This window comes from Lepus europaeus, chromosome 9 (genome assembly GCF_033115175.1).
Source record: "Lepus europaeus isolate LE1 chromosome 9, mLepTim1.pri, whole genome shotgun sequence".
Lineage (NCBI taxonomy): Eukaryota > Metazoa > Chordata > Mammalia > Lagomorpha > Leporidae > Lepus > Lepus europaeus.
The window spans coordinates 20,363,345-20,609,503 of NC_084835.1; the positions used below are offsets into that span (position 1 = coordinate 20,363,345).

At 51.0% G+C, this 246,159-nt stretch overlaps 2 protein-coding genes across 8 annotated transcripts; both read right to left on the bottom strand.

Annotated features, from left to right (window-relative positions):
* Positions 1-11,333: 11,333 nt before the first annotated feature.
* Positions 11,334-57,547, bottom strand: LOC133766874 (kinesin-like protein KIF9). 5 transcript variants are annotated; one of them, XM_062200683.1, is made up of 23 exons: positions 57,177-57,259; positions 56,793-56,964; positions 56,192-56,339; positions 54,508-54,605; positions 52,693-52,858; positions 48,494-48,600; positions 46,829-47,053; positions 33,071-33,154; positions 32,594-32,686; positions 31,797-31,944; positions 30,915-30,979; positions 29,335-29,412; positions 25,864-25,932; positions 25,315-25,419; positions 22,710-22,765; positions 21,996-22,086; positions 21,064-21,197; positions 19,749-19,928; positions 17,749-17,963; positions 14,107-14,289; positions 13,793-13,908; positions 13,482-13,532; positions 11,334-11,456 (listed from the first exon to the last, which is right to left on the bottom strand). In XM_062200683.1, exons 3-23 carry the CDS (start codon positions 56,262-56,264, stop codon positions 11,439-11,441), a joined length of 2,355 nt encoding a protein of 784 aa, XP_062056667.1. In that variant the 5' UTR covers positions 56,265-56,339; positions 56,793-56,964; positions 57,177-57,259; the 3' UTR covers positions 11,334-11,438. The 5 variants fall into 5 exon arrangements, with proteins under 5 accessions (XP_062056667.1, XP_062056666.1, XP_062056668.1 ...); XM_062200682.1 differs by having other exon boundaries at positions 56,727-56,964; XM_062200684.1 differs by lacking the exon at positions 56,192-56,339 and having other exon boundaries at positions 56,727-56,964.
* Positions 57,548-60,868: 3,321 nt separating this feature from the next.
* On the bottom strand, positions 60,869-236,330 carry LARS2 (leucyl-tRNA synthetase 2, mitochondrial). 3 transcript variants are annotated; one of them, XM_062200678.1, is made up of 21 exons: positions 236,160-236,330; positions 229,475-229,729; positions 217,997-218,125; positions 200,067-200,158; positions 193,311-193,371; positions 156,073-156,162; positions 144,228-144,371; positions 130,087-130,194; positions 127,609-127,768; positions 115,451-115,555; positions 112,834-112,949; positions 109,467-109,750; positions 104,846-104,944; positions 101,721-101,858; positions 87,891-87,991; positions 85,130-85,312; positions 83,323-83,492; positions 81,080-81,157; positions 80,373-80,484; positions 67,962-68,089; positions 60,870-63,510 (listed from the first exon to the last, which is right to left on the bottom strand). In XM_062200678.1, the coding sequence occupies exons 2-21, from the start codon at positions 229,706-229,708 to the stop codon at positions 63,331-63,333; spliced, it is 2,712 nt and encodes a 903-aa protein (XP_062056662.1). In that variant the 5' UTR covers positions 229,709-229,729; positions 236,160-236,330; the 3' UTR covers positions 60,870-63,330. The 3 variants fall into 3 exon arrangements, with proteins under 3 accessions (XP_062056664.1, XP_062056662.1, XP_062056663.1); XM_062200679.1 differs by having other exon boundaries at positions 236,019-236,330; XM_062200680.1 differs by lacking the exon at positions 101,721-101,858 and having other exon boundaries at positions 60,869-63,510.
* Between the last annotated feature and the right edge of the window lie 9,829 nt (positions 236,331-246,159).

The window sequence follows — 246,159 nt, forward strand, 5'->3', positions numbered from 1 at the left end:
GCACCACCGACCAACCAGGGACCTGGACCTGAGCCAATCACACACCTCTCAGCCTCAATGTCAACCTTGAAGAACCTTCACCCGTGACTCCTTGGGGAGCCCTGGAATTGAGCCATGGCTGCCCAGTTCCTTTCTCCACGCTTCTCAATAAACACCTATGGTCTCCCACTAGTCCGATGTCAATGATGCGCGTTGGGCAAGCAGACCCAGCATGGGGGTTCTACAGCAACACCTCCCACTACTTTGAGGGGATTGTTGGGCAACAAAACCACTCCCAAAATGCACCTGATGCCATGATACTTTTGAGGCTTCCAAACAAAGGGCATGGAAATGGGTGGTACTCAACTCTTGTCTCAAATCCCACCTCCTTTGAGTATTCAATCAAGCCATACCCCAGACACCACCTCCAGATCATGCAAACTACACTAGAAAAGAACACCCCCAAACCTTGTTAACTGTAGCTCGCTCGCTCGCTCTCTCAGCTGCCCACTCGTATTCCTTGAGTCTGTACTTTTGCTCTAAACAAATCTTACGTTCCTGCTCACCTTTCCTTGAATTCTTTCTTGAGTGGAGACAAGAACTGGGATGAAGTTAGCCAGGGGCTGCCTTCAAAACAGCCGAGAAGTCAGCGGAGCGGTCGCAGGCAAGATCTGGCCAAACGTGAAATTTGGAGCCTTGGGCCCGAGTGAGTTTGCCTGCACAGAGGTTGAATCAGAGAAGGACCCAAGGCCTTGGACCCAGTCCTGGAGTTCAGAGAGAAAACGAAGTTCAAGCCCAGCAGCCAAAGGTGGGAGAAGGGGACAGGATAGACTCAGTGGAGTGCAGAGGAGAACTGGAAGGCACCCGCTGGCTTTGCGACAGGAGGGTCCCTGGTGACCTTGAAAGACCCGAGGTCAGTGAGGAGGGGACATAAGCTCCCCAGTGTCATGGGAGTAGTGACTGGGTTGGTTCTGTTTGGGAAGTAAACACACGAGGGACTCTAGAAAGCTGGAAGACTTGGGGACGTTTGGGCTACATTAAACAACATCAAACAGGAAAATGTCCCTGTGACGACGTTTCTCTTAACCCACATGGCTACGGCGGGAGCTACAAAAGAGGCTCCTCGCAGCTTGAGGGCAGCCTTAGGAAAACCTGGAAGATGCTAGAAAATGAACTGATTACCCACCCAAAATGGCAGGCCTCCTTCCTGGCGAGTGCCGAGAAATGTATCAGGAGCAGTTTCCCACAAGGGATGTATGTGCAGCAAATAAGGAGGTCACGGAACTAACGCCAGAGCAGTTCTAAGAGTCTCTTATTTTAGGGGAGGGGACGTTCTTGTCTTTGCATGTAGGATGGGTCCAAGTCAGAAACATGCGCAGGGGCCGGCGCCGTGGCTCACTAGGTTAATCCTCCACCTGCGGTGCCAGCATCCCATATGGGCGCCAGGTTCTAGTCTTGGTTGCTCTTCTTCCAGGCCAGCTCTCTGCTGTGGCCCGAGAAGGCAGTGGAGGATGGCCCAAGTGCTTGGGCCCTGCACCCGCATGGGAGACCAGGAGAAGCACCTGGCTCCTGGCTTTGGATCGGTGCAGCGCTGGCCATAGAAGCTTCTTCTGGGTCTCCCACGAGAGTGCAGGGGCTCAAGGACGTGGCCATCTTCCCCTGCTTTCCTAGGCCATGAGCAGGGAGCTGGATCGGAAGTGGGGCAGCCGTGACTCAAACTGGTGCCCATATGGAATGCTGGTATCAGCAGTGGCGGTTTAACTACAATCATAGCTCCAAATACAGGACTTTAAAAACTTGTCCTGCTGCCTCGGGCACACCTCTGGGCAGGAGGCTGGGACACTGTATCCCAAAGTGTTGCGAGCCTGGCAGTTGTTCGGGTGTTTTATCCTTTTTCAAAATACTCACCATCCTCTAAACCCATGACAAAAGCACAGACGTGGCAAGACTTCTTGCTTTGCAAGAGCTTTGGATGGACCGCAAGACACAGCCGACACCCACAGCGCACCCACCACATCCGAGGGCTGGCTGCAGCCCCGTTTTTTTTCCTTGTCAAAATAAATGGGCCTTTTGTGTTAAAAATGATTTCATGGTTTGGTTTCCTGTGAGGTCGTGCAGCCTCCACTGAGGTTAAGCTGCCCGCTCCTCCGGCCCTCTCTCGGCTCGGGGGCTGGCTGTCCTGGGTGACCCTCTCTCCATGGCAGGAATGGCCTTTTGGGAACGGAGCTGGCTGGCACTGTAGAGGGCCCAGGCGGACTGCCAGCAGGGCAGGGGGGCCAGTGGGCCCTCTGGGGGGGTGCCCCAGCCTCCCACTGCGGGGAGTGTGATTGCACAGCCCCGGAGGCTGCGCTCTGGTTCCACCACCGTGTTGATGCTGCAGGCAGACCTCCCCCGGTGTGCGCAGCCCATGGCTGAGCAGCTGGGAGTGCTAGCAGCAGTCCATTGCTGAGTGCTGGGGGCTCCACCGACAGGCGGCTTTGATCCGGGCATTTTCTTACCATCAGCCTAAGACCTTCCTTCTTCCCTTCTCTCCTTTGCAAGGGTCTGACCCCCCAACAGTCTGAAGGTTCTCTAGCCTCCTCCTTCTCCAACATATGTCTTGTGTATCTAATCCCATATTGGTATCTGCTTCTCAGGGGACCTAAAGAGACACACCTGGAGCGTCCAGAAATGCCTCAGAGAGCAGCAAACAACCTGTGCCTGCTTCCTGGAGGCAAGCTTGCCTCACGCACCGTCTTACGCCGATGCTTGCCTGCGGCTGGGGTCATCACCGTGCCCCTCCTGAAGACACACAGATTCCTCCCTTAGATGTGCACCTTGCGCCAACGGCCACTGCCCAGAGGGCTGAACGCTCACTCTCAGCCTCCCCGCCCGTCTTCAGGAATCCTGCAACCCTCCCTCAAGCTTCTCTGTGCTGTCTTTGCTATGATGAAAGTCTTTTCTATGATCAAAGTCTTTTTCTGCTTTTAACTGGCCAGCTCCTCGCCTCCTTAGAACTCCGAAAAAAAATCTCAAACCTAACAACCTGCGTTTAAAGTATTTCTGATAAAAATGGGAACTCAGCCAAACTAGGAAAGTCTAGTGTGCAGCCACATGGGCCGAGAGCCCAGAGGTATGCAACTCCTAGATGTCAATCACAAATGCCCATCGCAGGCATCAGGACTGTGCTAACAGAAAATGCTCCCCACCCCGGACTTCAGGGGTAAAAGCCCCAAGCCAGGAAGAAAGGGTGTCATGCGCTCTCTCAACAGGCTCGCGTTAGGTTTAGGATGTTTTAGGGTTCACAGAAGGCGAGGAGGTGGTCAGTTAATGGGATGAAATGAAAGCCAGCCCATTATCTGATTGAATGCAGGCAGGGAGGCCGAATTGGGGGGGGGGGGGGATGATTTCTGTTACAAGAAAGGTTGTCATGGTATCTGCTCTCTCTGATGAGCAAGGGTAAGCCTCCACCCACCCGGAGAAACACACATTTGATCTTTGTGACCGGAGGCGTAGGGGTGAAGTGTTTTCCAGTCCTGTCCGGGAATCTGCCCTCTGGTCTGGTGGGGTGGGAAGGACCGGGGTCTGAGGTGGTTGTGGGGAGAAGCCTTCTGGCAAACGGGACAGTGAAGAGAGAGCAGAGAGGCCAGGGGAGAGAGGAGAGTGATCGGTGAGAAAGTAGGAGAGTAAGGAGTCCGTGTCGTAAACAGGATTGGTTTTGCAGGGAGGTGAGAAGGCGTTAAGAGCCCCTGGATCGGAAGTATTACCTTGCCATTTTTAAGAAACCAGCCATTCTCTGTACTTCCTCCCTGTAAGGGCAAATCAGTATTTTCTTCCGGTGAGTACCAGGCAGGCTCAAGGGGGAGGGCTGAGAGCAGGGAGGTTGCTGGAAAGTGGGTCTGGACGGCCTGGTTAGTTCCCTGTTGTTTCCCACGGCAACGAAAGAGGTTTTTCTATTTTATTTTTTTCCTCTGATGTGCTCTGCAGTGGAGCATGGCTGCCTGTTGTGGGAGTGTTGCAGCCTGGAGTGGCTTCAGAAGGAGGGCGCCATGGATGCTGGGGGGAGCCCCAAGTTGAAATACATCCTTTTCCTTGCCAAATGGAGGCATGGGCAGGTGTGACCTGACAGATGTATTTGGAGTCTGCGTATGTGTTTACTTGTAGGCCTTCGGCCAGCATGGGGGCTCCAGTAAGAGTAATAAGCTCTGCCTGTTGTGAGGTTGTGCCTGGAGCTGAAAGGAGCCGACTCTGCCAACGGCACAGCCTGCCACTGAGGAACCTCTCATTTTAGTCAAGCTCCCATATATAAACCGGCAAAGGGGTTTAGGCAAAGGGGACTGGACATGTTGGGAAAGGGGCTTACATCACAGTCATGTTGGAGGTCCTTAGGGCCAGGGAGGGCAGGAGCCAGGGGCACAGTGGCTGGACTGACCGAGCAGCACCTGCGGAGAGGGGTGCTGGAGTTTTGTAGAAGGGTGGCAGCGAGGGTCTGTGACCAGGAATCCAGAATCATAGCATTTGATGGGACAGAAGGGTCTGGATAGAATGTGAGGTGTGTAGATTGACATTTTGAGGAAGAACTAATTTTGAGTTGTGAAGCTGCAGCAGCAGCGTGGAGACAGGCTGGTCAGCCCAGCACTGTTTCATGCAGCTGCTTAGAGGAGTACGTGACTGGTTGCAGGTCAGGGCCAGAAAACTTGGTGAGGAGGCCAAGTGCGATGCCCCCTTTGTGTCTACACATACATGGAAGGGTCTAGAGGACCGGAGAGCAAGGGCTGGGGCTGGGATGAGGGCCCTTTTTGGTTGATGGAAGGCTGTCCTGACAGAGGCTAGGGGCTCAAGGGGCTCCCCCCAAAAGCTGCACAATATACGGGTTGAGTAATAAGGCCAAAACTTGGTATTCACATGCAGAAGAAATTGCCAACCCTAAGAAAGACAGTAGGTCTGATTTTGATCGGGAGACAGGGACCTGGACAATTAAAGACATACAATCCTGCCGGTATTATGGCAGAGTGGGTTAAAGACACACACTCTTGTGTAGGCCCCCTTGTGTGTAACCTTAAGTTACCTCGGCTCAACAAACTGACACATTCTGGGGGAGACTCCGTAGTCCCAGCGAGCTAGGAAGTGGAGAAGCTGGACCACCTGGTTAAGGAAGGGCCACACGGAAGGAGATTGTCTACATCCTGGAGACAAGTGCTGGGTTGTAAGGACAAAGGATGGAGGTCCTTTGAAAAGACCCTTCCAGAGATGGGGGGCTGCCCCTGAACCCCTGGGGGAGGACTGTCTGGGTTAGCTGTTGAGAAATCTCAGTAGAGGGATCCGCTCAAGTAAATGCAAAAAGATCTTGGGCGGCAGAGTCAAGAGGAACAGTACAGAAAGTGTCTTTGAGATCTTTGATGGTGAAGTGAGCGGGTAGGGGGGGAGAAGGCAGGGTGTACGGGTCAGGGACAGCCAGGACTAGGAGGAGTGAAACTTCATTTATGATATGCAAAACCTGCACCTGGTTGTCTATTCCATCAGGTTTTTTTTGACAGGAACAACGGAAGACCTCTAAGGGGAATTAGCTGGCCTGAGTTGCCCAGCTGATAGCAGGCCACTGATTACAGGCTGAGGCCATTGCAAGCTGGTGGAACGAGGGGCTATTGAGGGTTCTGGTTTTTTTTAGGGAATGAGGATTTTTAAGGGGGAATGGTGGAGGGCAACCAAGGGGTGTTGAGTGCCCCAGATGAGGGGTTCCACTGGCTGGGAAAGGATATTTGGAACTTGTGAAAGATTAGTGGTTTCAGGGGAGGGGGAAGCAATGGGAGAGGAGGCAGGTGAGGGTTGGAAAGCTGTTAAGGTATTGATGGAGAGAAGCTTAGTCGACACGTGCTGAACCAGACAGGCAGGTGGGATAAGGAAGCTGTGAGTAAAGATGGGAGATCCGGCTGAGCAGATGAGAGGCTAACCCTGAGCGGCTGTGAAGTTTGACCTCTGACCCCCATAACAGAGAGCGAGATCAAGGAACTCAAGTTTTCGCATGTCCTCATAAAACCAAACATATTGCTCCTAAGACAGAGGCCATCAGCTTACCTGCTACCTTGAGCCAAACCTTGGGGTCCTCACTGGTGATGGCGATGATGATGGTGATGGTGGGGGCCCTTGACCCTGGGCCTAGCCAGTCCTCACAGGTCAGAAGAGACAATCCCGGCTCAGGTCTGAGAATGGAAGGAGTGACACAGCTTCCAGGGAGGTGGGGTCACTTAGTCTTCCACAGTCTTCTTATCTTACATGCCGGGAATGGCCCCAGGGCAGCCCAGGGACTGGGGCAGGCTCTTGCCCAGGGTCCGGCGCTGTTGCACTTGACACAAGACCCAGGAGGTTCTGAAGGGCATTGGCCTCCTTGAAGTGCAGAAGCATGTAGCTAGTATTCATCCTGATCTCTTTTAAGAGAGTTTTAAATCCCTTCTCCCTCCCACTAAAGACCTTGAAGATGGCTTTTATGAGGTTCATTGGAGAGGCCTGGAGCTTCCTGGGAAATAGAGTGTGAAGAGGAATTCTCCCCGCCTCCGACGCCAGCTCCAAGTTGGTGTACATGAGGAGGGCCTCCAGGAGTTGGCTCATAAAAGCTGTGGGGTTTTCTTCAGGTTTCTGGGTGATCTCTTGAATTTTATCATAATTAACAGCCTTAAGGACCGCCTTTTTCCTTCCCTGTAAACTACAGGTTAGAAAATGGGCCCAGGCCGGCGCCGTGGCTTAACAGGCTAATCCTCCGCCTTGCGGCACCGGCACACCAGATTCTAGTCCCGGTTGGAGCGCCAGATTCTATCCCGGTTGCCCCTCTTCCAGGCCAGCTCTCTGCTGTGGCCCGGGAAGGCAGTGGAGGATGGCCCAAGTCCTTGGGCCCTGCCCCCGCATGGGAGACCAGGAGAAGCACCTGGCTCCTGGCTTCGGATCAGCGCGATGCGCCGGCCGCAGCGGCCATTGGAGGGTGAACCAACGGCAAAAAGGAAGACCTTTCTCTCTGTCTCTCTCTCTCTCACTATCCACTCTGCCTGTCAAAAAAAAAAAAAAATGGGCCCAAAAACCAGACTGGCAATTCCATTTGGGATAACTAGGAGGAACTGCACCTGCTATAGCGCGGTATCTCTGTGGGTCCCATGTGTAAGGAACCAGCAAGGGCCATGGCGGCAGCCCACAGAGGCCTTCTCTTCAGGTGTAGCTAATGAGGAGATAATAACAAACACCTTGGTAAGTCAGGTTATACAGTAAGGTAGAGGAACCCTCTGGCAGACTGGGCAGTAGTGTAGGAGCCAAGATGCTTTTCGATTTGAGCCAGATCAGAGGGACAAGTGGACATCAGTGACAGCATTCGCACCAACCACCCCCACGGAGGGGCAAGATAGGGGTGGGCAGCAGGAGCCAGCTGCAGCCATAGTGAGCGTGATAGGTAGAAGGAAGGGGAACAGGTGGGAGGAGGGGACATCTCCTCTGAGAGTGGTGCTCCAATGTGCATGGGTACAGGGGGAGAAAGGTGGGGAGCTGGGAGGAGGAGGAGGAGACCAGGATGAGGGTTCAGGAAGTGAGGGAATTCCACAGGGGGAGCCAAAGCCACACAAGAAGGGAGAGGGGACCCGGCGGACGGCCGTGGTCTGCGTCTGCCAGGCTGACTCTGGAGGTGTTCGGATGACGGGTTTGCCGTCCCCTCTAAGAGGCTCAGGGGTTAAAGGCTTCATCTTTTCCCCGAGGACGATCTGGTACATAATGCAGGACTAACGGAGCGAGGGACGGTCATGGAGGCAGAAAAATGCCCACAGAGAGCTTCAGGTCATTTTCCATGGTGATCTATGAAGTTCTCTAAGTCTCTAGAGGATGTGGGAGTTACAGTTCCCATTTTCAGGCCATTGACTATTATTATCTAGTTTATACTGTGGCCAAACAATTACAGAAAAAGATGAGTTTCTCTGTCTTGATTTCTTTCCCTGGGTATAGGGTCTGAAGAATATGGAGGAGACATCCCACGGGTGGATCCCTAGGTGGTCATGAGTGTGAGTTTCCCTTGAGATAAGGGAGTGGGGGTGAGTCCTAGAGAGCTAGGGAAGGAGGAGGGAGCGAGATGAGCTTCCTCGCATCTCCTTCTCCACCTGAAGCTGGTGAGGCCGTCTCTTATCTGCAGGTGTCTTGGAGGTTAGAGAAGCCCAGGCCACAGGGGCCAGAGGAGGCACCTGGACCCAGGTGAAGTGTGATAACCAAGACTAAGGCTCTGGTGCCTGCATTCTGTAACTCAAGACCAGGCTCTTCTTCCCCGTGCAGAGCAGGGAGGTGATCCTTCAAGTGGGAATTCCCTTTATGGATGTAAATTCCTTTCCAAAAGGGAAACTTTGGCTCTGGTGAGCTTCTCCTGGGTCTGCTGTTTGTCAAAATGAAAGGCTCAAAATAGTCCTTCCACTGCAGAGGCATAAGAGGGGACTTAGAAAAATTTATGCAAAAATAGGGAATTTTAAAGATGCATACAGGGGCTGGCACTGTGGTGTAGTGAGTAAAGCCACCACCTGCAGTGCTGGCATCCCATATGGGCTCTGGTTCAAATCCTGGATGCTCCACTTCTGATCCAGCTCTCTACGATGGCCTGGGATAGCAGTAGAGGATCGCCCAAATCCTTAGGCTCCTGCACCCATGTGGGAGACCTGAAGAAGCTCCTGGCTCCTGGCTTTGGACCAGCTCAGCTCTGGCCATTGCAGCCATTTGGGGAGTGAACCAGTGGATGGAAGACATCTCTCTCTCTCTCTCTCGGCTCTACATCTCTCTGTAACTCTTTCAAATAAAGTAAATCTTTTTTTTTTTAATTTTTTGACAGGCAGAGTGGATAGTGAGAGAGAGACAGAGAGAAAGGTCTTCCTTTTTGCCGCTGGTTCACCCTCCAATGGCCGCTGCGGCCGGCGCATCGTGCTGATCCAAAGCCAGGAGCCAGGTGCTTCTCCTGGTCTCCCATGTGGGTGCAGGGCCCAAGGACCTGGGCCATCCTCCACTGCCTTCCCGGGCCATAGCAGAGAGCTGGCCTGGAAGAGGGGCAACAGGGATAGAATCCGGCGCTCCAACCGGGACTAGAACCCGGTGTGCCGGCGCCACAAGGCGGAGGATTAGCCTGTTAAGCCACAGCGCCGGCCATCAAATAAAGTAAATCTTAAAAAAAAAAAAAAAAGAAAAGAAAAAAGAAAAAAGATGATGTGGGGCTGGCGCTGTGGCATAGCAGGTAAAGTCACTGCCTGAAGCACCAGCATCCCATATGGGCACCTGTTCGAGTCCCGGCTGCTCCACTTCTGATCCAGCTCTCTGCTATGGCCTGGAAAAGCAGTAGAAGATGGCCTAAGTCCTTGGGCACCTGCACACACTTGAGAGACCTGAAAGAACCTCCTGGCTCCTGGCTTTGGATCAGCTCAGCTCTGGCCATTGCAGCCATTTGGGGAGTGAACCAGTGGATGGAAGACCTCTCTCTCTCTCTCTGGCTCTACATCTCTCTGCAACTTTGTCTTTCAAATAAATATTTTTTTTTAAAAAAAGATGCATACAAACCTTGATGTCCACACACAAGGGATCTTCAAAAAGTTGCTGAAAGTGTGCATTATGAAGAAACTGCATGGATTTCAAACTAACATCACCCCAGATACTAATCACGGTGGCCAAGGATTACAGTTTTGAAATATCCCACGTGAGCCTCCCCAGCTTTGCCGTTAAAAACTCTCCCTTGCCTCCAACCTGCTTGAACGGGCCGCCTGTCCCCTTGCAGTGCTCTGCTACTGCCAGGTAAGGCTCGTTCTTGTTGGGGGGGGTGCCCGCTGTTTGATTGCTTTGTTATTCAGTCTGTGAGAGGGCGATGCTGGAGAAACTTACAGCAACACTGCAATCACTCATTCCCTGAGCAATGTTCAGTGCCTACCGGGCCCTCTGCCGGATGCTGAGTGGACCACAGTGGTAGGCAGGCAGCAGATGCCCCCCGCACAGCCACGCCAGTGCAAGGAGCACTACATCCTGTAAAAAGTGCAGCAAAGAACAAGTTCCTGTGAGGGAAAGAGGGCAGGGCAGGGGGCTGACGCTGTGGCACGGTGGGTTAAAGCCCCGGCCTGCAGTGCCAGCATCCCATAGGGGCAGTGGTTCGAGTCCCAGCTGCTCCACTTCCCATCCAGCTCTCTGCTATGGCCTGGGAAAGCAGCCAAGGTTGGCCCTAGTCCCTTGGCCCCTGCACCCATGTATGAGACCCTGGCTCCTGGCTCCTGATCAGCTCAGCTCGGGCCGCTGCAGCCATTTGGGGAGCGAACAAACAGATGGAAGACCTCTCTGTCTTTCCTCTCTCTGTAACTCTTTCAAACAAATAAATCTTAAAAAAAAAAAAAAAAAGAGGAACAGGGGAACCCTGAGAGGAGGTGACATTTTTGGGAAGAACCAGAGGCAGAAGCCAGGGAGGAGTCACCTGCCCAGAACTTATTAGCTCCATCTAGATATGCCTAAAATGCAGGGGAGGGGAGGGGAGGGGAGGGGAGGGGAAAAAGAGAAGAGCTTTCATTCACATGTTCACTCCCTAAATGACTGTAACAGCTGGGTCTGGGCCAGGTTGAAGCTAGGAGTCAGAAACTCCCTCTGGGCCTCCTGCATGGGTGACAGGGGGCCAGGCACTTGGGCCATTTTCCGTTGCTTTCCTAGGCACATTAGCAGGGAGTTGGATTAGAAGTGGCGCAGCCAGGACTCAAACTGGCCCTCTCGTATGGTTTGTCAGTGTTGCAAGTAGCAGCTTCACCCTGTTGTGCCACAACTCTCAATCCTCGCTGGAATTCTAGAAGGGAGTTAAAGAGTCCTGGGTTAGCAGTGCTCCATGGTTAATGCAAAAAGCAAGTCAAAGTCTTTCAGGAAGGAAGGAATTGCAACTTATGTGCTCACAGCTCCTAGAGCTGAGGTTCAATCAAATATGCACTCATGAAGAAAATATAAGGGCTGGTTCTGTGGCGTAGCAGGTAAAGCTGCTGCCTGCAGTGCTGGCATCCCATATGGGCACCTGTTCGAGTCCTGGCTGCTCCACTTCCAATCCGGCTCTCTGACGTGGCAGAGGATGGCCCAAGACCTTGGGCCCCTGCACTTGTGTGGGAGACTCGGAAGCAGCTTCTGACTCCTGGTTTTGGACCAGCACAGCTCTGGCCATTGTGGCCAGTTGGGGAGTGAACCAGCGGATGGAAGACCTCTCTCTCTGCCTCTCCTCCTCTCTCTGTGTAACTCTTAAATAAATAAATAAATCTTAAAAAAAATACACACACACACATCCACATGCACACACAGATGCACAAAGGTAAAAGCTACCATGAGAGACTCAGAAAAATAGGAAGATTTTTTTTTTTTGCCTTGAAACTTTATTTATAATGAGAGCCTTTTGTGTTTCTAAACGCTATCGGCGTGTTTTCCTTTTTATGTTTGCTGGATTCTTCTGCAGGGTCCTCTTGTCACACAGGTCCCTAGGGCTTAACTGGCTTCTGGAGATAAGGGGAAGTTTTGTCAACATGACGAAGCTGGGACCAGCACTGTGGGGTACAGGGTTGAACTGCTGCCCGCAACACCGGCATCCCAAATGGAGGCCGGTTCAAGTCCCAGCTGCTTCACTTCAGATCCAGCTCCCTGCTAATGTGCCTGGGAAGGCAGTGGAGGATGACCCAAGTGCTTGGGCCCTGCACCCACGTGGGAGACCCAGATGAAGCTCCTCCCTTCTGGCTTCCTCCTGGCCCAGCCCTGGTTGTTGCGACCATTTGGGGGGAGTGAATCAGTAGATAGAAGACCTCTGTTTCTCCCTCTAATTATGCCTTTCAAATAAATAAATCTTAAAAAGGAAGGAGGGAGGGAGGGAGGGAAGAAAGAAGTGCAGACTCGAGCTCCACCCCAGACCTGCTGCGCGTGAACCTGCATCCTACCAAGATGCCGGGGACGGCATGCACAGCACAGACTGAGGGGTGCTGCTCTGTGGGACCTTCAGAACCTGCGCACCGGCCCCGGCCCGCGAGCCTCTAACAGGCTTCAGCACCTCACAGAAGGGAGATTCACACGTGTGTAAGGGGAACTATCCCCGCTGCGTTTGCATTAATAGAGAAATGAACCTCTGTCCAGGACTCTGCGACGGCCCAGTCAGATCTGATGCACCTCGCCAGGGAGCACTGTAAGAAAGGCCAAAGACGCACCTCCGGGCTGGCACGCGACGTCTCCAGGACGCACTGCCAAGTGGACGAATCAGGGTGCAGAGCAATGTCGGGGAGGGGGACACAGGGTCCATGTCGACGGGGACAGGGTGCTTGTGCTGTTTTTTTTTTTTTTTTAACTGATTTGCAACCCAGGCAGAACAACAGAGAAGGAGAGAGCGAGTGAGCACGAGGGAGCCCGTCTGCTGATTTACTCCCCAGGTAGCCAGGACTGGCCCAGACCTCAGCCCAGAGCCAGGGACCCAATACCAGTTTCCCACAGGAGTGGCGGGCACCCAGTCACCTGAGCCATGACTGCTGCATTGATAGGAAGACCCTACAGTCAGCGGCTGGAGCTGAGCACCGAACCCTGTGCTTTTCCTATGTTGCAAACACCCGAGTGTGTGGGAGCAAAAATGTAAAGAAAGAAATGCCTGGGTGTGCAGGTCTGGCTGCAGATGCAGTGTTTGTCAACCTTTGTTTTCAATCTTTACCAGATTGCTGAGAATTACGTACCACTATAGTTTCCATGACCTGTGCCTATTTTAAAATTTACTGTTTAAGACTGAAGCTGAACATTTTTACATTTGATTGTTTATAGCCCTTGTCTATATTCCTGCTGAACTATGCTCTTCTTTTTATTTGTTGAAATCTTTATGGAGCATTAAACCTTTGACTATAATGTAAGTTAAAAATGTTATCTCAAAAATAATAAAGAAAACATTATATTAAAAAATCCCCAGTGTGTTGTTGCCTATTAAAAATGTACGCAAATAATTATAAAAATGCCTTTAAACGAGCTCCCTGGGAAGTTACCCCGTGGGCGTTCACCACCTGCAGCCTGAGAATGACCTCTGGGCCCGGGGGTCGCGCAGCACACAGGACCTCTGCGATCTGGCCCCAGGCTGGGTCTTGGCCGAGTGCAGAGCCTCTGCCCTCAGCCAGCCTGCTCAGGAAGGGGAGTCCCAGGCCAATCTGTGGCTCAGAATGGCCAGCTCTTCCTTGCTGCATGCGATCCTCTGTCCCCTAGCACCTGTGCAGGGCAGTCCCTGTTGGCAAGGCCCTGCTCGACCAGGCAGTGGCCTCCAGGACGCCCTGAGCCTCATCTGGGGCTGTGATCCACACACAGGCTGGCTTGGCACTGATCAGCCATGTCTAAGCCTGGCCGTGGTCTGTGGGGCCCCTCTGGGTCCAGCCCTGTCCCCGTCTGACTGTGGGTGACTCTGCACCTGCCTAGGCTGGCCCCATCCCTCCCTCGCCTCTCTGAAGCAGGAAGCAGGCGTGATGCTGACGTCCCGAGATCCCACCCGGCTGGAGAATCCTGCGAGTTACCTTCTGCTCTGTCTGCTGCACCTGCGCGAACTTTTCCTGTTCATCTTCTTCCTGGGAGAGGATCCACCCAACACAGGGTCAGGAGCCACCCTGGCAGCGCCCCAGAGTGGCTCTCAGGGCGGCCCCCACAGGGACATTTCACGACCAACAGAACCTCACTGTCGGCATCCTTGGGAGACCCCGGAGATGCCAGGGTGTTGACTGCGTCCCCCTCCCCGGACAACCGGGGAGACACCTGTACCTTCCTGGGCAGCCGTGACAGAGGCTGGGAGGGCTCCCCCCACAGCCCCGCTGCTGCCCATGCTGCTCACCAGAGACGCGATCCTGCTGGAGGGTGCCATGCCCTGCCGGATGCTGCTGCCCGGCTTCAGCGCCATCATCACGTCCTCGGGGATGACAAAGGACTCGTTGTACCAGATGTCAAATTCTGCAGGGAGGTAGGGAGACAGCACTGTGAGCCGTGAGGGGGCCCTGAGATGCAGGTGAAGGCAGTGTACACCGGTCTGGGACCCCTGTCTGCTTCCCGCTCCAAGGTCTCACCTGGCCCTGGCCTTGGCCATTCTACAAACCACACACCTGGAGCCCTTGCCCAGCCCCTGCCTCTGCCAAAGAGAAGCGGACGCACCCGTGAGCAGGCGGTGGCGACACTGGTCCACCAGGCGCTGGCAGTACTGGATCTCAGCCCGCAGGTCGAGCAGGTCCTTGTACTCGCCGCGGTACTGCTTCTTGAGGTCTTTGAGCCTCAGGATCAGCTGGAACTCCTCCTCGTCCACCACCACAAAGCCTTTGGCTTCGAACTCGAACTCGCCTGCAGTGGGGTGAGACCGGAGGAGGTGGGGGAGGAGGGGTGGCCAGCAGGGGTGCGGGAGGGAAGGCCTTCCAGAAGGAGGCCCAGTGCTGGCCAATCAGGAGGACAGAAGGCTGGTGGCAGGCTGGGGTGTGGTAGGGAAGTAGGTGTGGCACAGGCCAGCCAGGCTGCCTCGCCTGGAGCAGCAGCTCATTGCGGCGGGACCACGCTGGCACTTTGGGGCAAACAGAAATGTTGGGCATAAGCAAGTGTAGAAACAGCCCAGGTGCCATGCTTATTCTGAACCTGAATCCCATCGGCCAAAGATACTCAGCAAACACCTGTGGTTTTTTTTTGTCAGCTACCCACACGAGCTGCCATCCCTGGCTGGCACCACGAGGCCCTTGGGTGAGGTTCCTTCGTAATAACCAAGGATGTAAATCCACCTTCCATGTGGTCTCTGCTGACTTCAGTGTCCCCCAGCCCCCTTCCTGCTAGAGAGGAGATGTCTGCATCAGGTCAGGCTATGGCTGAGCTGTGTGTGGGCCCCTCAGAGTCTGCCAGCGTGAATACAGTTTGCATAGCCACTCCCTGGTCTCCACCCGCTACCCTGGGCTGGGGCAAGCGCGTTCTGCCTGTGACCTGGGGCCCACTGCAGGAAAGCACTGGTGCTCCCACGGATGTTTCCTGGGAAGACATAGGGCTGGCTCCAGCATCAACTGCAGCTCTGGGATCTGGCATCTGAGCAGGGTGGGTGGGGGATTCAGGGCCCGCCCTCCACCTCGGTTTCAACGTGGAGTGAGCTTCTGCAGCCTGCGTGCTGTGGGGCGTCGCTGAGCTGCCTGCTGTTTTTACAGATTTATATGCCTATTTATTTGAAAGGCAGAGTGAGTGAGTGAGTGAGTGAATGAGAGAGAGAGAATGACAATCTTTCATCTGCTGTATCATTCCCCAGATGGCCACAACAGCAGCGTCTGGGCCAGGCTGAAGCCAGGAGACAGGAGCTATCCGGGTCTCCCATGTGGGTGCAGGGCCCCAAGGACTTGGGCCTTTGTCCGCCGCCTTCCCAGGCGCATTAGCAGGGAGCTGGGTGGGAAGCAGGCAGCTAGCCCAGCGCTGTCGTATGGGATGCCGGGATGCCAGCTTCCCCGGCAGCGGCTGGAGCCGCTGCGCTGAAGAGCCAGCCCCTGAGCAAGGCCCCTCACAGACGTCTCTGTAGCGCTCTGTGGAGGGGGGCGTGGCTGTGGCCCCTTTGTGCTGCCCAGGGCCTCACGGATGATCTGCAAAGGAAAAGCTTGAAAGAACTAAACCCAGAGAGGCTTCTGCATTTTTCTTCACAGGCGATGAATACTGCCAAATGCTGATCTTGCATGGCTGACATGTGCTGTCAATCATAAGGTGTCCTGCAGGTACCTGACCTATGTCCTCAACAGAAAGGTGCTTAATTTGGCATTTTAATAACCAGTAGGATGGGGCCGGCGCTGTGGCGTAGCAGGTAAAGCCGCTGCCTGCAGTGCCAGCATCCCATATGGGCGCCAGTTCGAGTCCCGGCTGCTCCACTTCCTATCCAGCTCTCAGCTATGGCCTGGGAAAGCAGTAGAAGATGGGCCAAGTGCTTGGGCCCCTGTACCCATATGGGAAGACCTGGAAGAAGCTCCTGGCTCCTGGTTTCAGATCGGCACAGCTCCGGCCACTGCGGCCATCATGGGAGTGAACCAGTGAATGGAAGACCTCTCTCTCTTCTTTTTCTCCCTCCCTCTCTCTCTCTCTCTCTCTCTCTGCCTCTGCTTCTCTGTAACTCTTTCAAGTAAACAAATGAAATCTTAAAAAAATAAAATAAATAACGAGAGGGAAAACAACTGTTTTGAGGGAGAAAGAGCAAAACTGTGTTCTTTGGACACAGACAAAATTTAAATGTTTAAAAAAAGGTATTTCTTCTTCATCTCATCCGCTGAAAATGTTTTAGAAGCACATGATCCGGCCGGCGCTGTGGCTCAACAGGCTAATCCTCTGCCTGCGGCGCTGGCACACCGGGTTCTAGTCCCGGTCGGGGCACCGGATTCTATCCCGGTTGCCCCTCTTCCAGGCCAGCTCTCTGCTGTGGCCCAGGAAGATAGTGGAGGATGGATCAGGTCCTTGGGCCCTGCACCCGCATGGGAGACCAGGAGAAGCACCTGGCTCCTGGCTTTGGATCAGCGCGGTGCGCCGGCCGCAGTGGCCATTGGAGGATGAACCAACAGCAAAAAGGAAGACCTTTCTCTCTGTCTCTCTCACTATCCACTCTGCCTGTCAAAAAAATAAATAAATAAAAAAGAAGTACATGATCCGCCAGAATCCCACGAGTATATAAATATGTAATCATATGTAATCATATGTCATATGTACGTGTTCAAGGAAGTGTGGGCAGGAGGACCAAGACGTGCTCGTTGCTGCGGTGAGACCGTCACCGTGTCCCCTCTCTGCAGGCTCTGGGTGAGGGCGGTGGTGCCTGCAGCCCCCGTTACTGCCTCCTCTGCTTTCCCTGAAGAACATGTCACAGTCGCATACAGGCAGGATGGTCCCAGGAATCTGGATAAAGCTGCCCTCTGAGAACTAAGTGAGGAAAACACTCCAGGAGGGACAGGAGCCAGCCCACCTGCAGGAACAGACCAAGGGACTCCCCCACCACTCACGAGCGACAGGGACAGGAGTCCGCGAGGGCAGCCTAGCAGTCTCCAGGGGCCCCGTCTGGGACAGTGAGACCGAGCCAGGGACAGAAGTAGCAGCGTGGCCTCATCCTGCCTCAGGATTGGTATGGCCGCTGGGCCCGGGGCCTATCTCCTTCGGGTTTGGCATCTGGCCCTGACCGGCTCTCGCAGGTGAACCCTCTGCACACAGGTCTGAGTAACCAGGTGAGCATCCTCTCCACACAGGCGCCCCAGCTCTATAAGTCTGGGGCCCCTCCATCCATCTGACATGGGAGACGAGACCACCAAGGCTGCGCAGGTGTCAGGGCGTTAGCATGGGGCCTGGCCTGACCAAGAGTGAGCCCCTGGGCCTCCTGGTATACACATTCTCATTTCCCGCCTTGATTTCCCATGGTCCCTCCTAGCACCCCCATCCCAACCTGACCACCCTGGGCAGTGAGGAGACCACAGCAGGACCCAGGGACCTCATACGGGTCACCAGCTTCCCTTCTCCTGGGGACGCCTCTGCAGGACCAAGGCCCTGGTTCTGCATGGACAGCAGCACATGTTGGGTGGGAGGCTTAGCACCCAGGTCAGAGAATAGGCTGTCACAGGGACCCAGGTAGAGGCTGGCTGAAAGGAGGGGACACTGAGGCCCCCAGGGGGCTGACTGGAGCTGAGTGACAGAACCCTGGGAAGAAGGCTGCACACCTGCTGACCCCTGCCATCTCGGTCCTCTAGGATCCAGGGCTGCCCACTTGGAGCAGGAGGACCCGAGACCCACAGCTCCCGGCCGCCTACCCACCCCATATACCTTGCTTCTCCCCTAGCGACTTCTGGAAATCGAGGGCCTCCTTGGTCTCGTCCATCTCCCGCTTGATGGCGTTGATGCGCTGTGTGAGCTCGCTGGCTCTCCTGCTCCGCTCGTTCAGGATCGATTTGTTCTCCTTGAAGATGCGGTTGATCACACTCCCTCGCTCTTTCTTAAACTCCTCAAAGGCCACGGCCTTGGAAGGCGGGGTGCTGGGTCTGGAGACACAGAGGGAAGCCAAGGGGGAGAGAACTGGAGCCGCCAGGCCCTCGATCTTTCTGTGGGCAGGAGCTGAGCTGTGCAGGGCGCATTCCTTCATGACTGTGTTACTGGGCACCCAAGGGCCTGTGTCCAGGGCAGGAAATGATGGAAGTAGGGCATGAGAAACAGGAAGCAAGGCAAAAGCCGCTCGCTCCCTCCTGGCAACACCACTTCGGTGAATTTATTTGATGCATTTTCCAACGCCCGACGCATGCAGCACACATGGTTTTATGTCTGCACCCCTGCTCCTGTTGCTGAGGACGCCAGCTACTGAGCCATAGGTGACATGCTGGGGAAGTGGAGTGATGATACAACTCGCTCTGAAACGCAGCAAAACAAGAAGATGCCGGGACAGACACAGGATGTGGCAGGGAAAGTTAACGGAGGAGCTGCGGAATGGAGAAGATGTTCAGCGCAGGAGTGTTTACTCTGCGAACTTCACTTTATCCTCATGTTTGGGAATATCCGAGGGCTGGGGAAGAAACTCTGCACGGGACCTGGTACCCCTGAGTGAGTCAAGGCCAGAGAAGTAACTGATGGAGCACAGGGGCCGGCACTGTGGCACAGCAGGTAAAGCCGCCACCTGCAGTGCTGGCATCCCACATGGGTGCCGGTTCGGGTACCGGCTGCTCCATTTCCAATCCAGCTCTCTGCTATGGCCTGGGAAAGCAGGGGAAGATGGCCCAAGTGCTTGGGCTCCTGCACCCACATGGGAGACCCGGAAGAAGTTCCTGGCTCCTGGCTTCGGATCAGCCCAGCTCCGGTCATTGCGGCCAACTGGGGAGTGAACCACAGATGTAAGACTTCTCTCTCTCTCTCTCTGCCTCTCCTTCTCTCTCTCTCTGTAACTCTGCCTTTCAAATAAATAAATAAATCTTTAAAAAAAGAAGAAGAAGTGGAGCAAAGTCTCAGCACCAGCGCTGTGTTGCAGCAGGTAAAGCCACCGCCTGCAGTGCAGGCATCCCATATGGGCATTGGTTCAAGTCCTGGCTGCTCCACTTCCCATCCAGCTCTCTGCTATGGCCTGGGGAAGCAGTAGAAGATGGCCCAAGTCTTTGGGCCCCTGCATCTGTGTGGGAGACCCTGAGGAAGCTACTGGCTCCTGCTTCAGACTGGCGCAGCCCCAGGTGTTTCGCCCAATTGAGGAGTGAACAAGTGCAGGGAAGACCTCTCTCTTTGCCTCTCCTTCTCTCTCTGTGTAACTCTGACTTTCAAATAAGTAAATAAATCTTTGAAAAAAAAAAGTGGAGTAGCTGGGACATGAACCACTGGTGCCAGAGACGGAGCCGCAACCTACTATGCCACAACACCAGCCCCTGAATTAATGACGTGATGCACATCTTTAGCGTAAGTCTTGTCCACCCTTCTGTTTCCTAAGATTTCCCGTTCTCACTGCTCACGGAGGGGACTGAGCAGTGGGAGGAGAGGGAAGGAGCCACACTCTTCCAGGCCTTGAGGGCTCTCATGCCTTTGGGAATGCGTTACTTTGGCCAAAGACTCCCACTTTAATTATTTCAGTAACTGCCGTTGGAGGTTCTGAGATGCTCCCGTGTCTGATGGTGAGCCTGGATGGCTGCTGCGGCGGGGTCACAGGCGTGCACACCGGTCCTCCTGCTTCTTCCTTTAGAACTGCCCATCCCCCTCTGCTGCACTTGGCTTCTGTCCACAGCCACTCTTCACATACAGAGGGCCGCACTCTGCTCTGGGCTGATCCGGCGTAGGAGCTCACGTCAGGCGGTTACCTGAGGGGGCGTGACTCCTCCTTTGGGGAGTCGGAGGGAAGCTGCTCCATGCTGGGGGTTTCCTGGTCCCGCAGAAGCATGTCTTTGCCATCGCCTGGGACCAGCTGGGTCTTGGAGGTGGAAATATCCAGGTCCCTGCCACTCACGGAGTTGCTGGCACCTTTCTTTCTTGCTGAGGTCCTGGGAGGAGGGAAGAAAGGCCCAGGGCTCAGGGATGGGCAGCGAGGGGTCCCAGACACTGCAGGGTGAGCCGCCTCTCTCAGCCCTCACTACACGGGTGCCCATCCCCCTCAGCTACTCTATCTTGATCGTAGATCTGGGTCAGGGGGCTGTGCAGGCTGGAGGAGAGCTTTTCCCTCCATCTCATCACAACAAGGAGGCCTCAGCAGTCACAACAGCAGTCACCTGCTAAGAACAGGTACGGTCCCCATGGCTTAAAGGCACAAGGACCTGAGGGCGAGCCCAGGCTCTCCAGAGGGTTAGGCACACAGGCATCCCCGGAAGCCCTATCCGGGGTGGCACCTGTGTGCTGCCCCACGCCCTGTGCCCCCTCCCAGCTCCCAGGACAGCAGCTGTCCTCCCTCCCCGAGTGAGGGTGCTCAGTGTGTCTTCCCTGAGCAGGACTGAACAGGCAGCAGGACGCCCCTGCCTCTGCCCTCTGCTTCACCTTTCTCCAACTTGCAACAGGTATGGCTCGGGGCACCAGGCCTCAGCCTCTCTGTCACTGCACTGATCGCCCAGTGGCCTGGAGGACAGGGCTGGGAGGTGACTGAGGCTGGAGGCAGCCAGGGTCAGCCGCGTGCCCTGACTCCTGCCCTGTGTAAGAGTTTTCTACACTCAGCTGTGGCCACGGGCGGGGGCTGCCTTCACTCACTTGTTCTCCTCATATGCTCCCTGTGGCAATGGAAGCACAGAGGCTCCTGTGCCCGTGCAAGGCAAACCCTTGGAGGCAAGAAGCGCAGAGCAGGGAGGTGAGTGTGGACGTCACCTGTGCTCTGTCTCCTGCTCACAGCAGCTCCCAGGGAGGGTGGGCTCAGAGAGCGGGCCACCTTGCACAAACAAGTCCTGCCTGAAAGTGAGCTGGGGTGCTGACCCGACAGTCAGCACAGGACCGTGGTGAAGCGAGCAGACCACATGGTTCCAAACTAGCCCCGGCCTGGGCTCTGCAGAGCTGGCCCTATTGGCAACAGTGACATCCACTGTGACCACTCAGAGGCTGGGACACTGGCGGGGTGGGGTAGGGGATGGCCATGACCTCCCTCTCATGCACAAAGGAGAGCCAGGTGCTGAGCAGGACAGCAGTGAGCTCACTCACTTGGGCTGGGCTTTTAACATCTTCTTGTACTTGGATCTCTTTCCGGGTTTGGCAGAGAGAGGCGCGATCCCAAGTCCGAAGCCTTCTCCATCGAGCTCGCCTACCAGGTGGCCGTCAGCATCGCCGGGCCCTGGCTGGATAGAGGGACCAGCTGGAGGGACATGGGTTAGATGAAGGGTTTGGAGGAGCCAGGTGTGAATGGCCCATGGCTCAGGGTGGGCACGGCTACCCCACACACCAAGATTTGGCTGCAGCAACGCAGCTTCAGGATGTCCCCAGCAGAGCTGTCTCAGATCAACCCCCTCACAGCTCTGGTGCCTCCTTCCACACTGAGGATCTTTTTTTTTTTTTTTTTTTTTTAAAGATTTATTTATTTATTTGAAAGGCAGAGTTACAGAGAGGCAGAGAGAGAGAGACAGAGACAGAGACAGAGACAGAGAGAGAGGTCTTCCATCTGCTGGTTCATTCCCCAGATGGCCACAACAGCTGGAGCTAGACTGATCTAAAGCCAGGAGTTGGGAGCTTCTTCCAGGTCTCCCATGTGGGTGAAGGGGCCCAAGGACTTGGGCCATCTTCCCCTGCTTTCCCAGGCCATAGCAGAGAGCTGGATCAGAATTGGAGCAGCCGGGACTTGAACCAGCGCTCATATGGGATGCCGGCACTACAGGCAGTGGCTTTACCCTCTATGCCACAGCGCCAGCCCCAGACACTGAAGATGTTAAAGCTTGGTGCCAATCGAGCTCCAGGAGCTGGTCTGCACTTTATGAAAATCTTTTTCAATTCAAAAGAAGCTTACTCTTGCACAGTGACCCACGCTCAACCTGCTGTTACCTTTCTCTGCACAATCCTTGCTCTGGTTAATGTACGGTGCGGCTGCCTTGGCAGAGGCCTGGGGATGCACACTCTGAGGGGCAGAGGGCAACTGTGCTCACCTTCTGGTTGGTGGAGATGCTCGTAATGTCGCTCTTATCGGTCAGGGTGAACTTTCTGCGCAGAGCAGACTCTACCTCCTGCTCCTGTTGGCTGGGGAGACAGTGAGAGAACACCTTGTTCTGGGGGCCGTGCAGAACCCGCTGGGGCAGGAACCATGTCCTGGCGTTAGGAGTCGTTCAGGCGAGGCTGCTTGTGATGGAGCCACACCCTCATCATGAACCAGACCAACGAGAACCAACGAGAGGGCTCTCACCCACCCCAACCCACACACCCACTGCCCGGCCCTGTACACATCAGCTGCACCTGCTCCAAGATGACATGTGACAAGGGCTATAAGCCTGACTTGGGACCACGTGCCCTGGCCATGGTTCCATCTCTAACAGGCCCCCGGCAACCACATGACCCCCTCTGTGACTCTCCTTGCTCCCCTTCCACACCCCAGCCTATGCTCTCAGGTTGTGAGTGTGTCTATGCCTAAATAAGTCCCCAGTGCCCCCTGAGGCCAAGGGCACACGCAGGGCTGGTGCTCCACGAACACCTCCTGTCCAATCAACAAACTCAGGAAACCTCCACCAGGGCCCCCGCCCCCACCCGGCCCCAGGACTCTGCTCTTACTCTAGCGAGAAGGGGAGCTCTCGGAGCTAAGAACCCAGACCACGGGCAAAGAGAAGGGCAGCGTGGCATGGGGTGGGGGGGAGTGCAGGGACCCTCACCTCAGGACCACCCGGAACTGGTTGAAGACCTCCTGGATCTGTCTGAGGTTGATGATCTGGGGAGGGAGCGGGGCGGCCGTCAGACCCTGGGCGCCGGGGACAGGCTGCGTCTGTGTCAGCAGAGACAGCAGGCCCCTGACCCCATGCCAGAGAGCCTGGGTGCCAGTCCTGACTCCAGCTTCCTGCTACCACACACCCTGAGAGGCAGTGGGCCGCAGGCCAAGTGCTTGGGTCCCTGCCAGTGCAGAAGACCTGAATCGAGGTCTGAATTGAGTTCCGAGTTTCTGGCTCCGGCCCAGCCCAGCCCTGGCTATTGTGGGTATTTGGGGAATGAACCAGTAGATGGAAGAGCTCCGTCTGCTGCTTTTCAAATAAAATGAAATAAATTTTTAAAAAATTCATTGAAAATGAAAAAACGGCATGAATTTAAATTGTGCCAAAATAAACTTTTAATTTTAATGTTCCATGAACTTTAAAAATATTTCTAAGATAGGCAGAGACAGACAGAATGAGCTCCCATCTGTTTGCTCACTGCCCAAATGACTGCAACAAATCAAGGCTGGGCCAGGGAGCCAAGGACAGGAGCTGGGAACTCAGCCCCCGTTTCCCACGTGGGTGGGAAGAACCCAGTGGCTTGCACCAACACTGCTGTGTTAGCAGAAAGCTGAAATTAGCAGGAGTTGGGCATCAAACCCAGGCATTCTAACGTGGGCCGTGGGTGTCTTAACTGCTAGGCTAAATATCTTCTCCACAAACTTTTTGAAGTCTTAAGTTTCAAATATTTGAGAGGCAGAGAGGCGGGGAAGGGGAGAGGGGAGAGGGGAGAGGGGAGAGGGGAGAGGGGAGAGGGGAGAGGGGAGAGGGGAGAGGGGAGAGGGGAGAGGGGAGAGGGGAGAGGGGAGAGATTGATTGATTGATTCCATCAGCGCATTCCCTTCTCAAATGCCTGCAAAGGCCAGGGCTGGATCAGGACTGAAGCCCGCAGTCAGGAACTCCATCCAGGTCTTCCATGTGGGTGGCTGGGACCCAATCACTTCAGCCATCACTGCTGCCTCCCAGAATCCACATTAGCAGAGAGCTACAGTGAGGAGCTGGAGCCGGAAACTGAACCCCGCCATGTTGACATGGGATGCGGGTAGGATTAGCACCGGGACCAGAACCTGGGGTGCTGGCGCCGCAGGCGGAGGATTAGCCTAATGAGTCGCAGCGCCGGCCCCAATACTATTCTTTTTAAAAAATACACACTTGTGGGGCTGGCGCTGTGCCTCACTTGGTTAATCCTCTGCCTGCGGTGCTGGCATCCCATATGGCACTGGGTTCTAGTCCTGGTTGCTCCTCTTCCAGTCCAGCTCTCTGCTGTGGCCCGGGAAGGCAGTGGAGGATGGCCCAAGTGCTTGGGCGCCTGCACCCGCATGGGAGACCAGGAGGAAGCACCTGGCTCCTGGCTTTGGATCAGTGCAACGTCGGCTGTAGTGGTCATTTGGGGAGTGAACCAAAGGAAGGAAGACCTTTCTCTCTCTCTCTCACTGCCTAACTCTATCTGTCAAATAAATGAAAAAAGAAAATACATACTTGTTTATTCTTTGAAAGGCAGAGGGACAGTGAAAAAGAGAGACCGAGTCAGAGAGAGATCTTCCATCTGTTGGTTCACTCCCCAAATGCCCACACCAGCTGTGGCTGTACCAAACTAAAGCCAGGAGCCCAGAACTCAATCTGGGTCTCCCACATGGGTGGAAGGGACTAGAGTACTCAAGCGCTGAGCCATCGCCCGCTGCCTCCCAGGAAGCTGGAACCCAGGCGCTCTGAGATGGGATGCAGGCATTCCAAGCAGCATCTTCACCACTGCACCAAATGCCTCCTCTGTCCCCATCCTTTCTGAGAAAAAGGTTTCAGACAAAATCCATCTCCTGCTTCCCCTTCAGCCCGCCATCTTCACACGGAGCTCATTTCTGTGTGGACATGGACCCGCACACAACTGTGAATGGAGCAAGGCCATCAGCCTCCCTCTTGGCCCTACCCCCATCCCGCCGGCCAGGCCAGAAGAGCCCACCCCCAGGGGTCCCAGGCCCGCCTCGTGCAGCTGCCCACAGTGGCAGCCCACGTGGCCTGCGCTGCAAAATCAGGATGCTCTTTCCCGGAGCGTCCTTCCTCCTCCTCGGCCCTCCCCAGCACGGGCCCGTAGACAGCCAGGGCTGCCGCCACCCTTCCGCAGCTCCGGGCTGCCAGGCACAGCAGCCCAGGAACCCCTGCTCGCTGTCACTCCCCATGCATGGCTGAGTCTGCTGCGGGGCACGAGGTGGGCGCCTTGCTTGCTCAGTGAGGAGTTGAGGTGGGAGTGACTCTGGGTAGCCTGGCTCCAGGGCCCATGCTTGAGCCCCGGACACTGACCACCTCCTGTGCCGCCTGTGTTCAACGCTGCTGGTCTCTCTGTCCAGCCCCACCGCCTTGTAACCCCTACCATGGAAGAGAGGCTGTGGTAGGCTGAGGGCCCTGTCCCCAGGGGTCCGGCATTGCCCTCCACCCTCTGTGTACACACGGGAAGAGTGCCCAGGACAGGGGGGCCCAGGCCGGCTGAGTGTGGTGGTCCCACAGAGGGGCTCCTTACATCGATCTCATCCAGTGTCCCCTCCAGGTACCTCCGCACCTGGGTGTTGATCTCAGCGATCTGGAGTTCATTCATGGGGTCGTAGGTCACGAGGGTGCGGTTGGCCTTGAACCAGGATGAAGAACAAGTCGATAAGCAACAAGGACCTGAGCCCAGGCAGGAGCGACAGGAGCCTGAGGGCTGCAGTGGGGAGGTTGGGCATGGCCTAAGCTGGCCCAGTTCCTTCTCCATCCACACCATCCAGTCCTGGTGGAGAGGGCCTGACCCCAGGCCAGAGCCTGGGTCACAGAAGTCACAGAAGACAACCAGCAAAGCAAGGAAGCCACTGGACATGAGACCTTCTGCTCCTTCGGCCCTGTCTCGGCAGACTCTGCAGGGTGAGGCGGGGCATGTGGTGGGGGGCAGTCTGCCTCTGGCTTGAGGCCCCTCTGGACAGTGGACATCAGCCCAGGCAGGCCACCACCAGCCCACCCTGTCCTCATGGCTCCCTGCTGTGCCACCGCCTGGACCTCACGCTATCATACAGTCCCCCTGCCCTGGGCATCTCACCAGGCTGTCGTGGATGGCCAGCTCTTGCTTCAGCAGTTCTACCTCCTTCTCCAGGTTCTTGACCATTCGCTGTCGGCAAACGGGGGGAAGGGGCAGGGGATAAAGGGAAGGGTCGTCAGAGAGGCCACCTGCCTCTTGCACATCAAGTGCCCCGACATTGCTGGTGTCTCACTGGCTGTGCCCTCGGCTCCTGGGCCATTCCTTCCCCAGCTGGAGTGGGTGCAGGGTCCGAGAGGGCCTCAGCAGCCCCTAGGCCTTGACCTCTTCCAGCAGGGAGACTGAGAACACGAGAAACATTCGCCCCCGGGCTACCCTGAACCCTGACTCCCAGGACTCCAGACTCTGCCCAGTCTGCCAGGACAGTGGCTCCTTCCGGACAGCCTGTGGACTCCAGGAGGCTGCCTGTGCACACTGACAGTGTAGACAGCTCACCGTTCCCAGAACCACCCCGGCTGTCCCCTCTGACGTTTACGGCTGCCCACAGTGCAGCACGCACGGCTCTGCACTCAGACCTTGGCGTCCCCATAGGCATCTGCAGGAGGCCTCCATGGGTTCTGCCTCCTCCACCTCTTTTCTACTGCTCTCCCCAGCTCACCCCTCTCCCACCGGCCTGGGGCATCCCCCATCTTGCCCACCCTGGTTCCCTGTGCCACAGGCACTCCCATGGCTCACACCCAAACCTCCTAAAATGTTTGTTCAAAAGCTCCTAAGTTAGGTGTAACTCCCTCCTTCCCACTCAGCACCTTTTTTAAAAATCTTGCTCTCATCTTTTTCTTAGCAAGTATCACCTTCTTTTAAAAAAAAATTATTTATTGGAAAGGCAGAGTTACAGAGAGGCAGAGGCAGAGGCAGAGAGAGAAGTCTTCCATTTGCTGGTTCACTCCCCAAATGGCTGCAGGAACCAAGAGTTTCATCCACATCTCCCATGTGAGTGCAGGGGTCCAAGCACTTGGGCCATCTTCCACTGCTTTCCCAGGCGCATTAGCAGGGAGCTGGATTGGAAGCAGAGGAGCCGGGACTTGAACTGGTGCCCATATGAGATGCTGGTGCCACAGGTGGCAGCTTAACCCCACTGTGCCACAGTGCCAGCCACAGTGTGTATCACCTTCTAATGCCCTCCAGCACGGTGCTGTCTTCTAGAACTTTCTGCACTGATGGAAGTGTTCCAGTGATGCAAGTGTGTGCTGTCCAACATGCAGCCATAAGCCACATGCTGTCATCCCTCAGTCCACAGAGGATCGGCTCCTCCAGGACCCCTGCAGATACCAAAATCCACGGATGCCCAAGTCTCTTATGTAAAACGGTGCAGTGTTTGCATGGCACCTACACAACCCTCCTGGGCACTTTAGGTCACCTCTAGGTTACCTGTAATACCCAATACAAGGGATTACAATCATTCTCATAATACCTAAGGCAAGATGCTCTGTCAATACTTGGAATACCATGTTATCTTTAATTTGAATGTGGGGAAGGGGGCAGCCGGCTGGGTAACTGTTGAGCCTTGCAACCTGCCTAGTGTGACTGAGGGAGAGAACTCTAAGCCTGATGGACTGAAGCAGCTGCATGGGAGGAGTGATCGCTGAACTGGGCAGTGGCGCTCCAGAACTTGCCTGGTTACTGTGTTTGTTGTTTTCTATCTGCCCTGCCTGAGGAGGCTGGAAGCCCAACACGTGCCCCAGGTGTGGTGAGCACGCCCTGGAGCTGACATCGGGAGGCGAGCGACACAGTTTAGGAAGCAGAACCACTAAGCTGCTTTGCACTTGATGGAAACCCAGCTTCTCCCATGAAAGAGGACACGGGGCTCCAGGCTGAGCGCCCTCACTGGACAGCAGGGCTGCCCCTGACACCTGCATCCCGGTCTAGTGAGCAAGGCTGTGATCACCGCCCCACCCTGCTCCTGCCAGGTCATCTGGGCACAGAGGCCCATCTGCCACCACGGGGCCTCTTGTACAAGGGTGACAGATCCCTGGCATCCTAGTGGTTCTGTAAATCCCGGCACACATCCTGGGACCCCAGGCACCTGACTAGGGTCCAAATCCTGGCTCTACTCCTCTGGAGAGCCCCCAAGAAAATCTCCTTTATGTGTGGGTCAAGGGGAGGGGCCTGGTGGCAGGCCCCACCCATCCCAATCCCCTCCTTCTCCCATCTCTAGAAGATTCTGTGTCCCTGGCTGAGCTATGGGGGCCCCAGGTGGGTGGCTGTGCCCAGTGGAGCACAGGTGAGCCGGACTTAGACGGCTGGGCCAGTCAGAAAGCAACAGGGGGAAAGGACCACCAGCCTCCCAGTCCTGCCCTGAGAGTGTGGGAGCCACTTCTTCCCAATGCCTGGCACATGTAATGGCCTCTACCTGCCGTCTTCTCCCGGCTGCACAGTGGCTGCCTGGAAGCACGGGGCTGGAGCTGCAGAGCCCACGGAGCAGGCCGGCAGCCCCTCCTGGCTGGAGACGGCTTTATGAAACCAGGAGCGCTCTGGGGATGGGAAAACCCCTTGGAAACAGCCCCGACTCACTGGAGCTCCCTGCTGGGCAGGTGTTTTCGTCATAGATGTACTGAGGACAAGGCAAAGAGACTTTCCTGCAACTGTGTTTTCTCAAGACACAGTGGGTCCCACCACGCCCACTTCACAGACTGAGGGGAGGGTCCAGAGGAAGACCCCCAGGCCCAGACTCTGAGCAGCTTCACCACCGACAGCTGGTGGCAGAGGCAGGTTGGAGGAACCGTCTCCTACGAGCTGCCAGCCCCACCCACCAGGAAAAATCTGCAGAAGCGATCTAGCCCCTTGAGAATAGGCGTCCACCTTAAAGGTGGCGTGGAAATGACCTGGGAATACCGGCGGCAGTCTAGCAAAGCACTCCTCAGCTCCCTTGAGAACTCATGGTTATAGGGGCCGATGTAGCCAGTAAAGCTTCCACCTGCATCCCATATGGGTACTGATCTAGCTCTCTGCTAGTGGCCCGGGAAAAGCAGCAGAAGATGGTGCAAGTGCTTGGGCCCCTGCCACTCACTAGGGAGACCCAGATAAAACTCCTGGCTTCAGCCTGACCCAGCCCTGGCCATTGAGGCTGTATGGGGAATACACAAGAGGATGGAAGATCGCCCCTCCCTCCCTCCTTCTCTATCTCTCCACCTTTCTCTGTAACTCTTTCAAATAAATAAATAAATCTTAAAAAAAAAAAAAAAAACCCTCCTGGTTGTAAGCCAGGGTGCTGATGGGAAAGATCATGAACACATTTCACCTTGAGCAGAGATGTGGCTGTCTGGGGTCAGCCAAGGCAGCAAAGACCTTGGTTGCAGACCCAACGTCCGCACAGGCAGGGACTTGCCCTGAGCTCAGGGAGGACACATCACACAGGGTACGGAGAGCTTGGAGACCACAGAACCCGGGACTGCCGGAGCACGCGCCGTGCCGGCCTCAGGTGTGCCTTCTGTACAAGGACAGGGACGTTCCAGAGGACCGGGCAGCCCCGCCTACCTCAGCGTCGTACTTCTCGTTGATGGCGGGCTCCGTGGTGACCAGCTTCATCCTGCTGGCAAAGCGCAGCGAGGACAGCTGAAAAGGAGCAGGCGGCGTCACGCGGCACCCGCTTCAGGGAGACCCCGCGGACACCTCCTTGGGCTCCCTACCCGCTCGCTCCAGGTTCTTCATGCCTTTAGGGTCCACGTCCCCGCAGGGTCGGGAGGGCTCATGGCAGTGCTGCCGCCCGGGGAGCAGAGCAGGGTGTTGACAAGGACACACAATGTCTGGTTCTTCATGCCAGTCTGACCACTACCCACGTCTGGGCCTTGGCTCCAGAGCTCCCCTGCCCAGCTGCCCTTTCCTCTCCCCGCCCCTCGTCTGCCTTTCCACGTTCCACGCGCTCTCCCAGGCCCAGCTGAAAACCATCCAAGGAATGGAGACACATGGAGGTTGAGGGCAGGCGTCTTCCTAAACAAGGCAGCCCAGAGGCTCACGTGTCTCACAGCTCCTGCTGTGCTGTGATCCAAGACCAGGAGGCTCCCTAAGCGTCAGCTGGCACACACCGCCCTTCCTCCCCCGCCTCCTGAGTCCCAGGGCCCTGGAGGCTGGCACGGTCCTTGGGCACAGAGCCGGGAGGCCCTGCAGGCCCTGGGAAGGACACAGATCCCCGAAGGGCACTCTGGAGACGGCCGAGCCTCCAGCCAGCACACGTGGGAAGCAGACGGTGTCAGGACCGCCCTCCTCGCCTGTCTCTGCAGGACAAGGCACTTCCGAGGCAGGGGGAGCCCCGGCCTGAGCTGCCCTCCCCAGGCCGCTGTGTCCTGCCTGCCTCTGGCCACAGTTCTGCCCTCCTCAGACCCTGCGATGGCTCCGGCCACCCGGCCCATCCAGCCCCTGTGTTTCCTTCCTTCCTTTCCTTCCCCAGCCCCTCCCTGGGACGGCCAGCTGTTCTGGCAGGGTCACACCTTCAGTCCCTTGTTAACACCTCTGCTCACCCCACCACCAGTCCTCTCGCCCCTTCCTCACCCACCTTCAGGACGCCCTCCCCAGCCCCTGCCCAGCCTCCTCTGAAGGTCATTTCCATCTGGCCCTCTCTCTTCTCCTGGGCTGGGGACTCTGGGACCCGAGACCATGTGCTACTCAAGTCTCCTGAGCTGCCCCCACAGTACCACCTTGTACGTGGCAGGTGCTCTACAGCTGTCTCCTGGTATGGGCCATGACCGTGCCTTGGACATCTGGTGTCCTCCAGGTGTCAGGAAGAATGAGTAGCCAGTCATCCTCTCCATCCCGGGTCACGGGGGCAACCTCCCCAGGGGGAGGGGGTACATGATCCCTGCCTACCTCCCACCTCCTACACAGCCCCTTGCTCCAAGCCTGCCTCCTGCCTCCTGCCTCCTGCCTGGCTCACTGACCCCGCACAGCCTGGGCTCGGGCTCCTCACCCTGGCCCTGGGCCCCCTCCATGACTCTGCCTCCGACTCATTTCCTGGATCCCTCCAACTCTGACAGTGCCTGTGGCTGGTGTGCCTCCCAGCCAGCCCGCGTAGGCCAGCCCCAGCCCCCGGAGGGATCCCGGCACAGCTGCTGTGACCTCACCGTTTCTTCCAAGTGGGCGGCTTCTCCGTGGATGTTCGTCACCAGGACCATGTTACAGTTTCCGCCTGCAGGGAGCGGGACACGGAGGGCCGTGAGCCACACAGCTTTTCTGCCAGGCTCTCGTGGGCTAGTGGGGTCAGTTATGGTCTGAATGTCCCCACAAAATCCACACATTGAGGCCCCACTCCCCGGGGAGATGGTATTGGGGGTGGGGGCTTTGGGAACTAAGGGGGTGTAGATGGGGTCACAAGGGCGGGCCCCAGTGATAGGGTCCGTGTTCTTACAGGGAGAGAGAGACCAGAGCCTCTCTCTGCCCACACGAGGCTACAGTGAGAAGGCAGCCACCTGCCAGCCAGGAGTAGGACCTGCACCAGGAACGGGACCTGTAGGCCCCCAACTTACACTTCCCAGCCTCTAGAACTAGGAGACACCTGCTGTTTAAGCCCCATGTTGGCGGTATTTTGTGATGGGTCGGTAAGAACACAGCCAACTGTGGAAATCTGGGAGGACAGGGGGATGGGGGCAGGGCCACCAGACGGCCCTAAAAGAGAAAGAAGAGTCAGGAGTGGACACTCTGTCAACAGTCAGACCCCAGTGGCCGTGTGGTTGGGACACAGGGATGACAAGACGCAGAGGGTGGGCAGCATGGGAGAAGCCCTCCTGCTGGGCCTTCAAGGCTGTGCGGGATTCTGCCCGCTGTTTCGGGATGAGGGAAAGCAACCAGCACTGCGCAACCCGGGTGTGAGAAGAGGGCCCTGGGCTGGCTTCTGCCTCTCCGGGAGTGGCTGCAGGTGAGTCTGCAGCACTGGGAGGGGGTGGTCCTGTGGACCCCAGGGGAGATGTGCCGGGCCTGCCCCTCCCCGGCCCCAGCCACACCCTCACCTAGCGAGTCCTTCAGGGCGTGGGTGAGCTTGCACTGCCGGAAGGGGATGTGGTCTCGCCTCTGGTTGCCCAGGGCGATGATGGCCTGCTCCAGGAAGGACAGGGACTTGTTGATGTAGGTGGCTTCCTTCAGAACGCGGCCATCCGACTGGAAACCAAAGGCCGGCTCCGCTCACTCCAAACCGCTCTCCTGCTCGGACCGACGCAGCAGGGCTGGGGGCAGCCCCGGCCTCCCTCCCAGACCCAGGGTCTGCCCTGTGCATCAGGGGGACTGCATGCCGAGGCGTGCAAACACGGGCTTGCTAACACTCGGAGGAAAGCTCGGGGAGCCATAGCCCCGGCAGGCTGCGGCAGGTACTTGATTGATCATCCTGCGAACACCCAGGCTGACACTTTGGTATGGACGGGCACACCAGGGCCCACCTGAGCACTCCTGAGGCTTCGCGTGTGAGTACAGGAATCTGAAATGTAGCGCTCACAAGACTTGAAGAAGGAGACACACTCACGAGGACGGAGCACCCACTGGGCACTCACTGAGTGCTCGCTGAGAATTTAGGCGGCGGCATCTCACTTAAACATCGGCAAAAATCCAGTGAGGTGGGCCCTGCCGCTGTGTGGCAGCCGCTGCGCCCTTGCAGATTCTGTTCCTCCAGCAAGCCCACGTGCTCCACGCAGCCTCGCTCAGGACTGTGCTAACACCCAAGGAGGGGCAGCCCGCGTGTGCAGGCACTACGGGCACTAGGCGGGAAACAGTCCCAGGGCTCGCTGGGAAGGAACCCTCGGCTCCCCTCACTTACCCCAGACTTGCCCAGCCTCTCGGAGCCTGCCAGATCCACCAGGTTAATTTTGGAAGTGATATACTTTTCATCGGATAAAGTCCAAGAGCGAGCCTACAGCACATGCAAAGAAAAGTTAGACGGTCAGGGCAAGTGGCTGGCAGTTACGATGTAATTTGCGAGGTCCACACCCCGTGGTGCAGGGCCTGGGTTCGAGTTCTGGCTGCACTCCTGATCCCAGCCTCCTGCCAGTGCCCACCCTGGGAGGCTCAGCTACGTGCATACCTGCCCACCCTGTGGGAGACCCGGATGGAGCTCTGGGCTCCTGGCTGTGTGGGTATTTGGAGAATGACCCAGTGGATAGAAGACTTGGTTTATCTGTCTTTCTGCCTTTCAAATAAATAAAATAAATAAGCACAGAAAAGGAGAAGCTGCTGATGCGCAGTTCCCTGGGGAATCAGCTACATCTGCCAGTCTGGTCAAAGAGCTCACGCCTACCTCCACGTAGATGGTGAAGATGCAGTGCGACCTGGACGAGTTTTTGTTCATCGTGTGTGAGGCTATCATCCTGTTGGTCTCTCCCTGCAGAGGAAGGGAAATGTGGGTAACAGTTTGAAAAGTCAAACGACAAGGCGTGTGGGGCATTTTTCAAAGATATTCATAGCTACACCAGGGATCTCATATCCCTGCCAGCAGCGGGGCTTCTGTTACAAAATGACGAGGAAGGCTTGCCTTTCAAGTAAATGAAAACAAACAGTTTGAAAACAGAGAGGGGGACTGGCATTGTGGTGAGTGGGTTAAGCCACCCCCTGCGACTCCAGCATCCCAAGTGGGTGCAGGTTCAAGTCCCACCAACTGTTGAGGCCACCTGGGGAGTGAACCAGAGGATGGAAGATCTCCGTCTCTCCCTCTTTGTAACTCTACCTTTCAAATAAATAAATACATCTTTAAAAAAAATAGAGAGGTCCTGGATGCGTAACATCCTCTAGGCTCCTGACAGACAAGCAAGTCCTATTGAAAGCACTACATTCTCAGCACAGGCCTCAAAGTATCCCTACTGATAAAGCCTGAAGGAAGTACAGCACGTAATTCAGCCAGTAAACTCCTGGAAACAAGGCACCCTCAGCAAGAAAAGAATGCCTGAGAACGGGCCCTCAAAATGGTAAGAAAGTGGAATCATTAGAGAAAGATTATGAGTATGTTTAATATGTTTAAAGTAAGAATGATGGGGCTGGTGTTGTGGCACAGCAGGTAAAAGCCACTGCCTGTGAGACCAGCATCCCTCGGGGGTACTAGTTTGAGTCCTGGCTATTCCACTTCCAATCCAGCTCCCTGCTATTGCACCCAGGAGGAAGCAGCAAAAGATGGCCCAAGTCTTTGGGCTCTTGTACTCATGTGGAGACCCAGAATAAGCTCCTGGCTCCTGGCTTCCGTCTGGCCCAGCCCTGGCTGTTGAGGCCATTTGGGGAGTGAACCAGTGGACAAAAGACCTCTCTTTCTGTCTTTCCTTCTCTCTCTATCTAACTCTATCTTTTAAATAAATAAAAATGAATCTTAAAAAAAAAAGAAACAAAATCAAAACATGAGAAATGAGTAAAATTCTAGCAAACGATTATTAAACACAAAATAGGACTTCTGAAAAAATAGACTTGCATCTAAAGAGATTAGAGACTGTTCTGCTGAACAGAGAAATGGGAAACTGGGAAGTCAATCTGAAAGAAGGGTTAAGACATGGAGAACAGAGGGAGAAGACAGAAGTACGTGTAATCGGAATTCCAGGAGAGGGACCAGCGTTGCGGCACAGGGTGTCTGTGCCACTGCCTGCAATGCTGGCATCCCATATGGGTGCTGGGGCTTGAACCCCGGTGGCTCCACTTCCAATCTAGCCTCCTGCTATTGTACCCAGGAGGCAGTGAGCAATGGTTCAAGTGCTTGGGTCCCTGCCACCCATGTGGGAAACCCAGTCAGACTTCCTGCCTCCTTGTTTGAGCCTGGCCTAGTCTTGGCTCTTGTGGGCATCTGGGGCATGAACCAACAGAGGGAAACTTGCTTTCTTTCTCTCCCCCTGTTGCTCTAGCTTTCAAATAAATAAAAATGAATAAATAACATTTAACAAAAGATCTAAATGTGTCCAGAGAGAAAAGAGCAATCACTCACAGAGAACTGGCTTCTCAAAAAAACAATGGAAGTGGAAGACAGAGAAATGACACCTGCTAAGTGATGAGAACAAGCAACTCCTCTATGCTCAGAAACACTTTCTTCCTTTAAAAGATTTATTTATTTGAGTTACAGAGAGAGAAAGAGGGAGAGACAGAGAGAATTTTCCATCTGTTGCTTCACTCCCCAGCTGGTAGCAACGGCCAGGCAGGCCCAGACTGAAGCCAGGAGCCAGGAGCTTCTTCTATGTCTCCCATGTGGGTGAAGGGGACCAAGCATTTGGGGCATCTTCTGCTGCTTTCCCAGGCACATAGCAGGAAGCTGGATTAGAAGTGGAGAGGCTGGTGCTGTGGCGTAGTGGGTAAGGCTGCTGCCTGCAGTGCTGGCATCCCATATGGGTGACGGTTCTAGTCCCAGCTGCTCCACTTCCAATCCAGCTCTCTGCTTGGCCTGGGAAAGCAGTGGAAGATGGCCCATGCCCTTGGGCCCCTGCACCCGCATGGGAGACCCAGAAGAAGCTCCTGGCTTTGGATTGGCATAGCTCCAGCTGTTGCAACCAATTAGGAAGTGAACCAGTGGATGGAAGACCTCGCTGTCTCTCTCTGCCTCATCTTCTCTCTCTGTGTAACTCTGACTTTCAAATAAAATAAATAAATCTTTAAAAAAAGAAGTGGAGCAGCCAGAACTAGAATCAGTGCCCATATGGGATGCCAGCATTAGAGGCGGTGGCTTAGCCTCTGCACCACAGCACTGATCCCAAAACACAAGCTTTCAAATGAAAATATGTTCTGTCTCCTGTAATGGGCTACATTACGTGACAAGCCCTCTTGTTCAAATAAATAAATTGCTCGATAAGATATTCTTAAAATCACCTTAAAATGCTGAGGAGCTGACAAGCTAGCAGAAAGCTGCCAGGCTCAATGCTGGGAGGATCCTGAACCCACACAAGTAAAAACAGACCCAGGGCACCAAGCCTGGGCTTTCATGTCAGCGTCACTGGCTGAGGGAAGGAACAGTCAAAGCCCAGGGCTAGCCCAAGGTGAGCAATCACACAGGAGACTCCCCCTCACCCACACACCCCCCCACACCCACCCCCCCACACCCCCCCACACCCCCACACCCACACCCACACACACACACCCACACCCACCCACACCCACACCCCCCCACACACACCCACCCACACACACCCACCCACCCACACACACACACACACATCCGCCCACACCCACACCCACACACACCCGCCCACACCCACCCACACCCCCACACACACACCCACACACACCCACACCCACCCACAGCCACACCCACCCACACACCCACACCCCCCCACACACCCACCCACACCCCCCACACCCACACCCCACACCCACCCACACACACCCACACACACCCACACACACCCACACACACCCACACCCACACCCACACACACACCCACACCCACACACACACCACACACACACACACCCACACACCCACACACACACACCCCCACACACCACACACACACACCACACACACACACCCACACACACATACACCCACACACCCACACCCACACCCACACACACACACACACACACACCCCACACACACACACCCACACACACACACACCCCCACACCCACACACACACACACACCAAGCTGCCACCCGGATTCCACGGAACCAAACCTACCCCAAACATCAGAGAAGGCTGCTTCAGCACTGCACAGGGTAGAAACAGCAAAGTGAAGCAAAACAAAGGAAGACCATGCCCCGGGTGGGCCAGAGAACCTAAAGCTGTATTCTTGGTGGTCCCTGACTGATGTGGTCCCCACACGCTCTGGTAGGAGTAAATGCAAAACCTCTCTGGGGAAAAGCGCACTCTTCATAGGCCTCCAGGAAGTCCCTCAGAGTTTTTGGATAGCGATGACCAGCACGCAGTCACATACAAATAGGCACAAAAGGAGGCAGGAATTTGAAAAGAAAATTAGCAGGAACTTCTAGACAATTCAGTCTCTGGAACATCAAAGACAATGTAACTATACTTACCATGTTTAACAACAAATAACGGGGTTGAAATTAGCTTTATGTAAAACTATAAAATGGGGGCCAGCACTGTGGCACAGCGGGTAAAGCAGCAGAAGATGGCCCAAGTGCTTGGGCCCCTGCACCCACATGGGAGGCCAGGAAGAAGCTCCTGGCTCCTGGCTTCGGATCGGGCCAGCTCTGACCATTGTGGCCATTTGGGGAGTGAACCAGCAGACAGAAGATTTCTCTCTCTGTCTCGCTTGCTCTCTGTAACTCTGCTTTTCAAATCAATAAATCTTTTTTTAAGAAATCTATAAAATGTAGCACTTTTGAAAAAGAACTAAAATAAACAAAACCAATAACCGTAATTATAAAAAAAAACTGTAAAAAGACAATAACCACAAGTATAAAGTCAATGGAGGCAACAAAAAAAGCATCATAGACAAAATAGAAAGGGGGGGGGGGATGGTGCGGTGGTGAAGGTTAATCCTCCGCCTGCGGCACTGGCATCCCAAATGGGCGCCGGGTTCTAGTCCCGGTTGCTCCTCTTCCAGTCCAGCTCTCCGCTGTGGCCCAGGAGTGCAGTGGAGGATGGCCCAAGTGCTTGGGCCCTGCACCCGCACGGGAGACCAGGAGGAAGCACCTGACTCCTGGCTTTGGATTGGCGCAGCTCCAGGTTTAGAAGGAGATGAATAAGGGAATGAGAGAAGAAAATATTGGAGAATGGTCAATGTTTTCTCCACATTGTGAAGAATAATAACTGTCAGGCTCAAGCAGCCCTCAAATCCCCAACGTGAAATTTAAAAAACAAAACTGAACTCTGCACAAATACATCTCATTCATAGCAAGCCTGCGGAAAACACACACGGGGATAAACTTTATAATGCAGCCACACGCACAATTTCTTCTCGTGGTGATGATAAGGATGCACCTCCCGGCTCTTCTTCCCCAGGGAGCAGCGGCGACTGCGGCATCACTGCTGTGCTCTGCCATCCATCGCCACATCCGCACGGAAGCCAAGGACCCGTGCTTTCACGGGACCACCTCGTCTCGACGGCGGTCAAGGCGTGCAGCTTGCTTCTAAACAACAGAGCCCTGCAGATGCGGGGAACGCACTGCACCCACCCACTGATGTGAAGTTAATGACAAGATCATCATGGGCAGGCCTGACCTAATGAGGCAAGCCCTGATTCAAAGATTCTAGTATTGAAGCAGTGTGTTGCTGTGTAGTGAGAGGACCTCTGAGACTGACCGTGAGCTGATTCTCAGAGCTGGGAGCAGCCCCAGCTGAGGGCCAGCAAGCAAATGCGACCTCAGTCCTAGAACTGCCAGGAACTGGATTCTGCCCACAACCAAATGTGGAGGAGGACCCCAAGCTACAGAAGACAACACAGCCAATTGGCACCTTGCCTGCAGCCTTACGAGACCCTGAGCAGAGGACCTGCCGAGCGCTGCTTGGACTCCTGACCCACAGGGCTGTGAGACAGTACATGTGTGTTGTTTTAAGTCACTTAGTTTGTGATAATTTGTTTTGCAGCAACAGGAAACTAAAACACTGTGCCTCCAGGGATGGCTCCGGCAACAACTTGAGTACAGCAGAGATACAAGTGCAGGTCTAGTACTCTGTTTGGCTTCTTGGTGGAACCCAACTAACAAACTTTTAAAGGAGTGATGAGCAGAGCGTCAGCCAACCTCCTGCCGGTAGCAATGGAAGCCAGAACTTTGTAATGATAGCCTTCACAGGTACAAGAAAACAAGTTCCAGGGGATTAGTGGTGTGGCCTAGCGGGTAAAGTTGCTGCCTATGATGCCAGCAACTCGTACGGATGCCGGTTCATGTCCCAGCTGGTCCACTTCCAGTCCAGCTTCCTGTTAATGGCCTGGGAAAAGCAGTGGAAGATGGTCCAAGTGTCTGGGCCCCTGCCACCCACGTGGGAGACCTGGAAGAAGCTCTCAGCTCTGACCTGGCCCACCCCTGGCCATTGGGGCCATCTCGAGAGTGAACCAGTGGATGGAAGAGCTCACTTGCTTTCTCTCTTTCTCTGTAACTCTGATTTTCAAATAAATATTTAAAAAAAAGAAAGAAAATAAGTGCTAGGATATAATTTTTTGCCCAGAAAAAATATCTTTTACCATTTAGGGTAAAATAAGAAAATTTAAAAAATTTTTACCACCTGCATGTTCATATTCACAGTCACAAAAAAGGAAATAAATCAGAAAGAATGAAAGATGGCTAAGGAGAAAAGAAAATAATAAATATGAGGATACATATAAAAGAATACTGGCTATATAAAGCAGTAATAATAATGCCTCATGGAGTTAAAAAACAAAAACATAAAAGACATGGTAGCAATCTCGAGGCTCTTAAAGAATCCAGGAGGAAGGAATACAGTTGGGTTAAATTTAGATTTTTTTAAAGTTTTTTTTTTTTTTATTTTAAAGTTTATCTTGGAAAAATCATAGATGCGTAGGCAGTTGCAAAAACATATATAGGAGGTCCCGTGAAGCCGTTCATCCGGGCTCCCACGATGATACCATCCTGTGCAACGGCAGCACAACATCAAATGCGGGAGGCGGATGTTGGTGTGATCACAGACCTGTAGACTTCAGCAGCTGTGTCAGCACCGCTGTGGCTGCATAGACATTAACAAAGTATGCAGGCTGCTACCTCCAGGGTAAATTGGGAGGCAGAGAATATAAAAATGAAGGAACAGATAAATTCCAAACTAGTTAAAGAGAAAACAAGCAAAATTGAAAATTCGTTAAAAAGAAGACCAAACAGGTAAGAAAAGTGCATGTAGAACACAGACAAGAAAGAACACGATATGACACATCTAAACCAAGATACACCAGTAATTACATTTAAGTTAAAAGTTAAAAGCCAGGGGCCAGCACTGTGGTGTAGCGGGTAAAGCTGCTGCCACCACTGCTAGCATCCCATATGGCGCTGGTTGGAGTCCTGGCTGCTCCACTTCCCATCCAGCTCTCTGCTATGGCCCGGGAAAGCAGTAGAAGATGGCCCGAGTCCTTGGGCCTCTGCATCTATGTGGGAGACCCAGAAGAAGCTCCTGGCTCCTGGCTCCTGGCTTAGGATTGGCACAGCTCCAGCCACTACAGCCAACTGAGAAGTGAACCAGCAGATGGAAGACCTCTCTGTCTCTGCCTCTCCTCTCTCTGTGTGACTCTGACTTTCAAATAAATAAATAAATCTTTAAAAAAAAAGAAAAGTTAAAAGCTAACAGCTGTCAGGAGCTTATTTTTAAGAATCCTCCTATGTGTTCCTCACCAAAAGCCAAAACAAAAAATTCTTAGACTTTTTTTTTTTTTTTTGACAGGCAGAGTGGACAGTGAGAGAGAGAGAGACAGAGAGAAAGGTCTTCCTTTGCAGTTGGTTCACCCTCCAATGGCCGCTGCAGCCGACGCATCGTGCTGATCTGATGGCAGGAGCCAGGTGCTTCTCCTGGTGTCCCATGGGGTGCAGGGCCCAAGCACTTGGGCCATCCTCCACTGCACTCCCGAGCCACAGCAGAGAGCTGGCCTGGAAGAGGGGCAACCGGGACAGAATCCGGCGCCCTGACTGGGACTAGAACCTGGTGTGCCGGTGCCACAAGGCGGAGGATTAGCCTATTGAGCCGCTGCGCCGGCCTTAGACATTTGATTAGCCTAAAATTAAGAATTTTTCTTCATTAAATGACATGTGAAAAGGAAAAGACAAAACAAGCCACAGAAAACAGAAGATATTCGCAATACTTTCAATGGAAAAAGAGCCAAGTTTTCAATATTGTAAAGAACTCACAGACATAAGTAAGATGAACAAATAAAGAGATCTGTAAAGAAAATAAACAAAAGGCAAGAACAGGGAAATCCAAAAGGCCAATAAACATGAAAAGTATCTTGATGTCACTGATAATCAGGGGAATACAAATCAAGACCACAGAGGGAGACACTAGGCACCAACCAGATTGGCCAAAAATGGAAAATGAGGGTAATGGGAAATCTGATAACTTGCTATGGGGGTGAATTGTCATGGAAGATGGCTTGCATCCTCTGAGACAGCTTAAGACATACAGTCCAGGGGCCAGCCCTGTGGTGCAGCAGGTTAAAGCCCCTGTCTGCAGCACTGGCATCCCATATGGGCACCAGTTTGAGTCCTGGCTGCTCCACTTCCAATCTCTGCTATGGCCTGGGAAAGCAGTCGAGGGTGGCCCAAGTTCTTGGGCCCCTGCACCTGCATGGGAGACCCAGAAGAGGCTCCTGGATCCTGGTTTCAGCTCAGCATAGCTCTGGCCATTGTAGCCATCTGGGGAGTGAACCAATGGATGGAAGACCTCTCTTCTTTCTCTCTCTCTGCCTTTGCCTCTGCCTCTCTGTAGCTCTGCCTTTCAAATAAATAAATAAATCTCTCTCTCTCTTTTTTTTTTTTTTGGACAGGCAGAGTGGATAATGAGAGAGAGAGAGAGAGAGACACAGAGAAAGGTCTTCTATTTCCTTTGGTTCACCCCTCAATGGCCGCTGAGGCCAGCGCGCTGCGGCTGGTGCACTGCAGCTGGTCCACCGCGCCGATCCGAAGCCAGGAACCAGGTGCTTCTCCTGGTCTCCCATGCAGGTGCAGGGCCCAAGGACTTGGGCCATCCTCCACTGCACTCTTGGGCCACAGCAGAGAGCTGGACTGGAAGAGGGGCAACTGGGATGGAATCCAGCTCCCCAACCGGGACTAGAACCTGGGGTGCCGGCGCCGCAGGCGGAGGATTAGCCTATTGAGCCATGGCGCCGGCCAAATAAATAAATCTTAAAAAGAAAAAAAAAAAAAAGACATGGGGCTGGCACTGTGTTGTAGCGGGTAAAGCCACTGCCTGCAGTGCTGGCATCCCATATGGGCGCCGGTTTGAGTCCCGGCTGCTCCACTCTGATCTACCTCTCTTCTATGGCCTGGGAAAGCAGTGGAAGAAGTCTTTGAGCCCCTGCACCCATGTGGGAGACCCGGAATAGGCTCCTGGCTCCTGGCTTCAGATGGGTGCAGCTCTAGCTGTTGCAGCCATCTGGGGAGTGAATCAGCGGATGGAAGACCTCTCTGTCTCTGCCTCTCCTTCTCTCTCTGTGTAACTCTGACTTTCAAGTAAATGAATAAATCTTTAAAAACAAAAAAAGACATACAGTCTATGACCCAGCAATTGCAGCCCTGGGCTTCATCCAGATAGACTGACACCCACATGCATACAACAAAGTCCCTGGTTGGCCTTAGCTGCAATATCCCCGAACTAGGACAGCCCAAATGCTGTCAGACAGAGAGTGGCTAACTAAACTGTAGCACGTTCTCACAAGGCCAAAACGGATGAAAATGGAGAAAATACAGCACGAACATGGCTGAATTTCACATACAAAGTTAGTAAAAGAAATAAGACGTAACAGAATCCACTCTGCATGTTTCCTTTTGTATAAAGCTAAAAGAAAGTTAAACCACGCATGTTCTGAAAAGCACACATGGTAAAGCAATTGAGAACAAGGAACTGATCACCACACAAGGCAGGGGGATGGCTACTTCTAAAGGGCACAACAAAAATACTTATTCACCATAGACAAAAACAACTCTTCACAAACTGGAGCTTTCTTGAACTTTCCTTAAGCCACAGGAAATCTACAGCACACATGACTTCACGAGAGCTGCCGGGGGCAACAAGACCGCCCCATTGCTTTCGCCAAGGAGGCTCTTACATCCCTGTTAGACACTAGGATTAGGCATGGATTACCCTTGGCACCTATATGATTTTTAAAAATAGTTTTATTGATGTATAATTCAAACACCATAAAATTCACTGTTTTAAGTATATACAATTCAATTATTTTTAAAAAAATATCTTTTTTTTTTTTGAGAGGCAGAGTGACTTAGAAAGAGAGAGACAGAGAAAGCCAACTCCCATCTGCTGATTCACTCCCCAAATGGCCCCAGGAGCCAGGTCTTGGCCATGATGAAGCCGGGAGGCAGATGCTGCCTCTGGGAATCCCACATGGGTGGCAGGGGCCCAAGTCCTTGGGCCACCATGTGCTGCTTTCCTAGGCACATTAGTAGGAAGGTGGATCGGAGGTGGGGTAGCCAGGAATCAAAATGGCACTCCGACATGGGATGCTGGCACTGCAAGCAGTGGCGTAACCTGCTGTACCACCATGCCACCCCCATCAGCTGTCATCACCAAAAGTACCCTTGGGCCCATCTGAAGCCACTTCCAGCTCCCTCCCAGGCAGCTGCTGCTCTGCTCCCGTCTCTGTGTAGTGGCTGCTCTGCACCTTCTGTATGACGGAATCACGTAACAGGCGGCCTCCTGTGGCCAGTTCACCAGCATGTTTTTGAGGTTTATCCATACTGCAGCACGCGCCAGTACCCAGCTCCCTTTTGATCACTACGTATTCTTCCGTGGTATGGATGTACCGCGCTTGGTGTCTCTGCTCATTGGTTGACAGGTACTCTGGGTATTCCCAGAATATGGCTATGAAGAATAATGCTATGAAAACTTGCACACAAGTCTTTGGGTACACATATGCCTTAATTTCTCTCGGGTAGACACTTACGAGTAGAATCGCTAGGTCCTAGGATGAGATTTGTTTAACTTTCTAGGAAACTGCCAAAGTGGCTATACAATTATACATTCCCACCTGCAATGTCTCAATACAAGCTCTTGATTAATGTGCAAGAACTTTTATGTACTAAGGATGCTGTGTAAGTATCAGCTTTTCATTAATACAACAAAATACAAAGACTACTAACTTTATAAGGAAAATGGAGTTATTTAGCTCATCATTTTTAAGATTCAAAGCCAAGATTGGGTAGCCCCATTGGCTTGGCATCTGGTAAGGGCCACAGATGGAAGTGTGGAGTGCGTGTGGAGGGAGGACCACATGGTGACCCAAGAAGCAGAGAGAGTTGGATCCAAATTCAACCTTCTTGTGAGAACTACGTTCTGAGGACATGCCCCCAACGACCTAAGGACTTACCACTGTGTGAGCCCCATCTCCTAAACTTTCCACTACTTCCCAATCACACCACTGTGGTGGTGACCAAGCCTTTAACAGGGGCCTTTGGGGGTACATTCACCTTCCGAACTACCACCCAAATCATTTTGCCCCTGACTCCCAAAGGTTCATGTCTGTGTCACAATACAAAACGCATTCATATCATTCCCAAGAGGCCTCAGTCTTAATATTCTAGCACTGCTCAAAAGTCCACGTTCAAAGTTTCATTTGAGACTCAATGCAAACCCTTTCCACTGTGATATCCTATTAAATACAAAACAAGTTACAAGGGTAGGTGTTTGGTGTAGGATTTCAGACGCCACTTGGGACACTCACATCTCATATAGGAGTGCCTGGACTTGAGTCCTGACTGTTTCCAATTTTGGCTTCCTATTAATACACACCCTGAGAGAAGCAGATGATGGATTAAGAAGCTGAGTCTCTGTCACCCATATGGGAGACCTGGATTGAGTGCTGGGCTGCTGGCTCTATGCTGGCCCAGCCCTGGCTGTTGTAGGCATTTAGAGAGTGAATCAATAGACAGAAGATCTTTCTCTGTATGCCTCTGTGTCTATGCCTTTCAAATGAAAGTGAAAATAAATAGATAAAAATTAAAAAACCTAGGTTGCATCTTAATTGTTACAGTGATCATATTAAGTGTTAAAGTGAACATATAGATAGGATTCAGTGTTAAAGAGACCAAATAAATATCATCAAGTGCCTGGTAATAATAATAGAATTAAAAAGGAGGGTATGTCCAACATGGGAAGTAGCCCATATAGCAGACTCACAGAATGACGATCACTTTAAGTAACACTCTGACCTGAGAGTCAGCCCTTAAGGCATTCAGATGTGGCTGAAAAGCCCATGAGAGCAATTCAGGCATGGAAAGCCAAGACACTATGGCAAAAAATATCCTACATGAAGGATATCTGTGAGAGAAACCCCAGTGGAAAGAAGAGGCCATCAAAGAAGGATGTACTTTTTTCTGAAGGGAGGAGAGAACTTCCACTTTGCTTATGGCCTTGTCTAAATACTGACGGAGTTTTTGGTCACAAAAGGTTTCCATAGCCTTGGTAGTTCATGGCAAGAGTCTCGGGAGATCACTGATGTCATAAATAAGAGTGTTAATTGCTAAATTAACAACAGAAGTCACTGTGCACTTATTCCCCATGTAGGACCTCTGTCCTTAATGAGTTCTACTATGAGAATTAACTGTAAAACTTGTTTTCAAACAGTTCTTTTTATGTTGTGTGTGTGTGAGTGTGTGCAAACTGTTGAAATCTTTACTTAGTATAGAGTTAGTCTTCTGTATATAAAGTTAATTAAAAATGAATCTTAATGAAGAATAGGATGGAGAGGGAGTAGGTGGTGGGACAGGAGTGTGGGTGGGAGGGTGGGTATGGGGGGAAAAACCACTATATTCCTAAAGTTGTACCTATAAAAACTGTATTCACTAAATACAAACTATAAAATAAAAAAAAACCCTAGGTTACATACTTTCAAGACACAACTGTGGCACTGGCACAGGATGGTCATTTCCATCCCAAAAGAAGGAAACAGGAGTAATTACTCCAAGGCTAGACCCACACCCAGTAGGGCAAACATTCAACGCTAAAGCTCTCATCCAGCACCAAGGGCTTGGGCATCTCTGCCCCTATGGCTTTGCTGGTTTTAGCCCACATGGCTATAGTCCAAGTTTCCAGGGCTGATGTGTTACACTGCTGATCACTCTGCCTCCCTGGGGTCTCCTTTGCAGTTCTACTCTCACACCCTAATAGGCTTTGTTTCATTAAGGGCTCCTGTAGGGGCCAACACTTTGGTACAGCAGGATAAGCGGCTGCCTGTGAAACTGGCATCCCATATAGGAGGGCCAGTTTGAGTCCCGGATAGTCTGCTTCCAACCTGGCTTCCTGCTAATGTGCCTGGGAAGGCAGTGGAAGATGGCCTTGCTTGGGTCCCTGTCATCCACATAAGAGACCAGGATAGAGATCCCGGCTCCTGACTTCAGCCTGGCCCAGATCTTGCTATTGCAGTCATTTGGGGAATAAACCAGCAGCTAAAATATCTCTCTCTGTCTTTTCCTCTGTCACTCTGCTAAACCAGTGAACAAATAAATACTTAAAGAGAAATAAGGAATCCGTGCTGGGACTCCCATCCTACAGTGCACTGTTTGCCCATCAAGGCTTCCCTCTAAATTCTCAGTGGAAGCTGTCACCACTCCCTAACTCTGGCATTCTTCATGGCAGCAGACCCAGCATCCTGTGGTTGATGCCAAGGTCTGCCACCAGCATGGACAGCACCCAGGCCTGACTTCACCGTGGCTGCAGCTTCTGTAAACCAATTCCAACACCTTCAGGTACAGCTACAGTAATAACCCCACTCCTGGAACCAATTTTCTGCGATCAGTTTTTGTTAACTCTAATGAAATGCCAGAGGCAGCCTTACTTATAAAAGGAAGAAGTTTATTTTGGTTAATAGTTCTGGAGTCCCCAGTCCAAGATGGGCCTCTGCTTTTGGTGCTCTTTCTGGCAAGAAAAAGGGAGCATACATGTCAGTCTGTCTGTCTCTGTAAAGTCATCAGGTTTCCATGACAAGTGATTCACCAGAATGACCTAACCCAACTTAATTACTCCATAAAGGTCGTACCTCCCATCATCATAACTGGACTAAGCTTTCACTAACGTAATACCATTAACATAAGACTTTAAGAGCGAAACGTCATGCATCTGAGTTCAAATCATAGTAATTTTAATCCTTATTTTTTCCATACAAAAAGTGCTCATGACTTAATGTTAACTAAAGAAAGGAGACATAAGAATAATCTCTGTATGTTAACAAATAACTATGCATTAAAAAAAAGACTGGACGGAAATAAGCTAAAAATACACATTATTGTTGTCTTGTGCAAAGAAGAAATTGCCAGAGAATTCCTTTTTTGATACCGTTTATTTTTACCATCTGAACTTGCTAAATAGGCATATACAGTTTTTATCCTGCTTATCAAAGTGCATAAAATTAAGGAGAGAAGAAGAGGAGGGGAGGAGAGGCTCCCTTAGAGAACTGATCATCTCACCTCAAAAAGGAAGCTGAGTGCCTCCTCCTCCTGACTGGTGAGGTGGACCGACAAGCCCTTAACGAAGACTCCTTGCGGCTTTTCCACGATGGTCATTGGTGTGACTGAGTGTTCCGCATAGGGCAGAGTGCACAGGAGGTCAAACAGGCTCTCGTTATAGATTTCCAAGTAGGAGACACTCACCGTGATGGCGTGTGTGGGGCGTTCTTTGATCATTCTGAAAACCTGGATGAAAGATTGGACAGCAGTCACTACAAGCCAGCACGCTGGGGAACCCCTTACCTTAGGAGGGAATATAAAAAAGAATGAGATAATTCTTGTCCAAAATGCATTTGTATATTGTCTAGTTGGTGCGATGATCAGCAGCAACAATTATTCTTACTAGCCCAGCAGGTGAGGTTTGTCATCAGCTTATGGTTTTTTTCAGGCTTGATTTAGGTTGGTCTTTTTTTTTTTTTTTTTTTTGACAGATAGAGTTAGTGATAAAGAGAGACAAAGGTCTTCCTTCCGTTGGTTCACCCCCCAAATGGCCGCTACGGCTGGCGTGCTGCGCCGATCCGAAGCCAGGAGTTCAGGTGCTTCCTCCTGGTCTCCAAGGCGGGTGCAGGCACCCAAGCACTTGGGCCATCCTCCACTGCACTCCCTGGCTACAGCAGAGAGCTGGACTGGAAGAGGAGCAACCAAGACAGAATCCAGAGCCCCAACCAGGACTAGAACCCGGGGTACTGGCGCCGCAGGCAGAGGATTAGCCAAGTGAGCCATGGCGCCGGCCCCTAGATTGGTCTTAGGATGTACAGACAGGAAAGCATCTTAATAGCTTTTACATAGATTCCATGTGGAAATGACATGCCAATTTTGGGTCTGTTGACTTAAACTGTTAAGATCAATTTCCAAAAAAAAAAAAAAAGATCAATTTCCCCTATTTATTTTTTTAAAAATATATCCTGTGTACATGTGTTACATTATATTTCTACTGAGTGGCAGTGGGTGAGACGACTCCAGTCCAAGATGCTGAGATACTGAACCTTTGGTATATAGAGGATGTCGCTCCTAACACCACAGCATGGCTGCTTTATATACTAAGGGGATGCCTACACTTCTTATAGGACAGAGCCATAAAACTGAAGATACTCATGGAGAGAGGCTTTTGCCTTCCACCTCCAAACAGAGGATCCTACAGAACCCAAGCTAGCCCTGTCTTCAGCTGCATCTCCAGAACCCCTGGGCTGACAGTTCTGACAGCTGAGGTCATGCTCTGCTTCTTGCCTTGGTTCAGGGCTGTGGTAGTGGAAGAAGCCACAGCAGCCTGGTAAGGAAGCTCTGCAAGGCTCTTATTCTCATGAAAACCAGGAAGGAACGTGATTAGGACCTCCAAGTCCTTAATGACAGGATCACAGACTATGGAGCAGCACGAGGCCAATTAGCATGTCAGCTCTTTCACAAATGAGGAAGCAGGCTCGGTGTAGGTCAGAATCTGAAACTCAATTTCCCGAGGCCCCTGATTCCCCACCACCTAGCCATGTGTATCCCGACTCTGGTACCAGCACCAGCTGCAACTCCTTCGAGGGCTGGACCCCACTTCTCTGGCAGCTGGCCTGGGGTGGGCAGCATCTGTGGCAGAGAGAAGGGACTTGTGTGGCATCCCTCCGTGAGCCCATTCTCTACCTGCTGCAGGGCACGAGGGAGGATCCCCCGGTGCTTGTAATTCTTAGCTGCCCCCGTCATGGTGTATGTCTTGCCAGCTCCTGTCTGCCCGTAACACATGATGGTGCCTGCAAACATTTCAAAACATCTTAGTGACACCCAGGAAAACAGCTCCAAGGACAGTCTTCCCATCCCCCAGCATGTCTGGGACCAACTGGGACCCATGGTGTGAAGAGGGCCAGTGTGAGCAGCCAAGCACTCTGGGAATTCCACCATGGCAGAGGGTAGGTGGATGAGGAACAGGCGTAACTGGTTAAAACAGACACCTGCCCAGACTCTCTGGTCTACACAATGCTCCACTGTCCCCATCACCAAGAGATGTTCTGTCCTAGGACTTCTCTTCCTTTTTTTTTTTTTTTTTTTTTAAGATTTATTTGAAAGGCAGAGTGAGAGTGAGAGTGAGAGAGAAAGTTAGTTTTCCATCCACCAGTTCATTCCCCAAATGGCCACAATGGCCAGGGCTGCACCAAGCCGAAGCCAAGAGCCAGGAGCTTCATCCAGATCTCCCATATGGGTGGTAGGAGCTCAAGCACTTGAGCCATCATCTGCTACGTTCCCAAGCAGGGAGCTGGATGGGAAGCACAGCACCAGTACTTGAACCAGTGCTCACTTGAGATACCCGTATCACAGGCGGTGGCTTAACCTGCTGCACCACAGTGCTGGCCCCTGGCCCTAGAACATGGAGTCTCAGGGAACAGAGGAACTGGAACTTTTCCTAAAAAGATGAGGTGGGAGAGGCAAGCATTAGCCCTTCTTTATCAAGACCATGGGCTGGCAAGAGGCACTGAAGCAAGAAGGGCTTTCCTGCCTCCAGCAAGAGCCAGTGGTGAGAACTCTCTTTAGACTCAAGTTCTCACAGGACCAAGTCGGGCTCCTGGGCCAGAAATGGACCGCCACGACCAGGTCATGATCTGCTCCCACTGCACACCCTGTGCAGGCTTCCATTTGCACCTGTCACACCTTTAGGTGCACCACCCCCACTGGGCTCTGGAACCACGCAGTCACCCATGGGGCCCACCTGCTCTTCCTTCTGGCTTGGGCAGCCTGAGCCAGACCCATCCCATCTCTGGGCGTTGACCCAGCAGACCTGCTGGGGCAACAATGGGTGTGGAAGTCACATTTGCCTTTGTCACACACATGCTCCAGTGCCTGGGATTGGTGGCAGGTTTGACAGGATCATTGGTGGAGACAGAAACAGTTTCTAATAGGGTCCCATGCTCCCCTGGCTCCTGGGTGTCTCTATCTTTCTCATGATTGGGAAAGTTTTCAGCTACTATTTCATTAAATGAATTTTCCATGGCTTTCCATTCCTCTTCATCTCCTTTGTTTGATGGTGTGCCAAAATCTGGGAGGCCGTCTTCATTCCTTTTTCTGTCTTTCGGGCCTGACAGGTATTTCAGAAGATCTGCCTTCAACTCCAGATAGTCCTTCTTCTGCCTGATGAGTTTGTTGTTGAAGCCTCTGTATTTTTTGTTTAACTTATTGAGTTCTTCATTTCCAAAATTTGTTTGGATCTTTTTTAAAGATCTCTCTGCTGAACTTCTCATTATTTTCCTAATTTCGTAAAACTGTGTTTTCTTGTATCTGAGTTTTTAAAATAATCCTTCTTTTGTATTCTTTACCTGGCATTTTGTCAATCTCCTTTTCTTTGGAGTCCGTTGCTGGAGAGTTACTGAGTTCCTTTGGAGGCAACACATACCTTGTTTTTTTTTTTTTTTTTTATACTTTTTATGTCCCTAAGTTGAGATTTGTACATTTGGTGAATCAGTTGTCTTTTAAAAACATTTAATTAATTTTGTTAATTTGAAAGCCAGAAAGGGAGAGAAGGGGGAGATTGCAACACAGAGACAGCCTCCACCTCTTTTATATGCTGGCTTTCACAGTAAATGTCTTTCTCCTGAGGGTAATGTCTCAGGGTGTCACTTTGGTAGGCTACGCTGGCTTTGGGTGTCTTAGTGTAGTCTCCCTACAACATCTTGAGCTTTAGTCAATGGTGTTGGTTGCAATGTGTGTGCAGCCACACTGGGGAGCAGGGTGTGCTCTCGTGGCCCAGCTGGAGTGGTTCTCACAGCATTGGTAGTATTGCACCCACTGTGTCCTCTGCAGCAGCAGGAGCAGTGGTGCTAGAAATGCAAGGTGGATTCTTCCTTAGCAACGATGGTAGCAGGTTAGGTGCAAGAGGGCTCTAGCATGAACTGTGGATGGGCTGGCATTGGTGGTGGTGAGGGCATGTAACAGAGACACTAGGGCTGACTCTGGGCTAGTATAGCTGAGAGGGTGCAGCGTGGAATGCATGCCTTCAGGCCCAGACGTGGCTCAGCTACACTTGTAGCCTGGAATGCAGGCCCTAGGGTAGTGGTGGCCATAGCGAGGGGCATATTTAGCATAGAACACGTCCCTCCTGGCCTAGCAGCATCCCGGAGAAGGATTGTGAGGAGACACAAGAACCTTCTTTGAAGCAAAGATGTGGTGCAGACTCCAGGTGGCTCCCCGAACTTGGGCTCCAAGCCTGCTGACATCCGTGGGAGTCTCTAGTCACTAGGGGTGCTGGCGTCTGCAGCATGGGCTCCACTGGGACCTCCTGTTTAGTCTTTCCTCTATAATCAGGAGTTGCCAGCTGGGGAGCCAGGGCTGCTGCGGTCCACTGTACTTCTGCTCTCCCAGGCGTCCCGAGTTCCCCACTCTCCCTTACCCCTGCTAGGTTCCGGTGTCATTCATCCCTTGTTGTCCTCACTCTTCTTTGCGGAGGGGGTGGCTGGTGCTAAGAGCTCTATTTGGCCATCTTGCCAGTCGTCTAGCAGTGCCTGTTCGCCCAACACAGAGGAGCACGAAGGAGCAGCTTCAGCTGAGGCTCAGCCTGTTTGTGGCTCTGGAGCTGCCAGTGCCAAGACTCTCACCCTTCCTGGGCCTGGCCTCCTGTCTCCACCTCCTCAGGGCTACGACACCTCAGAATACCAACAAAACCAGTGAGAATATCCTTGGGTCGGTGGGGACCACCCCTATGTGCATAGGAAAGATAAGTTATAATGCTGGACATCCACACGCAGTGGATTTTGGTACAAAATCTAAAACCTGCCAGGTGAGGGGAACATTCCAGCGAGCAGCCACCACATGGCAAGGTCTACAATCTGTGACATATTCTTTTTAAGGACTTCTAACATTTTCAAGATTTTAAAATAATTTAAAGACTAACAAGTTTGTATTACTTTCTCAATAAAGCAATTTTAAAAATTCTTTCAAATTTCACTTAAAAAGCGGAGAGACAGAGAGAGAGAGAGAGAGAGAGAGAGAGTCAGTCAGAGAGACCGAACTTCCATCCAATGGTTCACACTTCCCAAAAGCCTGGGAGCATGGAATTCAATCCAGGTCTCCCACATGGGTGGCAGGAACCCAAATACTTGAGCCAGGGTACAGTTTGGCAGGAAGCTGGAATTGGGAGTAGAGCTGGGAGCTGAACCCAGGCACTCGGATATAGGACCTGGGAGAGCCAAGTAGTGGCTTAACCGCTGTGCCAGAAGCCTGTTCTTGTTATTTGTTAGGAAAATCAAATGTTAAGTTTTTGACAGTAATGTGAATAATCGTAAGCCAGAATGTGAACAGTACCTTGGTTGTGCTGGTAGAATGAACAGAAAGAGCTCCTAGTAGGTATCTGAGAAAAAAATGTTTGGGCTCCAACAAACTCATCACGAAGACTTACCTTCAAAACCAGTACTTACAAGACCTGAAACAGGAAAATAGTCAATCCCCTGTGACCTATAAGCAGCCAGGGTTTTTTTTTGTTTGTTTGTTTGTTTTTTTGACAGAGTGGACAAGTGAGAGAGAGAGAGAGAGAAAGGTCTTCCTTTTCCATTGGTTCACCCTCCAAGTGGCCGTATGGCTGGTGCGTCAATTGGCACTGCGCCAATCCGAAGCCAGGAGCCAGGTGAGAAGCCAGGGTCTTTTAACCCTCCTAAGAAGGCAAGACTTCAGCATATTGGATCAAGCCATGCCCTAATGTGACCAAGAAACACTTGTTTTCTATCACAACAACATAGAGACAGAAAAATAAGCATACAAATGTTAGGAAGTAAGTGAGGCTATATTTTATTTTATTCACCATAAAATCCTGGCACCTCTTCCTCAGGCCCTTAGGTACGATGCCAGTTAACTGACTAAATTACCATTGTAGCCGTCGAGGGCCTGAGATATGACATCCTGTGCCACAGTCTCGTACACTAAGTCCTGGGAGGCGTCGTGGAGAACTCCGTCCAGCTTGAACAACCAGTCTGTATGCTGGTGATTGACAACTTCTCTCTTCGTGTCTTTTTTAAAGTGAATACAAATGGTCTAGGGAGAGAGGGAGGGGGGTAGGAGGGGAAAGAGAGAGAGAGAGAGAGAGAGAGAGAGAGAGAGAGATGGATTTGTTAGGAAATTGGGGCAACAAATAAAAATCACAGAGCTGGAGGAAACAGAGCAAGTCAACTGCAGGGTGGACAGGGACTCTCGTGTGGGCGGATGCTCTGGGCGAGCTCTCGGGATGGGAGGGGGAGCTCCTGCAGGAAGGCCGCACGGCCTGACGGTGGGACGATCAGGAGCCTGGAGCACCCGCCCTCGTTCACAGGATGCTATCTGTCTCGATCCCCCCACCTATGACACGGGCCAAGCAAAGCCATCACATTCCTATTAAATACGAGTCTGATGTATTCTCTGAGGACAGGAGGTGACAGTGAGTGGGAACAAGAATGGGCACAGGCCTCACCTCTCTGGCTAGCAGCATGCGGCCTCCCTGAGCTCTGAGTGTGGCGAGCATCTACTTCCACACACACACGAGGGCCCAGCGAGGGAGAGCAACGTGGGAACAGCAGCTGCAGAAAAGGCTCTGGTCCTTCCGGACGCGCGTACTCACTGGTGTTAAACCTGCTTGTGACCAGCGGACACTCAGATGCACGCTCCCTGATGGCCACGGTGTCCGGGGAAGCTCAGTTCCCGGAATATTGCAAGGTTCTGACATAGAGACTCTTGCTGAAATCTTACACTGGCTGCTGTAACCCAGGAGCCCTGGCCACACAGAGCAACACGATGACCAGGAAAGGCAGGTGTGAGAAGTGTGCCCTTAAATTCTGCCTTTAAACGATGACTCAATGCTGGCCATGGCTGGCCCCTCAGTGTTGGCTGCATGCAAGCATCTAACACTCATGGTGTCCAAGGGTGCTCAGGACAGCGGGGGAGGGTACAGGGCTGGACAAGTCTTCCCAGTTCTCATGACAAGAGTTTCCACCTCTGCTTTGGTAAGCTGCACAGTAGCCAACTTCAGACATCCTTATATACCCCCAGGGAGATTATATAATGATGGGTCTGATCACCAGAAAGTTTTATGAGCATGAAAAATGTCAGTTTTCCTGTGTCAGATACAAGTATGAAGGCAAATTCATTAACTCATTAAAAGACAATGAAGGCCGGCACCGCGGCTCACTAGGCTAATCCTCTGCTTGCAGCACCGACACTCCAGGTTCTAGTCCTGGTTGGGGAACCGGATTCTGTCCCGGTTACTCCTCTTCCAGGCCAGCTCTCTGCTGTGGCCCGGGAGTGCAGTGGAGGATGGCCCAAGTCCTTGGGCCCTGCACCTGCATGGGAGACCAGGAGAAGCACCTGGCTCCTGGCTTTGGATCAGCATGGTATGATGGCAGCAGCACGCCAGCCATGGCGGCCATTGGGGGGTGAACCAATGGAAAAAGAAGACCTTTCTCTCTGCCTCTCTCTCTGTCTACTCTGTCATAAAAAAAAAAAAAAAAAAAGACAATGAAAGATGGGGCCTTATGAATTTCCTCAGTAACAGCATCGTGAGGGAGTGGTTTGGACCGGATGGACTCTGGGGTCCATCTGAACTTTTCACCAATTCTGTCTCGGTCCTTAGCGACTATTTGGAAACAAGGTCCCACTGTGGAGGCGGGACGGGGAGAGGCCCAGGCAGGTGGAGGCAAATACACGGCACTCACCTTGCCATCGTCTCCAAAGGTGATCATTTCGTGAGCAAATTCATCAGTGGGTTTGACACGGACGTACGCATGAACTTTTTTCTTGGTATCCATAATAGCTAGAAAGAACAATGAAATGGTGACATTTTCAGTGGTCACCATGAAAACACCCTGAAGATCAGAAAGGGCGCCGTACAGGTACTTGTACTTCCGACATTCCAGGCTGCCTTACCTTTTGTTACCGGTAACCTCAGGAGACCAAAGTAACAAAACAAAAGGAACTTTCCTTAGTGGCTTAACCTTAGAAGTTGTTTCTAGAACAGGCCTCTTAATGGACTGCCTCTTAGTCCATTAATGCTTCACCTCACTGTAATTTCTCTTAAAATTCTATCACATCACATCCGTGGAACTAAGTTTCTTTTCTTCTTTAACATAGTTCACTTCCGATGCAGAATCACCTCTCCTACCTGCGCTAGACTGGATCAGGAATCGAAGCCTTCAAAGTATTTTCAACCTAGTCCATAACTGAACACGCTCTCGTCTCACTCCAGTGACAGAAAAATACAGCCCACACGTCTAACCCTTTACCATGGCTGCGTCATTTCCTTCGTTAGCCACAAATGCATCTGTCTTTCCCAGTTACATACCACTAATAACTACCTTGTGCACAAGTGAAATAACATGCTAAAATCAACATCTGATGTGGCTTCATGGGACAGAATGACAGCTTATAAAAATAAATGATGGGCAGGTAAATTTACAGAAGTAAATTTTCAAGAAAGATTTACTCTTATTTATTTGAAAGGCAGAGTGACTGAATGAGGGAGGAAGAGGTAGAGAAAGAGAGAGCTCTTCCATCCACTGGTTCACCCCCTAAATGGTCCAAACAGTTAGGCAGGGCCAGGCAAAAGCCTGGAACCTGAAACTCCATCCAAGTTTCCTACGTGGGTGGCAGGGGCCCATGCCCTTGGGCCATCATCTGTTGCTTTCCTAGGCTCACCAACAGGAAGCTGGATTGGAAGTGGGGCAGCCAGGAATCAAACCATCGCTCCGATGTGGGATGCTGGCAGTGGCTTAACCTGCTATGCTATGACGTTGGCCCTTGGGTAAACGACTTTTCTACTTCCTAGAGATGTCCCATGATGCAAAAGCCCATCTCAAGGTTAACAATCAGGCAGAGTCAAGCAGGGATGCTACAAAAGGGGTTGCTGGGATAGGCAGCTGGTACAGTGGTTAAGCTGCTGTATGGGAAGCCCACAACCCATACTGGAGCTGCCCCTCCTCCTGGCTGATGGGCACCCCGGGACAGCTGTGATGGCTCAGGCGTCAGTCTCTCCCATCCACTTGGGAGACCTGGACTGTATCCTGAGCTCCTGGTTTGGGTTTGGCCAGGCATCTGGTGAGTGAACCAGTGGATGAAGATCTTTGTCTCTGTCTCTCTGCCTCTCAAGGTGCCATGAGAAAGGGACCATGAAGCAGTGTAGTTTGGGGAGTCGGAGCTCAGTCCTCTTTCCCTGAAGCCCTCACCACCAGCAGCACAAAGGTGGCACAGGTGAGCTCCTGGCATCGCCCTCCCCTCAGTACCTGGTTCTTCTCTTCCTGCAACTTTCTAACATGCACCTGCACATGCAGTCACCCTCTGGGCTCCCCAAGGCCCTCCTCATGCTCACGCCAGAGCTCCAAGCCGGCCAGGGGCCACACCCACCTGCAACAAGCCTGCCCGATGAGCCGTGCCCTCCTGTGAGGCTGCCACACAGACACTGGGAAGCCCGGGCCATCCTGCACTCAGCGCTGCCGGCCAGCTCATCCTTGGCTTCCTCTGGTGAGTTTCAGCTCCCAAATTAAATTACAACCTGCATGGGGACTAGAACTGTGCCCTTCCTCTCCAGAACAATGCCCAGCGCGGAGCAGGTGCTCAAGAAATGCTGGGCAAATGTCCATAGGTGGGTCCATCTTTGGCCACTACTGACGGTCCCAAGGGGGCATGTAACCTCACTCCCTTCCACACCACCTCTGGTGGACACCGGTTTTCCAGGTACAGGAAGCCTGCCCTGCCCCTTCTTTCTCCCTCGGAGCTGTGGGAACGCCCCTTTTTTCTGGGCACCGACCTCGGACATTTCTGGCGTAACAAAGGGAGTCCGCGCGGCCATCAGGAAACCTGGGTTTGAGAGGCTCGCGGCCTCCTCACTGCACCAAGCACCCCTGCCTGGAGGGCCGGGAGGCACAGGGAGGGTCCCCACCTGCCATCGTCCTGCTCATACCAGGGGCCCTCCTGGGAACCCTCACGACGACGACAGCAACAGCACCTGAAGCCAGCACACAGGGTCCCGCGGCACCCGGCCTTGGGCTGAACGCGGAACCGGGGCCGCGGCACAACCGCCTTTCCCCTTCTTCCCACCCGACGTGCCGGGCCCTGTGCAGCCCGGGCGGCGGGGCCTTGGGCCCGTTCCCGCTCCTCTGCGCGGCGGCTCCTCACACCTGCAAGGGCGCAGGACTCGGACTGTGGTCCCGAGCCTCTCCCACCGCGCCCGAAAACCCGAGACCAGACGGCCTGACTCGGGCGCGACCGCGGTGAGCCGGGAGCTCCCGGAGAGCCGTGTGCGCAGCTCAGCGGCGGCCGCCGCCCGGGCCACAGCCCTCGGCCGTCTCCCTCTGTCCACCCTCACCGCCCAGGCGCGGCCCCTGCTCACAGCCTGCGGGGTCGCCGCGCTCCAGCACTGTAAATTCTGCAAACGCAGAGACCAAAGCCCCGCGCCAGACCGGAACGCCCCGGGCGCAGCCGCCCGGCTGTACGCGGTCGCCATGGCAACGGGGCGCTTCCGGGGACTCCGGAAGTACGGGTGGTGGCGGAAAGGAAGTCCGCGGGCCTCCGTCGAGGATTCGGGTGAGGGTAGGCGTGTATCGGGGAGACGGGAGATGAGGCCAGTTAACCTCGAAAGACTGCGGCAGCTGCATGAGCGAAGCCAAGGTCGATGTAGTCGGGGAACGACGGCCGTGGATGAACCAGGAAGCGGGACGGCGGGGCTTCCGGCGGAGAGGAGTTGCGACTACGGCGGCCGCGCAGGCCCCTCCGGTTCGAGCTCCGCGCTCCCGGCTGCCGCCGGCGTGCACCCTCGCCCCGCCCTGGTGGGAGTGGGGCTGGCCGGCGAGGCCTGCGCAGTTGCGGCGGCGGGGGAAGATGGTGGAGGACGGCGCGGAGGAGCTGGAGGACCTGGTGCACTTCTCGGTGTCCGAGTTGCCCAGCCGCGGCTACGGCGTCATGGAGGAAATCCGGCGGCAGGGCAAGCTGTGCGACGTGACGCTCAAGGTACCGCGGCCCGGGCGCTGAGGGGAACGGGGCCGAGCGGGGCGCCCAGGGCGGGGGGCCGGCGGGGAGCGAGCATTGGGCGGAAAGGGCCCCGGCGGGACGGGGGCTCGGGGCCGAGCGGGCGGCGAAGAGGCGCGGTCTGGGAGCCCTCGGACGGAAGGGCTGAGGGGGCGCCTGGGAGGCCTGGGAGTGGGCGACGTTGGGTGCCCGCCTCCCTCGCCTGTCACCCCTGCGGAGGAGGGGCTGGGCAGCCTCCGCATGCTGGCGGGCGCCGCTGCTACCCGCTCTGGTCACTGCCTGCCCTTGATCGCCAGGTCGCGGTCTCGCCTCTCAAGAGCTACGGGCGGACCTGGAGGTCTTTGGAAGGGGACCCCTCCCGCCAGGCCGCCGAGGTGCGGGCCCGGGCCGGGCTGCGGGGAGAGGCGGCCTCCCTGGGTGGGGCCGGGGAGGGGCCACCTTCTCCTGACGCACCTGGTGGTATCCGCGTGCTGTTAGCGGGAGGGGTGATCTGGGAAGGCCCTGGCTGGGGCGCCCTGCGGCCCCGGAGCGCTCACCGCGCCAGCAGTCTGCCCGCCTCCCAACCTGCACGCGCTTAGCTGGCAGTATGTCGAGCCGACTTCTTGCCGGCTCCGTGCCAGGTTCAGAGCGCCCAGCCCTGGCCCCTGTGCATTGGGTGGCCTGTGCCCACCAGTTGTGCATGTGCGGTGACAAGTGTGGTCTTGAGGACAGCAGGAGGGAAGCCGGAAACCAGGACAGCCCTGGGACGCCCAGGAGGCCCGAGGGCTGCTCTGCGGGGAAGGTCTCCCGGGCGGTGCCGTCAGACTGCGCCGTCCTCCCCTGTGTGGTCGTGGGCAGGGCCCTGTATGTGCTAGGGCACTCCGACCAGGCGCTGGCACAGTCATTCCTCCGGTGAGGGACGTCACTCCACAGTGTCCGGCTCCGACATGCGCTTCCAGGGGCCGCACAACCACTGGAATTCAAGTGCAGGGCTCCAGGCACAGGAAGATGAGACGGCCAGTGCCGGGTCCCAGCAGGCCTGGCCACCACCTGCCCTCCCCCCTCCCGTGGGCACCTAGGGATGGAGGCCCTGAGTGAGGGCAGCGCTTCGGGAGGCCAACTGGCCACGCCCTTGCATCTGAGGCCTCTGCCCGCTGGACTGCCCTCTCCCCAGCTGCCCCGCCAGACCACCCACTCACCAGCCCCGAGGGGATTCCGCTGGCTCACGGTTGGTCACCCCGGATTCCATTCTGCAAACTCAGCTTGGATGAGAGCCTTTAGCTGCCCACCCTGGGAGTCAGGCAGGGCCCCAGCCCACAAAACAGCCGTTTCCCACTTGCTTTTCACACAGGAAGCAAGGGAAGACCAAGCTCTCTCTTTGTTACCTCTGCCTGTTCATGACTGTAGGGTATGGTGGGGCCCACCTGTTAAAATTTACCTCCTGAGCTGAATTTTGCCTGGGGGTGGGGGACATGCTGTCAGTGGGGTGAGCCCAGATTGGGGGTCACTTACTGCCTGGTCGCCAGCAGCCACAGTGACTGTGTCTTCCTGCTCTGTCCACCACCTTGCATCTAGCGTCGGTGAGCAGCAGAGTTGCACGATGGGAATGTTGCCTTCTGTTCTGTCTTCAGGGCTACAAGACGCAGAGGCCACGAGAAGAGGAGCAGCTTCCTGCAGCCCGGACCGAGCAGCCGTGCAGAGCTGAACTTCATGGGCCTGCTGTGTTGTCTTTGGATTCCACTTCACGCAGGACGTGCGTATGTTTGCTTAACTGGGGCCCGCTGTAGGCAGCTGGATCCCCCAGCAGGGAGAAGAAAGAAAAACCAGGAACAGGTTCTTAGTGCCTGGGGGTCTTCACAAAACTGGTGTTTTCCCTATTATTAAAGTACAAGTCCCGGCTGCTCCACTTCCGAGCCAGCTCTCTGCTATGGCCCGGGAAAGCAGTAGAAGATGGCCCAAGTCCTTTGGCCCCCGCACTAGCATGGGAGACCTGGAAGAAGCTCCTGGCTCCTGGCTTAGGATTGGCACAACTCCAGCCATTGTAGCCATCTGGGGAGTGAACCAGTGGATGGAAGACCTCTCTGTCATTCTGCTTTTCAAATAAATAAATACATCTCTTAAAAAAATGAATTATGGCTAGGATTATATTATATGTATATCTTACTGTATTTGTCAGAAAATTTCCAAGTTAACATTTTTTAAAAACTTTCATTATAAAAATTTTTTAGAAGATTTATTTATTTGAAAGGCAGAGTGACAGAGATCTTCTACCTGCTGGTTCACTCCCCAAATAGCACAATGGCCAGGACTGTGCCAGGCTCGTGCCAGCAGCATGGAACTTCTCTAGGTCTCCCGTGTGGGTGCAGGGGCCCAGGTAGTCGGGCCATCCTCTGCTGCTTTCCCAGGTGCATTAGCAGGGAGCTGGGTCAGGAGCAGAGCAGCCAGGACATGCACTGGCATCCACATGGGATGCTGGCTCCAAAGGCAGTGACCTAACCCGATGTGCCGCAGTGCTGTCCCCTACAGACTCTCTTGCTGGCTACCTCTCCTTCCGTTGATGGATGCACCCTATTTTCCTTAACCAGTTCCTTGAAGGTAATTAGGTGGGGATGAAGGGTGCCTGTGTTTTACAGCCAGCGGACAATTTCATTTTGTCAGACAGCTGGCTACTTCTGAGGTAGCATTTGCTGTGGGGCAACACTTCACTTGTGCACAAACTTTCTTCTCTTGTTTCCTCGATAGACAGAAGCCAGACAGCTGCCCTCCAGGCTGGGTCTTCCACTGGATGGGCCGCAGGTGTCACCCAGCCCTACAGAACCAGGCTCTCTTGGCCTCACTTCATCTCCCGCCCCTGGAGGGTGGGCACCGCTGCTGGGATTTCCCACATGCAGGGTGCAGACTCCCAGGAGGGGACCCAGCCAGAGTGAGTGCTGCCGACCAGGCAGGGAGCGCACGCGGAGGCTATGTGAATGTGCATCCCAGCTCTTCCGCCCATGAGCTGTGAGCACATTACCGAACCTCAGAGTGGGAGCTTTTTTCTATTTTTTAAGATTTATATATTTATTTGAAAGGCAGAGTGATAGGGAGAGAGAGATCTTTGATCTGCTGGGCCACTCCCCAAATGTCTGCAACTGCTGGGGCTGCGCCAGGTTGAAGCCAGGAGCCCAGAGTTCCCTGTGGGTCCAAGCACTTGGCCCATCAGCGGCTGCTTTCCCAGGTGCATTAGCAGGGAGCTGGATCGAAATTGGAGCAGCCGTGACTGGGCCAGGCGCTCTGATAGGAGATGCCGGCATTGCAAGCGACAGCTCAGCTGTGTGCAACAGCGGCCCCAGAGCTCAGGTTTCTTCACATTCGTGAGAGAGTAATTTGTACCCTCTGGAGTTTCATGGACATTATAATGAGATAAACAGGTGAACCCGCTGAGCCCAGTTTGATGGGCTTAGTCAAAGCAGCCACAGAGACTGTTCTCCACCCCAAAGGAATGATCAGTTTTCTCTCCAACTGCTCTATTAGTTTTATCCTCTTGGCAAAAACACTCTTCCAAGTCATACTGGGATCGGCCAGCTGGTCAGTCCAGCAGCCCTGAGGCTTTACTGGCCCACTGCTCTGGGCCCCCCTGTCCTCTTGTTCAAGACCTCTCAGCTTCCCCTAGGACAAAGCAAGACAACCATGCAGAAACGGTCCTCCCTCCTTGTACCACGTGCCCTCATGTTCGTTTATTGCATCCACATCTGCTACTCCATGCGCTGGGGTGGTGCTCATTAAAGACTGAAGCAGCCGCTCTGGAATTCTGGCCTCTGCCTTCCCCTTTGTCATAAGTTGGTCCTGGACAAAACTTAATCCACTTGTGAAGATTACAGAGAAAGGACTAGACAGGAATCATAGAAATAGTCACACATCAGTTAACCCAGTGGCTCTCAGATGTCACTGACCCTAGAATTACCTGTGGGGATTTTTTTTTCTTAAAAGATTTGTTTCTTTATTTGAAAGAGTGATAGAGAATGAGGAAGAGATTTTCCATCTGCTGGTTTACCCCTAAATGGCCACAACGGCCAGGTCTGGGCTAGGCTGGAGCCAGGATTCAGTAATTGCACCCGAGCCTCGGCTGTGGGTAGCAGGGACCCAAGCCTCTGGGCCACCCTCGCTGCCCTCCCAGCGCGTCAGCAGGGAGCTACAGCTGGGCTTTGAAGTGGCCTCTGATGTGGGATGCCAGTGTCCCGAGTGGCAGCTTAACCCACTGCGCCACAACACTGGCCCCTCCTGTGGAGTTCCCAAGATTCCCTGATGCCCAAGCCACATGCCAGACCAATTACATTCGAATTTCTGGGCGTGGGGACCACACACAGAACGTTTGAGCCAAGTCTGGGAACCACTGAGCTCATCGCTGGTACGGCTCAACCACTGCCAGCTAGCATGGAGGAAGCTCCGGAGCGAGGGCCATGTGCGCCACAGGGAGCCTGGCACCCGGCCAGCGCTGTCTGCGATGATGGACTACCTCAGGCTGCTCCTGATGAACGCCTTTATCCCAGATCACACACGGGGCCCGGCGTCACAGGTGATAAACACTGACTGCTCTCCAGCCATCCGTTAAGTGCTGGGCCGCGGGGACCCATCTGAGGCTGCTGCAGGAACAAAGGTTTTCAGCATCACAGAGTGGCTGGCTTCTCCCTCCCCTCCCCTGTCAGCTACTCATCAGTGGCTTGGGCCAGTTCTGGGGAGAGCAGCCACTGCTGACTTCACAGAAGCCCAGGACCAGCCCGGACACGGCTGATGTGGGTCCGCTCCGGGCCGTGTCCGCCGTAACCACACCACAGCGGCTGGGACGCAGGAGGCACTGTCTGGGTGGCATCCGCGCCGCTCTGGTAAACTGCGCTTTCTTCACGACTGTCTCTGGGAGCCGCGCCCATGATGGCGTCACTGCCGTCTGGGGCCCACATGGGCCGTCTGGGCTCGCCTCCGTGTGGGGCTGTGCTGGGGACCGGCAGCCTGCCGCCTGGTTCCATTTCACTGCAGCACGTGTCACAGCCAGGAGGCGGTTACGACGCTGCTCCTTCCCGTTCTGAAGTAGTGCTCCACGCTCCTCTGTCGGCATCGCGTCAGGCCTGGCAGCCACATCCCACCGGGAACGGTGCCAGGAGCCCACGTGGGGACACACGCAGAGGGAGCGGCTCCTCTGGCTTGTGGGTTCTGAGCAGCTTCTGAAGATCCAGTGTCCGGTCCCACACGTGGACGGTGAACACGTGCCCACTGGCTCTCTCGTCCAGCCTGAAGGCCAGGAGCCCCTCCCGCTGCACCCGAGGCTTGGTGACTGGTGCACCGCACCTGAGCCTGCCTCGTGCCTCAGCGTAGCCTCACGCTCCCAAGCGGGGCTGGAGGGGCACTGTGCTTCCTGTTTGCTTCTCTTCTCTCCTTCCTGCCCCTGCCCAGCTGTCTTGAAGATACTGTGGTCTCTTCCCTCCCCTAGGCCAGCAGAATCCTTCCCCACTCCCAGGCTGGGAAGGCGGCTGCTAAAGCCCCTGTGGTAGCTGCAGCCCCCGCCGTCACTCTTGCACCAGGAAGCTGATGAGAGCAGTCCTGGGGGAGAGGAAGGCCTTCTTGATGCTTCGCCCCTGCAGGAGCCTGGCACCCAGCTCACTTTGGAGAACAAGTTCACGGACTTTGTCCTGGTCCTGGGCCACTTGTTGGGGCACAGGGACTTTGCCGCAGGCTTTGTTGTTGATCTGAGAGGGAGAGAAGGCAACACAGTGAGTTACTCTTCCGAGTGGCCGGCAGCCCACCACCACCACCACCAGTACCCACTGCTGCCAAGGGAACCGCTGCATTTGGGGAAGGCACTAGGGAGAGGCAGGAGGAAGTCTGCACCCTGCTTCCCAGGAGTGGGTAATGAAACTAGACAGACAGGAGCAGTGCCTGAAGCCTGGAGACACACACACACACAGCGCACCGAGTGTCCACTCCTGGAGTGAGCAGCGGTGCCTGAAACTCGGACACACACACACACACACACACAGTACACCGAGTGTCCACTCCTGGAGTGAGGAGCGGTGCCTGAAACTCGGACACACACACACACACAGTGCACCGAGTGTCCACTCCTGGAGTGAGCAGCGGTGCCTGAAACTCAGACACACACACACACACACAGTACACCGAGTGTCCACTCCTGGAGTGAGCAGCGGTGCCTGAAACTTGGACACACACATACACACAGTACACCGAGTGTCCACTCCTGGAGTGAGCAGCGGTGCCTGAAACTTGGACACACACACACACACACACAGTACACTGAGTGTCCACTCCTGGAGTGAGCAGCGGTGCCTGAAACTCGGACACACACACACACAGCGCACCGAGTGTCCACTCCTGGAGTGAGCAGCGGTGCCTGAAACCTGGACACACACACACACACACACACACAGTACACCGAGTGTCCACTCCTGGAGTGAGCAGCGGTGCCTGAAACCTGGACACACACACACACACAGCGCACCGAGTGTCCACTCCTGGAGTGAGCAGCGGTGCCTGAAACTTGGACACACACACACACACACAGCGCACCGAGTGTCCACTCCTGGAGTGAGCAGTGGTGCCTGAAACCTGGACACACACACACACACACAGTACACCGAGTGTCCACTCCTGGAGTGAGGAGCAGTGCCTGAAACTTGGACACACACACACACACACACACAGCGCACCGAGTGTCCACTCCTGGAGTGAGCAGCGGTGCCTGAAACTTGGACACACACACACACACACACACAGCGCACCGAGTGTCCACTCCTGGAGTGAGCAGCGGTGCCTGAAACCTGGACACACACACACACACACAGTACACCGAGTGTCCACTCCTGGAGTGAGGAGCAGTGCCTGAAGCCTGGACACACACACACACACAGTACACCGAGTGTCCACTCCTGGAGTAAGGAGCAGTGCCTGAAACCTAAACACACACACTCACACAGAGTACACATGAGTGTCCACTCCTGGAGTGAGGAGCAGTGCCTTCCTGGAGTGAGTACTACCCTGTGATTCCTGAACACCACTCTCAAACAGCTGTTGAGGAAATTACGACAGATGTCCTCACCATGAGGTGGCCTGGGCCATCTCCAGGGGGAGACAGATGTGGTGGAATAAGAAGGCCATGCCAAGATAGCCGCTGGCAAGCTAGCATCAGTTACTCAGGAATGGCTTCGAAACACACCAGGCAATGGAGCCTTTCTGGCAACAGGCTGTGATTGGTCAGGGCATAAACCACCCCTTGACTAGATTGGCCGCCTCGGCTATATAAGCTGCTGTACCAACTGAAATAAATGAGTCTGCAGGCTGCTCACCTCTGGCCTGCTTTCACCCGACTCCTGGGGTCTGTGTTCTGACTCCGCGCCTCTTGCCCCCACTGTGCTCCTCCTCTCAGAACGAATCCACAGCAACAGACGGGTAACTATCACTGGGGATCGAGTCTAAGTTTGGGCAGTGCCCTCAGAGTTTACCTCTGAACTGGGTCAACTTCTGGGGAATGCAGTTTGCCTGCCTGCTGAATGGCCCAGAACGGGGCACTCAAGGGTGACACTTTAGAAACTGACCCAGATGTTGTCACATTATCAACTCTTCTGCTGAAGATGGGTCACTAAGCTTTAGACATCTGTGGGTATTCACTGAATACCAGTTTGGTGAGGACAAACATTGAATGTCAGCTTCCCTCTTATAAGGGAAAATGACCACGTGGCTCATGGAACTTCTGAACGACCCTGCTTGCAAATCCTTGGTCTCATGGCTCCAAGTCTGTGCACAGTTTCACTCATGCTCCGGTTTTTCACTTGGGAAACAGAGTCACTGTATTATGTAGTTACTAGGAATAGCAACCAAGGGCAGCATCAAATGTCCCCTACTCACCTGCATCACTTTCTCAGATTTTTGTAGAGCTTAGTGGGATTTAAAAAAAATTCATTTTTTTTTTTTTTAATTTGGAAGGCACAGCAACAGAAATCTTCCATCTGCTGGTTTCTCCCCAAATGGCTGCAACTGCTAGATCTGAACCAGGCTGAAGCCAGGAACCAGGAACTCCATCCTGGTCTCCACATGGGTGCAGGGCCCCAACAACTTGGGCCATCTGCTGCTGCCTTCTCAGGTGCATTAACAAGGAGCTGGATCAGAAGCAGAGCAGCAGAGACTCAAACTGGCATCTCTGATTAGGGACGCTGCCATTGGCAAGTGGTGGCTTACCCCAGTATGCCAGCACACTGGCATTTTTCATGTTTTTCCATTAGCCCAGAGCACCAGGCGGGAGATGAATAGAAAGCTGTGTCCTGAAACTTGTATTTACAGCGTCTGAAGCTGCGAAGCTAGGCCGCGCTGTGTGCAGAACCAGCCCACTGGCCTCTGCTTTTCTGAGCCGCTGGAAGCTCCTATCTGCACAGGAGGATGCTGCAAGTGCTTGGGCCCCTGCCACCCCCATGTGGGAGGCCTGGCCACTGTGGCCATTTGGGGAATGAACCAGGGGGTGGAAGATAGCCCTCTCCCTCTCTCTGCCTTTCAAATAAGTACATAAACAAGTAAGAAGCAAATGTTAACCAAACTGCTTTCTTTTAAGGCCACACGCTTGGTGTGACTGAGACCTTGGAGGAGACCTCACACCCATCACATAAAACCCACACCCCTTGCAATGTGGAGGTCTCGGCTTCACCTGTCAGGCGTCACCAGCAGCCCTCGTGCCCCGGCTCCTTGCTGTTCCTAGAAGAGCAGCCCAGGGTGAAGCCTCTTCTGGGCTTCACCTACAATGGGGGTGCCGGGGTCAAGCAAGCACCTGCTCTGCTGGGGGCGGGCTCAGGTCTGACTCAGGGTGAACAACGCCCTGAGCCTTACTCCCCCTGCAGGAGTCCTGGCCAGGATGCAGCCAGCTGTGGAGCGTCCTCGCCAATGCATGGCCCAGGCACCACACTGACCCCTGCTTCTACATCCAGGGAGCGCCTGTGCTGCCCTTGAGCCTGGCCAGCTGGGGCTCTGGGAGCAGGCACGGGGCCTCTGGCTGCGGCTTCCCACTTCCAGTTCTCTCATCAAATAGATAAGGCAGGCTCTGTGTTTGTCTCCAGCTTGAAGGAACCTGGGCTTCGACAGTCCAATGTTTCGTAAAAGCAGACTCAGATCCAGGATGTCCGATGGCCAAGCTCTCAAACCGGAACTTTCAGGCCACAGAAACTCTGCATGTTTGTGACAACACTGGGCTGTCCAGACCTTCGGCCCCCAGAAGATAAGGCTTTGTCTCTGGACTCCTGAGTGTGGCAGTGCCATGTCATGGGCACTGAGAACGTGGGCTACACCGAGCCACTCCAAGCTGTGTTTGCAGCCTTGATTTCTGCCAAGACACCGAGTAACGGACCCAGGGGGCGAGAGCATGGTGCCCTGACCCAGGGCTGTTGAGGGGTACACCTGCAAGGAGCCCCCCGACATTTTTATCTGGGGGTTGCATATTAAAGGTTACCTACAATTCTTGTGTCGATTAGTTACGCCCAGCTGTGTGGCAGGTTAAATAGAAACAATGACCACGTTCACAGACAGAAACGTCTGCATCCAGCTGGCGTTCTCAGCTGTATGGAGGGCAGGACTTCAAGGATACTGAGATGTTTACTTCTCATCAACGCTGCTCAGGGCAAAGCAGCGTCCTCGTGTCACACCAAGTGTATAAAGATTACAGCCGGTGAACTAGAGGGGAGCCAGCTGTCCTGTTAAAGGTTTGTACAAACTATTCTTACGTATTTAAAATGATCCAGTTTACCAAAAACAAAAAGTTTATGTAGCATTTCTGAAACATGAATTATAGTGACGTGTTCCTGTATTGTGAACTATACGTTATCACCCGGCAGCCCCCAAGCCAACCCCGCACCCCCACCCTGCAAGGGTGGCTGGAGGGTCCTCAGGTGGGAGGGGAGGCAGCTGCGCCCTGCCGGGCAGGGTGGGTTTAGTTTGCCCCCTTGCCCGGCCCTGCGAGGCCCACAGGGGTGTTTTGATCACACACTATGGGGTGTAGTGATGTGCAAAGCTGACAGCACGGGCCAGGAAGGCCAGGTTTCAGGCCTCCCTCGGTGCTGGAAGGTCTGGCTGAAGGCCAGGCGCGGGGGCCACAGGCAGGACAGGGGCCGGCCACCCCGCACTGGGGCCGAGGGCAGACACTCACCAGGACCGCCATCTGCACGACGTCAGGCTGCTGCAGGAACTGCAGGTCCACGGTTGGCCAGGCCTGAAGCAGCACGTCCGTGTCCCAGGCATAGTGGGCACAGAGCTTCGTCGGCACCAGCGCCAGGCCTGCAACACCAAGGCGCAGAAGGGTCGGGTCACTGAGCACAGAAGGGTGGGCGTGGGGCGTGGGCTTGTTAGAGTAGGACGGGAAGCTCTCGGCCCGAGGCAGCCTGGCTCGGAGCTGGCTGAGGCAGCTTTGGGGAGTCACTGTGGCTCTGCAGTCTGCCAGGTGCACCCACTTATCTTGGCCTCCTTAGAACTTCTGCCCACACCCTTGTTTGCAGTTGGCACCCAGAACCATAAGGCTGCCTGGGACGATGCTCTGCTGTATGTGCTGGGACAAACAGTGGCTGCTGCGGGGGTGATTTTTTTTAGATTTATTTATTTACATAGAGGCTGAGGCAGAGAGAGAGAGAGAGAGAGAGAGTCTTCCATCTGCTGGTTCACTCCCCTAATGGCCGCAATGGGCAGAGCTAGGCCAATCTGAACCAAGGAGCCAGGAGCCTCTTCCAGGTCTCCCACTTGAGTGCAGGGTCCCCAGGACTTTGGCCATCTTCTACTGCTTTCTCAGGCCATAGCAGAGAGCTGGATCAGAAGTGGAGCTACCAGGACTCAAACCACTGCCCATATGGGATGCTGGCACTGCAGGTGGTGGCTTTACCCGCTCTGCCACAGCACCAGCCCGATATGGGTGACTTTTTTAAAAAAATGTTTTCTAGATTTTGTACAAGGAGCACTTATTACTTGGGTAATTTGAAAAGATAGCTGTAAACAAAGTTTTTCTGTAGTTTGAGATCAGTTCAAGATTGTCTTATGGTTTCATTTTAAGGTTTCATTTATTTCCCCATTTGACTTTTGAATCTATCAGTAATGCATTTTGTATAAGTTCTGAGAAAAAATTACTTAAAAAACTATAGGTTGGGGGCTGCGTTGTGACACAGTGGCTTAAGCCACCACCTTCAATGCCCAGCATCCCATATTGGAGTGTGGGTTTGAGTCCTGGCTACTGGGCTTCTGATCCAGCTCCTTGCTAATGCACCTGGGAAGGCAGTGGAGGATGGCCCAAGTGCTTGGGCCCCTCACCCCCGTGGGAGACCTGGATGGAGGTCCAGGCTCCTGGCTTTGCCTTCATCCAGACTTCGCTCTTGTGGTCATTTGGGGAGGAACCAGATTGATTTCTCTCTCTAATGCTTTGCCTTTCAAATCAATCAATCAACCAACCAACCAATCAATCTTTAACAAACAAACAAAAAAACTACTATAGGTTAACTTTCCAAACCCAATTTATTGACTAAACCTTCCCTTCCCTATTGGTTTGTGGCTTTTCCTCCAAAATACAGGCAACCAGGGACTATTTCGGGACCGTGCTGTTCAGAGCGATGCAAAGCTGTCTGCAATGAGGTCGAGAGCTCGGGAGCTCCCTCCTTCCTTCCAAGAGAAGGTCTCAAAGGAGAAAGGAGAATGTCCCCTACAACTGCAGGCCTCGCGACACAGTGCAGGCGCGTCCTAGCCCTGTTCCTTATCTTGTGGACTGGAACTCAGAGTTCCCGGGCCACAGCCCACTCTGGGTAGCCCTGCTCCACACTGTTGATCTCTGCCTTGATTCTTAGCCACTGCCACGGATTTATTTGCTGTAGTTTGCAGGTCTCCCATCTGGCACCCCTAACGTATTCCTGGATGCCAGTCTGAGAAGTGAAGGCTGCCTGGGCCTGAGGATGAAGGGTGTCAGAGGTCTGTGTGCCCGCGGCTCCGTGGGCTGGGCGCCTGCGCTTATTCGGGCACCTTGAATGCAACGCCCAGCAGCTGTGTCTTCTGGCAGAAATGGAAAGATTCCTGCTTGGTCCTCGGAAGGGATCCTGTTCAAATTCCTATGGAAATACGAGCGCGCGGTCACAGAGGGGGATGACCCTGTCTGTGTTTTAGAGACGGGCCCAGCACGGCTTGTCCCGTGACCCCGCTGCCATGGGAAGACTTCCAGAACCTCCAGATGGCACGTGTCCCGGATGCCTGGGAGATGAAAGGACCCCGGACGCCGATGCTCCGGGCAGAGGCTGTCACAGATTCTGCTGGAAGAGAATGAGCAAGCCCAGCCTTCCTGGCGCAATCAGGAGGCTTATTTATAGCGGCTGGGCCCCGCCAGCGTGTCCATACAGATGGGAGTGGGGCCGTCCTGGGCCGAGGTGAGGAACAGAAACAGGACCCTGGCCGTGCGCGGTGTTTTTGCCTCCGTGCACTTTTTAGAGAAGTGAAACTATGGCAGATGCAATCGTTTGGGCCTCTGGGAAACACAGAGAGAAGGTCTGAACACAGGCCGGGAAGTAGCAAGGCCCCGGCACGGGAGGCCACTATGGCCCTCCCGTGGGACCATTGCCACCCTTCCAGAGGAACCACCCAGTGAGCTTCCCAGCCCCCGAGTGAGTGCCGGGGTGGCCGTGGCTCTGGTACGTGGCAGTCCTCTCCTGGGCCGGCTTCGGGTCTGCCTCCACCTCCTGCCTCCTCCACACACTACAGGGAGGACTTCCCACCGTGCACTGGGCAAACGGGGCCGTGAGGCCGCCTCACCTGCGCCTTTACCCAGAGAAACCCGTTTCAGTGATGCCAAACTCACCACATCCAGACAGCACACGTGTTCCTGTAGAAAACACCACAGAGCAGCAACACGTGTGTTCCCGCGTGACAACCACCCATCCATATACACTCGCTTCTACATAATTCGTATAATTTTGTTGAAATCAATGAATACAGCTTACACACATGCAGCAAAACACTATGGCTATACAATTTCATAGCCATTTTCTATAATTTAGCTCTAAACAAAGTAATTCCCAATTATTATGAAGCAAAACAGGGAGATGGATCCTTCTAGGTGGAGAGTTATTTCAGAAGGCTCAGTGCTCGCCGGGCTGTGGCTCTCCACATGGAAACGCTGATGGAAGACTTACAGATCACATGCATCAGCCAAGAAGCTAAAGTCCCCACAGAGCCCTGAGCACGGGGTCGGTGTTGTGGCCCAGTGGGTTAAGCCTTCCCTTTGGGTGCCTGCATCTCATACCAGAGCACTGGTTTGAGTCCTGGCTGCTCCATTTCCGATCCAGCTCCCTGCTGAAGCAGCGGAAGATGGCCCAAATGCTTGGGCCCCTGCCACTCACGTGAGGGACCTGGATGGAGTGCCTGGCTCCTAGAACCAGTCTGGCTCAGCCTTGGCTGTTGCAGCCATTTGGGGGGTGAACCAGTAGATGGAAGACCTTCTTTTCTTTCTCTCTCTGCCTTTATAAACTTTGCCTTTCAAAATGAGTAAATCTTTAAAAACAAACACACAAACACACCCAACCCTGCAAAACACCGAACTCTAAGAATGGCCAGAGAAACAGGAATGGATACTTGATATTAAAATGGATACTTGATATTTAAAATACTCCGAACACTAGTGGGATGAATCAGTGCCTCTAGTCAGCCCTGTGTACGTATGTGCGTGCAGGTGTGCGCCAGTGTCTATTAAAACCCTTCCTCAACTAGAGAGGAAGCGCTGGGCAGCCATCTGGTGCAGCAGGTGAGACAGCGCCTATCAGAGTGCCTGGGTCTGGTTCCTGACGCCACCTCGGATTCCAGCTGCAGGTGATGGGTGGCTCAAGGACTTGGGTCCCTGCCACCCATATGGGAGAGCCAGGTTGAGTTCCTGGCTCCTGGCCCAGGTCTGGCCCAGGTCTGGCTGCTGCAGGCATTTGGGGAGTGAACCAGTGGATGCAAGATCTCTGTCAGTCTCTTTGCCTTTTAAATAAATGGTAAATGCAGTCATGAAGTCCTTCCTCTCTCATGGTCCGTGATCCTGAACTAGGGGCTCAACGCTCAGGACTGGTGAGTTTAGAAAGGCAATTCAACAAATCAACTTTACTGTGAAATAATTATAGACTTACAGGAAGCTGCAAAGAAATAGCCGAGAGGTCCCGTGTACCTTTCACCCTGCCTCCCCTAATGAGAGAATCTGGCACAATGATAGCAGTTTCAAAACCAGGAAACGGACTGGTACAACGTACAGAGCTGACCTGGATTTCAGCCGCATCTTAAGCACGAGTCTGTGTGTGTGCACGTGGCTCTCCGTGGCCACCCCCGCCCCGACTCCCGTGGGCCACCTTTCCCAGCCACCACCCCCTCCCCCCATCCCTAAACCCTGCGGACCACGAATGTGTTTTCCATCCCTGGAATTTTTTGGTTCAAGAACGGGCTATAAACGGAATCACAGAGTGATTTTCAGATGGTTTTCCCCTCAGTGTACAAGATTCTCCCCCGAGACGCTGCCTGCTAGGACACCCATTTTTGGCAATCTTCAGCCAGAGTGTCCCCAAGGACCTCCCTGGTCAGTGACTGCCAGCAACCCCACCTCCCGCGCAGCGCCCTCAGCAGGCAGCCGGCGCCCCCACCTGGACAGGACAGCACCCAGCTACAGCACACAGTCGCCGGCTGTGTGAATTCAGATCCGGGATCGTCGGCTTCTTAGCACCGAAGCTTCAGGAAGGAAGAGGAGATTTCCGCATCCGGTGCAAGTTCGCAACCCGCCAGGCCGCTGGTTTGCTCCTCACCGTAGGGAAGCTCTCTGTCAGCGCCCTAGGCCACTGAGGGGCACCACTGGGCTCCGAGCACGGCGGCTCCTCTGAATCAGTGTCCCCTTGCTCTCCAGGGCGATAATGGCCATGGTGCCAGGAGGACTTCAGATCTGTCCTGGAAGGCAGCTCTGCACCCTGCGGCTCTGGGGAGTCCTGGGAACGGTCATTTCTGAACGTTCTCGTTATAATCGCCGTGATGGCATCGAGCTAAGGTGCACGGATGAAGGCAGAAGCGACATGGAAACCAAGTGTTCTAGAACATACCAAACCTGTGTCAAACCTGTCCCAGAGCCGTGGCCCGAGAGTGAGGGACGGCGTGGGGTGGCAGTGAAGACGCCCCTCACAACAGACTGCTGCTTGCAGCTGAGGACTCTGGACATGGTGTCACATCAGCCCTTGTCACCTGCTGGGAGAGGCACGAAGGACTCTGTCCCCAGCCTCTCCCCGGGAGACACCAGGAGCCAGTGGCCAGGGTCACCTTCCCATAGCACAGGATTCCTCACTTGACCTGGCTCTGCTCCCTGCTGCACAGGCAGAAAAGGCGAGACAAACACACAGGGAGAGCAGGAGACAGCACAGTGCTGTTTTGAATTAAAAACTGAAATGGGCTGGTACTTGGCGTAGCATACAGAGACCCTGCCTGCAACACTGGCACCCCAGATGGGTACCAGTTCCAGTCCCAGCTGATCCACTTCTGATCCAGATCCCTGCTAATGGCCTGGGAAAGCTGTGGAAGATGACCCAAGTGCTTGGGCCCCTGTACCCACTTGGGAGACCCAGAAGAAGCTCCTGGCTTGGGTCCTGCCCAGCCTGATTGTTAAGGCCATCTGGGGAGTGAACCAGTAGATAGAAGATCTCCTCTCTCTGGCTTTCAAATAAATAAATCCTTAAAAAAATGAAACAGTTGCTATGGATTTGTAACACTTCAGGGAGGGCCTCAAATGAAGACCTCCACATAGACTACAACCTTCTCTGCCCACGCGCCCTTCCCAGCTTTCTTTCTTTTTAAAAAAGATTTATTTATTTATTTGAAAGGCAGAGAGAGGTCTTCCATCCTCTGATTTGCTCCCCAGACGGTTGCAATGACCAGAGCTGCACCGACCCAAAGCCAGGAACCAGGAGCTTCTTCCAGGTCTCCCATGCAGGTGCAGGGGCCCAAGGACTTGGGCCATCTTCTACTGCTTTCCCAGGCCTAGGCAGAGAGCTGGATCAGAAGTGAAGCAGCCGGGACTCGAACTGGCACCCATATGGGATGCCAGCACTGCAGGCCATGGCTTTATCTGCTACACCAGGGTACAGGTCCCTCCCCAGCTTTCTAACAAACGCCTGGAGCAGGGCCTGACACAGCACCTGCTTACGGCATGTTCACTGAGGCACTGAACGAAACAAAAATGTGGCAAAACTATGATTCACTCCAGATCCAGATCCTCCCTTTATTATAAATCAGCTCACAAGTCCCAAGAGTGTCACATATAGGAAAAAAAATCACAGGGTATACTTTGAATTGGGATAGTTTTTGTCCCATTGCTTTAAAGTAAGAGGACTTAAAAATGTTCATGGAAAAATGGAATGCAGAGCTGAGTTCATTTTGGTGCAAAAAATGTTAAAATGCACGCATAGTTGCTTTTAATTTTTCATTAACTTTTTGAAGGGTCCTAATATACATGGATTTCAACATTTTTTTTTGACACCAAAATAAACTGATTTTTTAAATTCCATTTTCCATGAACTTCTCGAAGTGCCTCGTGCATGTCTCGCTGAGATCTTGTCACAGAAGTGAAGGAGAGACTCGCAGGGGCAGCACCACAGGGCCACCTGTAGCACAGACCTGTGGGGCAGGGCCCTGCGGAGGGTGGACCCTCTGCCCCCGCGTTCCAGAAGCAAAGGCTTGGGAGACATAAGATGGAGTTTCTGAAAACCTGACCCCAGTGGTCCTTCCTGTGAGAAATGGAGGACCCAGAGGTGGACACGGGGCACCGGTGAGGACTCAGGGAGGGGCGAGAGTCAGGAAATCATTGCAAACTGGAGGCGAGTGTTTCACAGCAAACGAAGACCAGGAAGGAACTGCTGGTGCCATCTAAGAGACTGAATGTGATCCCCAGTGCTACATCAAAGCGCCAGGCTCCCTGTTTAATGAGATAATAAAAGGCTATAAAATGTTATGTAATTCGGCTGCAGCCTGGCAGAGCCCAACACCACCATCCCCCTTAAAAGGGTGTTTTGTCCACGTAGTGAGGAACGGGCCTGTTTGAAAGCACTGTTAAAGAGACAGGCAACTAATTCACGTTGTGAGGGCAGCAAAACCCTCATTCCCCACCTGACAAAGCATGCCGAGTCTCAGAACAACTGCAAAGTTCTAAATAAAACACCAGCAAGTATAATTTTTTTCTGAACCTAATAGTGTGTTAAAAGTGGACCATGCCATCGTCTACTTGAATTTAACACAGAATATCTTAATGTCAGGCAATCAGTTATTGGGCATAACTTATACCTAAAGGGCAAAGGAGAGAAGAATGGGCATTAAGGCACACACAGCTCCTTTCCTGGTGGGAGTTCTGGCCGCCGAGAAGAGACGGCTGCTTCTCTACCATGTTAGACAGGCGACAGCCACCCCAGCCCCACAGCCAGCATCAAACAGGCAAGCGCTGGTCCCAGTTAGACCTGGGGATGAGACAGTGCAGCCAGCACGCTGTCACAGTGCATGGGGTTCTCCCAAGAAAAGAAGCAGGCTGTAACTGTCAGCAAGAAAGAGAGGCCATCTCCCTCTCCGCTGATCACAGAGTCCTAGGAAAAAACCCAGGAGGATTTCACCCATTAGACAAAGGAAGAGAAATCCGTAGGGAATCTAGGGTAGCACAGTCTGCCGCTGGCTAAGTGCAAGGGAGCATCTTGTAGCTTGAAAGTTGCTGAGCGTAGATTTTCAACATTCTCATCACAACAAGGAAGCAAGTGAGGGGACGGGTGTGTTAGTTTCATTCAGTCACTCCACCATGTATGCATATATTAAAACATCACATGATGCACCATAAATTTATACAGCTTTTTCATGTTATACCTTTAAAAAGATATAAATGTAATTATAGTAAGGACACCTTGAGCTATTCCCTTCACAAATGCCCAGAGACCCGAGCTACTTGGAGTGATCTGCTGGACTAATAGGTTGCCGAGGTCTTGTCACAGAAATAGCTGACTATTTCTTCTTGTTTAAAGTTTTTGCATGTTTATTTATTATTTTCATCTACTTGAAAGGCAGAGGAACAGAGAGAGCGAGAGGCTGATCTGTGTCACTCGCAGATGCCCGCCACAGCCATGGCTGGGCCAGGCCGAGTCCGGGGGCACAGCACTCCGTTGGGGCCCTGGATGTGGGGGGGCCCGGGCCCTTCGCTCACCATCTGCTCCCTGCCAGGTGCAGCAGAACGCTGGACTGGACGCGGAGCAGCTGGGGCTCGGCCGCTCTTCTGACATGGGATGGGGCTGTCCCAAGCCGAGGCGTAGCCCACTGTGCCACAGTGCCCACCGCCTTACACAGCCACCCAGGCTTTCCTAACCCATCACACGGCCATGGAATTCACCTTGACTTCATCTTCAGGAAGGACACTGCGATACCAACTCACAAGGATCTTAACTGAAATTCTTAAAAAAAGGTGATGGCAATATCATTTTACAGCAAAATCAATAAATAAAATCTAATAATAAAAATGACGTGCCAGTTATTACCAGGCAGAAACTATCACAGAAAAGGATTCTAGGGGCCAGCGCTGTGGCGAAGCAGGCTAAGCCTCTGCCTGTGATGCTGGATCCCTCATGGGCACCGGTTCAAGTCCTGGCTGCTCCACTTCTGATCCAGATCCCTGCTAACAGCCTGGGAAAGCAACGGAAGATGGCCCAAGTGCTTGGGTCCCTGCACCCGTGTGGGAGACCTGGAAGAAGCTCCTGGCTCCTGGCTTTGGATCAGCCCATCTGTGGCTGTTGCGGCTATTTGGGGAGTGGACCAGCTCTCTCTCTAATTCTTTAAAAAAAAAAAAAAAAAGGTCATCAATACAAAGAAACAAACTACTGTACAGAGAACACCATGGCTGAATCCCAAAGCATGAGGCTAAATGAAAGAGGCCACACAGAAAGGCCCCCCCAATCTAGGCTTTCGTGTGTGGAGCACTTCTGGAAAACGCAAAGCACAAAGGAAGCAGACTGGACGCGCTGCGGCCTGGGAGAGGGTGTGGGACTGACCGGCAGTGTGGGGACGCTTTTGGAAATAATCTGAAACAGGAATATGGGGAAGGTGCCACAAGAACATAAACTCACTTAAATCACTCAATGTCTATTTAAAATGGGCGAATATTACAGTCTGTGAATTTTATAACAAGACTTGACAAAACAAAAATCTACTAGCTAGACAGGTGGCTCTAACTACTGATCCGCTCTAAGATGTTGCCAGTGGCTGTTTGCTTCTAGGGGATAAGGGCAAGGGGGATTTTAGTGTTCTGTCCTTGACGTCTGACACAGGCTCAGTGTCGCTAGAAACCTGCCCGGCACTTGCAGGGGGGCCACGCTCTCCTGTTAGACACAGACGATCCCACAGGACACCAGCGTCAGACAAGGGCACAGTGAAGCCAGCACAAAGCGCGACGGAGCCAGGCCAAATACAAGGTCACTGTGCAACCACGACACATCACACATCCCTTGTCCTGGCACGTCTGAGTGACTGTCACTTCTTGACCAATTACAGCTTACTCTCGCTGAGGTCTGCCCTCCCAGACGGGTAAGATAGCTTCAGATACACAACGACGGCACTGTCCCCACCTTCAGATGGCACGACATCTACAGCAACTCCCTGCCTGCTTTCCCAAATCACCCAACCAAAGCCCAGATCTGCTACATAACAGGTCCTTCCTAACACCTGCTTCGACAGACACCCCATGGTTCCCATGGCAACACACACACCCTGTTAAACTGCAGCTGTGTTCCTGGGGGTCAGAGATGCTGGCGCAGAGAATTCCAGGGGAGATCTTTGGTGCCTTGAACCAAAATCCTTGACTCTGAGACCCCCTTGTGTCTCCACCACCCACCTGTGGCTGGGGACGATCTTCAGGCTGAAACTGAGGTGCCTGAGGGAAGCTTTTGGCTCCACACTTAACTTTGTCTTCCTAGGAGTGGGCTCCACTGTGGGCTTTTGGTTCTCTGGTGAGAACTCTGTTTAAGGAAACCATTTGCTGACAGCTGACACCTGCTTGCCTGAAGCTGTTTCTTGAGCGCTGTGTACGGGGAGAGGTCAGGGAGTGGCCCCAATCTGGAATTACAGTGACTATTTTGGGGGACTTTTGACATAAACACTTGAGAGGTTCCTTAGAACAAAAGGGATGGAAGATGCTGGCTGTCCAGCGGTATTTTCTTTCATTGGTATCATGAGTTTCTATGCCCAATTCCCACTCAAAAATTGTCTCCCTTAATGATTTTTTAGCCAGAGCTAATGCAAACTATGAAGAACTTAAACAACTGTCTCCCACTTGGATCCATCTAAAACAGGCTCCAGTTCTCCCCACCCTTCCCCATCTCCTGTACCTTCTCCTTAGGACTCTGTCCAAGCTCACGAAGTCCCTACAGCTGCCCCCTCTCCCTCCCCATTCTGCCGCTCCTGTTTCTAAGCCATCGGAATGACCGCACTGTCGTGTTACAAAGCAGCCCCTAGGAGAGGGGCAAGCCAGGCCTGACTGCTGCTTCGGCCTCAAGCTCTGGAATGGGAAGAGAAATTTATCACAGAATTTGCACTTGTCCTGGACACATCTAGCCCAAGCCTCTCTGACCTCTACCAACTAAAATGCCTGTCGGACAGGTAGGAATTGTAAAATCATGCTTAGAAAAGAGTAACTGGAAACACCCAGAGCACCACCTAAGGGGGCCAGCGCTGTGGCATAGCGGGTTGAGCTGATGCCAGAATTCTGGTTCCTTTCAGATTTTAGTTTTATTTGAGAGGCAGAAGGAGAGACAGAGAGAAACGTCTTCCATCTGCTGGTTCACATCCACCCCAAATGGCTACAACGTCAAAGCTAAGCCGATCTGAAGCCTGAAGCCAGGAGCCAGGAGCCAGAAGCTTCTGGGTCTCCCACGTGGGTACAGGGGCCCGATCACTTGGACCATCTTCTGCTGCTTTCCCAGGCCGTAGCAGAGAGCTGGATCAGAAGCGGAGCAGCCAGTACATGAACTGGCATCCAAACAGGATGCCGGCACTGCAGGCAGAGACTTAGTCCACTGTGCCACAGCGCCAGCCCCAGTGCTGGTTCTTTGGCTGCTACACTTCCGACACAGTTTTCTGCTAACGCGCCTCGGAAAGCAGCAGAAGATGGACCAAGCACTTGGGGCAGCTCTCTTGCATAGGGGAGACCCGGATGGAGTTCCAGGCTCCTGGCTTTGGCCTGGCCCAGTCCCAGGTGATGTGGCCATTTGGGGAGTGAACCAGTGGACAGATGATCTCTCTCTTACTCTCTGTATGTCTCCCTCTCTCTCTGTAAATCTGCATTTCAAATCAACGAATCATTTTTGTTAAAGAACATGACTTAAGACAGAATGAACACACTTTGGTCCCTGAGATACACATCTTCAGCGACAGCACACGCCTCCCCGGCTGCAGTGAGCTGGACCCTCCTCGCGGTGTGGGTGGCCGCCGTCTCACAGCAGCCCAACAGCACGCTTCTGCCCAGACTCACAAACACACCCCGCGGGGGCCTGGGCTCCTCTCGCTCTTTCTTTGGTCTCACTGTGTTTTCTAAGTTCAAAGGTGTGCAGCCAAGGCAAGTGAGCAGGTCTTCCTCTTCCTCAAGGGCCGAGAAGCACTTCCCTTCTGAGGGCACATGCTGACGTCATCAACCCCGGCGGGATACGGGGAGGTGAGCGGTCTCACCTTAGCCCCGGACAGAAAGGAACCGACGCTTCCTCCTCCCCTAAGGCTTTCCAGCGCATCGCCGAGGGACTTCCAGCTTCCTGCCATTCCTTCTATCGACAAGGGGGCACTGTTCCAGCTCGGAGGGAAGAAGCGAGGCTCAGGGCTCGGGGGCACAGGCGCCCCGTCAACTACAGCTGCTCCCCGTCTCCTGCAGCCCTGCGGCTGGCTGCTCACTCGTCTCCTCCTGTGACTCCCGATCTCCCCCAGGCCCACATGCGCTTCCTCTCTGTGACACCACATCAGGACATGCAGGCAGGAGAGACCCGGACCGCCAAGTCAAACGCTCTTTGGAAGCACTTTTTCTAGAACTATCTGAGGAGTCTCCTCCCACTCACGATCTGGCAGCAGCTTCACGACACAGCACTTTGCTGCTTCCTGTACGTTGGACCCAATCCCGATTTCAGCACTTAGGTGAGGCCCTGGATGCTCTCACGGTGCGGAGTGCTAGCGGCTGGCCTGCAGGCCGGCAGTCCCGCTTCCCTGTGGAGCTGAAAAGCGTGTCGGCGAGAGGACTCACAGTATAAATGAGCGAACTTTAGCTCCGTAATCAAATTCCAAGCATCCTGCCTCTGTCTGCAAAGTGGACCTGAACGAGAGCTTGCATCCGCAAAAGCCCACAGGGAGTCCGACCCTGGGACGCCGGTCACGAGAAGGAAGTCTGTGGTGACATTAGCAGTCACATCAGCCCGGCCATGTGAGGTCTCGGAGCGCAGATGCCAAGTGAGGACATTGGAGTCCCCAGGAACGTTCACACCCAGGCCTGGGTACACCCTGGTAGGAGTGAGTGGTCACACGAGGCCCCGCCACGTACCTGCCCAGAGCTCCGAGGCTATGTGCGGGGCCATCGGGGCGGCCATCACCACCAGGGCACCCAGGGCGTCCTCGAACTCGGGGCTGTGCTGCACGACGCTCTGCGAGGCTTGCTAGGGAAGACAAGAGAACAAGGTGGGTAGGCCCAGGGGTACAGCAGAAGCCTGCGTGAGAAAGGCCACTGGCACGTCTGAAGTTCAGAGACGCAGAAGAGCCCGCTTTCCCCTCCACGCTTGCTGGGGCCAGGCGCTGACCCTGTTAAGTGAGAGCGTGAGCAACGGTAGCCACTGCCCTTCTGAGTGACAGCCACGGCCTGGCCCTGCGCTGGCATCTCGAGTGCTCAGGGGGCCTGTGGACCCCTTAACCACTCTGCTCTCGCCTTCCTGGGTGCTGCGGGCCCAGCAAAGAGCAGGGCCTGAGTCTGGTCTGGGTCTGTCACTGGTCAGCCAGGCCTGTCCTCCACCTCCTTGGGCCCTGCTGTCCTCATCTGGGAACACTGGGGAAGTTAGGGCTGGACGGGCTGTAAGGATCTTCCAGCACTAAAACCAGGCATGGCTACGGAGAAAGTGCTTCCTGAAGCCAACAGGGCCACACTGAGGACGGGGGACGCTGGGACCGCCCTCTGTCCCCAGGCTGGGACCCCGCAGGCCACCTCCCCGCAGCTCAGCCTCCCTCCCTTGCTACTGCGAGCAGGACCACGCGACTCACCATGAGGGCAGCGCTGAGCCCCATCAGCTGAGAAACCGCAGAATTCAGCGAGAGGTCCTCTGTGAAGTGGCCGGTCACCTATGGGTAAAAGTCGAATTATTCACTTTAACATTTCTAGAAGCTTTCCACAAACAAAACCAGAATGACATGAAAGCAGCCAACGGTACCTATAAATGTATTCAGCATCTTGAATAATCACTGTTTTACTAGCAGGAAGATTTTTTTTTAATTCAAAGTCAGCGTGGAGCTGGGCAGTGGTTCAGACCCTGCTTGGAAGGTCCACGTCCCCTGTTCAGTGGGCCGGGGTCTGAGTCCCTGCTCCGCCCTGAATTCTAGCCTCCTGCTGGTGTATACCTTGGGAGGCAGCAGTGACGGCTCACCCGTGTCCCTGCCGACCACGTGGGAGCCTGGATGGAGCCCCTAGCTCCTGGCTTTGGTCTGGCCCAGCCCTGGCTATTAATGGCATTTGAGGAGTAAACCAGTGTATTGGAAGATCTGCCGCCTTTGTCTCTCTTTCAAATAAATAAGTGCAAAAATTAAAAAGTCCTTGTAAAAATGGGATCGTAAAAGATAAATTAAAAAAATGAAAGCAATGTCAATGTTAATGCTGTATCCACTATTTTTTTTAAAGATTTATTTTGTTTATTTGAAAGAGTTACACAGAGAGAAAGAGATTTTCTAGCTGCTGGTTGACTCCCCAAAAGGTAGCAATAGCTGGAGCTGGGCCAATCTGAAGCCAGGAGCTTCATCTGGGTCTCCCACGTGGATACAGGGACCCAAGGACTTGGGCCATCCTCTGCTGCTTTCCCAGGCGCATTAGCAGGGAGCTGGATCGGAAGTGGAGCAGCGGGGACTTGAACTGGCACCCAGAGGGGATGCTGGCACTGCAGGGGCCACAGGGCCAGCCTCTGTGTCCACTGTTTATGAGTGTCCTTCTGGAACCATACCGAGTGTTGTGTTTAAGAAAACGGCACTAGTTACGTGACCAGGAGGCAAGCAGACACCAGGACAGGAGCCAGCAGGAGGTGGGGTGCGGGGTCACTCCTCCCCCACTACGTGACTTGCATTCACGGTGCAGGTTGCTGGGAGGTCAGTCTCACATTGTGAAACGCAGGGTCGCTAAGATGACCTGCCACCTTTCCCTGCTGGTGTTTTTCATTTCTGACTGTGGGCAAGAACTGAGGAACCCGACACGTCTTTAAGAAGTCAAGAGTTTCCGACTTCTGGAATAAGCCGGTTCTATTATCTGACAGAACATGAGAGTGAGCCAAATCCAGAAAGTCTGCAGCATTCAGGCATTGCTCAGCCTGGCGAGCTCGGTCCCGCTGCACCCAGAGGGCACAGGCAACAGAAATAAAAGCTGATGCGGTCGTCAAGTGGGACCATGCTGGCCCCAGGGCCACTTCAGGTCACACAAACCAGAGAGAAACGGCCTGCCACGCCACCAGGCGCAGGCCAGGCACTCAGAACCCACAGTCCAGGTAGCCAGAATGGGCACAACTTAACAAAGACGACATCAGCAAAAAAGCTGGGGTCTCGGAGCCCCATCAGAAAATGCCTTCAGTGCTGGACGTATGGCCTAGCCCACGTCCCACGTCAGAGGACCTGCCCAGCCCCAGCTCCCGTCGCCAGCCTCCTGCCAGTGCACACCGTGGGAGGCAGCCATGACGGCTCACTCATGTGCCTGCCAACCATGCGAGAACTGAGTTCCCAGTCCTGCAATAACGCACAGATACTGTATCAAGAAAGGCAGAGGGCTGAGCGCCAGGGAGCGTGGATTTTGGTCTCTGCTCAGGCCCTCACTGGCTGTGTGGCTTCCACAGACAATCCACCTCTCTGGGCCTCATCTCTGCCTCGATCTATAAAACGAGGGGGCTATGGAGGACAGTCTCAACGCCCCCTGTAACACTCAGCTCCCGCAAGCAGTGTGCCATGCGGGAGCCTGGACTTGGCTAGGCCGGCGCGTGTTCGGCACGGAAATCTGGGATGCGGGCATCTGTGTGAGGCCAGGATGACAGACGGGCGACCTCCCTGCGTCTCCCACGGGCAACTCTTCCTGCGGCCGTGTGTCCACTGCTGCTCCCCTCGGCGTCCACTGGGTAACACGCCCAAAGTCACAGGGTCAGTCAGTCCCGGCAGGCGGGGCCACGCAATGGGGGAGGCAGAAGACTCACAACGGCCACTCCTGGGGACGTGGACCTCGCAGACCACGAGGCCATGGCGTCCCCCGCAGAGGCTCTGACCTGAGAGATGACGGCGTTCTTGTACTCCCACAGCTTCCGGGCCTCGGCTCTCTGCTCCGGACTCAGCAGCTGCGGCTGCGGCGCCTCCCCCGAAGTCCTGGCCTCGATGAAGCGGGTGGCCAAGGCCCACAGGCGCTGCTGCCATCTCAGCACCCCGGGGAGGGCGTCGGCTGGGCAGCGAGAGAAGAGAAAGGGCGCACGTGGGAACCAGTGCTCTGCGCACACCGAAGGCGAGCCGAGCGCCTGGGAACGGATGAGGCAGGAGCTGTGCCCCGGGGGTCTGACCAGGGTCAGGAAGGCTCCCCCCGCCCCTTGGCTGCTTGTGACTCCACCACTGCACTGCCCACGGGGCCGGCACTGTGGTGCGGCCGATTAAGCCGCTCCCAGGGACACCCACATCCCATATCCGAGTGCCAGGGATGGAGTCCCACCCACGCTTCTGCTCCAGCTCCCTGCTCTTGCACTGGGAGGCATCACATGATGGCCCACGGACGTGAGCCCCTGCCACCTTTGTGGGAGACAAGGATGGAGCTCCTGGCTCCTAGCTTTGGAGCCTTGGCCACTGCAGCCATTCAGTGGATGGAAGGTCTCTGTCTCTCGCACTTTCTCTCTGCCTTTCCAATAAATAAATGAATGAGCGCCACCCACTGACTGTCTAGGGCCTGCAGCGAGACTGGCGACCGCATGGAGACGTGCACCAGTGTACCAGCGCCCCAATGCAGGGAGCTGGCTATGGCAGCACTGCGGCAGAGGTGCGGTGCACTACGCGGGGGCAGTTCCTGAGCTCACGTGGGCAGGTGCCCTAATATGACCCCGTCCCAGTCGGCTATGTGTGCACTCCGTCTCCAACATGTCCGGCAAATCCAGCTGTTACTCTGAGCTGGAGAAGCCGAACGGCTTCACCCTGGCTCCCCGGAGGCTCTGGCCACTTGGGTGGGCGTTCTTGAGCCTGGATGCACAGCAGAACCTTTTGGGACGTTTAATACAAACAGATTCCGGGGGGCTGCCCCAAGGGTTGGGGGTCGGAGCCAGACCTGCTCCTGTGTTGGTGCAGCACAGGCCGCTGGGGCTCGGGTGCAGCTTGTTCTAGCACTGGCGTCTGCGACCACAGTTCCAGACCGCATCCCACCAGCCACGGAGGTCAAAGTCAGTGGGGATTCCTGAGCGACAGGCACTCTTCCCACAAGTCCCAGGAAACCAGGCACTGGGTTTCTCCTTCCCACGGCAGCACTTGGGGCAGCTCCCATGGTTGGCAGGGGGATGCATGGTGGCTGGACAGTACATTGTAGGACAGCCAGCTCCCCGGGCTTATCTCTCTTCTCATCATTGGAGATCCAGACAACTTCAGAGGGACGCATGTGGGGGGTGGCGGGGTGGCTGAGGGGCTGCAGGGACGCCAGGCCAGGCCCACTTAGGGTGGGCCAGCACAGTGGGGGAGGACAGCCCTGGTCTAGAGCATCCCTCTCAGAGCGGCCCTACAGGAGACTGGCCCCGGGAGTGGCACGGAAGCCAGTCTGTCTCCCGGGAAAGGGTCCGCACCCCCATCAGTCCAGAGCCTGTCCAAAGGCAGATTCCCGGGCTGCGGCCTGCAGGCCGTGCCAGCAGCTCGCGGTGAGCACGGGGAACCTGCATTTGCAGCAAGTCCCTGGATGCCCCGAGGCCCCTGTGCACTGGCAGGGTGCAGGAGGCTGCACACACGGCTGCACACATGGGAGACAGCACTGGACCCTCTTCCTCCTTTCCTCCCCCAGCTGGCTCAGGGTCAGGGCAGGTCCCTGGGGAAGCGGGCCAGGAAGCCGCGACTCACTCTTCACATCCCACAAGATGTCCTTCTCGGGAGGGGCGGCGAACAGGAGGTAGAGCCGGATGGTGTCGAGGCCGTACTGCTGCACCACCTCCTCCGGGTCCACGCCGTTGTGTCTCGACTTGCTCATCTTCTCCCATGTCACCTCCACCTGTGCTCTGGACCTCGCGTGCACAGGCACAGAACCTGGATGCCAGCGCAACACACAGGGCTGGCGTGGGCGACTGGGAACCACTTGTGCAGACCCACAGGCGAGAAGGCCGGGCTGGGTGGGCACCCGCAGCAGCCCACTTGGAGGATGGTACCCGCTCACCTCCCACACTGCTCCCCTCCCCCAAGCTATAGAATCGTTTTGATTTTCACATCAATGGGGCGACCTCCTTCCTTTCATGAATACGTGGTACAGTTAAAATGGCCTGTGTCACTGTTTCCTACAAACTATAATAAATCCCTCCTTGGGGCTGGCGCTGTGGCATAGCAGGTAAAGCCACCGCCTGCAGTGCCAGCATCCCATATGGGCACTGGTTTGGGTCCCGGCTGCTCCACTTCCTATCCAGCTCTCTGCTATGGCCTGGGAAAGCAGTGGAAGATGGCCCAAGCCCTTGGGCCCCTGCACCTGCATGGGAGACCCGGAATAAGCTTGTGGCTCCGGATTGCAGCCATTTGGGGAGGGAAACAGCAGATGGAAGACTTGTCTCTTTCTTTCTCTGCCTCCGCCTCTCAGTAACTCTGTCTTTCAAATCAATCAATCAATCAATCAATCAATCTTTTACAAAAGGACAGTGAGAAGGTGTGCTGCTGCTTTCCTGGTGGATTTCAGGTGCCCTAGGGCAGGGCGGCTGACGGGTCAGTGTCTCCGGGCCGCAGAGCCTGAGTGGCCACTACCCTCACACCCCTGCTCCCCCACTGCTGACCACGGACTGCCAGGGCTCACGCTAAATGAGGCGGTCTCTTGGTGTGCCGGCTACCCAAGCCCAACCACAGCCTGCTGGTCTAGACGGTGTTGCTGGGAGGCCTTCACTGGCCACGTCTGGACGAAGACAGCTTGTTGCAGGCCCCAGTGGAAGGGGCCGGCAGGGACGCCGGCTGCTGAGGCTGAGCCGCCTTCTCAGGAAGGGGACTGGAGAGACACAGCAGGGCCACCAGCCTGTAAGGGATGGGTGAGGCCTGCCCCTGGGCTACCCCGGTCACCCTGCAAACTGAAAGCTGGGGCGCGCAGAATCCAAGGATCGCAGAAGAGGGAGGAACAGAGGTGTGGGGGAGAGAGAGAGAGAGAGAGAGAAGGAGAGAGGAGTGGCCGGAGACTGCCATGGGCCCTGGGCCTGGCTGTCTTTCCCATGACCGCATTTGGTGATGCCCCTCTGACCCATGTATCAAACCCACCTTTGGGTAGACTCCTGTTCCTTTCAACCAAATAATTCCTGGCTCCAGGAGAAACCAAACTCTCAGGGGACCAAGGCAGCCCCTAAAGACCAACTGCCTGGCCCGGGGTAGGTGCACCCTCCAGCAAACGGAAGCCTGCCCTGTGGGTCTGAGGACGGGCAAGTCCGCATGGGAAGGCAGAAAATGTTCAGAGGAGCGGCTGGCTTGTGGCATCAAGAGCAGAGGGAGAGGGCAGTCCTGGGCCGCCTGTACCCCAGCCTGGGGTGACTCCAGGACCCCTGCCCTGCACCCTGACTCACTGGGAAGGTCTGGCCTTTTGTTCACCGTTGTGCAAACTGGGGGAAAAAATTGACTTTCTGGATGGAGCTGAGAAGTTAGGAGAATGTGCTCTGTTGTGGCAAGTGTGGTCTGCAAATGGAGGCTTTGACAGACAGCTGGATTTCAGGCCCTGCTCCTCTCCTTGCCTGGGGGCCTCTGGGCAGTGCCCAAACTGGACAGCTATCCACGGGCAGCCCGCCCCGCACATGGACTGCACTCACTAGCAGCTGCAACGCAGGCACCCCTGCAGGGAGCTCCGTCCCTCTCCGGGCTGTGCTCCGGAAGCACCGCTTGTTTCTGCTTCTCTGGCTTCGTTTTCCTCGTGGACCACGCTGAGGCCATTCTCACCCCCACATACGACTGCCTCAACAGGTAACCCTGTCCACAGCTCCCAGCAAACCGGCTCTCCAGTGCTGGGCGTGGGAGGCACTGCCGGGTGCACCGTTTCTCCCTGAATGCAATGGCCGGGGCTGTGCCCATGTTGGGCCCTCCCCATGTCCTCACAGGTCTGCTACGTCATTTGGGGATTGCGTGCGGGGTGCACGTGACACGTCCTCATCGTGCCCCACAGACAGCTGGCGGGGAGGGACCATCTCTGAGGAACGGGCTGGGAGAGCTGGGGACAGAGGGGCACCCAGGGCAAGCAGGGAGAGGCTCTGCGCGAGGAGGCGCGGGGCCACTCTGGGGCACGTGGTGGGTGGCGGGAGGCGGGAAGGTGATGGCCCTGAGCGTGTGGGCAAACGCTGGGAGCAGCCCAGTCTCCCAAGAACGTCTCTGGAGTCCCAGGGTTCTGTTCTTGAGGTGCAGGCTGGGTCGGGGAGGAGCCCCACGGATGCTGTGCCACGCCCCAGTGAGAACCCTGTCCGGGGTCCCGGGCAGGGGAGCGGCCAGCCAGTTGCAGGAGCAGCCCGCAGCGGGCACAGGCCCAGAGCACGCGCAGGGCCCTGGGGCCCTCTCCCAGGCTCCCCACCCAGCCAGGGCCTAGTGCCCTGCGTATTAACAGCTCTGCGGCCTGGCTGGGGTCTCTGTGAGACAGGGACCGGATGGGAGGGACTGTTCGTACCTGTGAGATCGACTTCCTCCCTCTGCAGGTACTGTCCAGACGGCAGGCGGAACGTCTGACCCTTGATAAGGCCTTGGGCCAGCAGCTTTCGGAAGGGCTCTCTGAGGGAAAGAGAGCAGAGAAAGGAAGCTGAGGGGCGGGGGCACAGTGCTTCAAGTGCAGCGCACAAACCTTACCCACCGATGGGCTCAGGCAAACGGCAGCTGCCCCGGGCTACCTGAACACACAGCGCCTTACAAACCAGCAACACGAACACTAAGCCACACCAGCAGCTGTGACCTGCAGACCTGCTTCCCACGGCGGCGAGGTGAGTGCAGGTTCACCTGCGGAGTGCAGTCTTCCACCCATGGTCCCACAGGCAGCTGCCTCCCGCACGAGCAGCACGAGGGGACCCTCCCCCTGTGCCTGTAGTCCCTGGGAGTATGTGCGCAGTCTCAGGCACCGTGTCTCTCCCTGCACAAGGCTTTCGGCTTTTCTCCCTCCTCCCTCGCGGTGAGAACATGGCTTGGGTCACTTAAACTTTTTTTTTTTTTCCTTTTATTTACTTGACAGGCAGAGAGAGAGGGAAGGAGGGAGAGCTCTATCTCCCCTAAATGCCTGCACCAGCTGGGGCGCTGGGAGCCAGGAGCTCAGCCTGGGTCTCCCACATGGGTGTCAGGAACACAATTCTTGAGCCACCACGTGTTCTTCCCAGGACGTGCGTTTCGCAAGCGCAGAGCTGAGACACACCAGGCACTCTGATGTGGGATGCCTGCCCCGGTCACTCATCAGAGAAATCTGTAAAGAGGATGGCTTTGGGACAGAAGGTAGGAGGGAATAATCTAGACGAATTGGATGATTAAAGTCAGCAGCATGCATTCTCAAGAAGGGGCTGGAGAAGAAACAAAAGGAATTGCGCACTTGCATTTTCTCAAGTGGCGCAACAGCACCACCCACTGGGAGCAGACAGAATTGCAACCAGCACGAATGCAGTCCAGCTGTTGTTCTGCCTAAAGTTGCACTGCTCTGGCTTCACCTTTTAAAGAGAACTGCTGGATGTAGAGTCGCAGAATACGGAAAAGCGGACGCGAACGAGGGGTTTGACTTCATGCATATGATGCACCTGTAGATCCAGCACTCAGATCAATTAGAAGGTGACCAACCTGGGGAAGTCTCCTGTCCACTGCGAGACACGGGCACCTTGTAGCCCGAGTGCTTGCCCCCGTGCTTAGTTCCGCCTGTCTCAAAGCCCTACTTGCAAGCACTTCCACATGAGGTCCTGAGGGCAGTCTGCATAGGACGCTGCCCCCAGAAGGGGCAGGGACCCTCTCCCCAAACAGCAGTGCGCCTAAACCAAGGCCTGCTGCTTAGCTGAGGGTCTTCCTCCGTGGACAGCATGACCGCCCCCGGGATCCTCAATGACAAACACACAGACATTGCCAACGCAGAGGACAGCACACTCTGGTTCACTCCCACTGCCCTCGGAGGTCTGCTGTGTGCCACAGCACACAAGAGCACGGAGCGCTCCTGGGGATTTTATCATGTACTTGGTCAACACGTCGTCACTGAGTGCCGGCCACGTGCCTGGTGCCGGGCTGCACGGTGGGGAATTCACTGACAGCCAAAGAGGCCCCTGCCCTCAGGAGCCAGCCCCTTTGGTCTCACTGAACTGAATGAGCGCTGGGTGGAGGCGAAGAAAGGGTGTGGCCCCGTCTGGAGGGCACCTCCTTCCAGGGCCAGGCCTCCTCTCCTGTTCCTCTCCCTAACAGCCCAGTTCGGGTGCGCTCACAGAAGCAGAGAAAGCCCTGTGGACCGGACCTGTGGGAGAGAGTGGGAGAGGGCCTCTGACAGCCGCCACTCTGTGCATACTGCAGACTGCAGGGACCCTCCCAGCCCAGGGAAGCCGGCTTCCCTCTGAGTTACACCACAGAGCACGCCCCCGCGGCTGTCTCCCACCACTCGAGAGAGGAGGCGGCCTCCCTCCTTCTGTGAGCACGCGGTGACCGAGCGGGGCCATTTCCCCACTGCCCTCCCACCCCAGTGCTGCCAGCCAGGAGGCAGGGCGGCCGCACGCCGATGCCATGCCACACCCCAGAACCAACCGGCGGCTCAGGGCACCTCCTGGGAATGACTGCTTATTCCTACCATGCGCTTACATAATCAGTGGCAAGCCATCTGGAAAAAGTCACCAATGCATTAAACAACAGAGTCGTCTAAGTTCGTCACCCGGAGATAACCAACGCTAACAGGTTGGCGAGGCTTTTTCTAGCTGTGTCTCTTGCTTTGTGGATGAGCACGTGAGTGCGTGTGAGTACAGGTGGGGACAAGTTCCGCCTACAACTGTGCGTGCTGCCTTTCCCACTTCCCTTTACTAGAGATGTGCTTCCCTGTGTTATTAAACATTCTCTGTGGTTTAACTGCAAGGAGCTGACATGGGTCCTCCGCGGCCACGAGCCACACTCCACTCGCGCTGCCTCATTGTCCTGTGTGCTTTTTGCTCCAGTTTCTCAGCTATGTGAAGTGACACGCACACGGGCATCTTGGCGATAAACGTGCATTTCTGATGACTTCCTTAGGGTAGATTTCTACTGTGCAATTAGTGTGTCCAAAAATGACTATTTTCAAGCCTCTCATTATGTATTGCCAAACTGCTTAGAAACACTATTCCAAATGACTTCCGCACCACAGGAGAAAGCAGCTTCTTGGCTGTGCGCGAGGTGGCCTCTCACTGCGGATTCATCCGCGTTTCGTGGACTGCCGGTGAGGGAAGCATTTTAGAGTATGATTATCGATCATCTGTGTACCTTCTCCTGTGAACACCCTAGAGACCTTCAGAAAGTTCACACTGCAAACCCAAACGTGTAGGCGATGCAAGGCATGTCTGGGACTCTTAGAAACCAGGAAAGGGCAGGGCCGGTGTTGTGGCATGGTGGGTAAAAGCCACCGCCTGTGATGCCGGCATCCCTTATGAGTCCCGGCTGCTCCACTTCCCATCCGGCTCCCTGCCTATGGCCTGAGAAGAGTAGCAGAGGATGGCCCAAGTGCTTGAGCCCCTGCTACCTAACTTGGAAGAGCGGGAGGAAGCTCCTGGCTCCAGCCTGGCCCAGCTCCAGCCCTAGCCGTTGCGGCCATCTGGGGAGTGAACCAGCACATGGAAGATCTCTCTCCAACTCTGCCTTTCAAATAAATTAAATAAATAAATCAATATTTTTTTTAAAAAGTCCTTTCCAGGACTTCAGTCTCTTTAGGGAGGGGAGCGTGGAATGGACTCTTACTGCTCTCGAAGGAATTTGAAACCCAAAGTAGGTGCACACAGCTGCTCCACACTTACTTACTGCTGCTCCACACTTAGAAATGTCTGTGAAGAGAAACGAAGTCATAGCCGACACGGTACTTTAAAACGGTGTTGGCATACTGCAAGCTTCTCTTCCTTCTTTGTGCTTTTAAAGATTTACATGTTTATTTGAAAGGCAGTTACAGAGACCTCAAATGGCTGCAACAAGCCAAAGTCAGGAGCCTGGAACTCCATCTGGGTTTCCCACGTGGGTGCAGGGGCCAAAGCACTTGGGCCATCTTCCACTGCTTTCCCAGGTGCATTAGCAGGGAGCTGGATCTGATATGGAACAGCCGGGACTGGAACCGGTGCCCATATGGGATGGTGACAATACAGGTGGCTTAACCCACTGCGCCACAGCGCTGGCCCCGACTATCTTCCTTCCTAAATGCAGTTTTAAACCATTATAAAGAAGTCATATGACCAGTGCTGTGGCTCACTAGGCTAATCCTACGCCTGCGGCGCCAGCACCCCGGGTTCTAGTCCCGGTCAGGGTGCCGGATTCTGTCCCAGTTGCTCCTCTTCCAGGCCAGCTCTCTGCTGTGGCCCGGGAGGGCAGTGGAGGATGGCCCAAGTGCTTGGCCCTGCACCCACATGGGAGACCAGGAGGAAGCACCTGGCTCCTGGCTTCGGTTCGGCGCAGCGCGCCAGCCGTAGCAGCCATTTGGGGGGTGAACCAATGGAAGAAAGAAGACCTTTCTCTCTGTCTCTCTCTCTCACTGTCTAACTCTGCCTGTCAAAAAAAAAAAAAAAAAAAGAAGAAGTCATAAAAATGGTGAGATCCTGTCCTACACCTAAAGAGGCTGACCAATGAATGAGTGGTCTACAAAACAATTATTCAGAAACTGGCAGAAATATGCCCTCCTGTGAGGGAGAAAGGACTCCCGTGGGGTCTGGGTCTCCCCCCACGTGGGAAGAAAACATTCATGCTGTGTCTGCTCACACCTCCACCTGGGGCAGCCATTTGGGCTACTGTGGTGCGGCCTGAGGCGTTCACATCCCATCTCAGCGTGCCTGCTTCAGTCCTGGTTCCCCGCTTCTGAGCCAGCTACCGCCTAGTGGGACCCCGGGGAGACAGCAGGCAAGGGGCTCAAGTACTCGGGTTCCTGCCACCCACACAGGAGACGTGGGTTGGGTTCCGGGCTCCTGGCTGTAGCCCGGTCCAGCCCTGGCTGTTGTGGGCATCTTGGCCAGTGAACCAGCAGCTGGAAGATCCCCATCTCTTTCGAATAAAGTGAAAAACAAATAAATAAATATTAAAGGAAGGGGGGGGGAGGGAAGAGGAAATGCAAAGCAGAAGTGTCCGCTCCATAACCCAAGGCCCAGCTAAGTGTCTGCTCCATAACCCAGGGCCCAGCTAAGTGTCCGCTCCATAACCCAAGGCCCAGCTAAGTGTCCGCTCCATAACCCAGGGCCCAGCTAAGTGTCCGCTCTATAACCAAGGGCCCAGCTAAGTGTCCGCTCCATAACCCAGGGCCCAGCTAAGTGTCCGCTCTATAACCCAGGGCCCAGCTAAGTGTCCGCTCCATAACCCAGGCCCAGCTAAGTGTCCGCTCCATAACCCAGGGCCCAGCTACGTGTCTGTTCTATAACCCAGGCCCAGCTAAGTGTCCGCTCCATAACCCAGGGCCCAGCTAAGTGTCCGCTCCATAACCCAAGGCCCAGCTAAGTGTCCGCTCCATAACCTAGGCCCAGCTAAGTGTCCGCTCCATAACCCAGGGCCCAGCTAAGTGTCCGCTCCATAACCCAGGCCCAGCTAAGTGTCCGCTCCATAACCCAAGGCCCAGCTAAGTGTCCGCTCCATAACCCAGGGCCCAGCTAAGTGTCCGCTCCATAACCCAGGGCCCAGCTAAGTGTCCGCTCCATAACCCAGGGCCCAGCTGTCCACTCCATAACCCAGGGCCCAGCTAAGTGTCCGCTCCATAACCCAGGGCCCAGCTAAGTGTCCGCTCCATAACCCAGGGCCCAGCTAAGTGTCCGCTCCATAACCCAGGGCCCAGCTAAGTGTCCGCTCCATAACCCAGGGCCCAGCTACATGTCCGCTCCATAACCCAGGGCCCAGCTACGTGTCCGCTCTATAACCCAGGGCCAGCTAAGTGTCCGCTCCATAACCCAGGGCCCAGCTAAGTGTCCGCTCTATAACCCAGGCGCAGCTAAGTGTCCGCTCCATAACCCAAGGCCCAGCTAAGTGTCCGCTCCATAACCCAGGCCCAGCTAAGTGTCCGCTCCATAACCCAGGGCCCAGCTATGTGTCCGTTCTATAACCCAGGGCCCAGCTAAGTGTCCGCTCCATAACCCAGGCCCAGCTACGTGTCCGCTCCATAACCCAGGGCCCAGCTAAGTGTCCGCTCCATAACCCAGGGCCCAGCTAAGTGTCCGCTCCATAACCCAGGCCCAGCTAAGTGTCCGCTCCATAACCCAGGCCCAGCTAAGTGTCCGCTCCATAACCCAGGCCCAGCTAAGTGTCCGCTCCATAACCCAAGGCCCAGCTAAGTGTCCGCTCTATAACCCAGGGCCCAGCTAAGTGTCTGCTCCATAACCCAGGGCCCAGCTAAGTGTCCGCTCCATAACCCAAGGCCCAGCTAAGTGTCCGCTCTATAACCCAGGGCCCAGCTAAGTGTCCGCTCCATAACCCAGGGCCAGCTAAGTGTCCGCTCTATAACCCAAGGCTCAGCTAAGTGTCCGCTCTATAACCCAGGCCCAGCTAAGTGTCCGCTCCATAACCCAGGGCCCAGCTAAGTGTCCGCTCCATAACCCAGGGCCCAGCTAAGTGTCCGCTCCATAACCCAGGGCCCAGCTAAGTGTCCGCTCCATAACCCAGGGCCCAGCTAAGTGTCCGCTCCATAACCCAGGGCCCAGCTAAGTGTCCGCTCCATAACCCAGGGCCCAGCTAAGTGTCCGCTCCATAACCCAGGGCCCAGCTACGTGTCTGTTCTATAACCCAGGCCCAGCTAAGTGTCCGCTCCATAACCCAGGGCCCAGCTAAGTGTCCGCTCCATAACCCAAGGCCCAGCTAAGTGTCCGCTCCATAACCCAGGGCCCAGCTAAGTGTCCGCTCCATAACCCAGGGCCCAGCTAAGTGTCCGCTCCATAACCCAGGCCCAGCTAAGTGTCCGCTCCATAACCCAGGCCCAGCTAAGTGTCCGCTGCATAACCCAGGCCCAGCTAAGTGTCCGCTCTATAACCCAGGCCCAGCTAAGTGTCCGCTCCATAACCCAGGGCCCAGCTAAGTGTCCGCTCCATAACCCAGGCCCAGCTAAGTGTCCGCTCTATAACCCAGGGCCCAGCTAAGTGTCCGCTCCATAACCCAGGGCCCAGCTAAGTGTCCGTCCTATAACCCAGGCCCAGCTACGTGTCCGCTCCATAACCCAAGGTCCGTCTACTGAGGGCTCACGCTGCTAATGTGCTCAGTGCCCTTCCGAGTGACATCCGTTTACTTACCCACAGGAAGGGCTCTGGCGCTAATGAGAAGAAAATTAGGTTAAGCACTTAATTTGAACTCTAAATTAGTTTTCTGCAGCACACACTTTCAGAACCGACGTGAGCAAATGCAGAGTCGGCAAGCTGGGCCCGGCGCAGGGTGCAGGGGGTGTGTGTGTTGGTGGGGGGAGCACCCCGTGTGCTTCACCCAGGGAAGCTGGGCTTCCGGCTGTGTGACAGGCGGTTCAGGAGATCTTAGTAGTTTTTAAACGATTTCATTTATTTGAAAGGCAGAGTTACAGAGAGAGAGACACACACACACAGAGGGAGAGAAAGAGATCTTCCAACTGCTGGTTCACTTCCCAGATGGCTGCAACGGCCAAGGCTGGGCCAGGAAGAAGCCAGGAGCCATGAGCTGCATCTGGGTCTCCCGTGTGGATGGCAGGGGCCCAAACACTTTGGCCATCCTCTGCTGCTTTTCCCAGGCCGTGAGCAGGGAGCTGGAAGGGAAATGGAGCAGCGGGGACATGAACTGGCGCCCATATGGGATGCAGGCTTCATGCACTTTGCCAGAGATCCCAGAGGGCCTGTCCTCTGTCCTTTGACCCAGGATCCTCTAACATTACGGCCTGCCCCTACAAGTACCCTCCAGATACTTGCTAGGGATATTGATAAAGAGGGTCACTGGTCTTTTTTTTTTCGTTTGTGTATGTGAAAGAGTAATTGGAAACTAGGTGATTATTTAAATAAATTACAGTGTATTTGTATGATGGAACATTACACATAAATTTAAAAGAATGGGAGCTTTGTATGTGCTGCTATACAAAGATCACCAAGCCGTGGCCAGAGCTGTGGCACAAGTTGGGCTTCTGCCTGTGGCGCCGGCATCCCATACAGGCACTGGTTCAAGTACTGGCCACTCCACTTCCAATCCAGCTTCCTGCTAGCGGCCTGGGAAGGCAGTGGAAGATGACCCAAGTGCTTAGACCTCTGCACCCATATGGGAGACCTGGAAGACGCTCCCGGCCCCTGGCTTTGTATTGCCCTGGCTCCAGCCGTTGCGGCAATTTGGGGAGTGAACCAGCAGATGGGAGATCTCTCTCTCTCTCTCTCTCTCTCTCTCTCTGTAATTCTGCCTTTCATATAAACAGATTTTTGGGGAAAAAAAAAAAAGGCCACCAAGCTACATTAATAAACTCCCCCAAAAAAACAAGATGGGAGTGGGGCTGGCGTTGTGTTGGGGTTCTGGTTGCTCTACTTCCAATCCAGCTTTCTCTTAATGCACCGGGAGGCAGCAGGTGATGGCCCAAGCGCTTGGGCCTCTGCCACCCATGTTGGAGACCAGGATAGAGATCCTGGCTCCTGGCTATAGCCTGGCTCAGCCTCTCCCTCTCCATTAGTCTGACTTTCAAATCAATCTATATTTAAAAACAAACATCAAAAAGACAAATGACAGGTACACAATACAAGTAACATGTAAAATGAATATAGTAATAAAAACATACATGTGGAGAGAAGCGAAGTGCTTTTTTTTCTGGCAGAAGTTGAGGGGGGTGGGGATGAAGGATGAGGAGAGCAATGCTAAGGTTCACTTCGTGCAGCAAAAATTTTCATCTCAGACATATCTTACTTTTTTTTTTTTAAACTGTCGATATGGGTCACCCTGATAGGTATTTAATCAGATACTTCTTCTGCCTTCTCTGTAATTAAAAAATGGTCTAAAAGATACTGTACTTCAACAAACAGAAAACTCGGTGACAACTGAAATAAAAAAACTCTAGGCACTATGCTTTTGGTGGTAGGCAGACAAGGGAGCCTGACTTATTGTTCTGATACGAAACAGGGGGCGAAGCCAGAGAAGGATATAAAACACACTGCTCTGAATGTCACTGCACCGGCCAAACAGCACCATCACCATCACCAACAAAACCCAGGGAGACACAGCGCCGAAGCCAGCTTCCCCTCGGGTTATCTAGGGAGCCCCGCGAGCCTGCCCTTCTGTGCACGGCATGGAGCAAGGAGATGGGGCAGAACACCTGGGCCTGAGCAGCCCTGGGGCCTGGGAGGACACCCCCCGACAAGGCAGGCGCTGTCCGTGGGAAAGGGAAGTAGAAGGAAGCGCGTGGTGCAGAACAGAAAAGCATGGGGCCTTGCCCGTCACGGCCATGGAGATCCGTGGAAAACAAAGCAAAGAAAAACATCTCCCCGGAGAACCTGTAAGTACAAGCTGACTCCCTGTGGGTTTGGGGCTGCACTCACGCCACCTGTGGGGGCCTAAAAACTGCAGGCAGAGAATTTAATTTAAAGTGGTGCTGGGTTGGGAACATCTCCAGGCAACAGGGAGAAGCGAACACAAATTATCTCCAGCACGGAGGCGCCAAAAAACCCTGCACAAAAAGGTTCAAGGAATAAAAGCTATTGGTTAAAGATATCATACACACACACTCACACACACATACACAATGACTCACACATACACACAGACTCACACACACACGACTCATATCACACACACACACCCCAGGCACACAAACACACACAGACTCACACACACATCACACACACATACACACACTCATACACATACACAAACATACTCACACACACATACACAGACTCACAGACTCTCTTACATGCACATATTCAGACTCATACACACAGACACACAGATTCTCTCACACACACAGACACACACTACATACAAACTCACATACACACAGACTCACACACATGGACACACACATAGAGACAGACTCACAGATTCTCTCACACATCACACACACACACTCATGGACAGACTCACACAGACATATACACAGACTCACACACATGCAAATACACGCACACACACACAGATTCACACACGGAGGCAAAAAGCCACAAATGTAGAAACAGCACAAGTCTAAATCAGACTGACAATGACCACAGGCACGTAATTGCCAGTCAGAGAGTATGAAGCAGTTACACTGAATGTATCCTAGGAAAGAAAGCCTTCAAACAATGCAGAGGAGGGAGAAAACCCTGGAGCTTCTCAAGGCGAAGAACATAAGTACTGAAATTAAAAACCAAAGAATGGGTTCGTCGGTACTTTAGAGCAAGGGAGACAACTAGAAGGTTCAAAGGGAGATGTAAAGAAATCTCCCAAACGCAGCCTGGGGAAGCAGAGAGACAGGCACTGTGAAAGGACAAGGCAAGGAAGTGAACGCAGACCGTGGAGGTCTACACGCCTCAGGCGGCATTACGGGAGAAGACAGTGAGGTGGCATGAGGAAGAGGTACTACTTGAAGAGACAGTGACAGAGAACCTTTGAAACGCCATCCTACAGATTAAGAAGCCCCACATCCCACATCTGCACCTAAACACAGAAGATAAACTCAACACCAAAGTCAAAGAGAATGCCTGAACAGCAAACGGAAGGAACAGACGGATCTGTCCAGAGGCAGCGACAAACCAAGCTGGGGCCACTGCTGACTTCCCACCTGCAACAAAGAAGCCAGAAGATGGTCTGGGATAAACCGGCAACTCGGAACTCTAAATCAAATGAACGTGTCTTTTAAAAATGACGCTTAGGGATACGCACTGTAGTGCAGTGGGTGAGGTTGATGCTGGAGTACTTGGTGTGGAGTCTTGACTCCCTTTCTGATCCAGCTTCCTGCTAATGTACACCCTGGGGGGCTGCTCCCCTGCCACCCCCAGGGAAGACCCAGATGGAGCTCCTGGCTTTGGCCTGGCCTGGCCCAGCCCGGCCCCGTTTATTGTAGGCGTTTGGGGAATCAACCAGAGGGCATAGGATCTCTCCCTCTCTCACCCTCCCTCTCTTGCTCAACAGCTTGAAATAAATACATTTCAGACAAAAATTAACAGATGGGTCTTTACGAAAGAAAATAAGACATAAGATGTAAGGAGGTGGCCAGCGCCGTGGATCACTAGGCTAATCCTCTGCCTTGCGGCGCCAGCACACCGGGTTCTAGTCCCGGTCGGGGCGCCGGATTCTATCCCAGTTGCCCCTCTTCCAGCCAGCTCTCTGCTGTGGCCAGGGAGTGCAGTGGAGGATGGCCCAAGTGCTTGGGTCCTGCACCCCATGGGACACCAGGATAAGCACCTGGCTCCTGCCTTCGGATCAGCACGGTGTGCTGGCCGCAGTGTGCTGGCCGTGGCGGCCATTGGAGGGTGAACCAACGGCAAAGGAAGACCTTTCTCTCTGTGTCTCTCTCTCACTGTCCACTCTGCCTGTCAAAAAAAAAAAAAAAAAAAGATGTAAGGAGGAAGAGTGAGGAGAAAGACACCGATAAGGGGCCAGTGCTGTGGCACAGTGGGTTAAATCCCTGGCCTGAAGCGCCAGCATCCCTTATGGGTGCCAATTCTAGTCCCGGCTGCTCCTCTTCCAATCCAGCTCTCTGCTATGGCCTGGGAAAGCAGCACAAGATGGCCCAAGTCCTTGGGCCCTTGCACCCATGTAGGAGACATGAAGAAGCTCCTGGCTCCTGACTTTGGATCAGCGCAGCTCTGGCTGTTGCAGCCATCTGGAGAGTGAACCATTGGATGGAAGACCTCTCTCTCTGTCTCTACCTCTCTGTGTAACTCTGTCTTTCAAATAAATAAAATAAATCTTTAAAAAAAAAAAAAGACACTGATAAAACATAGTTCAGATGCACCTCCAATTATGTTCCCAGTAGGTACTTCTGTGGATCTGACAAGCCCAATCTAAGATTGACACGGAAGAACAAAGGTTCCACCCTGGCCAAGTGTCCTGAAGAGAAGAAAAAGAGCAACTAGATACCAAGACTTCTGAAAGAAAAATAATGAAGGCAGCAGACAACTAGTGCAGCAAAAGGCAGACAGACGGGCCACAAGCCCAGCAGCAGCCTTGGCCTGTTTGACCCCTTGTCCAGTGGTGGACAGGGTCCCCCGGGGAGTGGTGACAGGGTGGACCGCTGCATCAATGGTACGCCGACTCCAGAAGCAACAGTCACAGAGGAGAAGGGCCAGGGTCACTGCAGTCGGCTGAGGACTTCTGTTCACGGGAGGACCCCAGAGAATCAGCCAAGAACTAGAGAAGAAGGCGTGTTGTGGCCACAGCGGGAGCCTGGCTGTGGGAGCTGCGTGTCCCTGAGTGAGGGCTCTGCCTGTCATCGTGGACGCCCTGCCAGCGCAGCGACACAGTCGGAGCTGTGTATTTTATGTCCTATCTGGCGCTGCCCCGTTTTGTTTGGCCCCAGGGCAGTAATTCAGGCTCCTCTGTGCCACGCTGCTAGAAGCACGGCTCCTGGGACTTTCATTCCAGCTGTCACGGTGGCTTTGTTGCTTTTTGGTTTGTTTAATACAACATCCTTCAGAATATTGTAATTTAATTAATTTTCATTTTATTTGAAAAAGATAAGAGATAGATAGATCCACCAATCTTCTATCCACTGGTTCATTTCCCAAACACCTGCAATAGCCAGGGCTGGGCTGAGTCAAAGCCAGGAGCCTGGAACGCAACTGAAGCTTCCCATCAGGGCGGCAGGGACCCCACGACCTGAGCCATCTCTTGTCACCTCCCAAGGCGCACAGCAATGGAAGGCTGGACTGGAAGTGGAGCACCCGGGAGTCAATCCAGGTACTCCAGTGTGGGCACCCCAGTGTGGGACAAGGCGTCTCAAGCAGTGCCTTAGTTGTGCCAAACGCTCACCCCTAGAACATCCAATCGCCTCTCTAACCTGAAAAAGGATTAGTATTTAGAATACTTACAAAACTCCTGGAAGTCGGTAAGAAACAAACAACGCAGAAGAAACAAGGGCCAAGGACACAAAGAGACGTCACGTGAGGAACAGAGACCTACAGACTCAGCAAAGCGTGCTGAGCTTCGTTAAGCAACCAGTGTCTGGGAATTCAAACGCAGCTGACACAGTGGGCCGTGATGCGCCCCTCGGTTTGGCTAAATCTGCAGGCTGGGTGATAGGAAGCTTCCTGAAGATGGGGGGGACCCAGTGAGTAAGCACATACGCTCCCCATGAGCAAGCCTACTTCCAGGCATGCACCCTAAGGAAATGCTGACCCGCATCTGTCAGGAACCACGCGCAAGAATGTGCATGGCTGTTCGTCTGTGACTGCACGAAACGGCTCCCCAGCAATGGACGGTGGTAAGACACAGAAACCAGGTTCTGAACTGGAAACTCCATTCTGCACAGTGGGACACCTCACGCCAGTGAAACACAAAACACAGCCTCGTGCATCCACTGAATCCCAAAAAAATCTGCACTGAGTGACGAAAACAAGACAGAATACATGGAATCTGCTTCTACTTTGGTGAAGTTCAAACACAGGAAGACCAAACCACAGACACTGTTTAAAAATATATGTGCACGTTTATGTAAGGAAAAGCAAGAAAGTGAGTGATTCAAATTCAGGGTAGGCGCTGGCTGGTGAAGGGGTGACGGGCGCAGGAAGTGGGGTGATGTGACTCGCGAGGGGCACCCTGGGCTCTCTAAGGAAACTGGAATGTTCTATCTCCTGAACTGAGGAGTGGGGCAGTATGTTCATTTCTTTAAATTGTACCATACCTTAGATACACGATGAGTATATATGAGTATACACTTTAGTAAGATGCATTCCACGAGAAAAAAAAAATCACATGCCCATATTCCATGAACATTCTGAGGAGCAGATTATGGGCCCGTGGGAACAGAATTTACCAACAGATTTACAGTGTGGTTCCCTGTCTTCCCATCCACTGCGCCCACCGATGGAGGGCTGCAGCCGTCACAGCAGGACTCGGCCACACTCAGCCGCAGAGCTCACGCAGAGGAACTGAGTGATCAGGGTGACTCACAGGAGACACAATTAAAGAGCCAGGTTAACGTCACGGTCCACTCTCTTTGGTCTCACAAGTAAACATGACGAGTAATTTAGCTCAGCTCTATCAACAGAAAAGCACAGAAGGCTAGATCCTTCGCCAGCACGCAATAGCACTGGCCACAGCCTCAAACAGTCAGGGTTGATAAGGACCTCTCAAATACACCTGCTACAAACATGCGCGTGCTTCCGAAGAGCCGGCACCGGCCACAAGCTGCTGCCACAGGAACGGGATTCTCCTAAACAGGAGTAGAACTGCTCACCTGTGTTTTACCATGTTCTGGTCGTGGCAAAAATGACTGAAGAATCGTGCATAGAACAAGTGCATGACAGCATGTTCTTTCCCTCCAATGTACAAATCCACAGGCATCCAGTAATCCGCCGACGCCGCATCGAAAGGGCTGTGAGAGGCAGAGCAGGAGTTTGAAAACCTCGCGTTGGCACAACTGTATACAAGAACGTACTGGAACCTGCCTATGCTGTGAGATGAACTGTGTCGGGGAATACGTGATTTTCCTTCTTAAAATATAAATAAGAGGAAAAGATTATATAATGAAGGAGAAACCCTTACTGAAGACGTGGCTGATGGACTGCAACGATTGTTAATTTGTCTGCAAAAAGAGGGGAGAACAAAACGTTCCAGCAACAGGCGTCTCGGTACAGCGTGTATTTGAGTATCTAGATGTATTTCCATTTTTATTACAGTTAGGCAGTTGAAATTTTTCAGTTCTGACCGACAGAGGGCAATGTGGTGTTTATGATCAAGAGTAACGTGTAGATACTGTTCATTTTAAAACAGAAACTCAATCTTACTGTTACAAGTAACCATAAAATACAGTCAGTCAGCAAAAGCCTGTGTAGGATTCCTGAATGCCACCAGGGTGGCCTTGAGGGCAGACTGTCATAAAGAAGCCCAGTAACTCTTCCTTCCCTAATAGATACTTTGTAGACAACAGATGCTAAGAGAAAGCCTTCCTCACATTCCCCGCTCCTAACTGGGACAGACCTGTCCACTCCTGAGGGGACACTTTGTCAACCAAGCAAGAAACACTTTGTTGGAGCTGGCGCTGTGGCAGAGTGGGTAAAGCTGCCGCCGGCAGTGCCAGCATCCCATACGGGTGCTGGTTAATGTCCCGGCAGCTCCACTTCCCATCCAACTCCCTGCTATGGACTAGGAAAGCAGTGGAAGATGACCTAGGGCCCCTGCACCCACGTGGGAGACCTGGAAGAAGCTCCTGGCTTCGGTTCAGCACAGCTCCGGCAGCTGTGGCCATCTGGGGAGTGAACCAGTGGATGGAAGACTTCCATCTCTATCTCTCTGCCTCTCCTCTCTCTGTGTAACCCTTCCTTTCAAATAAATAAATAATTCTTAAAAAAAAAAGAAAAGAAAAGAAAGCCTTTGCCTTGGGAGGTTCTGCACTCTGTGGCCGGCTCCAGCTCTGGGGCTGGGAGTGGGAGCCTGTCCCTCGGCAGGGGCGCAGGCTGACCTCTGCCACTACAACTTCAGTTTGGTAAAATTTTTTTGTGCAAAATCGTACCTGAAGGAAACTCCATGGTTGACCCAGGCGACATAAAGAAAGGGAAGTGAGGGATGCTATTTCGCCAGAAGTCAAGTTTGGGGTAAATTCAGGCTGAAAGTGGTCCCAGCTCGGGGTGATGATCTCTACACAGGGAACCAGGCAGAGCCGGAACAATCACGCAAGTCACGCACACCACACGGGAAGTGAAGTGCTCTGCGCCCCTCTCCCCCCCCAATAGGGGCTGTGAAGTCTCAGGCCATGTCTGGCACCAGCCCGGTGTCTGCATGAAGGCTTTCCTTGCAGAGCCACCTGCCTGCCCTTGCAGTATAAGCTGGAAAGCACCAGCGGCTCCTGGCCCCTTCGACAAGGAAGGCGATGAAGAGGGACCCTGTTGGGGCTGGACAAGGCCACGCTGGCGGTTCCTGGTCACGGGAGGCACCCTGCACCCTCCCTGCCTTTGCTAGGCGCCGCTCACTCGGGATCCCACACCTTCCTGGGGCAGGAGGGGAGCACCCATCCTGCCACAATAAAGTCTTTCACAATCCACGAAGAGAAGAGTGCACTTTCACATGTTCCAGAATATTCCATGAGGGACAAGAGAATCTGGCAGGGTCCTTTCCAGCATAGCCTACACACCTTTCCTAGCCTCCATAATCGTTTTCGTTAGATTTCAGTCTCTCTACCTCCTGCTATCTTTCCTTTAATTTTGTTCCCTTCTTGACCAAAAAACAAAAACACAACACAATAAAGCCCTGAATGCAGCTGAAAAATCAAGTAGTGTTGAAAGCAGTGGTCTCCAGCTCGAATTTTCCCCCACTCCCCAACCTATCCCTTAGCCACTCTTAGTGGTTCCAGCAGGAATTCTTCCAGGAATTACTAAGCAACATGTCTATACTCTTTATCGATTTATCAAGTTGGGACATTATCTATCTGTACGTGATGGGAGACAACGCTACTCACATGTCACACACTCCCCATCTCCTACCATCCCTGTATAGTCACATCATTGTTTTTAGTTGAATAATATCTTTTGTTTAAAAAGTTTATTTTTATTTGAAAGGCAGAGAGAGAGAGAGAGAGAGAGAGATCTTTCATCTGCTGGTTCACTCCCCAAATGCCTGCACCAACCAAGGGTGGGTCAGGCGGAAGCCAGGAGCTCCATCCGGGTCTCCTCCATGGGTGGTAGGAGCCTAAGTACTGGAGCCATCCCCTGCTGCCTCCCAGGGTGTCCGTGAGCAGGAAGCTGGTGAGAGTGGCGGCACGACTCCACCCGAGGTGAGCGTGCAGAGCAGCAGCTTAACTTCAGTGTCCGCCCCACATCCTGGCAATCCCACAAAGGCAGCGCACTCTCAGGAGGCGCTTACAGGATCATCTCCTTTATTTTACTGTTTCCTTTGAAACTGGTCTTCTCTTTGGGATTCATCTGGCTGTGAATAACCTAACTTAATAACTTAACACACACACACACACACACACCGCTATTTTCAGGGCACAGCAGACCAACAGCTTCCCACATCCTCACCTGTGGATCCTATCTGGTGTTCACACCAGCCTGCACCCTCCCAGGATCAAGCAGAGGCGATGCGAGCCAAGCCACTGGCCAGCCCTGGGCCTCTGAAGCCGACCCGCTCTGCCCGGGGCTCCCTGCCAGCCTGGGTGAGGCCCCCCCAGAGCTGTGCCGTGGTCTGAGGCTCAGCTTTTCTCATCACACCACACAGCAGTCTAAGGGCTCTCCTGCCCACCCCTGCTCCTCTCTCTGTCCTCCATAGGCATCTCTGTAAGTCTCCTGCACATAAAATTTACCGCAATGCTCGTTCTTGGAGGACCCCAAGTGACACGCGCTCCAGAATGGTTGGTGGGGGCTTTACCTGTGCAGATTCTGAGGGTCAGTGTACCGGAAGTAGTACCACGCGGAATCAACAAAGGTATCCATCGTGTCCGTCTCTCTCCTGGCTGCTCCCTTGCACCTGAGAAATAAATGAAGCTCATCCACGGGTCTCTCTTTAAATTTTACTGCAGTTTCCCACCAGCTCTTGAGAAAGCTATGAAATGGGCATGAATTTAACATGTCTTAAGTATAATGCCACGTCGTGAAAAGACACTTGGGAGAAAGCTCTCCTTTTAGATTCTCCGTGATGCCTTAAAGAAATTTACAAAATAAAAATCGCAACCTTCAACAACGAAAAGCATCATATATTCTCCACTTCTCCCACTTGAACCTGGTAGGAAACCAACCAGGATTAGGTGTCTGCTTTCTGCACGGGGTCAAGACTGCCTTCAGCCAGTGCCTGCTTCATGATGCTCATGAAGCAAATCAGTGCACGGGGAGAGAGGAACCAAACGCAGCGGGGTCTGACGCAGAGTGAACTTGGCTTTTCCCTACTCTGCTCCAGGGAGGTTGGTGCAGACACCCACTGGGCCGCCTAAGGAAAATGAATCGTGCAAAGGCACTGGTCGGATGGAGCCCAGCTCACACCAGCTTGCGGGAGTCAACTCCCAGCTCCTTGACAAGTGATGTCAAGCCAGGAGCTTGAAATTGGCCTTGCTGGGAGGACGTGCCCTACAGAAATTGGCGAACACCGCAACACCAGAAGCCCCTCCACCCCGCTGCCTAAAGGCAGGCTCCTATGCAAGCGTGACGAGAGCCCTGGGGTGTGAGAGCTGGAAGCAGCAAGTACTCCATGCCCAAGGGACGGACATGCACAGGGGGACCAAGGCCCACGAGGGCACAGTGCTGCACTCGCTCATAGTGACATCCCTCGGGGTACGGGCCTGTACAATTCAAACAACCAGGTGCCAAAGGGCTAGGAACACAAGAAAAGGTGCCCTTGGCCAAGCCTGGTACAGGCGAGGGCTCAGCCCCTCCTGAGGACTCCCTCAGAGCTGCAGGTGGCCGGCTGTGCACGGGGCCCCAAGTGCAGTGCGGTGCCACAGTAGGAGCGCCCAGCTCAGACCCCAGCTCTCCCCTCTGATACTTGTATGCAGGGCCAACCACCCCTGCAAACACTGCACCTTGGGCATGTCCTGGGGGGGGGGGGGGAGGCGGTTCCTAGGAGATTCAGGGAGCGGTACGGGGAGTCCCAAGAGCAACTAGACACATCTTTCACTGAATCAGCAGGTGAGGGCTTTGGGTTGTTTTTAATTTTAAAAAAGAAGAAGAAAAGGGTTGTATTTGTATCCTGAATCAGTGAGGCAGTTCCTGCTGGCTCTAAGAGGCTATTTACAAGGCTACTTTAAAAATTTCAATGAAAAATGGCATTACAAAGTAAATCTATTTGGAGGCAAAAAACAGTTGAAATTCCTGCATTTGAAAAGTTCATAGAAATTATGTATTATGTATAGAATATATACTGTAAAAAGCTAAGTGGGTTTCAAAATATCTTTGCAACACAATAAACCTTTTTTTAAAAGGTGAGAGTCAGAGACTCTTAGGGTTTTCTTTTTTTTCCTTTAGGGTTATTTATTTTCATCTATTTGACAGGCAGAATAACACACATACACACCCACATACACACAAAAGGGAGGGGGAGGGAAGGAGGGAGGGGGAGGGAGGGGAGGGGAGGAGAGGGAGGGGGAGAGAGAGAGAGAGAGAGAGAGAGAGAGAGATTCCATCCGTCCCCAAATGCCCACAACAGCCAGGGCTGGGCAGGCCAAAGCCAGAAGCCTGGAATGCTCTCTGGGTCCCCCCTGAGGGTGGCAGGGGCCCAAGGCCTCCCAGAATGCTTTAGCAGGAAGCACAGTAGCCAGGACTTGAACCAGAACTTCCATACGGGATGCAAGTGTTCCCCACGGCAGCCTAGCCGGCCATGCCACGGGTGTCAGCTCTGAATTCTTAAAAATATTCCATTTCCCATGAATTGTTGATGTTTCCCTCTGTTCCTGAACGAAGCAGTCACCGCTCCCCTCCCCTGCCTTCCCTTCCCCCATGGCAGCCGATTAAACCGAAGCGGCTGAGCAAAGAGTGTGGGAGCCCCAAATCTGCCAGGGACTCAGGACTCCAGGGGCCCCTGCACTGGGAGCACAGGTGCTTCCTAAGGGAATCCTGTTTCCACCGTCAGGGGCTGCTGGTCTCAGCAGTGTCTCTAAATTAAAGACAGGCCTTTTCATTTGGTGAGCAATCAACCAGAACACACTTCTATTTTGAGAAATAATTAGAAGATAAAGGCGACGTTTTCCTCCTCAGCTACTTGTGCACTGCTTCCAGTGAGGAAGCAAATGCAGGCTGTGTGGATGTAAGGTGTCACCCTGGTGGACGCTCGCCATGCTGACTTCCTCTTGAACGGCCTGGTTACATGGAACACAACACGTTGTGTTGTTCACATGGAGAGCTGGGTGAGAGGCAAGGAAGAGTGATGACAACTTTACCAGTGTTATTCCGGTAGTAAGAATACTAAGCCTGGGTAGCAGGTACCAGAGCACAGGTGTTGTCTCATTTAATCCCCAGGAGTCCTACTACTACTCAACCTCTGCTCCATAGAGCAGTGACTAGTTTCAGAGAGGGTAAGAAACCTACCCAAGGTCACAGAGCTCAATAGGAGGAAAGCCACTCTGTTGGACAGTAGCTCCCAACCGTGGATGCTCATTAGAACCTTGCGGGGGGCGGCCAGCACTGTGGTGTAGTGGGTCAAGCCACTGCCTGCAGTGCCAGCATCCCATATGGGTGCCAGTTGAGTCTCAGCTGCTCTAATTCCGATCCAGCTCCCTGCTAATGGCCTGGGAAAACAGTGAAAGATGGCCCAAGTCCTTGGGCCCCTGCACCCATGTGGGAGACCCCGAAGAAGCTCTGGGCTCCTGGCTTTGGATCGGCCCCACTCTGGCTGTTATGGCCATTTGGGGAGTGAACCAGTGGATGAAAGACCTCTCTCCCTACCTCCACCTCTCTCTGTAACTCTGCCTTTCAAATAAATAAATAAATAATCAATCTTTAAAGAAAACAAAGAATCTTGCAGGACGTGTCGTCAACGCCAAGGTCTGGGTTTCACCCTCCCAGAATTCTCAAGTCAGGGAGGGGGAACACAGCCGCACCGAGGCCGCAGCTGCGGGGAGGCTCTTCGGCATGGCTTATCCACAAAGATGGCCTGCTGTTTTCCTCCTGCGGCAAACATTTTACCCTAAAACAGCCCAGGGCTGCCCAAGTTCCCACCTACAAGCTCCATTACTGGCATCACGGCCCCTGGGTGAGGGCCCGGTAGGTCTCTGGCTGGGCGTCGGTAGCACTTCCATTTACTGAGTACCCGCTGGGTGCTGCCACACAGATCAGCGTGTGCACCCGAGTCTCTGGACATCCTTCACGGGGGTGATTTAAGTCCCCGATGAAGGAACTGAGGCTCTGAGAGCCGAAGTGACTTCCCCTACGCCAGAGAGCTGGGGAAGAGGCAGTGCCGGAACCTGAATCTCTCACACTCCGCCTCTACGGCCCCAGACTTTCCACTGCACCCTGTGGCTACCGTTACCAGGCCGGGAAGGCAGCTCTGGACTGAGAGCACTGAGCTATTTCAAACATCCTCATCTGGCCTACACGGCAGCATGACAGCAGGAGGGAAACACTGGGCCTCGATGGCTGTTATTTTTTGTTTAATCAACCAATGTGGCACCATAAAAATCACACTTGAGATGCGCCAGGGAATTGACAGAAAAACCTAACAGCACTTCCGAAGTGAGCAGAGAGGAAGCACGAGTTTCAGTTTATTACGGAGGAAGTCCCTGAGCACACGTCCCTTCTTAGCTCCTGCTCTGCTCCTTGGGGTCCAGTCCCACTGTCACCACTGTCCCCACGTTGGAAAACCAAGAAGCAGAGAAGAGAAACTGTCCCCTCTCATCTCCAAGAAGCAATTTGGGATACAAAATAGAAGAGAGTGATCTTTTACAAAACTATGGTGGAGGGGCTGGTGCTGTGGCGCTCTAGGTTAAGCCTCCGTCTGTGGCACTGGCATCCCATATGGGCACCGGTTCTAGTCCCGGTTGCTCCTCTTCCAGTCCAGCTCTCTGCTGGGGCCTGGGATGGCCGTGGAGGATGGCCCAAGTGCTTGGGGTTCCTGCACCCGTATAGGAGACCCAAAGGAGATTCCCGGCTCCTTGTCTTTGGTTTGGTGCACTTCTGGCCATTGCAGCCATTTGGGGAGTGAACCAACGGAGGGAAGACCTTTCTCTTTGTCTCTCTCTCTCACTGTCTATAACTCTACCTCTCAAATAAATAAATAAAATCTTCAAAAAAAAAAAAAAAAAACCAAAAAACATGGTGGAAATGTGTAGCTTTTCCACCTGTGGGATCTGACACTTCCGGGAAAGATCTGAATTGACAACCTGCTTCTTCCGACAGCTCAGAGGGGGAGGGCGCCCACCACAGCGGCCAGATTCCACACCCTTCTCTCAAGGGTCTGGAAAGAACTGAGGATTCTTTCCAGCCTAATGCAATTCGCAGGAAAAGGGAGAGGTGGGTAGCACCAGGAGGGGGACTGGCGGTGCTGCCGCAGGGACATGGCTCCCTACCTGGGGCAGGAGCAGTTCACCCACTCTGTGGCCGTGGCCAGTGGGGAGCCACCCTTGCCGGTGAAGGCCGTGATGCTGGGCAAGGTCACAGGCAAGTCTTCCAGGGGCACAGGCACGGGGCCGCAGGCCGGGCAGTGGACAATGGGGATCGGCGTGCCCCAGTAGCGCTGCCGTGAGATCAGCCAGTCTTTCAGTTTGTCACTTGTCACGTCTCCTCCCACTCTCTTCTCCCGGGCTTTCTGAGTCAGGGCCAGGAAAGCATCCTGCCGGCTCATACCTGTGAACTGAGAGGGACAGAGGGGGCACTGTTGCTCCCGGCACGAGGCAAGTCCCCACCCCTACTGCCAGGTTCAGCATGGGGCTGCCTTAGGCTTGTGTTGGTGGGGGAGTGGGGAGGGGACTCCTCCTTACGATTAACCTTAAAAATGTTACCACTGTTGCTATAAAGACGAGTATGACTTCTGACCCTGAAAGTTCACTTTCCTCTTGACTTTGGAAGAAATTAAAACCTCTTGGGAGGTTTCTGAAAGTACTGGGGTGGGGAGGAGGGGACTCAGGCCCTATGCCCACCATGTCTAATGGGTGAGCTGGCTCAGGTATCTTCATCACCGCAGTCCCACCATACTTACAGAAACACCAAGTATCAGCACTTAGCTGCTGGTAAACAGCGCAGAGCCTGTATGCTTACTGACTGCTCCTCGGTGGGGAGGGGGAGGGGAGGAACTTCCAGAAAAGAACTCAGTATCATCCCAGAGCAGAAGAACCCAAGCGAGCAAGGGAAGGAACTGGGACCCTGGCTTGGGGAACTGGACCACTCTGCGGTTTAAATGCTCCCGTCTTACAGACAGCAGGCCAGAACACTAAGAGCACACAGCACAGTTCCCTGTCCACCTTGGCTTTTCAGAGCGTCTTGCTAACAGCCAGGGTCATAGGTGGGCTGTGATTGGGCCAGTGAATACATCTTGCACACCTACGTGCACTGGGGGTCTGCCCCTGTCCTCAAGGGGCTGACATCCTGGGGTACAGAGGATGAAAGCGCAGCTGCTTCCCAAAGGCAGCCGTTTCCACAGGCGTCTGAAGGTCCCTGGTGTGCACAGCTCCCCACCAAGGAACCCTTCAAGCCCCGGGAAGATGCTCCACGTCCGGCTCTCTGTTAGTAGGTCGAATGATTCAGATGATGAGTTCCCTTTGAAGTCTGTCTGCTCCGTGCACCACTGCCTTCTGTCCCAGAACCTCACAGATGAAGCAGGCTTGCCCCCTCCGCCCTCCCTCCACTCACAGAAAGAACTCCTGATCTTTTCCACCAGAGCACCGAGCAGTGTGCGAGAAGCCAGGGAGCTCGCAGGCCCACACTGAGGCACAGGTGTCTCTCTGAGCACTCCAGACCGAATTTCGGCCTGGTGTGTCCTTTCTCCACTACGGAGGGCTAAACAGGGCTCCCTCACAGACACTTTAGCTTGGATCGGCTCCCCCCGCAAGGAGCCCACTCCAACAAGGTCTAGAAAGAGGCTGAAGATTCGGTATCTCACTGATAGATTTGCATCTTGAGGGGTGTGATGTAAGAAGTGAAGGCACTAACATGTGGACAGAAAACGTTGTCACTCCTTAGAAAGGAAAAAAAACCTGTAGCGGTATCAGAAACCTGCAAAAACCTACATCTTCAGGTCTAACGGAGTCAGGATCACCAAGGGAGTGCCAGGAAGCACCTCCCAGGTGATTCAGAGACGTGGCCAGATGTGGGATCACCATGTTAGCCCAGGCGTTCCCAGATCCTGCTGCACATGAGAAACACCTGGAAAGCTCTGACTACTCCTGATGTCTGATCCAAGTCCTCACCAATAGCCATTAACTCTGAATGTCGGGGTGGGACCCAGGCACTGGTATTTTAAAACGCTTCCTGGATACTTCCAATTTAAAGCCATGTTTAAGAACAAGTACTCAGAGCCAGCACTGTGGCATAGCAGGTAAAGATGTCGCCTGCAGTGGCGGCATCCCATATAGGTGCCGGTTCGAGTCCCAGCTGTTCCACTTCCTATCTAGCTCTCTGCTGTGGCCTGGGAAAGCAGTAGAAGATGGCCCAAATGCTTGGGTCCCTGCACCCATGTGTGAGACCTGGAAGAAGCTCCTGGCTTCCGATCGGTGCAGCTCTGGCCGTTGCAGCCAATTGGGGAGTGAACCAGTGTTTGGAAGACTTCTCTCTCTCGCTCTCTCTAACTTTGACTTTCAAATAAAATAAGTAAATCTTTAAAAAAAAAAAAAAAGTGCTTCAGGTGCTGGCATCCCCTGTGGGTGCAGGTTCAAGTCCTGGCTAGTGCACCTGGGAAAGCAGCAGGAGATGTCCCAAGTCCTCGAGCTCCTGTCACCCAAGTAGGAGATCTGGAGGAAGCTCTTGGCTTCTGGTTTCAGCCTGGCTCAGCCACAAGCTGCTGTGGCCATCTGTGGGGTGAGCTAGCAGAAGATCTCTCTCTCCCTCTCCCTCCTTCTATCTCTGCCTTTCAAATAATTAAAAAATAAAAAAATAAAAATAAAAAAAAAGGAATGAGTGCTATGGTATGCTTAAACTTTAATGTGCATAGAAATCACACAGAGATCTTGGTCTGAGATTCCACCCTTCTGACAAGTGCTGCCAATGTCACCAATCAGAGGACAAGATTTTAAGCGGCAAGGTTCTAAACCAGGCCAGCCGCAGTGAGCAATAGCACTAGACACTTTCTAGATATGCAAATTCTTGGGTCCCACCCACCTGAGATGACTGAACCATAACCTCAGGGGAGGAGCCAGGCCACGTGCGTAACAAGCCCACCTGGTGGTTCTGCTGGGAGACTCACTGCTCTCAGCCACGCCCCTCCCTCCCCTGCCTCTTCCATCACTCTCTGGTCTCACTCCACCCAAGAGGCTGGGTTCAAATCCAGCCAGATGCACCCTCTTCAAAAGCTGCTGCCTCCTGCGAGCCAGAGACAACCTCGACCAAATAAACTCCAACCAGAACTTCTCTGCTGCCTTCTGTGCGCTCACCTTCGGGGGACATAAATCAGTCATCTGGAGACAACAGATGCCTCTCCCAGGAAGAGCCGATTTCCACTGCCTCCCCCGAGATTCCTTGGGAAAGACTTTTTTCCTCAGGCAGAGGATTCCCAAGACACAGTGAAGTTACTGCGACACCATACTATCCAGAACGAGACAGACACCGAGTTGACAAACTTATCCTGAAGATGAAGGAACGAGGCTGCAAACTTAGAGGTGGGGACAGGTTGGGGAGGGCGGGGGCAGGCTGTCACTGGCCCCAGAGGGACGACAGCTCGCCAAACTGCCATCAAGGTCAGGGCTTTAGGAGGATGCCGTCTGTCTCAGGCCTAGGGGCACCGACCTCAGCAGAGCGGCTCAGTCTCTCTGTGCCGTCCGGCAAAGTCTCAATGACTTCAGAGTAGGGTAGGCCCAGGGCGTGGGCTAGCATCCTGTCCTCTGAGCTGGTGCTGGGAATTCCTATTTGGAGGGGAAGAGACACAAAGCATCTTTGTAAGTGCCCGAATCGCAACCAACCGACAGCACCGAAGCAGCTACGCGACCACGTCACAGACACGGGGAAAACGGTACACGGTCTTAAAGAAACCCACCACTCCACACACCCAGGCTGCCAGGCCGGTGGCATTTCCTTTCAGTCTTTGTCCTTGGCTCGGTTTCTTTTTCTTTTTAAATAGCTGAGATCCTAAAATACACAAATCTCTGCTGCTGAAACAGCAGATCCCAAGCCTCTTCCCCAGCTTCCCCAGTGCCCGGCCAGTGGCTGCCTCCGGGGAGGCACGGCTGCCTCCGCCAGCATTTCCTGGCACCCCAGAAAGATCCGCTCAGCCGGGAGGTGGCAGGCTGGCAACTGTGTTTTGTTCCTGAAGGCAGGGGTACAGCCCGACTCGACCTCCATTCTGCAGCCCGCCCGGGCCCTTGAAGGGGTGAAGCAGTGCGCACACGGTGGGGTCATGGCTGCGGCTTTGGCTGCAGGCGGCACAAGGCTCAGTTTTTCCTGTGGGTTGTGTAAGGGCCTTGTGGGAGGAGGGGCTGTGGTGGGCAGCATCCCCCTCCCCCAATTCCTGCCCAAGCTGGGACTAGCTGGGGACACAGGGCAAGTAATGACGCAACACTAGAGGTGCCCCTGGTGAGGAGGGCACGGTCACCCCTGCGTCCCGCAGCGCGTGGTTTGGAAGCTGGACATCATGACCCCCAAATGGACTTGGCCACATAAAGAATGTTCTGGCCCATGGTGTTGTGGGGTCAGGCTCCAGGAAGTGAACTATTGCTAACCCTGGAGGGGGCACGGGGAAAACACTGCCTTATCTCTTGTTTATTTCCATTTTCATTTTTCTTGGGAGGACAAGAAAGAAGAATTTAGAAAATGTTAATTTTTCAACTATGGGAAATCAAGACAACAGGAAAAACAGTTTCAACACAATTGGAAAAACAATTTTCTATGCCTACCTAAATTCCCTTTCCTAATTCTCAATATTGTATTAAGGATTTGACCCAAAATATCAAATAAACAAACCCCACTCCCAAAGCCGTATCAACAAGAGCCTGCTTTATTGGTTATCCTGGCTGGCTGTGTTAATAAATGTTACTGATGAGCAAATGGATAAACAGAATTATTTCCTTAAACAGCACACTTCTATATTAAAATGTTCAGAGGCAGACGGCCACAATGGCGTGGTACTGCTTTTCTGCTTTGGCGCCTCTTCAAATCACTTAACCAAAAACTGATCTCAGCATTAGGAGGGGGAAAAGGTGACTTTAATAAAAGTGACTTCTCCCGTGCACTCGAAAACAGCTGGGTGTAGAGTCAGTCTGTGTGCCAGGCTCTGGCGTGCACCCCCAGCAGGGATGCCGGCTGGTACTAGGAGACACACAGGTCTATCCTGAGGACTGGGACATTGGACAGAGCTGCCTCTAGGTTCCCATCATCACGTTCTTCCTCAGGCTGCTCTTAGGTGACGACAGCTTTGACGCTCACAAATGGGGAAGACTGCCAAGGACGTCCAATTCACAGCTCCAAACAGGCCTTCCGTTTCACCACTGTGTCACCTTCCTCTTCTGAGCAGCTCAAGCGCACCTCCCCAACCAATCCTTCACCAAACCCAGCCCACATGGGTCATGTGTGCCCATATGGGTCATGTGTGTCCTGAGCCCCCAGTGCAGAGCTGCTCAGGGCTGGATGAACATTGAAACTGGGTTTTCCTCAGCCTTGTATCACTGCCCACATCATAGGGATACAGGTCACCAACTCTGTGCAAAGACATGGGGTCTGGCACTGTGGCGCAGCGGGTTAACGCCCTGGCCTGAAGCGCCGGCATCCCATATGGGTGCCAGTTTGACTCCTGGCTGCTCCACTACAGATCCAACTCTGTGCTATGGCCTGGGAAAGCAGTGGAAGATGGCCCAAGTCTTTGGGTCCCTGCACCCACATGAGAGACCTGGAAGAAGCTCCTGGCTCCTGGCTTCAGATCGGCCCAGCTCTAGCTGTTGTGGCCATTTGGGGAGTGAACCAGTGGATGGAAGCCCCCTCTCTCTCTGCCTCTTCTTCTGCCTTTCAAATAAATAAATAAATCTTTTTTTTTTTAAAAGAGTCATGAACCAGACTTAAACAAAATTATTCTCAATAGCATCTAACAAGGTGTGATATACAAGGAGTCTTCAAAAACAAGTTCACCGAAAATGGGTATCATGAAAATACCATGCATGGATTTTAAAAACATTTTGCACCAAAATAAACAATCTTTTGATTCCATTTTCCATGAACTTTTTGAAGAATGCATGTTCTTGGGGAGTTTTCAAGATGCTATTCTCAATAAAGGGAAGATTTAGAAGGGCAGTCATTTTTGCAAAGAAGCAAAGCAGACTTGGAATCCACAGTTCTGCCGGCTGCCAGCAACAGGCAAGTATTCTGATCCTCAGCCTTTAAAGTACATTACTGGGATTGTATTTCAATAGCTCCTTACCTATTTTTGAATCCAGAGAGCCTTCGAAGTCAGCACTGGCCATGATGACCACAGGGACTTCCTGCTGGGTGAGCATGTTCACAGCCATCACAGGTGTGAGGCAATCTGAAAATGAGAACAGAATAGCTGTGGACTCCGGGCAGCTGGGGCGGCAACACCAGCTGAACCTCAGAGGAGACGAGGAAGAGAAGCAGCACCAGAACGTCTGTGTTTCATGCTAATTTGTTAAAGAATTTGTCCTTTGAAGGGTATTAATAGATAATTCACACCCAGGCGGGAAAAATCAACAGATTACACAAGCACATGAGAAAATGTTCATCTACGCTTATACAAAGAAGCAAAAAGAGCATTTTGCTTTCCAGATGGTAAAGATAGTCCCATCATCAGTTTCTCCTTTTGAAAAATAATCCAGGTGTAATCGGGGGACCTCATAAAGTTTGTGGGAAAGTGGAATTAAAACATGTTTGTTTTGTTGCAAAACAATGGAAATCTACACATAGTTCTTTTCATAATACTCATTTCCATGGACGTTTTGAAGATCTCTTGTACAGAAGAATGAGAGACACAATCCATCTACAGTGGAACTAGGAGACATCTGAAATCCCAAACCGTTAACACTTAAAGATGGAAGTGGGGAGGGAGCAGAAAATGAACAGGAGAAAATACAGAGTTCCAGATATCCTGAGTCGAAATGGGTCCTTCCCATGTACCTTTTTCTTAGGAGATACTAGAGGATGTGTTCCAGTAAAACAATGGGGTAGATCAAAAAAGAGACAGATCTGGGCTCCAGGAAATAGAGGATTCAACAGAGAAAAAAGAGTAAGGACATCTACAGGATGAAGACAGAGGGAGGGTCTGGATGTGCACTCTCCTGGCTTCTGTCTGCACAGTGGCCAGGTCAGATGCAAGCACAGCAGAGGGTCCTGGGAGGCATCTTCAGGAAAATAAGGAAACTGGCAGATGATCTGGCAAGTGGGAATACACAGGAAATTGTATTCAGAGGAGTCTCAAAGGGCTACGGGGAGGGTGCAGGGCTTAGAAAGTCAAAAAACACAAAGCAAATGAAAAAAAAAAAAGATGACATTATGAATTTCAGGAAGAAATTTCAGGAGGGAAGTTATGGGAGGGGGAAGCCATTGTAATCCATAAGCTGTACATTGGAAATTTATATTCATTAAATAAAAGTTAAAACAAACAAACAAACAAACAAACAAAAAACGGCGCCATGGCTCAACAGGCTAATCCTCCGCCTTGCAGCGCCGGCACACCGTGTTCTAGTCCCGGTTGGGGCGCCGGATTCTATCCCGGTTGCCCCTCTTCCAGGCCAGCTCTCTGCTGTGGCCAGGGAGTGCAGTGGAGGATGGCCCAAGTGCTTGGGTCCTGCACCCCATGGGACACCAGGAGAAGCACCTGGCTCCTGCCATCGGATCAGCACGGTACGCCGGCCGCAGCGCGCCGGCCGCAGTGGCCATTGGAGGGTGAACCAACGGCAAAGGAAGACCTTTCTCTCTGTCTCTCTCTCTCACTGTCCACTCTGCCTGTCAAAAATAAAAAAAAATAAAAAAAATTTTTTTCAGGAAGAACAGAAGTTAAAAGTAAAAATGAAAATATAATCACAGTATAAGCTTGGCTCACCTAGGAACATTATCTATGTGGTCATAATAAAGCCACTGGGATTTATCCAAACATTATATCAGTTTCACACTAAGCTGCACACACGTGTGCACAGATCTTCATTGAGTGTAGGGTAGAGGTAGGAAGACCTAAATAAAGCCCCAGTGCGAGAAAGGACGAGAGGTGTACACATGGGGCTCTGAGTTATTGACAACATATGTAACTGACAATGGATGGCCTCTCATGATTTACAATACTTGCTGTGCTTTAAGACCGCATGTAATTCTCTAAGATGTATTTTATAAAACCCCCAATTCAAACCCAGAATTTAGGATTCACATTTCAGAGAGGACTCACTTCTCAGAGTGGGGACCTGTGCCTCTGATGGCACAGCAGGCCCTTCTCAAAGAAGACAAGTATATCTGCAAATCCTGCCAACACAATACACTGTTGGTAGCAGGCTGGAAGGTGAGGTCAGAGTGAAAGACACTAGGCAATGTGATTTGAGACACAGCAATGTGGGCCCATGACACGGACATGGAGGACCACACCAGAACAAAGGCTGAGGCGGACACCACCAGCTGACTGCTCTGTCTGTCTCTTCTGATTCAGCAACGGGAGGCTGAGCGGCGCTCGTGGCTGCCGGGCTAACGGCAGCACTGCTCAGCTTCCCTTGCAGCTAATTATGGCCAGGGGTATGGTGCAGAGGCAACTTCTAGGTCATGTTCTCAAAGGGAGGGAGCATGGCCTTCTCCCCCTTCTCCCCACCTTCGCCCTGCCCGTTCTTGCTTACTGACACGTGATGAAGTGAAGAACCACTTAGAAAACATGGATAAGGGCCAGTGCCGTGGCTCACTTGGTTAATCCTCTGCCTGCGGCACCGGAATCCCATCTGGGCGCCGGGTTCTAGTCCTGGTTGGGGTGCCAGGTTCTAGTCCCGGTTGCTCCTCTTCCAGTCTAGCTCTCTGCTGTGGCCCGGGAAGGCACTGGAGGATGGCCCAAGTGCTTGGGCCCCTGCACTCATGTGGGAGACCAGGAGGAAACACCTAGCTCCTGGCTTCAGATCAGCACAGTGCACCGGCCATAGCAGCCATTTGGGGAGTGAACCAACTAAAGGAAGACCTTTCTCTCTGTTTCTCTCTCTCACTGTCTATAACTCTACCTGTCAAATAAAAAAATAAAAAAATAAAACATGGATAATATGAAGGAGAAAGAGCAATGGCCCCAACAGCCTCAGACAGCATACTCGTTATACCTATTTAGTTCCCGATGGACAAGAAATAAACCCCTGTTTATCTAGGATTCTGTCAGAGCCACAAACATCTAAAATAATTAGGAGAGGTTGGGCAAGAAGGCTATTGCTATTGTTGTTAGTATTCTTTGACTTTTCATATGATACAAGGGTACTTAAAAAAATTCATGGACAATTTAAAGTAAAAGATAAAGCTATCGGGGCTGGCATTGTGATATAGCAGGTTAAGCCACCACCTATAATACCAGCAACCCATATGAGTGCTGGTTCATGTCCTGGCTGCTCTATTTCTGATCTAGCTCCCTGCTGATGCTCCTGGGAAAGCAGTGGATGGCCCAAGTGCTTGGGCCCCTGCACCCACATAGGAGACCCAGAAGAAGCTCCTGGCTCCTGGTTTCTGCCTGGCCCAACCCTGGCCATTGTGGCCATCTGGGGAGTAAACCAGTGGATAGAAGATCTCCTTCTCTGTTTAACTCTGCCTTTCAAATAAATAAATAAATATGCCTTTTTTAAAAAGATAAAGTTATTTTAGTCCAAAAAAGTATTCGAAATCCATGCATTTTTTCATAATATACATTTCCATGAACTCTTAAAAATGTATTTATTTGTTTTCATTTTATTTTAAAGACATAGACACAGACAGAGATATCTCCCATCCTCTGGTTCACTCCCCAAATGTCCTCAACAGGCAGGGTTGGACCAGGTCAAAGCCAGGGATTCAATCCAGATCTCCATGTGGGTGGCAGGGACCCAGGTACTTGAGCCATGAGCATCACCCAAGAATGTGCATCAGTAGGAAGCTGGATCAGAAGTGGAGAACTGGGGATCAAACCAGGCACTTTAATATGGGATGTGGGCATCCCAAGCAATGCCTTAACCACTGTACCAAACACCTGCTCCCCGTGAAGACCCCTATACACCACGTGGATTTTAAACACACATACACACACACAAATTAATTTTTAAAAGAAAGAGGAGGGGCAGCATAGTGGTGTGATGGGTAAAGCAGACACCTGTGAGGCTGGCATCCCATATGGGTGCCAGTTCATGTCCCAGCTGCTCCACTTCTCATCCAATTCCCTGCTAATGGTCTGGGAATAGCAGCAGAGGATGGCCCAAGTGCTCGGGCCCCTGCAACCCATGTGGTAGATCCAGATGAAGCTCCCAGCTCCTGACTTCGGCCTGGCTCAGCCCTGGCCATTGTGAGCACATGAGGAGCAAACTAACAGATGGAAGATATCTCTATCTCTCTGTCTCTCTCTATTATTTCAAATAAATACCTACATTAAAAAAAAGAGAGAGAAAGACAAAAGTTAAGCTAATCTTGCAGTATTATGACTTTATTCCTGAGAGTTTAACAAAAACCTTTAGTACAGTAACTAACACCTGTATTATGAAGTTGTAGTAAAATTCATGTATCACTGGGTGTGGTGATGAAAAAGCCCTTTCAGAAACAAATAAAATTAACATATAACAAGAAAACATATGTTTAGAAAAATTTCCATAACTTCTAACACAAAAAAAAAAATTCCATGCTTAGGAATGTCTCCTAAGGAAAATTCTGAAGAATTTACATACATACCTACATACATGTTCACAGCAGCTCTCTCCATAATAGGCCAAAACATGAAAAGCACCAAGTATGCAGACAATAGGGAAGATTTAGGATATTATGGTACCCCGAGTTCACAGAATATTATGCATGAATTAAAAAACAATTGTGAAGCTTGCATAAAAACAAACATTTCCTAATAGTATACTAAGGCAAGACCACAAAGTAAAGAGGCAGAAGCATCTGATTTTTTTATGATATGTGTCTGTGGAAATATGAATTAAAAAGCATTATGACCACAGGCAAAAGAATGAAGTTTGACCCCTACCTCATGTCATATATAAAAACTAACTCAACATGGATTGAAAATCTAAATACAAGATCTAAGATGATAGAATTCTTATGAGAAAACATATGTGTGAGCCTCTATGCACTATTATCAGGCAACAGCTACACTGATATTAAAGCAAAAGCAGAGACCAGCATTGTGGCACAGTGCGCTAAGCCACCGCTTGTGATGGCAGCATCCTGCATCGGACGGCTGGTGAGCATCCCAGATACTCCACCTCCCATCCAGTTTCCTGTTAACGTGCCTGGGAAAGCAGCAGCAGATGGCCCAGTACTTGTGCCCCTGTCACCCATGTGGGAGACCTGGATGGGATTCCTGGCTCTCTGGCTCCAGCTGGGCCCAGATCTGGCTGCTGCACCCTTTTGGGGAGCAAACGAGTAGATGGAAGATAACTCTCTCTCTTGCTCTGCCTTTCAAATAAGTAATTCTTTTTTTTTTTTTTTTAAGATTTATTTTGAAAGGCAGAGTTACAGGGGAGGGGGAATGGGGAGAAAGAGAGATCTCTCATCTGTGGGTTCATCCCCAGATGGCTGCCAACAGCCACCACTGGGCCAGGCCAAAGCCAGGAGCTAGGAGCTTCACTCAGGTCTCCCGTGTGGGTGGCAAGGGCCCAGATACTCCGATCAGAAGTAGAGGAGCCGATATGGGATGCTGGCTCTGCAGGCGGTGGCTTAGCCTGCTAGGCCACAACATCAATCCCAATAAATAATTCTTTAACAGCAAAACAAAACTGAAGTAACACAAGTTCGAACAGCCAAACTGGACTTTGTCAGGATGAAAACCTTCTGTGCTTCAAAGGGTACCATCAAGAAAATGGAAAGAATGGAAAGATAACCTCCAAAGCCAGACAGTGGTTTTGTTAATCATACATCTGACAAGGGACTGGTGTCTAGGATACATAAAGAACTGTCAAAATAAAAACAGTGCGAAGGCAGGTAACTCCATTAGAAAAAAAGGGCACAGGATGTGAACAGACATTTCTTCAAAGGAGAGAAAAGCTCATGAAAAGCTGTTTGACAAGAGGGGAGTGCAAATCAAATCTGCACCAAGACACTGCCTCCCACCTGCTGGGATGGCTCCTGAACAAAAAGACAATAAAAAGTGTTGGCAAGAGTGCGGAGAAATCAGAACACGCAAACTCGGCTCGTGAGGGTGCAAGATGGTGAAGCTGCTTTAGAAGGCAGCCTGGCTCAGGTCTACTTCGTAGAACAAAACTAAGGGGCCAGCGCTGTGGCGCAGTGGCTTAACGCCCTGGCCTGAAGTGCCGACATCCCACATGGGCGCTGGTTCAAGACCTGGCTGCTCCACTTCAAATCCAGCTCTCTGCCTAGGCCTGGGAAAGCAGTATAGGATGGTCCAAGTCCTTGGGCTCCTGCACCCATGTGGGAGACCTGGAAGAAACTCCTGGCTCCTGGCTTTAGATCGGCTCAGCTCCGGCTATTGCGGCCAACTGGGGAGTGAACCATCAGATGGAAGACTTTCTCTCTATCTCTCTCTCCTCTTTCTGTGTAACTGTGACTTTCAAATAAATAAATAAATCTTTAAAAAAAAAAAAAAGAACAAAACTAAAACCTGAAGTTTCTGATTGAGTCTATTATTAAATATAGTTAGAACAGGGCCCGGTGATTCCACTCTTAGGTAAGGGGCCAAAGAAATGAAAACACATGTCCACACAGAACTCTGTGTGAATGTTCACAGCGGTGGTGATAAAGAAGTCAAGGACGTGGAAACAGCCGCCACGGCCATCGCCTGAGGAACAGAATCAGTGAAACGGGGCACATACCTGATGGAGACTGGAGGTAGGGGACTGGTTGCCTAGGGCTGGGAATGAGGCAGGAACAGTGCGGGGGCGGGGAGGGTGCTGACTGCTAAAGGCCATGGGTGTTCTGGGGACGATGAAAATGTTCTAAGATTCACTGTGAAGATGGCTGCACAGCTCCGAGAGGTACTAAAAACCACTGAATGGTACAGCTTTAAATGGGTGAATTAAATGGCATCTGAATTACATCTCCATAAAGTTGCCACAAGAGAGCATTATACTATAGGTTTTGATTGTTTTCATTGCATATAAATGTTCTATTACTGGGGCTGGCGCTGTGGTGTAGTAGTCTAGGCCTCCACCTGTGGCACCAGCATTCCGTATGGTCACCGGTTCATGTCCCGGCTGCCCCTCTTCTGGTCCAGCTCTCTGCTACGGCCTGGGAAGATGGTCCAAGTGCTTGGGTCCCTGCACCTGCAATGGAGACCTCAAAGAAGCTCCTGGCTCCTGGCTTTGGACTGACCCAGCTTTGCCTGTTGCAGCCATTTGGGGAGTAAACCAGCAGATGGAAGACCTTTCTGTCTATCTTTCCTCTCTGTAACTCTGCCTCTCAAAATAAATAAATAAAATCTTAGAAAAAAAAAAAAGATAAATGCTCTATTATGTTAGTTTTCCAATTAGAAAAAAATTAGTCTTTCAACCTAACTATCAGCAGATTTGAAGTTAATGCACAGTTATCACGACTTGCATATTGCTTGTCAACATCGATTTCTCGCAACAAAACAAAAGCCCGAAGCTTCCAGTGTTCTCTTTCTCGTGGCTCATGGGCTGGGGAGGGGATGCAGGAATCCAGGGGAGTCACAGAGAAAGCTCAAGGCACTGGAGCATTTCACCTGCTACGGTTGTGTAACAGTGACCCCTTCAGCCACCAGAGACATTCCAGACAAAGAGCGGTCCTCTGCTCTCAGAGCGCCCCCTGGACAAAGGACACCTGCTTGGTGCTCACCACAGCAGTGCTTCACACAGATGGTTCCCAGCGCTGAGTGGAAACAGGGCGCTGGCACCATGCGAGTGTGACAAGCGCTGCCTATGATGGCCTCTCTTGCACAGTCAATAGGACGCATGAGCGGAACAAGGCCTGTAAGGGGTCCATAGCACAGGGATCTTGTTGATTTTTTTTTTTTTTTAAGATTTTATTTGAGAGGTAGAGTGAGACAAAGAGAAAAAGATCTTCCATCCACTGGTTCACTCCCCAGATGGCGGCAATGGCCAGAGCTGGGCCAATCCAAAGCCAGGAGCCAGGAGCTTCTTCCTGTCTACCATGTGGGTGCAGGGGCCCAAGGATTTGGGCCATCTCCTACTTCTTTCCCAGGCCACAGCAGAGAGCTGGATGGGAAGCGGAGCAGCCGGGACTTGAACTGGTGCCCATATGGGATGCCAGCGCTGCAGGAGGAGATCAGTCCACTACACCACCGCACCAGCCCCCCTGTTGACTTTTGTTGATTTCAGATATCCTGAGCACAGAAGCTTTCTCCTCCACACAGTTCCTACTGACACGCGTGGAAGGAATGCTACTGGAAGCAGTTTGGTTAAATACCAAACTGTAATCCCAGGGCTACAGATGCACTCCTTACTCCTGTATCCCAGCCCCAAGCTGAGTCTTTGGGGACAGGGGCAAAGCAAGAGTGAGAAATCGATTATTTAATATTAGGAACAACAGGGTTCTAAGTTACCCTTTAGACAGACCTCATTTCTCCTTTTGGCAAAAAACACACTGTGCAAACAGGTGGTGACTCACTAAATGCAGGGGTTCTAAAGCCCCCGGGCTTGGATATCTGAATCAGAGGAACGTAGAAGCAGATTCCAGGAAGAGACAGAACAGCTCCTAGAACTCGGATATTTCCCCATCGAGGCTTTTTATGGTTTCAAGTTCCTAGTGAGCCAGAGATTACATAACAAGACTTAAGTCAGTGCGGGTCGGCTGAGAACTGGAGGCGCCAATGATGATGGAAATAAACGAAATTTTAAGAATTCTAGGGAAGCACCTTGCGCGGATTCCTCTCTTGAAGGGCTCTGTGCCAGATTACAGGATGCTACGCAAAAAGCACTCACATGCTGTCAACGTCAGCAACCCAGTCGGCCAGGCCGGAAACCAGGGACTCGTCTCAGGACCATGCGCCCTGGCCACCCTCTACGTGCTTCTCAGAGCTGCCCCTCCTCTCCGTTCTGGCCCCTGTGGCTCTGTGGTCTGCAGCCTCTCATTCCCTAACTGATGAGGTAGGCCAGGCTACCTGCTTCCTCTCAGTCACTCACAGCCCACCCTGTCCACGTGCGACACCCCCAGGCTCCCTCCCTACCCACAAGGTCCCCCAAGACCACCTTCCTGGACAGCTCCATCACTGCTTGATGGAGAAAGCTACACTGACAAGGCTCGTGTGGCGGTCCTTAGGTCACACAGGTGGATCGGGAAACAGAACCGTGGCCATCTTGTGCCACATCGGGAGCCAGTAGGTAGGGATTCATGTCCGATCATTTAAAGTACAGCCAGCACTGAATTCCTCCACAGCTGTGTGGTGCCGTGACCCTCGGCGGCACTGTTTTAACACTGGCCACCAGAAACACCTGATGCTCAAGAACAAGGGTAAATGACAGCAGCGACACAGCCCCCAGGGCTAAAACACAGTCCCCTCCACCCCCAAATAAAGACTGAAGCATAGCCCATACACTCCCATTCCTAGGATACTCCTCATCTACCTTCTGGGAAAACCACACTGCGCTCAATGCACTGACCGGTGTAGGTGACTACAAACGTCGCCTGTCAACATCCAGTGACGTCTGCCAGTGTGGCTAAGGACTCTGCATCAACGGACAGCTACACAAAGAAAACTTCCACTTTGAAAACCAGAAACGGAAAAAACTAGTCCCAACATCTAATGGTCCATTTGGATCTACTGCGGATTATTAAAAAGAGTGAGAAAGTCACTAATGAGAATTTCCAGACACAAAATTACACCGGGCACTCAATTAGTACATTTGCCAGAATGAAATGACCAGGCCACACCACACACTCTGAGACCCAGATGGGCAGGAAGACACTGCCGTGAGCATACATCCAATAATTCCTCAGTTTTGACACATGAACATGTCTGAATTTATACAGTATCTTTTATCTAAGGAACTCCATCTTTTATAGCTTATTAGCTCATTAATTCCCTCCTAATATTGCCTTATTTTAATTTGTGTCTCCAAATGAACCACAAGAAAAAAAATCTAATGGCTAGACATTTCCAATTACTAGCTTTTCAATTTTAGATGATCTTCAACCCTCGTTACCCTTAAGGAATCTCAAATTGCTCATGAGAGTAGAAACTAAACTAAATAGTTGAAAAGGACCCAGTTTTTATTTTGAGTAAGTAGAGGAAAATATACCTGAGAGAGACAGCAATATTGGGTTTATAAGCACACACTGCAATTTAACCGAAGACTTTCTTCTCCATTTCAATATATTACAAAAAAAAGAGAGAGAAAACCAGGAGATGGTAGTGCCCAGTGCTGCCTGAGTGCATGGCGCACACTCTGGCTGTGCTGGGTTCTGAGACCCAGGGGCAGCCACGATCAGACTGCAGCTCCCGGAGTGTTCGGTCCACAGCAGGCTCTTAGGAGGCGCTCACGGACTGGAACACTGGCTTGGACGCTCTCAGTAAATGATCTTAAGCACAGCTAAGGCGTGATGACAGATGACATTGTCTCTCTCCCTAACCTGGCATCAGGCAATGCTTCATTCTGGTTATTTCAAAAATGGCAACATTAGGGGCCAGCACTGTGGTGCAGTGGGTTAACACCCTGACCTGAAGTGCCGGCATCCAATATGGGCACTGATTCGAGACCAGGCTGCTCCACTTCAGATCGAGCTCTCTGCCTAGGCCTGGGAAAGCAGTAGAAGATGGCCCAAGTCCTTGGGCCCCTGCACCTGCGTGGGAGACCTGGAAGAAGCTCCTGGCTCCTGGCTTCGGATCGGCGCAGTTCCCGCCATTGCAGCCAGTTGGGGAGTGAACCATCAGATGCAAGACCCCTCTCTCTCTCTCTCTCGCTCTCTCTCTCTCTGCCTCTCCTTCTCTCTCTGTGTAACTCTTTCAAATAAATAAATAAATCTTTTTTAGAAAGTGGCAACTTTAGATCACGACCCCAAACAAGAATATTTATTATTTCAGACCCCAATCATTCAGATTCTGTACTTTTGAAGTTTAGGGTGTATGAAATGGAATAGGGGTGAGATTTTTGGCAGAAATCAATTGCTCCAGAGACATCTCTCCCTGATAATGGACTTCCTCTCACTGGCCTAGGCCGCTGAGTACCCGTGGGAGAGCTCCTATCCCTGGTGAGTCTTAATGTTCTATCGAGGTAAGTGCCCAATCTTCCTTTGGCCAAGACAGAGGTCCTGGGCCCCTGTGCCCTGCAGCTGGCATCTCCAGGCAAGTGCTCCGGGCTCTGAAGGCAGAGCGAGGGCATGTGTACTCTGACAGTGGCACTCAAGGGACAGTCTCTTAGTTCACACTGGCAACCCTCCCCTCAACCCAAGTCCTCTTCCAGCTGTTCCTCCAGCCAGTGAGCCTCCAATACATTCCCCTTGTCCTCCGGCTGAGCCAGAGATGGATTTTGTTGCTTGCGACCACAGGACCTTGACCAACGCATTAGCACGTCCCAGGTCTTCACTCTATGTCTGCTCGATCCATTCATAAAGCAAACCTGTTAAAGACCTGTACTGAGCAGGACTCGGCTCATCTGCTTGGGGGAGTGAAGAATTCTTTACGGTAATCAAATGAAGTCGTTGGCAGAGCTGTCTCTCTTTCCCAGGGGCTTCCCTGTAGCCCCTATCAGCGCGGTTTTATTTGATGATGGAATTATAAATTAAGAGAAGATTCTATTCTTTCCGGGAAAATGCTTCAAATCTAGATTATAATGAAAAAAAGACCAGATTTTTTTTTTTTTTTTTGGACAGGCAGTTAGACAGTGAGACAGAGAGAGAGACATAGAGAAAGGTCTTCTTTCTTCCGTTGGTTCACCCCCAACATGGCCACCATGGCCAGCGCGCTGTGCCAATCCGAAGCCAGGAGCCAGGTGCTTTCTCCTGGTCTCCCATGCGGGTGCAGGGCCCAAGCACTTGGGCCATCCTCCACTGCCTTCCCGGGCCATAGCAGAGAGCTGGACGAGAAGAGGGGCAACCGGGACAGAACTGGTGCCCCAACCGGGACTAGAACCCGGTGTGCCCGCACTGTAGGCGGAGGATTAGCCTAGTGAGCCGCTGCGCCGGCCAAGACCAGAGTTTTTAATCGCCAGATGCAGACAATCTCACAATCAAGCCAGAGGCAAGAGATGGAACGTTTTCAGATTTCACTTTCACTTGCTCTTTTAATGTTTATTTATTTTCATTTACTTGAAAGGCAGAGAGAGAGAGAGAAAGATAGAGAGGGATGGAGAGAGAGAGAGAGAGCGATCCTCCACCTGCTGATCTACTCCTCAAATGCCCACAACAGCCAGGCCTGGGCCAGGACAACGCCAGAAGCCTGGAACTCCATCCAACTTTCCCATGGGGCTGGCCCAAAGGAAGGCAGCAACCCGGCTGTCAACTCACCTCTGCCAGGGACAAGCGCCTTCTGCAGGGCTTCCTTCAGGCCGCTGTGCCCGTGCAGGAGCCAGTGGCTGGGGAAGATGGCCACGTGGGATGCACCATAAATGGCCTCGGGGGAGGCCGTGTAGGCGGTCAGCTTTTCTCCTGTGGCTTGCCCATCAACCTGGTAGGGGGAAACAAGAGGCATTTTGTTCCTCGGTGCTCCCTCTGCGCTGGGCTGCTCCCTGCCCACATGCCCACCCCTCCCTTCCTTGTTCTGACCACAGCCTGGGGGTGTGGTGGCCGAGATGGCACACAGCAGGGGCAGAGAAAGCACAGGCGGCTCCCCTTTCAGAACCCTGCAGGGCCCAGCACCAGGCATGTGGGCAGCCCCAGCCCGAAGGTGGTCACAGCACGCTCAGAACGGCGCCCTCCTGGTTTTCTGGCTCCCTTGTTCTTAGATCAGAAGTACCTGTCAACGGCACCTCATTTTTATTGCGAGAAAGGAGTCGTGTTTCCCTCAGGGACTTCAGGACAAAGCAGAAAAACAAAGGGCTGCACTGCTGTAAGCAAACAGCCCCTGAGGTTATTAGTGATAGCCGGTCCTGGGCGCAGGGCTGGAAGGAGCACACAGCAGGCATCCACTGAGTGCAGATTACGTGATAGACATGGAGAGAGGACAGGCATGACTTCCTTCCTGCATTTATTCAAACGTGATGATGGAGCACCAACAATGAACTAAATCTACAACGTAGCCTGGGTGCCGATGAGGTGTCACCTACGGAGCCGGGCCTGGGGCCCCAGGGGCACAACCGCACAGTCTGTCCCCTATAACTGAAAACATCCTGGCATCCTCACAGTGAGCTACCCCGTCTCAGTTTCAAGTGGGTTCAGGAGTGGAGACCCAAACATTTTCCCAACCCAATGTCCACGAAGGGGGAAATGTGGAAGATGTCTGAGGCACAGGCGCCCACACCTGTGACCCTGGCTGAGAGGCAAAGGCCCTTGAGACGGGCACCAGACCCGGGCTAACCGAAAGAGACAGCCCCGCAAGACTGAACAGAAGGCACAATGGACTGCAGTCCAGGGCCCTGGCCACCTCCTCAGCAGAGTGGCAGAGGAGGCGTCTGCGTGGGGTCTGCTGACCCACAGTTTCCCGTGCACTCTCCCCAGAGGGAGGCTTCCCTGGCTGGAGGCTGGATGAGCCGGGCCTCCTCTGCATGGGGCTGCACAGGGAATCATGGGCTCAGGGGCTGAGCAGGCACCAGCTACGGCCATCAGGAGGGCGGGTCCCAAGGGCCCACCAGCCTCCTCTCTGGGCTGCTGCTGCTTTCTCTCCTCAAGGTTCTGACAGGGTCTAAGGGGAGGGCGGGGTTCGGAGCTAAATGAACGGAGCACAAAAGCCTGGATCAGAGAAGAATCTGAAGGATGAAAAGGACACCCAGGAAAGGACCGGCGACAGAAGCGCTCTCGTGTCAACACAAAGAGCAAAGCTCTGGTGGCACGTCCTGAAGGAAGCCACCTTAGCTGCACCTGTCAGCCATGTTTCCACAGCAGGCGACCGGTGTCGGGCTTCATCCTGAACAGCTGAGGGCCGTCAGCCTCTGAGACGATGACACTGTTCAACTCCGCTCCTGGGCTTTTAATGGCTCTGTGACATCACACACACACACACACACACACCATTGAGAACACAGAACGTGGTCCTTCTGTGCGGGGAACGGTCCACACACACATTCTGCACAGAACTTCAGGGAGTTCAGGGCCCACCAGGACACGCTGCGTATCTGTGCTGTCCAGAACGGTAGCAGGTAGCGCTACGTGGCTAGGACTCACTTGAAATTTTCTGCTGTGGGTATAGAAGACAGTGGACTTCACAGGGCCAGCGTTGTGGCTCAGTGGGTTAAGCCACAGCCTGTGTCACGTGCATCCCATATAGGTGCTGGTTCAAGGCTCGGCTGCTCCATTTCCAATTCAGCTCCCTGATAATGAACCCAGGAAAGCAGTGGAAGATGGCCCAAGTGCTTTGGCCCCTGCACCCACATGGGAGACTAGGTGTAGCTCCTGGCTCCTGGATTCAGGCTGGCCCAGTCCTGGCCTTTGCAGTCACTTGGGGGAGTGAACTAGTAGGTGGAAGTGCTTTCTAATTTTGCTTTTTCAAATAAATAAAAAATGCATCCTTAAACAATAAATATAGTAGATTTTAGGACTGTACTATAACAAGATATCAACTATTTCTTTAATAAATCTTTTATAAAATTGATCACATTTGTAAACAGTATTTTGGTTTAATCGGTCAAATAAAATGTCATCAAAATTAATTTCATGTCTTTCTTCCCACTTTAAAAAATGTGAGTGCTACAGAAACGAAAACTACGTACGTGGCTTGTGAGATCTTTCTGCTGGACAGTGCTGTTGTGGAGTTCAAGGTGCCGAGTCAGAGCTGCAAAACGCAAAGGGGAATTGTGCGCGGGCACTGCTGCAGGTGCCTCGCTTGCTCACCTTTAACGTGAAGTCCAGGTGGCAGCCCACACAGTCTCCGATCCAGTGGGCTTGCATGCCCTTAATTCCATACCATTCGGGAAGGTCTGCCAAGGCATCCTTCATAGCCTGAATGAAAGGACAGGGAAGCAGGTTAACGTAGGAAAAGCGGGGGGCACCAAAGGAGGCAGAGGAGGCCGCCCTCCCCGGCTGCACCGGCCAAGTCGTAGGCTGGGGACAGCCATGCTCGTCATGACTCCACTCACACAGCTGGGCCCCACCGGTCTCTCTCCTCTCCCTCCCTCAGAGGAGGGAAATCAACAAGGGGCGACCACAATTCCTATTCCTGGTGCTTGTGCTTAGTGCATTCTCTCCCACTGGCAAGAACTAAAGAGGACCTCAAGCCTATGAATTTGGAAACTCTATAAGCCATTCACGGGTGCTCTACAGCTCAACTACGTCACAAAGACAACATTACAGACGGCATCTCTGCACTTAAAAACCAAAGATTAAGAAGAGGCACTTAGCCTAGACTGCTATACTGCGGCCTCCACCATCAGGGTGCCTGGGTTGGATTCCTGGCTCTGGCTTCTGACTGTGGCTTTGCACTGATGCAGAGCCTGGGAGGCAGTGCCAACAGCTCAAGTATTGGGTTCCTGCCACCCAGTGCGAGGCCTGCACTGTGCGCTCAGCTCTTAGCTCTGGCCCTGGTTGTTGTGGGCCTTTAGAGAGTGAACCAGTAGATGGGAGTTCTCTCTCAAATAAATAAAAAGCAGAATAAAAAAATTTTTTTAAATACAAATAAGCTTAAGGGAAGCATAACATTAATCTGTGTAAACATTTGCTATTAAAATTAAATACTGATGTTCATCTTTAGCCTAAATTCCTATAAAAAGGAGGTTTCTCTATAAATTATTTTCTATGTCCTCATGCACATGTCGGCCCTTACTTGAAGACACCTTCCTTCAATAGATGAATGTAAAAGTAAACGCATATGTTTGTAATATGAAGAGTCCATCTCAAAAAAAACCTGTAATAGTATTAGAGTTAATGCAGGCAATAAAATGATGCATTGTTTGTGCAGTGGTCTGTAATTCATACAGTGACTTCACGCACATCTGCTTTTACATGCTCCCCACGGCAGCACATCTTCAGATGAGCAAACTTAGGTTGAGAGGTGTGCTGGCCCCTGCAAGGTCGTGGGAGATGAGGAGCCAGGATGAAAACCCAGACTCACCAGCAGCACTCTGCCAGCCATGCACAGACTTACTCTATTGTGTGATTAAAAACACAGAACAGAACTGTGCATTTCCTACATCTGTCAACCTATGCACACGGCTTGTTATGATTGTTCAACAAGCTACAGATTTATGTGATTACTTAACACCAAAATGAAACAAAAACTTACTGCCAAGTTTGGCACTGGGTGGGTCACGAGTCTTAATCCCACAATGCTCCTGATCTGAATTCAGATCAGCATGAGGAAATGTTGGCCTGTGATCTCTATGACAACTGCCAAGCAGGACCTGGCCCACAGCTTGCAACTGTGCCTTGTCCTGGCCAAATGTACATTAAATTCCCAGTTCCCCAGGCACCTAGCAAGGGGAGTAAAGCCCCTGTAGCACAGGTCCGAGTGCACTGCAGCACACCATCAAAGCACCAGGCACCTTTACATACTGCGCCTCATTTAATCTTCCCAACAGCAGAAGTCAAGCAGTAGCGTCTCCACCTCCCAGATGAAGAAAGGAACCTCACACACGTTCCCTAAGTCAGCCCCAGGCATGGTGGAACTGTGGAAGAGGACCGGAAGCAAGGTGTAGCCGAGTTCCTAAAGCATGTGCGGTCCTACACACCACCTGCAATCACTACTTTATTTTTTAATTTTTAAAGATTTCTTTATTTGAAAAGCAGAGATACAGAGATAGAAGGAGAGACACAGACTGAGCGAGATTTTCCATCTGCTGGTTCACTCCTCAAATGGCCTAACAGCCAGAGCTGGGCCGGTCCAAAGCCAGGAGCCAGGAGCCAGGAGCCAGGAGCCTCTAGTAGGATTCCCATGTGGGTGCAGGGATCCAAGCACTCGGGTCATCTTCTAATGCTTTCCCAGCACAACAGCAGGGAGCTGGATCAGAAGTGGAGCAGCTGGGACTTGAACTGGCACCCACATGGGACGTCAGAGTTGCAGGTGGCAGCTTTACCTGTTATGCCACAGCGCCCACCCTGCAATTACTACTTTCTAACCGCAGTACCTAAATTCCATCTTTCCCATATCCATATTTCAACTCATTTCAGCTTTTCACTCTCTAACTCAGAGGTACTGATGAGAGATCAGCCAACTTCCATTCCCATATTTATATTTTCCATTTTATTCCTGGGAGGAAGGCCCTGGTAGGCATAAGGCTGATGTCATCAAAATCCTCTTTATGGATGAGCACACACAGGCCCAGGGATGTTTAGCCATCTGCCCAAGATCACAGCTAACTGGAGCCAGACCAGAAACGCAGGTCTCCTCGTTATTATTTAGCCCTCATTCAACTATAGAAACCCTTAACCTAATGCCTTTCCCTGCAGTGACACTGTCAACTTTATTGCTTCGACTCCCTGGCACCTACAGGGGAGAACTCCGAGATGGGTGAGTGGCATGGCTTCACCGCCAGTGACGGAAGCTTGAAAGGGGACAGCCTTGCTACCGTGTCCTACACCTTCCCCATCGAAGCCACGGAGTGGAAGCATCACAGGCTCAGTACAGAGCTGGGTGACTGGGGGGACCCAGAGGCACAGGGCCAACTGGTTTAAATACCACCCGAGAATCCAGAGGCTGGGGGTACCAACAGCAGCAATGGCTTAACCAGAACACTTCTGGGGAAAGGTCTTGGCTGTGCCCGCCTTCTCCCCTCATTCCTGCCTCTGGATAGGTCTCCAGCCTTTCCATAGGCTTGTGGGAAAGCTGATCTTCTGGTGAATTCCTTTTGGCTTAAGTCAACCAGTGTAACTTTATGCTGTGGTGCCATCTTATCTGTGGCACCCACTATGCCAGGGTTGCCATCTTAGGCTCTGGCCCCCGTCACCACCTTGTACAGTAAGCTTTGGTCCTAAGCCCAATGACCCAACCACAAGTGTCAGCTCCACCCCCACCCTAATGGGATTTGCTGCTCCCACCTCCCTTCCCCCTGCAAAGGTATAACAGGACCTGCTTCCCACACACATGCTCGTTCTCTCTCTCTCTTCCTCTCTCTCTCTCACCCCCCTGTCAATAAACCCTTTCTCTTAACTTCTGTGTTTGGTGTTTTGTGGAGGCCTTACACCATCAATGGACTGTAGAAGCGTCAATATCTTGATATCTACATACTGCTTTATAGCAAAAGCATAAAAACTAGAATGTATCAATATAGTAATATGTGCACAAACAATCTGTGGATAAAGTCATACACTCTGGAGTATTTTCAATATTCTGGAGCAACTTAAATGTCGAGAGTGTAGCGGGTAAAGCCTCTGCCTGGGATGCCAGCATCCCATATGGGTGCCGGTTCCAGTCCTGGCTGCTTCACTTCTGATCCAGCTCCTCTGCCACCCACACCAGAGGAAGCTTCTGGCTCTTGGCTTTGGCCTGGCCCAGCTCCAGCTGTTGTGACCAGCTGGAGAGTGAACCACTGAGGGAAGATCTGTCTCTGTCTTGCCTTCTCTCTCTGTTAACTCTGAACTTCCAAATAAATCAATTAACCTTTAAAAAAAGTCTTAAAAAATAAATGTCCATTACACACTGAACTAGAACTCGGTAAACCCTGTAGATAACCCACGGCTCTTCCTCTCTGGTGACCAATGAGATTCTACGTAACTTGTAAGCAAGCCCATTGTGTTTTCCAGGATCTCATGCGTGGCTCCATGACTGGCTCCATCTCTCACTGCGCTCTCCCCCGCCACAGGAGACCTGGAGCTGGCTGGGTCAATACTGGCGATCCCTGCATGACCAAGCCACTGACAACAAGAGTCCTCCTGGGTTTTACTTTTTTTCTCCTAGATTGAATTGTCAAGTCTGGAAAAATTCTGATGGAGGTGCTTTTCCTAAAACATTCAGCTGTCAATCAGGACAAAAGAGGGAACCTAGAAGTGGAATGTGAATGTTTTCATATGCTAATTCCGAAAGATGCCTGCTGAAACCCTAACCAAGTCAGCCACCACTGATACTGTTAAAAATCAGCCAAACGAAATCAACATCTTGAACAACCCAGCAAGCCCTTGACGGACCGGCTGTGAGACAAACACGGCACTCGTGTGGGCTTCGATGAGCAGGGCCTAAGGGGGCACCTCGCCCAGCGGCAGCCTACACCCTGACACCATCCTAGGCTCCAGCCCCCACCTCCAATGCTGGAAGCCAGGTGACCACATGGCCCAACCACTGGTGTCAGCTCCACCCTCATCCTAACGGGATTCGCTACTCCTACTTCCCTGGCCACCCCACGGCAAAGTTTTAAAAGGACCTCCCTCCCTCTGTCCGTCAGTCTCCCCCCCCCACCCCCCCACCTTCATCTGCTGACCTCTGTCTCTCACACTTTCCTTCTCCCTCTTTTCCTTCTTTGCCCATTCCCTCCAGTCTGTCGGGTTTCCCCCAATAAACTCTTCCCCTTACGCCGGTGTCTGGTGGCCTTACAGACGGTGCTACAACTGTTCACGCTGGGAGCTCCTTCTGTGGGCTTGCTGTGGTGGAGACTCTGGGTTTCCCTTTGTTTTGGGGCCACAGTTACAGGGACAGCAATGGTACTGCCGCATTTCCCGTCTTTACATTTGTCAGGCACTGTTGGCAGTGCCCATCCTCCGCACCCTGGCCCGCCTCTATTTATAGAAATCCCACTGGCTCACAGACGCCAAACTGGGAGAAAGGGCAGGGTTCTTACACTTAGGAAGTGTTGTGAGGGCTTGGTGCTTGGCGCACTGGTTAAAAATGCCGCTGAGGATGCCTGTCTCCTACGCCATCAGACTGCTCAGGTTCAATTCCTGCTTCCTGCCAGTGCACCAGTGAGAGGCGGCAGATAACAGCTCAAGCACTTGGATCCCAGGAACCCACACAGGAAACCTAGAGTGAGTTCTGGGCTCTGGCTTTGGCCCAGTCCAGTCTTGGCTGTTATGGGCATTTGGGATGTAAAATAGCAAATGGAAGATCTCGCTCCCTCTCTGTCTGCCTTTCAAATCAAGTGAAAATAATTAAATGAAAAATTAAAAACAACTTAAAAGTGCTGTGACGTCCCCTTTGAAACTGAATCGAGGAACCCAGAATAAGGAAGTTGAAAGATGCTCTTTTCTCCCCTTCAGCCCCTCCCCAAATGCCCAAGGCCTGGGCACAATTGGGAAACCATTCATTTACTCAGCTCCCCTTGTCTAACAAATGAACAATAAAATGGGGCTGGAGGTCATGTGGTTTCCCTACACTCCCTCAGCCAGGCAGCCGCAGAGCCCACAGCCTTCCAGAGCTGGCAGCCCTGAATGCATCCTGCTGGGGCTTCAGATCCCTCTAGGAAAACTGAACAGAAGACAACTTCCAGGCAAAAAACTGAAATTAACAATAACGTGGACAGGCTTCTCATTCCGATTTTACACAGTATTTAAAACTCCCACGTGAAATAAAATGAGAGCTTTCCTATGGCCACCATGAGACGCATGTGCAAGCACTGTGGCTACTAAGGGGCCCTGTGACCGTTTTCTCGGGGTAGGGCTGAAAGGGCAGCTGCTGCGCTCCTCAGGGAGGACGTGCAGAACACAGCCGTCCACGGGTGCCGGGAATCTCAGAACAAGAACCAGGAAGAGATGGGTGGAGGCACCAGCAGTCACAAAGGCTTCTGATGTAAGACAAATCAGGACTAAGAGAAAAGTTATGGGGCCACCACTGTGGTGTAGTGGGCCAAGCCTCTGCCTGCGGCGCCTGTGTCCCACATGGGCACCGGTTTGTGGGTTTGTGTCCCGGCTGCTCCTCTTCCAATCCAGCTCTCTGCTATGGCCTGGGAAAGCAGTGGAAGATGGTCCAAGTCCTTGGGCCCCTGCACCCGCGTGGGAGACCCAGAAGAAGCTCCTGGCTCCTGGCTTGGGATGGGCCCAGCTCCAGCCATTGTGAACCAGAGGATACCATTCTCTCTGTCTCTCCCTCTGTCTGTAACTCTACTTCTCAAATAAATAAATTAGGAAAAAAAGAGAGAGAGAGAGAGAGAGAGAGAGAGAGAGAGAGAGAGAGAGAAAGATTAAACCTAAAAGGCTGGGGATAAAAAGGGGATTAAGCGTAACACGGCTAATCCGACTCTCTTTTCAAAGGAGGAGAAATAATGCTAGTGATAAATCCATACTTTCTGAGAGAGGAAGCGTGTAAGCTAAAGCATTAAGAATAATGTGTGGAGCCTGGCGCTGCGGTGTAGCGGGTAAAGCCGCCACCTGCAGTGCCGGCATCCCATATGGGTGCCGGTTCAGGTCCTGGCTGCTCCACCTTCCATCTAGCTCTCTGCTATGGCCTGGGAAAGCAGTACAAGATGGCCCAATTCCTTAGGCCCCTGAATCTGTGTGGGAGACCTGGAAGAAGTTCCTGGCTTCTGGCTTTGGATTGGCCTAGCTCTGGCTGTTGTAGCCATTTGGAGAAGGAACCAGTGTTTGGAAGACCTCTCTCTCTTTCTCTGCCTCTGCCTCTCTGTAAACTCTGTCTTTCAAATAAACAAATAGTCTTAAAAACAAAAAAAGAACAAGGTGTGACATGACCACGTAAGAATTCTAGCAGTGGCTTAGAAAACTCAGGTAAAAACAGCTTAGGCAAATGGAAAAGTACATAATGTGTAAAATAAATGGATTTACTAGCTACGAAGGGGAGAGGTGAGAAGCAAGAATCTCTGGAGCTGGACACAGATCTGAGACAGAATGACAGTGATGAGTTTAACTCCAACATCTCATTAAAACAGGTAATTTTTAAAAGTTTGGCAATTAGCATACTTCTGAATCAATGTGATTTGATTAGCAATTATTTTTGAATTATAATTTATATCTGCTTCTCTCTCTCTCTCTCTTTTTTTTTTTTTTTATTTTGACAGGCAGAGTTATAGACAGAGAGAGAGACAGAGAGAAAGGTCTTTCCTTCCGTTGGTTCACCCCTCAAATGGCCGCTATGGCGGGCACCGCGCCAGCCCAAAGCCAGGAGCCAGGCACCTCCTCCTGGTCTCCCATGCGGGTGCAGGGCCCAGGCACCTGGGCCATCCTCCACTGCCTTCCCAGGCCACAGCAGAGAGCTAGACTGGAAGAGGAGCAACCGAGACTAGAACCCGGTGCCCATATGGGATGCTGGCGCCGCAGGCAGAGGATTAGCCAAGGGAGCCACGGCACCGGCCCCTATATCTGCCTCTCTAAAACTTATTCTTGCTGCCTAGAGTTATTCCCCTCCCATTTCATCCAAACCACTTCAGAGACACAGTAGACATTAAGTTCTAACAGCAGAAAGTCAATTTGTAAGGAGGCAAGACGTTTAGAAATCTAGAGAACATTCTAGAAGAGTAAGCTTTTCTTATATCTTAAGGCCCCTTTGACTACAGGGAGTCTTCAGAAAATTTGTGGAAACACATATTACGAAAAAAACTATTCATTGATTTTAAGGTTTTTTACACCAAAACAGACATCTTTTAATCCCATTTCCAAGAACTTTTTGAAGTACCATCATGCACCGAAAAACCACTCTGGCACGATGTCTACCCAGTCTGAATTCAGAACGGACACAATAAAGCCTCCCTCTGAGAGCCCTACTGTAACCTCTCTCTGATGCGGGATATGTATTTCAGGCCAAATCCACGTGTAGGGGGCGGTTCCACACAAACCGGTTATTCACAAATCAGCCTCAGCTCTCCCGGAGGCGCTGTTAACCCAGCAGGGCAATAACCAGTCCCTGCGGGTGCACGGGAACTGGGGTGAGAGCTGAAGGGGCTCCGAGCAGCCCGGGCAGCCCCCCGGTGGTCATCTCAGGGCTGGCTTGCCAACAGCGGCCCACGAGGCGGCTTTCTGGGTGGGACCCTTAGGGAACGTCTTGGGGTCTCCGTTTGCGGGGGCCCACATGCACGCGCTATGGGGAAGGTGGCAGCATCTGGGCTCACCTCTTCTTTTCCCGAAGTCCATATGTTAACTCAGGCCACGCTTACCAACCTTTCCCCCTCTCCTGCCTCTTCAGCGGCTAATGGCTCTGCTCCCACTGACTCCCGAGGGATGGAGACTTCATGTCTGAAGTGTCACCACCCTTTGTCACCAGGCCCTGGGTCAGACTGCCTGTGACTCACCTGCATCACTCAGGGCAGGGGGGTGGTAGTCAGGGTGGGAATTAAACACCCACAACGTGAGAATCTTCCCCGGCCCAACCTGTAGCACCGGGCTTTCTTTTCCTGCAACAGCGGTCTTGTTCCTGGGGTCTTGGGGGCAGGACTGAAAGCTTTTATTGTCTCATTGTGGAAAACAAAATGGGGGCTGCCTCCCAGGGGACACTCTGCCCGATTACCCGCAGCGCAGCTGGAAGCCTGCTATGAATTTAGAAACTGCTCCCACAGGAGATGAGCCCTTTCTGAGACCCGCGGGTCTGACGACGTGCAAATATACGAAAACATAAGCCTGATGGCACAGTTTTATCTTATCAAAATGATAATCATCTTACAGAAAATATGGGAAGGTCAGAGGAACAAAGAAAAATGACAATTACAATCAACTCGCGTACCCAGGGAGACGCCTTTTAATATTCTGCCCTCTAGGCTGTCTGCCAGGGACTCCACCACCCACATCCCCCACCAACTCTGAAACCGGGATATGTGTTCCCTTCAACGATGTCTTCCCACCGGCTGCCAGCACCTTCCTCTCGCAGTGGAGCACTGACTTCGACACTGCTCGTGTTAGCCCTGAGAAGATGTGGACTGGGCGTGTGTGCTGCCGTCCGTGTTTTCACAGAGCTGAGACAGCGCTGCCAACATACCCTTTTCAAACCACTCGAGCTCGCTGTGCCCTGAGTTCTCATCTGGCTACAGCTCCGGGAAGGACCGGCTCTCCATCTCGAGTAAATGTGACACGTGGGCGTTAGCCACCCTGGCACAGTGCACACTCACAGCGAGGAACAGGAGGACACCGGAAAACGGTCCCTTTTGGCGAGAAGACACTTGCTTTCGGGAAAAATCTGTCACTTCATGTGCCCCTGCGAATGACTGCCCGCCGATCTCCAGACAGCCGGGCTCGGAAAGCCCTGCGGTGTGGACGGGGAGCTGCAGTGCATGGATGCCACGCACGACCCAGCTCACCCAAACAAGGACAAGCACGAACGAGCGAACCTCCAAGCACCCCTTTCCGTTACCACCCATCTGAGCCCGTCTCTGCCCGCTGCGTCTCCTGACTGCTTTCCTGTACCACTGCCCACGGCCCGCACGCGCCACTCGGAACCGCCCTGTCGGGGAACTCGCTCCAGCAGCAGGTGGTAACAATGCAGGGCTGGGACAGAGGAGACCCCAGCTGCGTCCTGGCTCCTTCCTGGACTTGGGGCACTCAGCTGTGCCATGGAGTGTGGGCTGGGTGGGGAGATGGGACAGGCACCCCAGGAGGGCAGCGCGCCCCTTGGGGAGGGCCGGGCAGGGCCGCAGGTGGGGCTGCCTGGAACACAGTAACGCCGTCCCCTTGCTTCCCTAGCTGTGCAGACCTCACAATGGTTTAGTAGTTGTCAGCAGCGGCACGGGCAGAGAGGAGAGTTTGTTTGCTGCTCCATTTTTCAGATCAGGGCAGGGATTAAAAACCAAGGGGATCCTGAGCTAAACATTGTCTCGGATGTCCTCTCCTGTTAAACTGAGTGGGTTACACCTCTGCCTGCGATGCCAGCGTCCCACATGACCTTCGGTTTGAGTCCCAGCTTCTCCACTTCCGGTCCAGCTCCCTGCTGACGCGCCTGAGAAAGCAGTAGCAGACGGCCCAACTCCATGGGCCCCTGCACCCATGCGGGAGACCCCAGCCTGAAGCTCCGGGCTGACTTTGGCCTGGCCCAGCTCCAGCCGTTGTGGCCACATGGGGCGTGAACCGGCGGATGGAAGATCTCTCTCTCTCTCTCTCTCTCACTCTTTCAAACAAAATAAACAAATCTTTTTTTTTTTTTTAATGCAATTGACTCCCTAAGCTACGAGGGGTCATGGGGGCAGTCACCAACCACCAACCCTGAGGAGCAAACTCTGAGACTCCTCAGCCAGGGCCTGAGAGATCTTTATGGTCCCGAGGAGTCTCGGCTACCACAGTCACGACCCGGAGGACCTGGCCGAGAGCTGAGAGGCTCCTTAGAGCAGTAGCAGCGTTTGGTCGTGCTCAGGCTGAGCGTGTACGTCACGGCCAGCAGATGACAAGAAGGATGCTGCTCAGCTGTGCCTTCCACTTTCCCTTCCCAGTAGGCCCTTCCATCTCGGACACAAGAACCGAACAAAAACAGACACTCTCCTGCCTGCAGAGCACGCGAGTGGGTGTGGCAGGGCTCCTCTCGGTTCTCACTGTGCCCCCTCTGCCACCATCTACACTGTGTGCACACGTCCTCGTCACCACCGCTCCCTCACCAACCCTCCGGCTGAGCTTCCGGAAAAGCACGAGGCCACACAGGCGCCACACTGGATGGGCACTCCCTGGAGCTGCCTGCGAAGCCGACTTCTGTCCTGGGGCTGAGTACAGGAGCAGGAAGCTCACGTCCCCGACTGTCTCCTTGGAAACAGGAGCCTCGGTGTCTCTTATCTGTGTTCTTAGTGCCTGAGCCAGGGTCTGGCCAGGCCCTCGGTACCATCTGGGGAAAGAAGGAAGAGATGCAGACCGCGAGGGGAGCAGCAGAGGCTGCCGTGTGCCGGTGCGATCCCTCGGACCTGAATCCCAGCGCTGCTGCCTGGCACCAGCGGGAGCCTCAGCTTCCCCTGTCAGTACAACGGGGGTAACCGCAGTCCCAACAGCCATGTTGTGACCATGACGCACTCTTACCCAGCAGATCGTCAAGCTCAGTGGACTTTACCACCTGTCCATCTCAACACAACCTACTCACTTGTCCCTCCTACTGCCGTCCAAGTCCAAGTTCTAGCCTGTCTCTTGGCACCCCTTCCTCTTGCCACAGATCTGACCACTGCGGCCTCTCCCTTAGGCTCTGTGAATGGCTTCCTGTGGGCCCCAGGGTAACGTCCAAACTCCCTAAGACCTAGAAGGCGTCGCCTGATCCAGCCCCACCTGGAGTCGCCCTGCTCGCACTCCTCGTTTAAGCAGCAGTGTCCCTCTCCCTGCCGCTCAGGCTCGTCTCTGTTTCAGGGCCACCACATACGACGTTCCCTGCAGGGTGAGCGGGTGGAGAGAGACGCTTCTGTCCAGGTTCACGGACTGCCTAAACCTTACTGATCCCTCTGCAGCTCCAACAGTACATTTTTCATTTCAGACACTGTACCTTTGCATTATAGATTTCTAACTGGTTCATTTTTTCTAAACATATTTTTAAAGATTTATTTTTATTTATTTGAAAGGCAGAGTTACAGAGAGAGGAGAGAGACAAGAGACAGAGACAGAGATCAATCTTCCATCAGCTGTTTCACTCTTCAAATGGCCACAATGTCCGGGGCTGAGCTGGGCTGAAGCCAGGAAACCGGAACTCCATCCAGATCTCCCATGGGAGTGCAGGGGCTCAAGCACTTGGGACATCTTCTACTGCTTTCCCAGGCACAATAGCAGGGAGCCGGATCAGAAATGGAGCAGCCAGGACTGGAATAGGCACGTGTCATAGGCAGCAGCTTAACCTGCTATGCCACAGTGCTGGCCCTGGTTCATCTTAAAGTTTCCACTTTTTCGTGAGATTCCTCCTGTGTCTGCCCACTGTGGCCATCTTTCCTTCAAGTCCCATACCACTGATACAACAAACGCCTTTGATTTTACCTACTAATTCCAACATCCAGCTGATTTCACGGTCTATTTCTTTCTTTTTGCCTTTTTTTTTTTTTTTTTTTTTTTTTAAGGGAAAGGATTTATTGGGGGAAACCCGACAGACCGGAAGAAAGAGGCAAAAAAGGAAAAGGGGGGGAGTGTAAGAGAGGGATCAAGAGAGAAGGAGAGAGAGATCGAGAAAGGGAGAGATAGAGACTGAGAGGGAGAGAGATCAGGAGACAGAGAGAAAGAGCTCTTTACAGTCTATTTCTACTGGGGTGCTTTTTACTTTCCTTGATTATGGATCACAATTTCCTGCTCCTTAGCAGGTCTAGTAATTTTTATTATATGTTGGACATTGCGGATGAACCCTTGTAGGGAGTCTGGATTATGCTGTCTCAGCAAGTTCCCTTTTCATCTCCTGGGGCTGCTTTTATTTTTATGAAGATGAGCCCAGGCAGATTTTGTCCTCCGTCCCAGGGTATCACCCTTCCCTCCAACCCACAGCCTTTTTGGGGTCTCAACTGCATACTCTGGCTGGATCCCACCTCCAAGGCCTCCCAATACTGTGTAGCCCCCTGGTGTTCTGTTCTCTTCTCAGTCCATGGCGCCATGGAGTCCTGCTCTCCCTCTTACCCTGATTCTCACAGCAAACCAACTGGCGACCTCCCGAGACAGCTTTTCCAATAATTCAGCACAGGAGTTCAGCAAGAGGATCACCATGGTAACTAGCCATTTCTGATGAACAGATGAAAATTCACAGCTGACAATTTAAAGAATAAAACCCCTCACTTAGGTGATTACATTTCCAACTAGAAGCAGAGGTCAAAACAAAAAGGCTAATTAGGCGGCCTTTCCAACAATGCCCATTGTGGAACCATCTGACGGGTCCATGAGGTGACCTGGCATCCCGCCCAGTAATGCAGTGGGCCCCAACTGTCAGTGGTTAGTGGCTCCCACGCTGGGGAAGGTACAGGAAGCAACAGCCTCGGCTCTACTCTTCTAGGTCTCCAATGTGACCGTGCTTAAAAGGAACAAGGCACCGTGCTACCCAGTTCTAATGAGCACTTTCCACACGCCAGTCTCTGCTGCGTTCTGCCTAACTCGTAATGGGGAAACAGCCCTGTGTGAGGCAGGTGTTCTGAGCAGGAAAACTGGGGGCTGCTCTTCTGCACAGCATCCGGACCGCGAGCTGGAGTGCTGCTGTCCTAAGTCAGCGAAGTTGTAGTGGCCACAGGGTACTTAGAGCTTTGCGCTTTTCTTTGCACACGAGAACAGCAGGACTGGCTCTGACCCAAAGTCCACTTCTGACCAGTACCCCCTCTCTGACACAGGAACCACGGGCTACCAAGGAAAAGCACAACTATCTTATGGGGACTGTTTGGGGGAAGAAAAACCTTTTCAGACACGCTGTTTGTGTCCTGTCTTGTGTATGCGTAAGAACAGAGGTCATGTACCCGACAGGCGACACACACTGATCCGCTCTGATCCTTTCTTTGTGGAGTTTTAGCAGGTGGCCCCTCTGTGTCAGCATCCTGAAACTTGGGAGGCTGAACAGAGTGGCGCCAGGAGACACAGAACTGATGGCCTCGCCCAGGCTACGGGCAATGTCAAAGGCGAGCCCCTGCTGTCCGCACTCGGCTTCACCTTGCATCTCTGAACTCAGACAGCGCTGGAAGGCACGTAAGGATCGCCTGGTCCACACCGCTCATTTCACTGGTGAACAAATGCGGGCCAGGTCCGTCTCAATGATAGTCACGGGCAAAAGGAGACTCGGAAGCTACAGCTCTGGCTCCTGGCAACTCCAGCCTTCCTGCCCAGGGACCAGCTGCCTCTTCACTCCGGTTACATTAGCTTCTCGGACCCTCTGAAAGGTCCACCTGCCGTGCGGGAGGTTCTATCAGAACTGCACAGAGGAAGACACCAAGACGCTTTTCCCTTTTTGGCTAGCCAGTAACTGATGCAGTTACGCTGTTGCTGCTGTTTCTAACCTTCTGTCGCATGGAGCTGAACAGGGCAGGCTGTGGGCTCCATTCACCTGCAGGTATTGTTTCTGACTCGCCACTGAACCCCACCACCCTCTGAGTGAGTGATGCTGAGGCTCGTCCGATTCCTGTCTGCCCCACCACAACTCCGAGAGCCATCTATCTCAGAGCTTACTAGCCCCCCTCCTGTCCAGGGAGGTTCTCCAATGTCCACGAGACCTCGGCGCTGTCTGCCAACACGGAAGGCTTTACCTGGCAAGCCTCCAGGCCAACACTCACCTTCGCATAAGCAGTTGTTCTAATAAACCACTGTCGGAGGTACTTCTGTTCCACCTTTGCCCCGGAACGCCACGAACAGCCGTGTTCATCCACCTGCTCGTTGGCAAGCACCGTTTGGTCCACTGGGTCCCAGTTAACCAAGGCCTGTAAGGATTCACAGAAGAAAGTGATGCAACGTGGTGCGAACCTTCATAGGATCATTCTGACCTTCCTGGTCGTGACAGGGTCTGCAAATGCGACAGCTCTGCTCTCCAACGTGGGGGCGGCTCTTGGGGTATTGCTGCGTCAGGAAGCCATTAGCGAGCTATGAAGGGGACCAATGAACCGTCCGCACCCTCCCCTTCATCTTCTCTCAGGAAGGAAGCCTCGGAGCTCGTGTCTACCAACGCTGGCATCGTCTTGCACAAAAGGATGAAGGTGCAGGACTGGGCATTTCAGTAAAGAGAGGAGAAGAGGAAGAAGAGGGTGCCCTGCCCCAAACTAGGCAGAATGAAACTATTGTGGGGGAAATAAATACATTAATTTTAATTAAGCTGCTAATATTTAGTGATTACCATGTGCTTCTGGTTGTGCTAACTGGCTAACATGGGCTTTTCTGACCCTCACCACAACCTCTGAGTAAGTACATTATCACCGCCACACTGCAAATAAGGAAGCCGAGGATCGGAGAAAATGAGTGACTTTTCTGGGGTCGCAGTCAATGAGTGGCAGAGACAGAGAAGGAAATCAAGTTTCTAGAAACTCAGGGTTCTAAAACGTCCACTTAAATGAAGGTGTACAATGTGTGGAGTAATGTGGATAAATCCTGAGTGAACAGCTCAATGCACCTTTGCAAAGGTGGACAATGGTGTAGCCATCACTCGTCAAGACGCAGAACACGCCCAGCACCAGGGACAATCCTGCCATGCCTCCTGCCAATCAATGCTGCCCCGGAACAGTGACTACCGTCCAGAGCTCTGTCTCCAGAGGTGACTCTGGCTGACAGAACACAAAGTCTTAACTGTTAAGAAGCTTCTTGCTTTAGGGTTCTAGTTTCTGTCTTCATGTAATGAAACACTGCTGCCTTCTATACTGGCTCGTATAGGACAGGTCCTGCTTTGTACAGAGAAGGCAATCAGCGCATGTGTTTGAGTACTGAACTATCCTAACTTGACACATGTTAATTTTATTTCTTTTTCAATTTCTCAAGCACAGATACTGAATTTTTTGTTTTTGTTGTGTTTTAAATATTTATTTATTTGAAAAGCACAACTACAGAGAGAGAGAGAGAGAGAGAGAGAGAGAGAATCTTCTATCCATGGTTATACTCCCCAGATGGCTGCAATGGGTGGAGCTGGGCCAGACAGAAGCCAGGATCCAGGAGCTTCTTCCGGGTCTCCCACTTGGGTGTAGGGGCCCAAGGACTTGGGCCATCTTCTACTGCTTTCCCAGGCGACTAACAGGGAGCTGGATCAGAAGAGGAGCAGCTAAGACTTGAACTGATGCCCATATGGGATGCTGGCACCACAGGTAGCAGCTTTATCTGCTATGCCACAGCTTTGGCACCGATCCACAGTGATTCTAGTAAGAGAGTGTGCTAACAATGATTGCCCACTTACCCCTCTAGACTCTGTTTCCATCTAGTTCTGGAAGAGGAAACTGAGGTCTGGGACTGCATTAACTTGGATCCTTGCTTTCTGGAGGGGTTCAAGCAAGGAGAAGGATGCTGTCTCCTGGGGGCTGGACCATGGGCTGGCAGTACCGCATGCCTGTGGCGAAGGCCCAGCCCCACTGGCCAGGCCCCTCCTGCTGCCACAGCTCCAGCCCTCCCAGGCCCCAGTAACTGCTCCCTGACGTTCTCCCTTGAGCCCACGGGTAGATGGAAAAGGCTTCCTTCCCCTGACAGCGCCAGGTGCTGCCTGCCCCTTCTGAGTGCCCGGACCTTGGCACAGCAGTCTCTTTATTGCAGTTTCTTTAATGATTCCATTCAGGTGTGCCCTCAATTTCTGCTGGGACCCAGGCAGCTCTAGGAGCACGGCTAACAATGTGGCCATGATTTTACAGCTAAAGTACTGTACCGTGGAGGAATGTCCTGACGTCCAGAGAAAGGTGGGAAAGATGTGCACAGGATAATCTGTGCCTTCTAAACCAGGGTGTCCCTGAAGTCTTCAGCTTATAGATACACACAGCCAAAACAGGGAGCCACAGGACCCAGACCTGAAGGCTTCAGGCTGGCAAACCACAGGTGCTTCCACCACTATGATCACTGCACAGGAGGGTGCCACGTTACACAGCAGGCAACAAAAAAGGGCACACAAAACCTCCAAAAAAATACACAGTTAACACACACCCAACTACAGCTGCACACAATTTAAAGGAAAAGGAGAAAAGAATAGCCCCATACCTATCTTCCCACCACTGCCTCCCAGCCCCCGCAAACCTCGGCGCCCACGGAAGAAACAAACGCACGGTACTCTAGGCAGCAAAAGCAAACCCTGCTTTACTTCCTTACCAACGTTTCCCACGCGGCCCGGCATCGCTCGGGCTCTGGGTCACAAAATGCAATGAGGAAGATGTGCTTCCAGGAGGGTGACGTGTCTTAAATCCTAAGTGTTGAATGGAAGACAGAAGCCACACAGGAAAGCAATCTTTGCCCCAATAAAGACCTGGGGGGAGGAGGGAAACACTGGAGGACGTAGCGTCTCAGATGGAAAAGCCATCGTGAGAGTGGACAAGCATGGCGCTTCCCAGGGCCACCACCCTCAGCCCCACGCTCAGAGCTGTAGATGGGGCTCAGATCTCTCAGGCGAGAGCAGGAGTGGTCGCAAGCCAGGGTCCTGGGTCCCAGGAGCACAGCACGTGCAACCTCTTGGAGCCCTGGAGTTGTTTCCTGAATCCCTCTTTTCAGGCCCCCTCTTAGATGAGGGTGCTTCAAAAAGTTCGTGGGAAATCAGAATTAAGAGGTAAGTTTATTTGGGTGCCACATTTTTTTTTTTTTTTAATTCCAAACATGGCTTTTTAATAATACGCATTTCCACAAACTTTCTGAAAACCCTGCACACAACTGTGTCTGTTATCATATGGCTTTTCTCGAAGCTACAATCTTCCCCTCCCCCTCACCCCTGGCTTCTCACATTTGGAGCAGTTCCGTGTGACAGACAGCCTGACTTTTAGGCAAGCACAGTCTTGCTGAGATGGGTATCACTTCACTGACTGTGCTGGCTCCCCTGCCACTGTCACTTATTGTGTCACCTACTCCCTGGAGGCTCACTAGCCTGGTCTGTAAATGCAGTGTGCACCTGCCTTGTGAAGTCAACCGTAAGTCAGGACTGAAGGCACTGAGACCCCTGCAAGGGCACTGAACTCTGAGCAGGTTTTACTCACTGCTCCTCCCACAAGAGCTACGTGGCAACACCGCAGAGGAGCCATTCCAAACAAGAGAACCTGCCCAGTTCGGCCAAGGGTTAAACACTAGCATTTGCATTTTTTTGTCTGAGTGATTTGTGGGGAGCATACAGAAAGCATTTTAGAAATCTACAGTCACAAACTACAAACGGGAAGACACCGTGTTCAAGGAGGCCAAGTCTGCACGCTGACCGTGGAGCTGCCGTTGGTCATGCCTTTCCACCTTCCTTGGCTGTTAGCACCTCAGAAGTGTGGGTGACCACGGCCTCCCCGGGCACTCTGGCCAGCATCTTCCTGACTGTACGCTCTGCTCCCCCAGCCAGGCCTCCTGCTGCAAGCCCTCATCCCACCTCGTGACTGCTCCTGCCCCATCCATGGCTCCTCCCTCCCGGCCCCTCTCCCTGCATACACGGTGCCAGCCCCCTCTAACTCACACCCAGCATCCGCAGGCTTTGGTCTCCTGGCCAGTGCATCACTCCTCAGGCCCTTGGCTGCTCTCCACAATTGCTTCTTCTTCCTCACTGTGTGTGTGTGTGTGTGTGTGTGTGACCACCGAAGGCCCTTTTTGTCAGGCAGCTTTAGGCTCCAGATGGCTGGTTAGGTATATATATACTTATACACACGCACTCACACACATACATATTAGGGTATTAACTTCTCAAGGTCTATTAGTTTCTTTCTTGACAAAGTATGTATAACTAAGAAACACAACGTACTCCTTATTAAAAGACCTAGCTCTCAACACCAACTGTGGGGGCCGCCACCTGCAGTGTCGGCATCCCATATGGATACCGGTTTGAGTCTCGGCTGCTCCACTTCTGATCTCTGCTATGGCCTGGGGAAGCAGCAGAAGACGGTCTAAGTCCTTGGGCCCCTATACCCCTGTGGGAGACCCAGACGAAGCCCCTGGCTCCTGGCTTCAGATGGGCACAGCTATGGCCGTTGCAGCCAACTGGGGAGTGAACCAGCAGATGGAAGACCTCTCTCTCTGCCTCTCCTTCTCTCTCTGTGTAACTCTGACTTTCAAGTAAATAAGTAAATCTTTAAAAACCAAAACAAACAAACAAACAAAAAAACAAAACAAAACAAAATTGTGCTCCATTCCACCCAGCACGAGCCTTTATTTGACTGAGTCAGGGTAGGGGTGGTGTCCCCAAGGCTACCACTTATTTATTTTACTGCCACCACGGCCCAAAGCCACATGGTGGCACAGTGGCAGAGGCTGCCTCTGTCTGTGTACAGAGATTCTGTCAGTATGCTTTCTGAAGCCGAGGCCACTGCAAACCCACTTTAGGTGGGTGAACTGACACGACCACTGGCCATCGAAATCACGGTGACAGCCGAAGACAAACTCACAAATTAGGTGACTCCACGGTTCCTAGAATGTCCGGGTATAACACAGTATCATCCTGGAAGCTTTTCCTTTCAATCAGAGAGGTGAAAATTAATGTCCTACCAAACAGAAATCTTTATGTTCATAGTTTTTATGGCTGAATTTGTTTTTTGCTTTCTTAGAGCAAGAGCAGAGTGCTTATTAAGAACAAAAGACTGGGGCCGGTGCTGTGGCGCAGTGGGTTAACACCCTGGCCTAAAGCACCGGCATCCCATATGGGCGCCAGTTCGAGACCCGGCTGCTCCACTTCCAATCCAGCTCTCTGCAGTGGCCTGGGAAAGCAGTAGAAGATGGCCCAAGTCCTTGGGCCCCTGTACCCACATGGGAAGACTCAGAGGAAGCTTCTGGCTCCTGGCTTTGGATCGGCACAGCTCTGGCCATTGCAGCCATTTGGGGAATGAACCAGCAGATAGAAGACCTCTCTGTCTCTCCATCTCTCTCTTTGTAACTCTGCCTTTCAAATAAATAAATAAATCTTAAAAAAAAAAAAAAAGACTTAAACGGGATGTTTAATAATGCTTTACTCAAATCTTTCCCTAAATGGTCACTTACACAACTTATAGCAGAACTGCATTTTTAAGGGTTAAGGCTTTTATTTAAAAAATAAAGTTAGGGCCAGAACTGTGGCTTAGTGAGTTAAGCCGCTGTCTGCAGCACCAGCATCCCATATGGGTGCCAGTTCAAGTCTTGGCTGCTCTACTTCTGATTCAGCTCCCTGCCAATGCACCTGAGAAAGCAGTAGAAGGTGGTTCAAGTCCTTGGGCCTCTGCACCTATGTGGGAGACTTGGAAGAAGTTCCTGGCTTCTGGCTTCAGATTGGCCCAGCTCCAGCCATTGTTGCCATTTGGGGAGTGAATCAGCAGATGGAAGACCTCTCTCCCTCCCTCTCTCTCCTTCTCTCTCTCTTTCTCTCTCTACCTGTACTCTGCCTTTCAAAAACATAATAAATCTTAAGAAAAAAAAAGTTGCGACAATACTGTTGGAAGCAAAGTACAAATACCTGAGTTACTTCCGGTTAAAAATGCTTTATAAAATATATTAGATATAGTCCTTCTAAAGTCAGCTAACTTTCTGTAGTTAATTTCCAAAATTTATATTTTGATATAAACCATAGAAATGGAATGCTAAGTGATAGCATTGTTTTATGTCTTAAAGTCAATTTCAAATATCTATCCAATAAGGTGATCTATTTGGTGAAAAAATACCCTGGATAAGGGCTAAACTCAATCTTCAAATAATATGCCAAGTCTACATTTTTATATTCTATTTATGATGCCTTTCTTAAGGCTGTAAAATTTGAATGGTAACTTTAAAAAATTAATGTAGCAGGGACCAGCATTGTGGTGTAGCAAGTTAAGCCACTGCCCTGTGATGCCAACATCCCATATGGGCGCTGGTTCAGTCCTGGCTGCTCCACTTCCGATCCAGCTCTCTGCTATGGCCTGGAAAAGCAGTGGAAGATGACCCAAGTCCTCGGGCCCCTGCACCCGTGTGGGAGACCTGGAAGAAGCTCCTGGCTCCTGGCTTTGGATTGGCCCAGCTCTGGCCATTGGGCCATTTGGAGAGTGAACCAGCTGATGGAAGACCTCTCTCTGTCTCTCCCTCTCTCTGTCCCTAACTCTGCCTCTCAAATAAATAAATCTTTTTTCAATTAATGTAACAAAACAAATTAAATCAACAAGTAGCAATAAAATACCATATTTTTACAAATAAGAATACATACAAAATCTAAATTATTCCTCCTTAACACCTGTCCCCAAACTTGCTGCCTCAGTATTACCAGGAAACCTTAGGATTGTTCCCCCTTTCATTTCCCCAACTTAAACATCATAATGACTGCAGGAAACAGCAAGGATGCTCAGGTGGTGTTTACGGAGCACCTGCTCTGTGCCAGGCATCGCTGGGGGCTCTGCACGAGCACTCACTTGTTTAGTCCTCACAGCAGTCACACAGAGCCGGGGAGCACGGGCTTGTGGCAGGCAGAGTGACACCTCCCAAAGTTGTCCACGTCCCAGGCCCTGGAAGCTGTGCGCAGGTGACCAACAAGGGAGAACGGTCTCTGCAGATGGATTAAGTGAAGGATCCCAGGAGTGGGAGGGCACCGCGGCTTACGCGGGTGGGCCCCAGACAATCACTGAGGCCTGTGTAGTGACAGGGGTGCGGGAGTGTCGCAGTGAGCTGGAAAATGAGGAGAGGAGGAAAGATCTGGAGCCAGGAAGATGGTTGTGCTTCTGCAACGAGGTCCTCCCTGTAACCCGACATCTTTAGGCCAACAAGTGATGGGGTTAAGCTTCCCAATTGGGCTTGGTGTGCTGTGGAACTGAGGCAGCATGAACAATGTACAAGCAGAGAGGTAAGCAAGTGTCCTATAGAGGAATATTACTAGAGTTTGCAATATATTTAAATATAAAGAGATGAAACAATAAACTGTCCTACCAAGGAATATCCCACAGCACAGATAAGGGCTCCGTGTGAGAAATGCTAACCACTGCATCGATCCGTGGGATCATAGTGGCAGGCACCATGGAGCAGTGGCTAAGACACTGCTGGGGATGCCCGTGCCCTCTACTGGAGTGCCCAAGATCAAGTCCTGCCTCTGCTAATGATCCAGCTTCCTGCACTGCACCCAGGAGGCAGCAGCGGATGGCTCAGGTACACGGGTCCCTGACACGAGGGAGACAGGAATGGGGTTCTGGGCTCCTGGCTTCAGCCTGGCCCAGATCCAGCTGTTGGAGGCATTTGGGGAATGAACCAGCAGGCAGAAGATCTCTCTGTCTTCCAAATAAATAAACTTTAAAAACCACATGTCGTCATTTCATATCCCGTGCACATAAAACAGCAGCAGCAACCATGCAAGTGAGGACAGCAGCCCCGATGGTGCCACTGCCGCCACGTTCCATGGCTGCATTCTTCAAAGAGTCGCTCAGCTCTTCCTGCCGGGCCAAGCTGACCTGCAGGGCACCCTCGGCTGTGATTTTCACGCCTTCAAACTGATCTCTGTTTGTCCTTCTTGTTGACCCTTGGAATACAAACCATTGCTCAGGACATCTGCCTCCTTCTGCCCGGACCCACGGGTGATTGCAGTGTGGAAACCCCGCTGGGCTCGAACTGCCATCCCACCAGGGAGGCTCCTCTGGGAAGGCATCTGTGAAGCGGAGGGACTGGCATGGAGTCTGCAGACAGGCGTGGGAGACTGTGACTGTCCCCTAACTCCCTTCCCAGCCGTTTGCTTCTGAATGCTAAATAATGAGAATTCTTAAAAATATCTCACATTTATCAAGAGGCAAAAGCAACTGCCGGTTGTCCTTTCAGTGTAAACTGGGATTGTCCAGCAGGCCCAGATTCCCTAGGAATTATTGGATTTTTTTTAAGGAATGTGTACTCTTATTTGACTTCCTATTTACTACTGTATATTTTACAACCCTGCAAGGGGAGAGGTTCCCTTATAGAAAGTGACAGCAATGCAAATAATTATTGCCTGAGAGTATGTAAACAGTTCCCATCTTATCACAGCGCCAGGGTTTCTGTCTCATGGAAAAGACAGCATGGACGGTGGGGGTCACTGCCTTGTCGGCCACTAAGTCGTTGTGATTCTATTAGCAATTTCATTTCGGCATTTGACTCTATAAATCTCTGTTCTTTGAAATCTTCTTTGGACCAGACTTACAAAGAACTGGTTTCCGTGTTCATTAAACAGATGGATAAAATCCTTGACCTCATATTCATTTCATCACTGTGCAGCAGTCACGTTTTGAACTTTTTGAAAATTACGCTCTGATAAAACCAAAGGGCCTGGAACGCGTTCCCTGGTCTCGCACCGTTCACAGCTGCTCACCTCCAGCCCAGGACAGGGGACAGCGCTGGCGCTTTAAGAAATTCAGCTGGCCCAGGAGAGATTGCGATGGCGGAACAGCATCTATCCAAAGGTCTTACTCTCGATCTGCCCCAGATGTTAATGAAGAGTTTAAAAACACTTAAAGACATTGTTTAAAGCAGCCTTCAATATTGCTGATCCGTAAAGGGGAGTGCAGTAGAAGCTGTACACGGTGTTCAGGGCTTCCTTCAAGTGAGAGCCACAAACTCCCAGGTCCCTGAGGCCTTTCCAAGGCGTCTGCAGCTACAACTATTTCCTTTACACAGCGATGGTAACACATGGCTGGCCTATTTCGTTGTGCACAGAAGGTGTTGAGAACAAACCGCATCCTCCCCCACCCCCGCCCCCGCACTGGCCCCCAAAAGCCTGAAAATCCTAAGAGAAACACCTGCTGAGCCCTGTCTGGCGAGCACCTGGACAGAGCTGTCCATCTTATCAACCGGGCCAACCGGCCTCGGCTGATGTGCACACAGGGTCTGTACCGTCGTAACCATCCCACAGCCATCCCAGGCAGACTCATACAATCCTCTGTTCTTTGGCCACACATTCCTTACCTACTCCCGAACTGTCCTTCTTACAATGAATGTGTACCCCTCTTTTCTGCAGCCTCCAGCCAGAGACCGTGCTGGTAGCCAATCACGCTCTAAGAAAGAACTCTCTACTCGGCCTTTTCAGGCCAGGTGGCCACTGAGTGATGGTGAGTGACTGCTGTAACACAGAATTTGATCATGTTGGAATGCCTCCCCAAGACTCCCTGAGAGTCAGAGGGCTCGTGTCTCCCAGGGCTCAGTCCCTCATACTCTGCCCTGAACACACCTTTTCACGGAACCTGATCTATTTCCACCAACAGTGCAAAAACAAGGGTGGGGAAGGCTGTGGTCCAATATGCAAATCAAGGCAGGGGCGGGCACTGTGGTGCAGCAGGTAAGCCGCTGCCTGGGACGCCTGCATCTCATATCCACGCACTGGCTGCAATCTAGCTTCCTTGCTTATTTGGATGATGGGTCAATGCCTGGGCCCCTGCCATCCACCTGGGAGATCCAGGTGGGGTTCTGGGCTCCTAGCTTCAGCCCTGCCTAGCCCTGGCTCTTGGGGGCATTTGGGGAGTGAACCAGCAGGTGGAAGAGCTTTGTCTCTCTACATTTCAAATAAATAAATACATATTTTAAAAAAAAAAGCTAGTACTAGAAGTACTTGTAGAGATAAGCAGTGCTCACAGAATAAGAGGAAAAAACCAATTTGTACTTGTTGAGAATGTCGTGGATGAAGCAGTAATGTTTATTAATGTTACTCAATTTCGACCCTTGAGCACACATTATTTTTAATATTTTGTGTGATAAAATAGGAAGTAGGCACAAAGAACTGCTATCCATTGAAGTGCAAAGGCTTCAAGAAAAAGTACTTGTGAGATTATCTGAGTTGTCAGGTGGATTAGCCGCTTGTTTGGAAACTATATTGCTATGTGAAGGAATAAACTATGGTTATCCACAGGCAGAAACTTGGTAAACATTCTGTCAAAAATGAAGTGGTCACTCCAATTGATGGTCTATTTGCCAATGAAAAGATGAGCTTTCAAGGGACAACGAGCATTCTGGAGAAGTTCTATCTGCTCAGAGGAGCCGACAGCTTCCCCTACACTTCAGAACTCTTTTGACGATGCTGCACAATGAACTGTCAATGCTGTAAAGACCACACAGCTCACTGAAGCAACAGTTTCCAAACGGCCAGCACCTGGCACTACAAAATTATGCTTGGGTGAAAATCCCATCCAAAGTACAAGACAGATCAATGCACTGTAACAGTCGAGAAAGTTCACTGCCTTCCACATTCCATGAACTCTTCAGACACTACCACTTGGTGAGTTCTGCTGCAGAAGAGCACCTGTAGTTGTGTGAAATGGTTATTAAAACGTGGCCCACTTTGTGTACCGGTAGTCAGTCCTCTTGGTGTTAATTGAGACGAATTCACGAAATGCGATCACACTTCGATTGTGGTGTATCACCTTTAGATTGTCTTCACTGACCGCCCCCCACCCCGCCCCTGCTCCAAAAGAAGAAATACTCAGAATACATTGCTCTCATCTCCCCAGCCCTCTTGTACTGTTTGCCATTTTTGCCATCTGTAGCTTTAACAGCCATGAAACCCTAATAAAATAGACAAAAATCTCTATTCCCTCTTGCTTTGGAAGAAGAAGGGATAGTCAAGCTCACCCTTGGTTCTACTTCTCTTCCCTCGTTTTACCTCTTGATTTCTGTTAGTGACGTTATTTTTATGCTGTCAAGAGCTAAGACATTTTTGTTTCATTCTGAAATTCAAATTGAGCCCTTCGCGTTTGCCTCTGTTTTAATTCTACATATTTAAAATCTTAGCACATAGCGACTGTATAAATATTATTCATGAAAAACCAAGCAATGTGATGGGGCCCACAGGAAAGGAAATGACTTCTCGGTCATTAAATTCTTCCCATCAAAGGAGACTGTTCCGAGCATAAAGGCTTAGAGGCTCCCATGCTGGTCCTTTCTGAACCTTCTTGCCGGGGGCCGCCTCGTCGACAAGCAGGCAGGGAGGAAACGTGCTACACCTGTGATGCCCAGACCACTGCTGCCATGTGAGGCTTCTGCATACTTGCAACCTGGCTCCTGTGGCGGAGGACCTGGGTTTTAATATTATTTAATGTTTATTACTTTAAACTTAATTTTAAACCATGCCACGTGGCTGGTGGCTATCAGCTCTAGGCCACACGATGGCATGCAGCCTCATCTCCCACCGCTGCAGCCTAACCCACTCTCATCAACCTCTCGTCACAACAAACGTGGGCACCACTGTCCTTCAGGCGCCACCTACCTGATCTTCCCCAGAACTCCGCGAGATCCCCACCATACAGCACCCAGCCGGCCACATACCTGGGACGGAGAGCAGGGGCAGAAGCTGAGAAGCCCGGGCCCCTCAGATACTCTCTCCCTGATTCCCTTACAGGCAACAGAAACTGGGTTATCGGCTGGGAGTTCAGGGTTGAAATAAAACCGGTTGCCGTCTCAGAGGCACTAAACTGGGCCAGCAGCTACGTTCTGCGTTTGCTGTGATTTTCATGAACCTGACGTAGTGATCATTTCCACTGCTATTGTGGCAACAGAGCTTACCTGCTGCTTCTTTGAGAACAATGCATCTTAACAGTGTGGCTACCTTTAACTCACCTCCTTTTGATAGGCCAGTCCAGCTTCATAGAGTTTAATAAAGAGGTACTGAGTCCATCTGTAGTAGTCTGGCAGACACGTAGTTACTTCCTGCCAAAAATGGGGAGAAAATTGTCAATGGGCCATGGTAAACATTCTCCCCACAATGTATGCATCAGTATTGCAGTGCAATTTTGAAAGCAATCAAATCACAAAAATATTTACCAGCCCATAATATGTTCGCCAATTCCTAAAGTGAGGAAAGCAGCCATTTATTTTGGAGAGACGCTGCTGAAATGCCATCACCACTGCCCCTGGGGCACGCTCAGCGATGAGACACTCACCTTCAATTCTTCCGCGTACCCCCTGCCCAACCGTCCACGCAACAAACAGCTGAATTACACTGTAGGAAACTGGGTCTTCACATGTTGTCAGCACAAACGTACATTTCAAAAGGGTCATGGGAGGGGCTGGTGCTGTGGTGCAGCGGGTTAAGCCTCAGCGAGCAACACTGGCATCGCACACAAGCGCCAGTTCGAGTCCCAGATGTGCCACTTCCAATGCAGCTCCCTGCTAGTGGACCTGGGAAAGCAGCAGAAAACGGCCCCAGCACTTGGTTCCCGGACACCTGCGGGGGAGACCCGGATGGAGTTCTAGGCCCCAGCTTCAGACACTGTGGTCATCTGGGGAGTGAACGAGCAGATGGAAGATCTCTCCCCCCACTCCTCTTTCTTGCCTGCCCTCCCTTCTTCCCTCCCTCCTTCCCTTTCTTTCTTAAGATTTATTTTATTTATTTGAAGGCAGAGCTACTGGGGAGAGAGAGCTCCCTTTAATCCACTGGTTCACTTCCCAAATGGCCGCAAATAGCCAGGGCTGGGCCAAGCTGAAGCCAGGAGTTGGGAACTCCATCCAGGTCTCTCATATGGGTGTAGGGGTCCAAGTGCTCAGGCCACCTTTTGCTGCTTTCTCAGGGCCATTAGCAGGGAGCTGGATTGGTAGTGGAATAGTGAGGATTCGAACTAATGACCATCCAGAATGCTGGTACTGCAGGTAGGCAGCTTTACCTGCTATGCCACAATGCTGGCCACACAATAAATCTCTTAAAAAAAAGTTTATTTGGTGCACAATATTTTTGAATTCCAAACAATTTTTTCATAATATGCATTTTCCATCAACTTCCTGAAATTCCCCCTATGTTGGGGTCATGAATTAATTCATGAATGTCACTCATTTTGAAAACTATCACAAAGTTTGAGAGGAACATTTGCCCACTTTGGTATGATCCTTACTGGAACAAAAACCTTAAATATGCATATAGTTGGAGAGTAGGTGCTGCTTTAGATCCATTGTGACCCATTATGGGAACTAGGCCACTGTCTACAGAGGAAAGACCAGTTAAAAACCACACCAACTATTAAACCTAGTGAGAAACCAAGTGGTTTAATTTGCAAGCTAAGTCAATGGTTCCCGAAATTTATTTTTCTGTCCTCAAAACACATTTGCTACGAAATAAAAAAAAAAAATTCTTAATTACAAAGTTTGTAGCAGATAAAATCAAGTGAGCATATAAACCTCTATACTGTCACATGTTTCTTTCCTAGTACCCTTTAATTTCATATATGGACTATATCCATATAGAATGGATGAAGGTGGGGCTGGCACTGTGACATAGCAAGTTAAGCCACTGGCAGCAGAGCAGGCATCTGATATGGGTGCCAGTTCCAGTTCCAGCTGTTCCACTTCTGATGCAGCTCCCTGCTAATGCACCTGGGAAAGCAGCAGAAGATGGCTCAAGTGCTTGGGCCCTTGCATCCCTTGTGGGAGACCCGGAAGAAGCCCCAGGTCTTGACTCCTGGCTCTAGATCAGCCCAGCTCCAGCCATTGCAGCCATTTAGGGAGTGAACCAGCTGATAGAAGATCTCTCTCTCTCTCTCTCTCTCTCTCTCTCTCTCACTGTAATTCTGTCTTTCAAATAAATAATAAATCTTTTTTTTAAAAAAAGAAATGGATGAAAGGAAGGGACGTTTCAAATAATTCCACTGTAATGGATTTTTGATGGAAAGCATGCTTCTTTCCTTGATTTCTTTCTTTTCTTCCTTCCTTCCTCCCTCCCTCAATCCCCCCCTCCCTTTCTTTCTTTTTAAAGATACGGTTATAGAGAGATGGATAAAGAGATATCTTCCATCTGCTGGTTCACTCCCCAAAGGGCCACAAGCCTGCAGCTGAGCTGATATAAAGTCAGGAACCAGGAGCCAGGAGCTTCTTTTGGGTCTCCCACATGGATGCGGGGCTCAAGGACATGGGCCATCTTCCACTGCTTTTCTCAGGCCCATCAGCAGGGAGCTGGACCGGAAGTAGAACAGCTGGGACTCGAACTGGCACTCACATTGGATGTGGGCAATGCACACAGCAGCTCAACCCACTATGTCACAGCACCAGCCCAAAGGTATAATTTTATCAAAAGAGCAAACCAACACAGTCTTCCTTAAGATCAGTCAATGAGAGTGCTTCAAACCCAGGAGGGAAGAACAGGAGGCAGCAACTGAGCAAGGTGTCAGGTAAACTCCTGGTGCCCCGATGGACCTTCCTCCTCCTTTCCTTTCTTGCTTCCTCCCTCTCTCCTTTTTAAAAAATATTTATTTATCTGAATGAGAGGGAGGGAGGGGAAGGGGGGAGAGAGAATATGAATCTGCTATCTACTGGTTCACTCCCCATGTGACCACAACAGTTGGTACAGGCCAAAGCCAGGAGCCTAGAACTCAATCCAGGCCTCCCATGTGGGTGCAGAGGCCCAAGCACTTGGATCATCTTTTGCTTCTTTCTCAGGCTCATTAGCAGGGAGCTGGATGGGAAGTGGAGCAGCCAGAACTTGAACCTGTGCTCCCATAGGATGCTGGCACTGCAGGCAGCGGCTTAACCCACTGAGCCATAGCACCAGCCCCTAGACTACAGACTATTTTTCTAGGTGAAATTCCCAGGTCCTTTTGTGTGCTGTTTTGTAAAAATAGCAAGTACCATTAGAGAATAAAATTTTATCTGTAAATAACTCAACTCTGGCCATACCTCCCCACCCCAAGGCAGTAAGTGCATAACCAAGCTGCCTGCCAGCTTTGCCTGCCCTGTCGCTGTCCTCCACCGTGCAACGCCACAGCAGGGATTTCTGAGCCACACATACGACACAGCCTGCGCCAGCTAACACACAGTCCTCGGACAGCAAGTCTGCAGGGCTGTGAGGCTCAAACGATCTCACCTACTCAAGAATCCACTAGCACTGTGTCAGGGGGCCTGCTGCCCCCAACTTCCAAGCTCACCCTTTCCCCATCATCTGTCTCACCCGCTGCCCACCCTGCCGGCCTGAAACCAACTTGTTCTCTTTAGCTTTATGCTCAAGGAAGTAAAAAATTCCATTTTTAACAAGCCCAGGACAGGGGCTATGTTTGGTCTGTTTTGCTGTGCTCATTATTGTAAGCTTAGGTCCTGGCACATTGAGGGTCCCGAAACCTGTTATCAAATGCAGAATAAGCTAAATATATGGATGTATGCCTGCTGCCTGCTGGGCCTGCTTGTCCATGTTGAAGCAAGCTTGTATCCCCTGTGTAGGTTACACTGCGGTTCACAGGAATGATGTGGATAGAGGATGGGGGAGGGGTAGAGGATTATGGTAAACACAGTCCCAGAGCTCTATTGCGGCTACTTCTATAAAAAAAAATTTCTTATCCATTAGAGTTTGAAGATGCATATAAGGCCAATATGAGATGGCAAAGGAAAGCATTTAAAGTCTAGGGGCCGGGGGCTCATTATTGCTTGTTTTTCCTGGGTATTTGAACAATAAAATATCAAAATCCTCGTAATGCCTCTGCATCTGCTTCTACAGTCCGAGAGCAACAGGACAGCACTGTTGTCCTCTTCTAGGTTTATGGTTGTGAAAGTCACTTCTACATTAAGCAGAAGACACAGGGGACATAGGGAAAAAGCAAAACCAGAGTGCCACCCGGCCACGTGCCAGCCCCCTTCCCACCAGCCCTGTCACACGACAGGCGCGGCTGAGCGGGCGGTGGGGAGCTCAGGCGCCTGTTTCACCCTCACTTCCGCTGGTCTGCCCTGTTTCACAGCCTGCATTTCCATGCACGTACTTTGAGGGAAAAGTAACCTCAGCTGCTGAGCGAGTACAGTTTGAAAACCACTTGGGGCTGTTTCCAGTCCCCACGTGGTCTGTGGCTTCCGGCTCAGAGGCGGCTGCAAGTGCCCTGAGGAAGGCACGGTGCCCCTGTCCATTTATTCCCACGTGCACTCGGACCCAGCCACGGAGCCGTCGCCGCGATGCCCACTCAGCCAGGACGGGGCGGGGGGGGGGGGGGGGGGGGCGGACTCGCGGGTGCATCGTGAACACTGTCGGCAAGAGGCACGGCTCCGAAATGTATTTCCAGAAAGTCAGCGCCCTTCTGGAAACTTCCCTGATTCGCTCATTAAAACAAAACAACAGCTATTTCTGGTCTTCTCACATTTATCTCAGACAAGTCATTAAAAACGTCTTTCTGAAACTGCTTCTAAGCTGTTATTTTAGCCAACTGGGTAGAAATCCAAATTCCTTTTCGCATTTTCACTGGAACTACGAGGGTCTCCTAGGGGCTTCAGCACACACAGACGTTAGCAAGCCTGCCTTCCTCGCTCTAAGGCAGGGGTTCTCAACTGGGAAAAGCCTGCTCCTCAGGGACCACCTGGTGGTGACTGGAGGAATTCTGTTTGTCGCAACTCTGTGTTTGTATCTGACAAAACAAAAAACAACCCAGCCCCAAATGTCAATAGCACCAAGGCAAAGGAACCCGGATCTGAGGGTGTAGGTTTGCTCACTCCGAGTCTGTAACCACAGGCAGCACAGAGGAGAATTAATCAAGTAAGTCTCTGGAGGGCATTCCATTAAAACCGATAAAATGGATCGAACATCACTGGGCAAAAACAGACACCCGGAGCCAGGTAACTCCGCCCTGTCCCCTCCACTGAGCAGGCCACGGGACCAGCAGCCCTCAGCTCTCCCATCAGCTCGGAGCCGGACGGAGAAGGGGTGTGTCAGGCCCACGGTCACAGATAAAACTCTGCTAGGCATGCATCAGGCCATTCACCGGGAATGAAGGACTGATTTCTGCCATCTGGATTTTAAATCACTTAACAGGCCTCCAAACAGTCGTCTGACTTGGAAAAAGCCTCACGCAACACATTCACGTCATGAATTTGCTATTTTGAAGTTAAAGAGGCACATGGTCTCTCTTGATTTGAAAGCATTTTATCTCTGCCCACAAAAGGGTTACTGAACAGGGGTTAAAAACAGCAGCAAGAACTTGGGCCCCTGCGTCCACAAGGAAAACCTGGAAGACGCTCCTGGCTCCTGGCCCAGCCCTGGCTCTTATAGCCATCTGGGGAGTGAACCAGCAGATGGAAGCTCACACATTCTCTCTCGCTCTTTCTCTCTCTGTATTTCTGCCTTTCAAGTAAATAAATAAATATATATTTCCAAAAGAGTTACTGAACAATTAAATGTTTAAAGATCATCCATTGGAATCTGCCCATAGTGCTCAAATGTGGGTCCCCCAACCCTGCCACCAGCCCCAAGGGGAGCTCCGTGTCCATGGGTGAGGCGTTCCTGTGCTGGTGTCTGCCCACCAGCTGTGGGATGGAGCCAACTTGGTAAGACTTGCTGGGAGACCACAGAAGTCAAACAACTGCTCACTGTGCTCCGAACCCCCTTTCCATTCCTGCCCTCGCTTCACCCTGCTCTTCAAACAAGCCAACGCCTACGTTAATAAACCATTGTTTCTAGTATGAAGTCAAATAATTCAAAGTGATGTCTCTAAAAGCAACCGCAGTTCAGCCACACTCCACATAGACCTCTATAAAGGTGTCAACATCCACAACCTCCCGGGCTCCAGAAAGCCCAATCTAGCTGCCAAGAGATCAAAGTCATGCATCCGGGACCTCAACTAGAGCTGTTCCTCCACATGGCAATTTCATGTTCTATAATACCTGGCTTTTAGCACTGAAAATGTTTTGTACATTCACAGGCAAACACAGAAGGTGAGCATGTTCAGGATCCAAGCCAGGTTCAAAACATCAGCCCTGGAGACCTGCCACACACACCTCGATGACTCTGCACAAATTAACATGGAAGCCAGCCTGCGCATCTAAGCCGGCCTGCAGCACGGAGATTGGACAGTGACAGTCTGAGAGGCCTGAGCCACAAAGGCCCAGCTCTCCCAGATGTGAAACGCTACTTAGCCTGTGAAAGAAGAATGACAGCAGTCAGTCATCTTGTGTGTGCCACCGAGGTCCCCTCAGGCTGACCCTTGCCCCAGGAAGGGACTGGGAGAGTGTGACTGCAGGGAAAGACAATTCACTTTGACCAGTGCGACCTGGGTTCAAGTCCCTGCAGTGTCACTAGCTTTGTGGCCATGCCACGTTTCCCTATCTAGAAAACAGGGGTAATAAAGCCATCTTAGGGGGCTACTGTAGGGACTAAGATGCACTAACGTGTGCAAAACACAAGGCTGGCACGTCGGAGGGATCCAGGGTGCTTCCTCCCTTGGCTGTACTCAGAGCGAGTTGTGGCAGGGGACAGGCTGGCTTTACTACCACACCACCCAAGGAGTGGGCCGCTGCACCTGCTAGGCTACCGGGGCAAGGTAAAGGGAGAGGAAGGGGCTGGGGTAAATATAGCTAACTATCTCCTACAAATTATTGCCTTTCCGACTAAAAAGAGCGGGTGTTTATGAGGGAAAAACCAAAACACATGGCCAGACGGGGAAACCCACCCAGGGCGGCTTGCTGTCGGCTTGAGTGACAGCCCACCCCAGAGAAGGCTGATCGGTCGCCTCTGATCTGGCAGGATGTAGCCCGGTCTTTGCTTCTCAGGCCAGTCGCAACGCAGACAGTGATGGGTCCCAGATCACAGCACAGGTGACGTCACTCAAAGCCATCATGCATTTCATTGGCATCCCATCTTCACAATATTTAGGTTAGCCATTGGGAATTTAACAAAACAAAAAGAACATGTTTATCAAGTCAGTCATTCAGCGGCCCTGAGCCCTGGAAAAGGAGCAGAGAGGCGAGCAGCCACCATGCGTCACCAATTCTAGGGACAAGGCACCACCTCCCCCCTCTCCCAGTCTCTGTGAGCCTCCTTGCCCTCAAAACAACCTTGGAAACAGAGACGGCGGAAACAGAGGAGGGGTGCTGGGGACCTCACAGACTTTTGAAAAAAAGTGATCTTCTGTAAAGCGCATTTTTGTCCTTTGTTCTTTATTGCCACCAATCAAAGGGAAACGTATGCTGATGACCCTGCCTTTCATTTCTTCCTGGTTCTTTAATTCCACAGAGGAGGGCCTTGGGAAGCACAGCACAGCTCAAAGGCCACCAGCACTCACACTGTACAGCTTTAATGAGAAAAATCCGCATCTGAAGTCCTCCTGGTGAGGGTTCAAGGCTCCGGCCTACAGCCCTGAACATGTGCTGTGCTGGAAGAAGACCAGGAGGGCTCAGGAGACTAGCCGCCACACAAGCCACTTGTGGGCCCCTTACACTAGGTGTCCACACTCAGCACTGGTTCTGAAACCCGGCTGCACCTTGGAATCAAGTTTTCAAAGTCAGGAACATCAGGCCCGCCTGCAGAAATCTCCGAGGGGCCGAGGTTGGGGACCACTGCCAAGAGGTTCCTCCCGGACACATCTCCCTCCCAAGCTCAGCATGGAAGACAGGGTCTTGTCTTGCCCTCAGGTGTCTGCGAACTCAATGGCGTCGACAGGGGCTGAGAGCACAATCGGTCTGTGTGAAGCTTCAGACTGGGAGTCCACACACGCCCTAGGAGGGGTCACTCGGGGAATCTGCTCTTGACCTTGTGCAAATCTTCCCTCGCCCCTCGCTCCCATCCCAACGAAGATCTCTTGGTCCCTATATTCAAACTTCCGCTTTCAGAAAACAGCACAACCATTTTCCACCCACGTGTACAGCAACAGCTGCATCACCTGCAGCAGGCAGCCACCTGTGCTCGACACCACTCCCGGAAGAAAAATGATTCGTGGAGGGGAAACTGGACAACACCCACCAAAGGGGGCCTGGCCCTCGCTGGCCTCCCAGCAAAGAGGAAGCAGGAAGGGGTTAGTTCCTCACTGAGATGCTCCTGTAGGACCCTTGGGCAGGAGACGGACAGGGAGAGGCCAGGCAGTGAGGCAGCCCCGGCCGTGAGTCTGAATCAGGGAACAAAGCCCCGCAGTGCCCAAGGAGCAGCACACGGTACACAGCACCTCGCTGCCCGCATCAAGCCTCCTTGCTTCCTCTCATCTCACTGCCCATAGCAGCCCAGCTCCTGGGTGGCAGCGGCAAAGCCAGAGCCCAAGACTGTAGACTCACTGGGGTGGGAGGCAGCGACACAGCAGCTGGGAAGGGCGGACCCCAGGCCCCGGCTGACTCGCACACGTGCTCTAGGTCAGGCAGTGTGGACGAGCTGCCGCAGACCTGCAGAAAGGCTCGGCATGGCCAATGGTCCCCTGGGAGTAACGACAATGCCAGCAGCAACAGTGGGCTGAGCAGGGGCAGGGCGTCGGGCACAGACAAGGAGCACCTTGTTCAGTTCTTGGGCCTATCCCAGGGCCAGTGGCTGTGCTTACCAAGTGTGGAGACACAGCAGGGTACTCTGCAACATAGCACCCACCCAGGCCTCCTGCACCCCTCACCCTGCTCTGCCTGTCTTTCCACACCACTGTGACCTTCCACCTACCACATCACTCACTTATTCCCCAGGTTTACTGCCTGACTTTGCCCGTCCCCAGTGACCCACCCCAGGTCCCAAACTGTGAACTGTAAGGTTCTCTGTCAAACAGCTTTTGCACCCCACCCCTCACCCATGTGTTCATTCCAACTGTCTGGAACAGTGCCTGGTACAAGAATGCTTAATAAATGGTAGCTAGAGAATAACCACCATTTTATGGATCAGAGAATTGAGACTCAAATTTGTTTAAGCTCACATGGTTAGGGCGGCAACTGTGGTGCACTGTTCAGGACACCTACACTCCACCTCAGAGCGCCTGGGGTCAATTCCCGGCTCTACTTCTGACTCCAGCTTCCTGCTATGAGCACCATGGGAGGCAGCAGGTGACGGCTCCAGTAGTTGGGTCTCTGCCATCCATGTGAGAGACCTGGACTATGTTCCTGGCTCCTGGCTTCGACCTGGCCCAGACCTAGTTGTTATGGGCATTTTGGCAAGAGAACCAGCAGATAAGAATTCTGTCGACCTGCCTGTCTCTTTTTCTCTCTTTCAAGTAAGTTTTTCTTTTTTTAAAGACTACTAAGTAAAGCCAACATATAAATACTGGGTTGCCATGAGTGATTTTTGTCATTTTTTCATTGATTTTTTTTTTTTTTTTTTTTACAGTGACTCTGTATTACTCTGGGAATTAGCCTATAGGCTAATTACTGTTCTTGAAAACACTCTGAACCAGCGCCGCGGCTCAATAGGCTAATCCTCTACCTGCGGCGCCGGCACCCCGGGTTCTAGTCCTGGTCAGGGCGCTGGATTCTGTCCCGGTTGCCCCTCTTCCAGGCCAGCTCTCTGCTCTGGCCCGGGAGTGCAGTGGAGGATGGCCCAAGTCCTTGGGCCCTGCACCCGTATGGGAGACCAGGAGAAGCACCTGGCTCCTGGCTTCGGATCAGCGAGATGCGCCGGCCGCAGCGGCCATTGGAGGGTGAACCAATGGCAAAAAGGAAGACCTTTCTCTCTCTCTCACTGTCCACTCTGCCTGTCATAAAATAAAATAAATAAAATTAAAATTAAAATAAATTTAAAAAAATTTTTAAAAAAAACCACTCTGGATTAAATAGAGGAAAAAAGCCAGAGCTGGGTCTACAGTCTTATTGTGCTGAGACACCTTCCAAGACACATCACCAGGTCTACCCAATGTTGTCCCAAGGAAGCAGAGCTGAGGTCTTAGAAACACACACCCTGAGGCTACCTGAGGAGCAGCTGTCTCCAAGGCCCTTGTTGGGGCACCTCAGTGCTGTCTACATGGCTGACTCTGAGGACTGAGATCCTAAGGGCAAGGGCCTGGCCTCAAAGCAGAACCACAGGGGCCACATACCTAGGGAGAAGAGTCACAGTCCACAGGCTCTGCGGAAGAGGCCCAACCTCCTGCTACCCAGCTGCCACCCTAACAGTGGAAGGGACCAGGCGGACCCAGTGCCCATGAGGAATGAGGAAGACGCAGCAGCAGCATGCCATCGAGGCCCAGATCCCACCTAGGGGCCTGTGGCCTGACTGTACCCGTGCCTGCGTTCCTCAGTAGCTGTGGACGGAGCCTCTGTGATGCTCCCAGGGGCCCCGGCACCCCCAACCCCTGGTATCTGTGCCTCTATGTCATCCCCTCCCTCGGAGCATGGGCTGGGCTTAAAGACTCACTGTTCATAAAAAGATTACAGCAAGTGATAGGCCATCACTCCCAAGACTGGGTTACAAAGGGGCTCTGGCTTCTTAGGTGTTCTCCTCTCTTTTGCACTCTGTCTGGCTCTGAAGAAAGCCAGCTGTCATGAGAGAGGCCCATGAGCCAAGGAAGTGAGGTCACCAATCCACAGCCTTCAGTCGTTGGTGCAGCAGCTAAAACCACAAGAGAAGCCTGGAAGCAGATCCTATCCAAGCCGAGCCTCCACCTAGGACCTCAGCCTTGGCCTTCATGGCTGCCGGAAGAGGGACCCTGCACCGGCGGACGCAGCTAAGCCACACCCAGATTCCCATCTGACAGAGACTGTAAGAAATGGATGCTCAGTGTTTTAAGCTGCTATGTTTGGAGACAGTTCATTATGCAGCAATGGATAACTGGTTCATTAGTAAAAGAGGTCGCTAACTGGACCAAATTCTGTGTAGATGTGAGGATCGGATGAGACACTGGACGTAATGTTCTTGGCAGATGCTCATTAGCACGTAACTGAGAGGAGGGTAGCATTGCCAGGGGCACCAGAGGTATCCACGAATCAGCAGCTCCCTTCCCCGCAGTGTGGGGGCAGATTTAGGCCGTCATCCAGGCCACAAAGAGGGACAGGGAGGCCTGGTGTTCCACGCCTCTGTCCTAGCGAGCTGAGTCTTAAACACCAAGTGCCCATCCCTCACTTCGGATCTAACTCCGGTCCCTTGACCCTATCATTCACACCCTGGAACTTGTGGCCCTTCCCAAACGGGCTGGCAGCTCAAGGGCGCAGTGGAGGGCAATCAAGGTGGGCTGGAGACGGGGGTCTGAGCACAGGCTCTGCCGTGGACCCAGGGTAACTGGAGACAAACAACTCTCCTCGCATGGCCTCCTCACCCCTCCCCGATCTGGAAGCCGAGATGCTGTGAGGAGAGGGTCTTTTTTTTTTTTAAGTTTTATTTGAAAGAGAAAGTTACAGAGAGAGAGGTCTTCCATCTGCTAGTTCACTCCTCAAATGGCTACAATGGTCGGAGTTGGGCCGATCCAAAGCCAGGAGCCAGGAGCTTCTTCCAGGTCTCCCACATGGGTGGAGAGGCCCACTTGGGTCATCCTCTACTGCTTTCCCAGGTCACTAGCAGGGAGCTAGATTGGAAGTGGAGCAGCCACGACTTGAACTGGTGCCCACATGGCATACCGGTGCTGCAGGCCAGGGCTTAAACCCACTGTGCCACAGTGCCGGCCTTGAGGGTCTATCTTTCCAACACCAGCAGCCCAGTATGGGTACACAGAGCTACTCAATAAAGCTCCATTAAAGCAATAATGTATCAATGCAGGTGGTCAAAGAGCACTATATTTAGAAAACCAATGGAAGCCTTGAGACAGGGGCCTTGGCACTTTTCTTAAATATAACTGGCTTTCCAATACAGTGTCATTGTTCTTAGAATCATAGTCTGGCTCTCCTCACAGAAGGCTGTCAACATGGTAACGCCACCCCAGTTCCTGCTGCATGGTGCTCTCAGAAGCCGGAGTGCAGGCCAGTGAGGAAGGACCACGCTTCCCTGCAAAAGTAGCTACCATGACACCGCGGACAGGAGAGGGCTTTTCAGGAGCTGCACCCAAGGAGCCACTTCTCAATGCCTGGTGTCACACTGGCTCAGCATCCTGGGCGGCTCCCCCGAACCCTCCAGGGAGAACACTGACCAAGGGTCTGCTACTCAGGCCCTGTCCTAAGAGACTCGCCGGCGGGCTAGAGGGACAGAGAGGACCCCCAGCTCCAGGCTCTGCACGCCCTGTCACCCACTGAATCACTTCATGAGACCACCCACATTCCAGCCTGGGACCAGGCAGGTAAACACGACCTTCCCTGCGTTATGGGAAGACGACAGCCACCTCTGGTACATCTTTCACAGTCTCAGAAATCCTCAGCAAAGTTCCTCGGAACGTCCGTCCCTCTCTCATTGCTTCCCTTCAGTCTTGAAGGGAAAGACGGACGGGCAGCCCAGCACCCACCTGGACCCTGCTAACACTCCAGCCCTGGGACCCACCCCTCACAGCTCTCCAGCTTCTGCCTCGTTCCTTCTCACTGGCAGGGGTCCCAGCCCGGTCTCATGGCCACCTCTTCCTCCTTCCTCCTGCCCACGACGCTCCCTGCACAGGCTTCCTCTGCCTCGCTGACTCCGCCCCTCCGCCCCTCCCTCTCATTCTTCCTCCATCGACCACCCATCAAACCGCATCTCTGCCGAAGCTGGCCTCGGACCTCCTTTACCTCCCTGTTCTTTCTACAGGATTGAAGGAACAGGTGTTAATACCAGGGTATTGAATGAGTCTTAAGCCGAACATTTAGCTAAGAATTCATCTTCCTGCAATTACGTTCCTTGACTCAGGATTTAGACTGACAATGAGCATCTAAAGAAAGCTGAGCACGGCAAACGTTGGCCACTGTAGTTGTACAGAGCACACCTGTTATTCTTCAAAGTTTGTGTTTTGGATCCAGTGCTGTGGCGTGGTGAGTAAAGCCGCCACCCGCAATACCAGCATCCCATACAGGCGCTGGTCCATGTCCTGGCTGCTCCACTTCCAATCTAGTCCCCTGCTAATGGCTTGGGAAATGCAGAGGAAGATGGCCTAAGTGTTTGGGCCCCTGCACCCATGTGAGTGACCCAGATGAAGCTCCTAGCTCCTGGCTTTGGCCTGGCCCAGTGCTGGCTGTGTGGCCATCTGGGGAGTGAACCAGCAGATGGAATCTCTCTCTCTCCCTCTCTCTGTCTCTGTAACTATGACTTTCAAAATACAATTTGTTTTTCAGGGTCCAGCGCTGTGGTGTAGCGGGTAAAGTCAATGCCTGTAGCACTGGCATCCCAAATGGGCACTGGTTCAAGTCTCAACTGCTTCTCTTCCGATCCAGCTCCCAGCTAGTGTGCCTGGGAAAGCAGTGGAGGGTGGCCCAAGTGCTTTGGCCCCTGTACCAGGAAAAAGCTCACGGCTCCGTGCTTCAGCCTCACTCAGCCGTGGTCGTTACAGCTGTCTGCGGAGTGAACCGTGGATAGATCGCTCCCTGTTTCTGTCTGTAACTCTGTCAAATATATAAATAAATCTTTAGAAAAAATTGTTTTTCAAACCTAGGGTTACCAGTTAAATTCTTAAGTAACATGTTCCGTGTGCTTCTGAAACCAATTTGGAGAAGGAGCATTAATGACAGGACAATCAGGGTCTCTGCATTTTTCAAGCCAATTTGCACTGTACTCTGTAACTGAAAATGGCTCTCGCTATTCCCCTGACCAGTGTTTTCTGGGCACTGTCACTTTTATGGTACACTGAAAGCTGCCCCATTACAGACGACACCAGACTCCATGAACTATCCGTAATAAGGCAGGAAGCAATAATTTGCTTAATTTCTTGCTAATTGTTCTTTGCCAAATGACAAGAATTTCATCAAGGCAGACTAACAATACATACAGCTTTTCTAACTAGACAGCTGGGAACAGAAAAAAACCTCCATTAAACTACAGATGAGATTAATTGGTTTGAGTTGCAATTTGTTATCATCCAGTTGGGCAGATGCCAGCATTTCAGCCACCCGAGCCAAATGGGCTCTCTGCAATTGTTCCACTTTTCTGGAAGGAAAAAAGCATCAATTTTATCTGCAACATCCTTGAAAATTTCAGGATCAACAGGAAAGAATCATCTGAAAAAATAAGTTTCTACAACATCAGCTGTCTAGGTTTCCTGAATCACATGAAGGCTACTTGTTAGACACGGGCATGGATCCAGAGGAAGAGGAAGTATCAATTCCATGGATGCAAACATTGGCAGCAGTGCCCAAAACAAGCCATTCTGCTGTCTGCAAGCTGCAGGAGCAATGAGTAATAGAAGCCTGCCATGGCTTGAAAGATCCCGTATGTGACCAGAACAAGAAACAGAGTCGTAATACAGACAAGGTACGGAAAATCACTCCGCTAGCCCGGTGACTTTTAAGGGGAGCAGTGGGGATGGGAGGCACTTATCACAATCGCACAGCTGGCAGAGGGCATTTTTAAAACTATCTTTTATATCTTTAAAACATCCTCTGTTTCTGGGAAGTAGAGCAGATGTATTTTTCGCTATCGTTTCTAAAAAGTATAATTAAAAACCAAGAATACCATACATGTGCCATCCTAAATGTGCATGTGCTAAACTGAAAACTATGTGAAGCAAGAACTGATAAAACCAAAAGGAAAAATGAACAAATCCACAACAGTTCTCTCTCCACAATTAATAGACCAACCAGGCAAGAAACGGATGAACTCGCTGTCACCCAGCGCGATCTGACATTTCTGGAACAACAGCAGAACACAACATTGTTCTCAAGCCAGACACCGAGACACAGCACATCCTGAGCCACAAAACAAGCTCAGCGGCTGAAATCACGCAGAGTGTGTCCCCTGACCACAGTGCCTGACCACAGGCAAGAAACCAAGGACACACAGAGGAGGAGACGATCTCCAAACAGCTGAGAAGCAAACACACTTTTAAATAATCTGTAAGTCGAAGGGGACGTTTGAGGAAAAATAAAAAAGACATTTAACTGAGTGAAAATTAAAACACAACACCAAATTTTGTGGAAATCAGCTAAAGCAGTGCTTATGTCAGAAAACAGGAAAAGTGTTAAATCAGCAATCTAGGCACTCACCCCAGGGAACTACAAAATTAGGGGCCGGAGCTGTGGTACAGCAGGTGAAGCTGCCACCTGCAGAGCCAGCGTCCCATATCCCGTACTAGCGCAGGGGCAGAGACTTCTTACACAAGACAGGACACGAGGGGGGCCAGCGCTGTGACACAGCAGGTAAAAGCTGCCACCTGTGGTACCAGTTCGAGTCTCGGCTGCCCCACTTCTGATCCAGCTCCCTGCTAAGTGTGCCTGGGAAAGCAAGAGAAGATGGCCCAAGTCCTTGGGCCCCAGCACCCACACAGGAGACCTGGAAGAGGCTCCTAGTTCCTCACATCAGCCTGGCCCAGCCCTGGCTGTTGCAGCCATTTGGGGAATGAGCCAGTGGATGGAAGACTCTCTCTCTCTTTCTCTTTGCCTCGCCTTCTCTATAACTCTGACTTTCAAATAAATAAATAAATCTTCAAAAAAAAAGGAACTACAGAAATAAGGACAAAATAGATTCACACTAAGAAGTTAAAAAAATGAAAATATACAGAAATGAAATTGACAAAAGAGAAAAAGCAATGAAACAATATTAAGTTCTGGCCAGCGCCGCGGTTCACTAGGCTAATCCTCTGCCTGTGGCGCCGGCACCCCTGGTTCTAGTCCCGGTCAGGGCACCGGATTCTGTCCCGGTTGCCCCTCTTCTAGTCCAGCTCTCTGCTCTGGCCCAGGAGGGCAGTGGAGGATGGCCCAAGTGCTTGGGCCCTGCACCCCATGGGAGACCAGGAAAAGCACCTGGCTCCTGCCATCGGATCAGCGCAGTGCGCTGGCTGCAGCAACCACTGGAGGGTGAACCAACGGAAAAGGAAGACCTTTCTCTCTCTGTCTCTCTCTCTCACTGTCCACTCTGTAAAAAAAATAAACAAATAAATAAATAAAAATTAAGTTCTTTGAAAAGATCAGTAAGATAGAAAAAAAAAAAAAAAAACTGGTGGGGGCCGGAGTTGTGGTGCAGCGGGTTAACGCCCTGGCCTGAAGCGCTGGCATCCCATATGGGTGCGGGTCTAGCCCCAGCTGCTCCTCTTCCAATCCAGCTCTCTGCTATGGCCTGGGAAAGCAGTAGAAGATGATCCAAGTCCTTGGGCCCTTGCACCCACATGGGAGACCCAGAGGAAGCTCCTGGCTCCTGGCTTCAGATCAGTGCAGCACAAGCCCTTGCGGGCATCTGGGGAGTGAACCAGCAGATGAAAGACCTCTCTGTCTCTCACTGCTTCTTCTCTTTCTGTGTAACTCCAACTTTCAAATAAATAAATAAATCTTAAAAAAAAAAAAAGGAAAAAAGAAAAAAAAAAGTAAGAAACAAAGCACTAACAGGAACAAAACAGGGACACCAGTGCAGTCCGTGTAGACATCAACAGAACAAGAGAGACAACGAACAACTCTACACGTGTGAATTTGGAAACCTGGTTGAAATGGATCAATTCCTCAAAACTCACAGGCTGCCACAACTCACCCAATGTGCAATGGAAAATCTGAATAACTCATTAACTATTTAGAAAACTGAAGTCATAATTTAAAACTTTCTGAGAAAAATGAACTCTCAGCTCAGATGGCTTTGCTAGAGAAGTCTATCAAATGCTTAAGGAATCAGTGCCCATTCTATACAATCTCTTCCAGGAAACAGAAGAGGGAATCCCAACCACTCATTCTGAAGCTAGTGCACCTGATACCATAACCGGAAAAAGACATTACGAAAAGAAAAAACTACAAACCAGTATTCCTTGCAAAAATTCTTAACTTCAGTCATGTGTCGCTTAAAGACAAGGCTAGCTACCTTCTGAGAGAGGCATGGTTAGGCAAGCTCATGACTGTGCAAACAGAGTGTTTACACAAACTAAGGGGGCTATGATGTCACTGGGTGATACGAGCTTCTGGGACCACTGTTGTATAAGTGACCCATCATTGACCAACATGCCATTATGTAGCACACAACTACGTTAGCACACAGAATTATGCAAAATAAAGAAAAAACTACACGCCATGACCAAATGAGGCATATTCCAAGGGTGCAAGTCTGGTTCACTGTTCAAAAGTCAATCGGTGCAACCCATTAGCGGCTAAAGAAAAGGAAAATCACGGGGTCATAGCACTTGGTACAGAAAGAGCATGTGACAAAAGCCAACATCTATTCATGATAAAAACTGTCAGAAACCTAGACAAACAAGGAACAATTGAACTTGATAAAGAAGATCTACAAACACTCTACAGCTGAATTATCTGAGAATGGTGAAAGATGGAATGCCTTCCTCCCAAGACTAAGACCAAGGCCAGGAGGACCACTCGCACCACTGCTGCCCAGCACAGCACTGGAAGCACCATGCAGTGCAATGAAGCGAGAAAAGAAAAGGCCTGCGGAAGAGAAAGGGAGAAATAAAACTGTCCCTCTTTGCAAATGATATGACGGTCTATAGAGAAAATACACACACACCTACAACTTTACATAATTGAGTTCTACAAGGTCAAAAGCATAAAAAAATCCACTGTATTTCAATATACTAGCAGTGAACTTACTAAACACAACTTAATAAAATATGGGGGCAGGCCGGCACCCTGACAGGCAGCAGGGGATGGCTCCAGTGCTTGGGTCCCTGCCACCCATGTGGGAGACCCAGATGGAGTCCTAGGCTCCTTGTTTTGGCCTGGCCTACCCCCACTGGGGGAGACATGTGGGGAGCGAAGCAGTGGACAGAAAATTCTGTCTCTCTGAATTTCAAGTAAATAAAACTTGAACACAATATACTATTTACAATTGCCAAAAAAATTGAAATACTTAGGTGCAAATCTAACAAAACACACAAGATGTGTAAGCTGAAAACTACAAAATAACAATACTGCAAAAAATGTACAGAAAAATTCAAAATAAATAAATGACTCTTGGTCACAGGGATGAAGAATGTCTGGCCCACAGAATCATGTGGTCTGGCCCTGCCATGGCAACCACAGGTGGGACCCAAAACTCAATGAACTTATAACAGGCCAATTTTTTAAGTTGACACTCTTTTTAAAAAAATTATTTTTTATTTGAAAGACAGAATTACACAGAGAGAGGAGGAGGAGGAAGAGAGAAAGACAGAATCTCTCATCCTCTGGTTCACTCTCCAGATGGCCATGTCTAGGCCAGGCCAAAGCCAGGGACCAGGAGCTTCCTCTGGGTCTCACCTGTGGGTGCAGGGACCCAAGCACTTGGGCCATCCTCCGCTGCTTTCCCAGGTGCATGAGCAGGGAGTTCGATCAGAAGTGGAGCAGCCGGGACTTGATGTCAGTGCTGCAGGCTGGGGCTTGACCCACCGACCCCGTAAGTTGCTAACTGTAGGGCCTGTGAATGATTTTATAAATATTCAAATGGCCCTTGGCAGGAAAAAAGGTTCTGCACCCCTGCAGGAGAAGAGAGAAAGTAAACAGTCAAAGCTGGCGAAGGGAAGAAGGAAGACGGAGGGAACGAGAGAGAAAGGAGCCTGGCCGAGGCGTGTGCAGCCAGTCTGTCTGCTTAGCTGGTCACTGCTGAGCTTTGAAGTCTTACCACGGCTTTTTTTCCCTATTTATTCAATGTGATAAAATACAAATGTTACCATCTTAACTGTTTTTATCTTGCAAAACTGAAACTCTCCACTAAACATTAAATTTTCCACTCTTCCCTTCCCCTACCTTCCAGCAACCAACATTCTATTTCCTGTCTGTACGATTTTTCACTACGCTAGGTGCCTTGTGCGAGTCAATTTGGACAATACTCTCTTCTTGTGATTGGCTTATTTCACTTGGAATACTGTCTTTAAAGTTGATTCATGTTGTAGCACTCGTCAAATTTTCCTTTTTGAGAACGAATGCCATCTCACTGTATGTATACCCCATTTTGTCTTATCTATGCACCTGTCGATGGACACATGGGTTGCTTCTACCTTTTGGCTATTGTGAATAATGCCGCTATGAACATGAGTGTACAGGTATCTTTTTGATACCCTGCTTTCAATCCCATGGCATATACAGTAGATCTGCTAGAATGAGGAACTGCCATACTTTTCCACAGTAGCTGCGCACTATTTTACTTACATTCCTATCAGCAGTGCACAAGGGTTCCAAAATTTTTTTTTTTTGACGGGCAGAGTTATAGACAGTAAGAGAGACAGAGAGAAAGGTCTTCCTTCCGTTGGTTCACTTCCCAAATGGCCGCTACGGCCAGCACTGCGCTGATCAGAAGCTAGGAGCTTCTTCCTGGTCTCCCACGGGGGTACAGGGGCCCAAACACTTGGGCCATCTTCCACTGGCCTCCAGGGCCACAGCAGAGAGTGGACTGGAAGAGGAGCAACTGGGACTAGAACCTGGCGCCCATATGGGATGCTGATGCTGCAGGCGGAGGATTAACCAAGTGAGCCACAGTGCCAGCGCCAAGGGTTCCAATTTCTCCAACTCCTCACCAATGCTTGTTGTTTTCTGTTCTTCATTAAGTGTGAGCTGGTGGGATCTCACTATGGTTTTGATTTGCAGGTCTCTAATGACTAGTGAGGCTGACCATCTTCATATTCTTACTGGCCATTCATATACTTTCTTTGGAGAAATGTCTATACAAAATGTCTATTCAAGTCCTTTGCTCATTTTTGAATAGCGTTTTTTGTTTTTTGGTTTTTTTTTTTTTATGTTATTGAGTTTCAAGAGTTCTCTATGTATTCTGGATACTAATCCTTTATCAGATATTTGACAAATATTCCACAGGCTACATTTCACTGTTGATAGTGTCCTTTGATTATCGTTATTAATTTTCAAGAAGTCTATAATTCACCTGTGCCTTTGGTGTTATATCCAAGAAGTCAGTGACAAATAAGTCACAAAGCTTTTGCCTAATGTTTTCTTCTGAGAATGTTACAGTTTTACCTCCTTTTTAAAAATTATTTATTTGAAAGGCAGAGTTACACAGAGGTGTGGCAGAGAGAGAAAGAGAGAGGTCTTCCATCCAATGGTTCACTCCCCAGATGGCCACAACGGCCGGAGCTGTGCCGATCCAGAGCCAGAAGCTTCTTCTGGGTCTCCCATGTGGGTCCAGGGGCCCAAGGACTTAAGCCATCTTCTTCTACTGCTTTCCCAGGCCATAGCAGAGAGCTGGACAGGAAGTGGAGCAGCCAGGTCTCGAACCAGCACACATGTGGGATGCCAGCGCTTCAGGCCAGGGTGTTAACCCCCTGCGCCACAGCACCAGTCCCTAGTTTTACCTTACATTGATGTTTTTCACCCACTGACAATATTAGACGTAGTGTTACATAAGGGTCCAAGTTCATTCCTTCAAATGTACATACCCAGTTCTTCCAGCACTTGTCGTTGGGGCTGGCATTGTGGCATGGAGAGGTAAAACCGTCGCCTGCAATGCCAGCATCCCATATGGGCGCTGGTTTGTGTCCAGCCACTCCACTTCCAACCCAGCTCCCTGCTAATCGTCTGGGAAAAGCAGCAGAGTGGGCCCCTGCATCCACGTGGGCTATCTGGCTACTGGCTTCAGCCTGGCCCAGCCCCAGACGCTGAAGCCATCTGGGGAGTAAACCAGCGGATGGAAGCTCGTTTGCTTGCTCGCTCTCTCTCTCTCTCCATCTCTCTCACAATGAATTTCAAAAAAAAAAAAAAAAAAAAAAGAATAAGACTGTCATTTTCCCCAAATGAATAGTCTTGCCACAGTTGTCAAAAATCAGGGGTGTATTTCTGGGTTCCATTTTAGTCCTTTGATTTAACATCTTTATGTCATATCATATTGTTTGATAATGATAGCTCTGTAGGGGCCGGCATTGTGGTATAGCAGGTTAAGCCACTGCCTGCAATGCCAGCATCCCATATGGGCACTGGTTTGTATCCCAGATGCTCCACTCTTGATCCAGCTCTCTAATGCACCTGGGAGAGCAGCAAACGATGGCCCAAGTACTTGAGCCCCTACCGCCCAAGTGAGAGACTCAGATGAAGCTCCTGGCTCCTGGCTCGGGCTTGGCACAACCCTGGCTATTGCAGCCACTTGAGGAGTGAACCAGTAGATGGAAAACTTCTGACTTTCAAATAAATAAATAAACCTTTGAAGAAAATTATAGCTTTGGGGCTGGCATTGTGGCATAGCAAGTTAAGCTACTGCCTACCATGCTGGCATCTCACATGGACACTGGTTTGAGTCTAGGCTGCTGCACTTCCAATCCAGCTCCCTGCTAATGCACTTGAGAATGTGGTAGAAGACAGACCAAGTGTTTGGGCCCCTGCACCTGCGTGGGAGACCCAAAACCAGCTCCTGGCTTTGGATTGGCGCAGCTCCAGCTGTCATGGCCATCTAGGGAGTGAACCAGCAGATGGAAGACCTCTCTCTATGCCTCTGCTTCACTGTAACTCTGCCTTTCAAATAAATAAGTAAATCTTTTATTTTAAAAAAATCATAGCTTTGTAAAATATTTAGAAATCGTGAAGCATGAATCCTCCAAAGTTGTTCTTTTGGAGATGTTTTGGCTATCCAATATCCCTTAGGATTCCATATGAATTTTAGGATGGAATTTTCTGTTTCTACAAAAATACTCTTGGGGTTTTGATAGGGACTGCACTGAATCTACGGACCACTTTGGTTGGTCTCAGGAACCTAACACCATCCTTTAATTCACTAACATCAGCTATCTTTCCATCTAGTTATGTCTCCTTTAAATTCTTTCAATCATGTTTAGTGGAGTTCACTGTACAAGTCTTTCGACTCATTAATTTCTAAGTATTTTATTCTTTTTGATCTTATTGTAAATGAAATTGTTTACTTAATTTCCTTTTCAGGATGAGCATTGTTAGTGTATAGAAATGCAACTAATTTTTGTGTGTTGACTTTGTATCTTGCTACTTGGCTGATTTTGTTTATTAGTAAGTTTTCACAGCTTTCGACGTGCGGAATCTTTAGGGTTTTCTACATATAAGATATCACCTATGAACAGGGATCATTTTACTTCTTCCCTTCCAATTGGCACCTTTTATGTCTTTTTCTTGCATAACTGGCCTGCTAGGGCTTCAGCAGCATGTTGGGAAAGCACGCACTCCTGCCTTGTTACTGACTTTGGAAGAAAAGCTGGGGCTGGCGCTGCCTGCAGTGCCGGTATCACATAGAGGCGCCGGTTCAAGACCCGGCTGCTCCACTTCCGATCCAGCTCTCTGCTATGGTCTGGGAAAGCAGTAGACAATGGCCCAAGTGCTTGGGCCCCTGCACCCATGTGGGAGACCTGGATGAAGCTCCTGGCTAGATGGGAGCAGGTCCGGCTGTTGTGGCCATCTGAGGGGTAAACCAGGAGATGGAAGATTCTGTGTCTGTCTCTCTCTCTCTCTTTCTGCATCTGGCTCTTTGTAACTCTGCCTTTCAAATAAATAAATAAACAGTAAAAAAAAAAAAAAAAGAAAGAAAAGAAAAGCTGTGGGTCTCTCACCATGAAATATGATGCCGATGTGGGGTTTTCATGTATGACTTGCGTTATACTGAGGCAGTTTCCTTTATTTATTTATTTATTTATTTATTTATTTATTTATTTGACAGGTAGAATTACAGACAGTGAGAGAGAGAGAGAGACAGAAGAGAAAGGTCTTCCTTCCATTGGTTCACCCCCAATCCGAAGCCAGGAGCCAGGTCTTCCTCCCGGTCTCCCATGAAGGCGCAGGGCCCAAGCACTTGGGCCATCCTCCACTGCCCTCCTTGGCCACAGCAGAGAGCTGGACTGGATGAGGATCAACTGGGACTAGAACCCGGCGCCCATGTGGGATGCCGGTGCCGCAGGTGGAGGATTAACCAAGCGAGTTATGGCACCGGCTCCCAGCAGTTTCCTTCTATCCCTATCCTGTTTAGTGTTTTCATCACAAAAGGTGTTATTTTTGTCAAACACATTTTCTGCATCAATTGAGAAGATCGTGTAGTCTGTCAAACAGCGTATAGTACAGTGATTGACTTTCATATGTTGAACATATGTTGTACTCCATGAATAAATCCCACTTGGTTACACTGTGTAATTCTTTTTTTCTTTTTTTTTTTTTTATCTGTTTGAAAGACAGAGTTACAGAGAGAGATGGAGATAATACAGAGACTAGGAGAGAGAGAGAGAGAGAGAGAGAGACCTACCTTCCATCTGCTGGTTCACTCCCCAAATGGCCACAACAACCATGGCTAAGCCAGGCCATAGCCAGGAGTCAGGAACTCCATCTGGGTCTCCCATGTGGGTAGCAGGGGCCCAACCACTTGGGTCATCTTCTGTTGCTTTCCCAAGCGCATTAGCAGGGAGCTGGATTGAAGTGGAGCAGCTGAGACTTGAAATGGTGCTCATACGGGACGCTGGCATTGCGGGCAGCAGCTTGAACTCCTGGGCCACATGGAGGCGTCTGTGCAATTCTTTCAATGTACTGCCAAATTCAGCTTGCTAGCAATTCACTCAGGTTTTTTGTACCCATGCTTCTAAACTCTACCAACTCCCGACAACGGCCTTGTGAGATCTTAGCACAGGGCATCAGAAAGGTGCCCCACCCAAACTTTCTGACCCACAAAACCTATGAGATAATAAATTGATGTTGTTTCAAGATGATGAATTCGTGGCAATTTGTTACTGTAGGAACAGAAGAGCAATACAGGAAATTTGCCTAGATTAAAAACAGCCACGAAAAGATCATCTGGGGACTAAGGGGAAATTCACAGATGGACCAATAGGTAATGTTATGAAATTACTGTCAATTTTTCTGAGTTTTTGAAATGACCTTGGGTTTTGCAGGACAATGTCCTAATTCTTCAGACCGGAATGCTGAAATACTTAGGGATAAGGTGCCGTGCTCTGCTAGTCATACTCACATTATTCAGGGGCACAAAGAAACACTTATATTTATGATATATACAGGCATACCTCATTTTATTATACTTTGCCGTGTTTTGCAGACACTGCAATTTTTTTATGAAGCAAAAATTTGTGGTAACCCTGTGTTGGCTGAATCTGTTGGCATCGTTTTCTCAACTGCATGTACTTATTTCACATCATCTGTGTTACATTTTGGTAATTCCTGTAATATAGCAAACTTTTTCATTATAATTATTCTATCTGTCATGGTGATCTCTGTATAGTGTAACATTCATACGCACTGGAAAATGAAGAGAAATGCATGTGACCTGCTTTACGGCAGTGGCTGGGAACCACACCTCTGAGGTATGCCTGTATAAATAAGGAGACAAAGCAAACATGGCAATGAGTGTTGAACCCGGGTGGCCGGCACACAGAGGAATGCTATTGTACTCTCCTGTCAATCTTTCTGAACGCTTGAAAAAAAGTGCTACTTCTAATAAAAAGTTGAAGGAAAAAAAATGTTGAGTTAACTAGACAACAAAAAACACAGACTACACGATTCCATTTATTAAACATTAAAAAAAATAGGAACACAAAGTTCTGGAAATGGATGGGTGTTGATTGTTAAAAAACAACATAAATGTACTTACTACCATCAAACTGGTCACTTAAAAATGGGGTAAGGTGGTAAAGGTTATGTTATTTGTATGTTAATGCAAAACATTATCTAGGAAAAAAATCTTCAAAAGTAAAACTACATTAAAAACAAGGGAGCCTGGACTTTAGCTTAATGGTTAAGACACCAGTTAAGAAACCCACATCCCACACTGGAATGCCTGGGTCCCATGCCTGGGTCCAGCTTCCTGGGAAAGCAGAGCCTGGGAAGCAGTGGCGATGGCTCACGTAGGTGGGTCCCTGCCTCCCACGTGGGAAACCTGGGAGGAGTTTCCAGCTCCTAACTCCAGCCTGGCCTAGCCCAGGCCTTTACAGTATTTGGAGAGTGAACTGGTAGATACAACCTCTTTCCGTTTGCCCATCTCTCAAATAACAACTTTAATTAAAAAGAAAACAGAGAAATGATGGTCATAAATGTGAGAATACTGGCTATGTGAGGTGAGGAGAGATGGAGTTATAACAGAAAGAGGGGACTCAGCACTGTGGTGTGCTGGGTTAAGCTGCTGCCGGAAATGCCAGCATTCTTTATCAGAGCACCGATTTGAGTCCTGAATGCTCCACTTCCCATCCAGCTCCCTGCTAATGTGCCTGGGGAGGCAATGGAAGATGGCCCAAGTGCTTGGACCCCTGCCAACCATGTGGGAGACCTGGATGGAGACCTGGATGAAATTCCTGGCTCCTGCCTTCAGCCTGGCCCAGCTCCAGCCCTTGCAGCCATTTGGGGGACTGAGCCAGAGGACAGAAGATTCTCATTCTCTCTCTCTTTCTCTCTCTCTCTCTCTCTCTCTCTCTCTGTAACTGCCTTTCAAATAAGTAAGTAAATCTTTTAAAAAAACCAAAATAACTGAAAGAGGGCACACACTGCACTTCTGGGCACGGGTGGTACTGTATTTCTTAATCTAGCAGCTGTTATACCCTAAATTAATATAGAAAGCTATACAGACATGTTCTATGCTCTAGCCCACATATGTCTAATATTTCAGCAGAAGTTATAAAAAGAATGCTTGCATTTGCCAGAACATCTCCTGTTTTTACAAATGCTATTGCTATTATTCATTTACACTCTATCTCATGTCAGAGAGAACTGGTGAGGGGCCTGCATTCTGACTCCTACCTAATAAGGTCTGGGAACAAGATCATTCCTGAGATTCTTTTTTCTGAATAGAAAAACAGAAGTGCAGACTTACTGAAACAGACACTGGGGGGAGGGCCCAGGGATCTGTGCTTTAACAAGTTCTCTTGCTGATTCTGATGCCAGAATTTGAGAACCACTGGTGTAAACAGACACACAAATAATCCTTGTCATTCTCACAGGACAACATTTCATCTTCATGACCTTTTTGATACTGCTTCCCAACACATTTAGAGCTCACTGTATCCAAACAACACAGTCACGCACTCCATCAAAGGCCGTACCCGGCCGATGTACACAGTACTCTTATTTTCTAAGGACTTTAAGGAATGAGCTAATCTCTCCCAGTAACAAAAAGCACTTCTTTGGAAGCATTCCCTGTGGCTCAGAGGGGCCACAGATCTTGCCCACCATGGGTTAACAGCAAGACCCCCATCACCAAGATCCGGGCTTCCCAGGTGCACCAGGATTCCGGCCCCTGGAAGCATTAACAAGCCTGCAGTGAAGGAATTCTGCGCCATCAGTCCACGGCAGCCTCCTGGGTAGGGACGCCTGCCTGTGCTCCCGCCTCCTAGGAGCAAACAAACGACTTCTGTGAAGAACACCCCGAGCAGTCCCAGGACACTGCCTTCCCAAGTCCAAGGGCTCAGTCCTGGCTGAGGCCTCCCATGCTTTAGGCTGTAAGCACTGAGCTGACGCAGCACCACAGGACACCCACTGTGTGGGTGCCGTCTCAACACCCACCTCAAGAGGCTGGGCAGCAGTCTGAACGCTGACCCTCTGTGAACAAAGCTGGGTGCCAAATCAGCCCAGCTCAAACGAAGGTCCTGCCTTGGCCCTCCCAACTGCTGGTCCCAAGCCCAGGGCCGTGGCGGAGCGGAGTTAATTCTCTGACTCTGAGCGAGCACAAGGACCCGAGAGCCAGAGATCTGCCAGACAAACTGCTTCACCTCCGCGAGGGCTGGCAAGACGTCGCGGAGAGTCAAACACTTGGAGCGCGTTGCCAAGGCAACCTCGGCTCCCGCTCTCACGCCGGGAATCTGCTCAGCCCTGTTTTCATTTGCACGCACTCATTTGCCCCCAAGTTCTTTTTTGTTTTAAGCTATTCTTTAAATTCTTTTAAAACTTAAATAAAAAAATAAAAACATTAAAAAGCTCTCTTCCGTTATTCTGGAGGTCTCATTATTTTTCCTTCAATTGTTCCTACCAGGGGTCTAGCCCTCTACCTGGAGTGCCAAGGTGGCAGGGCCCTCGAAGCAGTCATCATTTGCACTCTGTAATCAGACAAAGCAGGCTGTCTTTGAAAACGAACTCAAGCAGGAAGGCTGCAGAGTCTGTGTGCTTTGGATGCAACGAGGCTGTGTTGTTCTTGAACCTTGACAACAACCTGAGGGTGGGAAAGAAAGGGCTAAAACAAAGGCTTGCCGGAGTGCAGGCAAACGGCCCACGGCACCCAAAGATGCTCAGCGGAGGAGCAGGAGAGTCCGCAGGCTGGCGTTCCATGAAGGTCAAGTACTGCTCACTGGGAGCTGTTCTCGGTGTGAAAATGGAACTGCGATGGCATGAAAGACAGACAGACAGACAGGCGGACAAGACCCTTCCTATTGGAGTGACAGACACTGAATTCTTACAGATGAAATCCAAAGATGGGGAGAAAGAGAAGCTATCTGTCCCAACGCTGGGGTGCCAGGAACCCCTCGGCAGTCACCTGCTTTATGCAAGCCGTGAGACACTGACAGACGAAACCTGGGAGGGCTCCAAGTCACCGAAGGCTCTGGGAACAATCCTGGCATGGCGCGGCTCTGGTACAGCTGTGCTGCCCGCCACGTGCACTCACACAGTGCCGCCGCCGCCGCCGCTCCACAGCCACCCTCAGCCCGCTCGGCCTGCAGCCAAGAGTTTAAGCCACATTTTGAGCTTGTTCAGTGGACAACTGTCTCGGGGGCAGCAATTCCTGTGTTTCCCAGGTCCTGACATGGGCACCAACACGTCCAGAAGATTGAACGTAGACACATAAGATAGAAAACCCATACAGGAAGTTAAAGCCCAGCGAAAACGAGTGTGAATAAACACTACTAAGATCTTTGCAATAATGGCCGGTGCTATGGCCCAGTGGGTTAAGCCACCGCTTGCAACTCTGGAACCCCATATCAAACGCTGGTTTGAGTCTTAGCTACTCTACTTCTGAAGCGGCTCCTTGCTAACGTGCCTGAGATGCAGTGGATGATGGCTCAAGTACTTGAGTGCCTGCCATACATGTGAGAGGAACCCCATGGAGCCCCTGGCTCCTGGCTTCAGCTTGATCCAAACTCCTGGCAGTTGAGGCCATTTAGAGGGTGAATCAGCAGAAGGAAAGCGTGCTCTCTCGCTCACTCTCTCTCTCTTCCTCTTCTTCTTCTTACTCTACCTTTCAAATAAATAATTTTTTTTTTGACAGGCAGAGTGGACAATGAGAGAGAGAGACAGAGAGAAAGGTCTTCCTTTGCCGTTGGTTCCCTCCAATGGCCACTGCGGCCAGCATGCTGCTGCCGGCGCACCATGATGATCCGAAGCCAGGAGCCAGGTGCTTCTCCTGGTCTCCCATGCGGGTGCAGGGCCCAAGGACTTGGGCCATCCTCCACTGCCCTCCCGGGCCACAGTAGAGAGCTGGACATCAAATAAACACATTTTTAAAAGAAAGATCTTCACAATAAAGAAACCCTGAAAACTGTCAACTCTTGATTACAACACTAAGAGAAATAAGGAAAGTTGGATTAACCCAAACATTACTTCTGTATGGGTCTGGGGATTGCTCAATAAGCTCTCTTCTGGCAGATTCCACAGGCACTACCTTGAATCCCACCTGGTTTGGATTTTTTTTATTTCTTCTTATACTTGTCTGATTTTGATGAGAACTGCTGGGGACTGCGCATAGCCATTAGCCAAATAATTCCTGATGAAAACCAGGCCCCAGAGTTGATTTCCATCAAAATTCATTGCCAAGACTTTGTCCAGAGCCAGCACGGGCCCAGGGCACTGGTGAGAATGCAGGAGGGCCAAGCTGCAGGTGGTGCATCTCCCTCAATGGGCCCCACCACACGACGCAGAAGCTGCCACTGCTCCCAAGGCGCTCACCGGGCCGTGGCCCAGGGCCAGCCCGTCATCCTCAGGGTGTCACATGCACCGCGAGAGCTCGCTGCAGACCTCTTCCTCTCCCAGAACGACGGTGCTGACTGGCACATCAAGTGGGCGCTGCAGGGAGGAGAACCACGCCTCTCCCTCTCTCGCCTTGTGCAGGCTGCAATTCCATTCCCTGTGGACTCCTCCCTCCATGGATGTCCAAGTGCTCAAATTTCTCTCTTTCCTTCCCCTGCAGGTGACCTAAGCTGTCTGGGGAACAATACCTGAAAAACAGACCTGCAGCCCTGTGCTGCAGGTGCCTTGAGGGGTTCCCCGGGCTCACCAGAAACGCGTGAACTCTGCAACTGTATGCACATTTATTTTTAATCCAGAGAATTAAGCCTCTCAGGTAAGAAAGATGAGAATGAGAATGCAGGTCAGGAGCTGGACCACTCACCCGCAGCTTCCCGAGAGGCAGGGCAGTGGTGCCAGGACCCAGGTTTTAAAATTGGTTTTCTCTGAGCCAACTGATTTTTCAAATCTGATGCTCCCTGCCAGCTGGCCACCTGAACTACCTGGATCTCATGAGATCTCAGAGTGCTGGTTGCAAGGAGACCCAAATGCCTCATCAATAAAATAAACTATTCTCTACCCCTGCTTGTGCTGCTCTGCCTACACTGCATAGACTGTGAACATCTCAGCAGAAAACGCTTAAGAGACTTTTGGACAAGAGGGCATCTAAACCCGTTTCCAGGGCTCATTGAAGTGACTCAGAGAGTATAAAGATGGCAGCCGGAGGGAATGGGGGGTTGTGCCAATAATGGAAGCAACAGAAGGTGCCATCGACCTGCCAGCAACACCAAGGAACTTCAGCAGATGGACCTAGGGTGAAGAGAAGTCCCGTAAGCCAAACAGCACTTCCCCCCACTAAGAACCGGCGGGGGCCTTGAGAAGCAGGGCCCTGGCAGCTCTGCTCCAAAGGGCAGGGTCTGGAGGGGCCGGTGGGCCGTGCAGGTGGACACCTCTGGTGTGCCGGCCCAGCAGCACCTGGAGCCGTCACAGTGAGTCACAGCTGTGGTGTCAGACAAAGATGCACCAGGCTAGGAGATCCCCAGATCCAGACAGGAATAGATGAACAGAAAGGAGCGACTCAGCGATCACACAGAGCTTCCCTTCCTCTCCCCTCGTGCTGGGGGCCACCGCGTGGCCTCAATTCTATTAAAGGCCTAGATTTCAGGGACCACCGCATGGCCTGAACTCCGCTGAAGGCACGCTTGGCCAGACTGCAAAGGTGATCAGCCGAGTGACATCAATGGCAAAGGTGCAGCGCTGGCTGTTGCAGCCACCTGGGGAGTGAACCAGTACATGGAAGACTCCCCCGCCGCCCCCCCGCCTCTCCTTCTCTAACTCTGCCTTTCAAATAAATAAATCTTTAAAAAAAAATTAGCACCCCCTCAAGACCCATCCACATTGTGACTATTCTCCTAATCGCAGCTTCCAAGCAAACATGTCTTTCCTGTAAGCACCGAGACTCCCCGTTGTTCCCTGTCTCACTACGTGTAAACTCCTTCATCATGAAGTACTGTTTTCCCGAAACTGCACGTTTTATGATTAACTGATCACATCACTGTTGATAATAAGCACTGAGAGGTCGGCGCCGCGGCTCACTAGGCTAATCCTCTGCCTGTGGCACCGGCACACCAGGTTCTAGTCCCGGTCAGGGTGCCGGATTCTGTCCTGGTTGCCCCTCTTCCAGGCCAGCTCTCTGCCATGGCCCGGGAAGGCAGTGGAGGATGGCCCATGACCCGCATGGGAGACCAGGAGAAGCACCTGGCTCCTGGCTTCAGATCAGCACGGTACACCAGCCACAGTGGCAACTGGAGAGTGAACCAAAGGAAAAGGAAGACCTTTCTCTCTGTCTCTCTCTCACTGTCCACTCTGCTTGTCAATAAATAAATAAATAAATAAATAAGCACTGAGAGTAAGCAGACATCTGGCCTCTGCTTCCGCCTCCCCTCTGGGTCCCCCCTGGTTCCCCCCCATCAGAATCTCCCATCTGAGTCTGCTTCTTTCGTCAATGCAACGCCGTTCCTCTTTCAGGTTAACCTGACACCCTGCGTGGGTCTCGGAACTGACAGCAAACGGGGTGGGGGGGAGTCCACAGCGTGTCTATAAAAAGATTCCGAGACAAATGAGAACACCGCTCCAAACTCGGGAGAAAGACCTGTGTACAGGAAGCGGAGATAAATTCCAAGGAGCATCTCTGCTCGTGTGCAAGAGGCATTCCGAACACAGGTCTGGTCTACGAAGATCCACAGGACAGCAAAATAGTAAGAAAGAAAAGCATCCGGCCGAGGGGCTGGAAACAGAAAATGGGAACTGAACGAGAAGAGGAAAAGTAATTTTCCAAAGATTAAAAACACAAAAAGCAAAATTAGTATCTGTACAACACTGGGTCTATAGAAACGAAGCCATCAGTTATGCAGGAAGTAAATATGAGAAGCTCTTCCGGGGAAAAGAAGAACAAGGGGGCTATAGCCGCAAGCGGGAAGTGGGGACAAGGAGAACAGAGAACTACAGCCCACGGTGGGCGGCGTCCTACAAAACCACCGCCACAAAGATCCTGGCTGTGGCTCACAATGTCTCAGCTGGAGCCCCAGGTGCAGTGCAGGCAAGAGGACTGACGCTGCAATATGCCCTGGTGACAGTTTCAGATAGCAAGGACAGAGACACCAACAAGCATCAACACGAGGGTAGAAGGACCACCGTATCCTCAGAGAAACAATTCTGAATTTCTCCATCAGAAAGATCTGTCGGATCTTCTTCCATCAATAGACGATGCATCAGACGTGATTAAATTGTATAAAACTATGACCACTACTGTTACACACACACACACACACACCACAACTACACGTAAAAGCTGGTGAAACGTGAGTAGGATCTATACCCTAGTTAATAGTATTGTACCGGTGTGAAGTTCTGATTTAGATATCATAATTATGCAAAATGTAAAGGTAACGGGTACCCAGCATCTCTTTGTACTATCCTGAATTTCCTTTATCAAAAAAATAAGAAGAAAAAGAAAATAGATCAAAGTCTACAACAGAGATCTGAAAGAATTAAAATGATAATAAAGAACTCTATGGGCCCGATGCTGTGCCACCACCTGCGGCGCTGGCATCCCACATGGACCCTGGCTGCTCCACTTCAGATCCAGCTCTCTGCTATGGCCTGGGGAACAGTGAAAGATGATCCAAGTCCCTGGGCCCCTACACCCATGTGGGAGACCTGGAAGAAGCTCCTGGCTCCTGGCTTCGGATCAGCGAAGCTCGGGCCATTTCAACCAATTGAGGAGTGAACTAGCGGATGGAAGACCCCTCCCTCCCTCCCTCCCTCCCTCCCTCCCTGCCTCTCTCTCTGCCTTTCCTTCTCTGTGTAACTCTTTCAAATAAATAAAATAAATCTTTAAAAAAAAAAAAAAGAAAGGATCTTATGGGGACTAAATTGCTATTCATAGGTAAATGCAGCTTTCTAAATGTTGAAAATAACGTGGGATGCCACCAAGAGTGGAAACAACATTTAAAATTTTTTTAATTATCAAATTTTTTAAATGGACAACAGTGCTCTAAAAGGTTTACTGATAAACACTGAAACTAAGATCTTTAAACCTAAACAGGTTTAGAAAGTAGGAAATAATTTCCTACCACTTGTTTCATCATACGTGGGAAACAAGGAAAATAATTCTTTTAATTTATTTTTAAAAATTTTTACTTGTTTGAAAAGCACAGAGACAGAGACCTCCCATTCACTGGTTCACTCCCCAAATGCCTAGGGCTGGGGCTGGGGCTGGGGCTGGGGCTGGGGCTGGGGCTGGGCCGGAGCCAACGCTGGGCGCAGATCCAGATCTCCGAGGCAGGACCCTCATCAGCTGAGCCAGCCCAGTTGTCTCCCAGGGTCTGCTCAGCGGGAAGCTGAAGGCTGGAAGCAGAGAAGAGAACTGAGCCCAGGCACTCTGGGGTGGGGTGCAGCAGTCTTAACAGCTAGGCTAAATACTGGCTCCCTACTGCTTTTTAAGGTTGATGCTCAATGTGTTTAAAGAAAACAAAAGCAAAAACTTCCAAAGCCATCTTTTGTTAGGACTTGCTAGGTCACAGGGACACAAATAGTTAATTCTAAAAGTCCTAGAAAATGGAGCACAAAAATCTCAATTTTACTGCCTGGTACCCCATCACGCCAGTTCCACCTACTCCCCGCACCTCTCTCGGGACACAGCAAACTGACATGGTCACACACTGTCCATCAGGGGTCTTCTGCCTGCTCAAGACCACGTCAGCACAGTGGACGTGGGTCTCTGCATATCCCACGGCCCTCCCTTCCTGGTGGGCTGGATCTTCTCACCCAGCGGACTGTGTGAGCCCGCGTCTCCCTTCCCACCGACACTGCCCAGTCTTCAGTGAAAGCCCTTCCTGCTTTAGCTGGCTGCCTCCTTGCCTTCTTCTTCTTTTACAGGATAAAAAACAGAGTTGAACTCTTTAACCCTCTAGAGAAAAGAAAATCCAAAATACTAGACCTCATGGAGAAAAAGAGAACATCTAAAACAATGTTTAATAAGAAAAGAGGCATCAATATAAAAACAAACACAAATAGCTTCACGTTCCTATTAGGCATGCCTCCAAATTAGTTAAAATAATGTTTATCCCCACTCTTACCCATCTCTTACATTTTATAATTAATTGTCTTTACCAGTGATGCACTAGGAAGTCAACAAATAAAGGTTTAATTCTTTTTTTTTTTTTAATGGGGGAAACAGAATCAAAGTGGGGATCGCACTGTTAGTATTGGGCAATGGCAGGAAACTTCTGTTACTTGACATTTAAAATTATAAAAATTAAGAACATCAGCTAAAAAACCGTTAAAAAGGGGGGGGGGGTTCGTGAAAATTCAATTCATACAAAGATGACGGAGAAGTACCTAGAACTGTGCCACTAATGAAAGGAAATCTCATCAAAGAAGGTATATTTCTTTACAGAGCTGTGTCATACCATCCTTTGGGCACTCCGCTGGGAAAGTAGAATCAAGTCTCAAATAATGCCTTTTAATTGTATCCTCTAGTATTTAGATGTAGGACAGTACTGTATCATACCTCTGTGAATGTAAAATATCTTGTACCTGCTTCATGATACGTAGTAGTGACTGTGCTTTATCAGAGCTGTTTTTAATGATGTTATTCTAGAATGTTTTCTTTCCAGATGATTGAGAAACTAATTAAAAAAAAATGGTGCCAGGTACCACAACAGTAACAAAACTTTGCTGTTTTCGGGGTTTTGTTTTTTTACCTTTTTTCTTTTTTATTTTTTTTAATGGAGTGTGCTAGATGTCTCTGTAATTTTGTTCAAATGACTGCAGAACCTGGGAAAGCTGTTGCTGCTATTGATACATAACATATTGCTATTACTGGTCTTTTTATATAAATATATATATATATATACATATATATATAATTGAATTTTTGGAAACTTTAGCTGTGCTGTCAACTTTGAGAAAAGTATCCCAGTTTACCATGTTGAGTTGGCATTGTACAGAAATTAACAGCCATATTGGTCTAGAAACGTTAAACTTAATTTTTTTTTCCATTTGTACAGGGATAACGCACTGTATTAAATATGTAAGGTCTTATCTACGTGGGTTTGATTACAGAACTAATAAAGTATTCTCTAAATAATGAAAAAAAATTATAAAAATTATAAAGATTTATAATTAAAAAGTTTAGTAACGACAGAATAATAACATTTCAAATGAACAGAAACTGAAATTCATGTGCTATAACATAAAAGAACCTGGCCCTCTACCGAAGCAGTGTTTTAAATCAATGAGGAAAGGACTGTTGGAAAAATTTAAAAATAGCAGAATTGGTTATGTGGTCAAAGTAGTAATTTCTTGCCTTCGTCCAAGCATGCTAAAATAATTCTAGTTGAGTACAAAAATCAAACCACAAAAGATCAAGCAGAAAATATGAAGGTATTTATCAGATCACAAAGACAGTCTTTCCAAATATTTCTCTGTGTGCTGATAATGCCCCATTATAAACAAAATGCGAGGCAGGTGACAGACCTAGGAGAAATATGTGTAACAAAATAAAAATTACTAACATACTTTAGCTATGCAGGCAAGAGATATGATTAGATCACCCACCCAAATGCCCCAAATTCAAATACTTGTTAAACACATGAAATAAAGACGCTACCGCTAACAATAAAAGAAACACAAACGAAAACAACTGGATAAGCACTCGGGAGCGTAAACCTGTATAGCACCTATGGAGATCAGCTTGGCAACAGGTCACAAGCCTTACACTTGTTCTTGGCTTGCTGGGGAACTCACACTAAGGAAACAGTAAGACGGGGTGCTAAGGCTTCGCCTCAAGCATAGAGGATGAGCAGAGCAGTGGTAAACAGGCCGATGGAACAGGCCGGTCCTGCCACTTGGATGCCCGGCAACACAATGAGGTCAACCAAAGTAACTGCCTTCTAGAGCTTTCTGGGGACCTGAAGGGAGAATCATGTAGTTCTCCATGGTCCCCGGCCTGCAGCAAGGGCTCAGGAGCTCAGACACAGGCCGGGGGAGGGACGGCATTTATCTACGGCATTGCACGGCAGGTTCAAAGTCCCGCATCTGAAAGGCTTACAGTCAAATGTGCTTCAGAATGAAGACAGTTTTGGATATTAAAAGGAAATTATAGAACACTTACATAACTAGTCTGTGATACTGCCCAGTAATTTTACTTACTACTATAGCAAAATATTTAGCATTTTATAAATATTTATTATTCCTATGGTAAAATACAGGAGTATTCACTTTAAGGGAGATAAACATCAGGTCAAAGTCAGGTTTTACTGTCAAATAAGTTATGAAAAAATGTTCCATTTATTTTCAGAAGCTTCTGGACCACAGATGTGCACAAGAGGGGTTGAGGCCGCATTTATAACACAGAACATTAGAATCTACCTAAATGTATAATGTAAAGGATAGGTTAGAGAAGTTCTGATATAGTCATAAAACGGAAAACTACACAGATCCACAAAACAGCAAAAGTCATTTTTCGAAAGGTATTTAAAGAAATGTGAAATGTGAAGATGTTCATGAATACTAGGTAAAAAAAAAAAAATAAGCTTTATAATTTGGAGATGTTAAGAGGAAAATTACATTGGGGGCCACTATTCGGCCTAGGGGTGACGGCGCTGCTTGAGATGCTCCCATCCCATCCCAGAATGCCTGGGCCAAGCCCTGGCTCCACCTGCCATTCCAGTTTCCTGCCAATATGCACCTTGGGCGGCAGCAGCGGTGTCTCAACTACCTGGGTCCTTGCACCCATGTGGGAGATCCAGACGGAGTTCCTGGCTCCCGGCTTCAAACTGGCCCCAGCTGCTGTGTGCAACATTCGGCAAGTAAGCCAGCAGATGGAAGACCCCTGTCCCTCTCTGTCACCCTTTCAACTAATAAATAAATAAATAAATCTTAAAGAAAAAAAAAAAAAAAGAACCACCACCATATCAGGATGTTAAAGTAGCCACACTATGTTCTTTAGACTTTTCTGTGCCTTTTAACCTTGTGGTAATCAAGAAAACCATCCAACGTTTGTTAAACCCTTTATGGTTCCTGGGCAGGGCTAAGCTGGGTGTCATTCTGGAGGCTAACACATCCCCCTTTGCCCTCAAGGAGTCTCCCGTTCATCCCTGAAGGGCTCTGGGGGTCACTTGCTGCATGGCATCCCCTATCAGTGACGCCTGTTCCACGAGCACCTCAGGACAACGTGACTCAGGCGCCAGCACATTTTCCCACCTTTGCCACATGAAACACTGGTGACCCTGCAAGTCAGAGTGAAAATGGCATCGGTGGGGCCATGAGAGCTCCATTCAGCCACGTCCCTACCTAAGGAAGTCACAAAACACCAGCATTCAAGGCCTATTCCGATGTGTTTGGTTCTTTCTTCGCTGTACTCAAAACATCTCAGTCCTTTAAGAAGCTGTTGAGGGGAGAAGGTGTGTTGCAGGGCTTTTCCTAACTGGTCAATCAACTCAACACCCGGTCATCTAAAGGCTGGGCTGATGTGTCATCACGTCTACATAGAATCCCAACAGCCCTTTCAAATGATCAGTGAGAGCAAGAGAAACCCTTGTGCAAAGCTTTTGCCACACCCAAGTCACAGCCAACTATGAAGTTAAATAAGAAGTGAACTCTTTTAGCTTAATGCCACAGAAAACTCTTTGTTTGCAGGTGAATTATCCACTGAGGAGACTTTTTATTTGTGGAGTGCTGATCCTTCTCTCCTTCTCCCTGACTCCCTCCCCTCCCTTCTCCCTTCTCCAAACCAAGAAACCAGGACTTTCCGGAAACCAACGGCCTTCCAGCAGGAAGGGCTGACTTACCCTATCCCAGCTGAACCAGAGGCCCAGGTGATCCAGCTGTTTCCTCATGTGCTTAATGTTACTGCAAAACAAAGGGAAGAGAGTTTGCTTTTCAGAGCAGGGTTGAAGCCACAAACAAATGATACTCTGAGGATGTGAAGGGAAACCAGTCTAGATGAGAAAATATAACTGGTAAGAATCCATCAAAAATAACAACCTATTAGAAGACCCCGCGATTGACACAAACAGAATACACTAGAAACCACATGGTCTTAGGCCATGAGGACTGCCCCTTCAGCTCGGCAACACCTCCGACAGGTACACACCTGAACCATCCGTAGGTCTGGAAGACTCCAGACATACAAATTTAAATCAAGCATTTACCAGCTGAAGAGTGACAAAAACAAAAACCGCAACGTAAAGATAATTGTGTGAATCCAAATAAACCATATAAGCAATCAAAACCTAGAACTACCCAACAACTGTGAAACAGCAGGGAGTTAACCAACTCACATGGAATAAGCAAACAAATCAATTTGTCTATTTCTGTTTTTAAAATTTTATTTATTAATTTTCATTTTTTATCTGAAAGGCAGAGAGAGAGAAAGAGGAAGAGGACAGACAGATAAACAAAGAGATAGACAAAGAATTTCCATCTGCTGGGTCACTCCCCACACACTTGCAAAGGCCAGGGCTGGCCCAGGCCACCGTCAGGAGCCTGGAACTCAATCTGATCTCCTATGCAGGTGGCAGGGGCCCAACCAGTTGAGCCATCACCACTGCCTCCTAGATGCTCACTAGCAGGAAGCTGAATCGAAAGCCACGTAGTGGGGGCTAGAACCAGGTACTCCAATTTGGGAAGCAGGCATCCCAGGCAGTGATTTAACCACTGCATCAAATACCCACTTCGATCTTTTTCTCTTTTAAAGAAAAAGGATTACTTTATTTCTACTGCATCCTCTTTCGGTTGAGGCAAACTGAAAATATGAAAAACCACGCAGAAGTCCTGCATGTAGTCTCTGATTAGCTACTTAACTCTAAGCCCTCTGCTAAACACTTTGCAGAAAAGTAATCTTTATCCAGACATACCAGGTGGGAACTCTGACTACACCTCCTGTACAGTGAAGGAAGCTGAGGCACAGAGGAAGGAGAGCCAGATCCCCCACTAGGGGGCGCCCCCAGGAGCCACTCTTTGACCACTCAGCTGTAGAAGAGGAGTGGGCAAACTTGCTCGGAGGAGGTGAATTCACCAGGTGGTGAAAGTCAGTTCCATGGTCCCCATCACAAGGGCTCAACCCTGGTATTACATCATGATAGCCACGGGGGGTATGGAAACCAACAGACGTCACTGTGCCCCAACAAAATTTTATTTACATAAACAAGCAGGGCTGGATCTTGTCTAGTTTGCCAACCCCTGGTCTAGCTTACATCAACTTATGCCATGTCTGATCTATTTTATTTGAATCATTTCCTCCTACTCCTATAAATCTAAGAATTAACCATAACAGAAAAAGCACAAACTAGGGGTTGGACGAAGAGAGGAAAGTGGGTGGTGCAGCAACTGTTTTTACGATGCAGCCTTGGGCAAGAGAAGGCCAAGGGAGGTCAAAGACACTGGGGACAGACCCTGGAACTGCTCTTCTGTTTAACTGAGAGGTGGCAGGGAGGGGGAGGGGAGCAGTTCTAGAGCTTTGGGAAAGGGGTCAATGCAGTGGGCCCAGAAGATTCTGCTGGGTTCCAGTGTTGAGGGCCTGAGGACTTTACCAGGAGGAGGAGGGGTAAGGTGCTTCTGGCCCACGTGTACCTGGAAGCCAGAGGCATGGGTGGCACTGGGAATGTGTCCCCTTGGCAAAAACCACAGCAGAATAAAGTGGTTGTACGTCTCCATGTTGCTTGTCTCCGTACCCCCTGCTCATGAATGATGAAGGCAAAAACTTAACAGAATTTTCAGAGAAAATCACAATGCTTAGCTATGGGTCAAACTGAAGTCGAGAAGAGAATAAACACTACAGAAATTTAACAAACATAACCTTCTCTTTCCTTTTCCTCCCAAACCCAAATACTCAAAAGAAGAATAACTTTTTAAATAACAAAAATTCAAAATCTACATCTAAAACACTCTTTGATAAGAATACAGCAGGATAAAAGACAAACACCAATATGCAGATATTTCAAAAGTTAATTGAAAATGGAATGAAAGGACAGGTTTCTTTTGATGCAAAAAAATGTTGAAGCGCATGCCTTACGTCTTCATAACATACATTTCCAACATTTTGAAGACCTCTTGTGTATGTAATCCTGTTAACCTCTTAGCAGTCTGCCACATCTGTTTGTTTTGCTTTCTATTTCTCAGGCACAGGTTAAAAAAAAAAAGGGATTTTGTATTCAAGTGTTTCAATCTACTTATAAGCCACATGCCTCTGTGTCCAAGTGTTCAAGTCTACCTGTAAGCCACATACCTCTGTGTCCAAGTGTTCAAGTCTACCTGTAAGCTACATACCTCTGTGTCCAAGCGTTCAAGTCTACCTGTAAACCACATACCTCTGTGTCCAAGCGTTCAAGTCTACCTGTAAACCACATACCTCTGTGTCCAAGTGTTCAAGTCTACCTGCAAACCACATACCTCTGTGTCCAAGTGTTCAAGTCCACCTGTAAACCATATACCTCTGTGTCCAAGTGTTCAAGTCTACCTGTAAACCACATACCTCTGTGTCCAAGTGTTCAAGTCTACCTGTAACCACATACCTCTGTGTCCAAGTGTTCAAGTCTACCTGTAAACCACATACCTCTGTGTCCAAGCGTTCAAGTCTACCTGTAAACCACATACCTCTGTGTCCAAGTGTTCAAGTCTACCTGCAAACCACATACCTCTGTGTCCAAGTGTTCAAGTCCACCTGTAAACCATATACCTCTGTGTCCAAGTGTTCAAGTCTACCTGTAAACCACATACCTCTGTGTCCAAGTGTTCAAGTCTACCTGTAAACCACATACCTCTGTGTCCAAGGGTTCAAGTCTACCTGTAAGCTACATACCTCTGTGTCCAAGCGTTCAAGTCTACATGTAACCACATACCTCTGTGTCCAAGCGTTCAAGTCTACCTGTAAACCACATACCTCTGTGTCCAAGCGTTCAAGTCTACCTGTAAACCACATACCTCTGTGTCCAAGTGTTCAAGTCTACCTGTAAACCACATACCTCTGTGTCCAAGTGTTCAAGTCTACCTGTAAACCACATACCTCTGTGTCCAAGTGTTCAAGTCTACCTGCAAACCACATACCTCTGTGTCCAAGTGTTCAAGTCCACCTGTAAACCATATACCTCTGTGTCCAAGTGTTCAAGTCTACCTGCAAACCACATACCTCTGTGTCCAAGTGTTCAAGTCCACCTGTAAACCATATACCTCTGTGTCCAAGTGTTCAAGTCTACCTGTAAACCACATACCTCTGTGTCCAAGTGTTCAAGTCTACCTGCAAACCACATACCTCTGTGTCCAAGTGTTCAAGTCCACCTGTAAACCATATACCTCTGTGTCCAAGTGTTCAAGTCTACCTGTAAACCACATACCTCTGTGTCCAAGTGTTCAAGTCTACCTGTAAACCACATACCTCTGTGTCCAAGTGTTCAAGTCTACCTGTAAGCTACATACCTCTGTGTCCAAGCGTTCAAGTCTACCTGTAACCACATACCTCTGTGTCCAAGCGTTCAAGTCTACCTGTAAGCTACATACCTGTGTCCAAGTGTTCAAGTCTGCCTGTAAACCACATACCTCTGTGTCCAAGTGTTCAAGTCCACCTGCAAACCACATACCTCTGTGTCCAAGTGTTCAAGTCTGCCTGTAAGCTACATACCTCTGTGTCCAAGCGTTCAAGTCTACCTGTAAGCTACATACCTCTGTGTCCAAGTGTTCAAGTCTGCCTGTAAACCACATACCTCTGTGTCCAAGTGTTCAAGTCCACCTGTAAACCACATACCTCTGTGTCCAAGCGTTCAAGTCTGCCTGTAAACCACATACCTCTGTGTCCAAGTGTTCAAGTCCACCTGTAAGCTACATACCTCTGTGTCCAAGCGTTCAAGTCTACCTGTAAGCTACATACCTCTGTGTCCAAGTGTTCAAGTCTACCTGCAAACCACATACCTGTGTGTCCAAGTGTTCAAGTCTACCTGTAAACCACATACCTCTGTGTCCAAGTGTTCAAGTCCACCTGTAAACCACATACCTCTGTGTCCAAGTGTTCAAGTCCACCTGTAAGCTACATACCTGTGTCCAAGTGTTCAAGTCCACCTGTAAGCTACATACCTCTGTGTCCAAGCGTTCAAGTCTACCTGTAAGCTACATACCTCTGTGTCCAAGTGTTCAAGTCTACCTGTAAACCACATACCTCTGTGTCCAAGTGTTCAAGTCCACCTGTAAGCTACATACCCCTGTGTCCAAGCGTTCAAGTCTACCTGTAAGCTACATACCTGTGTCCAAGTGTTCAAGTCTGCCTGTAAACCACATACCTCTGTGTCCAAGTGTTCAAGTCCACCTGTAAGCTACATACCCCTGTGTCCAAGCGTTCAAGTCTACCTGTAAGCTACATACCTGTGTCCAAGTGTTCAAGTCTACCTGCAAACCACATACCTCTGTGTCCAAGTGTTCAAGTCTACCTGCAAACCACATACCTCTGTGTCCAAGCGTTCAAGTCTACCTGTAAGCTACATACCTGTGTGTCCAAGTGTTCAAGTCCACCTGCTAACCACATACCTCTGTGTCCAAGTGTTCAAGTCCACCTGTAAGCTACATACCTCTGTGTCCAAGCGTTCAAGTCTACCTGTAAGCTACATACCTCTGTGTCCAAGTGTTCAAGTCTACCTGCAAACCACATACCTCTGTGTCCAAGTGTTCAAGTCCACCTGTAAACCACATACCTCTGTGTCCAAGTGTTCAAGTCCACCTGTAAGCTACATACCTCTGTGTCCAAGCGTTCAAGTCTGCCTGTAAAGCACATACCTCTGTGTCCATGTGTTCAAGTCCACCTGTAAGCTACATACCTCTGTGTCCAAGCGTTCAAGTCTACCTGTAAGCTACATACCTGTGTCCAAGTGTTCAAGTCTACCTGCAAACCACATACCTCTGTCCAAGTGTTCAAGTCCACCTGTAAGCTACATACCTCTGTGTCCAAGTGTTCAAGTCTACCTGTAAGCTACATACCTCTGTGTCCAAGTGTTCAAGTCTGCCTGTAAACCACATACCTCTGTGTCCAAGTGTTCAAGTCCACCTGTAAGCTACATACCTGTGTGTCCAAGTGTTCAAGTCTACCTGTAAGCTACATACCTGTGTCCAAGTGTTCAAGTCCACCTGCAAACCACATACATCTGTGTCCAAGTGTTCAAGTCCACCTGTAAGCTACATACCTCTGTGTCCAAGCATTCAAGTCTACCTGTAAGCTACATACCTGTGTCCAAGTGTTCAAGTCTACCTGCAAACCACATACCTCTGTGTCCAAGTGTTCAAGTCTACCTGCAAACCACATACCTTTGTGTCCAAGTGTTCAAGTCCACCTGTAAGCTACATACCTGTGTGTCCAAGTGTTCAAGTCTACCTGTAACCACATACCTCTGTGTCCAAGTGTTCAAGTCTACCTGCAAACCACATACCTCTGTGTCCAAGTGTTCAAGTCTACCTGTAAGCTACATATCTGTGTCCAAGTGTTCAAGTCCACCTGTAAACCACATACCTCTGTGTCCAAGTGTTCAAGTCCACCTGCAAACCACATACCTCTGTGTCCAAGTGTTCAAGTCCACCTGTAAGCTACATACCTCTGTGTCCAAGCGTTCAAGTCCACCTGTAAGCTACATACCTGTGTCCAAGTGTTCAAGTCTACCTGCAAACCACATACCTCTGTGTCCAAGTGTTCAAGTCTACCTGCAAACCACATACCTCTGTGTCCAAGTGTTCAAGTCTACCTGTAAACCACATACCTCTGTGTCCAAGTGTTCAAGTCCACCTGTTATCTACATACCTCTGTGTCCAAGTGTTCAAGTCCACCTGTAAGCTACATACCTGTGTGTCCAAGTGTTCAAGTCTGCCTGTAAACCACATACCTCTGTGTCCAAGTGTTCAAGTCCACCTGTAAGCTACATACCTGTGTCCAAGTGTTCAAGTCCACCTGCAAACCACATACCTCTGTGTCCAAGTGTTCAAGTCTACCTGTAAACCACATACCTCTGTGTCCAAGTGTTCAAGTCTGCCTGTAAACCACATACCTCTGTGTCCAAGCGTTCAAGTCTACCTGTAAGCTACATACCTGTGTCCAAGTGTTCAAGTCCACCTGCAAACCACATACCTCTGTGTCCAAGTGTTCAAGTCTGCCTGTAAGCTGCATACCTCTGTGTCCAAGTGTTCAAGTCTACCTGTAAGCTACATACCTCTGTGTCCAAGTGTTCAAGTCCACCTGCAAACCACATACCTCTGTGTCCAAGTGTTCAAGTCTACCTGTAAGCTACATACCTCTGTGTCCAAGTGTTCAAGTCTACCTGTAAACCACATACCTCTGTGTCCAAGTGTTCAAGTCTACCTGTAAACCACATACCTCTGTGTCCAAGTGTTCAAGTCTACCTGTAAACCACATACCTCTGTGTCCAAGTGTTCAAGTCCACCTGCAAACCATATACCTCTGTGTCCAAGTGTTCAAGTCTACCTGTAAACCACATACCTCTGTGTTCAAGTGTTCAAGTCTACCTGTAAGCTACATACCTCTGTGTCCAAGTGTTCAAGTCTACCTGCAAACCACATACCTCTGTGTCCAACTTTCTGGATGCAGATTTCTCTCAATCGCGGCGTTCTCAGCAGGCAATCCGAATGCATCCCATCCCATAGGATTGATGACCTGGCACCCAGAAGAGAAACATCAACCATGGCAGATTCTTAAGTCCTGCATCAGTATTCCCCTGCGGGCCACGAAGAACATTCTCTCCCACTAACACATTGTATTCCTCTCTGGATGATTTCAAACTATGCATTCGAGAGCCAGCTACGTATCTAAGACATAAGTGAGCCAGCTACGTATCTAAGACATAAGTATGCATGGATGTGGATTTAGAAGGTTATACACCCAAGCGCTAAGAGCCATTATCTCCGAGTAGCTGTTTCCGTACTTTCTACTTCCTTCTTGTCTCTATGTCTATTATGAATCCAAATTGTTTTCTGAAATTATACAAGATTTCTTTCAACTTTTTATTTTTTAAGGATTTATTTATTTGCGAGCTTGTTTGGAGCTTCTAGCAGGGGAGCACAGCTACTCATATACTCTTGACGGAAGACCGGTCCTCCTCCATTGGGGAAGGTCATCCTCTTCGACCAAGCACGCAGCTTTGGGAGGGACGCACATGGAGCGGTGAGGGGGGAAGGGGACACCCGCCTAGCCAGCCAGATCAGCCAAATCAACCCTGGTGATCAATGGGGTGACAGATGTCGCAGCCAGATCGCCCTCACATGCTATTTATTTATTTGAAAGTCAGAGTTACACAGAGAGAGAAGGAGAGGCAGAGAGAGAGAGAGAGAGGTCTTTCATTTGCTGGTTCACTCCCCAGTTGGCTGCAATGGTCAGACAGCTGCGCTGATCAGAAGCCAGGAGCTTCTTCCAGGTCTTCCCATGCGGGTGCAGGGGCCTAAGGACTACTGCTCTCCCAGGCCACAGCAGAGAGCTGGATCAGAAGTGGAACAGCCAGGACTAGAACCAGCATTCATATGGGATGCTAGCACTGCAGGCATCGGCTTTACCCACTATGCCACAGCACTGGCCCCTCAAAGAGGCTTTTGAGAGCTGTCCTCCGCCCTCCCCCCAGCCCCTTATTTGACAGTTGTAGCAAACGTGGTCCAGGAGGGTGGGCAGTGAGAAGCAAGGCCAGGGAGACAGGCCTTCTTTCTTCCAGTGGACAACCAGTTCCAGCCGAGCAGAGCTTCACCAGCCAAGTTCTCTCACTTGAGAGATCTTATGGCCGTGACCAGGTACAAGGGTTGCAACCCAGGCTGTGGCATCAGGGGACAGCCTCGCAAAGTCGGGTCCGCTGCTCCATCTGCTCCGCAGACCTGGTCCCTGCCATTCTCTGCAGCTGATTCCATCACAAAGTCACAGACCCTGCTTCTCTCAGCCAGCTGAATTTCTCAAGTCTGCCCATGAGTGAGAACGGCCCAAGGAGGCTCAGTACTTCTACACAACAGCCCTTGCTGTCGGCCCTCCAATTTCCTATCAAGCTCCTGGTCTGTCAGCTGCCATGAGCTGGGTTTTGTTTTGTGCCTGTTTTTTGTTTTGTTTTGAATTTTGAGGTAGAAACATGGGGGCAAGTGGGAGTGGGGAGTGAGGAAGGAAGAGAGAAAGGAAGAGAAAGCTAGTTCCCATCCATTGGTTCACCTCCCAAATGCCCTCAACAGCTGACAGGGGCCAAAGCTGGGAGCCAAGAATGCAAATCAGGGCTCCACATGGGTGGCAGGAACCCACTGGCTTCAGCCATCGCTGGCTGCCTCCCAGGGTGTGCATCAGAAGGAGGCAGGGGTCAGGAGCAGAGCTGGGCACCTAACCAGGCCCTCCAGTATGGTACACCGGCATCCTGACCATTAGGCCAAATGTTCACCTCGGTTTGGTTTTTCCATCATGCAGTTCATCTTCCCACACACTTCTCTGAAATAATGATGAATGCTTGGAGGCACCTGCTGGTGTCACCTCCTCACCCACACATCTCAGAATGGGACATCTCTGACTAATGAGATGGGTCTTGGGTGGGCGTTTGGCATGGTGGTTAAGAAACTGCTTGGGGTGCCTGTATCCCACAAGGCTGGGTTCACGACCCAGCTCCACTTCCAATTCCAGCTTTCTGTTGAATGTATACCCTGATGGCTCTAGCACTTAAGTCTGCCACAGTGGGAGACCTGGACTGACTTCAGCCTGGTCCAGCCCCAGCCACCATTGGTATTTGTGAAATGAATCAGCAGATGGGAGATCTGTCTCTTCTCTCTCAAATAATAAACAAATACATAAATAAAATCTTAAAAAGAGATAAGTCATTTTCTCTTATAAACAACTTTTTGAGTATTGAAGTAATACGTATTTGCTGAAGATAATCTGGGGAAAACAGAAAAATCTTCAGAAGTAAGACTCAAGACAGGCACTGTGGCACGGTAGGTCAAGCCTCTGCCTGTGGCACCGGCATCCCATATGGGTGCTGGTTCATGTCCTGGGTGCTCCTCATCTGATCCAGATCCCTGCTTATGGCCTGGGAAAGCAGTGGAAGATGGTCCAAGCGCTTGGGCCTCTGTACCTGCGTGGGAGACCCGGAGGAAGCTCCTGGCTCCGGGCTTCAGTTCGGCACAGCTCCAGCTGTTGTGGCCAATTGGGGAGTGAGCCAGTGGATGGAAGATCTCTCTCTGCCTTTCCTTCTCTCTCTGTGTAACTCTGACTTTCAAGTAAAATAAACAACTAAAAAAAAAAAACAAAAAAAAAAAAAAACAAAAACTCTGAAGAACATTGCTGGATACAAACCTTTGTGCACACATCTAACATTTCTAGAAGTGGAACTGTAGGGTAGAACGGTATGGACAATGTTCAGACTTCTGATATATAAAACAAAATGGCAGCCTGAGGAAGCCTTAGCAAATCACATTTCCACCTACATGTTCTCTTCCACCTTCATGTCCAGTGCAGGCACTCTCTCCGGGGCACATTAGAACCCCCCACTGGCCACCTCTGCCTCAGATCCCACAAGCACTTACAATGCCAAGGGTCCCCACGTCGCCTCATCTTGCAATGCCAGCCACCAGCTTACTCCTATCAAGTCCCTGACTCAGCAGGGAACAGGCACACCCCTTCCAGTGGGTGGAGCCACCGGTCCTCAAATCGAGCTTCCATTAGGCATATTGTTATTATTGGGTTTTCGTCATCTGGTGGAATGCTTCTATCTCTGACATCAGAGCTGCTCTAACTATTTTGATTAGTGAATAAGAAACGCCAAAAAAGGCTTGTTCTTCAGGAGCCTGTGTGGTTTAAAGGCGAAGAGTCTCATCCCAAACTGCTGTTTATCAGCAGTGGGATCCAAGGCACATCACTTATTTCAAATTTCAACTGCAAAGCAGCGAGCTTACATTGTGGAGGATTCTATGCCGTGGTATCTGTGGTGTAACCATACCAGGCACAGCCCATGAAAGGCACCCAATGAATGTCAGCACTTGAGGCTGACATTCTGGCGCAGTGGGTTTAAGCCACCACCTGACAATGGGTTCTAGTCCTGGCTGCTCCACTTCCAATCCAGCTCCCTGTTAATGCGCCTGGAGAAGCACCTGAAGATCTGAAGAGTGCTGGGGTCTCTACCACCCACGTAGGAGACCCAGATGGAGTTCTGGGCTTCTGGCTTCAGCCTGGCCCAGCGTGGGTGGTTGTGGCCCTCTGGGAAGTGAACTAGCAGACAGAGGATCTCTCTCTGTGTCTGTCTCTCCATCTCTCTCTGTAACTGCCTTTCAAATGAATAAATCCTTAAATTAAAAAAACAAAAACAAAACAAACCGGCAGCACTTTGCTGTGGCACCGCTGCGTTCTGTTCTCCCCATCTCCAGCCTCTCACAAGATCCCACATCCCCAGTTCCCCTGCTAGCCCTGGCTCTGCAGCCACAGCCAATAGGGTCGTTATCTGACAACAGGAGGGGAGATGCCTTAACCGCACACAGGTCCTCCTCCACGTGCGTTCTCAGGGAGGTTTCTTAGGACAGGCTCTGCTGCCAGGCACTGCCAGCTCTTACAAACAGACCGTGCAGACTCAAAGCGAGTGAAGGGTGCCGGCAGTCAGCTCTCCTCTGCCGCATAATTAATGGTTTACATGAGGTGCTTCGACTGCCAAGCAGCCCAGCTGTTCCTGCCACAGCTGGCTGGACCAAGGGCACTTCGCCAGCAGAAGACAGGCTGGTCAGGGACAGCAGCCCCCTGTAGATCCTGCCACACCGGGGGTGGTGGGAGATTTGGCCCACTTACATCTGCTTCCTGCAAGGGGCATGCTGAGTGACCACAGAGGGCTGACATCTCCCAGGCCTGCCTTCCACTGAGACCAGAATGCCACATCCGACTCTGGATTTCAAGGCTTGGGAACTGGGCAAGTCTGGGAGGCCCTGGGTATCCGCCCTGAGACCCTCACGGGCCACCACCTTCAGTTCCTGCACTCGTACTGCCCTGAGCTCGAACTGAAGAGACTTTTCTTTCTTACTTGATATTTTCAAACTACGAGCACGGTACAAGCTTATCTTCACAAAGACAAAGGCGAGGTGAGGCTCCTGGTTGTAACAAGTTAACAGCGCCTTCATACCCCTACACCTCACTCTCCTCTCTCGAACGCTGGGTTCAAACCCAGCGACACATACAGAGGAGCTTGCTTATTCTCATGCAAGCAGAACCCACTGTACACATTGTTATAGGCTGGCTTTCCCCCTTTAACATTGCATCACAGAGAGAGGCACAGAGTGTGTGTGTGTGTGTGTGTTTTAAACACCCCGAATTCTTTGAGCAGCTCTATTCTGGGCACTCTCAGGAACCAGACCAGACAGATCCCACCCCAGCTGGCACCTGAGGTCCCTGTTCCTCTTGCAAATGTGGCAGACGCAGGGGGCATCCGCCTCTCCAACAGCTTCTCCCCGTTCTGGGAGGCTGCTCCTCCTTCCCCTTCAGATGGCCCTGGTGCCCAGAGAGGATTGGACAAGCTCCACGCCCCAGCCACAGGGGCGGCTCCAGGCTCCAGGGTGCGACAGTGCCAGGCGATTCCTTTCTCTGCCTCTCACCTTACAGAGATGTTTATCCACAGAAAGCTGGCCTGGGGAGAGAGACCAGGGACACTGATATGTGGCAAAGACCTGGTCCCAATCCCCAACAGGCCTGGCACCCCTAGTACCCACCCCACCCCCCGGCTTCTGTGATCTGCAGAAAAAAACCTCCCTTTTGTAGAAGCCGGTCTGGGCTGGGCTCCCGTCCCTAACAGCCAAGAACCTCAACTAAAACAGACGGCCTGTGGAGACAGCTTTCCTTCGACTGTCGACCGTCGCTGGATCCACACCTGACACTCTCCTGTACTCACTCTCCCACGTCGCAGTTCTTTCTTGCTTTAACTCCCAAATGCTAAAAAATACCCCCACTGCTGGCGATCTGTGCTGGATGCCCATAAAGTTCAGTAGTGCTTGCCAGGACCACACCTGAGTTCAGCCTCCCACTGTTTTAATTCTCTCGGGGCCTCTCGCTGGCAGGCTAATGGGACTGTTGTGTAACTGCTCCACAAGACAGGGGAAGACTTAATCACTGCTCGGCTTCTTTCACAGAACTGCCATGATGGCACCGACTCAATGGTTCTGCCTAGTGACCTTCTGTTGGGGGCTCCGTCCGTTATTTTTAAATACAGCCAATACAGGGACTGTCACCAAAAAACCAGTCTGGGTTTATGGAGTACACTATTCCTGTCTACTTCTGTTTTCAAAAGAAATGAACATGAAAAGATAGTCTCAGTTCATGTGTTATCCAAGCTGCCTATGAAAATCAAGTTCGAATAATCAAGTTTCTTAATATTTCATGTTCTTACCAAGAATTAGAAAAAAAAAGGCCGGCGCCGTGGCTTAACAGGCTAATCCTCCGCCTTGCGGCACCGGCACACCAGGTTCTAGTCCCAGTCGGGGCACCGATCCTGTCCCGGTTGCCCTTCTTCCAGGCCAGCTCTCTGCTGTGGCCAGGGAGTGCAGTGGAGGATGGCCCAAGTTCTTGGGCCCTGCACCCCATGGGAGACCAGGATAAGCACCTGGCTCCTGCCATCGGAACAGCGTGGTGCGCCGGCCGCAGCACGCCTACCGCGGTGGCCATTGGAGGGTGAACCAATGGCAAAAAGGAAGACCTTTCTCTCTATCTCCCTCTACTGTCCACTCTGCCTGTCCAAAAAAAAAAAAAAATTAGAAAAAAAAAAAAGAAGAAGAAGCTGGCCCTGGAGAGCAGTTAGGACGCTGACTGTGGGAGGGCCTTGAAGCACTGCACAGGCAGGATGGCCTCTCCGCCCAGGCTGGATGGCTGCAGCTCTGTGCCAGGGAGCCAGCTCCCCACCTCCGCCCCAGGATGGGCTCATGGTCTCTCTGCCCAGGCTGGATGGCTGCAGCTCTGTGCCAGGGAGCCAGCTCCCCACCTCCGCCCCAGGATGGGCTCATGGTCTCTCTGCCCAGGCTGGATGGCTGCAGCTCTGTGCCAGGGAGCCAGGTCCCTACCTCAACCTCCCTTCACGGGGTTTCCCAGAGCCCCGGGACTAAGTCCAGAGCTCATCTTGTGCTACAAGATGACTCACGGCTTCACAGAGGAAGTACAGTGAAGGCTATAAAAGGACTATGGGACACCAAAGCTGCTCTCACCCCCAGGCAGCAGAGTCTGCTTTCTGGTCAACTTGTTACGGCCCGTTTACAAGAAAGACAGCGTGTCCGATGCTTCCTCTGCCAGTCCCATGCCTGTCTTGGTCTCCGAAACACAGGTCAGATCAAATGCTTCCATGCCAGGTGCACGGCTCAATTCCTCGCCCTTGGTTTCTTTATGGCGCAGACTGCGCAGATCATTCGCTGGAAGAACTCCAAACTCATCTTTTTAGTTCGGGAATTCCTATTCCTGCTTCTCCGTCACCATTGTCATCGCCTCCCAGTTGTAGCAGTAACTGTACCCATGGCCTACCCTAGGCCACCCTACCCTGAAAAGCAAAAGCAGTGTCTAGATTTCTACACAATGATCCCCTGAGCTCTCTCAAGGTCCTGGGAGTTAAACCACTTCTTCCATAGCAGTGCTTCCTGTGGCTATGGGACATTTCTCCAAGTATTTGAGACTTTTTTTTTATCTTTACCAAAGAGATAGTAATTCCCCTTCCCCACTGGGGAAGTATCTCAAAACCCCCAGCAGATGCCAGAAATCACAGATCAGACCAAACCCGACATATACATACTATTTTTTCCTATGCTTATATACCTATGGTAAAGTTTACTTTATGCCTAGCCCAGTAACAGATTAGTAACAACAGCCAACAATAAAATGGATTAATCGTAATAGAAAAGTAATAAAAGTTATGGATTGTTGATTTCTGGAATTTTCCTCCTAATATTTTTGGGCCACAGTTGACCATGAGTAACTGAAGCTGTGGCCATAAGGGAGGGACTACTATATATTTTGAAATATGCAGCAAACTGATTTGGAAAGGTAGCTGACATCACAGAGGATGGCAGCAGACTACCGATGACAATTGTAAAATAAGGTATTCAGAGACAGAATCAAGCAAAATTTCCAGCGCTATCATTTGGAAATTCATAAAATAAACTTGTGAAGTCTCAAAAACCATCATTTCTTATAACAAATCCTCACAAGTCCCTAAAACTGAGTGGAAAGTGAAGGAGACAGAGAAATCACCTGGAACTCAGAAGAGCAGGAGGCTACCGCCCACTCGGGGCCGAAGAGTCCAAGGGAGGAGGCGGGGGAAGTGCAGCAAATCAGGCTCGTCTGCCCGACAGAAGCCAATCAGCGTGGCAGACACAAACTGGGGCAGGGACAGACAGACAGACGCTCCCTGGCTTCTCCCCTGCTCTGGCACTCTGATGTTCCAAACCAGCTGGAGGCCAGGTGACCCCCAGAGCATGGGAGACACGACCTGAGGGGCAGCACTTCTGCCAGAGAAAGGAATCTGGGGGTGGACGTGGTAGGAAACGGGGCACTGGCAGGCCTGGGCACGCTACCAGGCTCCCAGGTCTCAGAGGGCAGTCAGGCCCGTGACTGGGAAGGAAGACTTGCCGCTCACAAGGAGGGGCTGGCACAGCATCAGCGCCCTGGCAAGTCGGACAGGGCCAGGGCTGGGGCTGGGGCGTGGCCAGCCTCTGGTGTGCACATAGCCACGGGGCCAAGGCCCACTCTGGCAGGGCCCTGGCGTCTCCAGGTGAGCAAGCAGGATGGCCAGCAGACTGGGACACAGGGATGCAGGAGAGAGCACAGTTCCACATGTGTCCTGGGGGACACACCTTGGGAAACGCCAGGTGCTCCCGACTGAGGGCGTGGTCATGGCGAACTACTGTATTATCCCTGTTGTATCACTTTTTTCTTTTTAGAAGACCTTAGGACTGAGAAAATCATTAGGCGAAGGGACAGCTGTTCTTCCGATACAGGAAGCACAGCAAAGTCAGATTCAGAAGGTTTGGAGACAGAGGGAAGGAAGCAGAGGCCTTGGTCCAGTGTCCTCCTGCCGGAGACACGCAGCACCACTGTTACCACGACAGGACCGGCCATGGTCCCAGGAGAGAGCAGCCTGCCTTTCGTCATCAAACAAGGCAGCTTCCAACTGAGGGCGCCCATGGCAGCCACCCCTCAGGAACCTGCTTCCAGGGAGTGTTGTGGCTTCTCTGGAGTAGATCCGACACCTCTTATTGCCAGGAAATGGACAACACGATGCTTAACTTTGTTTAGCAAGTGTCCCAGCCCACCATTATCATAGATGGGAGGCTAAAGTCAAGAAACGTTTCAAACTGAAAGAAAAAAAAAAATGACGGTGCCCTGGGTCTGAAGCGACAGGTGGAGGGATGGGCCAGGCAGATCAATCAGCCAGTTTCTCAGGAAGGTGCTGGACCAGCAATTCACTCGCCTTTCCAAATTACATCTGAGAGGCTAAGTCCTGGAAATCCACTCTCTACTTACAGATGCGACAGACACTTGAAAACGTGAAAACCAAACGCCACGCTATGCACGCTCCGGGCACTCCATAAACACTTGTGGACTGACTGGCAAACCGAGAGGTGAGGAGATGTGCAGCAGTGTTCACTGGCTCAGAGCCTCCCTGGCTCCCTGGGATCAGCGGGTAATTACGTTATCATTACGCAGCTGCCAGGCACACAGCCTCAATTCTCCTCCTCCGCTGTGAACAGCAAAAAGGCCCAAGTAGGGAACTGTACTTGGACCACACCTCGTGGCTTCCTGCCCAGCTCTGAGAGGGGGACTTGGCACCTTGATGCTTTTCCCCATCACCCGGCTTCTGGACCAGAAGGTGCTGGGGACACCAGCCGAGGTGGGAGGCGGGCAATTTCATTTCCCAGTCATCTGTGCATGCGACGTATGAAAACACAACAAAATCACCATATGGAGCTAGGCTTTCAATATGTCATCAGGCTTTCTATGAGGTTAGGAGGAAACTGACTGAAGAGCAGCCTTTTCTCATTACTCAAAGAGAATTTCTCTCTGGCTTCAAATGGCCCCCAAACGGGTCCCTTATTCCTGCTACTATGAATTGGGCAACACTTGAAAATCACATTAGGGTTTCTGGAGGGTCTTCCATTGATCATGTCACACACACCCTGCAAGCAGCCCATGAGACATCACTGTCTTGACCAAAGCTGCTGTTCCCAAATGGTCATCACCCAAACCACCTGATGCTCCACATTCCATCTACATGCGGGTCCAGAGTCTGGCTAGCCACTTGTGATCTCAGCTTTCTTTTCATCGCATTGTAATCTGGTTTGGAGAACCACATCCAAATTCAGCTCTGTGGAGTACCCCCTCCCATCCAAACCTGGAAAAGCCCTTGCATCAGAATCACATAGAGTGTGGTAGCACAGTGGGTTAACCCAATGCCACGATGCCGGCATCCTGTGTGAGCTCCAGTTTGAATCCCGGCTACTCTGCTTCCAATCCAGCTCCCTACTAACATGCCTGGGGAAGCAGCACAAGAGGGACCAAGCACCTGGGCCCCTGCCACCCACATGGGAGACCAAGATCGAGTTCCAGGCTCCTGGCTTTGGCCTGGACCAGCCCTGGCTGTTCGGGGAGAACATATGGAAGACTTTTCTCTCTGTCTCCCCCTTTCTCTGTAACTCTGCCTTTCAAATTAAACAAAATGTTAAAAAAAAAAAAAATCACCTGGAATGCTTATTTAAAATGCAGATTCCTGAGCCCCATCTAAGGTCAATCGACTGCTGAGGGGATTCATTATGTGCCCTAACGTCTAAGAACCAGTGCCATACAGAGAAAGACACACAGAGTGTAAGTGGTTGGACGTCAAACCTGATGGCAACAGCTTCATGTTCCAGGCAGTGTTTCTCAGCTCCTGGCTCAAATGGAGAGGGCTGCTAGTTCTCCCTGATGGCTTTTAATTTTTACTTTCACATCAGCAATAACCTTTAAAAAGACTACTCAGGATAAGAACATTCGGGGTCATCCGGACTGCCTCGGGTGACAGTCAAAGGGACTATTCGGAACATCCTGGCACGCGGCAGCAGTACAGCTCCTTGGCCTCTCTTGAGGTTGGATGTGGCCATGTCAACGCAAGTAATGTGAGTCCAGGTGGAAGACTGAAAGTCAGAGGGGATTCACCATCCCCCACCAAGCCACCATGGTGAGGAGCAGAGAGCTGCCATCAGTGAGGCTCCGACTGCCTTGAAGAGAGATGGCCATCTTGTTGGATTTGCAGCAAATGCAAGAAACAGACTTTTGTTGTTCTATGCCACTGACATTTGAGAACTGTTTATTCCTGCAGAACATGGCTTGTCCCAACCAAACCACCTTATCTCTAAGAACCACCATACTTGAATTGGGTGTCTTTGTGTTTATGATGATCTAAACGTCAGGCGATCACCTAGAGTGACACAGCTTAACTTTTAATCCAACATTTTCCAAACTCAAGTGCAAGGGTTTTATCACTGAGATTTATAAGTTTCCAAGTTTGAGAAACATTGTTCTGGGCTATGCATGTGTAATAAACACTTAGTCCACACTTAAACAAAGGAGATGCATGCTTTTATAAACACCCATTAAATCAATCAACTCACAAACAGCTGAGGCTTACCAGATTGTAAACTCCTGGGGAACAATGATTCTGAATGGTTATAGAGGTATGAAACTGATTCCAGTGTGACGGTTAAACACGTGACATGCTACAAACATAAAAGAAGTCAGAAAGACCTTCCCTACCCCTAGAAAGCTCATGTGATATATAACAGGGGTGGAAAAAATAACACATGGAAGACTTGTGGACTTACGTGACTAAGTATGCGGTCCTAACCCTAAGTACTAAATTGCTTCTTGACAGAGGTGGGCTGGAGAATTGAGGAATGGGTTTATGGTGGAAGGATTTAAACAGACCTTGAAGAATGACAAGAATGACAAGGACTAACTTGTACTTTCAGAGGGGAGAGATGCACTCCCAGAAGATCCACGGATAAAAACCACAGAGGTGAGAACAAAGTTACTGTACTCCCAAAACCAACCTGCACCTAGTCTAGGAGTGCGGATTCAGGGAGCGTGGGGAAACAGATGAGACAAAACCATCAGCAGAAAGAAAATGGAAATCCTGAATTACTTTGGCCTTTGCAAAAAATATTTATGGTTGGCATGCAGGTGAAACTTGGAGGGACGCAGTCAGGGAGTCACACGGCGACTTCCTAGGCACTGGCACAGATAAAGAAAGACTGTGTTGTTGCTGCCAGGGTAAAATGCCAAGGCCTAAAACCGGGGCTCAGGTAACACAGATTCTCAAGTGAGAGACTCACTGCCTCTTGAAGCATGACCACACACCCAAGTGCTGCACACTGGGGCTAAACCACCCTGAGTCAGAGTCCAGCGCTCCTTCACCCCCAGACAGAGGGGCAGGGTACAGTGAGGACGGGTCTACCACTTAACAAGGGCGTGGGGTGGGGCAGCTCTAATGACCTACTTGCACTCTTGTCTCATTTCACCCCTTTGCACAACTTATTTGTCGCTATGGGGCAAACCAACGTAAAAACAACCTTGAACTTTCCAAGTCATTCTTGCCTGTTCTCAAACCCAAACTACGATCCATGGTCTGACAAGTCTTAGAAACTGCAACGACAGCCTTTTTACCAAGACGGTGCCAAAGGCGAAGGAGGAAGCTCCTGACCCTCCTAAGGCGAAGCCAAAGCAAAGGCTCTGAAGGCCAAGAAGGCAGTGCTGAAAGGCATCCACAACCACCAAAAAATCACACAAGAACCACACGTCACTCACATTCCTGCAACCCAAAGACAGCCCACCTCCAGCGGCAGCCCCAATACCCGCGGAAGACAGCCCCAGTGGAAATGAGTTTGATCACTGTGCCGTCGTCACGTTCCCCCTGTCCACAGAGTCTGCCATGGAGAAGACAGAAGACAACGCACTCACGTCCATTGTAACGTCAAGGCCAACAAGCACCAGAATGCGCTGTGAAGAAGCCCTGTAACACTGATGTGGCCCAAGTCAACACCTGATCAGGCCTGAGGGAGAAGGCATACGTTTGACTGGCTCCTGATTAGGATGCTTTCTTTGGATGTCGCCAACAAAACTGGGATCATCTAAGCTGAGACTAGCTGGCTAATTCTAAACATGTTTTTTCACCGTTAAAAAAAAAATGGAAAGACAAACCACAGACTGAGAGAAGATATTTGTTCTGTATTCAAACAATAAAAATCAATAATCCAGGCTATATTTTAAAAAAACCAAGACTACAGAGCAACATGAAGAAGACAATGCAAGAGGAACTTGGCAAATAATGTGTGAGTGAGCCAATCAGAGAAGGGGAAGCTTAAATGGACAATAAATAGATGAAATTCAGCCTTACTGAGATAGTAATCAAGAAAATGAATTAAAAACACAAGTAGATGCCATTTCTTACACAGCAAATCAGCTTTTCAATATTACCATTAAAATACCTCAAAGAAGACACTTATGAAGGGAGGTTGATTTCGGTGAGTGGTTTTGGAGCATCGCAGAGGAAGATCAAGAGGCCTCACTGATCTGTCATCTGATGAGGGTGCTTCATAGAGGGGCATGAGCAGAAAAGGGACCACAGGGGAGCCAGGAAGCAGAGACAGGGGACACAATCACCATCCACATCTGTGTGGTCTCTCCTTACAAAGCCACCATGATCAGATCACAGGTGCTCCACTCCAGCAACCTAATCCAATTCAATCACTTTCTAAGGCTCCATCTTCAGACACCATGATCAGATAAAGTTCTATCCTAATCCATTGACATAAGACTCCAAGGTTCAAGTCTTTAACATTTTGAGGGACACTCAAACTACTACCCAAACCATAAGAAAGGTCTAACGTTGCCAAGCGTTGGCAAGGACGGAGGACAGTGAGAAGCATCATCCATTCATTACTTGTGGGTGTATGAACCAGCATCAACATTTTGGACAGCAACTTGGCAGGATGTAACACTCGCTGTGTACACTCTAGGACCCAATGCTGCACTTCCCCACAGGCTAATATGTCAGGCACTAGGATGTTCACTGGAGCAAACATTTGGAAATAACTTTAAAGTATATCAATATGAAAATGGATAATACAATCGTAATTCAGGGTGAGCACTTGGTCCATAGTTAAGATGTCAGTTAGGACACATGCATCCCATGTCAGAATGCCTGGGTTCATGTCCCAGCTCCACTCCTGATCCCAGCTTCCTGTCAATGCACATTCTGGAAGGCAACAGGTGATGGCTCAGGTAGCTGGGTCCTTAACACTCGCACAGGAGACCTGGGTGAAGTTCTTGGCTCTCAGTTTTGGCCCAACCCAACCTCAGTTGTGGGCATTTGGGGGCAGACCAGCAGATGGGTGCTTTCTGTGTCTATCTGTCTGTTTCTTGACCTTTCAAATACATGCATTAATTAAACTATTGTTGTAATTATACGGCATTTATCATGGATGAACCAGCTCTAGAGACAGCTAGGATAAAGCTTGAAATAAAATACTAAGAATATATGCAGGATATTAATAAGATATCTTTTATATAAAATTTGAAGCACATAAAACTCCATGTAAGTGTGTATCCTTAAACAGCATATAGAGAAAAAGCATGAAAACATGAAAGCAAAGGGTAGATGGACATTAACCTCAGGATAATGCCTGATAAATTTAAAGACTGGAATTTGATTGTAGAAAGGTACAACTGAGCCTGTAACATTTTTATTTTTAAGATATATTTTTTAAGATATATATATTTTTTGAAAGGTGGAGCTAGAAAGAGAGAGACAAAGAGCCCCAATGGTCAGGGTTGGGCCAGGCTGAAGCAAGGAGCCAGGAACTTCTTCCACATGTCCCACATGGGTGCAGGGGCCCAAGAACTTGGGCCATCCTCTGCTGCTTTCCCAGGCGCATTAGCAGGGAGCTGGATTGGAAGTGGAACAGCTGGGACTCGAACCTGCGCCCATATGGGATGCTAGTGCTGCAAGCCATGGCTTCAAACCGATGCACCACAACGCTGGCCCCTTATCTTAAAGTGCTGAGGTTAATATAATTAAATGGTAATATCTATTAAATCAAGATTACAGGTGTATCTGTGTACATCTGTGTTAACAGGGACCATAATTTTTTAAATACTATATTCTTTTTAAAAAATGTTTATTCATTTTTAAGGCAGAGCAACAGAGAGAGCAAAAGACAGAAAGAGAAAAGATCGATTTTCCATCTGCTGGTTCACTCCCAAATGTCTAACAACCAAGGTGCGGCCCAGAACTCCGTCCTGGTCTCCTACAAGGGTGGCAGGGATCCGAGTACTTGAGCCATCGCCTGTGGCCTCCTAGGCTGCATTGGAGGCTGAGTAGTCAGGACGTGAACCAGCACTCTGACAACGTGGGATGCAGGCATCCCAAGTGGTGGCTTAACCTGCTGCACCACAGTGCCATCCCAAATTACCATATTTAAACTACGGAGGAAGTGGGTAGAGAAATTAAGAGAAGGCAGTGACTGAACCGCGACCTGTGTCAGACCCTGCCTATCCCAGATTATACATTCCTTCCTCCTTGACGTGAGGATCTGTACACCCACCCTGGGCCTAGTTCCACCGGATCTCAGGGACCGACTGAGACTTCCATTTCTCTTTTCCACAGCATTTAGAAATGGTCAGCCAGGGCGCCGGCACTGTGGCATGGCAAGCTAGGCCACCACCTGGGACATGGCATCCCCTATGTGTGCCACTTCGTATCTGGGCTGTTCCACTCCAATCCAGGCACCTGGGAAAGCAGCAAAGGATGGCCCGAGTGCTTGGGCCATCACATGAGAGACCCTGATGACACTCCTAGCTCTTGGCTTCAACTTAGCCCAGTCTTGGCCATTGCCACCCTGTGGGGAGGAACCAGCAGATGAAGGATATCTCCCTCTCCCCTCCCCACCATTAACTCTGTCTTTCAAATAAATAAAATTAATCTTTACAAAAAAAGAAAAGAAAATGAACAAAAAATATCATTTCAGGGAAACCAAAAAGCACCCCAAAAAGAGGGCATGCCATCTTAACCAGAGCAGATAAACTAAGGATTGAAAAGACGATTCCACACGCCTACACGCACAGTCACCGCGTGCAAACTGCCTGCACTAACTGTCCAAAATAAGTTGACATAAGTTGAAAAAAAAAAAAAAGACAAGTCTAGTTGAAGTTACGGTTACATAAGGCATTGTACTGGAGGCACGGAGCCAATGCATCCTGTCCTGCCTCTTTCTAATAAACACTGGAATTAGGAAACAGTGGTTTCCAACCTCGGGCACAATTCAAGTCACAGGATAGGCCAGAGGGACTGCAGGCAATTATACGTGGTCAAGCTGCTTCTCCGAGGGCAGCTCTGGGCGGCACGCTCCGGGCACAGGAGAACAGGACTCATTGATTAAACAGCGGTGAGTCACTCTCCTGGCGCTGCACAGTCATCAGATCAGTACAAACGACAATTACGACTATCACATAGGGGGGTCACTATGTGCCAGACACTGGCACTATCTCACTTAACTCCTACAACTACCCTGAGAAGGAAGGATTACTGCGATCCCTATTTTAAAGCTGAGAGAAAGCGAGATTCAGAAACTTCAATGACTTGTGCAGGGTCACTGGGCCAGTTAAGTTGTAGAACTGGGTTCAATCCATAGATGTGCCAATTCCGGAGCCTAGCCTGAACTTGGCCTTCAGTTCTGGTAGGAGGACTCCCCTTTGTCTTTTGGGCCTGAGCTGCCTGCCAGGATGCCAGTTCCTCTGGGCCTGGGACTCTGCCTTGAACTTCCTGTGTAACATCTCATCCCATTCAAAGCCATCAGAATTCCACCGAAACCTGTTCACTCAACCTATCTACCACCAGGCTCCTGGGCACCCTACCATAAACACACAGGTTTGCTGTAAAGGCTTAGCCTTCAGCAATTTGCCGGCACTCACTAATTATCCAAAATAAGCAGGCCTAATTAAATCACCAGGACAAATCTAGTTGAAGACTTTTAGTCAGACAAAGAAATGTACTTCAGGGGGCCAGCGCTGTGGCGTAGCAGTTAAAGCCGCCGCCTGCAGGGCCCGCATCCCACGTGGGTGCCAGTTCTAGTCCTGGCTGCTCCACTTCTGATCCAGCTCTCTGCTATGGCCTGAGAAAACAGAAGATGGCCCCAGTCCTTAGGCCCCTGCACCCGCGTGGGAGACCTGGAAGAAGCTCCTGGCTCCTGGCTTTGGATCGGCACAGCTCCAGCCACTGCAGACATTTGGAGAGTGAACCAGTGGATAAAGATCTCTCTGTCTCTGCCTCTAACTCTGCCTTTCAAATAAATTAGTAAATCTTAAAAAAAAAAAAAAGAAAAGAAATGTACTTCGGGCACACAGCCAATTCATTCCGCCCTGCCCCTTCCTAATAAACATAGCAGGAAAAATTAACAACAACGTCTGGGGGAAAATAGCACCTGACATAAACCAGGGAGACAAAGGCTTCGAGCATCTTGTTACAGCAGAATGCAAATCGCAGACTCTGTGGGTTAAAGTTATTAACTCTTTAAGCGACAAAGAGACATTACATCCTGATCTCCTCTTTAGGGCTACTCTTTGCTGATAATGGCAGCTCAATGTAAAATTTCAAACCAACTGTGACAAGAGATCTGCTCACATTTATAAATGCAAAGCCCTTATAAAACACTGAGAGAAGCAGATTATCCTAACAGCGGCAGCCAGTGTGGGCATGTGCCACAGCAGCTCAGTCCCCAGAAGGGACGCCCGCACCACATATGGGAGAGCCTGGCTGGAGTCCCGGAAGGGAGGTGCTAGGATCCTTCCCACCCTCTCTCACAGGTTGCTACAGACTAAAGAGCAGGTGCTGAGGTAAAGGGAGACCAACCTCCACCAGCCAAGGAGGGGGCCTTTGTCCTCTCTCCTGGTCCATTTCAATGTAGCCTTCAAGACCCACATCTGACTCCCTCTCAGTGAAGTCTTTCCTAATTCCCCTAAGCTGATATTCCCCAAACACTTTTCCTTTTTTTTCATTATAAAATAAATACATGCTCATTCTAGAATATGGAAAACATCACAGAGAAAGGAGAATCCCTGGTGGCCCTACCTGCCACTCACAGCACTTGCTCCCTGTCTGTCCAACTGGCTTCCCTGCCCGTGCAACAATTCTCCGTGGCTGAGCTCCTCCTGTGGAGGTCGCAGTGCCCCCTACATTCTTACCTACCTTTCCCTACCTCCTCTCTACCCCCTCCCCCCTCCCCATCTCCATCCATCTCCCACCCAACACCCAACATACAACTGCCACCCAGTGAACCTAGGGGCTTTATCAGAATGTCTTCTGATACATAAAGCGGACCCTGAGCTTGTCTTGTTTCTCTTCAAAGCTGTCCCGATCTTAACCAGCGCTGGTTCTCTTCGTTCTCTGCTACACTCTCGTCCCGAGCGGGGCAGACCAGGGCTCCTCCAGCCGGCATCCCGCCTTACCTGCATCCCTCTCATCTTCTGGAACCTCGCAATGGTGTCGCTGAGGGTGTAGACGCGGACGTGGCCCATGTGCAGCTTGCCAGAAGGGTAAGGGAACATGGAGAGCACGTAAAACTTGGGCTTTGATTTCTAGGAAGGAAGGACAAAGAGCAGTGATCAAGCATTTTCTTGGAACGCTTCACGCATTAATAGTTGGCACTTTATTCAAGGTGATAATTTAACACCTTAAAGGTTTCCTTTAAAAAAAAAGTTTCATATCATGTACATTGCCAAAAAATGTAAAAAAAAAAAAAAAAAATTCAAAGCCCTGTTTTAAGCTAAAGCATGTCTAAAAATTATGCTGAACAATCTTATTTAAGCACTTATCACTCATATATATATATATATATATATTTTTGACAGGCAGAGTGGACAGTGAGAGAGAGAGACAGAGAGAAAGGTCTTCCTTTGCCGCTGGTTCACCCTCCAATGGCCACCGCGGCTGGCGCGCTGCGGCCGGCACACCGCGCCGATCGATGGCAGGAGCCAGGTGCTTCTCCTGGTCTCCCATGGGGTGCAGAGCCCAACCACTTGGGCCATCCTCCACTGCACTCCCTGGCCATAGCAGAGAGCTGGCCTGGAAGAGGGGCAACTGGGACAGGATCGGCGCCCCGACCGGGACTAGAACCCGGTGTGCCGGCGCCGCTGGGCGGAGGATAAGCCTATTGAGCCGCAGCGCCGGCTTATCACTCATATATATTTTTAACATTTTTTTTTCTCTTTTAAAAGTTGGTGTTTTTTTTTTTTGCCGGCGCTGTGGCACAGTAGGTTAAAGCCTCAGCCTGCAGCGCAAGCATCCATAAGGGTACCGGTTCTAATCCTGGCTGCTCCTCTTCCAATCCAGCTCTCTGCTATGGCCTGGGAAAGCAGTGGAAGATGGTCCAAGTCCTTGGGCCCCTGCACCTGCATGGAAACCCTGGCTCCTGGCTTTGGATCAGCTCAGCTCTGACCATTCCGGTCATTTGGGAGTGAACCAGCGGAATGGAACACCTCTCTCTCTCTGGCTCTCCCTCTCTGTAACTCTTTCAAATAAATAAAATAATTCTTTTAAAGAAATGTTCTTTTTTTGTACAGCATCTTACCTGGGTCTTAAAGAATTAGCTGTTTTTCCAAGTGGGGATCTAGCACCTTGAACTGTATAAATCAGGAAAACAGGAGTTGAATCACATAGACATGGTATCTATAAAAGCGGGGCCCAAATTCCCTGTAGCGGGATTCAGACTTGGATACAGCAGCAGGAGCAGCACCCTAAGGTGCTGGCTGGGGTCCTGAGTTTCCCCACTGCATTATGAGCTTATCTTTCTTTCAAGAGCAAAAAGTGGACCAAGGGGGCAAACAAGGAGACTGTGACCGACGAGGAGAAAGCCTGCTGCTTTCCTGGGTGAGAAATGGGCTCCGTCCCCCTCTGGCTTCCCATCACGAGAACCACAGGAAAATGCTCTGTGGCTCCGGAAGGAGCGTGGGCCGCACGTCCTTACTGGGTGGCTGACTTCTCCATCTCAGTTCTTCCACTGGTAAAACGGTGGCTGCTGTCACCGTTTGTGCCCAGGAGGGGACAAGCAGCTATGGGCCACTGAACTGCTGCATATGGGGGACCTGTGGTTCCAGGGAGAGGGCCGTGACCTAATCATCTGTCTCCATCTTCCCAACACCCAGCAGGCGATTAGTAACTGCTGGGTACGTGGTTACTGGCCTCTGTGGGAGCACAGTGTCACCAAAGGGCACTTTCCCCAGCACAGTTTACAAATACCGTCCAGGCAACGGGAGGCCGCTCCTCCCACCCCTAGCCGTGAAGTCCTCCCGCGTGGTTTGGGAGTCAGAGGGCCCTCTGCCGACAGGAGGAGCCATCCGGTCACGGAGGGTCAGAGCCCCCGCTCTCAGCACTGTTTGTCTTACTCATTTCTGTTTCATCTTTCTGTCCCGCTCCCTTTCAAGAGCTTTGCTAGGCTTCTTTAAAGATTTGCTTCCCCCAAAGTAATGAAAACAAATGCAAAACTATCTCCCCTAACCCTTCCCGTGCACATGCACAGAATGTGTTCTTCCCGAATTTTCACTAGGCGTCTGCGTGACTGACACTGGACACAGCCAGCTGTAATCAGGGGGCCCAAAGGCACCGGCAAGCGGACACTCACTGTCAAGTTTCAGCAGAGGTGACAGCTTTAACAAAGTCACTCACAAGTGGCCACAAAATAAATAAATAAAACCTGAAGCGAGAGTCTTCTCTGTCCAGCTCTTTCCCTAGAAATTACCCAGGAAGAGTAAGGAAAGCTGCCTGAAGACAGAGAAGGCAAGAGGAGCACCAACAAGGGATCCAGGTGACAGGAGGTCTCCCAAAAAGGTCATGGAAAACGGAATTAAAAGCTAAGTTTATGGGGCTGGCACTGTAGCATAAGAGGTTAATCTGCTGCCTGCGAGGCCAGCATCCCACACAGGTTTAAGTCCCAACTGCTCCACTTCTGATCCAGCTCCCACCCCGGCTAATGCGCCTGGCAAAGTGCTTGGGCCCCTGCCACCCACATGGGAGATCGAGGTAGAGTTCCAGACCTCTGGCAGGCCCCAACCATTGCAGTCATTGGGGAGTGAGCCAGCAGACAGAAGAACTACCTCTCTCTCTCTCTCTCTGCCTCTGCCTCTCTGAAATTCTCCCTTCCAAATAAATATATAAATCTTTAAAAAACAAAAACAAAAAAACCAGAGTTCATGGAAAACTCATGTTAGGGAAAAATGGTGCAGGATGGAAGGTGGCACTGCTCATGCACTTCAGGTGGAAACTGCAGATCCACAACCCAGGAGCACGAGGGAGGCCCTGAGATTCACGGGTAGCTGGGGACTCAGGGACCAGACAGATATTTGACGTCCTTAAGAAGGCCAACAGCAGCTAATCCCCTCCACGTGTAGACGTGTTCCTCCAAGCAGTTCAGTAACGCATTCCTCAACTTTGTGCAGAAATGAATCTAAGAGACCTCTCCTCTCTGTTACAACCTAACTCCTCCTTGCAGCGGACAAGGCCTGCTCTTTGGGAATGTTTAGGGCTATGGGAACAAAGCTTGTCAGAGTTATTTGGGAGCCAGAAAAACAGTAAAATCCTGAGAGCAAAATTTCTTCTGGTTTTTCACTTTAAAGTTTGTACTTAAAACTATTTTTCTTTGACTGTAATCACCTTGTTTTTATTATACTAATGTATTTGTTATGTCGTGTTTACTATTTAACAAGCTCGCCCCTGGCATTTTCCACATACATCACGTTCACTAGTGTCTCCTTCTCATGCATTTGTTCAATGAAGACAAAATGAAGAGCAAAATCAAAGGACGCATCACAGACGAGCTGAGGCAAACGCCAAGCCCGAGTGTATAAGAGATAAACAGCACAGTACTGCTGGCAAAAGTCTTCCATATTCATGAACTGCGCTGTTTATGGCAGAGAGGGTTTTCAGCCTACTCGGTCCCTGCCTTCTGCTTTTCTGCGTGAATTAAGTCATTTTCTTCTGTGACGATGAAATGAGTTTGATCATCTGGGGGTGGAGAGGAGAGAAGAAATTCTAAGAGTTTATGCTATAATTGAGCAAGAATTTGATTGAAAGGGAAATTTTCATAATTACATAAAAGTGGAAGAAGTCAGGCCTTTAAAAGAAATTAAGATTGCAAGCGACAGGAGAAGCTGACTTTTATAAGTGGGTCCTATTATTTTTGTCAGTTTCTGCCTTTAGAAGACAAACGACTTCTGTCTCTTTACCGCTCACGCCCAGAAGCTGTGGCTGGGCCAGCCCACGGCAGAACAAAAGGCACACCTCCACGGCGGCAGCCAGAGGTTTGCCACCCGCCTTGAGGCACAGGAGCTTGTGCCTCTCTGTTCATCAAAAACCGGGCAATTCCACTCCTTGGAATTTACCCAAAGGAAATTAATTTGGCAAATAAAAAAGCCATCTGCACATTAATGTTTATTGCAGCTCAATTCACAATAGCTAAGACCTGGAACCAACCCAAATGCCCATCAACAGTAGACTGGATAAAGAAATTATGGGACATGTACTCCATAGAATACTATACAGCAGTAAGAAACAACGAAACCCAGTCATTTGCAACAAGATGGAGCAATCTGGAAAACATCATGCTGAGTGAATTAAGCCAGTCCCAAAGAGAAAAATATCATTTGTTTTCCCTGATCGGTGACAACTGAGCGCCAAAGGGGAAACCTGTTAAGTGAAATGGACACTATAAGCAACAATGAACTGATCAGCTCCTGTCCTGACTTTAGATGTACAATGTAATACTTTATCCTTTTTAGTATTTGTTGTTGTTGTTGTTGTTCTAGTACTATTGGTTGAACTCAGTAATTAACACACAATTATTCTTAGGTGTTTAAATTTTAACTGAAAAGTGATCCCTGTTAAATCTAAGAGTGGAAAAAGAGAGGGAGGAGACGAACAATTTGGAACATGCTCAATCGGACTGGCCGCAAATGGTGGAGTTAGAAATGTGCCAGGGGATTCCAACACAATCCCATCAAGATGGCATGTACCAATGCCATCGCACTAGTCCAAGTGATCAATTTCAGCTCACAATTGATAGTTCTGATAGGTCTAAGAGTCAAAGAGATCACACAAACAAGACAAGTATCTGCTAATACTAACTGATAGAATCAAAAAGGGAGAGAAAGATCCAACATGGGAAGTGGGATACACAGCAGACTCATAGGATGGCAGATGTCCTAAACAACACTCTGGCCTCAGAATCAGCCCTCAAGGCATTCAGATCTGGCTGAAGAGCCCATGAGAGTATAGCAGGCATGGAAAGCCAAGATATCATGGAAAAAAAAAAAAGACCTAAATGAATGATCTCTGTGAGTGAGATCCCAGTGGAAAGAACGGGGCCATCAAAGAGGAGGTACCCTTCTCCGAAGGGAGGAGAGAACTTCCACTTTGACTATGACCCTATCGGAATAAGACCAAAGTCAGCGAACTCTAAAGGCTTCCATAGCCCTGGCAACTCATGACTAGAGCCTAGGGAGATTACTGACGCCATGAACAGGAGTGTCAAATTGTTAAATCAGCAACAGGAGTCACTGTGTACTTACACCCCATGTGGGATCTGTCCCTAATGTGTCGTCTAAAGCCAAGTGATGCTATGACTGGTACTGAAACAGTATTTTTATACTTTGCGTTTCTGTGTGGGCACAAACTGATGAGGTCTTTACTAATTATATACTGAATTGGTCTTCTGTATATAAAGAGAATTGGAAATGAAAAAAAAAAAACAACCTGGTGTTAAAATGGAAATGGCATAGAAAATTAATTAATTTGAAAAAAAAAATTATGTAGGATCTCTGTCTTTAATGTGCTGTACATTGCTATTTAATGCTATAATTAGTAATCCAATGGTAGTTTTTTCACTTTGTGTTGCTATATGGGCAAAATGTTGAAATCTTTACCTAATATATACTAAACTGATCTTCTGTATACAAAGAGAATTGAAAATGAATCTTTACATGAATGGAAGGGGAAAGGGAGCGGGAAGGGGGAGGATTGCGGGCGGGAGGGAAGTTATGGGAGGGGGGAAGCCATTGTAACCCATGGGCTATACTTTGGAAATTTATATTCATTAAATAAAAGTAAAAAAAAAAAAAAAAAAAAAAAACCGGGCAAAAGAAGGCCTGGGGAAAAGCAGGAGCCCAGGAATGCATCACATCTGGGGCAGTCCTGACTCCATCCCCTCCGTATCCTACCAGCTGTGAACCCAGGCAAGCCAGCAAACCTCCCGCTGAGCCTCAATTTCCTTTGCCCTAAATGAGGATAAGGACAGGACCCTCAAGGTGGCTTCAGGATTCAATGAGATAATCAATGCAAAGACGGTGCCTGGCACATGGCCAAGCATTCAGTTCTTTCTCTGTTTTCAGAACAGTGTGATTTTTATTTGTAATGTACAAGCTTTGGGATCTAAGGGCCAGAACCTCCTCCCAGACTCAATCTTATAAATGTCTGATCAGCTGGGGAAGCCAAGAGGGAAACTCCTCCTTGTCTCTCTGGGTTTCTGGGGAGACTCCAGTCCACAGTGGTCATCTGACCCAGAGGATTCTGTTCTGTGGACACTCCTCAGTCACTCTCTTCAGTGTCCACCTGCGCACAGGAATCCACGGGCACTGAACCCCTCCCCACAGTCACCCCCCAAGCTGGCCGGGGCCACGGTGGCCTTGTTAGGAGGCCAGTCGACAGCGGGTGGATCCTCAGGTACACTGAGAACTGAGGGTCTCATTCCTGGATGTCAGGAGTGAGCAATGGCCTTCTGGTGTTGGGATATCATTTCACCGGAAGCTATCCAGAGAAAGTTTGCGCCCAGCCATCTTGGGATCCTTCACCAAGACCCCAGAGACACAAAATGTACAGCAGCAAGGAACACAGGTTCCTTCTCGAATGATGGTTATGGTAAGGACGGCAAGACAGCCAACTTCTAAACGCTCGTGTGGATGGATGGATTTCAAACGCCTCTCATTCCAGAGTGACAGCTGTTACAAATGCTTCAAACCAGCAGTCAGTCCTGCTCCCAGTTTCTGATACAAACACACCACATGTTTTTATCCTCTTATTTACTTCACACTTCAGTGAGTAAAATGTGTTGAGCCACATTTTCTCATTGGACTTTGCAAACAAGTCTGTGAGATGAACAATGCAAGCGCCCTGAGTATTAATGAAATCACTGGCTGAGAGCACACTGATTCCCTAGGGCACAGCCGCTGTGGCAGCTCAGGCTCTGGCTCCTCCCTGAGTGTCCTCTCACCTTTCTTCTATTCCCCAACTCGAACCCTGAAAGAGTGCCCACCGGGGATCCCACATTTCCAAAACCATAGAAATTTAGTTTATTTTGATCCATTTAACATTAAAAAAAAAAAACTATATGCATAAGAAGAATGAGATGCCACAAAATCAATAATCAACAATTTCAAAATGTTTGGAAATCACTAAATTACAATCTAATCCAAAAGAGAGAGACTAATTGTATTCCCCTCACTCAGAATTAAACTGTTGCCCAGAGCTTGTTTCTGAAATACACTGAGTTACATCAGTCGGGTCAGGTTTACACAATGGCTGTTCCCTTCCTAATGAGGTTAAAGTCAAGCTTTCATTATAAATTTGTGCATTATACTCAAACCTTCCTTTTTATCATTTCATTTTACTCGTTATACACTGTTTCTCTTTCAATACTAGATTTTCTAACTAACACCAAAAGCCATCTTTCCAGATTAACACAAATAGCTTCCCTTTCTCCTGCCCCTTTTTCATGATAACCAGTCTTGTAGAAAGACTAAGTGTGGGGGCTGGCACTGTGGCGTAGCGGGTAAAGCCATTGCCTGCAGCACCGGCCGCTCATATGGGTGTCAGTTCGAGTCCCAGCTGCTCCTCTTCTGACCCAGCTCTCTGCTAACATGCCTGGGAAAGCAGCAGAGGATGGTCCAAGTCCTTGGGTCCCTGCACCGACATGGGAGACCCGGAAGAAGTTCCAGGCTCCTGGTTTCAGATCGCCCACTCCAGCCACTGCAGCTATTTGGGGAGTGAACCAGCTAATGGAAGATCCCCATGCCCCCGGCCTGTCTCTGCCTCTGCCTCTCTGTAACTCTGCCTTCCAAATAAATAAATAAACCTAAAAAAAAAAAAAAAAAAAAAAAAAAAAGAGTAAGTGTGATGACAGAATCAGAAGATGAGGAAAGGCGATTCCAGCGAAGTCTGGGCACTTACACCCACTCCACAGCTTGCCCTGGGTCTAATGTCATTAGTTAAACAGGCAGTCTGTGTATTATTTGGCTGAAACTATTACAAAGGAATGGTCACAACTGAAGAGAAAAACTCCCTTTACAGTGCTCTGCTCTCATCAAACCCAAACACCTCATGGGAAAAATACTACCTACAATTTGTCATTTCGACCAATTTCAAGATTGAGCCACAGCAGGCTGGACTCCCAGAGAAGGAGCAGCCAGGTCCAGCCAAGTACTTCTCACAGTTAATTCAGGCAAAGCGCTAAGTCGGTGCATCTGACGAGACGCACAGAGCTGCTACGGCAAGGCTGGACTCCGACCCCAGGTCACACCAGGACAGGGGCAGCTTTGCCCTAAACCAGGGTGCCGAGGCGGCAGAACAGGTGGCCGGGTTCACGCCAGGGAAGGGGCTGATCGTTCTCGGAACAAGCAGCCAGCTGAGAGCCCAGCACCTGGCACTCCCCCTGCCAGGTCCCTGTGAGCCATCCCATCACATAATGCAGCTGACACCTGCTAGTATGCCCATCTTGATGAGTTTCCTGTAGGCTGGTGCTGTCTGCCATGCACTTTGTGTGTACAGTATTACCACACAGCCACGTCTACCACACTGCAAACTCCTCCGGGCACTGTCTTCCCAACATCTCGGCTACCCCTCAGTCCCCTGGGAACCAGATGGGTGCTACTATCACCCTCCACCTTAGGTAAGCAAACTAAAGCACAGAAAGAGTCAATAATTCGGCCCAAGGCCACAGACTTATTAATGACTTACAGTCATGTGTGGCTTCAGTGACAAGGGCGTTTTAGGCAAATCTGCTGAGAAATCACAAGGTGTACTCACACAGCCTCGACAGTGCAGCCTACGACACATCTGGCCTGCCAGCGTTGCCTACTGCTCCTGGGCTGCCGACCTGTCCAGGATGTTGCTATACTGACCACAGCAGCAGCTGTAACACGGTGGCATCCACTCGTGTACCTAAGCATCGCTAAACACGGAAGAGGCACAGTAGCAATCCAGGACGAAAGGGCGAAGGCGCCGTGCCTGTGGAGGACACCTACCTGGAACAGAGCTCACAGGATGGGAAGCTGCTCTGGGGGCGCCCGTGAGTGAGCGGTGAGTAAGGGCGAGGGCCCAGGTAGCACCTTACCGCAAACCACAGTTCTCAAAATCTGTTTTCCTCTAGTAACCTTAAGCTTATGCGAACTTCTGACTTTATAATTATTTTTAATTGTTTTAAAGTTTCTGACTCTTTTAGTGCTTAGTTTAAAACGCAATTATATAGTTGCACAAAAATATTTTTATATCCTTATTTGATAAGCTTTTTTTTTTTTTTTCCAAACTTTCTGCGTTAAAAAAGTAACACACAGGGGCCGGCGCTGTGGCTCACTTGGTTAATCCTCCGCCTTTGGTGCTGGCATCCCATATGGGTGCCAGGTTCTAGTCCCGGCTGGTCCTCTTCCAGTCCAGCTCTCTGCTGTGGCCCGGGAAGGCAGTGGAGGATAGCCCAAGTCCTTGGGCCCCTGCACCTGCATGGGAGACCTGGAGGAAGCGCCTGTCGGAACAGCGCAGCTCCAGCCGTAGCAGCCATTAGGGGAGTGAACCAACGGAAGGAAGACCTTTCTCTCTGTCTCTCTGTCTATAACTCTACCTGTCAAATAAAAAAAAAAAAAAAAAAGTAACACACAGGGGCTGACGCAGGCATCCCACATGGGTGCCAGTTCAAGTTCCGGCTGCTCCACTTTCGATCCAGCTCTGTTAATGGCCTGGGAAAGCAGTGGCAGATGGAGACCTAGAAGCTCCTGGCTCTTGGCTTTGAATCGGCCCAGCTTCAGCCGTTGTGGCCATTTGAGGAGCGAACTAGCAGACGGAAGACCTATCTCCCTCTCTCTCTTTCCCTCTCTGTCTCTCTCTCTCTCTCTCTCCCCCTCCCTTCCTCCCTCCCCCTCTCCCTCTCCCTCTCTGTAACTCTCTGCCTTTTGAATAAATAAATAAACCTTAAAAAATTAAAAAAAAAAAAAAAAAGTAACACACAGGGACCTAAGTTGTGGTACAGCAGGTTAAGCCACCACAATACTGGCATCCCACACGAGCGCCAATCAGAGACCCAGATGCTCCATTTCCAATCCATCTCCCTGCTAATGCGCCTGGGAAAGCAGAAGATGGCCCAAGTGCTTAGACCCCTGCCACCCACATGAGAGGCCTGGATGGAGTTCTAGGCTCCTAGTTTCAGTCTAGTCTAGCCCTGGCTGTTGCAGCCATTTGGGGAGTGAACCAGTAGATGGAACATATCTCTTTCTCTATCTCTCCCTGTATCTCTAACTCTGCCTTTCAAATGAATAAAATAAATCTTACAAAAAAAAAAAAAAAAAAGGTAGGGGGTGGAGCTGTGGTGTAGCAGGTAAAGCCACCACCTTCAGTGCCAGCAGCCAATGTGGGCACCGGTTCAAGACCCGGCTGTTCCTCTTCCAATCCAGCTCTCTACTATGGCCTGGGAAAGTAGAAGATGGCCCAAGTCCTTGGGCCCTTGCACCCACGTGGGAGACCCAGAGGAAGCTCCTGACTCCTGGCTTCAGCCCTGACCATTGTGGCCATTTGGGGAGTGAATCAGAGAACAGAAGACTTCTTGCTCTTTGCCTCTGCCTCTCTATAACTCTTCCTTTCAAATAGATAAATAAATATTTAAAAAAAAAAAAAAAAAACTAAGACACAAACACACACTTGGCCTGGGCCTGCACAGGTCTTCCACCTGCACTTCCTGTTCTCCTGGCAGGTCTTCAGGGTCATCTCCCATGACAACCTCTCCCATGACACCTCCTGAAGGATCCGCTGGAGGCCACTTCACCGTTAACTTTAAAAAAACCAATCAGTAGAAGTGCCTTCTGAAGCAACGATAAATAGTAAATACATAAGCCAGTAACGTTTATTATCAAGTATTATAATTGTATATTCTATAAAGATTTATTTATTTGAAAGGCAGAGTCATAGAGGGAGAGAGTGCCAGAGAGATCTTTTATCTGCTGGTTCACTCCTCAAATGGCTGCAACAGCCGGGGCTGGGCCAGGCTGAGACCAGAAGCCAGAAGCTTCTTCCAGGGCTCCCACGTGGGTGCAGAGCCCAAGCATTTGGTCCATTCTCCACTGCTTTCCCAGGTGCATTAGCAGGGAGTTAGATCGAAAGTGGAGCAGCTGGGCCTTGAATCGGTGCCCATATGAGATGCTGGCATCACAGACGGCCGCTTTACCCGCCGCACACAACGCTGGCCCTGTATGTGCTACACTTTTATACAACTGGCAGCACAGCAGGTCTGTTTATGGCCGCATCAGCACAAACACGTGAGCAGTGCTCCGTGCCAGGGCCGTCCGGCAGCCATGCTGTGGGGCCATCACCATGCATGGAAGTGCTTCAGAATGTCTGAGGAAGATGGAATTACAGGGTAACTTTATTTGGGTACCAACATATACACACATTCTCCACGAACTTTTTGAAGACCCCTTCCCTCATGCCTGGATTTCCAATGTTTTAGCACCAAAATGCATCTTTTAATTCAATCGTCCAAACGTCTTGGAGCACCCTCAACACGAGGCCTGTCACTGAAGAGCCCTCTGTCTGGACTGTCGCTGACCCGAGGCAGTCTGACCCCGGAGTCCGAGCCCTTTGCCCCTCTCCGCCTCCCTCTTGCAACGTCTCTGGATACTCACGTCCGTTTCTGAAAGACTGGACGGCTGTTCCCGTATCCGCTGATGCCACCATTTCTCAACATCCTTTCTTGTCTGCAGTGTGTACTCCTTGGTCCACTTTCCCGTGGCGCTGTAGATACTTCTGCTGAGTCCTAGAATTAGTCCCTTTTCCCATCCGATGACACGGGGCCCATGGTTCAGCTGCCTTTTCAGGAGACAGGCGCCAAAGCCCACTCTCCGCCACGCACACGCCATGCCTCAGGAGGTGCGAAGGCCCTGGAAGAGGACAGAAGGCAGACTTCTGAGTGCCTGGGCCGGACCCTCCAATCCACACAGCCCAGAGGTGCCTGCCCATCCATGCACTTTCTTCTTTTCATTATTTCTTGCCCTTGAAAGAGTATTGTAGAGGTTAAATTGAGCTACACACAAACTTTTGCATAGAAAAGGCAGTCTGTGCCCCCAAACACCAAGGATACAAACCTCACGGCCGGGCCAGCTCCTAACAACCTCTCAAGTCACATGGGTGGAAACAGAGCTGCCCCCGCCCTCCTCTTTAGGAAGGCCATGGTCCGTGCAGCAGGCTGCCTGTCCTGTCTCTCCAGTCCTTGGAACGCTAAGCACATCTTGACTTGGCCCCCAGTCTCCAAGAGGACCAGCGCCTCTCAGGTATTATTAGCATGTTTTACATTGAGTTAGAGACCTTACAGGGTGGGCCTATCCGTTTATGCACATACAGCCTCGTGCTCTCACCAAGTATGTATGGAGAACCGCTAGAGCCGCACGCGGCTCCAGGACCCAGCAGTGAACAGAAGCAAAGTCCTTCCTGCATGGCTATTACACACTTCCAGGGAAGCAGGCAGGAGACAGAGGATACAGAACATACGTGCAGTTGTGGTGAGAGCTGCGAGCTTCTAGAACAGTCCTGCAGGACATGCGGCTGCAATTCACAATTCAGCCTTAATGTCCCACAGGTGTCCTCGGAGGTGACCTCTGGAAACGACCTTAGTGAAAAAGTTTCATGTTTTGTGGAGGTGAGGTCTTATCAGCTATTCAAGGTTTTAGGCCAAATACCCGAAACTTTCTGTTTTCCTCCTATGTCTATTCTAGATGCACTACAGTGAAAAAAACAGATGAAAAAATAGATCTTTCAAAACCAAGAAATAAAGAACCTTGGCACTCTAAACTGGTATTAATACTTTGATGCTTTCAAAATCCTTTTTTTTTTTTTTAAAAAAGATTTATTTATTTATTTGAAAAGCAGAGTTACAAAGAGACAGAGACAGAGAGATAGGGGTCTTCCATCCACTGGTTCACTCTCCAGGTAGCCACAATGGCCAGAGCTGAGCCAATCTGAAGCCAGGAGCCAAGAGCTTCTCCTGGGTCTCCCACATGGGTGCAGGGGCCTGAGCACTTGGGCCACCTTTCATTGCTTTCCCAGGTCATAGCAGAGAGCTGGATTGGAAGTGGCGCCCATATGGGATGCTGGCACTGCAGGCGGCGGCTTTACCCACTATGCCACGGTGCCAGCCCCTCAAAATCCTTTACATATTTCAGTAATGGCCTGTTTCACAGAGGTGCTGGATCACAAACCTGCCAGGAACGCTATTACAGGCTTAGAAAAGTGGGTTTCACACTCACATAAAATAGCTTCATGGCACTGGCATTTTACAAGTTGGTCTGTCACTCCAATTCTTACTGCATTTAACACTTCTTGCTTACTTAAGGGTGGAATCAGAGAAAGACTGAGAGAAAAAAAAAAAAAAAACACTAGAATCCCATCCCTGTTGACTTGGCTATTTTAGCATATAGATCTGAGTATTAGGATGTACCACATGGCATTGGTTAAAAATTATCAATTCTATAGGACCAATCTATATGCATTACTCTGTAAACCACACTTACGTTTAGGGTTTAGATTAACTCTATCATGGAAGCCATGGATCTTATGGTCCTCCTGCTAAGTCAGCATTTCCATACCTTTCCAAGCCAACAAACAGGCCTGTTGAGCAGAGGACAGACCTGTGCATGTTTGACATGCCTCTTCCAGGCAGCATTCCCTAAGCACAAGTAAGGACAGTGTCCTGAAAAAGACCAACTGGCCTGAACTGCTGGGTTCAACGCTCGTTAGTTCTTGATGAAGGAACACCAGAATGCAGGTGCACCCCCAACGTGAGCAATACGAAGGGCAGTCATTCCTCCACGCAGAATCTAACCCCGTCTCTGTAACTTGCTTTTACGTTGTACATCAGATCATAGGTAATACACAATAGCCCTGTCTACACAAGAAAACAAGCTTTCTAAAAGTGTTTACGTAATACCTTACTCACTAAAATCTCTCCTTTGCATATTCTCATGGATTAGAGAATCCTTAAACATAAAGTTCATAAAGAAAAAAACCACAAGCAGATTAGAAAATGATGGCATGCTCAATTAATAAGAGAAAAATTCCAAATACAGCCCTGCCTCAAATAATAAATCAGGGTCAATGCCACATAAACAGCGTTTTTAAAAGGTGTTATAAAAAAAGATGAAACACAGATGTGTCATTAACAAATCTTTACAACGGACAGAATGCTCCATCCTGAACACTCAAACAATGGAAAAATTCACAAAGGAAGTAGTAACACATCTGATGCTAAAAATGTAAAAACACTGCATATTCAAAACATAAAATCAGAAAGTAAACAGCTGAGAGAAAAGCTTTGCCAAAACTGCAATGAAAAAAACCCTATCCTACCCTACGAAGAGAAGTTCACGTTTAAGATAAACAATAACCTAATTTTAAAAATGGGCAAAGGAAAATAGGAAAGATGAACTCTCCAACCAATCAAAGGAATGCAAATCAAAACAATAATGAAATATTTTGGTTATCAGATTGGCAAAAACGTGCTTAAAAGAAAAGAAATATGAATTTTCATACACCCTAGCAAATAGATCCTCCTGCTCTGGGGAGCGATCTGATAGGATTGCATCAGATGTTTTAAGAAAAGTTCATGGGCCAGCATGGTGGTTCAGCGGGTTCAGCTGCCCCACACAGAGTTCCAGGCTCCTGGCTTAGATCTGGCCCAGCCGCAGCTGTTGCAGCCCATGAGGGAGTGAACCAGAGGATGGAAGACCTCCGTCTCTCAATCTGTCACTCTGCCTGTCAAATAAATTCAAGTCTTTTTTTTTTTTAAAAAAAAAAAAAAAAGGCTCACACCTTCTGGGTTAGGGATTTCTAAGCCTACCCTCGGGTTCTGATTGACAGGAATCAACACACGATCTGTACTCGCGGCTATGATTCCTGAGGCTTGGGCCTATTCCTTCCTTGTTTGTCTTTTTAAGATTTATTTATATACTTACTTATCTGAAAGGTAGAATGACACAGAGAAAAAGAGAGAGAGAGCGATCCTCCATCCACCAGTTCACTCCCCAAAATGCCCGCAACTGCCAGTGCTGGGAAAGACCAAAGCTAGGAGCCCAGAACATTTGGGTCTCCCAAGTGGGTGGAATGGACCCAACTACTTGGGCTGTCATCGGCTGCCTTCACAGGCACATTTGCAAGAAGCTATATTGGAAACAGAGTTGCCAAGACTCTAACTGGCACTCTGATGTGGCAGCAGGCATCCCAGGTGGCAGCGTAACTGGCTGTGCCACAATGCCCACCCCAACCCCTCCTTTCTGAGTACTTCTCAGGGTCTGCTCTAGGCCACTCCAAGTCCCCTCCACTGAAGCCCTGATGGGCACTGCCTCCTCCTGACTTCAGGAAGCAACCAGTTTATCAGAGCAGAGCCGATACGTGGCTATGACAAAAGCAGCAGGTGGCTCATATCTTACATTTATGATCAACTTGGCCCTTTTCTTCCCTGGCCCTGGTTCACCCAGTTATTCCCTTCGATGCTGTCTTTCTACTTTCACCCAGAACATCAATCTCCACTACTCCATCCCTCACTAGAGTTAGCCCTGACCTCAGTGTCACTTAGGGTTTCAAGGCTGAGGTTTTAGGACCAACACTGTGGCACAGCAGATAAAACCATTGCCTGTGACACCGGAATCCCATATGGGCACCAGTTCCTGTCCCCACTACCCCACTTCCAATTCAGCTCCAAGCTAATGGCCTGGGAAAACCAGATGGCCCAAGTGCTTGGGCCCTGTCAACCATGTGGGAGACCTGGATGAAGCTCCTGGCTTCGGCCTGGTTCAGCACTGGCTGTTGCAGTCATCTGGGGAATGAACCTGCGGAGGGAAGATCCCCACTCCCCACCCCCGACTCTCCCTCCCTCTCTAACTCTTTCAAAATAAATAAAAGGATTGGCGCTGTGGCGTAGCAGGTAAAGTTACTACCTGTAGTGCCAGCATCCCACATGGGTTCCAGTTTGAGTCCCGGCTGCTCCACTTCCCATCCAGCTCTCTGCTGTGGCCTGGAAAAGCAGTGGAAGATGGCCCAAGTCCTTGGGCCCTTGCAACCAAGTGGGGGACCTGGAAGAAACTCCTGGCTTAGGATTGGTTCAGCTCCAGCCGTTGTGGCCATTTGGAGAGTGAACCAGTGGATAGAAAACCTCTCTCTCTCTATCTCTTGCTGCCTCTGCCTCTCTGTAACTCTGCCTTTCAAATAAATAAATCTTAAAAAAAAGTTTAGTTTAAAAAAATAAAATAAATCTTCAAATAATAACAAACATTGGGGCTGGCACTGTGTCGCAGCAGGTTAAGGTACCTCCTGCAGCACTGGCATCCTGTACAGGTACCAGTTCAAAGTCCTGGTTGCTATGCTTTCGACTCAGCTCCCTGTCAAAGGCCTGGGAAAGCAGTAAAAGATGGCCCAAGTCCTTGGGCCCCTGCACCCATGTGGGAGACCCAGATGAAGCTCCTGGCCCAGCCCTGGCCATTGCCACCATCTGGTTACTGAGCCAGCAGACTGAAGATCTGTTAGTCTCTCTCTGCCTCTCCCTCTCTCTCTGTAACTCTGCCTTTCAATAAACAAATAAACATTTCTTAAAATAATGATAATAAAATAAAAATGAAAAAAGCCAACGCTTAGAGACATTGGGTAATTGTCAAAGTGGTGATACAATAATTTGAACTCAAGCTATGGCTCTTGAGAGCCTTCACTCTAAACAAATCTATTAACACAAGAATGTAGGCCAGCACCATGGCTCAATAGGCTAACCCTCCGCCTGCAGCACCGGCACTCCAGGTTCTAGTCCCGGTTGCTCCTCTTCCAGTCTGGCTCTCTGCTGTGGCCCGGGAAGGCAGTGGAGGATGGCCCAAGTGCTTGGGCCCTGCACCCGCATGGGAGACCAGGAGGAAGCACCTGGCTCCTGATTGGCACGGTGCACCAGCCATAGTGGCCATGGGGGGGGGGGGGAGTGAACCAACGGAAGGAAGACCTTTTTCTGTCTCTCTCTCTCTCTCTCACTGTCTGCCTGTCAAAAAAAAAAAAAAAAAAGAATATAAAGGGGCACAGCTGGTTAAGACACCATCTGTGATGCAGGCATTCCATATGAGTACAGGTTCAAGTCCCAGCTGCTCTGCTTCTGATCTGGCTCCCTGCTAACGTGCCTGGGAAGTGCATAGGACGGTCCAAGTGTTTGGACTCCAGCCACTCACGTGGGAGACTCAGATGGCGTTCCAGGCTCCAGGCTCCTAGACTTGCCCTGGCCCAACATTTGCCATCATGACCATTTGGGCAGTGAACCAGCAGATGGAAGACACCTACCTCTACCTACTTCTCTCGCTCTCTTAGCAAGAACAAAACAAACAAACAAAATAAAGGCTGAGGTTTGAGAAGAGAAATGCCCTAAGAACACGACCCAAAATGATCATCATTTGGGGACAGAAGAAAAGTAGGGGACAGGCAAAAAAAAAAAAAAAAAAACAGAACACAAGGTGGGCCTAGTGTTGGGGCACCAGCAATCCATATAAGCACTGGTTCAAGTCCCAACTAGCCCCTGCTAATGCACCCGGGGAAAGCAAAAGATGCTCCAAGTGCTTGGGCCCCTGCACCCACAAGGCAGACCCAGCTGGAGTTCCTGGCTTGGGCCAGGCCAAGGCCCAGCCCCAGCAGCTGCAGCCATTTGAGGAGTGAACCAGCGCGTGGAAGATTCTCTGTGTCTCTCCCTCTCTCTAACTCTGCCTTTCAAATAAATCAATCTTTTTAAAAATGCAAGTGGCTCTCCAAATTATAAATTAGTAAAACAAATAAACAACCTCGTTAGAAAAGAAGCGAACACATGGGAGAAGCACAAGAGGGCATGTGTGTGTGCCTACGAGGAAGTGCAATAGTGTTCTTGAGAAAATTCATTTTAAAGAAACCAAGTTAAAAGCCACCAATCTTGGTTTCTGCAGCTCCTCATTCCCGGTGTGAGCTCGGGCCATTTCTTTGCTGTCGCGTGCTGTCTCGCGAAGGGACTGGGCTCAGGGGACTGCTGCGGGTGTGCTGCAGCGAATACCTGCGCGCCCCAGAAAAGCACGGACGACTTTTCACCGGGTCCAAACCCCCAGCCCAGGGAGCCGATCCAAATCCCCAGCCCAACCCCCCAGCGGTGAACTCGGGCAGGGGCAGTAGGAAGGGGATTTTAATACAAACCTATGGGTACTTGTGCATTTTTCTGGGGAAGGGTCCAGAATTCCCAGCCAGGACCCGTGGCTCAGAGGCGCAAGACCTGGATCTCGGAGACTTTGCCGCTTGGAAACGCCAGAATCCAGGACCCCGTAACCCGACCCGTACCTTCCCTTCCTGCCTCCGGATCTGGGGGAGGGGAGATCAGGCCTCGTCTCTCGTCCCGTCGAGCCCCGACCAGGGCTTTATCCGCTCAGAGGCTCTCACCCGCGGCTCCTCTAAGCTTCGTTTCCCACCTGTAGGTGAACACGGCCGGGGCAGGCACCATGGGCGCCGCCATGTTGGCAGAACAACAACTTTATTGGTCGCGGCCGCCGCAGACACAGACAAGCGGGGGCGGAGCCAGGGCGGGAGGGAAAGCAGCTGGGTGTTGACTCCCGGTAGCCGGTGGGGCGGCCCTTCACCGACCCAAGCCCAGAGCCTCGCCCTGCGGTCCGGGTCTCTGGAGCGCCGGAATTTAAAGAGTTATAACTGTGGCAGCTGCGGGAGAGCTGTTGGTTTCGCGGCCGCAGGCTGACCCAGCAGGTGCAAAGAGCAGCGCTGGGTGGTGCTGCGGGCAGGTTTCCTGACCTCCTAAGGAGCTACTTGGCCTTCTAATCTTCGGAGGGGAACGACTTGGACAGGATCAGGTGGGAGGAAAGTGCTTTTCTCACCAGGGAGTGCCTAAGCCGCCACTCGCTGGAGGGGTTTGTGTGTCCCAATCTCCCCGCTGCCTCTTCCCAACACCCAAGGTTCCCGTGCTGGTAATAAATGAATCAATGAGTCGCAAAGGGCCACTGGTGTTAGAGTACACGTTTTAAAAAGGTAAAACCTTCCTAAAGAATTTAAATAGGGGCCAGCGCTGTGGTGTAGTAGGCTAAGCCTCTGCCTGTGGCTGGGCATCCACAGATGGGTGCCAGTTCGTGTCCCAGCTGCTCCTCTTCCCATCCAGCTCTCTGCTGTGGCCTGGGACATCAGTAGAAGATGACCCAAGTCCTTAGGCCCCTGCACCGCATGGAAGACCCAGAAGAAGCTCAGTTCCTGCTGTTCTGGCCATTTGGGGAGTGAACCGGCAGATGGAAGACCTCTCTCTGTAACTCCACCTCTCAAATAAATAAAATCTTTAAAAAAATTTTTTTAAATCACACATATGTAGGCAATCAAGAATACTGAAGTGAATTTCTAATTGTAGAAGACTGGTCGATATAGGATAAGAAATAGGAATGTTTCGGAGGCATCTTTGTCTACAGGGCTAAAATCAAGTGCACATTTGCCAAACAAAATCAGCCCATTACTACCCACCTTATCTACACCTTATCTTCTGTCCACAGAGAGCTGAACAACAGCTAGTTAAAGCAAGCAAAGGGGCAAATACCTATAGAATCAGATCACCCCCTGTCCAACACTCCCCCTCCCCAAGGGACCCCGGAAAATCGTTTTTGACCATTTCCAAGTCTAACAGAGTTTCCTGACAGTGGGAAATCCAAATACCTTGTAATTCAAAGTGTGGCTTCAAGATCAGGTGAATCACACCTAGAAACTTGCTACAGATGAGAAACTTGGGCCCCACCCCCGTCCTCCTGCATCAGACTGCATTTTGACAGGCGCCTCCAGTGAGATCAGAAACATTCCAGTCTGATACTGACTTGGGGCCAGAGTTGTGGCACAGTGGGTACTGGTTGGAGTCCCGGCTGCCCACTCTGATCTAGATCCCTGCTGATGTGCCTGGGAAAGCAGCGGAAGATGGCCCAGGTGCTTGGATTCCCAACGTGGGAGACCCAGAAGAAGCTCCTGGATCCTGGCTTCAGTCTGGCCCTGCCCCGTCTATTGCAACCATTTGCAGATTGAACCAATGGATGGAGGATCTCTGTTTCTCCTTTCTCTTGTAACTCTGCCTTCTGATTAATAATAATAATAATAATAATAATAATAAACCTTAAAGAAAAAGTTTGATACTGCCCTAGAATGTGAGCCTTAGAAGAGATCTTGAAGAACCGTCGCGTCCCACCTGCTCATTTTACAGGTGAATAAAATGAGGCCTGATGGAGCTCCTGGGGTAAGTCAGTGAAAGGCTTGACATCCAGACCTGGGTCTCAGGCCTGTCAGAAAGGTGTCTCTTCCAAATAGCAGATAGATCACAGGAACCTAGAGCTGCCAGTCCAATCCTCTGACTTCAAAAATGAGGTCACGGGCACGGGCACAGGAGGGCCCACTTAGGGGAGACGGACATGGCGTCCTTGCCATGTGCTGGGCTCCAGGCACACACACACACACGCACACACACACAGTCACTGAGACCCAGGACTGGACACAGCTTGCCTCAGGCCACACATCTAGTTGACAGCAAAGGCAGGATTCCAGCCCACGTCTCCTGATCGCTCCACCTCCACCATGGGATACATAATTTAAACTTAACCATGGCAGCATGGACCGGCTTATCAATCTTTCACATGTAAAGCAGTTTAGCATTCAGCGGTGTTACACTGTGTCCAAGCATGGGTACTTCAAAAAGTTCATGGAAATATATATATATTATTTAAACCATGTGCATGGATTTGAAAGTTTTTTTGCCCCAAAATAAACTTATCTCTTGATCTATGTTTCCATAAACTTTTTGAAGTACCCATCTGTACAGCTAGAGTTTCTGCTCCTCTGATTTAGCCAAAACACAGCCTCTACCTTTATTTCAGTTCAAAAATCTCTTTTCTCTTACAAATTAAAGTTAGCGTTGACATTTCTAAAAGATTATTTCAAATAGAACTTTTCTAAAAGTCACTTGCTGTACTGAAAAGTTGCTATTTTTACATCAAAGAAGACAGTCACATGAAAGTAAATCCCTTTCACTCTTAAAGAGCTTACTGCTCTTTAGATACATTATTCAATGAGAGACAAGTCTCGCCTCTGTCGAATGTTAGCCCATTTTTTTTTCCAAGAAAAGGGAATAAAAGAAGTACATTTGTTAGTATATGCATGAAAGAAATCTAGGAAAACATGTTCTAAACTATGTCCCCTGGTGCTCTCTAGGGACAAGGGGCTTGTATGAGCCATCTCTTCCTACTGGGTCCTGTATTCCTTTCATTTTTTCTTCCAATTAGCTTGTGTAGGGCTGAATAATGGCCTGCAAAGGTACCAGCTCCTATTCCTTGGCTTCCGTGAGTGCTATCTGTGCAAAAGAGGATGTTGCACACATGATGGATTTAAGGGTCTTGAGGTGGGAGGTACTGTGATCATCCGGGTGGCCTTACAGGTGATCACAAATGTCCTCATGAGAGGGAGCTGCAGGGAAATCTGAGACAGAAAAAGAGGCAATGAGACCACTGATGCAAGATGCTACAAAGCTGGCTGAGAAGACGAAGGAAGGGGCCATGAACCAAGGAATGCAAGGAGTGCAACTATAGAAGATGAAACAGGCAAGAATGCAGATTCCCCTGTATGATCCAGCAACTCCATTTCTTGGTAGATGCCGTTGTGGAAGGTTTCACACGATGTCTGGTGACAGAGAATAAAATACGCAAGGCCACCTCAGTGAGCTCAGCGTTTTGTCAGCAGTTCTCCCCCTTAACAGAGCCTTCTTTCCTTCATCACTGATCCTTTGGCTTTGTCGTCTTATCACTGTCTAACAAGTTGATGCATTTCCGGTTCCTTTGAAATGCACCAGCCAGGGCACCACCTTCACTTCTGTGCCATTGCTGCCAAATGCGAGCTCTGAATTGAATCAGGAGAGACACTGCACAGACCACCTGGCTCATCCTCTTTAGCAGCGTCAAGGTGAGTCAAGGTCGTGAGGGGCAAATAGAGAGGTCGGGAGCGGCCCCGGGTGAGAGGAGACATCATACTTGAATGTAAGGTGTCCCCCAGACTGTATCCTAGACCAGATCATGCAAAGCAACTCTATGTGTTTCAGAGAAAAGCGATCCCCCAAACACAGCAGCTTAAAACCACAGTCACTATCTCACAGCTCCTGGGAGTGGCTTGGGTGGGTGGTTTTGCCTCAGGGTCTCTCATGAGGTTTCAGTCCAGCTATCTGTGATGGGGGGCTGCAGTTGTTGAAGAATGGACGGGATTGGAGGGTTCTGCTTGCACTCACCTGGCTGTTAGCAGGTGGCATCAGTTCCTCCCATATAGCCTTCTCCAAAGGGTTGCTGCGTTTACTTGCACCTCCTTGACCTGCAACCTGAACCCCTGCTCACCTCCCACCCCGTGTCTCCCCCTCCTGCTTCCAGCCACCCTTCTCCGCTCGCCTCCCCTGCCTTGCGCCTGTTCAGAGAGCATCACAAATGCTGCCGCAGCCAGGCCTGGATCAGGAAACAGGAATGAACAGGAGACTCCCAAGCTGGAGCCTTGGTCTTCAGTCTTCACCCGTCTGATGGCCTTCATGTCACAGGACCCAATCCTCCAACTTCCTCGCTTCCCTCCACAGCCTGTCCCTCCCATCCTGCCCCTCCCCTGCTCCCGTCTTCCCAACCATCCTCTCCACTCATCCCTTCCTGCTCCTCATGCCACCTCCCACTGCTTCCTGCCTCCTCTTGCCTTGCCTGTGGCCTCACGGGAACCTGTGAAGGTCCAGGCATTCTCCATTAATGCCGGCAGCATTTTCAAAAGGGAATGGTCTGTTCGGTGAGCTCTCTGTGGACTCCCTTGGCGTCTTGACTGTCGTGTGCGTCTCGGCGCCTTGTTTCTGGGTCCTCTGTTCCTTCTCCTGCTTATTCTTGCCCCGTGCCCTGCATTCTCACATGAAAGCGTGGGTTAAACATCTCCAGCACAGGCATCTCTGGTGCCCGGAACATTTCTTCCCTTAGTATCGAAACAAGACTATTCCTCGCTGCTCCCCTCGCTAGATGAGGCAAACTCACCAGAAATGACCTGGAAACACAAAAGGAATAATAAATAATTTCACCTTGTCAGTTATTTCTGTGCTTTCGTGACCTTTCTCAGTCTACACCACTGGCACCACAGGTACACTCTTCCTCGAGCTGTCACACTTCTGACGTCATTCAGACCTTCTAGGAACCACCTGCAGTCTTCCGCTGGGGGGATGAAGGCAAACTGTGAGATCCATGCTACTCGGTGGATTTTTCTGTTTTTCCAGTGAAAATGGCCTGGCTGTGAGGAGCAGCTGGCTTGCAGTGAGAGCAGGCTGATCGTCTCTCACGTTTCGCAACATCTGTCCCTCCCTTGCTCCTCATCACTGCTGCAGGGCCCTGCGTCAGGAAGCCAGTGGGCTCGTTTCACCCCCAGAACGTGGAGACAGCTCAGCCATGCACAGGACCTAGGTCAGGGCAATCAGAGGAAAGCACAGGACCCCTGCTGGAACTCCTACAGCCCAGACTCTCTCCTGCTCTGTGGGAGTAAAGCCCCTAGGAGCTGCCACAGCCATTCTAGAACCACAATCAAAGAGCCCTCTAGGATGGGAGGCAGGAAGCCAAGAGAAGAACTGGATCCTGATGGTCCAAGTACTTGGACCTCTGCAGGTGCAGAGCTCGTAGCTTTGGCCTGGCCCAGCCCTGACCATTGTGGCCATTCAGGCAGTGAACCAGCGAACTGCTGGTATCTTTCTCTCTCTCTCAAATAAATAAATACATCTTAAAGAAAAGAATTAGATCCTGGTACAATGGATGGATCTGCCAGGTCAAGTCCTTCCTGAGACCCACATTGCCTCTTGAGTTTCCCCACACAGAGGCTGGTGGGGCTGGTGCTGTGGATTAGCTGGTAAAGCCACTGCAAGCAGTGCCAGCATCCTATTTGGGTGCTGGTTCTAGTCCCGGCTGCTCCGCTTCAGATCTCCCTCTCTGCTACAGCTTGGGAAAGCAATGGAAGATGGCCCAAGTCCTTGGACCCTGTACCCGCGTGGGAGACCCGGAGGAAGCTCCTGGCTCCTGGCTTCGGATAAGTGCAGCTCCGGCCTTGCAGCCATCTGGGAAGTGAACCAGCAGATGGAAGACTTCTCTCTCTCTCTCTCTGCCTATGCCTCTCTGTAACTCTGCCTTTCAAATAAAAAAGTCTTTAAAAAAGAAGCAGCTGGTGAGGCCTCTTAATTATCAAGCCATTTCAACTTGGGTTTTCTGTTTATGTAACAGAAAGCACCAGCAATATCCACCTACCCAATGGACAAAAACTTTGACCTCCTCCCTCCATCTACATAGAATGTGTCTCCAGGGGCCAGTGCTGTGGTGTAGTAGGTTAATCCTCTCTATCTGAGGTGCCGGCATCCCTTATAGGCGCCAGTTCTAGTCCCGGTTGCTCCATTTCTGATACAGCTCTCTGCTATGGCCTGGGAAAGCAATAGAAGATGGCCCAAGTGCTTGGGTCCCTGCACCCATGTAGGAGACCTGAAGGAAACTCGTGGTTCCTGGCTTTGGACTGGCCCAGCTCCTGCCGTTGCAGCCACTTGGGGAGTGAACTAGCAGATGGAAGACCTTTCTCTCTGTCTCTCTTTCTCACTGTCTCTAACTCCATCTCTCAAATAAATAATCTATTTTTTTTTTTTTTGGACAGGCAGAGTGGATAGTGAGAGTGAGAGAGAGACAGAGAGAAAGGTCTTCCTTTTTGCCATTGGTTCACCCTCCAATGGCCGCTGCGGTCGGCTCATCGTGCTGATCCGAAGCCAGGAGCCAGGTGCTTCTCCTGGTCTCCCATGCGTGTGCAGGGCCTAAGGACTTGGGCCATCCTCCACTGTACTCCTGGGCCATAGCAGAGAGCTGGCCTGGAAGAGGGGCAACCGGGATAGAATCTGGCGCCCCAACCGGGACTAGAACCCGGTGTGCTGGCGCTGCAAGGCGGAGGATTAGCCTGTTAAGCCACGGCGCCGGCCAACAAATAATCTTTTTTTTTAAAAAGAATGCATCTCCAAATTTTGCTACCTATTCTGTTGAGTGTCTTTGCCCACTGCATGCCACAGCTGTCATAATCCCTCCTCCCAGCCCAGTCCAGGTTCTGCTGTCCTCCCACCTGGACTGCTGGAATAGTGCAACATCTTTACCATCTCCTAGTCATTTGCTTGCCATTGTGGGTGGCACACAGTAGGCAGTCAGCACACATCTTTAAATGCAGGCTTATTAAATGGGGAAGAACTGTACATTCTTGTTATTCAAAAAGTCTGTATTGGTCAACTTGCTAACATGTAACTCCGAAACTGATGCTTATGCTTCCAAAGCCATGTGCCAATATGCACAGGAGAGTGGAAATTTAGAGTTCCCTGATGTGCACATTCTCAGATGAGGCTGAACGAGGCCATGCCCTGACTTCCGGTTTTAGCTCTTGTACTGTAAACAGGTGTCCTTCCAGCAGGACATCCAGTGTCACAGTTTTTGCATTTTTTTGTGCTTTTTGCTGGTGCCTTTGCTGCTTCCAATGGTCCCCACGTGTAGAGAGGTTGTCTTGTGTTCCTAAGCACAAGAGGGCTGAGATGTGCCTTGCAGAGAAAATTCCGGTGCTAGACAAGTTTCGTTCAGCTATGAGTGCGGTGTAGCTGGCTGTAGCCTCGATGCCAGTGACTCAGTAACATGTATCAAACACGTGCCTTTAAACAGACACACCCATCAAAGGTCATGTAGTGACCGGCTGAGAAGAATGTGACGGCCACAGGCTTGCAAGAAGCTACCCCTGCATCTCCCCTGGGAACCACAGTTGAACCTCTGCTCATTCAATCCTGGAGGTGACTTCAGAGACACACAACTGCACGAACCATCAGAAATACTGATGTGGGGCCGGCGCCGCGGTTCACTAGGTTAATCCTCCGCCTTGCGGCGCCGGCACACTGGGTTCTAGTCCCGGTCGGGGCACTGATCCTGTCCCGGTTGCCCCTCTTCCAGGCCAGCTCTCTGCTGTGGCCAGGGAGTGCAGTGGAGGATGGCCCAAGTGCTTGGGCCCTGCACCCCATGGGAGACCAGGAGAAGCACCTGGCTCCTGCCATCGGATCAGCGCGGTGTGCCGGCCGCAGCGCGCTACCGCGGCGGCCATTGGAGGGTGAACCAACGGCAAAAGGAAGACCTTTCTCTCTGTCTCTCTCTCTCACTGTCCGCTCTGCCTGTCAAAAAAAAAAAAAAAAAAAAAAAAGAAAAGAAAAGAAATACTGATGTGGAAGGCAAAGAGGAGTCGCCCAGAGGCTGCCCATCAAGGCTCATGCCCTGAGAGGACCCAGGTTGGCTTGGAAGCCCAGGCCTGCCACTTGCCAATGTTCATCCTCAGGGCAATACTGCACCGCCCTGAGTTTCAGGCGCTCTGTCCACAAAGGTGCAGATTATTGTGCTCGGAGGATTAAATGAAGTTATCATACAAAGTGCTTGGCCACCTTCCAGGCAGAATGAGCCCTCAGGAAGCAGTAGTTACTGTTTCTGTTTTTTTTTTTTTTTTAATTGCCTTTAAAGAGCTGATCTACACACACTGCCAAGTGGCTGCCAAGTGTCAAGATGGAAAAGGAAGCCCTCTCCCTCTCCGTTATTGAGCCGTTCCAACGGAGGAGGAAGTGATGGGGAGTGTGGGTCTGTTATGTACGCACCGGGCCATCAGCTCTTTGAGGACAGAAACTGAGTCTCGTCAGCACCCTGGCAACTGAATAAACTTCGGAGAGAGGCAGTGATGGGATAGAATGAGGCTCGGTCACCCACTGATGTGTCAGCTTGGATTAGTGACCTCGATTTTTCTCAACTGTAAGAGGGGTGGGAACGAGGGTGCCCACTGCGTAGGGACAGAGTCATGAGTCAGTACAGCCACTCCTGCACAAAGCCTTTTACAACGCCAAGCCCATGAGGCTTGCAGTAAGTGCTGGTTTCTCCATCAGTGTGGCAGCCAGCCAGTGTCCTGAATTACGGTCCTGGCTCAGTGAACAGCTGCCAATTCACTGGGCCTTGAATTGATGGGGCTTCAGGGCTCCTGCTTCCAGGCTGGGTGGATCTGCAGGAAAGACTGCCCCGAGGAGGAGCCGGCCTGAGCCTCTCCCTGAGCTCCCTGCGCCTTCCTGTAGGAGCCCACTTCACGGGAGCCCCACACTCCTGGTCTGTGATTCTCCCGTGAGTGCAAAACACAGGTACAAGATAGGAAAAAAAAGCCCATTTGAAATCAACATTCTTACCTGGACATCCAACTGTGTGCCACTCCCCCCCCCCTTTTTTTTTTTTAAGATTTATTCATTTACGCAAGAGGCAGAGTTACAGACAGAGCGAGAGGTCTCCTTTCTTGATTTATCTTTCCATGTGCCCTCACACCCCATAATCCTAGCAACTAATACTGGCTGAGCACTTAACATGTATCAAACACCGTGCTGGCTACTTGGTAATTGCCAACCCATTCCCGCTTCAGAACGAACCTTCTCAGTAGGCGCCGTGACCATCCCTCCGCAGAGGAAGAAACTGGGCCACAGGGAGATTAAGCAGATTGTTCAAGCCCACCCAGCTGCTCAGTGCTAGAACTGGGATTTGAATTCAGACGGTCCGGCTCCAGAGCTGAGGCTCTTAACCCCAAAAGCCAGGCTGCCTCTCATAATATTTGCTGGTATGTGCTTGGTAAAATGGGCTTAAATATGCGCTTGGGTAAAAATGGGCTTACTATCTGGGGAAGCAAAAGCCACAGGCCTGTCAACAGCCACGGTCCCACGTGGGCGGTCTGTCTCCTCCACACACCAAAGAAAAGATGAAAGGGTGCTTTGCTTCGTCTCTGTCCTGGGCATCAGCTTCTAACCGGGTATCAGCTTCTACCCGGGCATCAGCTTCTCCTAACTGGGCATCTCTTCACCTGGGCGATGTCCGAACAGGCCTTGTTGCAAGTGTTTCATCTGGTGACAATCAGTGTCCCACGAGCTACAACTTTGGCTTCTTGGGAAACAGGTGCAGGGACAGGTGCACCATTCGTTTTTCACTTCGGTTCTTGCTGACCTGTGGGTAAAGCCAGGCATGGGTGAGCCAAAAGTTTCATGAGATCGCTTCGAAGTCAGTGTCCAAGAAGTCAGTCATTAGAAGGATGGGAGGAGGCCGGTGCTCTGGCATAGTGCTTAAAGCCACCGCCTTCAACACCGGCATCCCATATGGGCAGCAGCAGTTCACGTCCCAGCTGCTCCACTTCCAATCCAGCTCCCTGTGTATGCACCTGGGAAAAGCAGCGGAAGATGGCCCAAGTGTTTGGGATCCTGCCACCC

Excerpts from the sequence above, each read along its gene's own strand:
- LARS2 (XM_062200678.1), bottom strand. The coding sequence starts at position 229,708 with ATGGCGTGTGCGTGGCGGAGAGTGGGCTTTGGCGCCTGTCTCCTGAAA. Across the intron at positions 112,950-115,450 it reads CTCTCTGGATTCAAAAATAG|GAATTCCCAGCACCAGCTCA; the intron begins GTAAGGAGCTAT and ends CCCTCCAAATAG. Across the intron at positions 63,511-67,961 it reads TCGTGCAGATGGCGGTCCTG|ATCAACAACAAAGCCTGCGG; the intron begins GTGAGTGTCTGC and ends TCTCCCTCTCAG.
- LOC133766874 (XM_062200681.1), bottom strand. The coding sequence starts at position 57,441 with ATGCAGCTGCCGCAGTCTTTCGAGGTTAACTGGCCTCATCTCCCGTCT. Across the intron at positions 54,606-57,176 it reads GCGCGGCGACCCCGCAGGCT|CTATTATGGATACCAAGAAA; the intron begins GTGAGCAGGGGC and ends TGTTCTTTCTAG. Across the intron at positions 13,533-13,792 it reads CCAGCAGGATCGCGTCTCTG|GAAGAAGATGAACAGGAAAA; the intron begins GTGAGCAGCATG and ends ATCCTCTCCCAG.